The sequence below is a fragment of the Zootoca vivipara genome, chromosome Z2 (assembly GCF_965207765.1).
Source record: "Zootoca vivipara chromosome Z2, rZooViv2.hap1.1, whole genome shotgun sequence".
In the NCBI taxonomy this organism is placed as follows: domain Eukaryota; kingdom Metazoa; phylum Chordata; class Lepidosauria; order Squamata; family Lacertidae; genus Zootoca; species Zootoca vivipara.
The window spans coordinates 45,341,187-45,585,024 of record NC_142585.1 but is presented as its reverse complement, the minus strand read 5'-3'; the positions used below and the strand labels follow the sequence as shown (position 1 = coordinate 45,585,024).

Here is a 243,838-nt window from a genome sequence, read left to right as displayed (position 1 = left end):
GGGTGCCAAATTTTGGCATCACACGGTGCCATATTACAAAAGATTACCAAAGTGTGCCCCTGTCAGGTGGCAGATACTGAGGACTGGGGAGAAGTGTAGGTGCCACATGGACAGTCCCTCCTAAGGCAGCCTGTGCAGTTGAGGACAGAGTGCCTGAATCCACTTTAATTCCACAAATCCAAATTTCCCAGCAGGCACTTCAAGCCTTCCTGCAAAACAGTAAAAATATTGAGGCGGCCATTGACAGAATGTGCATCCTTGCTTCCTGGGAGTGGGGTGGGTGGGTGCATGGCTGAATCAGCCCTCAAAAGAACAAGTGTGGGAGTTTACAGGAGAGAACACTATGTATTTAAGTGTTCCACTGGGGAAAAAAAAACTGTGTCAATTTTTATCACCTTCTCTACTTGAAACCAACTGTCGGGAGAATGTTATCTCTCAAATGTTCCACCCTATATCAACCTTCCATATTTGTTTTGTTTTTAAAGCTGCCTTTCCTTTCCTTGATGGCTTTGCGAAGTCTTATCTGCTCCTTTCAACCCTTCCCAGTCTCCCAGAGCTAGTATGGCTCCCAACAAGGAACTCACCATATTGTAAGTGTAAATGGGTTTAGCTGTCCTGGTTTCACTGCAAAGGATTCTGGAGGGAAAATAACAAGGTACCACCCTTCCAATTTACACTCGTGGCACTCTTACATTAAATAGTGTAATAATTTTTTCCCCCTGCATATGTCTGTGGGAAACTTCACTTCATATGCACTGCAAATTCTCATTAGCCTCCCCCACCCTGCTGCTTCCAGGTGTTTCGTAGTACAACTCCTATTAGTCCCAGCCAGTGTGGCCAATGCTCACAGACAGTGGGACCTGGAGTCCAAAGACATCTAGAGGGCACTAGGTTGAGGAAAGCAGACCTGCATCATAAGGGGGGGGGTGTTCTTGTTTCTTAGCTAGTCCTAACAAGGGTATGGTGCAAGGGCGTACCCACCATGCGGCAAGTTAGGGCAGCTGCCCTACTCTAGAAGCAGGGCTGGTGGGCAGAGGCGGAGCACAGCCCGGCGGAGCGCGAGTTCGCCATTCCCGCCGCACCGCGCCGCACCCTCCCTCCAGCTCCCCGGCGCGCCCTCAGGCAAGGCCAAGCGCGGCGGGGAACCAGAGAGCGCGGCGCGGCGGGCAGGAACGCTGAACTCGCGCTCCGCTGGGCTGGGCTCCGCCTCCGCCCACCAGCCCTGCTTCTAGGGAGGGGCACAGCCCGGCGGAGCGCGAGTTCGCTGTTCCCGCCCACTTTGTGGCCCCTCCCCTTCCGTGCCTTGGCCCCTCCCCTTGCCCCCCCCTAGTTTTGATCCTGGGTACGCCCATGGTATGGTGCTTCTATGGATTCTTTCCTCTTTAGGCAGGGATGTCTAACTTGTGGCACTCCATGTGCTCCTGAATTACAATTCATGATTGATAGCTCAGTCAGTAGAGCGTGAGACTCATAATCTCAGGGTCATGGGTTTGAGCCCCATGTTGGGCAAAAGATTCCTGCACTGCAGGGGGCTGGACTAGATGACCCTTGTGGTCCCTTCCCTGCTCTACAATTTTATGAACTTGCATCAGTCCTAACTTTGGTCATACTGGCTGGGGCAGGTGGGAGAATCTCAGGCTCCCCATTTCTTGCGTAGAGGAAAGTCAAGAAGGTCAAATATCTTCTACAACAGCCTACATGTAAGTAGACCCTCAACTTCTAGCATGCAAAAGGTCCCAGATTCAATCTTTGGCATCACTGGGTAGGGCTGGGAAGGACTTCGGCCCAAGAATCTGAACTAGGGACATGGAACCTGGTGCCCTCCAGCTATTGTTGGGCTACATCTCCCATCATACCTGTCCATTGGTGATGCTGGCTAGGGCTGGTGGGAGTTGGAGTCCAACCACATCCAGAGGGCCACAGGTATCCACATCCCTGCCCTAATGGACCAGCATTGGGGGAGGAATCTTCCCATCAAAGAACCCCTGCCTCAGCTCTTAAAGCATATGGCAGATGAGTGCATATTTTGAGCATTTAGACATATTTCATGGATGTGAAACCCAGCTCATCTTAGGTGAGTTCCACACACAAATGTCTACCATGGAGAGAATATGCTGACCTGTCAAACCTGTGACGTGTAATAACAGAACCACTGAACAGTGGGTGGTGTTTCAGTATTAAGATTTTAGAAGCAACATTTTGAGAGTATATATCGGGGATGGGGAACCTGTGGCCCTCCAGATGCAGTTGGGTTACAACTCCCATCATCCTTCACTATTAGCCCTGTTGGCTGGGGCTCATGGGTACTGGAGTAAACTACTTCTGGGGAACCAAAGGTTTCCCATCCATAAAAGGCCTATTGCTGTACTCTGGATACATTTTGGCATTTCTAAAGGAGAATTCAGTGCACCCTCCCCAGGCTGCCAGAGTTCCTTAAGGGAATCCATTAGAAATTAAACCATTTTTTTTGTGGCGGTATTGTAGGATAGTATGTATGTACCCCTATGCGATGCTATTCAAATTCAAGGAAGTGATACTGTTGCCTGGTGTGAATGGAGAAGACTGACGGAACTTTAAGTTACTCATGGTGGCCAAAGGCTTACAGTCCTTTCATCTTGTTCTGGCTATAATCTTAAAGTAATGACTTTGAGCCATGTCAATCTATGCCATGGCTGGTTTGGATGAAAGCAAATGTAATCTCAATGACCCAAGTTTTGCCTCCTCTCCATATGCTGTTCCATAGCCACACTTGTGGCTGCACTTGTGTCAAAACAGAAACAGCAGGCCAGTGTTTGTTCATTTTTAAAAAATAGAATCTAATGAACTACCATAGCTAGAAATAACTGCATGAAATTTATCTGTAGAGAAGCAGCATGAATTGTGTAGTGAAATAGGCACTGCATTAGATCAGGCCAAAAAATATGCTAAATTTATGAAGCAGGTATGATGATCTCAGAAGCATGGTTGGCCAAGCCCTTTTATGCCCTGAAATTTTATTCCAACTCATTGGTCACATCCATACCATACATTTAAAGTGCATTCAGAGCACATGGCTTTCCCCCAAAGAATCCTGGGAACTGTAGTTTGTTGAGGGTGCTCGGAATTGTGGCTTTGTGAGGTTCTTGGTTCCCAGGATTCTTTTTGGGAAGCCATATGCTTTGAATGTATGCCAAACAAAACAGATATAATAAGCCACAGCAATAATTTAACACAGAGAACCTACCGGTAATAAAAAAATAATCCTGAAATAAAATATCTGTACTACAGCAACCTAAACTTTAAAAGCAGTCAAAACGTCTGAAAACTCAACTGCTTATATCTCCAAATCATATAACATGGTTTGGGCTACTGAATTGAATATAACTTGAACTCACTGTCCCCAGGGACAATCCACCAGCCATAATTTATGCCCCTGATTTCTGAGCATATGTTGAGCTTTTCTTGACAAATGGTTGGGGGGGAGTGCGCGATGGGAGGGATCAAATGTGTGATCAGAATATATGTTGGAATTTATACTGAAAAGTGTTATTTAAAATGGATTAAAATAAAATGTATATAATTTGTATCTATTCCAGTTTGGCTTTTGCCTTTGTTTTTTAAATAAAACCTGTGAATGGGTCATATACAGCTTCTACAGACATTTTAAATCAGGGGTGGTGAATCTCAGACTCAGAGGGCTAATGTATCTCTCCAGACCTCTAGCTGACCATTGAGGCTCTCTGATACAACAATTCCTCCTTGGCCACACCTTTCATCAGCCTGCTTCAGACCCTCTTTGAGTATTTTTGCCTGGTTGGATTGTATCCTTAATCTCTGATGATGCCTCTTGCTTGCCTTGTTGGAGGGAGAAGGGTGTGTGAGTGTGTAGAAACTGGCCAGGTAAAACTTAAATTCATTGCTCTGTCCACTTTTGCCTCTGGCCATGTGTGGCGAGTTACACCGGTAAAGGGTCCCCGGACGTTTGACGGTCTATTGACCCAATACCTCCCTTGCCTATTTCTTCCCTTTTGCTGCCACCAACCAGTATATCTGTGTACTGGTACACAATTGATTAGAACTCAGTCAATTGAACAGTGAACAAAACAATTAAGTTTATTTATTGTGCAGATCTTACAAGCATATCAATTCTTATTGGTTTCTCAGTTATGTTTACTTTAAGCTTAACCGTTAGTCTTAGTTCTCCCCCTGTTCTCCATGACTGAAATTCTCTTCTTAACTCTTATAGATTCTCACCACAGCTCACCTCACAGCTTCTCTAACCCTCTATTTCAAAATCCTCTCCACCTCAACTCCTTTATCTCCCTCAGTTATCTCCCCCTCCTGTCTGCCTGCTTCTCCTTATATACACCCCTGCTTCTGCCTGGAGAGCTCCCATTGGCTGTTTACCTCCCTGCCATGGGCGTACCCAGGATGAAAACTAGGGGGGGGGCACACCAGCCACGCCCCCAGCCGTGGCCAGGATCCCTCCAGGAGGCATGGTCAACATCCACGCCCCCCCCCCAAGAGGAAAGGGAGCATTTCCAAGGCAGCACACGGAGCCACCAGGGTTTGCACTCCTGCCTCGCCCGCTCCTTTAATGGCAGCGGTGACTAAAACAAGGCAAGAGCAGCAAAGCTGCCGCTATTGAAGGAAACCTGCACCTGGCCCTGGACCTGGGCTAACTTCAGCCCACACTCTTTCAAGTCACAGCCAGCACAGCACAGAAAGTGCTGCCCCACAGTGCTCCACGGCACTTCATTTGCATGCATGCGTGCAAATGAGGTGCCGCAGAGCATTGTGGGGCAGCACTTTCTGTGCTGTGCTCGCTGTGACTTGAAAGAGTGTGGGCTGAAAACCCAGGTCCAGGTTTCCCTTGACAAAGGCAGCTTTGCTGCCACTCAGGCTGAGGCGGAGCACAGCAGGCAGCTGCCTGCCCTCTCCAGCTGCCCTGCTTCTAGGGGGGGCAGCTGCACCCCATGCTGGGTATGCCCATGTCCTAAAGATGCTGGGACTTTCTCTGGGAGTCGAACTTAACTTCCCGGTTAAAATCCTCAAGAAAGGCTGTGTCTACCTTCTCCTCCGCTTGCACTCCTGCTTCGCCCGCTCCTTTAATGGCAGCGGTGACTAAAACGAGGCAAAACCTGATCCATGGCTTCCTGGAGATACTAACGTGGTCCCCTAACTCACCGTCAACTCACATATTATGCCCAGGGGCACAGCCTGCACCACAAAAAAACACGGATCCACTGCTTCCTGGTGATACCAGGGCACAAGAGCTTGAACGGCAGAAGATGACATTATTGACAGATCAAGTATACAGCAATGTCAAGTCACATAAGATCTTTGGTTGCATCCTTCTACCGGTAGTTACCTTTTTTTAGTGGAAAATATACATAAAGGAGAGATACATTCAAAGAGGGATACATTCAAATACATTTGATACAAATCATTGGTTACACTATAGTGCTAAAGGGTAAAGATTTACCAATATAAAGATACATTTCCTTGAAAGTGCACGTAAAAGGATACATTCTTGAATTCATAAACACATTCTTTTACATTCTGGTAGCATGTTGTTGTTTAGTCGTTTAGTCGTGTCCGACTCTTCGTGACCCCATGGACCAGAGCACGCCAGGCACTCCTGTCTTCCACTCTGGTAGCATATAAATGCAGAATACGACACAACATAGATATAGGCAGGCTTATTCCCCAACACCCCTCTCTGCAGGGGTGTAACAGAGGGGGTGTGAAGGGAGCGCTCCGCCCAGGGTGCCAGCCTGGAGGGGGTGACACTAGGCACCCCCCTGCAACTCCCTAGCCCAGCCCCGCCTGGAGCGCTCCTGGAGGACAGGGAGGGGACCACGCATTGCTGGCGCTGCCTCATGGGTTGGGGGCCAGTGAGTGACAGGCGGCTGGTCGCCTCACAGGCGCTCCGGGGAGAGCAAGCCCGGGAATGTGTTCTCTTCTCTCTCCCACTCTCTCTATCCATGCATGTATTGGAGGTGGCTCGTGGTAGGTATAAGAGTATGTTTTCTCACATGAGAGAGAATTTTCAAGAGGTAACTTGCCTCCGCTGTTAGAAAGTGCTGCCCCACAATGCTCCGCGGCACTTCATTTGCATGCATGTACCTGCCTGTCCTCTCCAGCTGCCCTGCTTCTACCGGTAGGGGGGGCAGCTGCCCCCCATGCTGGGTACACCCATGGGCGCAGCAGCAACGCCAGCCGCAGGAGGAGGAAAAAAATAAGACACCCCCTGAAAATAAGCCATTTGTAAGTAGAGGTACCACTGTAGTTGCTGGAGGTGTAGAAAAGAGACTGCTTAATGACCCAGGTGGTGCTGTGGTTAAACCACTGAGCCTAGGGCTTGCTGATCAGAAGGTCAGCGGTTCGAATCCCTGTGACGGGGTGAGCTCCCGTTGCTTGGTCCCAGCTCCTGCCAACCTAGCAGTTCGAAAGCACGTCAAAATGCAAGTAGATAAATAGGAACCGCTACAGCGGGAAGGTAAACGGTGTTTCCATGTGCTGCTCTGGTTTGCCAGAAGCGGCTTTGTCATGCTGGCCACATGACCTGGAAGCTATACGCCGGCTCCCTCGGCCAATAATGCGAGATGAGCGCGCAACCCCAGAGTCGGTCACGACTGGACCTAATGGTCAGGGGTCCCTTTACCTTTTTAATGCTAAACAAAACTAGAGATAAGTGTTTTGAAGAAACTAATGAAATTGTTTGTCAGTACATGTACATATATGTAGAACACTGCTGCTTTGCATGAAATGTTGGAAATCATTACGTAGTGAAACAAGACCTGTCAGGACTGAAAACGGACCACTGGTACCAAATCGTATGTGAAACAACCTTACTAGAAAAGCTATCCAACAGACTGAAACCGACATGGGGACAAAAAGACAAGGACACCATCACCCTGGTATGGCTCCCCTTTATTACATGCACAGCCCAACAAGATAACAAGAACCCATCAACAGCATACAAATCAAGATGGATAACTTGACCCAACAATCCACCCCACCCCCCACGCAAACAAATCTCACTGCAGCCAACCAACCAACCATGCCCTGCCCCCCCTCTCACTGCCAAGAGGAAATAAAAATGAATAGAAAGGGAACCTATCCAAGTGATGCTTGGATTAAGTAAAAGAGTGTACCGTAAATTTACCACCCTCCCCCCCTTCTCCCCCAACCTTATACTGTATAATGTCTCATGTAACTTATTTGTAGAAAAGACTCTATGACCTGAAAATAGACAATGCATGTACTTTTGTAACCCAAAAATTTAATAATAACAATACAGTAATTACAACACATTTGCAAGTTAGGAAATATCACTTCTGCCTTTGCATAGTGAAAGAGAACTACATAACTGAGTTAATGATTTGTATGGTGGCATCTTGTTTTAAGATTGGTGGGGGTATAAATAATAAAATTATTATTATGATTGTTGTTGTTACTATTGAGGAAGGTTACTTGGGGACTTGAGCGTTGTGAGCAGTATTTTTAATTATTAAGGAACATAGAACTGGTAGTATTGTGTAGTGCTGGACATCAGGAAGAACTTTATGAGGTTAAGAGCTGTTGGAAAGTGGAACAGACTCCCACAAGAGGTGGTGGGCTCCTTGAAGGCCAACTGTCATGGATACTTTAGTTAAGATTCCTGCATTGCAGGGGGTTGGTTGGACTAGATGACCATCAGAAACCCCCAACTCTACAATTCTAATTAAATGTATTTTGAATGTATTGCTTTGGCAGGAGAGAAAATAATCTTTCCCGGTTTTATTTCCTCTCCTCCTTCTTCACAGGACCAGATTGCCGCAACCAACCCTCCCCGCGCTTCTTCCTGGAGAAAAAAAATGCCCGTATCCAGTCGTTCCTTCTTGTTGGCATGCGCGCCGTACCCGGAACAAATATGACGGCTCAGCTTCCGCCCCGCCAGAATAAAAACCCCAAAAACCCGCTTTTGCATTCACCCGCCTACCGACTGCGACGTGCCACATATTTCCCTTAACAAAGATGGCGCTCAAAACGCCCTCTCTCAATGGAGGGGAGGCAGGAAAGATGGCGGCTGGCGATAGGATTAACTAAGCAGCTTTTGCCAGGGAGTCTCTGGCGGCTTCATCAAGATGGCGGGGGGGGGCCGCAGAGGCCGTTTGAATTCCGAGCCAGCCGCCAAACTCGGACAATAACAGCTCGGGTCGCCGCCGGGGAAGTCGCAGCAGCTGCTCGCCTGCTCGCCCCTCCTTCCCTCTCTCCCGTGTTTCCAGCTATGGACTCGCTGCCGGGGGAAGACCCCACTTTGCCGTTGGAGTTCAGCTGCAGGTGAGGCGGAGACCGTTAGAACCGTTAGATGGAGGGAGGGAGGGGGGTGGAGGAGGACGAGGGCGAGTTGGAGTTTAATTCTAACTCTTTACTACCCGTGGCGTGTTTGCGCGGGCGTGCAAAGAGGTTGTGTGTGTGTGTGTGTGTGAGAGAGAGAGAGAGAGATTTAATACCCCCCCCCCACGGTGTGGGAGGAAAAAATATTCCTAGAGGTGGGGGCTTGACCGACAGAAGGCATTTAAGGCCAGTACCACTCCCTTCCCCTCTCTGTCCCTTCCTCTCCCCACACCGTTGTTCCCTGTTACAGTACAGTGGAGCCTCCAGCCTCAGAGGCAGTGTATCTGCGCATCTCCTGGGGGGGGGCATTTGAAAGGGCATCAAATGGTCGGCTATTGTACTGTTGCTGCCAGGGAAGGCAGTGGGAGAGGTGTGTGTTGGCAAGGAATGTTTGTGTGTTTTAATCAGGGTGGATAAAAATGATACTTAAAAAAAATCAAAATCGGATTTTTTCAAATAAAATGCTTTTGGAGGAAAAATCTTTATAAAGATAATTTTCTATTTAAGTTACAGTATAGTCTACTAATCAGGAAATAAGGATTTGTTTTAAGTTTTTCATGTGTGCTAAAACTCAGTCTAAGGTTTTTGTTTTTGTTTTAAATGTTTAACCACACCAGTTAACAAACATGGATACATATGCTATAATGTTATTGTTTAAGTTAAATAAATTGTTTAAATTGTTATTAAGGAAATGATTATTTTTCTCCTTCCAATAAAGTGCAGCAGAAAAGTTGTCTAAACAGTTAACTTATTAAAACTCACAATAATTTCGTAATTATCTGTCTATGTATTTCTAATAGTATAACCAAATCAGTAATTTCTCTTTGATATAACTGTAAAAACTACCCTGAAAATTTATTATTTCAAAAATGAAACCTTCATCTGGTTGTAAATATTAAGATTATACCAGCAAGAATGAATCTCCTGGCGACCCTTAATGCCTTTTGTTAAGACCCCTCTTAGAAAACCATCTTTTTCTCCCACTGGTTTTTTTTTTTAAATCACACACCCACACATGACTGGTTAGTTGTATCTATTATCATCACTCCTTGGAAAAGACCCTGATGTTGGGAAAGATGGAGGGCACTAGGAGAAGGGGATGACAGAGGACGAGATGGTTGGACAGTGTTCTCGAAGCTACGAACATGAGTTTGACCAAACTGCGGGAGGCAGTGCAAGACAGGAGTGCCTGGCGTGCTCTGGTCCATGGGGTCACGAAGAGTCGGACACGACTAAACGACTAAACAACAACAATTGTATTTTTGTTGCTGGAGAAGCGGGTGTCTGAGGTGCTACCAAAGATGGTTTGGTGGGTGGAGGGGGATGTAACCTTATTTTCCACTAGTGGGAGCAGGTGTGGGGTGTGTGTGACTCTTTGTATGGCTTTTGAAGGAGACTAGACAAATTTTTGCACCCACAATGTTGGTATTGTCCAGAAGAGTTCAGTGGAGCCTCCAGCCTCAGAGGCTGTCTCTTGCAAATTGCCATTAAGGCTGTCAGCCACCTCAGGCAGCAACTTTGTGTGTTGAGATATATATAACGTTGACTTTTTACAGTCAAGTACAGTAGTGTACCAATGTGCTGAATTTATATTTTCCACAAAGGAGCTGTAAAGGTGCCTTTTGGTTTTTCTGACTCAGGTGTAGAAATAGCTTGCTAACAAACAAGCATGATGAGCATTGCAGCCTTGGTCCAGCATACAACTATGGTCAAATTACTAATTCTTTCACCTCTTTCCACCTACTCCAAGGCTTTGTCCTAAACAGCTTTTTAAAGCAAGTAAAAGGTGTGTATGTGTGTGTGTGTGTGTGTGTGTGTGTGTGTGTGTGTGTGTGTGTTAAGGTTACCTCTTTTCTCTGCTGTTGATGCCAGACTGCAGGAAGGGGGAACTGAGTCTGAAGTGAACTTGATTTTGAAACATTTAATAAGTGAACTAATGCTTCTCTCCAGGCTTGAAAAAGCTTAAGATCCAAAAATTTATTTGTTTTTATTGAGAGAGAGCGATGACAACTCTAGCTATACAGTGTATTGGGTTTAATCTTACAAATGCAAAGATTGTTGTTGTTTAGTCGTTTAGTCGTGTCCGACTCTTCGTGACCCCATAGCACTATTCAATTGGACCAAAGGCCTACCCAGCATCAAGTTTCCAACCTTGTTACAGGTAGGTAGCCGTATTGGTCTGACATAGTCAAAACAAAATTTTAAAAAATCCTTCCAGTATCACCTTAGAGACCAACTAAGTTTGCCATAGGTATGAGCTTTTGTGTGCATGCACACTTCTTCAGATACACTGAAACAGAAGTCACCAGACCCTTATGTATAGTCAGAGGGTGAGGGTATTACTCAGAAGGGTGGTGGGAATGGGTGATTGGCTGATAGGAGTGGGAAACCTGTTGAGGAAAAAGCAAGGGGTGAGGTACTAAAGAAAGCTTTATCATGTATAAGGGTCTGGTGACTTCTGTTTCAGTCTATCTGAAGAAGTGTGCATGCACACGAAAGCTCATGCCTATGACAAACTTAGTTGGTCTCTAAGGTGCTACTGGAAGGATTTTTTATTTTTTCCCCCAACCTTGGTTATACCTTGGTAGATGCCTCCAGAAAGGCCAGAGGCTAGGCAGTCCTTGTCCGTTGTTTCTCAAGCAATTACAGTGGTACCTCGAGTTACAAACGCCTCAGGTTACAAATGCTTCAGGTTACAAACTCTGCTAACCTGGAAGAGTTATCTCGAGTTGAGAACTTTGCCCCAGGATGAGAACGGAAATTGTGTGCCAGCAGCACAGCAGCAGCAAGAGGCCCATTAGCCTCTAGTTAAGAACAGTTTCAGGTTAAGAACGGTCCAGGTACTTTACATTGGAAACATATCTAGACAAAAGGAACTGACTAGGCATGTTGGACCTCTCCAACTCACATGCTTCTTGAAGCACCTTGCACTCTGTGATGTGCCATGACTGTTGCTTCCTTTTGGTGCACAGTATTCTTAAGCAGGTTGCCAATAATATCACTTGGAACTGGAAAGGCACTCTCACAAAAACTTGATGCTGTACTCCAAAATAAGTTGTGAACAGTGTTCAAACTAACTGGGTACCAGCTGCTTTTTTTGTGACTCAAGAGCACCTTCTTCCAATCAAGTGGAGATTTCCTGTCACAAGTCTTGCTTTGCAGAAGCAGTGGTGTGAGTTTTCTGAATTTTTCCCCTATGCACATTAGACTTCATATTTGCACTGGGGAAATTTCTGGTGCCCTAGAGAGTGTTATAATTTAGCATGCTTATTTTGCTTTTATTTAAATAAAGAAAGATGAAAATTTTCAAACTGTCAAGCTCTCCAAATATTATATTTGCAGTTGGTATGTTCCACTATTACAAGTGATATTTGGGAACAAAATTTTCTGTGAAAAAATAAAACACTGGGGAAATATTCTGCCCCACATTTCTAGCTACAAGGCAGCTTCTTGTGTTCCTGTTTTATATATGATTTTGAGTGATCCCAACTAAATTTGGGAAATGTACATGTGAGAGATATTGCATTGATGAATCTGACTTCTAAAAGCTTTCCACGAGTGAATTCTCCTGCTTCTTCCTAGTGTGAATATGGCCAACCTTCTTGATGCATCGGGAGATGAAGTCCGAATTCGTCTGGGAGGTGATGGAGGTAAAGCTATAGGAATGACACTTCTCTTCTCTCTCTTTTTAAAATCCATTAATTAGGTCTGTGTGTATAGAAAACAAAACCTGCGATGGGAAAGAAGTTTCAAAGACGTTTCAAATGTAGACTTTGGTGCATTTCAGTTCCTTCTTCTATGCAATTGCTATGTCCAGGGATGGTAGTCTAGTACAGAGGTTCCCAGACATATTTGGCCTACTGCCCCCTTTTCAGGAAAAAAAATTCAGAAAAAAATTAGTCAGGGACACCCCCCCCCAAAATCTACCTTCTTTAGCTGAACAAACAGGAAGATGCAGGCAAATAGCTATGCCAGCTGTGATCCACTTCTCAGGCTTGGGTGAAGCCGAAAAGGGTTCACCCAAGCCTGGGAAACCTCTTGCCTCCAGCATGACCGCCAGGGGAGGTGTTGTCACCATCTCACAACGGCGCCCGACCTGGCGCTAAGCACTATTATAAAACAGATGAAACATGTACAAACAGTTTTTCAAAATTTTATCCCCTCTTTATGTTTCCACCCCCCTTTATTCAGTGCCCCCCAATTGTACACAAGACTACTACTGTCCCCTGGATTGTTCCAGCACCCCTCAGGGGAAGGTATTGCCCACTTTGGGAAACACTGGTCTAGTACTTCATTCCATGCCAAATATAGCCCTCCAGGCCTCCCTGTCTGACTTTTGTGACCCTCAGCAGCCCTGTTCTGAACTCTTTCAGTGTTTTTGCTCTAGGATGGAACATGTTTTTCAGTGGTGGTAATGCTTCTTGCTTTACTGGATAGAGAGGGATATGTGGGGTGTGGGGTAGCGGTGTGTGCTATAGGAACTTCTGGTTTTTGTGTTGCTGGAATGTGACTTTTTAAAGAAAAGTTAGAGTCACACTTATTGTTTTGTCCACTTTTGCTTCTGGTTGTGCCCACCACAGACACATGACACCCACACCCTTGGTAATGCTGTCCATGAGAGAATATGGCTATAATACACTCCCAACCCCTGTTCTGTGTAATATCTTGTTAACGCTAATCTCAGGTAACCATGTAGGAGCTGTTGAGAGATGGGTGCACCTTCTGTATTACTGTTGTGCAGCTGCAGGATTTGATAGTTTATTCACTTTGTAGCTTGCCGCGTAACCCAGGTGAATAATTCTGGCAAGGAAATTGAGAAATCACACAGGTATTTCTGTCAGCATAAGGGAAATTTGTGTTTTGTTTCTCAAATATCACCCTGTCTCCATCCTGCATAGCATACTGCCTTTTCTATTTGGGCAATGAAGGTATTTCAGAAACAGTTTTGTGATGTGACAAAGTAAAGAAAATTAGTCACTAAAGCTTTCTGAGTATGCATAAGCACCTGAAGTAGCTTTTCAGATCCTGGCTAGCTTGTTAAAAGAATAAAGCCTTTACAAATACTGGAATTAGATGTTGCTGCCATTCTCTCTCTGACTACCTACTTCTTTTTTAGTTTCTCTTCTTTCTTAACTGAAGGTGATGTATGCACAGTGCTAAAAAGTTAAATTTTACTGGAATCTAAATCAACTTTCTCTTTTGAAACTTGTAGCATTACCAGATGTGGCGGAAGACACAGTGTCACCAACTAGAGCACGGACAATGAAGGACTTTGAAAATGTGAGTGAATGACTTTTGGCCACCCAGTGAAGTGTGTAGTTGAAGCAGACCGTTTCTTGTTCAGAATATACTGAGGAAAAGGTGATTTACAAATGTGCTGTTAAGGGACTAAGCAATAACCTATCGTCCCCCATTCTTCCCCTATATTGCACATGCAGCTTCTGCTGTGCTCTTGCATACATTAAGTTAATCTACAAAAGAAGTTTCAGTACTGGGAAAATACAGCTTGTATTTGTAGATAATTTCACAAATAAGTATGGAAAGTTTTAGATGCCTATTTCTGTGGGCAGAAATGTTTCTGGGTAATTAAGAGTATCTACTGGTTTTGAAAATTTTCAACTGAGTTTACTTCAGGCTTGCATTGAATTCAGTGTATAAGCAAGGTCTTGCAAGGATTACTATCACTTTCCCATCAATCTTATACAGAAGTTACCCCTTGCTGGGCTGGGTGGTGGTGGTTGGATTTGTCTAAGCCCAGACCTGCTTGCTCTCCACTGAGGAAGTGCAACCAGAGGCATATGTACCCACCAGTGGAGAGCCCCAATATGGGCCCTCCTGGGGAGGGGCTGACCCAGCCCAGGATCCTTTGGATCCTAAGCCAACCCTGTTGCTGTGGCAGTATTCAGGTTTGTGTGGTGATTTGTTTGCCCTTCTGCCCTGTGCAGGAGGCCTGCAAATGTGGCGGCGGCTCTTTTACTTTGTTAAACTGCACTGAGCAGCTCCTGGGGTTTGGTTTGCACCCTAAGCCCCATTTGAATTTGGTGTGTGTGTGTGTCTGTCTTAAGCAAGATTGCTTGTAACTTCTATACCTACTCTAAGCCTTTCATACTACAGTGGCATGGGCATAAATATTTTATTAGTAACATATTAGATTTCTCCATTTGGAAAGCATCTGGCAGACAGCAGGGATATGGGGCAATTGCTTTATTTGGATGAATGTTTGAAACTCGTTCTTTTGAAAAAATTAAAGTTTTTTCTTTTCCCTCTAATGCAGTTTTCTGACATTTTACCCTCCTTCGTTGGGGGTTAAGGTTAAGTCTCAAGCCATGTAGGCTGTCCTCAGGGTACTGTGTTTGCCTTTTTTCTGCAAGCATTTGATGTTTAAAATCTTCAGAGGAAGATATATTTACCTGTCCCCTGTCTCTCCCGTCCCATTGAGAATTGTCTGTTGTGGGCTAAAATGGTTCTGTCAGTTTCCTACCACAAACACTGTTCTGTGTGCCATTTTCCAAGTATGGATCCATTACGCAGTCAAAGCAGTGTCATCCATGCACATAAGTAGGCTTTTGGGAACACTGAAATTAGAAAAAGAAAACTCTAGGAATCCTGCAAGCATGCTTAGTGGTTGCCACAGAATGATGATTACCTCTTGGGGAGAGCAGGCAGTAAACCAGAAGGGGAGGGGAAATGGAATGGTGCATGCTGTAAGAAGGCATGGCTGGCTGGAATCCGGAATAGGAGCAGTCCACACTGCAGTGTTTAGTCACAAGTCCAATTTGTTCTTTCTCAACAACATTTTTAAGGAATATAAAATCTGTTGACTTAGTAGCTAACCATGATTTATGACTATCACCAATCCCCTCTCCCACATCCCATTGGCATGAACAGGGGACTTTGAGGAGAAGAAGCAGAGTGCTCTCCCATTTGTGCAGGGTGAAAGGTAAGAAACAGCAGGAGTTTCTCTTGTTGTTTGGATGGGACTCTTGCTGTTGGTTTAAACAAAGCATTGAAAATGAGACATGCAGCGACAGCGTGGGAAATCTGTTTGATGCCAGATGTTCAGAAGCTTGGGGGCATTCTGCTGAAATGGGAACCCTTGAAAAACACCCACACACAAGAAGCAGTATCAGCTTCTCTTTCATATGTGAGACTGCTTGCGCAATGTGTCCAAAAATTCTCAACTTTTTAGTTCTCTCACACATATTTGTGTAAGTGTTTGCATTGTAGGCAGGGCTTCTTTCAGGGGGAACTCACAGGAACTCAGTTCCAGCACGTCAGATGGGCACCATTACCATTATAAGAGAATGAGGGAGGTGTTTATGGTGAGTTCCAGCACCTCTTTTTCTAGAAAAATAGCACTAATTGTAGGTGTTTCTGTTTGGGGCAAATAAGTGTCTGTAGGAGCACAGTGTTGGTTGCAGGAAGTTGCTTGTTTGAGAGGCCCATGTTACAATGAGTTGTGTGTGCATGAGCTAATGATGAATTAAGTTTTTGTGTGCTCATAATGACACAGAATTCATTGATTAGTTTAATCGCCAAAGAAACCTCTCAAAGTTATTTTTGTGTAGTAGCTGAATTGGTGAGATCCCCAAAGCTTTTCAGTTACTGTTTTTAATATGGTTGTGTGACATTGTTTCTGGTCCACCCTCTTTAGCAGGGGTGGGGACCTCAAGCTCAGGGGCCAAATGAGGCCCTCCAGGCCTCTCTCTCTGAGGCCCTTGGACTCTTCCCAGGCCATGCCCCCATCTCAGCATGCTCCCTCTCCCCAGGCAACACTCATCAGCGGCGCTGCCTGTTACTTGCCTGAATGCAAGACACAGAAGTGTATGAGTGTCTATAGAAATTTGCCTGCTGAACAAAGGTAAAATATTAATATTTGTTGCTCTGTCCACCACTAGCATGTTTCCCTCAGGAGGCTGCCTAGGTTGACTGTGTTGTTCACTTCTGCTCTACAGGTAGTCTTGGAAAACACAGAACTTTCTCAACATTTTTTTAGTTTTTCCCTAGCACTGTTATATATTCCAGGATAAACTTGTGAGAGCATTTGTTTCCATCCTGTTCACGTGATATTGCTGGATTGGTACAGTATGCATGTCACATGGTATTTTTCTTTTGTTATAGCAAATAATTGAGCTCCGAAAAGAGAATTTCAACCTGAAACTTCGCATATATTACCTGGAAGAGCGCATGCAGCAGAAATTTGATGGTACCAATGAAGACATCTACCGAATTGTAGGTATTTTTAAATCTCTTATAACTTGCTTCTGCAAATGAGACATAATTTATATATTCATTCATTAAAGCATTTGTAGGCTTTCTAGTTGAAGATGGTGATGAGTAAGTCTGTCCTTGAACCCTGCAGTCTATTTTAATTTGTTTTTATTTTGAATAGTTTTAAAGTCAGTTGGCTTAGCTGTTTAAAAAAATCTGCAAAAAGAAATCAGGAAAAAGGAGTGGTAAAGTAACTGCAAAGAGTTGTGGTGATTCAGAGGTTTAATTTGAAATCAAGTTGGGTTTGCTTTATTGGTGTGTCTGGTGGACTCTCTTTTATTTATATGCCACTAATCTGACCGGGTTACCCCAGCACTCTGGGTGGCTGGGTGATTCTGACCATCTGGAAGGGAAGGAAACCTTACTGTAATTGCCAGTCTTTATCTCCAGTGGGAAGAGCTGGCTCTTTTTTTCTGCTCACGAGAGCAAAGGAATTTTTTCTTCTATTTTTTGTTTTCCTATCTTCATCACAACTCTCATTGAGTGTATTTGGACAGAAGAAGTGGGGTGGGGCGAAGATTGCCATGGAACAGCGCTCAGGGGAAGGTAACCTGGAATTGCCCCAGGCCACTCCCACCTGGCTTAACCAGCAGTGGCCTGCACTTCCAGGCTTCACAGGTTGGTGGGAACGTCCCCCACTCTGTGGAGCTGTTCAGAAGAGAGGTGAGGCACAGTGATGTAACTCTGCTCGAGCTGCAGTCACATTGACCTCATGAGGTAGCTCCACTTGTCCCTGGGACAAGCAGAAGGTTGGGCAGGATCCTATTGCCTCCTGTAGACTCTCCTTAGCAGACAAAGCAGTGTGCCTTTTGGCTTTCTCAGCCAATGGGGGCAGAGGGCATGCAACGTGGTGCAGTTGAAAGCCTAGGAAACCAGGGAAAGGGGAACTGATCACCAGTGAGACTTAGCAACCCTCTCTCCAAACAGTGCCAGTGCATTCCCAATTCATAGCACCCCCCTTGAGTAGGAGGGGTGCTCCGAGGCCTCCTTCAGCCATTTCCTAGATGTAGCAGCACTTCCGGTTTCCCCGCTATTTCAGCCAGGCTTCCTCCGAGACCTAGGCCAGCCGCCCAACGGCAGTGAGAGGATGGGATGAGATGCTGCCACAGCATGGCCTTGGGCCCCTTTTCAATGGTGTCTCTTTATTTAAATCTCCTCCAGTGGGATCACACACCCGATTTTGTAAGGGTGTGTGTGTTAAGGCTGTTCACTACCCTCCAGTGGTGAAATAGGTCCTTTGCAATTTTCTTTCTTTAGTTTTTCTCCAGTATGGCCCACCCCACTGATCAGGGCCTATCTTCCTTTGAGGAAGAAGAAGCTTGAATGTTCATGTGAGGGGAGGAGAATACTGTTAACCCCCTGTCCACCCTGGCTTCAGAGGCAGAAGCTCTGAGGTCTTCCATTGTAAATGTCTTCTCCACTCAGTAGAGTTGGGTGATATCTGGTTTTCAACATTGTGATATATTACTAGCTAACCATCGTAATATAGTGATATATCATGATGTCTGAAATAAGGAGGGGTGGCTGGGCTGTGCAGGGAGGGAGGGAGTGCGCAGGAGGAGTGACCAGGATGAAGGAGGCAGCCCACTTGCTCAAGTTAACAAGATGAATTTCATTAGGGACAAATGTCAGGTTCTGCACTTAGGTGGGAAGAACCAGACACACAAATATAGGATGCTGGACATCTGGCTTACTAGCAGTACAGTAGTACCTTGGTTCTCAAACTTAATCCATTCCGGAAGTCCGTTCCAAAACCAAAGCATTTCAAAACCAAAGCACGCTTTCCATAGAAAGTAATGAAAAATTGATTAATCCCTTCTAGACTTTTAAAAACAGCCCCTAAAACAGCAATTTAAAATGAATTTTACTATCTAACGCAGGGGTCAGCAACCCACAGGATTCGGCCCACAAAGACTGCTTTACCGACCCCTGAGCCGCCCCTGAACCGAGCCGCCCACTTGGCGAGTCCTCCGTGCACTGTGCTAAACCGGTGCGGCGTGGGGACTCGCCGAGTGGGTCCCGAAATCGCTTCTGTGCATGCTCAGACGCCAAAAATCGTTTCTGCACAGGCGTGATTTTTGGCATCTGGGCATGCGCAGAATTGATTTCCAGTGCTGCGGACAAGCACAACCATGATTTCTGGCATTGCACTGCGCCCAGCCCATGGATGATCTCCATGGGAGTGATCTGGCTCATGGCCGGTAAGCCTTGCCGACCCCTGATCTAACGAGACCATTGATCCATAAAATGAAAGTAATCAATGTACTGTACTATAAAATAAAACAGTACCATAGATTATAAAAATAAAAAAATGATTTTTTTCTTACCTGCACTGATGATAGTCATTGTTTGGATGGGGGCTTTTATCCCTTTCCACAGTCACACAACCAGTCAGTAGCTGAACTGGGTTCCACACAGTCACAAAAACAAATTAACCGAAAAAGCCTCAAAAACAAACACACAAAATAAATAGCAAAAACAAAAGCACCAAATATAAGCTCCAAATATCACCTCAGAACACTGCAGTCAGAAACGGAAAACTTGAATTGCAATGGGGGGGACACAAATTAGCAACGCAACAGTAAAAACAGAAACAGAAGATTTCAATGACAATGGGTGGATGCAAATTAGCCGTGCAAGAGTAAAAACGGAAGCTCAGGACTCAAAACAGAGCACATTCAGCTTTCGAAGCAAAGTTCGCAAACCGGAACACTGACTTCCGGGTTTGCAGCATTCGAGTTCCAAGTTGTTCGGGAACTAAGCTGTTTGAAAACTGAGGTACTACTGTACATGTGGAAAGGATCTAGGGGTCTTGGTGGAACACAGTCCCACTTCTCTTTGATGGCCTGATTCAATAAAGCCATTCCATGGCCACTCATGTTGTGGCTGGGTTAATTCAGCCCCTGTACAGTGTGGCTGCAATCCTTGATACATTTACTTGGGGATAAGTCCCCATTGGATACAGGGGGACTTCTGAGTAAAGATGTACAGGACTGCACTCTGTGTGTGTTCTCTCTCTCTCTCTCTCTCTTTTGCAAGCCAGTTATTCTCATTCTAGTTCTGGATTTGCTTAAACATAAATTCCCAGGTGTTAGAATGCCTTTGTTATATTTCAACTATGAGATGTACAGTAATAAGGGGTTTTGAATGACCTTTGTATGATGTGTAGGATTACTTCTTAAACGATGCTGTTTCAGTACTAAAATAAAACAATTTCATTACTAGGAGTTTTAATCAAAGAGCTTCCTTCCTACTTAATTTAAATTGCTTGTTCGGTCTGACACTTTTATCAGTAAAACAAAGGCTTTCAGAAATTACATTATAATCCTTGCACATCAAACTGCAGCAGAAAGATGATCCATGTTAATATAAGCTGTCTACTTCTCTTGCTTGCATTTTCTTTTGCTTCTTTGTTCTGTAAGGCCATACAGAGAAATGATCAAATGAATGCTAGAGATAATAACCTATTTAACAAAAAATCCAGCTGCTGATTCCCTGTAGTGAGTGCCATTTTTGCAGCTGCTAATGCCTCGTTTAAAGCAACTGTTCATTTTGTAGATGTTTTGCCTGGCATAATTCAGATGTCACATCAAACCTTGGTTTGTGCTAACCATAGATCAGAACCCAAATCATGGTTTGAGCTTCCAGACATGGAATGGCCAATACATAATTTTGAGCTGCTCATCTGCCTTTATATTCCATCCTCTCAGCCCCACCATCCTAAACTAAATGTCCTGATGCAGCATATGTAGGTGGATCATTACTGGTAACCATGGAGTACAAGTCATATTTTTCAGAATGCATCTCAAACCATGGTTCTGATTCTGGTTTGCTGGTGAATTGTAAACATTTATTTGTCACTATGGGCAGGCAGCATCCATGAAGAAGCTGCAGTTTTAAAATTTATTTGTTTGTGGCCTTTGCATGCCATCTCATAACATAGTTGTCTTGGCGGCTTACAACAAATAAGTAATAAATAGTGCTTTGTAACAAACTAAGCATATTAATGTTGAAATCTGTATCTACATAGCTCAGTGATCAAGGAACTCACTTTGCATGCAGAAGGTCCCAGGTCCCATCACCAACATTCCTCAGCTGGGAATGTCTCCTGCCTAAAACCCTGGAGAGCTGCTGCCAGTCAGTGTGGACCACTGGTCTGACTTGGTATAAGGCAGCTTCCCGTGTTTCTAACTCTTTATTAAAATGAGAACAGAGAACATGTGAGAAGCAAGGCATATTCTCCAACTAGGTTCCTAAGCATATTCACTGCAGAATACATGAGTTCATCAGTTCTATGTTTAAAACACTGGTAAAGCATACTCTACATCAGGGGTCAGCAAACTTTTTCAGCAGGAAGCTGGTCCACTGTCCTTCAGACCTTGTGGGGGGCCGGACTATATTTTGGAAAAAAATTATGAACGAATTCCTATGCACACCAGGCAGGCCCCACAAATAACCCACAGATGCATTTTAAAAGGACACATTCCATGTAAGAGCACCAGGCAGGCCAGACAGTATTGTAGATGATAAAATTTAAAATATTTTTTTTTCTTACCTGCACTGATGATAGTAATTGTTTGGATGGGAGGGGGGTCCTCTCCTGGGTTTGGTGTTGCGTTGTGGCCTGCTGGGCCTCCTGCTGCCGGCACCTCTTCCGCGCTTTCGGGGGTGGGATGGGGGCCCTCCCATCGGCAGTGGAGGCCAAATCACCACTGTGCCAGTGGCGGGGCAAGCTCCAGACTGCAGGAAGGTCTCCATAGAATCATAGAGTTGGAAGAGACCACAAGGGCCATCCAGTCCAGAGGCCTTCCCGCAGTCCAGTGCCTTCCTGCTGGCAGCAGAGGCCAGATCGCTGCCATGCAGCCAGCGGGGAGAGCTCCTGCCTGTTCTCTCAACCCCTCTCTATTTTCCCACCCCCACATAAATCTCTCGCCCCTTCCCCCACCCTGGATGGTGCCTCTTTTGCTGCCAGCGGTAACTCTGCCTCTTCCTTCTCCTTCTCCTGCACCTCCTGAAGGAGGACTTCACGCAAGAATGCATGACAACTTCCCTCTTTTTTGTCTTCTTTTCCAAGGAGCTCAGACAGTGGCTGGGCCGGGTTAAGGACCCTTGCGGGCCTGATCCGGTCCACGGACCGTAGTTTGCCAACCCTGCTCTACACGCTAGGCTTCACTTCTGCTTAGGTTTTGCATTTTTAACTGTTCTTAGCTACGATTTCTGTGTTAGTCCCATGATTTTGTGTCCCTATGATGATGTGTCCCTGTGATTTTCCCCTATTTCTACCTGTGATTAATCAGAATATAATTTATCAGATACACACACACATTTTTTAGTCCTACACAGCTTCCACCATCTTCTGAGTGGCAGGTACCATTTTTCAATTCCTTTGGGGGTGGCCTCTTCTGCTGTCAGGCATCTTGGCAGAGCTTTTTCTTCCTCTAGCCTCTGCTTGTTTCCTTCTGGAGCAGGGAGCCCTTTAGCTACAAGTGCTGTGGGTGCGGATGCTGGGCCAGATGGCGAGTGGGGAAGGCTCAGACTGTAGGTATATGCACTCTAGGGCAAGGGTAGGACCAGATCCGCCTCCCGCCCGCCGGCCTCTCTGTCCATGGGTATGTCGCAGGGCTTCAGCCAGCTTCAGCCAGAGCTTGGTTTGTTTGCTGTACCCGCACCCGGCTTGGTGCTGCTCCTGGTGGCGCACTCGGCGGCTGCGCTGGAGCAGCTGGAGGGTGAGCTGCGTGCTGCGTGCTGCCTGCCGACCTAGCATTGGACTAAGGGCCGCAGTGATGCATGCCACCTGGGAACTCCGCAGGGATGGGCCGATGGAGCTGCTGCTGCTTGTCAACAACGCTGGTGAGTGGGTGGCGCCGAGACGCGCTCCTGAGCATGTGCAGAGTGCGTTCCTCCTCCAGGTCCAGAGGCAGCTGCAGGACCTGCTTGCAGGGTACGGTATTTATATTTTTCAAAATATAGTCTGGCCCCCCACAATGTCTGAGCGACAGTGGACCGGCCCCCTGAGGAAAAAGTTTGCTGACCCGTGCTTTAAATGTATCTTATGCCTGGGAAATACGAGGGGCACTCATTAAAGATTTCCCCTGACGTACTTCCTGTGGACTGAGACAATTAAAACTGGGCACAGTTATTAGTCCTTCTCTACATAGCTACCAGCAAGAGTCACACACTTCTCCCATCGCTTTATGCAGCTGTGAAGACCTCATCTGTAGAAGTTGGCAGGTTGCGTCAGAAGCCACGACTTGACCTCAGAAATCAGCATTTCATCGTCTGGAAAAAGCTTGCCATTCAAAAATAACTTCATGGTTGGAAAGAGGTGGAAGTCAGATAGTGCACGGTCAGGAGAATAACGGGGGGTGAGGAAGGATTTCATAGCCACAGGACTGTGCTTCTGTCTGAGCAACATGTGAGTTATGAATCAGGGTGTTCATCCTGCAGGAGCCTTTGGTCAGTATACCACACCTCGATTTTGATGGCCTTCAGCAATTTCTGCAGCAAGTAGTATGTCCCGGTAATGGTACCCTTTGTCAGGAAATCCATCATCTCTACTCCACGCTGGTCCCAAAACACCGTGAGCATGAACTTGCCGGCTGACGGTTGGATACATGCCTTCTTTGGAGGTGGTGAGGCAGAGTGCTTCCATTGTTTGGATTGGGATTTAGTCTCTGGGTCATAATGATGGACTCATGTTTCGTCCTGAATAATTAGTTTGGCGAAGAAGTCATCATGGGTTTTGTGACACATGGCCAAAAGATCCCGTGAGCATGTGACTCGTTCCTGCTTCTGGAAAGGCATCAGCAGCCGGTGAATCCACTGTGCAGACACCTTTCCCATGCACAAATGGTCATGGATGATTTTTTTCTACAGAACCCACACTGATTTTGACATCTGTAGCTAGTTGGCGAACGGTTATGCGGCAATCCTCCAAAATGGCGGCCTCTGCTTGCCGAATGGTGTCTTCATCAATGCCAGACTGTGGTTGCCCAGGAATGGGAGCCGTTTCCCCCAAAGTCCGACCACACTTGAACTGATGATGCCAGTGCTTGACTACGTCATACGATGGGGCATCCTCCCCATAAGTCCCCTTTCATCTCATTGAATGTCTCCTGTGGTGTGTGCCCTTTCAAGTACATGAACCTGATGACCACTCTGCATTCAACTAGTTGCATTTTCAGACATTACTCCATGTTAGTACCTGTAGCAGAAAAAAATGTCAGGAGAAACTGTTACCTATGGAAAGATGTATCATTATACATGTGCAATTTCATCCTCCTACGATAACCGGAAATAGGTCAGGGGAAATCTTTAATGAGTGACCTTCATATTAGAAAATAAGGTTCAAGGGGATAGATATATTCTGGAGATGTACCATAATAGTAGTAATGTTGAAGACCTGCAGATAAGGCAGCAATCTGTGAATAAATGGATGAATGCTTGTAAGGTAACAACCGTTGATATTGGCTGCCTCTGAACCTAATTTACTTAGTGGGATTCTTAAGCAACCAGAGGTGATAGTTTACCTAAATACTGAAGATTGGTTTGAATGGATTTGGATTGCTCTCACTGTGGCTAAGCTCTTGCAACTGCTGAGGCTCAGGGGAGCAAGATGGTTTTAAATTACAATCCTTTGCAATGTTGGAACACATTTGAACAGTGTTTGAATGTAAAGTATAATTAAATGAACTGTATCAATTCAAATCTTCAGTCTGAGTCTTCTCTGTATGTATACAAGGGAAGCGCTGTTGCTTTTGTGTGTTTCATATGGGCTCCCCACGTCATCCCCACAATGACTAGGATGCTGGACCAGATGGGCCTTTGGTCTGATCCAGCAGGGCTCTTCTTACATTTGTATATGTCCTTGGCTCTCCCCCCACTTTTCTTTATGGGAGTATTTTAGCATCGCCTTGGAATTTATGAATTGCATTATTATATGACTCTTGATGTATACAGATCTATGAGAACCTTAATCTGTGTAATTTATTGTTGAAATTGCCATCTTAAGAGCACTCCTGGACCAGGCCAAAGGTCTTTCCAGTCCTGGATCCTGTTTCCCACAGTGGCCAACTGGACTCTACCAGGAAGCCTGCAAGAAGGCATGAACACAAGAGTTATTCCCCACAGTTGATATTCAGAAGTATACTGCATTTGTATATCTGTTGCCTAGTTTGAGACCACTGATGCTGGACTGTGCACTCAGAACAAGCCCAGTGCCATTAAAGATTGTTATTGCCAAGACAAAGTCCTAGCCTGAACAGCAAGTCATTATTACTATTACTATTACTACTCTGCCTGCTAAAGACAGCCTGCAAAGAGTCCCTCTAGTACATGAGAACTTTTTTCTGCCTACCAGGATGATCAAATCTGGGACATCTCTATGGGTTGCTGCTTTGTGTCATTGTAGCTCTTCACAGGTTATAGCCAAATTTCCAGTATCAGAGTACATTTACAGTAACTCTAGAAGAATTAGATGTAATTGTGTGAAATATACATTTAGTCATCTCTCCTAAACCAGGGATGGGGAATCTCAGACCCGGAGACTGAATGTGGCCCTCCAGACCTCTTTATCTGGCCCTTGAAACACTCCAGACTATCTATTCTCCCCAGGCCATGCCACTCACCAACTCTGTTCCATGCTCCCCATGAGCGTTTTTGCCTGGTAAAAATGTATAAAAACTAGTTTACTGTATAAAGGTTAAATATGCATTCTTTGCTCTACCTGATTTTGTCTCTGGCTCCACGAAATCCTGGCATCTGCCCCCTGGAACATTGTCTAGAAGGGAATGTGGCCCTTGGGCTGAGAAAGGTTTCCATGCCCTTGTTTTAAACAGATGAGTACAGTGGACCCTCAGGTTACGTTACCTTCAGGTAATGTAACTTTTGGGTTGCGAACGTGGCAAATCCGGAAGTGTATACTTCGGGATTTTGCTGTGTGCGCATGCGCAGAAGTGGCGCCTCTTCTTATGAAATTTTTGGGGTGCACATGGACCTCTGGAACGAATTAAATTTGTATCCGCAGGGTCCACTGTATTTGTTTTTGTTTGACTGTTATGAGGTATAAAGTCATGTAAATGTTTCATTCCCCAGTTGCTTAATGTAAATTGGATATTGTGGTGGGTGAGATGCTGGGAAGGTGGGACTCTCAGTTTTCCTGAGCTGAGGTGGCTACTATTTTTCTTCCCTTGTTCTACTAGAACATTGAACTCAAAGTTGAATTGGAAAGCTTGAAACGAGAACTGCAGGAGCGAGAACGATTGCTCATCAAGGCTTCGTAAGTGTCATCTTCATTTTTCATCCTTTGCTAATAGCCCTCCTTTGAAGGTGTCATGCTCTTTTAGCAGTTGTTGCTTTCTCCCAGGTTTCTATTCAGAGATTAGCCTTTGCAGTCTGCATTCCAGATGGAGTCTTTGATTAGCCTGCAGGGTTGCCATATGCCCTTTTTTCCAAGACACACAATCTTTTTCAGGTCTGGTTGTTATATGTTCTCTTTTTCTCGGACATGTTCTCTTTTTCAGGATTAAAATTTCTATCTGGGCAGCTTTTTAAAATTTGGCAAAATGTCCATTTTTTTGTTTACAGTAACCTAAGAAAACTTTCCTAGTGCATTAGATTGAAATCTAAGACACCTGGCTAAGCTGGTCTGCAGCACAGAATCACAACAGAACAGCGTCTTAAACCAGCTACATATTGTATAAATCCCTTCTCTTGTGGCTGAACTAAAAGGTCAGCTATAAGATCATGGAGGAGGAGGAGGAGGAGGAGGAGGAGGAGGAGGAGAAGAAGAAGAAGAAGAAGAAGAAGAAGAAGAAGAAGAAGAAGAAGAAGAAGAGGAGTTTGGATTTGATATCCCGCTTTATCACTACCCGAAGGAGTCTCAAAGCGGCTTACATTCTCCTTTCCCTTCCTCTCCCACAACAAACACTCTGTGCGGTTAGTGGGGCTGAGAACCCGGTTCCCCAGATTACGAGTCTTCCGCTCTTAACCACTACACCACACTGGCTCTCTCAGAAGGAGTCTGGGAGTGCAAGAGTTAACATCTGCCTGCCCTTAAGAAGAGTCCATATGTACATGTTAAACCATTTAATATATTGTTCTGTGCACGCTTATGGATGTGAACATGAGTTCATGTGGCAAGTGAGGGAGCAATATGTATTGTTGTTGTTGTCGTTGTTATTTTGTTGAAAGTTAATAACATTGCTGCCAGCAATATATCACAGCTTCTATAGCCTACATATAGTAGGGGTATTTAAAATGAGAGTCATCAAAGCGATCTGTAGTTAAAAGTCTGCAAATGCATCCTCTTTTTTGCTCTTTAAAATATGGCAACACTAGATTAGGGCTAGTATTTTTGGTTTTTGTACTGGGAAAGTCACTCTTATTAAAGAGGTACACTTTTTCTCTTCATGCAGTGTCAGTTCAAACAGTTGATCCAAGTTTCTTGAAATGAGATTGATATGCTGGCATATCCCTTTGCACGTAAGCAACTTGTGTGCCACATTCAAAAAATCTTCCTCTCCCGCCAATATGATCTTGTCATCTCTGTCCTTGAGTCAGCCTTTTCCTGAACAAATCACCATTGGTGACCAGGAATCCAGACAGACAAATAAGAAAGAAGCCATCTGTTGGAGGGACAGATCTTTATTTCAACTTTTGAATCCCCTGAATAATACCTGCTTTGCTTGTTTTTATATTGCTATTTTATCAGTTTTATGTTTTGTTTTAAATATATTGTTTGGTTTTTATATTTTACACCACTTAGAGATTAAAAATAAATAAGCTGTTTATAAATGCTTTAAAATAACCAAGTAAACTTCCTCCAAGAAGCCCAGGATTGTGTACATACTGTAATTCCCTTCTTATTTCATCCTCACTAAAATGTTGCAATGTAGGTTAGGCTGAGATATTGGTAATAACATTATAGTACAGTGGTACCTCGGGTTACGAACGGGATCCGTTCCGGGTCGCAGTTCGTAACCCGAAAAGTTTGTAACCCGAAAAGGGCCCAAACCGCCATTTTGCGCATGCGCAAAGCGCTATTTTTGCGCTTTGCGCATGCGCAAAGCCGCGCGGTGCTTCTGCGCGCGCGCGACGAAAATACTTCCGGGTTTGTGAAGTTCATAACCCGGGTTGTTCGTAACCCGAGGTGTTCGCAACCCGAGGTACGACTGTAATGCTGATTCTGATTTATTAAGGAGTGAGTGAAGTCTGGTGACAATCTCCTAAATTTCTAAAAGGATCTGTGCTTTGTCTTTGCAGTAAAGCAGTGGAAAGCTTGGCTCAAGGTGGTGATGCTGAAATCAAGCGTCTGAAGGAAGAGGCTCATAAGGAAGTCCAGCAAGTGGAAGAAAGCTTGAAGTGCAAGATAAGCCACTTAGAGGAGGCAAGGCAATATGTTTTCATAGTGCTTGTGCAGGTGGTTTTATGGTTTCTGCTATTATACTTTGCTGGATCTTGTAGGAGAGCACTTGTTGTTTTTCAGTAATAATCTGAGAATAAGCCCTCACTTTCCTACGTAAGAAAAAACTCAGATATTTCAGTCTCTCTCTGAGGTAGGATGAACAATGGACATGAACTGTCCCTTCACTCCCTTGGGATGGGTTTGGGGTTGGGTTCCTGCTCTTGACTGTCATTCGCTGAAGCAGGGATGAAGTCTAAAGAGGCTGGGCCAGCCATTGTAACAATCTTAGGTGCCAGAGGCAGGTCAGGGGTACAGGTCTGTGTTTCAAAGAAGGCAAGTGGAGCAAGGCACTAAGACTGCTGCTGCTACTTGGGGTGACAGGTTGCTCAGACTGACTTATGGTCCAACCCTGAGGCCAGGGCTTCATGGGCCAAGGTGAACTGGGATATGCATATAGGGTCAGCTGGCAATTACTGCAGCTGAGGTGACACCCTTGTTTACTGCAATGATTAGTCAGCCAGGTATACAGGGGAAGCAGAGCACCAGTGGTGGCAAGGCTACTGAATGCCTGATTTGAGTCACACACATCCTTGCACTTTAATGTTGAAAAGGTTGGAGGGGAGGGACTGTGTTTTTTGGACACTATGAGGACGAGATGGTTGGACAGTGTTCTCGAATCTACGAACATGAGTTTGACCAAACTGTGGGAGGCAGTGGAAGACAGGAATGCCTGGCGTGCTCTGGTCCATGGGGTCACGAAGAGTCGGACACGACTAAACGACTAAACAACTACAACAACAACAATGAATCTTGCAGGGCCGGGAAATCGGCTTTGTGGGGTGGTGAATGCTTCCCTCTGTGAGGGAGTCTTCCCGGACCCCATTAAGGAAGTGGTTTTAAGCCGCTTCTTAAAAAAACATCTTTGGACCTGGCTATTATGGCCAATTATTGCCCAGTCTCAACTCTTCCATTCTTGGGAAAGATAATGGAGTGGGTGGTCACTGAGCAACTCCAGTCACATGTAGAAGATGCAGACCATTTGGATCCCTTCCAGTCGGGTTTCAGCCCCCATCATGGGACTGAAAATGCCTTGGTCGTGCTTGTTGATGATTTCGGATGGGCTAGGACAGAGGTGAAAGCTGTTTCCTGGTTCTGCTGGATCTCTCAGCAGCTTTTGATACCATCAACCATGGTGTCCTTTAGGGCAAAACTAGTTTGCATTTCACATCGTGATAACTGTTTCCTAATATTTGACCTGGCAATATATTGCAAATTGCAATATGTGTTAGGGCTAGGCCTCACACATATTGAGGTGATTGATAATATCATTCAACAGTTTTAGACCCTTAAGTAGTAGCAGTTGGCAAGACATTGTCCTGTTTGCCACTGTGTAGTTCCTGCCTTATTTCAGATATTGAGATATCTCAATATATCATGATGTTTAGCTGCTCATATATCACACTATTGAAAGCCAGATATTGCCCAGACCTAGTGTCCTTCTGGACCATCTAGGGGGGTTAGGAGCTGAGGGTTACTGTTATGTAGTGGTTCCCCTCCTTCCTCCACGTTTGAGTCCAGAAAGTGGTGTTGGGAGGTGAGTGTTCAGACCCCATGGCACTCACTTGTGGGGTATCTCAGGTCTCCATCCTCTCCCCCTTGTTTTTTAGCATCTATATGAAGCTGCAGGGAGAGATCACCAGGGGGTTTGGGCTGGGTGTTCACCAGAATGTGAATGATACCTAGCACTTCTTCCTTTAAATCAGAACTAGTGAATGTGTTGAATGTGAGTATCTGGAGTTTGGATGACAGCTAATGGATTGAGATTGAATCCCAAGATAAGACAGAAGTACTGTGTGGGGGAGAAGGGGTGATCAGGTGTCAGGGATTCCCTGGTCCTGAATGGAGTAACTGTGCCCCTGAAGGTATGCAGCCTGGGAGTCAATTTTGGACTCATAGCTGTCCATGGAGGTGCAGGCCAATTCTGTGTCCAGGGCAGCTGTCTACCAGCTCTATCTGGTATGCTGGCTGAGACCCTACTTGCCCGCAGATTGGTAATATAGAAAAGCTGGTGGAGGAATATTTTAGCCTCTCAAGACTGTCAGTAACTGTCTTTATGTTGGCCATCCTTGAACAAAAGAACATCAAAGGTGGATTGCAATGTTAAGCAGTTGAATTGGAATACATCAAGAGAATTTTCTCACACTAAACGTCTTAATTGGCTGACCTGTACCAGGATGTCTATGTTATCTAATATTGTTTTTGGTGAATGGACACAAAGTAATTATCACCCTCTGTACTCTCCTGCATTTCATTTTCTTCTGAGCTCCTATGAATAGTTCTCCTTTTTCCCATGCAAGTATGTAGCTGTAACTTAATCAGAGCATTACTTCTTGTATGTGATCAAGTCTATTGTGGTCCAGAAAAGTACATGTCATATTAAATTCCACCACAAGTGGTGATCCTTGCTGGGCAAATGAGCCCCGGAGGGTCAATAGTGCTTGAGAAAGAATTGCAAAAGTTCACTGGCCATGAACGGTTGGTTCATCATGCATCTCTTATTTTCTGAGTACAGGATCTTAAGGTAGCGAAGGAAGAAGCAGAGAAGGCCTTTGCAATGACGGAGCAGGAGAGAGTACTAAGACTTGCAGCCGAACAACAACTTTGTTTGATTACAAATAGCCAGTCAAAGGCTCTGGATGTGATGACAGCACTTGAAGAAAAGGACAGGTTAGGCTGTTATTATGGATAAGTACTCATTTTGTCAAATTGGTCCGATCTCCCTTGACTACACCCCTTACTGGCCTTCCTTCACATTCCAAGTGATTCTGCCTGGCTGGAATGTCCTTGAACTCTGATAATGCCTCTTGCTTTTGTTTAATTTTCATTGGGCTTGTTGTGGGGACAAGTTGTGATAAGTCCATTCAATGACTAGATGTATCAGTCAGATCTTATGTCTTTCCCTTCTGCTCTGCCTATGTAATCATCATCATGGTTCAGTTTCTGTAATTTTAGATGTATTGAGCAACTGAGTCTGTCTCTGAAAAATAAAGAAGCTTTAATCCAGTGCTTGGAAGCAGCAGAGTCCCGAAATAGATCTTCGGAGGAGAGTTTGTCAGAAGAAACAATCCAAGATCATCCTGGTGCTTTAGTGCTTGAGAAAGAGAAGGAGTTGGAGGTGAGGACTATCAATAGGGTAGAAAGGTGGAATCCCTTGAGAAGATCCTGTTTGTCACCCTTGTTGTTTTCCCACAGTTATCTAAGGCATGTCTTTTTCACTGAGCACAGGAACAGTCTGTAAGCTGAGTTGATACAGAGCTGTTCTTTTGCAATTTTTTCTGCAGATGCTCTTTGCTTCCCCCCCTTATTTTGTTTTTATCTTTACCTTTCTGTTCCACCTTCTTTCCAAGGCCTCAAGGTGTTATACATGCATCTCCCCCTCCCCATTTTGTTCTCACAACAACCATATGAGTCAGGGCTGAAGGCAGTTGGCCCAAGATAACCCTGTGAGCTTCATGGCTGAGTGGGTATTTGAACTCCGAGCTCCAAGGACCTAGTCAAATGCTTTAACAGGACACCATACAGGGGATAGCCACCAGGCTATGAGCCACTTGGCTCACTTTCTCAACTGCTTCTCATTTGGTTCCTATTGCTCCAGGCTTCTAGCAATGTAAAACAATTAATGAATTATTTCTCGAAGGCATGGGTCACACTGTCATCAAGTTTCAGAAATGTAGATAATTTATTATTATTGCATTTATATCCCACCTTTCCTCCAAGGTGCTCAATATTGTGTAATATTCTTCTCCCTCCACATTTTATCCCCACAACAAAGCTGTGAGGTGGGTTACATTGCGAGAAAGTGACTAGTCCAAGGTCACTTAAGTGAGCTTAATGACCAGGTATGGATTTGAGCCCTGGTCTTCCAGGTCCTAGTCAAATGCTCTAAATACTATACCACACTGGTGTACCTGTTGCTTCTACGATCATTTCTATTGCAATGCTAGTAGTTTTTGAAAGTCATATGTTGCTGAAAAGCTGGTTAATTTAGAGGGTCAGATTGGGTCCAAAAGGAGTCATATTTGAACCAACCCATAGACCCTTCTGATGCAAATGAGGATCTCAGTTTTCTTTTGCCTTTAAACTCAATGTGGGTGGCAGGAGAGCGGATTGGGCAGAGCAAAGTGGCACTTTGTATTGGCTGAGCAAGTGGCAAAGTTGTTGCTGACACAAATCCACCGCTCCAAGGCCCACAGACATTCTGCAGTCAAATGCTCTACCACTGAGCTATACCCCCTGCCCACAGACATTCTGATTCCTTATATCTTTGAGTGCCAAGTTCGGTGACACTCCCTCCCAGCTGAAAACAGACAGGCCTCCTGACTGTTGAACTTCAGGTGTTTGACAATGGCTTTCCTATTTCAGCAGGTGTCTTAAGTAAGCTGTATTTAATATGCCTGTTTATGGAACTAACATTTTCACCTGCCCTTTTTATTTTAAGTACCATATTGTTTTGGTTGATCTATAAACTGCTTTTTAGCTTCTATGGTGAAAAGAGGTTTATAAATATTGATTATAGTTTTTATTTTATTGAAAAGGGCTGTTTTGTGCATAATTCATTCTGCTGCCACAGAACCAGGTGGTATATTGGTTTGAATATTAGAACAGGACCTGGGAGCATTGGATTCAAATCCCCACTCAGCCCTGAAATTCACCAAGTGACCCTGGGTTAGTCACTATCCTATCAGTCTAACTTACTTTCATGAGTTGTGAGGAAAAAATAGGGTGTGTGTGTCATCTCTAATGACATAAGGTCATTAGAGGAATAGTTGTGTAAATATGTCATATTAATTACCTAGTTGCATGAGGAAAGTGTGCATACTCAGTCCTTGTTTGGGTTTATTGACACATAGGGGCACTTCTGACTTGATTTTATTACTCTTACCCTGCTTTTCTGTCCGTATCTTACAGCATCTTACATGATTAAAACAGTAAGATGATTAAAACACTCTCATCTTAAAAAGTATGATTTCCAACCTCCCTTGATTTTTCTGCAAAGGTGGGGTGTATATTGTAGCTATAGTACCTGCTCAGCTTACCCTCCTCTCCTTCTCACACTTGGGTGTCTGCATGTGGACATCCTGCCTAACACATATAGGGAGTTAAAAGGGGAAGCATAGCTATGCTTGTGCACAAAAGCCAGAGTTTTCAAATATTAATCCTTGTGGTCTCCCGGGATGTATATTTTAATTACGTATATTTCACACATATAATGCTTTTTCTTATTGGAAATAAAAGAACCTGATAGCTGTCTACCTAACTAATAATTGACACTGGAGTGTAAACAGGATTATTTTATTCCTTTAGGCGCTTAGAACAGAATTCTACAATGCAAAAGATGACTTGGAAAAAAAGATCGCGGTACGTCTTGAATTTTCCTTTTCCTTTCTAGTTGTTGTGTATTGGCAGGTACAACCTTTGCAAGTGTCCTTTTATTCTGCCATGAGTAGGAGCTGAAGCTCATGTTGTTTCCAAACAGTTTTTAGCCGAGGAGAGAGCTTCCAATATTAAAAGGTTTTGTAAGGAGTTCAGTGTGTGTTGTTAAGCTTTGTCAGGCATTGGTCAGGATGGAGAACCTGCAGTCCTCCAGATGTTTATTGGACTCCCAACTCCCAATAACCCCACCCAGCATGGCCTATAGTCAGGAATGGTGGGAGTTGCATCCCAGAAATACTTGGAGAGCATACATTTTCTGTCAGTGTCCCCTGTCCTGTCCTGTCACACTGTCTCCCTGCTGCCTGCAGAGGCTTCATCAATCTTCTGCTTCCATCACCTGGAAGAGCCAGGAAGAATAAATAGTCCAGATGAGGAGACATACCACCCTCTAGGACAGTGTTTCTCAATCAGTGTGCCTCCAGATGTTTTGGGACTACAACTCCCATCATCCCTAGCTAGCAAGATCAGTGGTCAGGAATGATGGGAGTTGTAGTCCCAAAACATCTGGAGGCACACTGGTTGAGAAACACTGCTCTAGGAGATGAAAACATGCCTCAGGACCCTAGATGCTAGGTAGCACACATCTGCAGAGCACCATTTGGAATAACCTCTGTTGGACCCGTGGCATCGAAGGCCTAAGGAGTGGATATTTTCCATCAATGTCCTTTCCACATGCCTTCTGCCTTTTAATCTTACGTCTGTTACACACTGGTTTTCACCCTAACCACCAGCCACCTTGGAGGCTTGCAGAACGACATAACATAAATAGTAGAAATAAGTATTGTTTTATTTATTTTAATTTTTATATCAGGATTTATTATATAGCACAATCATCAAAACCTATTAAGCTGTTTAATATAAATTAAAAGCTACCAGTTATCTTGTTTTAACACCTGCTTTCAATGTGATAGTCTTCAAAATAAAATAATAAGTTTTAACAGCATACATTGTAAAATCAAGTTACATACATGTTAGACATGCATGTCTGAGTAGGCTTTCTTAAAGAAGCAAGTTTTTAGGAGGTGCCAAAACTCTATAGTGAAGGTGCCTGCTTAATATTCATCATAAACACTGTTGGGAAAGTCCTTTTCTGCACAGTAGGCAACCAGATACCTTTGGGGACACCCTGCCCCCCCCCCCCACTGTGGTTCTCCAGCAGCTGGTATACAGAGGCACATTGCTTCTGATCCTGGAACTAGCATGCAACCACCATGACTAGTAGCCCAATAGCTTTATCGTTCCTCCATCAGTTTCTTATTCTCTTTTCAATACATCTGAATTGTTGGCCATTGCTACATCCTGTGGCAGCATATTTCACACTTAATGGGCTGTGTGAAAAGAGCTTGGATGAAGAGTCTGTTTAGTTCAGCATCCTGTCTCCCACAGTGGCTGGGAAGCCCACAAGCAGGGTGGTTGCCTGGTGTACTGCCTTTGAAAACAGAGCTTCTGTTTAGCTTTTCTGGCTAGTAGACATTGATAGACCTCTCACTCACCTTTCTAAAGCCACTTAAGCCATCTCCACAACCCTGGGGTCTTTCCATGTGGAGAAGCACATGGAAAAAGCCTCCACCTTATCTCTCCCTTGCACCACTATCCATCTGCTCAGTTCTCACAGCTAATCTGTCCTCTCATCACTCCATCAGTGAGATGCTTATCTTCCATCCAGCAAACATGCCACAACATTGTGGAATGGAGTGGAGCCTTCTGGAGGTGTTGTGGGACTGAGCCGATTCAGAATCTGTTGGATCCCAAGCCAGTCTCACTGCTGTCATGCAGTGGCATTGGGCCCAGTTGCAATGTCAGCTCCAGGATGGCACAGCAATCCCACTGCCCCACAATCACCTTCTGCCCTGGACAGCTCTGTGAAATGCCACTTTGGCTGTGTTGTAGTTCAGCCTTAAAAGGTAGGAGAATAGGCAAGAGTTGCTTTAACCACATTATAAATGTTAAGGATTGCTCCTTTTGTGCTTGACAAAATATTGGGTAAGCAGCATATATGCAGGATAGGGCACTTTTGCCAGGAAAGCTTCAGGCCTAGCTCTTATGGTGGCCAACCTGCATCTACATTGTGCCACTTCAGGCAAGAGGTGGGAACTCACATGAGAGAATGCTGTGTATCCAAAATTTTATGCACTTAGAAAACAAGCTCCTCAGGGAGGGTTCTAACCTTGCCATCTCCCTTACACATCAGCTTTCTGTATACAGAAATTTCTGAGTGGAGGAACATTCAGCTGCAGAACCCCCCTACCCCACCCACCATAGCATGAAGTGGCACAGCCCAGGTAGAGATTTCCCATCTCAACAGTGAAAGGCTTGTGGCAAAGCTTATGTGGTCCAGATTGCAGTTGCCCTGAGTGAGGAGCTGTGCTCTTCCTTGATGTATGTGAAAATAATTTTAATATAGAAAATGTGTGTGATGAAAAAGGATAGCTGTATGCATTTACTTTTAATCTTCAGTCACTCCAGAAGGAACTTCAGGAACGAGAGATGGAGCTTTCTGTCGAAAAGATAAATGCTTTGAAACGAGACAAAACTATCCAGGGATTAGTCCTTGCTGTAAAAGTGAAAGAAAAGGAGGTACTGTACATGGATTACGTTATTCTGATAAAAATGTATTCAAGCCATGCTTGATAGTAGCAGATTGAAGGAAGGGCAAGGTGGACATTCTAGGAAGTCTTGAGGGTTAAGAATACCTATCTAGAGCAAGAGAGGGGAACATTTTTCAGCCTGGGAGCCACATTACCTTCTGGGCAACCTTCTGAGAGTAACATGCCACTGCTGAACAGGCCAGGGGCAAAAGTGGATGAAACAATGGGTGTATATTTTCCCTTTAACAAGTAGGCTATTTTCCACCCCACCCCCCTCTATCCCCCATCCAGGAAAACAAGTGCCAATATCAATGTATCGATACATCGCCCAGGGCCGGTTTCAGGGCCAGAGTGTGATGTTGCCTTCACCCAGCGGTGTGTCATGGGTGAAACTGTGGCTGCTTCTGATTCAGGAGCAGTGGTGCCTTCACCTGCGATATAATGCCAGGTGAAGGCTTCATCACGCTCGGGCCCTCAAACTGAGGAAGGAACAAGCTGCGAGGTGCCAGAGCTGATGCAGCTCTTTCTCCCCCTCGGTGCACCAGGTGCCTAGGAGCACAGAGGAACGAGCTGCACTGGTCCCAGCCTCGCAAGACACTGATGTGAAACTCGCTGCTCCTGCCAAGGCCCGGGCCTGATGCAACTTGTTTCTCCCTCCGCTTTTCAACATCGCGATGTATCACTATATCACATTGTTTGGCTGGTGCTACAGTATGATGTTGAAAAGCTGATATCAGCCAGCCCTAATTAGAGGTCAAAAACACATTTAATGCAGGTCAAAATACTTTGTGTGCAAAGCAGGGTCTGTGAAGTGTGACCCAATGAGATTTGAGGGCCAGATAAAGAGGTCTGGAGCCCATGGTTGGCCCACACTCATGATCTAGAGATAGAAAAACCTTGCTGGATCAGCTTTTCTAGTGTAGTATCTCACAGATGCCTCCAAGAAGTCCAAAAGTAAGATGCAAAAGGAATAGCCAATTACCATGGTTGTATTCTAGCTGCTGGTATTTGGTTGTTTGCTGCTTCTGAAGATGGAGGTTCTACTAAGCCATCATTGCTGAGTAATTTCGTTGTTCCCGCAAGGGGACAATGACAATAAAGATATCTTATCTTATCTTATCTTATCTTATCTTATCTTATCTTATCTTATCTTATCTTATCTTATCTTATCTATCTTAAATAAAATAAATGCTTGGGTTTAAGGTGGAAGCTAATACAGTGGTACCTCGACTTCCAAACGACTCTACATACAAATTTTTCTACTTACGAAGGGGGCCAATGACTGCGTGCTTACGAATTTCTTCGACTTACGATGCCCCGCGCTCGCCACCGCAGCTGCTCTGCTATGCACTGATCATGCCTTTTGCTTGCATGGATGGATAACAGAGAGGGGTGTGCGAGTGTGTATGGGGAGGGCAGGGCAAAGATTGGTACCAGCCCAACCTCTGGAAGTGGGTGGGAGAGACTCCTCATTGCCCAGTCCTCTCTCTCTGCAGAAAAAAGAACATTCCTGGGAAATGCTGGCATTCTTTTTTCATATGGTTGTGGTGGTGTTTTTGTTCTTGCCCTCTCTTGGCTCTTGTGTGTCTTTCACATCCATGAGATTTATCCCCTTTCTGTGTTCTTTTGTTCAGAATGAAAAACTTTGCTCTGAAATAGAAGATTTAAACACATCATTGGCTGAGGCCACCCATAAAATTCAGATGCGGACATTCAAGGTGAGACAATAAGGATTACCAGTATTATGGTTGCTTCTGTTCCTCCACCCTGTATTTCCAGGCAGAATCATAGAATAGAATCAGAGAAGGGACCCAAGAGTCGTCTTATCCAACCCCCTGCAATGGTGGAATATCAGCTATAGCATCCATGACAGATGGCTATTGAACCTCTGTTAAAAAACTTCCAAGGAAGGATAGTCCACCACCTCTCGTGGGAGTCTGTTCCACTGCCAAACAGCTCTTACTGTCAGAAAGTTTTTTTTTGAATGTTTAGTCAGAATCTCCTTTCTTGAAGCCATTGCCTTGAGTCCTACACTGCAGAGCAGGAAAAAACAAGCTTGCTCCCTCTTCCATGTGATAGCCCTTAAGATATTTGAAGATGGCTATCATAACCCTGGTCTATGGGGTCACAAAGAGTCAGACATGACTAAATGACTAAACAACTAAACAACAACAACCAAAATCACCTTTCAGTCTTCTCTTTTCCATGCTAAACCCAGCTCCTTCAAGCACTCCTTATAAGACTTAGTTTCCATATCTTTTATCATCTTGGTTGCCCTCCTCTGCACAAGTTCCAGCTTGTCAACATTCTTCTTAAATTGTGGTGCCTAGAATTGGACGCAGTATTCGAGGTGTGGTCTGACCAAGGCAGAATAGAGTGGTACTATAACTTCCCTTGATCTGGACACTATGCTTCTGTTGATGCAGCCTAGAATAGCATCAACTTTCTCCGCTGCTGCATCACACTGTTGACTCATGTTAAGCTTGTGGTCCACCAAGACTCCTAGATCCTTTTTCACATGTACTGCTAGTAAGCCAGGTGTCTCACATCCTATATTGGTGCATCTGGTTTTTCCTCCCTAAGTGCGGAACCTTACATTTGTCCTTATTGGGATTCATTTTTCCAGCTTGCACCCAGTTCTCCAATCTGTTACAGTCATTTTGAATTCTGATTCTGTCTTCTGCGACATTAGCTACCCATCCCAGTTTGGTGTCATCTGCAAATTTGATGAGCATCCCCTCAATTCTTTCATCTAAGTCATTTATAAAAACGTTGAACAACAACAGGCCCAGGATAGAACCCTGCTGTACCTCTTCTGTCACTCTTTTCCAGGATGATGTTGGGTTCAGTCAACCAACTACAAATGCACCTAACAGTTACCTTGTCCAACCCACATTTTACCAGCTCCCTCGTGAGAATATCATGGGGAACTTTGTCAAAAGCCTTACTGAAATCAAGATACACTGTGTCCACAGCATTTCCCTGATCCACCAAGTTTGTAATTCCATCAAAATAATAAGTCACATTGGTCTGACATGACATTTCTGAGAAACCCATGCATGGGTCTTTGTAATCACATCATCCTTTCTAAATGCTCACAGATTTAAACAGACTGTTGAATTATCTGTTCTAGGACTTTCCCTAGTATCTATGTCAAGCTCACTGGTCAGCCATTATCTGGGTTTCCTCCCCCCCCCTTTTAAAGATGGGGACAATATTTGCCCACATCCAGTCTGTAGGGATCTGACCCTATTCTGCAAGAATCCTCAAAAGATAATAGGCAAAGGATCTGAAATTACACCTGCAAGCTCCTTTAGTTCCCTTGGATGCAGCTCATCAGGCCTTGGAGATTTGAATTCATTTACAGTAGCTAGGTGTTCTCTTACTACCTCTTTTCCTATCTTGCGCACCCTCCTTTCATCATCTGTTCTTTTATCACCAGGTTGGGCATCACTTTCCTTTTGGGTGAAGACAGAGGCAAAGTAGGTATTGAATATTTTGCCTTCTCTCTGTCACTCAATAGCATTTCTCCATCTTCCCTATTCAGAGGACCTACCACTTGCTTGTTCTTCCTCTTACTTCAGACATAGCTGAAGAAACCTCCCCCCCCAACCTCTCTTGCAACCCTGAGCTCATTCTGAGCTTTTGCCAGCCTGATGTTCCCCCTGCAACTCTTGGCTACTCCTCCTTTGTGATTTCCCCTTTCCTCCATTCCTTCTACATGCCCTTGTTAACTCTCAGCTCATCTGTAAGCCCCTTATGCAGCCAAACTGGTTTCCTTAGATGTCTCCCACTTTTCTTTCTTGTTGGTGGTGTCTGAATTTGGGCCTTCAATATTTCTCCTTTTAGAAACTCCCATCCTTCTTGGACTCCCTTCTCTTTGAGTATTTCTAACCATGGGGTCACATCCAGTAGCTCCTTCAGCTTTTTGAAACTGGCCTTCTTAAAGTCCAGAGTGTATGGAGGTATTTGTCAGACCTTACAGACTTGGCAGAATTTGAGTCCCAACAAATATCGGAGAGGTTGAAGTCCCCCATGAAATCTATGTATTGCTGATGGGCTTTTATTTTTTGCCAATGGGCTATTTATTGCTGATGGATCTTTGGAAATGGTAATATTAGTTAACAGATCTCTTAAATCACTGTTGCTAGAAGCTCTGATTGGTTTTTTGCCTATCCCTCACTGCTGGCTAATGTGCTTTCTTTTGACAGACCAGGGCAGAATCATTTCCTGGATTACCCCAGCAGGGACCCAGTAGGGTACCTCGGCAGTGGGTCTTGGTAACCTCCCTAGGTAGACGTCTAACTGTGCTTTTGTGGATTGTAGAAATGATGTTTTTAGGAAGAATCCATGGCTTGCATATTACTCTGTGGTAGCCAATCTCTGTGTGAGTTGTACTACTTCAGAATGCAGATGATGAGTCATTGGCTTGTATGATAGAATACCTCCCCATAACAAATATTCCCGGCATGCAGAAAGCTAGCACATTTGAGGAAAGGCAGCCCTGGAATTATTCCCCCTTGACTATTATATAGGGCTGTATTTAACTCGGTTATACTCAAAGTATGTCCATTTAAATTAGTGAACCTATTGTTAGTGATGTCGTTCAGTTGGTCTACTCTGAGTACAAGTAGCATTGAATACCACTCAGTTTTCTATGTGCAGCATTTTTTTCTTTATGGAGCAGTGTCCAGCTATGTGAACCCTGTCTGAAGTAGCACAGCCTCAACACGTCAAGGCTGTGACAGAGGCCTGTGTTGAGTGGCTTAAGAGTGCCACCCACAATTTCCTCCATAGAACTAAAGAAGCTGGAAGAGTAGGTTTTGTTTATTCTAAATAGACCATCTTCTCCTTTTCCTTAGCTTAATAGCTCACAGTTGTGAGGCTATACATAAACAGAAAGCCCAACTGCAAGTTTTTGTTGTATAGTAGAAACTTGTCTGATGCTAAAATTACTTGCCCTAGGCAAGCAGCTAATAATAAGCCTGCCTCTAGAAGTCTTAATATGTTCCAGAATGTCTGTTCTACAAGCTTCATTTGGAGAATATTTGTGGCTAGGCTCTTTCGCAAAACAGTTTGGGCAACTGGACTTGTCTTGCATTTGTGATATGAAAACTATGTTGATGTAGAGCTGTGAAAAGTATGAAAATAAAAGAGAAAGTTGTATTCTATGTTGCATGACTTGTGCTAACTGAGGTCACTGCTTTTTTTCCTAGGGTGTTGAAGATCCTCAGACTCTCTTGATGGAAAAAGAAAGTCTCCTGTCGGATTTGCGTTCTGAAAACCTGACCAAAGATGTAGAGAACCATAATCTTCAAAGGAAAGTTAAGAAGACCGAACAAGAGTTGCATGATTTGAATCTTGAGAAAGAGACATTAGTAAAGGAACTAGAAGAGGCTCAGCTACAGAAAAGTAGAAGTGACAAAGCCATTAATGTTAGTATTCAATTTTCCCTGTGTTTAAGAAGCAGTTAAAAATAGTGGGCATAATTTGTAACTTCCTGAGTTGAGAGCAGGGAGAACTCATAGGAACACAGTTCTGGCATCTCAGGTGGTGCCATTGTCATTCTAAGAGAACGAGGGAGGTGTTCATGGTGAGTTCCGGCACCTCTTTTTCTCAAAAAATAGCACTGTGTGTGTATGAAATAAAAATCAAATTAAAAGGCTACTGCCACCTCTACTTTGGAGATAAAAGGTAGTCCTCTTGCAATCCCTCCCAGACTATATGGCTTGCATGACTCCTGCTTACTCATTGTACCCACACAAATAGAACCTGTAACAAAATGTTGTGGTTTGTAGTGCTTCTGTTCTGGCTGCTTCAATCCATTCCACTCCCTGCCCCCTAAACATGGGTCTAACAATTACTCTAATGTGAGTGGAAGTGAAGTGAACTTTCATTACCTCTTCAGTTACTTTTCATCCAGCCCTGTTTCCTTCCTGTATCAGAGTTGGACTAGAGGAGAAAAGTTTGAGTATTGAGCCTTGAGAGGTGATGTGGGAGGGGATTCAAGTACTCTCACTTGTTTTCTTGTTAAAAGGAACACACCATATATGTGACCTGGTCCAAAAGTGGCTAATGTATGTGGTGTCAGATCTGGTTTAAGCCCCTTATTCCCTTCAAGGCCACTTGTAATATTACTTAAAGCCAGCAGAGGGGACTCTCTGTCCACAGATCCAAGGCATCTCCCTCCCTCTGCCATAATCCACTTACTGTATATCTGATAACTGAATTACAGATGCAGTCTCTTGTATGCTGGTTCTCTGATTCTCCACCCCACTGCGGGGTGAACCTCTGGGACACCATCGAAACAGCCTCTACCATTAAGACAGGAGTTGGCAATGATGGAAAGTTTATCATAGTCTGAAGATAATTTTCAGTGTCTGTAATTACCATAGTCTGCATATCTGTTTTGCCATCATAGCAGGCACCAAACTATAGTAGTTTGAATGTGTTATTCTTTATTCAAAAATGGTTCTTTTAAATGTGAAAATATTTTGAGCTACCCTTTGAAAATCATTATGGTTTTTGTGTGTGAAAAAATATAGTAAGAATATGAACAAAGGGCTTCCACCTTTGCCCCCCTCTTTTTTTGAGGAATAGACTATTGCTGCTGGTATTGGCCTATGTACTGACATGACATCTAGTTAGTGTGCTGTTTTTTGCTTCAGTTCCCCACCAGTGCAGGCATGTTCACTGCTGCCTTAGGAGCATAGCTAGTTGCCTTGCACTGAGTCATACCACTGGCCCATCTAACTGTATGCACTGACTGGCAGCTGCTCTCCCTCCAGGATTTTAGGCTGGATTTGTTATTGTGTGTAAAGACTGGGTGCAGATTTGCCCAGCAGAATTATTTGTACCTATCTTGGCTTGAGCTAGAGTTCATAGGATTTTTCAAAACATGTATTCAACTGATGTACATTTGTAGTGTGGACATGCTTGCTCCATTTGCATGTCACAGTAGTAGACCATGGTTTAGTACAGAGGTGGATGACCTTCAGCTCGAGGGCCACATTCTCTCACAGGCATCCTTTGGCGGGGTGCATTCCGGTGCTAGGCATGGCTAGATGCAAAAGTAGGCAGAACATAGATGTGACTCTTTACCTTTGTACAGGAGGTTACATTCCAGGCATGCACAAGCCAGAGATTTTTACACACCTCCATCCATCCAAGTAAGCAAGGTGCGTTGTCACATTTCAAGGACCTATTTTGGCCAGGCAAAAGCACTTGAGGAGGGCTTCCACCTGAGATCTTATAGAACTGCTGCCTGTCAAGAGTAGACTATACAGGACTAGATGGAGCAATGGTCTGATCCAGGGGTCAGCAAGCCTTTTCAGCAGGGGGCTGGTCCACTGTCCCTCAGACCTTGTGGGGGGACCGGACTATATTTTGGGGGGAAAAATGAATGAATTACTGTGCCCCACAAATAACCCAGAGATGCATTTTAAATAAAAGGGCACATTCTACTCATGTAAAAACACGCTGATTCTCGGGCTGTCTGTGGGCCGGATTTAGAAGGCGATTGGGTCGGATCCGGCCCCTGGGCCTTAGTTTTCCTACCCATGGTCTGATCTATATAAAGCAATTTCATGTGACTGGAATGAGAGGATTAAGGAGTTATCTCTCTGGATTTCCACAAGGCTGAATTCATCATTGTCCCACTTTATGACCTCTTAGCTCTTCCCACAGATGTTTGCTCAGAGGACCAAAGTCCTTGCTAAATGATCTGCAGCATCCTCAAAAATTGAAGCCTGATCATCTTTTAATGCGGCCTGCTGTATCAAACACCAGAGCCACTGCTGTGAGTTGAATGCATTTCACCGGAAGCCTGAATGTGAAAATGTTTGCCCATTGAACAGGCAGGCAGGAGTAAAGAGCACACGGCAATATTTTCCTTATTTGACAATTTGGAACCCATTTGAGGGCTGTGATGCAAAATCTCTGTGAACTAGCTTAGCCGCCCCTGTTCTATTAACATTAGGCAAAATGGTTGCTGTGCTGTGTTGCCAGCCCGTAAAACTAACAAAATGAACCGTGCCGGGTGGTTGTTTTTTTCCTCTCTCCTCCTTTACATCAAATTCTGAATATAGAAGGGAAATCTGAGCTGCTGGCTGGAAAATTAAATGATCTCTAAAATAGAATCATTGTAGAATCAGTGGTCCTTATACATAGTTGGGTAAAAAAGAAGCCACACTGTTGCATATCCATAGGGAATCAGTGGGGAGCTGGCTGTGCAAATGCCTGCTCCCACCCTTCTTACAGGCCCAAGCCAGCTGCTTCTCCTCCTCCTTGTGCCACACTTACTTCAAGGGGGCAGGTGAGCAAGGAGTGATAGTGAGGGGGAGGGGGGAGGGCTCCAGGGCAGAGGCAGTTTTAGGGTAGTGCAACTGGTGTGGTTGCACTGGGTGCCACGCTGTAGGAGGTGCCAAAACAATACTATAGAGCAGAGCATGAGAGGTGGGGACTGCACCACATTTTAGCTTGCATAGGGTACCACTGAAATTTGAAAGCCCAAAGCCTGTCACTGTCCAGGGGTTGACAGTGGGCGCTCTGTTGAGGCATGGACCTTGGCAGGTGGTGACTCCTGAAGCTTTGATATAAGGCAGGAGTGAGGAACCTCAGGAACCAGGGTCAAATATGGCCCACCAGGCCCTTGAAACTGATAGTGCCTTTTGCTTGTCTAGATTGGGGATAAACGGGTGTATGGGTTGAAAATGGTGTATAAAAGAACAAAATGTGCATTTTTTTGTTCTACCCACATTTGCCTCTGACCCTACCTACCTCTGCCATGTGATCCCTGGAAGGTTGCCCGAAAAAAAACTGGCCCTTGAGCTAAAATATGCTTATCAGCCCATGGTATAAGTAAGGGAAGCAAAGCAGGAACTAAAAATGGAGGCTGCAGCAGTCCATGAAAGACCACAGGCCAAAGAAGCAAAGGATAAAGCCAAGGGGAATGAAGTTGAAATGTGTTACTAGCCTAATCTGTTACAATTTTAAAGCTTTTAAATTTATGCTCTGTGTGTGTGTGTGTGTGTGTGTGTGTGTATTCTTTGGGGGAAGTCTTGTGCTTGACCGATTCAGAGTCTTGACTGGTTGGATTTTGTAGTCATGACACTAATAGGCTACACAGTGAGCTTCATGGTGAGTTTTAACCTGATTTTTTCCTTTACATTTTTTAAATTAAATTTTTTATTCAATTTTCTTTTTCTATCATTACATACATCTCATATCCATAACATTCATATTACATTCCCTCTTCCCTCCCCTCCTGGGCTTCCTCCAACTTCCACTTCTGATTTTCCCCTTATTACACACTGCTGTTTCTTAAAAAATACACTATATTATTTCTTTCTCTTCTACATATTTTTGTTAGTAAAGGTGTGAGTGTTTATTTAAATCCTGCCATCCAGTCAATAGTCTTGTTTCTGTAAATATGCTATAAATTGTTCCCATTCTCTTTCAAAGTCACTGTTGTCTTTTCCCCAAAGTCTGTCCGTCAATTTTGCCATTCCTGCCTAGTTCATCAGTTTTTCTTGCCATTGTTCTTTAGTTGGTACTTCTCCAGTCTTACAACTTTGTGCTATCAAGATTCTCGCTGCTGTAGTAGCATATATAAATAGCATCCTCTTCTCTTTCAGTAAATCTTGGCCTAAAATGCCTAACAAGAAAGCTTCTGGTTGTTAAACAAATGTTATTTTCAACATTTTCTTCAATTCATTGTATATCATTTCCCAGTACAATTTTACCTTTTTTGCAATCCCACCACATATGGTAGAACGTACCTTCTGCCTCACATCTCCAACATTCTTTCTTTTCATTTTTATACATTTTTGCCAATTTAACTGGTGTTATATACCATCTATACATCATCTTCATATGGTTCTCTCTCAACAATATACAATCCGTAAATTTCAAATTTACTTTCCACAGTTTTATCCAATCCTCAAATTGTATGTTAAATTGTATGCCCATTTAATCATTACCAGTTTTACTTCTTCATCTTTGATTTCCCACTCCAAAAGGATATTATATGCCTTTTTCAGTAGTTTCAAATTTTCTTCTATCACTTCCTTTTGGAATTTAGAAACTGAATATGAAAACCCTTTCTTATTATCTTCTTTGAATATGTCCTTTAACTGTCTACGGTGCAACCAACTTTGGAGATGTTTTTTATTTCTTCATATTCTTTCAGTTTTAGTTTCCCCTTTTGTTCAACCAGTAATTCTCTGTATGTTGACCATTCTCCCTTTTTCTCTAATGTTTTAAGTGACAATGCTTTAATGGGTGATAGCCACCAAGGTGTCATAGGTTCTAATAATTCTTTGTATTTTTCCCACACTTTAAACAATGATTTCCTTATTATGTGGTTATGAAACCCTTTATGTATTTTTGCTTTTCCATACCATAGGTAAGCATGCCATCCAAACCTGTTATCATGTCCTTCCAATTCTGTTATTTCCTCCCTTTCTAACTTGATCCAATCACGGATCCATATTGGAGATGCTGCTTCATAGTACAGTTTTAAGTCTGGGAGTAAGATACTGCCTCTTTCTTTCACATCTGTTAATACAGTATCTTATTTTTTTATCATTGGCTTTTTCCCACCCCAGACAAATTTTGAAATTTCTGTCATTCTTTGAAGCATGCATTCCCCGTTATTACTGGGATAGTTTGGAAAAGAAATAACATTATTGGAAGTACATTCATTTTTATATAGTGGAACCTCGGTTTACGAATGTGATCCGTTCCACAGATGCGTTCGTAAACGGAGGCATTCGCTCCCTGAAGGCACGCTTCTGTGCGAAGTGCCGATTGAGTGCTTCTGCACACGCACGCGCTGTGCAGATTGCTTCTGTGCATCCGACGCCGCAGAACCCGGATGTAAACACTTCCGGGTCCGTGCCGTTCGTAAATGGAGGCGTTCGTAAACGGGACTGTTTGTAAACTGAGGTACCACTGTAGTTGCATTTCTCCCCATTAGGGAAAGGATTTTTTCCTTTCCAAACCAACAATATATAATTGTTGTGTCACAGTAATTTCCATAGTAGTAATTTCTCTCCTTGGGCCAGGTTTGAATATCTGTAGGAGATTGAACTAGAATGATCCTGAGCATATGGCTACTTGTGCACCTAAAAACTTGTTTCTGGCATCCAGTAAAGTACAAAAATATTTTCAATATTAAGGCCAGTTAATTAGTATTAAGGCCAGTTAATTAGCTCTACCTAGATGTATTCTGTGTACTTGACTCAGTGCTGAGACTCCACTGTGTTGAGACTCCACTGTGCAGATTTTAGTGCAGGCATCCCCAAACTTCGGCCCTCCAGATGTTTTGGCCTACAACTCCCATGATCCCTAGCTAACAGGACCAGTGGTCAGGGATGATGGGAATTGTAGTCCAAAACATCTGGAGGGCCGAAGTTTGGGGGTTCCTGTTTTAGTGTGTTCTTTGCTTTTTGTTTTACTCTGAAGCAGTTAACATTTTTGGGCTTTGGGTGGATTTAACAGATGTTAGGAAATCGCCAGAGATGATGAAAGAAAATGGAGCCTTGCAGATGACACAAAGCTCCGCTGACAAAGTGTTAAAAGAATTTAGCAAGAAACACAAGTGGACCTTCGGGGTACACGCAGCAGAGCTTTAGTCTTTCCTTAAGCAAATCCCCAAATCCAGGAATTCTTCCAAGCCACTGAGTCTGCAACCCATTCACCAACAACTGATTAATAATGTGTATCTACCAAATAACAGCTGATTTAATAAGGTGCATCTACCAGTAGCTGTCCATCATCTTTGATCAAATGGTTGGGAATAGACAATAAGTCATTGTCTTGGATCTATTATGTGGTGGTTGTCCCACCACCCCTGTCCTCAATCTTAAACTGAAAGGGTTGGGAGCTTAATATTTTAATTATTCATTATTTTCCACCTTTTTCTGTTTGACCAAGGGGGAGGACACCTGCTCTGACCTTCAGTCTGAATTCTTTTAAGAATCCCATTCATTTTCTAAATTCAGTCATTATTCATCACAGAGCACTCCCTGGAAAAATGAGTTGTGGTGGTCAGGAGGTATTTTGCGGAAAGCATCTCTGATGGAGAATTGGCTCATTCTCTTTGATGAGACATAGAGACCATTGACTTTCTTTGTAAGTTTGGGTCATTCCGGTGGAACCTGGTCCCTGAAAAGAAAATACATTTCATTTAAGATAACAGTGTTTCATTAGTAGAAGGGACTGCAAAATCACTCAACTTGTTCAACCAAAAAACCCAGGCTGTATAATTGGGATCAGTTAATTTTCTTTATTTAGGAAGCTGTATTATGCCAAGTCAGATTGTTGGTCCATCTAGTTCAGTTTTCTCTATACTCATTGGCATTGAACCTGGTGCGTTCTGCTTGCAAAGCAGATTGTCTGTCACTGAACTACCAGCACTTTCCCTTTGTTCCATGTATATCCCACTTTTTCTTCTATGAAGGATCTTGAGGCATATTGGTGTTCCCGTGTGGTCTTGTGTTTGGATAAAACTATAACACCAGAATTCATTCAAAATGCCTGTCCTGGTGAATGCCTCCAATGGCATGAAGCCGAGCGCCTGGGCGATCTTGATAGATAAGGGTTGTCCGTGAGCAGTGTAATGGCTACTAATTGTCATGGCTAAATATAATCTCCTGTCAGTTGCTGTGGATCACAAGCAGTAGAGTGATGGTCATTGAAGGTTTGTCAGTTACGACTGAATGGTGCACTGCCCAACCAATCACCCTCTGCCTTCAGGAATTCCTCCTCCTTACATCTGGTCCAGGAATGGCAGTGACTCTCAGCCTCCTGCTTTTCAGTGCTGCCCTTTGTAAATCTCAGTTGGGGGTGGGAACAAACCTAGAATTAATTAACTGTATTTATTATTAGCTTTAACTTCACAAGTCAGTTGATCCATCTCCATCTACTGTTGACCTCCCTGCCTTTTGCCCTATTAGTCCCAATGAACATCAGTCTCCATTTGTGCTGCTCTTGCATTCATGTCCTGCTTCTGTACATTTGGTATTTGGTTGGTTACTGAGAACAATTCTGGAGCATACAGATGTTTGGTTCTGATTCTTATGTTTTTCTGCAGTGGAAAAAAATAGGTGTGAATTCAGATTGGGGAAATAAAGAGTTTATTTTTAAAAATTATAAATTATGTTTAATGTTTCTTGTTTTGATGTCTTCTAAAATACAAGGGGCTGCTGCATCAAACTAATTTCTACTCAGAGTAGACCCAATAAAATTAATGGACCTAGGCTAGTAACGAGCATTAATATCAATGGGTCTACTATGAGTAGAACTAACATTGTTTAAAAGCTTGAGAGTAAGTGTGGTGTATTGGTTACAATATCAGACTAGGACCTGGAAGACCAGGGTTCAAATCTCCACTCATTCATGAAGCTCACTGGGTGACCCTGGGCCAGTCAGTCTCTGTAAGCCAAGTGTACTTTACAGCATTGTTCTGAAGATAATATGCGAGGGGGAGAACCATTCACACCACCTTGAGCTTGGAGCAAAAGAATGTCTAGGAATGTAAAACAGTAAAAAGTTAACCCTAACTTGAGCTGTTACTTGAAAGGATTTATTTCATCTTTGTTTCAGCTCACAGTTTTGTTTTTGTTTTTTTACTTTATTCACTTATGTCTTCTCTTCCCCATGTTCTCTTTCTTGGTTAGGACCTTAGAAACCAGCTAGAAAAATTTCACGATGAAATGGCTGACAAAGAAAAGGCCCTTGAGCTTCATTACAGTGTTCTCTTGAGTGAAGGCAATCAGAAATTGCAGAGCCAGGAATTAGTTATCACACACCTCACAGCCAGCGTTGCTCAGAAGGATGAGTTACTCCAGGTAGGAATATTGGAGCAAAACTGAAGTGCACGATTTTGTACAAGGGGTGTTTAAAATGTTTACATTTGCTCCCTGTTCTTTTTGCCATATGTTCTGTTTTAGTTCAATACTATTGATGAGAGTTGTGGCACGTTTCACAAAGTCTCCTGTTGAAGTAGTGGGGAATGGGTTGCTCTCTAGATGCTGTTAGACCCCAGCTCCTATCAGCCCCAGCCAGTATGGCCAGTTGTCAGAGGTGATGGGAGTTGTAGTCAAGCAGCATCTGGAGAGACACAATGGGTTTCTTTTGGATGGGGACAAAATACAGGAGAGATGCTGGTGCTCACATTAACATTTTCATGTGCTCTGAGGTGGTTTAAGAAAATTCCCATAAATCTGTTATCTTCTCTGCTAAGCTTCTGTACTTCTATTTTCACAGTTGGATGGAGAACTGAAATTGTCTGGTCCTTCCAACCACTATGCAAACTATATCTGTGTAATTGCATTAAAGGTGCTTAAAATGTGTTGGACAGGAAGGGTCATAGTCAGTACTTTTCCCAAGAAAAATAGGTGCATGAGCTCACTATGAAGTTGTTATAGTAAGTTGCCAGGCGACTCTGGGCAGCTTTGAAAGATGCCGGTTTTACAGTAGCCGCATTCATCATCTGCAGAGGTGACAAGCTGTTTGCCAGGCTCAGGGGGTTTCAACCTTTTTGAGTCCATGGCTCCCTTGACCAACTACATTCTTTCTGCAGCACCCTTGTGGGGCTCAGGAGCCCAGTTATGTCATCCCTTGCCTGCAGAGTTGGCAGCCCCCGAACCCTTTTTGAACACCCTCCCTTGTGGAGTGTTCCCTCAGCCTCCTCTCCTCTCCCCTCTTCTTGAGAGTTCTCTGGGACGCCATTGCAGACAACCCTGGTCTCTGAGCTACTCCGCACCCCAAAGAGAGGCACCTCCCCACACTGCTCCACATGGATCTGGAAACATGATGTTCCCAACCTTAACAGCCCGATGGAGACTGGCCGAAGGTTAATGTGAGACCACCATCTTACTCACCTTGGAAACAGCAGTGGCAGCAGCAGATGCTGCTGGGCTCACGTGGAAAGGCTCCCCTTTGGTGCCAGCCACTCAGCTGCCAGGCGGGGAGAAAGGCCAGCACAGCACCTGCCTGCCTGCCTGGCCTCCCACTTGTCTGTCCATTCCTAACAGAAAGGGCTGGTGGACTGGCAGGCTGGCCTCCCTCACCCGCTTGCTTACTCTAAGGCCACCTCAGCTCCTGGCAACCAGCACATCCTGGCCAGCCCCAGAGGCACCATTCTGCTGGGGAGCTTGTAGCCAGGGCTGCTACAACAAACAGGAGGAGGGAGGGAAGGAAGGAAGGAAGGAAGGAAGGAAGGAAGGAAGGAAGGAAGGAAGGAAGGAAGGAAGGAAAGAGGCCAGAGGCCAGTGTTGTCCACGGCACCCCTGACAATCATTCAAGGCACGGGTGTCAAACACAAGGCCCGGGGGCCAAATCCGGCCCGCCAGACCTCGTCATGTGGCCCGCCGAGCGCCCCAGCCAGCGGGACCCAGCAGCGGGACCTTGCTGCTGAAGCGCCGTGCCGACAAAGCGCCGACAAACAGCTGGGGCCGAGGGGGTAGAAAGGCGGCCGGAGCAGCGCTGCGTGGAGCGCCCCGAGCCACAGCAGGAGAAGGAGGAGGCAGCTTGCTGGGTCAGCACCCAGCAGCGCCGCACGGAGAGTCCCGAGCCTCTGTGACGCAGCAGTGCTCTATAGCACTTTGAATCCTCCTCCTCCTGCCACGGCTCGGCGCTTGGAAACGGCTGCTGCTGCTGCTGCTGCTGAAGCACAGACAAAGCACCCAGCAGCGCCGTGTGGAGGAGGAGGAGGATTCAAAGTGCTACAGAGCACTGCTGCGTCCCAGAGGCTCGGGACTGTCCGCACGGCGCTGCCGGGCACCGACCCAGCAAGCCGCCGCCTCTGCCTCCTCTTGCCTCACCTCCTCCTCCTCCTGCCGCGGCTCAGCCTCATGAACGTGAGCTCAGCAGCGGCTCAGCCTCACGAATGTGCAACTCTGAGGCTTTACGCACTTCTCCTAAAACGGACACCCGCTGCCTCACGCTGCACAGGAAATGCTTTTTGCCCCTGGGTCCCTTCGTGCTCTTTTCTGGCGCTGAATCAAGGCAGCAACCCCCCCTTCCCTTTCTTTCTTCCTCTCTCTCGTTCTTATTCTTTCTTTCCCTCTCTTTCCTTCCTTCTTTATCTCTGTCTTCTCTCCCTCTTTCTTTTTATTTCCTTCTTTATTCCTTCTTTCCTACTCTTCTTTCTCTCACCTCTTTCCTTCCTCTCTCCCTCCTGCTCCCTCTTTTCTTTCTTTCTTTCTTTCTTTCTTCCTTCCTTCCTTCCTTCCTTCCTTCCTTCCTTCCTTCCTTCCTTCCTTCCTTCCTTCCATCCTTCCCATCTATCTTCCTCTCCCTCATTCTTATTCTTTCTTTCCCTCTACTTCCTTCCTTCTTTCTCCCTTTCCGTCTTCTCTCCCTCTTTCTTTCTTTTTCTTTCCTTCTTTATTCCCTTCCTTATTTCCTACTCTTCTTTCTCTCCCCTCTTTCCTTCCTTCCTCTCTCCCTCCTACTCCCTCTTTTCTTCCTTCCTTCCTTCCTTCCTTCCTCCCTCCCTCCCTCCCCTCCCTCTCCCTCTCCCTCTCCTCAGAAACATAGGATGCTGCTTTATACTTCTGGCCCTTAAACCCTGGAACCAGGAGAGCAGCTCCAGTGAGTCAACCTCAGCCAGTCCCTTTGGTGAAGGGTGGTGGCTCACTGGCAGAACATCTGTCCTGCATGCAGAAGGACCCCAGCATCTCCAGGTACTAGTAGCTCTGCAAAGGTCCTGCATGAAACCCTAGCGAGCCTCCACCACCCAGTGCAGTTACCAAAAATCATTTTTCAATAAATTGTACAATAATTGTACATTTGAATATCTACTTGCCATTATTCTGACTATGTTTCTGCTTTCAGAGCTAGTTATTACTTACATTATTACAAAAAACAGTAATAATTGAATGCAGTGACAATAATTTATGATAATAAAGAGTGGACACATAGTCCTACAGATACAACCGGCCCTTTCAGGGTGACCAAACTGCTGATGCGGCCCCCGATGAATTTGAGTTTGACACCCCTGATTCAAGGCATCTCAGGGTGCCATGGCTCATTGGTTGAAAACCACTGGCCTAGCTAGTAGGGGTGTTGCCCCTGGTTCTGTTGCAGGTCAGATAAACGTACCACCACCTTCTTCATTCTCTTTGATTCAGGAGGATGGCTAGGGCTGCTCGGAAGAGCCCTTACGCAAACGTGTGCATATGCGCAGTGTTAGAGGCCTGGCTGGAAAGCTGCTGCTAGATGGGAGACAGATTGAAGAAAAGGAAATAAAAATTGACACCGCTCTATAGCTAGGAATGGCTAGGAACTAGGTGGAGTCATAGATCTAAAAAAAATCGTGCATGCTGGCCAGTTTCTGATTTGACATGAAATGTTTGTTTTGGGCTTCTTAGAAGTATGTAAAGGCAAGAAGTGGGCGAGGAGAGTGCGGCCCGCGATGGCGCCCACCTGAGAGGTGGCAAAATTGCTCCGGTCTGCTTTGGCCAAAAACCCACCGGTCTTAGTTTAGTGGGTAAAGCATAGACATTGCAAGCAGGAGGCCCTAAGTTCCAGCTCCAAAATCTCTAGATAGAGTTGAGAGTCTCCTGTCTGAAACCCTGGAGAGATGCTGCCAGTCATTGTAGAAATTTGTAGGCTGGAGCTAGTGAGAGTGTCAGATAGAATTTGGTGGGCACTGGTTTGGGAAAGCCCTGGTTTGGGGACTCCCACCATCTGAAGTGTGGCAGGTGGCTTCTGAAAAAGGACTTTCAAAGTGGTGGTGCCCCAGATTTGGAATGTTACCATCTCCCAAGGATGCCTACCTGGTACCTACTTTGATGGCCATTTTGGCATCAGACAAATTTTGTTTTGTTTTGTTTTCCAGCCTTTAGAAATGTTTAATCCATTTTATCTATGCTGATAGTTTTCGCTGTTTTGGATTTGCTGCTTTTAGCATGTTGTTCTTACGTTGTATTTGATTCTTTGTAAGCCACCCTGACACCTTGCTTGAGGGGCTGGATGGAATTCATAATCATAATCATCATCATCGTGACATGTATCTATTTTGCTTTTCTTAGAAACTTGATGGAGTGATTAAAGAAAAGGCCATGGAGTTTCAGACTCTTTTAAAAGATAAAGAGGATCTTCAGAAGCAGAATGAAGATTTAGAAAAGGAGAAGTGTGCTCTCCAGTCACAGCAGCCAGTGATCCAGATGATCCCAGATTTAGAGGTAGGTTCGACACTTAAATTTTTTTAAAAGAAGAAAAGGCTATTGGAGATTACTGGTTGGGGTTGTAAATGGTTTTAACTGATTTTAATCTTGTATTTTTCTATTGTTGTGAAGTCAAACTGTTGGAAGGTTACAGCACCTGCTGTGCCTGCAAAGACTGATATGGGAGAGACTTGTTTTGTTGCAGCTGGGACAGATGAAGGAGTAGTGTTGTGCTACTGCAGTTGCACCATGGCATTTTTTTCTCTTTGTGATCCTCCCAATGATCATTCTTCCTCTGGTCACTGCTATGGATGCATGACCTGACTTCTGTCTAGTCACTGCAGTTGTCTGTAAGGGATTCCCACATGGCAGGGCTGATGTTGCCAATTTTCATGTCTCATTTGCAGACATTTTTGTAACGGGGCTGGTGCCTGAAACCAGCTCCTTACAGAACACATCCTTTGGGATCCTGCCATCTTCCATTCTATGGACATATCTAAGCTGCTGAGACAGGAGTGTAAACATGCTGCAAACGTGGGCTTGGGAGAGCACATCTTTGTTTGAGACTCTGTCATGTCTTCATCAAGGGAGGGAGGGAGGGACATCCTGCTCTTCCAAGACAGGCAGAGTCTGGATATTGTTGATGGGACCATATTGTCAGAGACCATGTTTTCCTGCAAGTACAGTTCTTAATAGCACTCTGTCCAATGCTTCACCTGCTTGCTGCAGTCTGTGCTGATCTTCCCAACAAGGTTTTCAGTGATGCAATTTTCCAGACTATTTGTCTAAAGGCTTTATTCATGCCTTCGTACATTTTGTGAGTGTTGCCAATGTCAGCAGCAAGTTGAATGCTCTGATGCAGGTTTAGCCATTAGTCACTGGCACATTGTCTGGGAATCTGCTGGATATCACCCCATGTGTGATGATCGTCCCCAACTCTGGCATTGAAATCTCCTAGCAGGAATAGGTCTTCGCAGCCTGGGACCCTTCTGATAGGCTAGTCTAGTTCCTAGGTCCTTGGTCTGTATGTCAGAGCATGTAATGGGAGAGTAGACACTCAAGATGTTAACTTGACCAGAGGTAGTTAAGAGGTGGAGGGAAAGCAAGTGTTCTGAGTCCTTGGTTGGCGGTTCTATTGCAGACAGATGGAGTTCCTCACTGTGAAGCCTACACTGCGAGTATGTGGCTCTTCTCCTTGCTCCCAAAAGGTGTACAGTAGTTCTTTTCTTGGAGACAGCCATTTGAAATGAGTCTGGTCTCCCATAAAGCAGAAACATCAATGTTGAGCTCATTTTCAGCTCAATTATGGCCATCTTCCATTGACCAACAACAGGTTGGTGGACAAGCCAGGACACATGTTCCTGATGTTCCAGCTTGATAGGTACAAGAGGGTTTGTTTCTTTTCTTTGTGCAAGGTGCAGAAGCTCAGTCCCCTTGTTGAGTGACGCTCTGAGCACGGAGCACCCACTGAAGCAGGTGGACAGTGGTGGGTCAACATTTTATTCACCGGGGGTTTCCCAGCTTAAGGCAGGCAGTGACTGACCAGTGAAACATGATTATATGTTCCATTGGCCAAAGCAACATCTAGCTCTTGTACCATATGCCAATCAAGTTGAGCTTACAGCTCATAACCGCTGCCTCCTGCATTGTTTTTACTGCACACTTTTTTTTTTGCTTCTCCCGAAGATATCCCACAAGGCAGTGGGTACTGATTTTTTTCTTGGGGTTTATTCCCAAAGCCTTTCTCACAAATGAGTACTGTATAGCCACAAGGCAGGGGAAGTTTAGGACCAATCCTTTAGCCCATCATTCTCCTAGATGGGCTATCTTCCCAGGTTGATGAGCCCCATCTTCCCCTCCGGTGTGGGGAGTGGAGTATACATGTCCTTAAGGCATGTGCTGATTCCTTGGGAATAGCTAATAAATAATAATAATCTCCCTAGGCCCTAAGTACAGTGTGGATGTACCTTTATGTTGGTTTGTGCAGCTGTCTACATAATTGATTCAGATGAATATGAGACCTGTAGTGGGACCATGCAGCTGGCTTTACACTGTGGAAGTGGCATTGCCTCTTCCAGGCCCACTTCCTGCAATTTCTGTCTAGTGGTATAAAGCACTGCAGAAGACATCTATTTGGTTTTCTGATGGTTCAGATTACATTTGAATACCTTGCTACAACACCAAGGGCAATAAATTTGCTTGTACTTGGAGAATGCTGTCAAAGGTCTGGTGGCTGATTCTTCATAGAAGATTGTGCAAGAGATGGGTGGAATTACAGAAAACATGTCTAGTTGTGTAACTAGTGGAAATGGCAAAGAAAAAAAGATCAGCGGTATGTTGCAGAGGAGGCATTAGGATCAATGGGATGTATTGAAACTGAGACTAGAGTGTCAAACTTAAATGGGCTACTAAGGAGGAGGTGCAGCAGGAGTGATTCTGCAGAAGGGATTAATTAATTAATTAGCTAAAGCTAATGGAAGACACTTGGCACTGCTGAGGCCACCAGAGCCTCAAGCAACACTAAAGGATCTAGATGTAACCCCAAGCCAAGTACCTGCTCCTTCAGAGGGTGTGTAACTCCATCAAGAGCAGGCAACCACCCTTCTATCTTGTATCGGGAACCACCCACTAAGTGCCTCGGTCTTATCTGGATTGAGCTTCAGTAGTTCATACAGTTCATTTCTGAGACAAGACACAGGTCCAGCAAATCCACTGCCATGCTTGCAGATGTACCCCGCACCACATGTATGTGTGGTAGCACACAAATAGAATTTGCATAAATAGGGCGTTGCCTGTACTTGCAACACAAGGACACAGGCCGTGCAAACAAGCTGTTCAGCACAAATACAAGCCACATGGTAGATTCTATGACACATAACAAGCACAAAAATATTTTGCTGCTCCATTATCATTTGCACTGTACTTGTGACTTAGAGACATTACTGTATTAGAGACATTATGTCGAAATCGGGGCAGGGATAAGTCCCATGCAAAGAGCTAGGCTACTTAAATTGCTGTAGCTCTAGAGTTATAGGCAATGCACCAAAGTTTATTCATGTGGCCAGAGCTTTGCACCTGAAGTTTTCCTAGGTTGGAAGTTGATGTTCTTTGTTGTCATTGCAGTGATGCAGATGTGCTGGAGTGATTGAAATTGATGCAGCCTGCCAGTTGTTGCTGAGTCATCTCAACTGTTCAAACTTATGTGTGTGATTTTTTCTCCCCTTCTGAGCACACCCTCTCTTTCAAAATTGCCATGAACACATTGCACTCAGCCTCTCAGAAGTGATTGATGTTGGGAAAGTTCTTGTCAGGGTTGACTTCCTTAGGCAAGGCAGGTCTGTTTCTGTAAATGAGATTGGTCCCCTTCCCCTTTCCACACATTTGAAACACTCCCAAATTCTCCTTTGTGTACACTGGCTAAGAATATATCTTATTGATAGTTTATAGAACACCACCTATATCAGGGGTGGGGAACTTTCGCCCTCCAAGTACTCAGCTCCAACTCCCATCTGTCTTCACCATTCATCATGCTGGCTTGGGCTGATGGGAGTTGTAGTTCAGCAACACCTAGACTGCGAAAAGTTCCCCACTCCTGATTTATGAGCACAGTGCTTCATGAAGTAGTAGCATGCAGGCCTCTGCCCTGAGGGACTTACAATCTGTCACTCATCACAGGGGAGGGAAATGGAGGCAGGGGTGAAATGGGAAGGATTCCACTGTCCAATTCTTCATACCATAGCTTAAATAGGAAGTGGAGATTTCCCAGTGGAATTGGGGGGTGCATGGTGACCTGCTCCTGTGAACACATATAATGATGTGCACCTTTCATCAACATGCTGCTATTTTTATGGGAGATCCTTCCTCTCCCATCTGAGGTTAAAGCCCTCCCTGTGCTAAACAGTGTGGGGCATAGCCTTTCAAATGGTTGGAAGGGCACGTTGCAGCTCCTTGTGATGTAGTTCCTTCTCCCACTTCAGATTATTTTGAATTGTGAAATAACACCAACAAGATCAAATGTTAAAAACCAATTAAACATTTAAAATGCATATGTGTTTCTGTGTTGTATTTGTACTATCACTACAGCAGCTGCTTCTCAGCATTCCACCTGTCACTTAGGAGCAAGGCCACCTGCAACCAATCCCCCAGATACGTAGAGTGTCCTGATCTTACTACAAAGGAATGACCCAGTGGGGTGATCCTCGTTTAGTGTCACATATTTCAGGATGACTCCACCAGGGCAGAAATTCACTGTTGATGGCAACCTCTAGATAAGTAGGTTTCTCTTCTGGAAACCAGGTGCAACTAAGGCAAAGTTGGACCTAGCTATCCAAAGCTATCCAGAGTTGGGTGGACCTAGCTATCCAACCTTCTTGCTCCTCCATATGACTGCTCTTCTCCAGGTGCAGCAGAAAAAGGCTGGGGATGCTAACATTCCCAGCCAACAATGTTAAAAAGCTAAAGTACATGCTCAGGGTCTCTTAAGATATAAGGCATAACCCAACTGTATTCATGATTTGAAATCTGCACTTTTGCTTAAGAATACGTTCCGGGCCGGGCCGGGGGGCACAGAGGATGGTTTGATACTAACAAGAATTTCAAATTATGAAAATTCCACACAACACTATTTTATCTCCTTTCTGAAAGGCTGAATGTTAAATGGGATCTCAGGAGACTATGTAAAATTATTGGTGCTACATCTCTCCCCAGAATGGCATGTAAACATCAGAGGGTTTCTTAAATGAAACCTGCTTTTTGACATACTGGTAGACATATTCCTTCGTTTCCTTCCCATACACCTCCTAATCTAGAAGAAATTGGTCACTGTGACAGTATGTGTTTGTCAGAAGTTGGGGAAACACAAGTAGTTGTGAATAAACATGGTATGTTTATCGTTTTAGTATACTAGATAAAGTCATGAAGCCAACTCAACTTGGCTAGGGGTTCAAAACCTCATCCTATTGGCCCACGATGGCCAATAGGCAGCCCTCAGGGGCTGGATGTCATGTGATATCAATCAAACTCTAAGGGACCAATCAAACCATGAGGTGGGCTTAAGCATTTGACAGGAGATAGTACTCTTGCACTACTCATGTTTACTCAGAAGAAAGTTATAGTGAGCTCAATGGGGCTTATCCTCTATCAGGTTTGTTTTGGATCAACCAAGGGGATATACCCTGTGAGACTTAAAAGTGTAGTTAGCAGTGAAATCCCAAAAGTAAGATCCATTGAGTTCAATGGAATTGACTCCCAGAGACATGTATTTAGAATTGCAGCCTCAGCCTTTTTAAACAGTTAGCAGGATTAATAGCCATTTTTGAGCAGTGCTCTACATTTACCACAGGCCTCTTAAACTGATCCAGCTCCCATCTTTGGTGACCATTTGTAGCGAGTAAGATTATCTTCCATGAATATGGTCTTAAAAGTGTGTCCATGGTGCCTGTGAAGGCCAATTCTGGATCTGCACATCCTTCCATAGATTTCCAGGTGGGATTTGATGACGGTGAGGATTTGCCAAACGTGCCTTCCTCTTAGCTCCTTTCTCCGTTTCGTCCTGAGTTCGTGCTTCTTCAAAGTCCATGACACTTTGGGTAGAGGCTATTCTTTGCTTGGAGTTCTCACAGGCCAGTTGTTGGTGTTTATACTACATTTTTTTAGATTTGCCTTGAGAGCGTCTTTAAACCTCTTTTGTTGTCCACTAGCGTTGTGCTTTCCATTCTTAAGTTGGGAATAGAATAGTTGCTTTGGAAGACAGGAATCAGGCATCCAAACAACGTGACTAGTCCAATGAAGTTGATTCTGAAGAATCATTGCTTTGACACATACCAGGCTGACCATTACTCAGAGATGATGAGACTTGGAGTTCAGCAGCATCTGGAAGGCACCTCTGTTCTAGGCAACAATTTACATTGTTGAACTGCTCTGATAACCAAGGATACCTGGTGGTCGAACAGAAACTGGCAAGCAGTCAACCCATGGACCATGATTTTCTCCTGTCTAGATTGCTTTCAGGTCTGAGCTGCTGTTACTATTAGTAGTCTTGTAAGGAATCTCCAGATAGCAAGTCTTTACTGCTCTACTTGTTCTGTATGTTAGGGTGTTGAATGCTTCATTAATTGTTTCTGTATTATAACCTGTGTTGGCTATGTATCTGCCTTATTCTTTGTAATTCATTGGGGAACTCATCGGAATAACTCACGCCTTCCATAAAAGAGATTGTAATCATATGCAGAGAAGAATACAATATTGCTCCTAATGGCCTCATTGCTGTTGATTTGTCAGAAGCTTTTCAAATATAAAAATGTGGTTGTGTAAATGCAGTGATGAATAAGAAAGGAGCCAGAAGTCACCTGTTTAATGCTTTCTGTATGTAATCAGTGGATTCAGACTAATGGCTGAAATGTAAGTGCTGACAGTGAAACAGCAAAGCCACCACGGGGTGAACATGTCTGTCTGTTGTGATTTGGTCACTGGTGATTGGCGATAGTGCTCGTTTTCTGTGATGTGTCTTAAGCATTCAAACAGTTATGTCAGAATATTCATCTTCTTCACCTCCTCCACTACCATATTCTTAGCTAAACAAAGCTACTGCACCATTGATCCATCTGATCCATCTAGCTACCATTCAATTTCCCTTCTACCCTTTACTTTCCGGACTCTTAGAACAGGATGAAGAACTTGTGGTGTTGTTGGACTCCAACTCCCATTAGTCACAGACAGCATGATAAATGGTCAGATATGATGGGAGTTGTGGTCCAGGAACATCTAAGGAAACCACAGGTTCCCCATCCCTGTCATAGAACTACCGTAGGAGTGCCACCACTGTGAAGGTCCACTTCTGAGAAGAACCATCTGTTGCACCTGGTATGACAGATGTGCAGGGAGGAATGTGTCTGATAAAAATCTTAACGTATGGGCAGACATATTTGGAGGCAGGTGGTCCTTCATGTGACCACATGTCACAGAGAAGCAGTACTTTGAACCAAGCATGGAAATGATGCAGGAGCCTAGGTAGTTGATGAGACAATGAGATCTAGCAAGAAGAGGTTCTGAGAAGCTTTCTGGATAACACAGTAGAAAGGAAGGCAAGCAAGCAGAGTCAATGTTAATTATCGTCTAGATGAGAGAAGGTCACAGCATGAAACCCCTGCAAAGGTGTGCACAACCTGAAGCTTTGGAAACTTAAGTAGATGGGGAATTAAGCAGGCCACCTGCTATGAGGACGTGGCACACAAGATGATAACATATCCAGTTTCCTGTTCAGTGCCCTTTGGCAAATGGAACACTTTGCATGTAGGGCAGCTGAAATAATTCCCACTCTGGAGTTTGTTTTAACATAACTGGGATATGCTCTTTAATAATTCCAAACATGCATCGTACAAACCTTGTGATTATTCTCCCTCATCTGGGCTGCGGGTGGGGGAACAATGTTATTTCAGATGTAGAAGGCGGTGGTAGCCTCTGGCGCTTGCTAACTTAATGAAGACATCGGACACATGCTTTGCCACCGGTGTCAGCTGAGTGACATTGGGGGGGGGGGAGAGAAGGTAATGCGTCTTCTAGTGTCTTAGTAGCAGGATGGATTCTTTAAACACTCAGGTGGATGCATTTATTTTACTTATTTACTTATTTAAATTATTGAAAACCTACCCATCCCGTTCCTATCCTTTAGGATTTCCAACAACAGAAAACAACAACATAAAATCTAGTAGATAGCAGTGCCCTAGAAACGGCAGTTATTCAGGAAATTCAACAAAGCTAAAGTAGGGCATCGGGTGGGTTTTGGGGGCAGCTAATGGTCATTTATCCCAAAAGCCCTCTGAAAGAGCAAGATCTTAACCTGCTGCCTGAACCCTATTAAGGAAGGAGTCAGGTAAGTCTCCCTGATAAGAAAGTTCCACAAGATAAGCACCACAACCAAGGAAGTCTTGTCTCATTTCACCACTCACTACATGTCAGATGTCTGACTCATCAGACATTGGGAACATTAGCCACTTTCAGCTGCAGAAACTGTTCTTGGGTCCTACTTGTTTTGAAAAAAATGTTTCTGCCTCTGCTATGCATTCTATGACTGGTTCTTAATTTGCAGACAAGCACTCTCCCAAGGTATTTTTTCTTAAGAGTTATTGGTATGTATTTCTGTTTTTTTTAATTTAGAAAACAAAGGAATCTGAATTTGCAGGAATAATGGAAGGTCTACAGAAAGAGCGTGACATTTTTTCAGCTCTAATAAAGTCCCTGCAAGATACTGATAGGTGAGTGCCAGATTTTGCCTTTGAATACAAACAATGATGTCTGGTCACTCATCAGATCAGTGGGATGTCATCCATTTGCAACAGCCCAGAGTTCTGATTATAAGGAGGAATCTTACACCCTTAAATTAAAGTACTTTGACACCAAGTAGCTCCAGTGGTATTCTGTACCCACTGAAACTTAAGATGGGCTGCACTAGTGGCTCTTCCTCTTGGATGCCAGAAGCCAGGCAGTGATTGCCTCTAAACAGCAAAAGAGCTGAGCCTCTTTCCAATGCTGAAATGGAGAAATTGCAGCCTTGCAGAAATTGCTGGACTCCCAGCTGTCATCAGCCGCAACCAGAATGGCCAGTGGTCAAGAGTGATGGGAGGTGTAAGCCAGCAGCATCCAGAGAACCATAGGTTCTTGTGGTATAGACAACGCTGAGCAGGCCTGGACAAGGGTGGTGAACCAGTAGCGCTGAACAAGTTGTTGTTCACAAGCTCCCATCAGCCCCAGCCAGCATAGTCAATGACTGGGGATGATGGGAGTTGTAAGACTAATAACTTCTGGAGGGTAATTAGTTTTCCACCCCTGTCCTATTAAAAGTATTCTGTATGAAGTAGGGCAGGTGTGGCTGGAGTTTTAAGGAGCACCTATTGTGGTTTACATAGTTTTTTTTAAAATGTATTTTTATTATCTTCTTTATTTTGTTAGTTGAGGGAGTGGAGCATTTATTAGTGTTAAATGAATCCATTCTCCTTTGAAGATTTCTCTTTCTCTTTCCCTATTTCTTAGACTGACTTAAAAAGCAACCTTAGCATTGGAATTCACAGATGCTTACTTTTTGCTCTACCTAAAGAAGGCAGGGAAAAGTTTTATTTGCTCGGGTCTTTTAACATCCTGCATCCTGCCTCTGGCCAGCATCATCCTCCCCTTCTTATTTTAACCATGCAAATGTGATCCAACTTGCTTGCCATGTCATCATCCCCAACAACCTTTACTTTTGAAAACCAGCTCCACCCTTGGATACTTTGCATGTGTCACAATTGATATTAAAATAAGCTCCATTTATGTTAAAATGTGGAGATTTTCCACATATACACACACCCTTGAGTGTGGAAGTCATGAGTTCAGTGGAAGATGTGTGAGATAAAATAAATCTAATAAATGTGACAGAGGAGTTGTTCATAGACTCAGAACAACAGGATGTGTTGTGCCAAATGTACTTCAGTCTGATGTTTTCTGAGGGAGAAATGAGCTTGATTTTGGCCCACTAAGTGTGCCTTGAAGGTTCTGAAAGATGCCAGAATGGAGATGTGCAAGGGTTTTTATCCCTTTCGTCTTATGTAAAGATTTTTTTTTTTAATGCTGTGCGTCGAGATGAGAGGCTTGCATGCTTTCAAGAGTGTTTAGTTCTTTCTGCTTTGGAGTGAATTCTTTTATCGAAACCTTGATGTATAAAAGATGCCAGAGGTTCACAAGAAAATGACCCCAACTGTTTGATGAACCTTGAGTGATGCCTCCTTACAACTTCAGCATACTGATTTTTTTACTTTTGAATTTTATTTTAGCATAAATAACCTTCAAGAAGAGTTGCACAACATTTCTGTATTGCGTAAGCAACTAGAAGATGACATCTTAGCGAACTGGAATTTGCGAATACGGCTGGAAAGTCAAATCAAAGCTAACAGAAGAGAAGGTAAGGAAGAATATGTGGCAAAGCATCTTTCATAGCATCATAGAATCTTAGAGTTGGAAGGGACCCCAGGTGTCATCTAGTTCAACCCCCTGCAATGCAGGAATCTCAGCTACAGCATCCATGACAGATGGTCATCCAACCTGTCATTCGAAGCAGCTTATTATGAACTACAGCAGGGATGGGGAACATTTTTCAGCCCAAGGGCCACATTCTGAGCAACCTTCCTGACTCCATATGTCAGTGGTGGGTGGGTCCAGATGCAAACGTGGACAGAGCAATGAATATAAATTGTACGTTTTGCATGGTAGGCTAGTTTCTACGTACACACACCCTTTTCTATACTCCACCAAACAAGCAAGGGACACTATAAGAGTTCACAGACACATTCCAACCACCCAAAAACATTCAGGTGTGAAGTAGGGCCAGTGAGAGGTATGGCAGATGAGGAAAGTTTTGAGGGCCAGATAGACACGGGGGGCCACATTTTGCCCTGGACTAGGTTTATCTATCCCTGATATAAAATGCGGGAGATCTGCTAAGTCACTATACCTCCATCCCAGCTGATTTGGATTTGAAATAAGTTGATTGCAACAGGTCTCTTTCTACAAATTGTTCAGTTAAACAGCACAAACCATTCTTTTCTATACAGTTCCCGCAGTCTGTTACACCAAAATCAAACCCCCCGGCGTTTCCCCCCTGAGACCTCAGGTTTATTTTCACAAAATTCCAACTATAGCCTACGACACCTGGTATTCCCAGGCGGTCTCCCATCCAAGTACTAACCAGGCCTGACCCTATTTAGCTTCCAAGAACAGATGAGATTGGGCGTGTTCAGGGTAGTATGGCTGTAGAATAATTTATGCCCTCCCCTCCCTCCTTCCTATCCTACCTTTACTTTGCACCTGCTCCAAATTATTTCAATATGCAATGCTAAATAAGCAAATTATCATTCTGCATTAGATTCACAATGCAAACTGATCACTAGTAAAAAATCCAATACGTCAAAAAGGTAGAAAAGAATGTGAGGGTAAAAATTATTTCAATTAAAGGGAATGCTTTAGGACAGAAGAAAGTAGCAACAATTTCCTCCCGTTTTAGCAGTCTGTTACACTGCCATTTTTAATTACTCTTGTTATGTATCACCTAAACATGTACTAAGCACTTTGTTTTTAATCATTTGCAAACACCTTTGCCTAGTAGGGTTTAGAATCTAAAATTTAAGAAGTGTAAGGTATATAATACAGTGTTGCCACCTTATCAGACAGTGTAAAGTAATGGATTCAGACCTGATCTTTGCATGATGCAGAGCAAGATGGTAGAGTCCTGGCTGAATATAAATGCTTCCTTGCATTTAAAAACACATACACCAACCAGTTCGCTTCAAGTGAAAAGCTAGCTCGGGTTCTAGCCTAGTCTGTTCCTTGTTATGCTTCTTTCCTACCTACAAGGATCTTGTTCTGCATGGCAACCACTCAATATTGGGATTTCCACAGTTGAGCACTTCAGCCCATTCTTCCATTTCGAGGTAGCCAGTTCATTCTGCTACATGCATAAATCCAGTTATTCTTATGTAGGGACATAGGAAGTTGTCTTACACTGAGCCAGATCATTGGTCTAGTTTGGTATAGTTTACACTGACCCTGATGTTGGGAAAGATTGAGGGCACTAGGAGAAGGGGACGACAGAGGACGAGATGGTTGGACAGTGTTCTCGAAGCTACGAACATGAGTTTGACCAAACTGCGGGAGGCAGTGCAAGACAGGAGTGCCTGGCGTGCTATGGTCCATGGGGTCACGAAGAGTCGGACACGACTAAACGACTCAACAACAACAACAACACTGACTGGCAGTGGTTCTACAAGGCTTCAAGAAGGGGTCTCTTCCCAGCCCTACCAAGAGATGCCAGGGATTGAAATTGGGATCTTCAGCATACAAAGTGTGTGTGCTGCCATTGAGCTACAGTCTACCTAATATTCTAGGCTAGGACACCACAGGGCTACAAGTAAGACTTTGCAAGAGAGCAAACTAGTTTCAGGACCCTGGCCAGCTCCTTGTGGAATAAGGATTAGACTCATTAGAGGCTGGATACAATAAACCTGCTTCATCTAAAACTGGGTGTGGGACACAGCTGTGGGCAGTTGGGCTGAGAAATTTATTGATTTATCATCTAAAACTGTTTTGAAATCCACATCATGATAACTGTTTCAAAATATTTGACCTGGCAATATATCACATATTATGATGTTAGAAAAACCACGAAGCCAGTGCTTTCTCCCATGATTCCTGCAGTCTTCCTGAGCTCTCTGCTTCCTGCAGTGGGCAACAATCCTCAGAACAGGTTCAGACAAAAGCAGCCCACCGGGGAATTTCCTTAGTAATATAGACGGTGACGCCATGAGCTTCTTGCTTTAAGATGTCAGGCTAGTAAATGGTTGAGAGAGATGCAGGTCTGAGCCTGCCCTGTTGTTTAAGCCTCTTCTCTCCCTTCTCTCCGCCCCCCCCCGGTTTTTCTCTGTCAATGCTCTTTGTTTCTCCTCTTCTGCATGTGTGTGTGTGTGTGTGTGTTTGCCCGTGTCCCCCCTTATTATGTTCCCCATTTTCTCCCTACCTTTGAATTCTCCCTAATAATCACCACTTTCTCACACATTTGTTTCCCCAACCCTATACTTCCTTATGTGCTCTTCTTTCTTTTTCTTCTCCGCTGTCCACCAAGTCCCACTGGCAGAAAAATGGGGGGAAGTGTTTTTATTTTCATTTTCTGGTGTTTACATTGTTGTTTCCCCCTAAATTAGCTTCCCTCCATATTACAAAGGAAGGGTTTTTCTTTTTTAAAGAACTTATCTCTTTGCTTGCTTGCCCTCGCTGCCTCCCTTTGATAAAAAGCGAGAGATTGGTGAGCTGAGGGCTTGGGGGTGAGGCTTCTGCGTCACAATAGGGGGAAATGGAGGGGGGAGATTTAACTGGCCCCCTTATGCTGAAATAGGAGGTTGGATAGTTGTGAGGTGAGAATGATGGGGTGTTTGTTAGTAAGCAGTGCACCCTACTGAATTCAATGGGGTTACGCCCAGGAAGGAAGAAGTACATTTAGTTGAACTCATAGGGGCTTACTCATGCACTTGGCCCTCTGAGTGGAGAAGCAGATGCAACTTGACACTTGTAAATTACTTAAATTATTATTCGATTAGTTGAAAATAGATTAAGTTGTTTAATAAATTTTTGTTCTGTAAAATTTTATCTATCTAGTTTGGCCTGGTTTATAAAAGAAATGCAATTTTTCCTGGCAAATTTTTTAAAATAATTTTTTGTACTGTAAAACTTTATCCATTCTTTTAGACCCCTAAGTAGTATCAGTTGCCAGGATATTACCTCGTTCACCTATACATAGTTCCATCCTTATTTCAAACATTGTGATATATTGGTATTATCTGGTTGCTTAGCTGGTGATATATCATGTTGTTGAAAACCAGATATTGCCCAGCTCTAGTAGGGAGCCTGAGGATGTAACATCCACATTGGACCTGCCCATAAAAAGCAAGTCTAGAGTGAGAGACTAGGGTGATGTCCTCTGTTTCCAGGACATCACCCTAGGACCCTGCATAAGAACCTGGAGGGTGAGGAGGAGAGTTTGTCAGCAGGAAAATGAATTCATACTGATTTTGGTATTGGTATTGATGTTGGTATTGGACCTTTCTGACCACATCAAAGTCTGTCAAGTCAGTTGACTGCTTTGCTGCATCATGGTAGACAAAAACAGTCATATATATTATGTACTTCAGAAAATATCTACCCACTAAGGCAGCAAGCATGGCTGAGTTCTGAGCCCTGCAGAAAATAGGTTTGCATTGTTTCCCCATAATTCTGTCCCTTTGAACTGTTCAAAGAATCATAGAATGTAGAGTTGGAAAGGATCCTGAAGATCATCTAGTCCAAGCCCCTGCAATAGCAGGAATATGCAGCTGTCCCATACGGGGATTGAACCTGCAACTTCAGCATTATCAGCACCAGTCTAACCAACTGAGCTATCCTCAGGATATCACAAATCCCTGTAGAACACTCATTCCCACTGCTGATTTCTGAGATTTCCTGCAGTACTCCCCATACAGCATTCAGCCTTCTGTTTTATTCATAAGGACTAACAACTTGATTTTGAAAGAAACAGCTGAATCCCACACCTGGTTTCATATTATATGCACTTTTAGCACATGCACAAAATCACAGAGTATGTAGATGTGGCAGCAGTAAGAAGGAAGTAGAGATCTGCAAATAATGGTACACATGTTCAATTGAATGGGGACTTCAGTTACAAAATATATTGGTGGTTTTTCGAGGCCAGAACAGGAAATTCCAATGCAATTACATAGATTAAGCTATCTTCTTTTCTTTTTTTTAAATAGAGGAAACCATATCTTCTTTGGGAGAACAGACGTCTTACATGAGCATTTGTTTAAGAGACCAGGGTGGTTTGGAGTTGCAGTTGGACCAGCTGTCTCATGAGGAGCTTAAGAGAAAGGTATTGTTTTCATGTTCCTTTACAGTTGTCCAGTATTTCTTTGGCATGCCAGCCTGCTTCTTCGTTTGGAACTCTGGTGTGGGTGATTTCTGGAGGATTGGGTCCAGGGAGAACTTGCATGATCTATAAATGTACAAGAGGCAGTTGCAGATTCCAGGCATCAGGATAGACTACTCTGTCCATAATTCCTGACCATTGTTCATGTTGACTGGAGCTGATGGGAGTTGTAGTCCAAAACATCTGGGGAACACCAGGGTGGGAAAGGCTAATGTAAGTAATATGCACTCTGCCCTGCCAAGCCACAAATATGCTGTGCCATTCTCCACTAAATGTAGTTTCCGAATACTTTTCAATAGTATCCCAATGCAGAGCACATTCCAATAATCCACATGAGAGCTTACAGTGCACAATACGTCTGTTTTTCTTTAGAGTGCTGCAAGATTCATGGGCATTTTTAAAATAAGAATTGTTCTTTCTCTGCATAACAAGGACCATTGCTCACATCCTGTGGTTGCTATGATTACAGATCAGAACCACATTGTGTACCTATTAAGAACTGTAATGAGTTTACCTATTACAACTGTAATGTATTTTTTGCATTGCCCTCAGGTCCTTATTGAAAGCTTGCCTTGGGCATCTTCTGTAGTTATTACTGTCATTAGCTTCATGGCTATTTTGGAATATTTATTGGCTTGGTGGTGTGTCTTATGCTTGTTAAACAATTCATTTTAAATGCATCCAAAATTACTGATTTAAAATAATTATTATGTAATTGTTAATTTAATGTTGGATATTGTATTTTAATTATGTTTTATGGTTATTGTATATTTGTCTTTGGACTATTCAGTTGTTAACTGCTTTAAGTAGAATTTTGTAGAAAATGTGGCAACAACCATCAGCCACCACCCCCATCATCATCATCTGTTTGGCTTATGTGAAAATGAGATGTTTGACTAGATGGGCCAGTGGCCCGATCCAATAGGCTCTTCTCATGTATTCAGATTCTTAACTCCCTGCCATGGGTTTCTTGGGGTATACACTCAGTTGGGGGAGGGGGGAAGGATGCATATACACTTCAAACATGAACAATTTCAACAGGCAGGCAATGCAGACCTACAGTGTATATTTTAATAAATTGGTTGTTGAAATCATGATGTATGAAGCAGGCTGAAAAATGTTAAGAGCTTTCAGTCTAAAAGCTTCCTCTTGCTTTTTCAGGTTGCTGAACTCCTCTCAGTCATGAAGGAGCTGCATTTGGCAAATCAAAACCTTAAAAAAAATCAACTTGAAATCTCCACATTGGATATTGTGGCAAAGGAAAGCCAGGATACTCTACAGAGTGAGGTGAGACTTAGTTTCCTGGTGCTGCTAAAGCTGGTGGAAGTGCAGCTTTATTTTTAAACATGATTTCTAGATACAGTGCTGCTTTTTCTGTTTCACACACACAGTAGGAAGTGATCGTGAACTTATGGTTGCCCTGTGGGTTGACATTTGCCAGGAGGGAGATGTGAAGTGCATCTCTGTTGATTTTTCTGGATCTGTTGGCTCCTTTTGATACCATCAACCATGGTGTCCTTCTTGGGAGTTAGTGGTGGGTGGCCATGCTTTTTTATGGGTCTGCTCATACTGCTTCCAAAAGGTGGTACTAGGGCAGAGATAGGGAACCTGGTTCCCTCCACATGTCATTGTACTACAGCTCCCATCAATGCCAGTTATCCTGGCAAGTGATCAGGGTTGATTGGAGTTGTAGTCCAAAAATAACTGGAGGGCACCAGATTCCCACCCCAATGTTAGATCTCTGCTTGACCATGTGTCATTAACACTTTTAGATTTCACAGAGTTTGGTTCCCACCCCATCCCTTGCTGTTCAGCATCCACCCGAAATCATTAAATGAGGTCAACTTGGGATTTAGAGTGTGATGTTATCACTAATTTAATGACCCAAAATTCTGGTTCATCTAATGTGAGACAGTTGAGATGATACATTAGAGGCTCAAATGGCTTGGTGGAGTGGAAGGTATTTGGGCACTGAGGAGACCAATTGCTTGATAGAGCTGAGGTTGGAGGCTGCAGTCTTGGGTTCTCAGTTCTTAAGCTTGAGAGCCCTTTGTTACTGGGTTCAGATTGAGTGCCTCCATTGTCGACTCATTCTCAGTGTTTGTATCCAGGGTCCAGCTGGAAGGTGAGGCTGCAACATTATTAATGCATTATTGGTGTGACACTGGACCCCACATAGCCTGATACTATGTGCAGAAGCTCATGTGTGTGTGTGTGTGTGTTTAAAAGGGACTATGTTAACTTCTGGTTGTAAGCATATTGGAGGCTTCTGAGTGTCTCCCTGCATTTCTGTCTTGATCTGAGGCCCCAATACTAGATCTGGGTTTTTACAAGGTAGCTGTTTCTTAAAGCAGAAGTGCTGCTTTGAGGGAGATGTTTGCTGCAATTTGCGCTGCTCTCCTCAAGAGGCTACTGTTCCCCTGCAACTGTCAACAGAAAACAACAACAGTGGCATTTATATAACACTTTTGAGTTTTTTCAGAGTGGTTCACATATAGTGTCTAATTCTACTCCTTTAAAAAAATCCTGTAAGTTTGGCCAAGATTGTGTGTGTGTTGTTTTTTACACATTTTTTTATCCAGTTTTTCTCAAAAACAATGCAGTTCGCAGCCAAGAAAAACCAATTAATAAGAACACAAAGTGATTAAGTAATGCCCCATGTTATTACCATAATTAATAATGAAGATAAAGACTATACAAATTTCAGCAACCACAGTCAAAAATCCAAGCAGATGGAGCAGGAGGAACAAAAACCAGCTTTCATGAAAATGAAAGACCCCAAAGCCTTCTTGAAGAGCCAGGTCTTAACCTTATGTCTCAAAGGACCAGAGTGCTTGGACTTGATGGGCCTCCCTGAGGAGGTCATTCTGTGGACCTGGCATTGCAAATGAAAAAGCTCCAATACTACTGGATACCTAGCAAATTTAACTGAGAAAAGTATTTTTGTTTAGTTTTATTTCTAAGCTTTCTACTCCATCCCTCATCATAAATCATAAATAATCTCAGGGCGAGACATATATTTTACATATATTTTAATCTCAGTTTAAAATATAATAGAATTGGGGCAGGGAACCTTTTTGGAGATGCTGGGGGTTGAATCTGAGGCCTTCTGCATGCAATGCAGATGCTTTTACCTCTGAGTTGTGGCCCTTTCCCTGAATACACAAGTACTTCTGCTACACCAGGGATGGTAAACTCTCAGGACCGGGGACCCAATGTGACCCTTCAGGCTTCACACTCCTCCAGGCACAGCTTTGAACCTGTGTGTGTTTTGCCTGGTTGGAATATGTCCTTGAACTCAGAGAATACCAGTGGCTTGCAGGCAAGGTAGAGGCATTCTCAGAGCAAATGGCCACATTCGAGCCAGAAACAAATATTCAAGGAGGGTGCAAGGAAGGGTCAGTAGGTTGTGTGGCCTGGGGAGAGTCCTAAAGACCAGATAGAGAGTCCTGGTAGGCTGCATTTGGTCCCTGGGCCTTAGGTTCCCATTAGGCTAAACTATGCAAAGGTAAGAGCATGATGTAGTGGTTAGAGTGTTTGACTAGGACCTGAGAGACCAGGGTTTAAAACACTGCCCAGCCATGAAACTCACTAGGTAATTTTGGGTCAATCACAATCCCTCAGGGTTGTAACAAATATAAAATGAGGAAGAAGAGAAACATCTATACCACCTTGAGGTCATTGGAGGAAAGGTAGGATATATATACACACTGTACAATAGTGCCTATAGCACCTTTCTCGGGAGATTGTGGACTCTCCTTTGCCATCTAGCCTCTCCTTAAATGCCTTCAGGGATGCTGTAGTTGCAATGCAGATCCGGCATTGTTGGTGCAGATGGTCACCAAGATCGCTTCCAGGTCTGTGAGTCTACAATTCAGTAGGGGACCATGGAACAAGGTCTCAGAAGTTGCATGGAGCTTGCAAAAAGTAGAGATGGGGGAAAGACAGATCTTAAGGTTGACAGAATAAATGGTTTTCAAATGGGGTTAGACAGATTCTTGGATAGATTTATCAACAGCTATTAGTTCCTGGTAGCTAAATGCAACCTTCAAATTCAGAAGCAGTTTGTCTGATTGTCAGAAGCAGTTTGTCTGATTATGGGCTGGGGGGAGGCAGCAGTGGATGACAGTAGCCTTCATGCCCTGGTGGAGGACTGCAGAAGCACCTGACTGGTTGCTCTTGGAAAAATGATGTTGGCCAAGTGTTCTCCACCACTCATTTCAGTCTGTTCTAATCTGATATCTAATATGGCCTTAATCCCAGAATCTGCATGTTAAATTGTTTTTTTTTTTGGGGGGGGAATATTGCCTGGAAACTTGCTTTCCTCTCCCCCTCCAGCTCCCCCCCCCCCAAATGTTTCACAGTGCTTCTGGCACCAGTGTGCAAAACAATCCTATTTCTTCTTGAAGAGTAGCACACATACACAGATATATGTACTGTATGTATTTTTATATTTAATGTCTGTCTTGGGCATTTCATAGCCCTATATTTTTTAGCAAAATAAGAGAAACTGGAAAAAGTTGTCTTTCAGATAATTGCATATGCTCTTAAAAGAGTTATGCTGTCAAAGAGTGTGATATGCTCAGAACAGATAAGTACTATTCTGTTTTGTTGTATTTATTATGTGTCTTTTTTGGGCCTTATCCGTTATTCCATCCCCCCTACAATATGCCTGTGAGGTAGGTTAAGCTGAGACAGTGGCTGTCAGGGATATTGTGATTGGAGATTGTTGAACTACTCTTACCATCAATGTTTGACCAAAATCTCCTCCTGTAACTTCATTGTCATCTGGGGCAAAATTTTGCCCTCTTCTATCTAACGGCCCTTCAGGTGCTTACACGGCTTTCTCCAAGATAAGCACCCCAGTTCCATCAACATTTCCCTACAGGACTGCACTCCTGACCCTCTTCATTGACTTTTTCCGAAGTCATTTGTCCAAATCCTTGAAATGCAGTACCCAGAACTGAAACATACATTCCTGGGTTATACCAACATATCTTGTAGGCAGTTTTTTGTAGGTAGTTTTTTTTTTGTATTTTCATAGGGAAGGGAGGCTTAATGCCCTTGCCCTGTTCTGCAGCACAACAGTGCTGATCCAGATCTCTTCCCTAATTTGGCCCTCAGCTCTGTACAGCATTGAGTGTGCCACCCGCATTGAATAAATATTAGAATACTGAATTGGTAAAATTCTGGGTAAAAAGGTAAAGAGACCCCTGACTCTTAGGTCCAGTTGTGACCGACTCTGGGGTTGCGGTGCTCATCTCACATTGTTGGCCGAGGGAGCTGGTGTACAGCTTCCAGGTCATGTGGCCAGCATGACAAAGCCGCTTCTGGCGAACCAGAGCAGCGCACGGAAACGCCGTTTACCTTCCCGCTGTAGTGGTGCCTTTTTATCTACTTGCACTTTGACATGCTTTCGAACTGCTAGGTTGGCAAGAGCAGGGGCCGAGCAACGGGAGCTCACCCCGTGGCGGGGATTTGAACCGCCAACCTTCTGATTGGCAAGCCCTAGGCTCTGTGGTTTAACCCACAGCACCACCCGCGTCCCATAAATTCTGGGTAGTGGGGCTTATTTTAACATATTGGAATCCGCTTCATTTGATGCTGCTATGGGATTTGTTCATTCCTCTCAACCAGCACATGATGCCCATCAAGATATAACTCTCTGAGTCCAGGACTTTCTCTTGGCTGTTTTAAAAAATGTACCATTTTTTCTTTCTGTGAAGACAGCAGAAACACAATCCTGCTAAGCCCCCACCATAGAGTCTTCCTAAGTCATGTCTCCCTTGGGTTGCCACAGCTCTGAGCAGTATGGGGTGCCTTCGGGCTCCAAAAGAGAGATAAAAAAGGTTGTTTTTCTGCTGTCCTCTGAACATCTGCTTTCAGATGTGCTGAGTCCTGCCTCTGGGACTCATGGGATCTTTGCAAACCAAGCATATCAACTATTCATTTAGGAAAAAACACATTCTCAAGGTTTTTCATTGCCATGGGATGATTTGAAAGAGGAAGCTTTTTCCTTCTCCTGGCCTTGAGCCACATATTTTACATATTTTTAAAAAATTGGTCAAGCATTAAAAGTCTCTTCCTTGGGGTGCAGCAATTTCTCCATCACTCAGAAGCTAACACCTGAAGTCTTGCTTGCTTCTTTGGTGGCCTTTTAAAGTAGATCAACACAATTTTAGTAACTTGGTGCTAGTCAGGAAGGAGCTCTTGGTGACTGTATGCTTTCTCGTATCAAGTTTCAGAGGCAGTATGCTTCTGAAGACCATTTGCTGGGGAACAATGGGGGGGGGAAGTATCTTGCCTTCATGTCCTTCTTAGGTGCATAAGAGCCCTGCTGGATAAAGCCAACTGTCAGGCCTCTGTTTATACACTTGGAGTTCTATCCAGTGTTAGTTCTACTCCGGGAAGATCCATTGGAATCAATGGACATGACTTACATGTCCACTAATTCCAGAAGGTCTACTCTGAATAAAACTTAGTTGGATATAATCCTTGATGCTTTTTTACTCTCTTAGGTAATGTATGAAGCTAGCCTTAAGGAAGAGCAATCTGAGGTCTTAATAAAATAAAATATTTTTCTTTTCAGTAAACTTTTTCTCACATGACCCAAATCTCCCATTGGCTCTTAATAGTGGGGCACCAAGGGCCTGGCATCAAGAATCCACCACTTAGTTCAGGCATCCCCAAACTGCGGCCCTCCAGATGTTTTGGCCTACAACTCCCATGATCCCTAGCTAAGAGGACCAGTGGTCAGGGATGATGGGGATTTTAGTCCAAAACATCTGGAGGGCTGAAGTTTGGGGATGCCTGACTTAGTTCATAGATAGGGTTCAAACAATGACTTTGACCACTCAGACTGGCCATTGGCTTTCCTGGATCCTGGCTTGTTTTCTGATTTCTAATTTCCAGCTATGCCTTAGCTTGATCTCTCTGCAAGGGTGAAGAAGCTCTGACCCACAAGCCTAATGAGGCACACCAGGCCTTCTCATTTGTCTTTTCAGGTTGTTTTGGTGCAACCATGCCTATATATCAGGCATCCCCAGACTTTGGCCCTCCAAATGTTTTGGACTACAATTCCCATCATCCCTGACCACTGGTCCTGTTAGCTAGGGATCATGGGAGTTGTAGGCCAAAACATCTGGAGGGCCACAGTTTGGGGATGCCTGCTATATATGATTTTACATGTGAGGCAGGTAAAAACATGGCTGTTGCTTGCAAGCATTGCTAATCAGCTGCTTGTCCATGTGGGCAAAAGCAGTTCACGTGCCACCATTATTTTATCAGGTGATTGACAAGTGACTGCTCCCCACTGCCACTTGAAATGTGAAGTCCTGAGGGGAAAGATGGGAAAATGGAAGAAAACTAATCCCTCATTTCCCTCCAACCCCTTTTTGCCCCCTACAATTGAAAAATGCTGGACTATGAAATATTTTCTTTTGGAATGAATGATGAATAAAATGTTTAAGTCAATACATTCATATTTTTACACCTCCAAAGTGATGTCTAAAAACTCTGTAATAGGAAGACTTTTAAGTAAGACTGTGTACAAAATTGGATTATTACAGTTTCTGTACCCAGAGGACAAAAGCAAGTCCTGAGTTGTACACTGAGATTACAATTGCCAAATGCAAGATAGGGGACATGGCCTTTGTTGCAAGAGAAGGAAGGAGGATTCAGTACCTTCTTTGCTTGTGGGCTTCCTCTTGTTGACATGTTTGGTGGATCTGCTTCAATCCTCTTGACTGGGCCTCCAAAGACCAGGAGGTGGGTGAAAGTACAGAGCAACACAAAAGAACAGAAAGTGTTTGCAATACTTTCAAAACACAACTAAACATCAAACATTAAAAGCTGCCATCAGATGTCTTCTGATTCATATAGTTGTTTATTTCCTTGACATCTGACAGGAGGGCATTCCACAGGGTGGGTGCAACTACTGAGAAGGCCCTCTGCCTGGTTCTCTGAAACCTCACTTGTTGCAGTGGGGGAACTGCCAGAAGGCCCTCGGAGCTGGACCTCAGTGTCCTAGCTGGACAATGAGGGCAGAGACGCACCTTCAGGTATACAAGGCCAAGACCATTTAGGGCTTTAAAGGTCAGCACCAACACTTTGAATTGCACTTGGAAATGTACTGGGACCGAATGTAGATCCTTGTTATCCGTGTTATATGGTCCTGGCGGCCACTCCCAGTCACCAGTCTAGCTGCCTCATTCTGGATTAATTATAGTTTCTGAGTCACCTTCAAAGGTAGCCCCATGTAGAGCGCATGGCAGTAGTCCAAGCAAGAGATAACCAGAGCATGTACCACTCCAGCAAGACAGTGCACAGGCGGGTAGGGTATCAGCCGTCACTGCTAGACAGCCATCCTGGACACAGAATTAATCTGCGCCTCCATGGACTGCTGTGGATCCAAAATGACCCCCATGCTTTGCATCTCCAGTCACGCCATTAGTTTTTAGAAATTCTTGAAAAATGTGCTGGCAAATAAAAATAATAAAAAGAAGCAGAAACTGGTAATGATAACTCAGAAAATGACACTGATTAAATTTTATGTAGTATACATTGAGTCTTCTCCCCCCCCCAAAAAACCCCCTGCTTTTTCTCAGCTCTTTTTATGGAAATGAGTGCTTTATGTCTGCTTCACACTGTGAAGGCCTAGAGATGTAATGATTTTCAGAATGCACAATAGCTTTCTTTGTTTTTCCTATAATGTTGATGGTTTCTTCTGTTTTTTACTTTTTTTACTTTTTGCTAGCTCTTCATAAATTGACAAAACCAAAGAGATACTTAGGTTTCTTACAGTTTGGCAGCTTATAGGCTCCCTTTGTAATTATTGTATGATTAAACTGTACTTTGAATATTCAAAACATGGTAATTTTATAACAGACCCAAGTTATGCACAATACATTTTATGTTTCTAAAATAACAAAGTGATATTTGACCTGTAGATTTTAGAACAGGGATGGAGAAACAGTGCTTCCTTTAGAACAGGGATGGAGAAACCTTTTCAGCCCAAGGGCTACATTCTCGTGTTGGGAACCTTCTGGGGAATGCATGTCAGAGACAAAGTGGGTGGAGCAATGGATATGGCTCTTACTTTGAATAGTCAGCTGTATTTAAGCCACACAGAAGTCAGAGGTTTATATTTGCATACTAGGGGTGCCATACGTCTGTTCCCCCCCCCAATGTCCTCTTTTTCAGGTTTAAAATGTCTGTCTGGATGGATTTTTAAAATGTGGCAGAATGTCCAGGTTTTTTTTGTTTGGTACCATTACGGGTCTCGTGTAGTTGTCTTGATTATTTATTTATTTTGCTTTTCTGCCTGTGGGATCTCCCTCCAAGCCCCTGGATCACCTTACCCAACCTCTCTTCCCTCTTCTGCTGCAGGGATAAACAGGGACAAGCTCACTTTCCCCTCTTCCTTATCAACATTCCACTCCATACTTCCAGGAATCTCCCAAGGGAAAGAAAAGGTGAGGGAGGGAGGCTGCTGGGGTTTACACAGCCACTTCCTGCCAATCAAGAGCCTGCCAGCTACCCCTGCCAGCCAATGAAAGTTCTGACCATTCATAAAAATAAATACTCTTGCCACACTCCACCCCAGCCACACACAGGCACCAGAAATCCAAACCTCTTTCTTTCTCTTTCCCCCAGCATTTCAGTTTCCCTATGAAATATACAAGCTTCTCTTGGAACCGGAGCAGCTCAAATATTCTTGTGGCCCTTGCTCTCTATCCTGCCTTCTCCATCCCTCCAGCTCCCAGCACAATGCAGCCAGCAGCAGCCACATGCTGACATGACATGCAAGTTCATTGGCCCTAGCTCTCTTCCCCTCCACCACCAACCAGCCCCACTTTACTCCGCTAATCTGGAAGGTATCAGGTGTGTGTGGAGGAGAGGATGTGGCAGGGAGAGAGAGATGAATTGGCCCAACTTGGAAAGAAGCTTTCCATCTGGTGTGGAAATTTGCAGACTCTGCTCCTTTCACCACTTCCCCCTCCCAACCTCAACCCGCCCCTCTTGCCGGCATTGCAAGTACAGTATGGCAAAGGCACGCTAACTGACTGAACTCTGTTTCGGCTGCACAAAAAGGATGTTTAAATTTTGATCCCCCACCTCACCCGTTCCTCTCCCTTCTTCCACTCTTTGAAAGAAACACACAGGCAGCTCACTGCTTTCACGCCTCCAAAGGTAAGTGAGTTCAACAACAACAACAACAACAACAACAACAACAACAACAACAACAACAACGAAAGCAATAATAACCCCCAACCCCTGTTTTATATTGTTGATGCCAGAAGTGGGGAGCAGGGGTGAGATTGCAAAGGTGGGAAGAATACAACAGGACCAGCCCACCCAGAGCTGAAAGCGAGGGACAGTCAGTGCCTGGGTAACTTTGGCTCCTGTCTCTGTCTAACCAGAACTACTGTGGTGGTTTTCTTGTCAGGTGCTAGTCAGTCTAGGAGGAATAACTTTCTCCAAGTTTTAATTTTGTATCCTCGTCATTAAGTATTCATTATTATGATGGCTGTTTATTTATTTAGGGAAAGAATGGGAATCCAAATTATAGGCAAGCAGCATGGTGGCTTTGGTTGCTTTGGAGGGGTGGGGGTAAACAAGGACCAGAATCTGCAAAAATTGGAAATCTGACCAAGAAAATAATCAAAGAAAATGTGAACTTCCAAAACATTTAACATTTAACTTTTGAGAGCTGGCTTCTGGAAGATATTAATGTCCTATCTATGTGGCTGTTGTAATTAAAACAGAAAAATATAAACAGCCAACTTGCCACATTTGGGACTTTTCCATTTCCATTACACATGCCTTATGGCACCACATGCCTTAAAACCCAGTGGGATTTCACAACTGGGAGTCTTGGGAAGGAAGTGGTAAATCAGCAGGATTTTTAAATTCAACTAACACAATAGAAAATTTCTTTGGGAGCTGTAGCAAAACCTTGCTTGGTAGCCCTGGTTTATTTCTGCATATGAAAGTTAAGAACATTGCCACTCACAATATATCACAACTTCTATAGCCTACATATAGTAGGAGTACCAGTATTTAAAATGAGAGACATCAGTATTTAAAATGAGAGACATCATCCATAGTTAAAAGTAGAGGTTGGCAAATGTTTCCTCTTTTTTCCTCTTCAAAATATGATAACCCTACCATACACACACCCCTTCATTCACACAAGCACACAACATGCTCATAGTTTAGTGAAACATTCCAGCAGGACAATTGCACTGAAGTTGGGTTGGTAAAGAGATGTGGCCTAAGGAGAGTCCTGAGTGCTGGGTGCAGAGCTTTGAGGGTTGCTCCTGGGCCTGAAGTTCCTAACCCCCCTTCTTTGGAACATGTAAACTTGAATGCTTGAGGGTGTTCTGAAAAGCTGACATGTAGTAGGGCCATGATCTACTGAGAACCTTTCCCCAGCCAAATTCCTTGCACTCTGCTCAGGTGGTGTTTTGGTAGATTTGGTCCCATGCTGCAAAGGAGCATGGGGTGGTGGGAACCCCCTTTTTAAACAGATGAAAACCAGCTTATTGGCCATTGGACAGGGAAGGGGCAGTTTTCTTTCCCTTGTGCAGATGATCATAGCATTAGCATATATGAAATGACTCTTTGTGCAACCCAAACTATTGGGTCCAGAGAGAGGAATATGCATGTCAGCTCAGTTTGCTGATGTGGTGCCCCATGAAACTCCCACACATTTGGGAGTTCCTTCCTGTGCATGTGGTGCTGGATCAGAGCATGGGAACATGTTCTGATACTTGTGTGCTCCCCATCCATCCTACCTATACCATAGAAGGCTGAAGCATCAATAATCCCATAAATATTTGAACCCAATATCTCTTTTGGCTACATAAATTTGGTCTAGCTTTAAAAGTTACAGTGGAACACGTCTTTTTTTATTTATAACTGCAGCAGAAATTTTAAAAATGAATTTTCAACCTCATTAAGAAAATGAGTAGACAACCTCAGTTAGGTTTAAGCAGTGCTATTGCCTTAATTCATAAACTAAAACACAGAAGGGCAGCCAAGCTAGTTTGTTGGAGCAAGCACAAAAAAAGAGTCAACAGGCACCTTAAAGACCAACTGATTTATTGTAGCCATCAGATGCATTAGACAAAATGGGCCCTAGTCCTTGAAAGCTTGTGCCATAATAAATCCAGTCTTTGTGGTTCTGAGATATTGGTGGAGAATAGATTCATAGCCTTGTTAGACAAGTACTGAAACTGCTCCCCCATTGCCTGCCATAAAACTAGGAGGAAACACTAGGCAGCCCACAGACCTGGCATGTGCCCAAGCTTGGCACTTGAATGTCATGCATGCTGACTAACAACCCAATCTAACACATGCTTGCTTGGAAGTTAGTGCCCAAATTGAAGCTTTAGCTGTTGTGTGGTGTACATTCGGTCTTAGCCTCATGTCCAGCCTTGTATTTTTGGGTGAGGATTATATTGCTTGAATTATTCAACAGTTTACATGCCACTCATCCCATCCGCCCATGATTTTTCAGTTCCTCTCCTCCCCTACCACAGCTTGGCTTGTTCTTCTCTGAACAGGGGTGGCAAGTGAAATGAAGGCCTCCTTCCTCCTTCCAGGGTCTGACGTGCTGCTATGCAGCATTTCAGATGCAAGTAGACATGGGAAATCAATTTCCCCTAGGGCTACGGCCACCACCTTTGGAGAAAACTCAATTTCCGAGATTTATTTGCATCTGACACACTTTGCAGCAGCATACTAGATGCTGGAGCAGGGAGAGATGCCCCTCTCACTTTCTGCCAGTGAAACAGCAACTGCTTCATAAGTGAATAAGAGGGAAAGAAATTGGGGAAGGGATGAACTGGGATCTGACTGTGTTACATCATTGACTAGGATCAGAACAGGGTTTGAATTGATTTTTGAATTGACTCAGATCATGCCGAACAATTTACTGTCTCCTTTTGAATGGTGCAGGAGTAGTTCAGCTTAGTCTTGATCTTATCCAATTCAAATTTGGGAGAATTCATCCCTTGCTTGAAGTATCCAAGTCCTGCATTGCTGACAGCCATGGTCAATATTCATGAATTTTAATTGATTGCTTTTTAAAATTGGTATCTTTTTGGATCCTTTTGATGCCCTCTAATCTAATGTTTGTTACTCTGTTCCAGGCATATATTTTTTTCAATTTCATTTTTTAAAAAAAGACATGACTTATTTGTACATGTTTCATATCACCAGATTTTGTTTTGCGAGCGCTACATTTTTCATATCATTCCATTCATTTGTGTAGTTCCTTGAAAGAACAGAAGAAAGTCAGACTCTGACAGAAGCTTTCAATGACCAGACAAACAGCCAGAGCGGCCAATCTACTGAGACGCCCAATGAGGTGGGATTTTTGTCTAGTGTGTTTAAATAGTTTTAATAGCCCTTTCCTTTTGGAATTTGTATACAGGTCTGAGCTTCAAGTGACTCAGTATGTTTACTCTTGTAGAAATTTGGTTTACTTAGTTTGTGCTTTGGCTCACTTCAAATCAGAACACTGGCATATCTGGCCGACTGACAGCAGCTCAGCTGTCCACGGACACGAGTCGTTTCTAGCCCTACTTGGAGATGCTGAGGGTTGAACCTTAGATCTTCTGCTGCAGCCTTTCTTATTAAATGGAAGAGGTGTCAGAGTTATGAGCAGCACAGCCTCCAACAATCATATCAACAAGTGTGGTAAAGCAGGCACTGTGCCAGGTTACCTGAAGGAACAAATACTTATTGTGTTGCATATTTAATTGGACCCTCTGGGAGCCCCTGCCAAGTGAGGTATGACTGGTGGCTCACCACCTTTGGGTGGTAGCAGCCCAGCTGTGGAATGCAGAAAAGTGACGTTGTAGTGGTGAAGATATTTTGGACGTTGGTGGTTTTTTTTTTAAATAACCCTTTAAAATTGGGCTAAAATATTGTTGATGTTACTCAAGAGTCTGGAATTGTTCTTCTCAGCTCTTGGAATTTTTTTAACAGGGCACTATATGTTCTTGTTTTTATGGTTTCATAATATAGGTTTTATAATATAGGGACCCAGGTGGCGCTGTGGGCTAAACCACTGAGCCTAGGGCTTGCTGATCAGAAGGTTGGCGGTTCGAATCCCTGTGACGGGGTGAGCTCCTGTTGCTTGGTCCCAGCTCCTGCCAACCTATTTCAATTACAGTCACATATAAAATTAAATGAAGCATTCCATCCTATGTGGGAAAATTGGGAGATGCCTCTTCTAAGATGTGACCTGCATATTATATAGGAAAACAAAGTATTTTTTAAAATGCTAGATCGATTATTGTTTTGTCATTTTCAAATTTATGCAGAATTAGTTGATTCATTGACTAAAACATGGAGGATTAATCAACCTAAGATTACTTTAATTGAGGGATAGCTTTTCTAAAAAGTATTGGAGCCTTCACTTTCTCATGAGAGATACTTCCAAGGAAACCTTGTTAGTTCCCCTATGACAGCTCTTTATTTCTTTTTCTTCCACCCTGAAGAAACCAGTATCAAATTGGTGTTCATTAGTGTTGATACTAATGAGTGGTATGTGGAATAATTTTACTGAGACTGTCTTTTCTAATGTAGATTAATCCCTTCTAAGAAGATAAAGTCTTATTATGTAAAGATCACAGCCCCCAAAGTAATAGAACATTGGCATACCTGTCTCTAGTTATTATTTTAAAGAAAAGAAGTAAGTGTATTTTTTTTCCTAGCAGGCAACACCTTCAGATTATTCGGATATACAGTGTGTGAATCTAAATAAGCCTGGGTTTGAACATGAGCTGGCTGATGGCAAATGCTTTGGCAGAAGCACAACAGGGGAAAAAGGCGAAGCTCAAGAGAGTGGTTTGCTCATGTCTCTTTTAAATGAAAATGGAGTGGCACTTCTTGGATCTAGGTAAGCGGGTGGCTTAGACACAGCACTTTTAACAGTTGTTATATTGCAAAAGAGAGGAAAGCAATTGTGTTAAAAGTGAATTTAGATAACGGAGCTCTCTAATTTACCTGGGAGATTGGCAAGCCTCCTTCAGAGTCGTTTTAGTCCATCATGCAATTAAGTAATTAGGAGATGTAAAGCGCAGTCAGAGACATCAGTTACAAGATGCATTTTCCTTCACGGCAAGATGGCAACATATAGGGAATCAGCCTCCTTAGGGGGGCAAAAGGGTGAAGATAAACCATACAAAATAACAGAGCAAAGACCTCACAGTTCCTTCCAGGCAAATAGAAGAAGATTGTCCAAATGGTTGGGAGTTGCAAAGCTCTGAAAATTGTGAGCTGGGAGTAGTTAAATCAAGCTCCTGCCCCAAAGTTACAAAACGCCCACTTCCATTCTTGCTGCCTGCAAATAATAGGAATGATTCCAGGAAAAAGGGGTATAGGCAAAGAAGACCTCAAAACTTGCTTCCCATGACCATCTGTCTGGTGGGAACAATCTTTATGATTTATATTTGAATATTGCTGAATGTGATTTCATTATTGTATTTTGATTTATAAGCTGCCTTGAAAATTTTATATTCTGAAAGGCAGAGTACAAATAGTTACAACAAATAAATGGTACTGGTTTAGCCCTATATAGGACCCTCATTGATCCACACTGCATTTATGGCAGTGATTGCTGCATTATATGAATGTGATTAGGGACATTCAGAGAGAGCTGCTACTTTGTTTGAAGTCAGGGGTCACTAATGCTCAGCAGCCAGATTCCTTCTGAAATGAATGATACTAATTGCTGTTCATCCTTCATCAGCTGAAAAGGATAAGTTAATATTACGGTAGTCACTAAAGCAATGTGGAATGGCAGATGAGAGATCTTCAGATACAAATCTAGAACATTGCCACCTTTCTCAACCTTACATCAAAGTTTGCTATGAAGCATTTCCCTTCCAGAATTTTTAGGACTCTGATACACCATTCATCCTAATGTTTTCATGTAAATTCTCTCAGCCTGATTGGTGCCAAGGCAATAGTGTTGGGTAACTTCTCACGAATGGCATTAAAAACACACTCAGCATTCTTTCTTTCAACTGCCAGCCTTCTAAATGCCTCTGTTTTCAGTCCAGGCCTTTATTTCAAATGGCACAAAACATCTCTTTATTGACATAATTGAAATTAATGACAGGATTTGTTTTGGAGTGTAATGTCCTTCTATTTAGTTTCCATTGGATTGTAAAATTGCTTTCCAAGCTGACGTCCATAAGCCTTTAGTAGTATATAGAGCTATGCCAACTGCGGGAGGCAGTGCAAGACAGGAGTGCCTGGCATGCTCTGGTCCATGGGGTCACGAAGAGTCGGACACGACTAAACAACTAAACAACAACAACAGAGCTATGCCTATTGCTTCTGATGGAGTATGCTTCCAACATGTTTTCAGACTGATTTGTGGTATTAAAATAGAAGGCAGCTTGACTATGTGGGGATCCCAGAGGTTGCAAATTTCTTCCCTGGTGCTTGCAGGGTCCCCTCCCTGATCCTACCCCATAATTTACACTAGTCTTTAAAGAAGCATTCTACTGTAGCCTATGGTAATGTTACCAGATTTTTTTCAATTAATCCGGGGACACTTTTCAACTTCAGTAGGGAATGATAGGATTTTGTCACGGGACTGATTTGTAAATCCGGGGACTGTCCCGGGAAACAGGGACGTCTGGTAACCTTAGCCTATGGAATAGGTTGTGGCGTGTACTTGGTGTAGTTTATTCCTCTGGTTTACAGTGAATACGGCTATGGGCCCCAAAGGTTTGGCAGTCCCTGGCTTAAACTTTCAGACTCTACAGTCTTGGGACTGGGGGGAGGAAGCAGGGAGTTCCACCCTTTCTCCCCCTTCATGGTCATGGAAATAAATAAATAAAATATTAAAAGCAGCTGAGTGCATTATAAGGGAACCCTCCTTTGGTGCGATTGGGCACTTTCCTTGAAACTGAAATAGTACCTTCTGAGAAGCTGAAACCGTGGCAGAGTCAGAGAGAGTTAAATTCCACCTCTCCACCATCCATGATCTCAAGGGAGGTTGTATAGGCTTTCCTATGATTAATTACGTAACCAAAAGTGGTCATTAATCACAATGCAATTAATACTGTGTCTGATTTGGCCACTAGAACTGTAACTTTAGGATTATTTTATACCTGACAATTCTACTGCCAAACCCTCTTTCTCAGTCCTGCTCAACTTCTGAGTAGCAGTAGTGTTTTGAGAAGATATTTCTTTGTAGCTCATCCTGGATTTCTCCAAGTCACATATCCAAGATTTATTTCTTTCAACAATTTATTTTACTTATTTCATCAATTTATATACCACTTAATTACAATAGTCTGCAAGTGGTATATATCTGACACAATGTGAGATTATGAAATAAGTGTGAATTATTTTTAACGATTTAATAATGTAAATCATAGAAGATAATATTGTTTTCTTATCTTTACTATCTCTCCCTCCCCCCCCGCCCTCTGGGTAAAACTAGAGAAGAACAAATACAAATTGCAAATAACCTGTTAGATCATCTGAACACAAACGAGCGAGACAGTTCAAGTGGCCATCTAGAGAATAAAGATGAGAAAGATCTTAAGCAACTGATTATTCAGCTAAGAACTGAACTTGAGCAGCAAAGGCAAGCAAATAAATTCCTGAAGCTGCAAGTCGAATCCAAATCTCCTTTGACTGAGGAAGAAGGGCTTGATCCCAAAACAATGCTACAGATTAATGCGGATATTGGATCATCAAAAGTTGAAGTGAAAGCTGTAGCTACTCAAACAGGGACTGTTGAAGGTAACATCGTGGGACTGAAACATGAAGGCCAAATAGCAACCTCTGAATACAAAGCAGCATCTTCAAGATTAAATAAAGAACCTTGGCGTGAGAGAGCTTCTGCAAAGAGTGAACAGGAAGAGATCCTTCGGCGTACAAGGAAAATGAACAAAGTGAGTTTGTATTAAGGTGCTAAAACTGCATTTTAGAGTATGAAAGAGTTCTCTCCACAACCAATAGGGTTGTGTTGTTTTGGGGGGTGGACTTACCTAAAGACTAGGGCAGGAGTTGGCAAGGTTTACCTTGCTTGGGCAGGTTCACTCCCGCAGAGATCGCTCCGTGGGCCAGATCGTGCATGCGCAGATGTAATTTCCGGCATCTGCACAGACACGATTTCCGGCGTCTGCGCAGACACGATTTCCGATGCTGCAGAAGTGAGTCCCTGCTCCGCACTGTGCCAGTTTAGCGCAGTGCGTGGGGTCTTGCCAAGCGGGTGGCTCAGTTCAGGGGCGGCTTGTGGGCCATTTAAACAACCCCCATGGGCTGCTTGTGGCCCATGGGCCGCAGGTTGCCGACCCCTGGACTAGGGTGTCAAAATATACTTAAGATACTTATGCATATTGTATACATCAGCCAGTTTTTAAAAGCAGAGTTATATCTGGCACCCAAACTCAGGATTTGCATGTTTGCTGCTGAGCTCCTTTTTCTCAAGCTGCAGCATCTGCATTGGAGTTCTCTTAAAAATCTTTTGCATTAAACGCCTTGTGGTGCACCTTAGTTACTTTTTAAAATTATTAAAATATTTATAAAATTCTGCCATCTCAAAAATGGTGTGGTGTATGAAATATGTATGAAAGAAGACATAAAACAAAGAGTACAAAATCATTGTTAAAAAGACTGACTACTCAAGAAAGTTTTAAACTGTTACGTAGATGTGATGGCACAGAAAGGTCTTTAAGAGCTGTCTTAAATGTGTACAGGAGGGGGAGGGGGGCTAGGCATTACTAGGTAACAGGTTGACATTTCTAGATTTGGGCTTGCTCTTGCATATCACTGAAATGTTGGTCACAGTCAGTCACAGCAAGCACAAACCTAGTAGAGCTGAGGTGAGGCCTTTTGGCAGGATTTAGGCTTAATAGAACCAGGTGGCAAAGCTGTGATGTTGCTTCAGAAGTAGTAGCAGCACCCTAATTGTTAGCTCTGCCCGCACTGGGAGGTGCCTATTCAGTTAAAAGGGGACAGCCTGCTCTGGTAGTATTCTGCTCCAGTGGAGCAGAAGAGACTCTGCTCTCCTTGGGGCTACCACAATGGAACCCAACATTGTACGAATAACATTGTCAAATGGCAGCATCAGTGAAGCTGGTGAGGTGTTCTGTGAGGAACTGTTGAAAGAGCTGGGTAGGTTTAGTATGGAAGATAAATTGTTATGTTATCAGTGTCTTCAAATATCTGAACGTCACTCAAAGGTTGGAGCAGACTCCAAAAGGCAGGACTTGAACCATTGGGTGGACATAGTAGGGCAGTGGGTTTTGCTAAACATTTGGAGAAACTTCTACATGGTAAGAGCTGTTTGGCAGAGGAAGTCTTAGGAGGTGATGGACTCTCCTTTGCCAAATGTATTTAAACAGAGGCTGGCCAATCTTTGTCAGACATATGGTACTTCATTTGCATCCTGCACTGCAGATCCTGCTTTGAGCAGTGTGTTTGACTAGAAAATAACATTGACTAGAAAATAACCTTGCAGGTCACTTTCAGCTCAATGATTCCATGAGGGTGTTCTAGGTAGCTCCCAAGAGAGCAGATAGAGCCTCTGTATATGGCTTTCCCACATGCATATGACATTTCTCTGGCCGCTGGTGGGAACAGAATGTTATACTGGATGAATCTTAGTTTGACCCAGTCTTGGAATTCTTGTTGCAGCCTCCATTATTTTACCTTGGAATACAGAACATCTGTTATTTACCAGTATGGTTATTAAGTTGTTGATAGACTATATTCCATGAATATATTTAATTAAAAAATAATATTGAAACATAATGTTTGGTGACAATGAATTTCATAAGCTAATGATGTGTTGTGTGAAGGGGTACTCCCTTTTCTTTCTTTTTTAAATGTAAACTCATAAGGTTCCTGGAAGGATAAAATGAGTTTCAATTACTCCTTTATAGAAATCTAATTTGTCAAACCTTTCTATTCAAACCTTGATACAACAATGAAATGGTCTTGTTTGTTTGCTTGTTTGCTTGCTTGCTTGCTTGTTTACGTACCACTCTTCGTCAGAAGATCTCAGGATGGTTCACAAGATAAAAATACAAGATAAAAACACAAACAAGTACTGTAATTAAAACAAAACAACAAAACAATAGTACTGAAAAACAAAACAATATAACAACCAGAGAACCTCTTTGCTTCCTCAAGTGTGCTTTGAGTTTTCTCATCCACCCTTACATGTTATTACTAATCTCATTGACTCTTTGTCACAAAGCTGAACTGAATTTCATGTCACTTTTCACATGAAGGGGGGGGGCAGCATGCTCCTCTCCAAAAGAAGCACTTTTAACTTTTTTTCTGAGATGTTTCCTTGCGTGATATTCCTGATGTCCCGCTCAGCAGGGTTGTTCTTGCTAGCTACATAATCTAGCCATGTGGACTGTGTGGAACATCATGGCACCATGTAGCCAATCCAATATGACTACATAATAGTATCATCAGACTGAGTCAGAGGGAAGGCAGTGCTTCTTATCTTTATGATTAATGATTATTATTTATTAAACAATAATATCTAATATTATTTAATATCTGTAATCTTAGGGTGGTTCACAACATAAATCTGAATTGTCTGTCTGTCTGTCCTGGTTCACAGGTCACCTACTCTTGAATTGTACTTTGCAACTAGGAGTAGGGTGTTTTTAGGAGTGTGTGTGTTGTATCCCCCTCCCCCGTAAAACACTACCCCCTTTCAGTTAAGGTTTGTTTGCAAAATATTCAAGGTTGGATTTTAGTGCATTGTTTTCTTATACTGATCTTCCCTTCTCAACTTACTCACATTTTTCTATTTGTCATTTAGAGTGATCCTTGCCAGCCATTCAAGAAATCCTGTTTGCCTGTTTTACTGAAATTATCCAAGTCATTAGAAAGCATCTCCTTAAAGGACCCCATCAGGAAGCCAGACATGCAACTTCAACATCGCATCTTTACCTTGGATGAAGATCTGAAGGAAAGAATTATGCAGCCACTTCATGATGAATTGCAGACAAGTGAAGTTGTGAGTGAGAGATCTGCTCAGGAAGGGATATTACTAGGAGGTAAGCAAGCAAGTACAGTTGAGAATAATGCAGAAAGCATGCAGTGGCATTTCGTTCCTCTTGTGGTTGTGTCCAATTTGAATTCCACAGCAATATCCAGGGTTAGCATTGCTTCAGGAATCAATAAGCTACAAGTTTAAATGCTGTGTGCACCAGTTTTACCCACCTTCCTCAACTCAACAAAATGTATATTTTACATGTTACAAGTTGGCACCCCTGGGACTGGTCAGCTCGGCTTTCTTTTACAGTATTTTGTCGGGAAGAAACTGTTGGAGGGTGAGAGGGTGGTTGTCCCTAGCCTGTGTGGTGCAGGACAGATTTTGTAGCACTAGCTATGGAGAATATGACTATCAAGGGCCACTAGTCACAATGGATATGTTCTCCCTCCACTGTTGGAGGTAGCATGCATCTGAATATCAGTTGCTGGGTATTATAGGCCCACCATAAGTAAAAATCAATCCAAATTGATAGAAATCTGAGGTTCTGACTCTCCTATCAAAAGCCTGCCCCCCCCCTCAAAAAAAATCCTGGCTTAATAGAATATGTTTTATTTATAATTGTTATAATTTATGCAAAATACAATTGCATAAAATGATAGCAAGATAATGAAATATCGTTGAAGTAGAAAAACATAGAATCATGGAGCTGGAACAGACTCCAAGGGTCATCTTTCTAGTGCAACCCCCTGCAATGTAGGAAATTCAGCTAAAGCATCCATTACAGATGACCATCCAACCTCTGCTTAGAAACCTCCAAGGAAGGAGAGTCCAGAACCTCCCAAGGAAGATCCATCTTTCATGTATTATAAAAAGTAAACACTTATTTGACCCGTTATTTGATACTACAGATACAGTCCAAAAGACGCACAAGGAGTTCTGTATATGTGGGATAATTTTAAAAAGCAAGTGGTCCTCACTGATATAGTGCAAAAAGCTTGTCATTCAGAGGAGCCCTGGCTGCCTAGATAAAACATTATAGCCCCACACACCCTTACCTGGGAGTAATATGCGACGACACCACGACCCTCTCTCTCCCTGGCACTGCTGTGCCAGCCCTCAGTTTCCCTTTCCCTCAATGGAGAATGAATCACGAGTGACAGTGGGCTTTTCTTTTGGGAAAACAGGTTGCAAACAAACTTTATTATAACGGATGTAAACAAGGAGTTTGTTACAAAAATGCCAGGGGTCGGCAAGGTTTCTTTGCCTGGGCCGGTTCACTCCAGTGGAGGTCCCTCCGTGGGCTGGATTGCCGGTGATTTCTGGCATCTGTTCAGACACGATTTCTGGCGCCGCAGAAGTGAGTCCCCCGTGCCACACCGTGCCAGTTTAGCGCAGCGCGCGGGGACTCACTGAACGGGCGGCTTGTTTCGGGGGCGGCTTGTGGACTGGTTAAACGAACCCCATCCCCATGAGCCGCTTGTGGCCCATGGTCCTTAGGTTGCCTACCGCTGCTGTATGCTGTTCAGGCTTACTTTCTTTTACACATCTTCCATAGATCAAACTTCTCCACACACACTTCAGGAACTTAGGATTTTAACTGGTCTGTTTCCCTTTCAGAACCTGAGAGCATCTCCTGAGAGTTCTCAGCTCTGCCCCATCAGAACGAGCCTCCTGACAGAAGGCCAATCAGGCACTGTCGTTAGTTAATTTTTTGCTGGCAAGGGGGGGGGCACTTGATGACTCAACCTGCTCAGAAAACAAACTTCTCTGTCACAATAAGGCCCACTGAACTCAGTGTGGCTTTCTTCTGAGTAGTACCAGACGACCCGCTCAGCTAGTCACTGGGGTGGATTTCACCCTGTGCCTTGCAGAGCTGGGCCGATGATGCTGACAGGCCCTGCGCCCCTCAGCAACATCCGAAGGCCCTGATCCACTAGGCGCTGGGGTGGATTGCACCCTGCACCTTGCAGAGTCAGGCCCAGGCTGCCACCAGGCCCAGCACTGGCAGCAGCAACAAGCAGCACCGGCTTGCCCAGCCCTACCCATTGCCACCCTACCCCAGTACTTACCTGACCTGGGGGTTCTAGATTGCAGGAAATTTTTATTACAAAATTTGACCCCCCTTCACTTCTTACTTCCCTCTGTGCCCCCTAGCCTCATGCTGTGGCCTCCCATTTTCACATTTTGTAACCTGGGCCCTCCTTGGAATTACCTGGTGGGGCTCCAGGGGCCCATTTGGCCCCTGCTTTAGAAACACTGGTCTACTCTGCCTTTCCAGGCCCTTGGGCATAGAAGGATATTTTCCATCAGCTGCTACTGGTTATGCCTGGGATTGAACATGAATACACTGTAATAATAATAATAATAATAATAATAATAATAATAATAATAATAAATTTTTATTTATACCCCGCCCTCCCCAGTCAAAACCGGGCTCAGGGTGGCTAACACCAATAAAATTACAATAAAACATTAAAAGCAATTAATTAAAATACAGAGTAAAATACAATATTAAAATTTAAAATGCAGTCTCATTTTAAGTAGTCCATAGATCCAAGCCATGAGGGAGGAAAACACAGGGGTCAGACTAAGTCCAGTCCAAAGGCCAGGCGGAACAGCTCTGTCTTGCAGGCCCTGCGGAAAGATGACAAATCCCGAAGGGCCCTGGTCTCCTGTGAAATAGCGTTCCACCAAGTTGGGGCCAATACTGAAAAGGCCCTGGCCCTAGTAGAGGCCAATCTACCTTATGGCTCGGGATCTCCAGAGTATTGTTGTTAGTGGACCTTAAGGTCCTCCGCGAGGCATACCAGGAGAGGCGGTCCCGTAGGTACGAGGGTCTCAAGCCGCATAGGGCTTTAAAGGTCAAAACCAGCACCTTAAACTTGTACCATGAGGCTTCGGACCCTTTCCATGGGTGTCCGTGCTTCCCTGTCTGTTTTCCTGAGGGCCAGGTAGAAGGTTTGGGAGCATTTAGATTGGGGAGAATGACATAGGGGTAAAAATGAAACACCCACCCTCCATTCTCTCTTACTTCCCTTACTATTTCATGAATGTGTGGTATGTGTGTGTCTGTTTCATTGAAGAGAAAATGTTAATGCCCACATCTTATTTATTATGCACATTACCCTAGGTTCCCGAATGTGCTTTCCTTGTGGATCAAGTGGTACATAAGAGAATAAGTATAATAAATAAGATGGTTGCAGAACAGTATTTTTTTTTTTTGAAGACACTTGTTCGCTTGGAGACAGATAAAGTAGATCATTTTAACATTGTGGATGAGGAATAGAATTTAATGTCTCACTCGGCTAGAAGAAATGGAGCCGTTCCTTGCAAAGATGTACTCTGGATTACATTGGAAGGCAGCTGTGTTGCTGTCCCCTCTCCCTTCACCCAGTGGTTTACTGCAGGGATTCCTCATGCCACTGAAGGGTTGGCATCATTTCCCCTCCCTCCCATCTTCTACTACCACCACCACTTTGCTGTGCCTTTAATTCCATTTATAGTTCAATTCCAATAAGGATTACTTGGATTTTTGCTACCAGGCCAACAATAGACAGTAGTTTACATGCCCCCAAACCCATTTCTGTCTTGCACCTACCATCTCCTTGTGACCCCTGACCATTAGATCCAGTCGTGACCGACTCTGGGGTTGCAGCGCTCATCTTGCGTTGTTGGCCGAGGGAGCCAGCGTACAGCTTCCAGGTCATGTGGCCAGCATGACAAAGCTGCTTCTGGTGAAACCAGAGCAGCACACGGAAATGCCGTTTACCTTCCCGCTTGGAGCAGTACCTATTTATCTACTTGCACTTTAAAACAAAATAAAAAAATCCTTCCAATAGCACCTTAGAGACCAATTAAGTTTGTCATAGGTATGAGCTTTCGTGTGCATGCACACTTCTTCAGATACCACTCACACGAAAGCTCATACCTATGACAAACTTAGTTGGTCTCTAAGGTGCTACTGGAAGGATTTTTTTATTTTGTTTTGACTGCATCAGACCAACACGGCTACCTACCTGTAACTAGTACCTCCACTTTGACATGCTTTCGAACTGCTAGGTTGGTAGGAGCTGGGATCGAGCAACGGGAGCTCACCCCGTTGCAGGGATTCGAACCGCCAACCTTCTGATCAGCAAGCCCTAGCCTAGGCTCTGTGGTTTAACCCACAGCGCCGCCTGCGTCCCTTCTCCTTGTGATACTGGAGGTTAAGTTGCACAGATGGATCTTAGAACTTCAATCAGTGAGCAGTTCAACATGCAGCTAAAGGGTTAAAACAGGTATAATGCTGCCAAATTTGATTAGAATGCCCTCTCCTTAACTTTGAAGCAAGGAGTGGTAGTAGGAGCTGAGGGTTAAAAGTGGTAGAGGAGAGCCAGGAGGATTCTGCAGAAATACTTGGATTGTTGTAGTTACTTACATTTCACCCTGGGGTAGCCAACATTGCACACTCCAGATAATGTTTGATTCCAGCTCCCTTCATCAGCTGGAGTCCAACAACGGGTGAAGGGCCACAGGTTCCTCAACTCTACTGGGACCTAGCCACTTATGTTTGACATTCTCTTCTGCAATAATGAATCTGCAGCTTGCTGAGCTCACCAGCAGCCAGTTACAGATTGGTTTTGGTTCATCTGGCACTTGCCTATTGTCATCATCATCAGGCTGTGAATTGCCTCACCTCTTCCTTTGGACTACTTATCCCAACTTGGTTACTCCTGATCTTGCCTTTCTTCCATGAAACATAATGGTGGCATATAGGAGGGGAGTTGAGGATTGACCAGACCTGCAAGGCCATTCCATCATGTCAATTTAGATCACATAGAAGCATGATGGGGGAAACTAGGCCCCACAGCCAAGTTAATTTGGCTGATGAGAATGCTTGTGAGAATAATTTCTCACCTTTTCTTCTCGGTGCTTTTTAGGCACTAGATGCTTGATAATATATTGATTGGGCATCTACTGATAGGGCATGCCAACACTCATCAGAAAATGTGAGGAGATGATGATGAAGAAAAATAAGATGAAGAACATGGGGCAACTGTCTGCTCTCAGACTGTTTTTCCTCTCTTCCTGCATCTGTAGTACCCATAGGGTAGAACAGTGGTTCCCAACAGGTGGTCCGGGGACCCCCAGGGGTCCGCGAGCTATGCCAGAGGGGTCCGCAAGATGCTATTAGAATAAAAAATATATTAAATATATTTCGTATGATATCAGATTTTTTGTTTTGGCCGCTTCCTGCATGAGCAGAGTCTAGCGCAAAACTAGAATTAGATAGAGGCAGTAGTTCTGCTGTATGCTGTTAGATGGCGCTTTACAAACACTACTGTTTTGCAAAGAGGCAGCACGTGCATTCTACTAACGCTCACCTCCCCAAGATGCTTTGCGCGTGTCGGCTTCATTTGTGCGCTACTGCGCAGGTACCCTGTCTTCTCCATTCCCCTCCCTCCTCCCTGGCGCGCGCTGCCTCTTTGCAAAACAGTAGTGTTTGTAAACAAAGCGTTGTTTTTCGCGGAAGCTACAGTTTGCGTAGTTAAAAATGGACCGTTGGTTAAAAAGTGGTTTGTTAAAATGACAAAGGCCTACAGATGAAGAGGAAGAGAATGCATTTGATGTTCAAGCAAGTAAATCAGTGACTCTCGAACCGATCTTGTCAGTGTCCATTGAACCTAAATCGTAACTGTAAAAAACGTATAAATATAAAATATAAAAAGACTCTTAATTTGGCTCTCACTTTTTAATTTTAGGATTAGGAATTAATGGGGGTCCTTGTCACAATAGCGGCTCGATGAGGGGTCCTCGAGAAAATTTTGTTGGGAACCCCTGGGGTAGAAGATCAGCAAATGCTAGGAACCAACACCATGTGGCTTTATTTACTTACTCAAAAGGCTTACAGTGCATTCCTTTCAGCTTCCAAGCCTGCAAGGTGGCTTACAGACAATGAAAATGATTGGTAATAACTTCCAAAAGAACTCTTGAACCATCAAACATGCAAAAAGAGATCTGGACAATAAGATAACAGCTGCTACAAAAAACAATAACTCATTAAATCCTTGGGAACATAAAACTCTTTTAAATTTGGTGTCCATAAAAATAAGAATCCTTACCAAAGAAGTATTTTCAGAGACACTGTTTTATAGGTGAAATGCCAGCATAAAAAAAAATCATGTTCATCACCCACCTAACCTAGGAGCACCCCCAGCATCTGATCTTAAGGAATGGGAAAGTGACATGCAGGAGGTATGGCTTCAGATAGGATGAAACACTGCAAATGTGTACTTTAGATCAGAGGTAGGGATTCTTTTTCATCCCAAGGGCTGCATTCCCTTGCTTGCTCTGAATGACTGTGACCAATGTTTCCATAGTCTGTAAGAACCACCCTTCCAGTGGTGGGCACAGCAGGGGGCACAAGTGGTAGGAGAAATAAATGCAAGTTTTACCTTTGTACAGTTGGCTAGTTTAACACACATACACACACCCCTCTCCATACTCCTATCCCTGCAAGCAAGAGGTATTCTCACAGTCCAAGGACATCCAGGAAAAAACAGTCATGATGCAAAGCTGGACCGGTGAGGTTTCTGTGTGGGGAGATTTCTGAGAGCCAGGCAGAGAGGCTTTGGAAGGTCCTGCACCTGTGAAGATCACTTTGAACTTCTAAATTGCTGAGATGTTTCATTCTTTAAATGTGTCCCTTTTCTCTTACCACTTTTATCTTCATTTCCATGTTTTCTCTAGCTGAGTCATTGATCAGAGTAAATGGCTCTGAAGTGGATGTCACCTTGGTCAGTGGTGAAAGCAAAGGTGAAACAGCCAAGGATTCAAGCAGCAGCCAAGGTATGATATGGATACACAAGTGATTTTGTCGGGATTGGGAGAACAAACCTTTCTTGCAAAACAAGCTGGTCATTTTTGTTAATTGTCCAAATAAATTCCAGCTAACAGCTTGTTTGCTAAAGTTAATTGCTCCTTTTTACCACAGTCTGTAACTTTAAAATATTGTTTGCTTAATTATCCCACAATAGCAGCCCCTGGGAATAGCAGCCACAGTCTTTTAAGTGTGGAAGAGTCCCTGGGATTTATGAGTATGGTTTTTAATAAAATGAATGAAATGTGTGCACAACTCTCTGTGTACTCAGTGCTACAGAATTGTTCTGATCTTGGCTTGTGATTAAAAAAATATTAATGGATTCTGATTTTTTATTTTTATTTTTGCATTCCTGAGGTTTCTAAACACCAGCTTACCCTCTCTCTTTGATTCTCTCAAAATATAAAGGAATTAGTGCAGATTATAAATAGTTTATCAGTCATGTGACTGCTGTGGAAGTACCAATACTGTATACCCTTTTGTCAACACCAGAAAGTCCCCCAAAGTGCATGTTAATTTTTCCCATTGTTAAATGATAATGAATGGAAACTGGAAGAACAGTTATGGGACATGAAGAATGTTGCTTGGTTACTAGCAAACCCCAACAGAATTGGTCTGGGGTTGTTTGCTTAAGGAGTAGGATTCAGGTAGCTTGGGCATTTTAACCTAACTGAATTTTCCAGTGTCACTTAGATTAGAGAAATGATTGATGGTTAGGTCTAATCTGGTATTCATTGGGCTATTTAAATGGAACCCCTATAACCAAAGGAAAAAATATTTCCGAGTACTTTGTGCTGGGGCCACACAAATGGAGTTGACTATCACATTCCTGCCATAGCTACTCTTGGAAACACTGTTGGACTGTATTACTTCAAAGGGATGACTTAGAGCAGGTTTTTGGACTGTCAGAGCAATTAGGTTGTTCATAATAGATTGTGCACTCAGACCTTTTCAGTCAAATTGTTTATAGTTGACATAGAGGAGAAAGTTTATGAGTTGAGTTTTGGAATAGTAAAATGACTGGTCAAAGCAGAGGCCACTTGTGTAAATGGAGCTGTCAGTATTAGAGTATTAGATGCAGATGGCTATGAGAGTTGGACTCCAACAACAGCTGAAGGACCGCCAGTTGTCCACCCCTCCTATAATAGCAGGAATGGGGAACCTGTGGCCTGGACTGCAATTCCTATGATCCCTAACAAATGGCCATGCAGGGCCATAAATTTCCCAGTCATGCAGATAATGCTGAGCAGTGGGAGACCCAGAAGCCTCATTGGTTGCAGAAATAAAGGAATGTTTTAGACTGAATAATAACCTTTAACCTTTAAGTAAAACACATTATTTTATTTCCAGAAACAGAAATTACCACACCTGAGTCAAAGCTTGCTATGAAAGAGCTAAATCAAGAGTTTGCTTTCTCAGAGAAGGAAGATGTTGATGCAACTACCACATACTCAGATTCTAGGAGCCTGCTTTCACTCAGCTTCAGAATTAAAAGCCTAGATGCATTTGACTATGAAGCTACTGATGACGTTGAAGAATTGAGACAAAGAATTAAGATTCTGAAGGCTGAACTGGCAAAGTACAGGATGCTGATGATCTCCTTTGAGCCTGCCAAGCAACTCCCTGCTGGTGATATTTTAAGTACAACTCAGAATGATGGAGAGCTGCCCACAGACCACCCTTTTCTTCCCATAATAGATGCCAGTAGACCAGAATTGCAGACATTCTTTGATGAGCATCTGCAAGATGAGCCTCAAATCCGCATCAAGGATCTCACATCTCATGACTTGGAGCAACAAAATGAAAAAAAACTTCAAAAGCTGAAGGAGCTGCTGTCAGAGAATGAGATGGAGTTGGAAAAAGAGCAGATTGCAAACATACATCTTCTGGATGAGGTGTGCCGTCTGCAAAATAAACTTAAAGGAGTTTCACTGGCCAGGTGAGCTTATGATAAAGCAGCTTTGGGGAAGAGTTTGGAGTGGGCAGGATGGTTAAGTAAATACGTGAATGGTTCTTGAATGTAATACTCCATAGGACTCTGAGCAGCCTTGGAGGCCGTACAGTACTGATGTCATCTCCACATGTGTGTCATCATGAGACAGATTATGCTAGGACAGGGATGGGGAAGCTCAGGCTTGGAGGCCAGATATGTAGCCCTCCAAGCCTCTCTATCTGGCCCTCATAACTCACCCAAGAACACATTCCTCACTGCCTTGCTAAGTACCCAAAGTGTTTTGCAGGGCTTAGGGAAACATCAGAAGGCAACTTAGAGCAAGGATGGGGAATCTCGGGCCAAATGTGACCCTCCAGATCTCTCTATCTGGCCCTCGGAACGATCTCATGGCCACATCTCTCTTCTCAGACCACACACTACTCACCAGCCCTGCTTCATAACTCCCTTGTGTGATTTTGCCTGGCTTGAAGTGTCTCATGCTTGTTTGGATGGAGAACAGAGAAATTAGCCTGCTGTATAAAGGTGGTCTCCCCCCCCCCAATAGTGCATCATTATTTTATGGAGCTTGCTGTTACTAGATGTGGTGATGGCCACTAGCTTGGGTGGGTTTAATAGATGATTAAAGCAATCTCTATTTTGAGGAACAATTTCTGGGATCAACAATGGGACAGGGCTCTTTTCTTCATGTCCTGCCCGTAGGCTTTCTGTTGCAGCATCTGGTTGGCTCACTGGGGAAGCAGAATGCAGGACTAGATGGGTCTTTGTTGTGATCCAGCAAGGCTGCTCTTACGTTGAGGTAAATTATTAAAGGACTGGGTACTACCTCCAGTATCGGAGGCAGTATGATGAGGACTTATGAAATGGAGGCCAGAAATCGGATAACTTTAAAAGAGGATTAGACAGTTTTCATGGAGAATAAGGCTATTGGTGGTAACCTGCCATGATGTCTATATTATGCCCCCATAGCTGGAGACAGCATGCCTCTGAATACTAGTTGCTGGGGTCTGCAGGTGGGGAGAGTGCTGCTGCATTTAGGTACTGCTTAAGGGCTTCTCAGAGGTACCTGTTTGGCCACTGTGAGACTAGGATGCTTCACTGGATGGGCCTTCAGACTTTTCTTGTGTGTCAACAGGAAAACTCAGCTAGAGGTTCTAGGATGATTGCGGTGGGGGGTTTCATTTTGTTTATCTTTATCTACCAAACAGCTACTTCTCTGTGTATTCATTTTGTTCTTCAGTAGTGTTTTATATGTCACATCTGCTTTTGGGGAAATTAGATTTTTATTAGTACATGCCAGGTTCACAGTACACAAGATGAGGGGAAAACAACAACTGCAGCCACCTTTCCCACAAATGACAAAAGAAATGTACAAAAAGGTAAAGCAGTGAAAATTTATTTCACAAAACACAATGCAAAACCTTGTGCTATTTATTTCTCTGTTAAAACAAGAAAGAAGAGTACAAACAGACTTGATTGGGTTCACTTCAGGGTATTTGCTCTGGAGAATTAAATTGTTTCTAAATCCCACTATATCATTTCAATAACAGTTGCCTTGCTCCTGAATTTCTGCATTTCTGAATTATCAAGGTAGTAAGAAAAATGTTTCAAATGGTCACTATCATTATCAGTTGTTGATTGTACCCTGTTTAAAAGAAATTGGTAATGCTGGATGATATCCACTAAGTCCTATCCAGTGTAGACACATTGAAAACCATGAACTTGCATTTTTTCATTGATTTCTGTGGATCTACTTGTGAGTATGACATAGTTGAATAGCACCCTCTGTGTCCACCATGAACTGCAAATATCTCACTGCTCATATAATATTTTGTTGATTTAAACTGCTTATTTAAAAATTACAAATATTTTGGTAAGTTTTATAGTTAGAGGAAAGCTTTACGCTTTGATCAATTTCACTTTCTGAAATGTGGGTCCAGAGGGCACCAGGTGATTCTGCAGAGGAGCTTTCTTCAAGGGGGGACTGCAGAAGGGAGGTGAAATAGGTACCCTCACATGTGGTCCTTCACAAATATAAGGCCTTGTGAAAAATTCTAGTCTAGAAATTGTGTTTTGAGTCAACTTTGAAAAGCTAGATGCATCTTCTTTCTAAAGTCAGCTTCTGGTTCCCCCCTACCTTTTTTTTTTAAAGGCATGATTCCCCAGTCCACTCTCCAGTACATGAGCAGTCTTACCAGCGTCAGAAAATTCAAGAGATCCACAGCATCTGTGCAACTTACCGCCAGCACCTGTCCAATTTGATCAGAGCTTTTGAGGAGCTCTTGCAGGCCAGCGAAGTGGATTATTGTGTTGCAGAGGGCTTTCGCGAACAGCTGAATCAAAGCGCCCAGCTGTTTGAGAGGCTGGAACAGCAGTGTCTGTATGGTGTGTGGCTGTGTTTGTTGCTTATCTTTAGTTATATATCTCAGACACACATTCCTATCTGTTTTCTGAGCTCCTATCTGTGTGCCAATGTTTTCTCTTTCCCCATCTTCTCCTTATCGCATGGTGATTGTCGAAGACTGGGCCCCTCATTTATCATTTAAGATAGGAATATAGATATACTACGGGATCTTCAACAAATGTTGCAGAGTTGAGTGCTTCTGTTCAGTTTTAAAAAGGTATATTTTAAACTCTGGACAGAAATTCCAGGCAATCCCATTGGGTAGCAGTACCAACCAAGTGTGCTACCAAGTGCATGCCCCATTAGGTGTGCAGAAGTGTAACTTTATGGGCACAGCATGGGGTTGCAAATATTTATGGGTTTGATGTTACTTTGTTTTCCGATACCAAGAGACTTTAATTTGAGAAACAGTATTGTAGTTTACATGTCCTAGCTGTATTCTCAAAAGACTTGAGTGTATTCAATTATCATATATCAAATTCTTCACATTGGAAATAAGTTTCTCCAGCGAATAAACATTAAAATGCCTTTCTGTTCAAATCAGCAGATGGTATCATATATACTAATGAAATTGCTGACAACTGAGACAATTCAATAGATCTTTGCACAATAGGGTTGCACTGAATCACAAGTAAAGACGAGGGCTGGAGCAGAATATTCAAGCAGGCTGAAAGTTAGAGTAGCAGTCACATACTGTTTTGTGGAAGGGCTGTGGTTTGGGGGTGCAAATTTGATTTTTTAAAAATTCTTTTTAGTTAAGGCAGTTATACGTTGCCCTGTAGCCAAAAAGGCTCCCAGAGAGACTTTAAAATCAGCAATAAGAAGGTCCCTGCCTTCAAACTCAGAATATAAAAAGACATGGCTCTCCATATGATGTCTATGCATCAGCCTGTCATAATAAAGCCGCTTCCGCGCCTGCGACGGAAGCGGCGTTGTGGGCCGACCGACTGCACCACCGCGTAGGGGCTGCGAGTTCAGCCCCTACGCGATGGTGGCTTCCCGCCTGCGTCATCCCCGACCAGCCAATGAGAATGGTCGGGGCGGAGCCGGCAGTTTTAAAGCTCCCCGCAGGCGGGAAGCCGACCTCTTTTCTCCCTTGTTCGCCGGAGCGAACAGTTCACCCGCCCACCCACCCCTTAAAAAGAGGTAAGGGGACGCTGCTATGGACGGGAGTCGGTTGCCTGGTTAGTCAGCGGGCCAGGTAGGACTTTTCCCATACTGGGCTAGCCATGATGGGTTTTTCGCCTACCCCGTAGCATGTCGTCACAACTTAGGTTAGGCGGTTAGGCGTTGGAAATTTGCATAACAATAGAAGGAGGAGGGGCAGATTACGTCAACGGCTGCCCAAATTGGGAGAAGTAATTCCGTTAAAGGATTCCGGGGGCGTCGCTTGGTCCTGAGCCTGGAGTTGCCTGGGCCGTAGGGCACGCCCCTTCGGTGGCCACAGGAGGAGCTCTAGTAGATCTACATCGCGGGGCTCCTTTCTGGTGGTTAACTTCTCAAGGACTCCAACACACGGGTTGGAGTCGGATATAGTCTGTTAGGTTCCAACGCCTAAGCCAATTCCGCTCAACATGCTTATCAATAAAGTTGTGGCCTTAACCACCCAATTAAATCTTAATCTCTGTGTCATGAGTCTTGATTATGTGGGAAGGAGGGACATAGCCACACAATAAACTTTAAACAAAATTCGCCTTCCTAAACAAGGGGTGGATAGGTTCCCCCAGCCCAGTGTATCTATATGTTTTGGTGTCATCATTCCCTCACTGCCTCATCGGTCCTTTGGCATGTGTAGAGAGCACTTGGGGGAAGGAAGGGTTATTTCTTTCCTCTGGGCTTTTGCAGACGCAAGACCATGGGAGAAACTTGTGCTGCTTCTTGGGGTGTTTAGCACAATATGAGAGCAGGCTTCTCCCCACCCCATTTCCTCCCAAGTCTTCTGGCATATGGAGGGGACTCAGGAATTGAGTTGAGAGGTCCCTGTCTTTCTGGAGACCCTGTTTAAAAAACTGGCCAGATTGGGTTTAGCTGTGGTGCTGCCTGGTGGTCAATAGGCAACATTGCAAGCTTGAAAAATTAATTAATTAATTAATTTAAAAAAGGAAGCTGCCATCTTGGCTCCTCCCCACTCCTCCTCCCTCAGTTTTTAATTGTGCCTTGTGGGAAGTGGTCATTTCTTCCTTAGACTTCTGGTGCACACCTTTTTTCAGGCTGGTTAACTCCTTGTTTATTCTACCTCTTGTTGAATTTCTCTGTGGCTCTAGTTCCTTTACCTTCTGCTTATTTTCACTACTTATAAGTATCAGTAGCTTATGTATTTTCCGCTCTCCAGCCCTAATGCTCAGTGCAGCTAAGGCTTTAGAAACAGAAACTGTTAGTTCTCAGTGGGGGGTTAGCCAGTTTTCTGCCACTTTGCTAACAATCTGCAAACAACTGGCTATTGTTCATTTCTGCTTCTTTGCCTACATTTAAATGGTAAAGGCACAGATGAAATCCACTCAGTCTTTAGCTGCAGCCCTCCTCCCATGTAAGCAGCAGCTTCTCCTACTTTAAACAGTTATGACAGATCTTCCCAGTTTACCAGCCTCTCCTTCCCCCTCTCTAGGGGATTTCTATACAGAACATCTCAGAGCCAGATCAGGTGTGCCCATAAATTCCCCTTTATATGACATTGTTCTAACTGGAGGAGAGGTGTGCAATATAAAGCTCAGCAGGAGGCTCTGTCCCTGCTTTGTCTGAAGAATGCTCACTGCACAGAGAGAGGATGGCAACAGAATATTCCTGTGGAGGACGAGCAAGCAGTTCAATCACAGGGAAGCTCTCCCTCAGCTGAACTTAGAAGAATTCCTCATCCTATGGAAACTCCTATCAGAACCAAGGTATTTATGCAACTCACCCCAACATGAACCAGCCTCAATATTCAATACTTAATACACAAATGTCCAGAATCGGTCTCAACTGATGCAGTTTTCTGAACTATTTATTTCTTAATTTCCAATTTATTTCACTGCCCCAAAGAGACTTAGCTAAGTAAGTACTTTTAGCTTCAGCCCCATATCAGTCTCCAAATGTTCTACATCAACAATCCATATCTACTACTCCTCCCTCCAACTCCAGGAGGCAGTCTAAAGTGTGACCTTCATGCAGAAGTTCTCAGTCCCCCCCCCCCCCCGAAGGCCTTACTCCGACCATCAGCCACAGGATGATGATGTTGAATGGAGTGGTGAATCAGAAGTCTGATTCTTGCAGTGTTATGGCACTCTGATTTCTTTACTCCCTGGTACAAATCTATTCTGCGTTTATTCTGTGATTCCTTTACTCTTATATGCTTTGTCTGATACTTCCTCCATCATACTTTTCTACCTATCTTACTGGGAAGTCTTTTAGTGAATCTTTTAGTCAACTCTTTCCTGTTGAAAGCTGCCTCCCACGCTATACTAATACCAAATCTCCCCACTTTTTGGCTTGTTATCTAAAAACTGAGGAAGTGAGGAGCTAAGATGGCAGCTTCCTGCTTGAATTGTTTATTTATTATTTCAAGCTTGCAGTGTTGCCTATTGACCAGCAGGCAGCACCAGACCTAACTCAATCTGGCGGCAGCTTTTACAGGAGCTAGAAATACCTTTCATGGTAAGTATAAGTCATTTCTGTAGCAAGCTTGGGGAACAGATCACAATGACTTGAGTTTCTTGCAGGGAAAAACTGTTAAGGGACTTGCACAATTTTTTTGCTTCTCCAGCACCCTACCCTTTTCTCCAAGGCCTTTGTATTTGACGTGGGGGAGGGGTGGTGGTGGGACTAAGCATGCCAGGGTTCTGCAAGATGCAGAACCAGGAAAAATCTGGTTTGTTTCAGTGGCAATATACCTCTGAATACCAGTAGCTGGGGAGGTGGAGAGAGCACTTTTATCATTTCAGCTTAATTTTGAAAGGCTTATTTTCCCCTATTGCAGGAGAGTCAATAGATGATGAAATGACTCAACTGTGTGGCCTTGCACGAAGGTAAGTGCATCATTTCCTTTTGCTAACCTTTCTTTAGTTCAGTACACTTAGCAGTCAAATGGGGCACAATGTTTTTAAGCATTACATTAGGCTGAAGGTTGTGAGTCTGGTGTCCTCCTGCTCCCCTGTATCTTTTGTGAGGTTCAGGTGAGACAATGAACATATCCCTTGATATGAACATATCCCAATGAACTCCAGGGCAAATAAGGGAAATTCCACATCAAGGAACCCATTAAAACATCAATTGACCATTGTTATATTAGCATTTTTTTGAAAAACAAAACAAAACCTTATTTGTTTTGCTATTCCATATGAAAAGGATTACCAGGATTGCCACTCTTTCCAGGCTGCTTAGGAAGCTCTCCCATTAAACAGTTCATTCAGTGGCTTGCAAATCATATTTTAAAAATACAGTGGTACCTCTACCTATGAATTTAATGCGTTCCGAACGCACATTCGTAAGTCGAAAAAAATTGTAAATCGAATCCCATAGGAATGCATTGGGAGAAATAATTCGTAAGTCGAAGCAACCCTATCTAAAAATTCATAAGTAGAAAAAATCCTATCTAAACCGCGTCCAAGATGGCGGATGGAGTTCCGTTCGTAAGTAGAAACATTCGTAAGTAGAGTTATTCGTAAGTAGAGGTACCACTGTAGCAGTCCCTGTCATCAGACTCATACCCTTTTAAAAGACAGGGAAAAAAGAATGGGGAGGAAAGAGGAAAAGAAGCAAATTCTGACACCAAATTCTTAACATTACAAGTTTTTTGTAATGATTGGCTTGGATGGAAACAAGCTGCTCACGTTTCAAAATATAAGTCTTGACACCCAGCCTGGAAGTGACTGTAATGCACTTCCTCCCAGCGTGGAGCATGGCAGGAATCTATGGCTAGTCATATTCTGAGTATACCCTTTTAAATTAATGAACATGACTAGCCTAGATCTATTCAATGGGTCTACTCTGAGTAGAATGTAGTTGGAAATAATCCTCAGCATGTCACTCCCAGATTGGCTCATAGGGGCCCTGTTGATGCCATCACTCCAGAGCAGCCAATCCTGTTCATCTTCCTCACAGGGCAGGTGCAACTGATGGCCTTGGGAAGTGTGGGAAGGGGCCCAATCCATCTGGTGAGAGCAGCAGCAAGTGGAAGTGGTAGTTCCTTGCTGTCTACTTCTTCTGTGATTCATAGTGGCCATGAACTTGACTATGTAACTTAACATAAATAAGCTCTCCAGACATTAGGTAGAATTCATGTTGAGACATCCCCTCTTCTTTTTCTTCTATAGTTTATCTGACTTTGAGATGCAACAAAAGCCATCCTCTTTGGAATCCCCCAGGCCTGAAAAAGAAGAAACAGAGGGCGAGAGGGAAAACCTGGCAATCATGCCAGCCAAATTCCCCCCAGGTAAACTAGTTTACTCCAGAAGAGGGAATCTTTAGCAGCCTTGAGGCATTAGAAAAGGAAGTTTCTGGTTTGAATGCCATAATTGGTACACTGGTCGGGTTAGTGGAGATAGTGGGTGTTCTGAAGCCATAAGGCCTTTGCTACTTTTACTAATAATATCCAGATAGGCTCCAATAGTCAAGAAGGGAAGATTCATTATATTGGCCCAAATGCAGGTATTGGAAGAAATATACCCAGTGAGGCTCAAGCTAGCAATTTATTTTTTCAGAAATCAAAAGAGTTATACATTAACAAATGTTCAAGATAAGATCAGGCCTAGGGGTAATTATAGAAAATCAAATTATGATACCTTCAGCTCTCCTTTAAGATACCATAACTGACTAGAAAACATCCAAAAAGGTAATAATAGTTTTTCCTGGAACCTGGCAGGTTGGGATAATAAGGTGGATAAGGATTTTATTTGTATGCTGTAGCAATTTGATATAATATGTTTGCAAGAGACTTGGTCTTATGAACCTAACCTGCTCCTGCCCTCAACTTACAGGATTGTAACTCTTCTAGCCAGTCAGCTGTTAATAAATTTAAAAGGGGCTGAGGAGCTTCTTTCTGTTACTCATGGTGTCTGATGTCTTCAAATCCCTTTTTACCACTCCTCTGCTGCCGGCACGAAGCTTCGCTGTGTGAGGGTAGCGGTATACTTGAAAATGGCGCCCGCGACACTCACTCCGCTCGCTCCGGAGCTCTTAAAGTTCTCATGCCCCCAGAAAGCTCAATCTGGGGTTCTTCTGGGGGGCCGTGTTGCTGTCGCTGCTCCCCCCCTTCCTCACAGCGCCAGGAACCTCGGAGCTTGAGGATTCCTCGCCAGTCAGCGCTGGTGGTAGACCGGAAGTCCATTATTTATTATCTGTTAGCCTGGCCTCTTATATATAGACCTAAAAGATCATTTTTGAAATCTTCGTTCACATAAATAAACAAGCAGGTGCAGCCTGGCAGAAATGGCCCAGTTTCATTTGAGTGACAACAATAGCTTCATAACTCAGAGAGTGGCCCTCTGCATTGGCTTCCAAAAAAGAGACGGAAAAGGAGTTTGATAAAATCACTATTAGTTGTTGTGGTGATTCAGAGGTATAATCTGAAATCAAGCTACATTTAAGCTTACTGGTGTCTCTGGTATCTTCTGCATCGAGGATGATGGCTAATATTATGGATGTTTGTTCTGTATTATAAACTTACAAAGCACAACTAGTTTACCCACTACATTTACTATGCATAGAAGGACATCATCTAGATTTTCTGGCCAGGATTCCATCCTCCACCATTGTTATTTTAAATTGAGGCACACAGACCTTTTGGCTCACAGAATCTACTTCATTGTTTTATGAGTACCCCAAGATCAGCTTGGAGCAAAAGATGTAAACATAATTAATTCTAAAGGAATAAGTTTTGAATTTCAGAACTGAATGGTGTTCACGGTCCTTTCTCTTGAAAATCTATTTCTAGATACCCTAGGATTTCTTTATTTCAGTAATATAATTTAAGGTGTGAGCGCACTCATTTTGTTGCCAATATTGTAGGTAGTAGGTAGATCCATTTCACCACAAATCACTCAGAGATCTACCAGTGGATTCAATCTGTCTATCCTTGTTTTAGACTTTTAGTGTTTGTATTTTAAAAATAGATGGACTTTTCTCTAAAATTCAAATTAGGAGCTAGAATACAGACAATTGAAAGGTGATGTTTAAATTACATGGTTTCTACTGCTATAAAGGCGCAGGTACTGTTTCATTGGGATTGAAGTGTGCTGCATAATTAATAGGAAGAGTGAGACTTGACCTGGAACAAGACACCCAGTGCAGGCTGTTCTGCTAGAGACTCAATTGAAAGCAGGTGGTGTTTGCAAAATGCTCTGTTTAAAATAAAACTGAGTTTATTGGAACGGCTGAACTAACAAATAAAATGGAATAGGTGAATTCCTGACTAATGTGGAAGTGTACTGCAGGTGGTGGGAACCTGCAGTCAACCAGCAAAGGTACTTTTTAATTGAAACAGAATACTGTGTAATATGCTTCCTTATTTCCCCCCCCCCTGTCCTATGTGAATCAAACTCATTTACTAAATAGTTTCATATAGTGTTGTCTGAGTGCATGATGCTCTACATAGTATCATTAGTGAAACTAAGGGGTTCCTGCCCCAGTGAATTTACAAACCACATGTCAACAGTAGATTGAGATCAAAAGTAAAGAAAGAAAGAAGTGAGTGTAGGACAGGGTCACAGAAAGAAGGGGAGGGGAAAGGGGGAAAAGGAAGAGTTTCAGAAGGATGACCAAATGCATTGACATGTAAAGTCAGACTTATTTTCAGGGCTGAAGATGGGGAGTTGAAAAAACGTTTTTCTTAGATTAGTTTGCCTTGTCACCTGAGATTGTCACCTGAGATTCTTCTTACGGTAACCCTGAATTCGAAAGGTAGGCTGGTTGCACAGGAAAGAGAGGGCCGTCCCTATGGTGGCACCCCAACTATTGCACTTTTTCCCTAGCAGAACTCAAATTACAAGAAGGGAAAGGAGGTCTTACCCCTATACTTTTCGTGAAGATCCCCTTAGCTACTGACTGTGTTGAGAAGGTAGTGGGGGACATAATTTGACATAACATGAAATGGGAGTTATAGATTTCATTAAGAGTCCTCCATACCTCCTCCCTAATTATTGAAGTGAGGTGAAGTCTTTCTTGTCTTTCTGAGCTTTCAACAGCAGTCTACTGCTTCTTTCTTATTCTTTCTTCTGTTGTCTTTTAATTCATTTTAGTTGGCATTTTGTATTGCATTTAATTGGTCTGTCAGCTGCCTTGAAAGCTATTCTGATGGGAAAGATGGGAATATAAACGTGCGTACATACACATATACACAAAAGTCTAGGGAGCTGAGGATGGGAAGGCTGATGTTCATGGGCAAGGCTGGAGAAAAAGGGGGAAATAAGAACAGAAAGTTGGGGCACATATATGTGGCAATGGGCAAGTCTGCAAAGTCTGTTGAAAGTCAAAGGTGAGGGTTGATGGAAAGCTGGTGTAAAGATATATGGAGGGTGTCATGTGGTCTCAGTGACGAAAGGGAAAGAGGGGGATGGTTTTGGCAGCAGACCGGTGGGTACAGCTGAGAGGATTCTGTGAGGCAAGAGACTGCCAGAGAGAAGGTGCTTGTGGTTATTGAGGCAGGAGATTACCAGATTTTGTGGGGTGGGTGTTGTGGATGGAGGAAGAGATGTTTGTAATGATATTTAAGGGAGAACTGACAACTTGGCAGTGGACTTCCATTGCCCTCTGTGGGTTGAAGGAAGATAGGAAATCTGGGAGGAGTTGGTGACATTTCTTCAATAGTATTGATATAAATCAGGTCAGGGGAACCTCTGGCCCTCTGGTTGTTGCTGGACTCCAGCTCCTTTCAGCCCTAGCCAGTATAGCCGATGGTCAGAGATGGAAAGCATGGACTCCAATGACATCAGGTGGAGTGGGGGACGCACAGTGATTGTAGCCGGCTTTGCTTTGAGAGTTACTGACTTGTGTATGCCCCACACAGATTATTACTACTACTATTACTATTAAATTTTCTGTACCACCCTTCATCCGATTTGTGTTAGACCTAAATCTGAAAGCCCTCCAGTAACTAGTAAAGAGCCATAATATTTTCAGTCCCCTCCCTGCTCCAGACTTTGATATGGCTACTCTCTTGCCATTTATTTAGAGTTGTTGATGGAGCATCTCCAAGAAATACGAATGTTGAGGCACCAGCTTGAGGAATCCATCAGAACCAACGACCGACTAAGGAAGCAACTTGAGCAACAAGTGTCAGACTCTGCTCAGGAGCAAGGTAGAATATTTGGAGTCAATTTCTGCTTAGGAAGGTTGGAAGGAAGGAGAGCTGTGTAGACCTCCAAAAAAGAAAATAGCCCTTCTTTATATGCAAACAGTGATATCAAAATATGTGTTTCATGAGTACCTGCCCCATATCAGAAGACACAGGAAAGGCACTGAACTTCCTCCTCAGGCTCTGCTTTGAACCCTACTCTTATTAAATCTTGCATTTTTTAAGCATCCTATGGTTGTGTTTTTGTGTTGTTTTTAAATGGTGCTATCTGGAAATGGTGGTTCCTCTCGGGAGTAATTTACACTGATGGAAAAGTATATATATAAATGCCTCTGAGTTTGTTCATGAAGTATTTACAAGCAGCTGGAAAGCCATGCTGTTCTCTTGTGAAATGACCACACCTGAAACTATTCCAGCTCTTGTTTTTATGGCTTCATAAAGATTTGAGGAAAAGACATCTGGTTAATGCAGCAGGCATACAATCTCTTACACCTTTTCATCCATCTTTCTGTTACTTTGGTTAATCAAATTTATCACTGTGTGATGGATTCCTTACCACTGCAGAAAAAGGAGCGTGGCTGTTTTGTATTTGTAAGTGAGAGAATCCTCCCAGCTCCTTCGTATTTTGATGGCAAATCAAGACAAGGCAGCAGGAGAGCTATGTTTAAGCTGAAAAGTAGTGTGGGGAGGGGAATCGAGTTGGAAAACCAATGCTGAGGGAATGGAGCGTGTCTCTCCCCTGGTTTGGTTTATGTATCTTTTCTTCTGTTGGGTCAGCAGCTTTGAGGGAGAGTGGATTTGGATCAGAAAACATGAAGGAAAGGGGCTAACCCTCTGCATTGCAGCCTGGTCCTGATCATTGTTTTTTAGGCAAGGAGATAGGATCGCTGCAGTTTCTGTTCAACCTCTTAAGAAATGGGGGATATCTGATGATTGATCTTCAGCCATCTTGTCAATTTGACCTTGAGGCTGTGGGCTCAGACTATATAGCACATGAAATGTATTATTGTGTTCAATGTGGGCTTGCTTATTGAATTGCTTATGGCTATTCCAGTACACAAGAAGGGAAGGGGGGAGTGCTACTGATCCAATGAAAAGTTGCCCTGTGCTGCCTATTTACTGGATCCAGACAGAGGACATACTTCTGCCAGAGGTAAAACCTCTCTCTGGTGGTGACAGCCAGGGAGACAGGCCATCCTGCTCTTAAGACTGACAGTGTCCAGGGTTGGCGTAAGTTAGGCTAATCAACGATCTGGAGAGACTTCTCTTCCTTGGGCTTTTTCTTGGCAATTTCTTCTTTTCTGTGTCCCTTGCACAGAACTGGTGATCAGTGGCAAAGCTTTGGTGTGGTTGTTGACTGTGGTGGGGCTTCATGGAGTTATCCCATCATAGATTAAATCATTGTAATCCTAACAACCCTGTAAAGTGGGTGAATGTTTTTCCCCATTATGCAGTTGGCTCAGAGAGACTGGCTTTGCTGCAACCACTCAGTTTATGGTGCAGGGGAGATTTGGGCCACGGAAGTTTCTTGATTCATAGCTCAACCCTTTTACCACTAAAGCTACAAATCACACATCTCTTTCTTACAATATAATTTTATACACAACACTGGCTTGTGGGAGAGCTTCCATAGCTGTGACAAATGAATTAACCTTTGAAACAGCAATATTTGAAGGGGTGGGGGGAAGAAAGCAATGAATGTGGGCTTCTTTACCTTGGCTCCTTGTCTGATCCATTATTGCTTTTATCCATCATATCTTCAAACACCTCTGCAACCTTGACAGCTAGAAACTTGCTTGCTTGTTATAAATGAACTCAGCATTTTGGTGCTGCAAGCAGCTACCCATCACTGATGAAAGCTCAGGCCAGATGTGCCTGTGTTTATGCTCACTGTAGCCATCTCAGCTTCATAAACTGCTTGCGTTTCTAGCTTCAGTTTCATATCTGATCCTGGGGACTGGTGATTGTTATAGAGCACTGGCAGCATACAGATTACAAGAGGGAAGGCTGCTGCCCCAAGGAGCTTTCCATCTCGGATTCAGTGCATGAAAATAAAGTGGGGAGAGGGAAGAGGAGGAGGAAGAGGGATGTGGAGGCAGGAATGAACAAGGAAAGAGTCACTGTACTTAGGCTTGGTTTCAGAGTTAGTTGCAATAGGATATGGGAACTAGGAGGCTGAGGCAAAAGATTTCATGGAAAAGGCTTAGGTACCATGGTTTCCTGCTTAAAACCCATGGCTTATTAAAACACAATACAAGGACATTCTCAGTTTAATAAACCATGGTTTTTTAAAGCAAGTTTATTGTGTCTGAACTGGACCACACTCAGCTGAAGAATCATGTCAAGTGTCAGGTAAAGAGGTTTAATTATGGCTTGAGGTGATAGCTAAACTGAGGAGTGTTTTGTTATCAACCAGCTAAACAAAGTAAGAAGCCATTGTTTGCACATACCATGGTGTGATATCCCACTTGACAAGCCATAGCTACAGTCAGTGCTCCACCATCAGAATCTAGTGTTTCATAGAAATGAGAGAATTCATGAAGTTGAGTGGGCAGAAATTGGAAGTGGGCAGGTGATTCTAACCATGGCTTCCAGTTATATATTTGGGATCTAAAGCCATGGTCTGGTTTCTAAGCTATGGCTAGCACAAACCCTGGTTTGACCTGTTGTCTGTATGGAGCAAATGAATTTCTAAAACTGAGAAGAAGAAAAGTTCAAAATTATTTAAAGGTAATTAATATACTTCTTGATTTCAGTGGAGTATACCTTCAGGTGTCTAGGATTCATTTTGTGGGGTGGGGATAGGGGAGAACTCTGTGGCTCTGCTTCCAAGCCCTGGAATAACTAAAATAAAGGTGAAGTAATGGAGACTTATATTACTGCCACATAGTCTTTGTTTCACAAGTGGCTCCAAGCATGTTGAGGTCAGCCTTCTTAATGGGGGGGGGGGAAGTTCTCTTAACCTCTAGCAGAAGGGCCCCTCCTCTTGTAAAGTCTACCTGCACAGCTGCTCTTTCAGCAGATGAAATTGCAGTTCAACCAATAGATCAACTGGAACTTGTCAGACGCAAAACTAGCATCCTCCTTTTATTCTTCTTACTTTCCTTTCTTTCCTTTTTGTAAATGCAGTAATTTACCAGAGTGTTGAAAATGACTGCAAATTCGTCTTCTTGCAATCTCTAGCTGGAGGCCCAAGATAAGTGTGGCAATGTCTGCACCCAACATCATTATCTGCCAGGGATAATTTGCAATTTTACTGATATTAGCCCAGCATCGGTAGTGGTGTTGGAATGGCTTGATCAGAGTCCACCTGAATTACCTTTTACTCTGATGATAACCTTCAGAATATACAGGGGATAAATAGCTTTCATAGTGTGTGTATTGCCCCCTCCCTGCATTGTTTAAATTGTTCTTGTCTGGAAAAGTTTAATCTTTACTGACCTAGAGATGACTCATAAATCGTTTTTATGTATATATTTATAGGTTCTGCAAACATTTGTATTCGTGGCTCGGAGCAACATAATTCCCTGACTTCTGAAATTCATTTCCTGAGGAAGCAAAATCAGGCTTTGAATATGATGCTGGCAAAAGGATCTCGAGGTATGATAAGAAACTCGATGTTAAAGAGAGAGCACAACAATTTGGAGTTATTTGTTTGAAAATGGTAGGACAATATTGTTGTGCCTTTTCAACATCACACTCGAGAAGAGAATGTTTGTAGGTGCCAGTTTGCCTGTTACAATATCTGCTGTACTCAACAGATTTCTGAAAATGTTGCTTTGAAAAGAAGATCGCTAGTCCTCATTGTCTTATTTATTCATTGCAACATTTATATCTACAATAGAACTCCTCTACCCCACAAAAGTGTTTCACAATCTGAATGAAATCATAATCAATAAAATGGCAAATGAAACCTTTTGTAGAGAGACAAAATGGTAGCAGCTTGTAAGTGGAGCATTGTGGAGGATGCTTAGCAACTGCAAGGAGATCTCTTTCCAGCAGCTGATGGATATCACCTTTCCTCTTATCATAAAATACCTCTTATAGAACTCAGGTATTGTAAGGGTTAATTTTTTATTTCTTTGAAATGCATTTTCTATTCCAGAGCCGCAGGAGAGAAAACTGGGATGCTAGAATTGTAAATGTCACATGAGTATCTCATTTCACTTATTGCTTCTCTAAGCTGTGGGTGTCTTTAATGTTGAAATAAATATATAAATCATTAATTTTCCCTAGCAGTTTTGCTCAGATTATGCTTAAATTGCCAACAAACTGAGCTTTGTTTCCTCCCAGAGAAACAAAAGGAAAATGAAAAGTTGAGAGAATCCCTGTCGAAGAAGCTCCTTGCTGCCGAGCGCCTTCACAAGGACTACGAGCACCTCAAGAAGGAGAAGGAGAAACTGCAGAAGCAGCTTGGGAAGCAAGAGGAAGAAAATGGGCATCTGACTCATGATATTTACAGTGTTAGAAACGAACTAAACAGGTAGTAATCCTGTCATTTCTCTCCCAAAACATATTTCCTAATGATGTAGTCATGCTGCAGTTTGCATAGCAGGCAGTAGGTGAAGCTATGAATTTCATGGTGGTGACAAACTGGGCTCTTGGAGCTGCTGGTCATCACAGTTGGGTTAGGAGGAAGGGCTAGGAGGAAGAAATCAGAGTTGGGAGTGAGCAAGTGACCCAGACCTGTGAGCAAAGGTTTGGCGAGGTTTGAGGGGAGGAGTGGTTTGGACAAGGCTTAGAGGGTAGGTAAGGGGAAGGGCTTGCCAGGTAGGTGAGGCTGGTGAGCAAAACAAGCAGAGTCAAACCCCTAGTAAGGCTGTATGAAGGTAAAGCAGAGTTCTATGCCCCAGGATTGAGGAGGTAGATATTGAGGAGGAGATATTAGAACTCTGGGCAAGATGTGGCTGGGTGGCATGTACTTCAGTACCAAGATTACAAGTATCTTTGGGTGGCTTTGCCTTTGCAGGCAAGGAACCACAGAATTGTAGTGTTGGAAGGGACTCAAAGGCTCATCCAGCCTAACCTCCTAAAGTGTAGGAATTTCCTTAGCCTCAACCCCTGTCCTGCCTTCTAGCTTTTGCTTTCCCCTCCCACAAACATCATCCTCCATGACCACCCATTTCCCCCTCCCTAAATTCATCATGAATCTAAGACAACTGTTCTCCCCTGAAACCAGCCTTGACCAGTTTGGAGACTGAAAATCCCACTCAAGAGAGGGGGCAGGTAGAGAAGGGCTGGGCCACTCCAACCATCCTCCTCCTTCTCAGGCAGGACTAACTCCTCTACCAATCAATCTCAGGCAAGACCACAGAGGGAGCAAAACATCTCTCTCCATGACACACCCCTCCTAGCCAGCCAACCCAGTAGAGAATCCCTGTGTATTAATATTACCATTTTAATAGCACTGGAAGTGGCTAGTAGGGTCATTGGGGGGGAGGGGGTGCTTCTGTTCCTTTCCTCCGCTGATGGAGCGGAAACATCACCTATCCCCCCTCTGAGTGGGCTAGACACTTTCCCCCATTGACTGGCAACTGCCCCAAGCATCCCCACCTCTGCCAGAAGTGACCATCCTGCCCCCAGCCGCTCCACCCCCCCCCCAAGAATCTGGAGCCCCTCACCCAGCAGCGGGTGTGTGTGTGTGTGTGTGTCTTCTCACCTGAAGACCAGACACCACAGATGGCAAAGAGGTGCTTCCTGAGCATCATGGCCCCGTGTGGGTGGATGCCCAACACCCTCATGCCCAGGAAGGGTTTCACATCATCCGAGCTGCTGACTGAGTAGAGCCGAGAAGGATTCACTGTGGAGTTGTTCTGTATAGTATACTACGGGTAGCCAACATGATTCCCCACCCCCAGACATGTGACCGCAGCTCTTGCTGATAGGAGTGTAATCCAACAACATCTGGAGGGCACCATATTGGCTACCCCATGATATGCAAAGGTCATGTATTTGCTTTGTTTATGTAAAATCAGCTTCAGGAGCAGATGATGGGAGAAGAGAGAATGTATTTAAAACCTTCTCACTACCTCCTGGGAAGGGCCATGGCTCAATTGCAGAACATCCGCTTTTCATAGAAAAGGTCCCAGGTTCATTCCCCAGTGTCTCCAGATTGAGTTTAGAGAGAACCACCTTTGAAACCCTGGAGAGCCACTGTCATTCAGCATAGCCAAACCTGAGCTAGATGGGCCACTAGTGTGAATAGAAAGCAGCTTCCTATGTTTTTCTGTACTGCTTTGTGCTTCAAAATGCCTCCCCCCAGCCACTTTTCCAGATGTATGTTTACCCTTGCAAGTGCATCTGGAAGCCTGCAAGAGAGGGAGGGTTAGCATCTTTGAGGGGGATTTTGAGCAGGTGGGAAAGACTTTAATTCCTCCCCCAGTGCTCCATTCTAAATTGCTGCCTGTCTGAAACTGCTTTCCCATACACAGTGAGCATTGGATTTTAAAAACAAAACACTTGCAGGTAGCCTCTAGTGTGGCCATCAGGATGTGCAGGCTGTCAATGACCTGGTCTGTTCTAGTCCTATGATTCTAAATTTTCTTTCCTGGGGCATCATTGGTTTTTCATGATAACAAAAATTGTGTTAGCACAGCCTGGCCACAATTTATAGTGCCAATGTTTAAACTCATACTGACCAGTTCAATTGGAATGTCACAGGCTGCAAATTGAGCTGAACGCCAAACAGCATCAGCTGTCAGAGAATGACAAATTACTACACTCACTACAACTGGAGCTGAAGGTATATGAAAAGTTAGATGAAGCAATCAGAAGTCAAAAAGGTATGAAACAATATGATCTTGGTGGTAGGTCCCACTATATGCTCCCTCAGAAATTCACACAAGGCTTTTGCTTTTCCTGCTCAGTTCCTACATTTCAATTGCTGCCAAGATTGCACACCTATCATCCTCTGCATTCTGAACAGAGGAGAGATGCTAGGTACTTCTCTCTTTGAGCAAGTGCTTTGGTGGCTGATGTTGGTGCTTTATTCCTCTTTGATAGAGCTGCTGATGAGGCAGGAGAGGCATGCCCACACGTTTTGTGGTCATGTCTCTTTTATGTGCATTTTGTGTTATACTGTGCCTATGCAACAGCTATTTTGTGGCTTGGTGATCCCTGGGATGCAGGATGCAAACTTTTACTAAATGCTCGCAGAGAAACGTGTAAGCACTAATTGATCCAGATGTACCCACCTGGATATCACTCATCACTAAGATTAACTAGAAAATGGCTTCTCCCAAGGAAACCAGTCGTGCCATTTTGCTCATCCTTATGTTTGCTGCATCCTCTTCCTCTGTTCCTACAGCATTCTCTGTTAATATTCAAGTTTGGGAATTCCTGTACACAGGGAAACCAATGGTTCCAGCTACCTGTCACCCATAGTTTCATTAGAAAGCAAGGTTATTTTTACATATGGACCACTTGCTACTCCCTGGTACTTCCCATCATGCACCCGTAATGGGGAAATAAAGGTACCATGTATGGGGACTGTATGTGAAACCTCATGCCAGTGCACCGCAGATCCAGGGGTGCAGCAAATGCAGATTTAACCTCTCTGAAGGGCGTGTGTTTCTGATCTGCGCCAGAGAAGCCATTTTCAAGAAAATTCATTTTCTTGGAGAAGCTTTTAAATCACCTTTTGTCTGGGCCAAATGCATGCTGGATCCTCTTTCTTTTAGGCTGCAGAAGACCTAACATCTGTCAGTAAAATGTGTGGACTAGTTACATTAGTGAACTTATTTACATGGCTGTGATCCCAATGCTTGTAAATAATCATTTAGCAATTGCATGGCATGCCACTGGAAGAAAGAGAGAAGGAAAAGAGAGAGAGTGATAATTTGGGAGGATAACATAAATTCTAGAATTTCTCATCCTAGAGTTGATCCTTCAAGTTTACTATCAGAAAACAGCTAATTGGGTTCAAGTAGCCCCAATTATTAGCAACAAACAGGAAAGGCAATGAGCTTTTAATTGTCTCTGCGTAGGTGATTTTAAAATACTGCCATTTGGCCTGTGTTATGCCCCTAGCGTATTTCACAAAAATGCCCAGATGATTAAGAGAAACTTGGCCTCTTCATTTTTACAGTAGTGTGACTCTATTAGAAGACAAGATTGGACACAGTTGAGCAGGGAACAGAGCCTGCATTTCCCACATCTAAGCCCAAGGCTGCTTTCATACCTCCACTGATGAACTTAGAGCTGAGGCAGAGGGCTAAACAGGGAGCTGTTATTATTTTAGCTGCAAGGGAGAAAGGTGTTCCTGGAAAATAATGCTTAGCATTCCAACCACAGAAATGGCCCATCTTTTTATGAAACCATAAACCTTTGCCTTTTTGGCAGATTAAGAATACCTGGGATTCTCAGTTTCCATGATTAAATGTTGTCCAGGCTTTTGATGAAACTGCCTTCATTTTCAGTATCTACTCTTCCTTCTTTCCGTTTTTTTCTTTTTCATGCCATGCTTCCAAATGGCCTTCAGGATATATATCCCCCCAGTCTGTTAATATACATAATTTTACCTTGGGTATGCAACATTAGCTTTTACGGACAAAGTTATTTATTTGGCTCTTATTAAATCTTTGGAGGATAGAAGTAATTAAGGTTGGAGAGGGGTGTGTATGTGTGTGTGCAACCCTCTTCCCTTTTAAATTATTATCATCTACTGTTTGTAGTAGTTAGTTCTTAATATCTGGCTCAAATGCACTCATCCAGCATGTTAATAATGACTCTTTTAATTGTTTGCAATGGTAATTAAAAACAAACCCCAACTCCTAAGATCTCGCCCGTGACGGATCGGATGAATGCTGGAAAGATCAAATCAATCCACTTGACTTGCATGAACTATTGACTGAAATACAGAACTTCAGAATGCAGCTTGAAAGGAGCATCAAGGCAAACAAGATGTTGCATGAAAAATTGGAAGAGCAGCTTTCCAGAGGAAAGAGAGAGGGAGATAGCTTGGGGTCAACTGTAAATATCGGCTGCCTTTTAAAGCAAGAATTGCAGCATTTCACTGGGATAAATGGTATGGTATATGGTGCACAATCAGGTTTTGTGTGTTGGTTTGATGGGGTTTTCCTCCAATCCATTTTGTTGGAAATATATGCTGAACTGAGCGCATTTGTGTGCTGTGTTGTTTGCTTCTATCCCCTCTTCCCAACAAATCTAACCTAGAGGCAGCTTGAGATTTCAAATGGAGGGAGGTCAAAATACAAGCTCCCCTAATTCAAAAGAGTGTCCCCATTGAGTCTGATACAGCTGCCCCTTTTAAACCTATTCAAAATGGAGATGGTACCCTGCTGCTACCTAATCTTTGCCAACACTTACCCCATCCAGAGAATGTTTCCTGGTGCTAGTTCCAGCTAAAGAGAGGCTTTTCAGGGCAGTGTGTGTGTGTGTGTGTGTGTGTGTGTGTGTGAGAGAGAGAGAGAGAGAGAGAGAGAGAGAGAGAGAGAGAGAGAGAGAGAGAGAGAGAAGAAGAAGAGTTTGGATTTGATATCCCGCTTTATCACTACCCGAAGGAGTCTCAAAGCGGCTAACATTCTCCTTTCCCTTCCTCTCCCACAACAAACACTCTGTGAGGTGAGTGGGGCTGAGAGACTTCAAAGAAGTGTGACTAGCCCAAGGTCACCCAGCAGCTGCATGTGGAGGAGCAGAGACGCGAACCACCTCTCCTCTGCCTCCCCCCCCCCCCATTTTTGTGCATTATCAAAAGTGTGATTGAAAAGGTCAGGATTCTGGGGGTGCTTGCCAAGAATGCCGCTAGAGCCCAAATGGTTTTGTGGGGTGCAGGAATTTTGCAAGGCCTCACCAATCTTTGCAGGGGTGAGGGCAGACATCACTAGTCTAAACCTGGCAATTCAGCATTTTGTGAACTCTTTACCTCAGGAACTTCCAGCTGTTGGAAGCGGCATGCTTCTGAATGACAGTTGCTGTGAATACCAGTGCTGGGGAGAGGGCCTTTTCGGTAGTGGCTCCCGCCCTGTGGAACGCCCTCCCATCGGAGGTCAAGGAGATAAACAACTACCTGACATTTAGAAAACACCTAAAGGCAGCCCTGTTTAGGGAAGTTTTTAATCTGTGATATTTTAATGTATTTTGGTATTTGCTGGAAGCCGCCCAGAGTGGTGGGGGAAACCCAGCCAGATGGGCGGGGTATAAATAAATAGATAATAATGCCTGTGGGCTTCCGATGGGCATCAGGTTGACCACTGTGAGAGCAGGATGCTGGACTCAATTGGTCTTTGGCCTGATCCAGGAATGCTCTACATATACCCTGTTTCTCATATTTTAAGACATACCCATAAAATAAGCCATAGCAGGATTTTTAAGCATTCAAGGAACATAAGCCATACCCCGAAAATAAGACATAGTGATAGGCGCAGCAGCAATGCCGGCCGCGGCAGGAGGAGGAAGAAAAAAAATAAGACACCCCCTGAAAATAAGCCATAGTGTGTTTTTTTGAGGAAAAAATAAATATAAGACATGTCTTATAATATGAGAAACACGGTATTCTTACATAACCATTCATATGTTTTGCTTTGGAGGTGGGGGACCAGTTTGCCAACAATAACTGTTACCGCAGAACTGTTGAATTCAGTTTTCAAACAGTTTTGCTTACCTGAATGGCTTGTTACTTGCACAAGCATTTGCTTCAGGGGGCCATGCATTACTCAGGAACAATCAATATGTGCTTTGGATGGTCTGTGAACAAATCAGCAGAATAAATTTTATGCCCTAGAGGAATATTTTCCCACTATTTGCATTGAGATTCAGTGAAGGACTCTAGCAGTTTGAAACTTAAGGGGAGACAGAAGTACCCACCATGGAAATCTGCATATTAAAAGGAACATCCAGAGCATTGCAATGCCATAGAACATAATGAATGCCCCATAGCTCAGAACACTACAGAACAAATATTGCAGCTCCATTGACTGGCTTAGTCTTGTACTTTTGACCTTGCTGAGTAGAGCTCAGACAAATGTAGACAAATCACACTGTGCTGACATATGCAGAAGTGGGCTTGTGTGTTTCAGAGGCGTGAAGTTACAAGTTTACAGCAAATTTAAATTTTATGGTGCAAATTGGGTTACCTTTGTAGGAAATAAATTTGAGATGCCCAGCTTTGACTTTTAGTGTGTCTGTGTGAATCTTAGGGGTTGCACCCAGTGTTAGCGCTACTCAGAATCAGGGTGGATTTGATTTAAATCATAATTTAAATCACTAGTCAGTACGACTTGATTTAAATCTCTTTTTTTTATTTTACAGAAAGACATTCTTGGTGGTATAATCTTAATATTTACAACCAGGTGAAGGTTTTTATTTTGGAATAATATTTACAACCAGGTGAAGGTTTTTATTTTGGAATAATAAATTTTCAGAGTAGTTTTTACAGTTATATCAAAAATTACTGATTTAGTTATACTATTAGAATACATAGACAGATAATTATGAAATTATTTTGAGGTTTAATGAGTTAACTGTTTATATTTGGACAACTTTTCTGCTGTACTTTATTGGAAGGAGAAAAATAATAATTTCCTTGATAACAATTGAAACAATTTATTTAACTAAAACAATAACATTATAGCATACAGGTGAAACTCGGAAAATTAGAATATCATCGAAAAGTGCATTTATTTCAGTAATGCAAACTAATATACAGTGGTGCCACGACTTACAAATTTAATCCATTCCAAAGACACCTTCATAAGTTGAAAAATTCGTGAGTCGAAAAACGCCATTGGAAACGCGATTTCCCATAGGAATGCATTGGAAACGGAAAAATTCGCAAGTCGAAGCAACCCCATCTAAAAATCCGTAAGTCGAAAATTCCCTATCTAAAACCGCCACAGTTGGGTTTTTTTTTGGGATGTTGAGACATTCGTAAGCGCGCGGCCATTACCCCCATTTGTAAGTCGAAAATTCAGTTGTTGAGTCGTAAGTCAAGGTACCACTGTATGAGATAGATGCATGACATGCAAAGCAAGATATATCAAGCCTTTATTGGTGTAATTTGTATTATTTGTCATTAGGTGGGTCAGTTATAAATTGAATGTAATTAATGAAATGTAATAGCAATGTTTATTTTTGTATTATTGCAACTATTTGTTTTATTACTGTGGAATTTCCAAAAGAAAGCATTTGTAAAAATTAAAAGAAAAATAAAAAATAATAAGTTGCATTACTGAAATAAATGCACTTTTCATTGATATTCTAATTTTCCAAGTTTCACCTGTATGTATCCATGTTGCACACTGTTCTGGCTAACCTCTTAATGACCCTCTGCTCCTCTTGATTCCCAGATCTTAAATTTTCTGCTGTGGACAGCAATGTCATTGAATTGCAACGGATGTATGGAACCTGCATAGCGCCACGGAATGCAGGTATTGTAAGACTCTGAAAGTATCTTTAATATACCTTCCAGAGTGAAGATTGTGTCTTTCTGGGATTTCATGATAATGCAAACAGAATTTAATAAGAGCCCTGTGGGGTCAGAGTTCAGCATTATGTTTCCCACAGCAGCCAACCATTTGTCTCCAAGAAGCCCATAATTAGGGCATAAAGGAAATCATTCTTTCCCAATGTTGCTCTCTGCTAAATCTGAAAGCTCCATGTTGGTCATCATAACTAGGAGCTATCAACAGTCTTAACCAGGGATCCCCAAACTACGGCCCACGAGGCTCTTTTATGCGGCCCCTGGCGAGCCCCACCGCCCGCTCTTGCCGGCGCGGCTTCCCACTTCCGACCTGGAAAAGCGACGAAAATAGCTTGTGTGCACGCGCAAGCATCATTTCCGGTGTACTTCCGGGTCAGAGGAGGCTTCTGCACATGCGCACAAGCTATTTCTGGTGCCTTCCAAGTTGGGAGTGTGCCAGAAATAGTGTTTGCGCATGTGTACGGGTGCGCGTTCCACCGCCCTCCAGCCCGCCATGCGATTGGCGCGGCAGGCATCCAGCCCGAAGCCAGGTAAGTTTGGGGACCCCTGGTCTTAACCTCCATTAACATGTCTAGTTGTGTTTTTATAGCTTCTCCCCACTCAAATAGAATTTGGAGTGTTTTGGTGTAAAATAATATTAAACAATATGGCATTCAGTGCATTGTTACTGTATTATTTCTATGCCCAGGGACTGAATTCTCTTCTGGGTAACATTCCAGGTTGGGTGTGTGTGTGCACATGCCAGTGAGGGGCAGGGCCAGAGGCAAACGTTGATGGAGCAATTAATGTAAATTTTACCGTAGTACAATACACTGGTTTCTACACACACTCAAACTACCCCTCCCTGCCCTCCACTCAAGCAAGCAGGAGTCATTATCAGAGTTCAACAACATACTCCAGCCAGTTAAAAAGGATGCAAAGCAGGGCTGGTGAGGGGTGTGGTGTGGAGAGTGTTTTGAGAGCCAGATGGAGAGGCCTGGAGGGTGCTTTTGGCCCCTGGGCCTGAGATTCCCCACTTCTGAATTAAAGTGATTTGTAGAAAGAGGGAAAGCAAAGGCAATAAAGAGTGCAAGAAGGGGCTGAGTTCCATATGCAGATGTTGCTTAGATATGCTGAGTGTGATCTGGTTGCTCTGCTTCTGTGCTCCTCAGATACAGAGCTGGCTGTGGATAATTCAGACAGTTCCTCCCGATACAACTCACCAGCAAACCATTCCAGTGACTCTTGCCTCATTCCCAGCCATTGTGTGTGGGCAGACAAAAATGGCCGGCACATCCTTGGCTTGATCGAAGATTATAACTCTTTACGGAAGCAAATCTTGGAAGGGCGGAAAAGGTTGTCTGAGCTGGAACTTCTTCTGAAAGAAGCAGGACTGCAGGAACTGGGAGTGACGGTAAACACCATGACTGAGAGCATGATTGTCAGAACTGGGTGCATGATCATTAAGGACACATCTACAGCATACATTTAAAGAGCATTGCTTCCTTCACTTAATCTGGGAACTGCAGTTTATTAAGGGTGTTAGGAGTTGTAGCTCTGCAGGGGAGGGTAAGAAGAAGAGTTTGGATTTGATATTCCGTTTTATCACTACCCTAAGGAGTCTCAAAGTGGCTAACAATCTCCTTTCTCTTCCTCTCCCACAACAAACACTCTGTGAGGTGAGTGGGGCTGAGAGACTTCAAAGAAGTGTGACTAGCCCAAGGTCACCCAGCAGCTGCATGTGGAGGAGCGGAGACGCAAACCCGGTTCCCCAGATTACGAGTCTACCGCTCTTAACCACTACACCACACTGGCTCCCATTCCCAGACTCCCATTAACAGGCGCCCATCCGCCATCTCCCATTAAAAGACTCCCATCCCCCGGCTCCTATTCCCAGAGTCTCCCATTCCTGTCTCCCGATAAGAAAAAGGAAGAGTTTGGATTTGATATCCCGCTTTATCACTACCCGAAGGAGTCTCAAAGCGGCTAACATTCTCCTTTCCCTTCCTCCCCCACAACAAACACTCTGTGAGGTGAGTGGGGCTGAGAGACTTCAAAGAAGTGTGACTAGCCCAAGTTCACCCAGCAGCTGCATGTGGAGGAGCGGAGATGCGAACCCGGTTCCCCAGATTATGAGTCTACCGCTCTTAACCACCACACCACACTGGCTTACAGTTACAGTTCCCAGGATTCTTTTGGGGTGTGTGTGCCATGTGCTTTTAATGTATGGTGTAGATGTGCTGTATGTTTGCAGTTTCACAATATATGGGTCTTGCAAGGAACCGGAGGCTTCTGGTTACTCTTAAGAGCAAGTTCCCTGCCCCTTCAACTGGTCCCACTCAGTGTTTTCTCCCTTTGCTTCCTTTTCAATTCTTCATTTTGGCAGCTCCTTCATTTTGTTCTCTCATCAGTCTTGCAAAAGAAAAACATTTCTGCATTGGCCCCTGATAGTTAGCTTACCATTAAGTAGAACAGTTTAAAGGGTCTGCTAACGGAGAAACATCTATATTGCCTAAATTAATGTCAGGAGTCATTTGACTTTCAAATAGCTTGCCATGAAATGCAAATAGGGAAAGGAAAAAGTATTTTCCAAGTGGCACAGCAAACGTAGTAAATGTAGCCTGTTATTAATGACTGTTATTGATTATGCTAAGTCCTCGTTCCCTCCATCCCCACCTTCTTTTTTTGAAGAATACATAATTCAGCTGCCTTTTTCACCTAATAAATTAGTTTGCCTGGCACACAATATACTTGTTCATCAGCCTGAATCTAGAATTCATAGTAAATTGGATTTATTCCATTAATTAAAGCTTACGTTTTCATAATCTTTTAAGGCTAAAATGTAACGCTCTTTCTTTTTCTAATTCTGCAATGTAGGCTCCACAGCTGGCATCCCTGAGCAGGCTTTCTGCAACCATTTGTGCGATCCAGCATAACCTAGAAGAAGCTGCCCGTTTGTTGAAGCTCCTTTGGAGAGTCTCCCTCCCAATGAAAGTTGTCCACAATGTTGGTTACGCGTTTCAGGTGTGTGTGCTGGTGTTTCGATCTTAAAGTTGGGAGTGCACCAAATGGGAGTGCTTTCTCTTGGCCACTGTCAGGAAGGGAGTTTCCCAAATAACCTTTAGTCTCAAGAAGGTTCTTTGGGTGGGAGGGGATAAAAATTGGCTCAGCCTCTTGCCAACTGGCTAGAAAAATTCTGTTCTGTTGCTTTTAGCAGGGTAAAAATAGGAACCTGCTTGCAACACCCATGTCAACCTTTGATGGTTTACCCTTGGAGATCCTCCCCTCATAGGCAGTGTTCGAAACGCCCATTGTTTTAGGTGCAGTTCATTAGCAGAAGCAGTTTCTGAGCTCGGCACAGTAGTGCGCCTAAGATTTCAAATTAAAACTGCAGAGTGGAAGGAAAGGAGGACCTTTTTTCTGCCTCCCCACTTCCAGCTGCTCTCTGAAGACTGAAGAAGAGACCCTCTTAAGAATATTAGGGGGGTGGGATGGGGACGATCATGTGAAAAATGAACCTAATATTTTAGCTACAGTTCATTCATTTTCAGCTTTGTATTCTTGTTATAAAAAACCACACACCTAGACATTTCATTGTTGCATTCATAACCTAAGTTTAAGGTGACCCTTAGCTCTTAGCTTTCATATCTCAGTTTCTGACACTGCTCATAGTTTGGGCTCAAGCAATAGATATCCTGTGGTTCTTCAGAGGTTGCTGGACTCCAACCTCTGTCTGTCCCAGACAGCATGGTCAGTAGTGAGGGATGCTGCAGTTGGAGTCTAGCAATGCCTGGAGTGTCACTGATTCCTCATCATAAGTGTGAAGAATTTGGATAAAATAATGTTTGTGCCCTCTCTCAGTACACTAGAACTTGGGGGCAGGGTCACAGAATAAGTTTTTTCCTAAGAAATTTGTGAGTGTTTCAACTGCTGAAGGAGTAGTTTTTAACTCTGAAATGTGTAGAGTAACAGCAATGAACATCATTTCCCAATAAGCCCCAGAGCTTTCTGCCCAACTCCTTCACACAGCAGAGGATTAAGTTCATACAGCAGAGGATTAAGCAATGACCACTTGCTTACATGACTTTAAATGGGATTGGCTCAATTAATGGAGGAGGCAAATTCTCTCAAAGGTTGTTGGACATGATAACTAAATGGCACCTCCAAGTTTCACTGCAGCAGTTCTGGAAGAGGGCTGTTCATGCTCTGTTTTCAGCTGCCAGAAGCATCTGGCTGACCACAATTGCAAATGAGATGCTGGTCTAGACAGATCATTGGTTTGATCCAGCAGACCTCTTCTTACATAGAGAGCAGAATGTTCAGTAGAGTGAAGAATAGAGAAGAGAAGGGCTTTTCAGATTATTATTATTTTGTAAGGATGACCATTCTGTAACAGCAGGCACCTTCTTGTCCTGTGAGCTAAAGGCAGGAGAAGGTCAGATCAGGGATTGAAAACCTTTGGCTCTGCAGATATTGACTGGCCATATTGACAAGGAATTGTAGCTCAGCCACATGATGGTCATGGGTTAGCCTCCCCTTCTCTAAGCACTGGAGACCAGTTCCCCTATGCTTGAGTTCCCTCTAAAGAACACCTAATGATGTTGGAAAGTGTCTTAACATCTCTGCCTTGCCAGCGCATTATTGCATTTGTCTGGGCTGCAAAAGAGTTTGGCTAGATTTGTTTTGCTGACCCAAACCTTTCTCGATGGCAGGATCTATTACACTATCCAGAGCTCTGTAGGGCTGCCACATGCATGTATCATTGTTGCAGGTAACCATTTTTCACTCAGTACTACAGCGGAACCTTGGTTGTCGGACGTAATCCATTCTGGAAGACTGTTTGACTTCTGAAATGTTTGACAACTGAGGCACAATTCCCCTTTGGCAAAATCCAGTAAAAAAATAAAGGAGAAATGGGCCTTGGAAGCCGTTTGACTTCCGAGGCACGTTCTAAAACAGAAGCATTCACTTCTGGGTTGTTGGCATTTGAAAGCTGAAACGTTCGACTTCCGAAGTGTTTGACAACCAAGGTTCCACTGTAAAGAGAAATGGGGCACCCCCAGAGCGTATAGTGCTCTGGGTACGTACACATAAGTGCATTATGCATGTACCCACATGTGGTGAGTCGGAAAGCTTATTCACTTCAGTGTTTTCTTTTTCTCACATTGCAGGATGAACACATGAAAGCAGAAATAAACAAGCTCCGTCGGAAACTGGCCGAGCAGGAAAAGAGGCTGCACTGCACAGTCAAATGCTTACATGCTACCAACCAGCTGAAAGAAAACATGGAGAGAGTCATCATTGATCAGTGTGAGTGAGCTTCCTCTCTTTGTTCCCTTCTCTACTTCGGAGTCATTGTTAGGCCATTGAAGTAAACATAGGAAGAAATCTGGTGCCTGTGGAAACAGGCTGGAGGAGTCCTTGCTTAATCCTCTCCCTGTGACCCAACAGGTGGGCAGGGCTGCCTATCTGTCAATCTCCTGACATTATGACATCAGGGGACTACGTACTTCAAAAGGGCCTGCTCAGAGTGACACACATTGGCTACACTAGGAAGTTCCAGATGGGGTTAATGTTTCACTTAGCATCATTGTCAAGGAACAGTATCTTCGATCCAAGTGAGATTGTAGACCCAGACATGATCATTAATAGATGGTCTGGATCCACCCTTTGTCAGTTAGCTACCAACCTCAAAGTTATTGATTCACTTGGTAGTGTAGGGCTGAATACATGTCTATAAAACCCGTAGAAATTGATGGTTTTGTGGGTGTGTTCAGGAAGACTATGTATTGTGCACGAGTAGAGAATATTTCCACATCCTTTTTTAAAAAAATAAATGCATATTTTCGTGCTTTATTAGGAAGATGCATTCACCTTCTTCTGCAGCATATCGATGAAGGAACAAACCGGCTCAGTGAACTGGTCCAGCTAGCAATTACCTGCTAAGGAGTAATTAATTTAGCACTGAAAATGCCATATTAGCTCCCCCCCCCAAAAGGTGCATGAAATGGACCTGTATAAATGTCAAAACTTATCCATGCCACTGAAATGAAACATGCCTCCGCTTTTGATTTCAATTATTAGCTTTGAAACCATCACAAATATACATTTTTTAAAGGTTAACACACATCCTTTCCAACAGATACAGGATTTATAGCTTATTTTTAAAAAGAGCTTCTCTTTTAGGAAATCTAACCCCCCCCCCAATGTTGCTTGTTAGCTCTGTTTCCACCTCTATGTTGGGTGGTGGATATAGTAAAATATTTCTCTTTGTGCAGATACAATGCTTACATTTTATAAAAGTACCAAATAATTGTATCCTGCATTAACATATCTAAGAGTATATGCTGGCACCCAGATCCCAGTAGTTAGTGTTAATTACCATAGCTTTAATTGTAAGCCCCCTTGTGCAGGGGCTTATTCTCTTAGTTGTTAAATCAGTAGAACAGATGGCCCCATACAAAAAACAAATGTATAATCCTTTATGCAGAACTTATCGAGATATGAGGTTCTTTAAAAGCTGTCTTCCCAACTGACTGAGTACAAGGTTCCAACTTCCCAAGGAAAGGCCCCTGGAGACAGAAAAGCCTTGGTTCACATTGAAAGGAGCCAGGATGGGATTTCCACATGAGGTCCCTGAACAACCCACCCTTCGCTTCCTTGATTCATTTACCAAAATGTGGGGTGTGGAATGAGAGGCAAAAAGGGGGGCACAAACTGGTCCTTCTCAGCCGAGGTCATCATGTCTAAGCTCCATGTTCCAATGATGGATCAACCCGTGACAACTTTTCCTTCATACTAGGTTCTCTCTTTGGAGAGGGAGAGAGGACATAAGAGAGGGAGGGTAAAGGAGCACAAGTCTTGCATTTGGGGCCTTCAGTTTAGGCCAGTTTGTACCATGACAGACAAATGGGTGCTGGACATGGTCACACAGGCTGTTTCATGGGATGAGCAATGCTTCCAAGGGAGAAATTGATTCCCACTCCCTGATGATCATCAACAGCCAATAAACACCTGGTCTATGGGAAAGCAATTCACAATTTATTTGACATCAGAGAAAAAGAGTAAGTCCCAGTCTTCCAGAGGTGCTCAGGATTCTGTTCCAATTGTCCAATCTCTGGACAAGAGAAATTGTATGGCATCAATCAATCTTGCAGAGACTTACCTCCATATTCTTTATTTATTTATTAATTATTATTATTATTATTTACCACTGTATAGTTGCAGGTCTCAGGGCAGTTCACGACATAAAATCACAAAATACATAATAAAAATGAAAACAAGAACATTCCAGGGCCATTGAAATTATTTGTGTTTCTGCTGTCTAGGCCACCATTATGAATATAGGGGTCTCCCTTTTGGGCCAGAAGCCATTCCCAGGGTCTTCCCATGCTTAGACAACCTCCTAGTCCTGTCCCCAAGCAGAGAACATCACTCTGGACCTCCATCAGCAACACAGGCTTGTAAATTGGGAGAAATGTACACTGGAGCCTATCCAGCATCTCAGAATGTGAATGGATACCCAGGCATGTAGGATGTGCCTTTCCAAAGAACGCAGAGGGAAGCTCACACTGCTAAGAGACTAAATCCTGGGACAGAAGGAGATGGACCTGATGGAGTTGGCAAAGCTCCAAGGCATGATAGCGCCATGTCATGATCTGGTTTACTGGCCTTGACTCCACATATGACCCCTTCAGGGAATGCTTCATTCATTTCAGGATCAGATTGATTCCAAGCATTTACTTGTTCCCACAACTGTGCAGGGCTTTCCAATGGTTGAAAATACAGACTCTTGGACAGGATGAGCATCAAGGATCACTCCAGGATAGTCATCACAATGGATGAGAGCCTCTATGGCTAGGGAGATCACCTGGGATTCTTGATGACTCAGGGTGTGTGGATCCCACAGGAGAATTGGTGGAACATCGGACTCCTTACTCCTGGCACACAGGGAAAGAGCACCTGCTGAGACAGCCAGCTATCCTAGCATTATTATTGCATCTTTCTTTCTTGGGGGTGTCTTTCTCAGATAGTTCAAAGTGGATGATCTCCTTCTCCACTTTGTGTGATCCCTTCCATTCATTTCAAATGTGCAGAACAATCCTATGTGCTGATAGGATTGTCTCCACAAGACTTGTTTTCTTACTTAGGCCCCTGCAGAGCTCTTTCCTGAGGGCTCAGGGTGGGTGCATCAAACTGGAATGAATTAGTAACTTGGGGAATGTGGATCCTGATCTCAACAAATCCTGGAAGCAATTTGATTTATAGTGTGCCTATAAATCACCAGTAGCTTCTTGTCCAGAGTGGAGAAATCCCCAAATGGTAAGAACTTGCTTCTTTTTGATTCACTGGGGCTCTTCTTGGGTTCAAAGGCTGATCCAGTCCAGCATCCTGTCTCTCACAGGGACCAAATTTTTGGTTTGTTATATTTATTGCTGGCTCATCACCAGATTGTCCTAGGGAAAGTTGCAACATATAAAAAAACAATTAAAATTTAAACAGTAAAAACAATCCCACTCATAACCCCACAACACATCACAAAATGGAGACTGGAAGAGGATACAAATCATACAAAGGTGCAAGATATCACACAAAGTGATATCTACACCATTTTTCTTCTTGCATACCTCCCCACTCAACATTTATCTATCTCCTGGTTCTCATCCAGGACTCCCATCTACCCATCCTGACTCACACAAGTTGTTGTTGTTGTTGTTGTTGTTGTTGTTGTTGTTGTTGTTGTTGTTGTTTATACCTTGCCCATCTGGCTGGGCTTCCCCAGCCACTCTGGGCAGTTTCCAACAAAATACTAAAATACACTAATCCATCAAACATTAAAAGCTTCCCTAAACAGTTCCCCCCCCCATCCCATCTCTCATAAAGAGCATTAATTAAGCCTGCTGACCTCACCCTATCTCTCACTCTAGAGTTCAAACCTCACTACCTCGAGAAATTTTGTTGTTCCCGCAAGGGGACAATGACAATAAAGATCTACCGTACTTTTTGCTCCATAAGAGACACTTTTTTCCTCCTAAAAAGTAAGAGGAAATGTCTGTGTGTCTTATGGAGCAAATGTGCCCAGGGGCTAAAGGCAGATTATGCTTTTTTATTTTTTAGAAAGAGCTAAAGGCTAACAAGAGGGAAAGAGAGTGTTGAAAGGAACCTGGTCAGCAGCTGATTGCAAGAGATAGGGGAGGGAGATAAGGGAGCTACCTCCCGCCTGGCCCCTTGCCTAGGCCTCAATTGTCTGCAGAGGGAGACATGTGGCTGGCTGATTAGATTATCTGTCTAGAAACTGTAGAAATGGGTCCCTTTCCTTTCCTAGAGAAGCTGCAGAACAGTGAGTTGAACCCCATAAAAACAGGATTTTTCCTCTTTGCAAGAAAACTCAACAACTTTGAGCTGCTCCTAAAAAACGGAGCTTTCCCCCTTTGCAAAAAAGATGCACAACTGTGAGCTGACCCCCCCCCCCAAAAACGGGGCTTTTCCCATTTGCAAAAAAAGTTGCACAACTTTGAGCTGATCCAAAGAAATAATAATGGAGCTTTCCCCCTTTGCAAAAGAAGCTTCCTCAAATATTTAATTGGGGGGGGGGCAAAGGTACCTAGGCCTCTAGGAGTTGGCTGCTATGCCTAGGACAATTCAAGAAAGGAAAATATTTTTTTTCTTGTTTTCCTCTAAGGTGCGTCCTATGGAGCAAAAAATATGGGTATTCTATTCTATGGCAGTAGGGGGAATCAAAGGGATGATACTGCCTTCCCCTGTGACTCCTTGCAAAGTGAGGAATCACTTTGATGGAAATACTACTGGTGACATCCTACTGCCCACGGCAGGGCTTGCTTTTATTAACAGGCATCAAGGTCTTAGTTTTTTCATAGTTGCGTCCCAATATGTTCATGAGGAATGCTCTCCCACTGTTGTTCCCAGTTGGCTGCTATTCAGATCTGGGACCTTATGGGACTATTGAGCTACCGGTACACCTCTCCCCTTTGGGGCAAGGCATTAATGAAGTGAAAGCTGCAGCAGACTATGCATACTTCAATGCCAGAATTTAATTTTGGAAATTCTATGATTTAAACTGGAATTCTGGTGGTGTGCAGTGTAGTGCAGAACAAATCCAACGAATGATAAAGGAACTGAATGAGGGGAAACTCATCCCTCAAGAAGGCAGTCTTGGAGTCTTATACACACTTCATAGGAGCAAGTCCTGTTGAACTCAGTGGACTTAATTTCCAAGCAGCATATGCAGGATGGACATCATATGAGAAGAACATGATCATCTCTGTTGGTTAAAATCGTCATGCTTAGTCTGTGGCTCTTTCTTAAAAAGAGCTTTCATATACCCCTCTTTGAAAAACAAAACCAGCATTCACACTCTCACAGTTGTACTTCTTTTACAGTGGCTTTAACTCATGATGTCTTAAGGAAGGCGCGAGGAAACCTTGAAGTAAGTAAAAAAACAACAACCCTCTACCGTCATTAATTAGCTCTTGCTGTTACATTCTCCATTTCTCCCTCCCACTGCCTGTTCATCTTCTGAGCAGCAGAAATTGCCTTGTTGTTAACCTGCTTTGCAAAACTGCTGTTGTTTGTTCAGAGTGTGTGTGCAGAGAGTATCATAGTCCATATGTTTGGAGGAGATAGCTCAGTTTCTACCTGTTTAATGCAATAAACATTCCTTAATAGTTAATAAAATAAAAAAATTCCTTCCAGTAGCACCTTAGAGACCAACTAAGTTTGTCATTGGTATGAGCTTTCCTGTCCATGCACACGAAAGCACATACCAATTACAAACTTGGGTAAAGAAAGGGACCCCTGACCATTAGATCCAGTCGTGGACGACTCGGGTTGCGGCGCTCATCTCTCTTTATTAGCTGAGGGAGCCGGCATACAGCTTCAAGGTCATGTGGCAGCATGACTAAGCCACTTCTGGCAAACCAGAGCAGCACACGGAAATGCCGTTTACCTTCCCGCTGGAGCGGTACCTATTTATCTACTTGCACTTTGACGTGCTTTTGAACTGCTAGGTTGGCAGGAGCAGGGACTGAGCAACGGGAGCTCACCCCGTCGTGGTGATTCGAACCGCCGGCCTTCTGATTGGCAAGCCCTAGGCCCTGTGGTTTAACTCACAGCGCCACCCGCATCCCCTTAGTTGGTCTCTAAGGTGCTTACTGGAAGGAATTTTTTTATTTTGTTTTGACTACGTCAGACCAACACAGCTACCTACCTTTTAATAGTTAATGTTCATGTTGCACATTCTGATTCAATCTTTACAGCAATGGCCAGATAAACTAGCTCTGCCTCTATAATTTTGTATGCCTCCATGGTTCATACTGACTCCTTTTGATTTTCCTTTGGCCACCCACTCAGTAGAGATGTAGACAGTGGATTTGAGGTGGTAAACCAGCCATTGTCTTGGCAAAAACAGAAAAGAGGAAGAGGGCATTGTGACATCAGTTATTGTGTTGTCTCAACACCTACCCCCAATTTGTCAGGAGGCTTACCCCTTCTCCAAATCATTAACATATGAAAGTGACTTATGTGAAGGCTAGAAATACCCTGCTCTAGTGCAAGTTTGGTAGAGGAGCTCACTAGTAACAGGTATGCATTTTACATCTTCCTCTTCTTGCCATCACATGCTCATTTGTCACCCAAAGCCAGGGTGCAGGATTCTCACTGTCTTACAGTGGCCTTCTTGAAAGTAGGGAGACTGCCAGGCAAATTCCAAGTCTCCTGCATGGCAGCTTCAGCCTCACCACCCCTCCTGATCTGTCCGGCACTTTAAACCAGTAGAGCAGCTCAAATGCAATGTTGTGAGGGACAACCAGCACTTGAATGTGTACAGAAATCAGTACAGCCCAGAAATCCAATGAAACAGATTATTTAAGTGGAGTATAGAAAGAGAGGGAAGAAAGAGCAGGTTGCATTCAGTGTTAGTCCTACACAGAGTAGACCAGTGGAAATTTATGGATATGCTAACATAAGTAACTTCATTTCAACGAATCTACTCTGAGTAGCATGGTACAATACTTTTTATTAATTTTAATACAAATCAAATAAAAGCCGCATTATCACAATACCAAATTACAATCCAATTAAAAACAGAGGCAATTATTCAAAAACTGAATTAAACAATTTGAGGTGACTTCCCGTGCACAGGGTTTCAGGATGTGATGTTCTTATTCCTTCCTGCTTTCATAATCTTGATGGATCCATTTACAGCAATTCCGATCTTCATCCTTTATTTAACAGCCACTGAGTTCTTGAGTTTCATTCGTAGTTGCAAATTTATGAACTCTTGTTTCTGCAAAAGGAGTTTATATCCAGTACGTTTCCTGTGTGAGATAATACTTTGAGTAGCATGTACCTAGCAAGTACACACACAATCAAGAGAAAAACCAAGCACTACACAAGAACATTGGCCAATTTAATCCTATACTTGGCCAAACATACTCTTTTGGTAAACTCTGGAGTTTGTTCCACTTTTAAGAGCTCTAGACCCATGTGGCCTCTGATTGGCAGGGGTTTCTGAGCAGTCAATTGGAGTGATCAGACAGTAGCTGGGAGGGTGCTGTTAATGCTGTCTTGGAGGTTGGGAGATGGGGCTGCCACACGGTTAATCGCTGCTTAAAATGGTTCAGCTTCCCTGCTAGACTGTAAGGGGTCCCCCCCAACATGCACATTGGAAGGGAGACATGATCTCTCCACTTGGACACACTGGAGGACTAGAGAGCTTAGGTACCTTAAAGGAACAGGTTAGGGCAGGGCAATTAAGACATTTCATCAGTCTCCTTTGATGAGCAGAGGCTCTGCAGGGTCTTGGGCAGCAGTCTTTTCCATCACTTACTGATCTTCCATTCATAGAGATACTAGGGATTGAACCTGTGGGGCCTCTCCCCTCAGTAACTACTTCTTTCAATTAACTGAGCCATGCTAGCTCCTTTGCCATTGCCTTCCCTTCAGCCAGTACACACTTCTCTGTCCCACGTCAGTGATAACATAAATTGTATTTTTTGGTATGTTTAACATCTGGCTTGTAAACATTTGGGAAGGTGTTTTTGTTTTGTTTTTTAATGGTGCACAAATTGCATAAATAAGTAAACCAGGCCTATATGTTTACAATAAGGTGCAGCTTTCTTTTCTTTGGCATGCCAATTTTCTATATGCCAGAAAAAGTGGCCAAGCAGTGATGGAATGTGGGAATGTTCATTATGCTCAGTGTTGTGGGTTCATAGCTGAATAAAGACATCTATCTATCTGTGCTCAGTATTACCTACATTGTCTTGCAGCAGTTCTCAAGTCTCATGCAGGGGACATTGCCAGCCCTACCTAGAGATGCCAGGGCTTGAACCTGGGACCTTCTGCATGCCAACAGATGCTCTACCACCAAACCTGGCTCTTCCCCAACGCAGGTTTCCCATCTCACTGAGAAGTTGGCCATTGTGTTTCCCAAAGCCATTTACTGCCGATTGCTACTTTCACTTACATTCCATTAACTCGAAATGTTTCATTCTTCCCTAGGTTCAGCCAGCTGAAAACAAGACATCAGCCTCCAGCCTCAGCAGGAAAAGGGTTTTGTGAAGGTTCTGCTTCCCCTAATAAAGACCATTTCCCCCCTACTGAGCCTATTCTTTTGACCTTTTCTTTGCTCTCAAGGCCTTAATGCTTAGTTTACTTCAAGCAGGTTGTCCTAGCAAGGCTGCCAGGCACCCTTGCTAGAAAAACAAGCCTCAGAAAAACCACTTGCTTTAACATATATAACAAAATAAAATAAAAAATCCTTCCAGTAGCACCTTAGAGACCAACTAAGTTTGTAATTGATATGAGCTTTCGGGTGCATATATCACAAAGTTGGGATTCAAATGTTGATGGTGATGACAGCAAGATGATTAAGGACATGATGGTCAAGGACTTCTCTTTTCTTCCTTTCTGGGTCCCTAGCCCCCTTCCAAGCTATGGTTTTCCCAGTAGTGATGTTTGGAAGTGAGAGCTGGACCATAAAGAAGGCTGATCGTCGAAGAATTGGTGCTTTTGAATTATGGTGCTGGAGAATACTCTTGAGAGTCCCATGGACTGCAAGAAGATCAAACCTATCCATTCTGAAGGAAATCAGCCCTGGGTGCTCACTGGAAGGACAGATCTTGAAGCTGAGGCTCCAATACTTTGGCCACCTCATGAGAAGAGAAGACTCCCTGGAAAAGACCCTGATGTTGGGAAAGATTGAGGGCACTAGGAGAAGGGGGCGACAGAGGACAAGATGGTTGGACAGTGTTCTCAAAGCTACCAACATGAGTTTGACCAAACTGCGGGAGGCAGTGGAAGACAGGAGTGCCTGGCATGCTCTGGTCGATGGGGTCACAAAGAGTCACACACGACTAAACAACAACAACTGCTGGAAATCTTCCAACTGCTGGAAATCTTCTCTTCTGTATGCTTTTTGAATCATGGTACGAAATGACAGGGCAAAAGGTAAACTCATTGCCACAGCTTCAAGGCATTGGGAGCAAAAGACTGGGTGGCAGAAATTTAATTGTGCCTTGGTGGTTTGCTTGATGTTTTTGTTTGTTTGTTTGTTTGTTTGGGTTTTTGTTGTTTGTTTGGGTTGGTTGTTTTTTGGGAATGTGAGATGCCATGAATAATAATTATATTTTTAAATGCATTGTGATTATTTGTTTGGAGGATTTAACTAAAAACAACCTGGTGCACAGCACTAAGCTTCTAATCTAGATCATCACTTCAATCTGATAAAAGGTTGGAATCAAATGTTCTGTTTTGCAAGACTAACTCCTAGCTGTTCTTTCCCCCCTTTTTGTCACAGAATGTTACATCTTTGAAGCAAAGATCACATTTTAGCCTATGGGAATTGGCCAGCTAAAAGTACCCTTGACCAAACACATCTAGCACGAAACAAAAAAATGTGTGTGCTTCCTCTTTGTTTTTGTGCATCCATTTTTAAGGTCCTGTTTATTCACATGTGGAATAAGTCCCTCCCCCCTTTTGCTTCACACAATGTGTGAAAAGCACAAAAGCTACCTCTCCACTTAAGTGAATGGGGCAATCTCCCCACTCCCTTTGTGGATGGCATAGGTTTGCATCAGAGCTGCTACTGCTGGAAGATCAAGGTGAAAATTGGGTTGCATACCCTTGCAGTTTGCAGGTGTTGCTTTGCTTAGCTTACCCTTGACTGGAAAAAGTATATGCAGCTGTGAGGACTAGGAGGATCTTCATATCAGTATCTCCTCTGCCCTAAGGACATTTCCCCCGGGGAACCTATTCCTGTGGGCTTTAGATATCAGCAGGGATGGCTAACTTGTTGCCCTGCAGGTGTGGTTTGACTCCAGCTCCCATCAGCCCCAGCCCTCAAGGTACACAGTGATGGATGTTGCTCGCAATCCGACAATGGAGTGTGCCTCCATGGTTGAAGTAAAACGGCTGCATCAGCAGCACTAAGCTATCCTCCCCAGGGTGCAAGCCTGGACAGTGTGTATGGAGGTCCTGGGCTGATCAAATGAGAAGACCCCCCCCCCTGGCCTCACTGATGTCCAAAGGAAAGCAGAGCAATACGTTTAGCACCAGCTTAGCTGTAGGAGTTGCCAGAAGGAAGCGTACAAAGCACCATCCAATCACCTTAGGGACTCCACTCTGGATTTGTGTAGGGTTTATTCCTTAGCCTTTTCTTCTCACCTAGGGTTGGAGACCCATAGGCTACCCTCAGCTGGTTTAGCCGGGCAGTCAAAGCTGTTTCCCAGGGTGTGGCTACTGCTGCATGCTGACAGCTTCTAGGAGCCACAGGTGACTGCAGGGCAGGGACCAAAGCATCTTGGAAAGAGCATGACTGTCCCCCACCAGAGGTACTACCACTCCCCTAACACTGCATAAAGGGATGATGGGAATTGAACTCCAGTGAGTATCTGAAGGTCCTCAATTTAGCTACTGCTGCTCTAAAACATTCCTTTCTAGGTGTTCCTTTTAGATATATTTTATAAAAATATATGGAATGTGGGTTTTTTGTGTGTATAGAGAGAGTATTAACTGTATCTCTGAAATATTTGTTGTTTACTGTAGTGTAACGCTGTCTTTGTTACTTGATTTGCTGTTTTGTAAACTGCCCTGTACTACATTTTGGGGGGCGGGGGCGGGGGGAGAAACACAGGGTATGAATCTGATATGTTCCATGTAGAAAGCAACAGAATGCTAGACTAGATGGACTTGTTGGTCAGATCCAGCAGGGCTGTCCTTAATGTTAAAAAATGGACTTTCCAATACACTTTGCACTATTTATCTCTTCTCCCCAAACTGATTTTTCAAACAGTGTTCTTCGGAGGGTGGGGAATAGCAACATCTAGAATAAATCTTAGTAATTTGGCTATATTAAATTGCCATATGGCAATTGAACATCCCCATTGCTTGGTACACCTGGAGAGGCTCTGGCAGGGGTCAGCAACATTTTCCAGCTATGGGCCAGTCCACCGTCCCTCAGACCATGTGGTGGGCCGGCTATATTTTTTTTGGGGGGGGGGGAGAAATGAATGAATTCCTGTGCCCCACAAATAACCCAGAGATGCACTTTAAATAAAAGCACACAATCTACTCATGTAAAAACACCAGGCAGGCCCCACAAATAACCCAGCGATGCATTTTAAATAAAAGGACACATTCTACTCATGTAAAAACATGCTGATTCCCGGACCCTCCACGGGCAGGATTGAGAAGGCGATTGGGCCGCATCCGGCCCCTGGGCCTTAGGTTGCCTACCCCTGCTCTATGGAATAGTGAAGTTTAACACACACAAAATGCCAGTGAAGCAAAATGGATGGGACCTAAGCGTTTAACTGAAGTTATTTTTCTTTTCATTACAGTTATAGAAACTAGTTTAGTTAATGTTCCAGGTAGGTAGATAAATGTCATAGGGCCTATCAGCAAGTAAGGAGACCAGAAGGTATAGAGAAGATGTGTATAGATTGCCTACAAGGAAAGGCCTTTATGGCTTTTCCATGTTTCTGAATCTTGATGGCAGACTTGATCCATTTTTTAAAGCAAACCTTCAGTTTGCGCCACAGAAACCAGATATGCAAGAGACAGCTTCCAGTCATCCAGAAGCCGTTTTCCTTCTCCTGGCAAAACCAGCTCACCACCTGGGTTAGATTGCTGCTGCCCCTCTGTCTCCCACTATTCTTCATCGCTTGGGGGAGGAACCAGTGGCCCTCCAGACATTATTAGATTCCAACACTCTCTAGCCAATAAGGTGAAGGATGATGGGTGTTGTAGTAACATCTGAAGGACCAGAGCTTCCTTACCCCTTCCTTCATCAGGCTGTTATATATAGTATAGCACACAAAACCATCTTTGTTTTTCAATAAAATGATGTTGAGGATTTATGTTCAGGCTGAGTTTTGTGATATTAGGTACAGGAAACAAAACATGATGAAGTTGAAAAAATGTTTCTGATCTAAGTTTATTAATTCAATAAATTGATTTCTTATTTTAAAAACCCATGTCTATGTGGTTTCCCCCTGAATCTCCCTCTTCTGACTACAAATCCCTCCCTCAAGCTTCCATTTCCCATCTTGCCTTCGCCTCATTGTAGCACCTCCTTTCATTTGATCTGTGACCCCAAAAAATAAATAAATAGAAATCAGTCCTCAGTATCCCTAAATTTTAAGTTTCACAACTGTAGTAGTCTGACACAATTGGCAGTTGTATGTTATTCTCTCTTTGGGTTTTTTAAATTTCGCCATCTGGAATGAACAGACATTGGGGTTATGTCATCTCTTTGGGATTGAGGGTGCAAGAGCTAATTGCTAAAAGCTCCTTTGTGTCCAAGGGAAAGTTGGACAAGGAATTAGGTTCTCCAGGCCTTCTGAGAGTTCTTCAAAGATAGTCCCACACATTGCAGTAGCCAAGACTAGATGTTACTAGGGCAGGGGTAGGGAACATTTTTCAGCCGAAAGCCTGCATTCCTTCAGGGGCAACCTTTTGGAGGCAACCAGTTTTAAGGGAATGACCTTTGTCCACTTTGGAACTAAGTATAGGGAACCAGCCCTTTGCTGGTGTAGTGATAGAAACAAAGGGTCCTTTAAGGCCATGTAATCTGACCCCGCTTTTTTCAAGAAATCCAGAGTTACATTCAAGCTTCTTTCAGTTATTTCAATGCAGAGGAGACATCACAAAATCTTCATGCTTTGGGTGAAAGCAAACGTGTGTGTTTTAATTTTTAAAAGGCAAAAATGAGGTTTAATTTTAGACATAAGCTAATCAAAGGGAAAAGGTAATCCACAGTACATTCCACATTCCTCACAATTGTCTTCCCATTACACAAGCAACATTGAGTTAATTTTACTAAGTAGCTAAATTATAGACACTCAGAGATAATCAAAAATGATGTAAATTCCAACTTTCAGAAGTAATCATACTGTGTGTTTTTTTTTGAAAGGGGGAGTTCACAACACCTGAAAGAAACAGCTGCATAACTATATATAGCATGCCTATCTCAGGCAGTTGCTTCTGCATCCTTTATTCACACCATCTGCACATCACTCACTATGACTTTTTTTCTTTAAGACCCAGCGCTCATTTCTGTTAAGACCGAAACTCTTGCAATGCCCTGGGCTTCTTGCCCCCCAGCAAAAAGATGCATCATCTCCATATCCCTCACAGCCTAACCTGGATGAAGTTGAGAGGGCCAGAAATGGTCCAGTACTGCAATTGGGTCAGCTGGAGACAGTGAGGGTGTGAGAGAGTAGCTGGGCTCGAGGTTTTTCATTTTCAAAGGGAACAAAGTAAATCCTTTAATTAACCAAACCTTTTTAGAAATGCACACAACGTATCAGGAAAAGCACCTTGCAGATTGAAAAGCTGGTATGAAAAGCCCTCCCTGCAAAACTTTGATCTAATTAGTTCAGAGTTCTTTAAAAAGAGAAAGAGAGCACTAGGCAAATATGTGTGCTTTGAGAAGAGCAACATATGTTTAACGAGCAGTAACCTAGAAATATTTGATGTCTAGAGAACACCTTGAGCTGTATCCAGTGCTGCTACTTCCTGCTCGGAATACATGCTCTGAAATTAACAGACACGGCTAACTCGCATTCATTTATTTCAATGGGTCTACTCCAAGTAGGACCAACACTGGATACGATCCAGTAATAGAACTATATGGAGTGGGTCTACGGAACCTGCAGCTCTACAGAGATTGTTGAACTGCAAATCCCATCATCCCTGACCATGGGGCTATGCTGGCTTGGCTGGATGAGGGCTGAAGGCCCAATACCATCTAGAGGGCCACCAATTCCCTATTCCCAATTATTGGTTCAAGCCTGGAACTGGAAACTAATCCACACTTGAAGGTCTCGCTGGGGAGCCTGAAACCACAAATTGTTCTCAGAACTGGCACTGTGCCCCCTTTTAACATGCCATCAATATGCAGCAGTTTTGCTCACAGGGAAATTTCCTTCTAAGCCAACTTAAAAGGATGGTTTCAAAACCCTTCAAACAAGCCTTCCCCAACCTTCCCTCCAGCTGAATTCTGGAGACTTGAAGGGCCAGTGGTGGTAATGGTAGAACAGACTTTCCTGAAGGTCAAGAGTGGGAGAGGTAAGCCTTCAAGTCAGGAAAGGGAATTAGTTTCCTTAGCATTAGGAGGTGGCCCAGAGGCCTTTTTTTGTCTTCTGTCATTGTTGTGCCAAGTGACATTTAAATGCAGATTCTGTCATGTGCCTTAAAAGCACGTTAGGAAATGTTCCTGGGAATGGTGCTTTATCAGTCTTCCCCAACCTGGGGCCTTCTGGATATTGTTGGACTACAACCCCCATCATCCATAACCATTTGCCACTCTAGGTATGGGAGTATGCAAACACCTGGAGGGTGGCAGGTTGCCCTAAACCTAGGATGGGGATATGGATCTGGCCAGAGAGCTGCATCCTTACCTCCCCCACCTGTCATGGGCCAGGTTTGACAGGTGGGCAGAGCCACCAACATCTCAGTCACCCAACATCACAATGTCAGGTGACCTTTTTTGCCCACAGGGGTCTACAGTAGCCCCTTTCAAAGCACTGTATTGAGAAATGGTTTGAAAGGGGCTCTTTGAGATCTAGCGATCAGTCTGCAAAGCCAACTTTCAGCCTGCAGAGCTTTTTCACCTGCCCCAGACCTGATGCCACACTTGGCATTTGCTAGGTGGGCATGGCATGGCTGAAATGATACTGCAGAACAAATAGGAAGCCTGAGGGTCAGAGGCTCCCTGCTGTGAGCAGTCTTATTCCTAGGGACCTCCAGGATTGTCTGTTGCCATATGTACCTACCTGGGCTTTTAAGACCTGCTTCAAAGGCCTCTGCTCCCTGGCATTGTCACCTTCAGCAATCAATCAGATGAGACGGAGGACCTTCTTGATAGTGGCACCAAGGTTCTGAGATGCTCTGTCTGTAGAAGTTCCCCAGACTGTGTTCCCATAAATTCCTCCACTTTTCTTATGACCACCAGCCCCACCCTGTTTAATCTCAACATAAATAATGCAGTTCAGGAACTTCCGTCTCTCTCCCAGCCCCCCAGGACCTAGCCCTCAACTGCCAATCAATAAATTCTAGTAGTGCTTTATCTTCTTCTTTGGCGATCACTCGTAACTGAGTAAGATTTGTCTTCCATAAACACGGTTTTAACAATGAGTCCATAACTTACTGTGGAGGCCAATTCTGGATCCACATGTCCTTCCACAGTGGGGACATTGGTTTCCAGGCAGGAGTAGATCACGGTGTGGATTTGCCAAGTGTGCCTTCCTCTTAGCACATTTCTCCCTTGCGTCCTGAGTTCGAGTGTCTTCAAAGCTCATGGCACTTTTGGTAAAAGCTGTTCTCCAATTGGAGCGCTCGCAGGCAAGTGTTTCCCAATTCTTAGTGTTTATACTTCATTTTTTAAGATTTGCCTTGAGACAGTCTTTAAACCTCTTTTGTTGACCACCAGCATTATGCTTTCCATTTTTAAGTTTGGAAGTTTTGCTTTGGAAGACGATAACCAGGCATCCGCACAACATGACCAGTCTAACAAAGTTGATGTTGAAGAATCATTGCTTCAACACTGGTGAACTTTGCTTCTTCCAGTACACTGGTATTAGTTCACCAGTCTTCCCAAGTGATGTTATATGATGCAGGAACTTGGGGTAGATCTAGTAGAAACAGATTTTATATAATCCAAAATATGTTCCAGTGCATATTATTTGCAGCTCCACTGAGAACACCTAATGCAATACTTTAGAACTGGTATAGGCATCCCTTCTTTAAATGCACACATTCATAAATCCACAGTTCTATATGGGGACCGGGGGATCTTAGCCTAATGTCAGGCCACCATTTAGCAAAACTGGTGGGAGGTTTCTTTTTTTTTAAGAAGTGAAGAACTGAGGCAGCTGACCACAACTAGGGCCCAGCGGGATATGTCATCTTTTCGTAGGGCCTGCAAGACGGAGCTGTTCCGCTTGGCCTTTGGACTGACTCAGTCTGACCCTGGTGTTACCCTCCCCTAAGGCTTTATCGTACAGATATTTAAATGAGGTTGCACTTGTAGATTCCTAATTTTAAAATTGAATTTTAACATTGTATTTAATCTGCATTTTAATTGAATTGTTTCTTTTATGCTTGCTTTGATATTCTTGTTGTTAGCTGCCCTGAGCCCGGTCTTGATTGGGAAGGGCGGAGTATTAATAATAATAATAATAATAATAATAATAACACTGTAACTTGTTTGAGGTTGTGTTGTTCAATTCCCCCTGTAATTTCATTTCAGGGTGTTTCTGACTATAGGATTCATGGTGTCATTTTTCCTGAATATGCCAGAATGGACTTTGAATATATGAAGAAATCCAAGTCCTCAGCTGGGCATGTTAACATTATTTTTTAAAAATATTTTATTTATACTTTTCCATTGCACTTTTTCACATTTCAGTATTTCATCTGCTTCCCTCCCCTCCTTTCCATGGTTCCATTTATTCATTACAACTGCACATTCAATTTACCCCATATGTTTTATTTTTCTCCTTACTCCCTATATCCTCAAGGGCATGTTAAAATTAAACCTGACCCTTGAATGGTTTGTTGGCAGCAGCAATTAACTCCCGCCCCCTGCTCCAGTTAAACTAGTGTTTGCTCAGTTTAGATGTCAGATTATACCCACAGAATATCTGACCTGCAAATTATTTGATAAACCAATGAATTACCTTCTTGGCATATGTGGATCAGGTCAGATCAAAGACATAATGCACTTAATCCTGAATTGCTCACCTAGGGATAGATTCCTCTATTAATTTCTGAATTATCTTCAAGGTCAATCAGATGCTCTCAAAATTAGATGGCTGGTGGCTGATGCAGACACATTAGTTAGCTAAATGGTAGTTTTACTTGGCAGTGAGAAAGTGACAAGCTACTTCTTTGAGTTAAAATGACGTCAACTGCCAAGAGGATTTTTAATTTTTTAATGATTTGGGGAAATTAACATTTTGATGTTTTGTCAGCTCACATTTCTACACACTTGCATTTTTAACTTACTCTTAGTCTTGTTTGTTTTTGAGGGTTACATTGAAATTGTCATTGACTAAAGACAACCTGAGGTTAGCTGACTAGGACCACAGCATCTTTTCACCACTCCCAGTCATAGAATCATAGAATCCTAGAGTTGGAAGAGACCACAAGGGCCATCCAGTCCAACCCCCTGCCAAGCAGGAAATACCATCAAAGCATTCCTGACAGATGAGTGTCAAGCCTCTGCTTAAAGACCTCCAAAGAAGGAGATTCCACCACACTCCTTGGCAGCAAATTCCACTGCCGAACAGCTCTTACTGTCAGGAAGTTCTTCCTAATGTTTAGGTGGAATCTTCTTTCTTGTAGTTTGAATCCATTGTTCCATGTCCACTTCTCTGGAGCAGCAGAAAACAACCTTTCACCCTCCTCTATATGACATCCTTTTATATATCTGAACATGGCTATCATATCACCCCTTAACCTTCTCTTCTCCAGGCTAAACACACCCAGCTCCCTAAGCCGTTCCTCATAGGGCATTGTTTCCAGGACTTTGACCATTTTGGTTGCCCTCCTCTGGACACGTTCCAGCTTGTCAGTATCCTTCTTGAACTGTGGTGCCCAGAACTGGACACAGTACTCCAGGTGAGGTCTGACCAGAGCAGAATACAGTGGTACTATTACTTCCCTGGATCTAGATGCTATACTCCTATTGATGCAGCCCAGAATTGCATTGGGTTTTTGAGCTGCTGCATCACACTGTTGACTCATGTCAAGTTTGTGGTCTACCAAGACTCCTAGATCCTTTTCACATGTACTGCTCTCAAGCCAGGTGTCCCCCATCCTGTATTTGTACCTTTCATTATTATTTTTGCCCAAGTGTAGTACTTTACATTTCTCTTTGTTAAAATTCATCTTGTTTGCTTTGGCCCAGTTGTCTAAACTGTTAAGGTCATTTGGAAGTGTGATCCTGTCCTCTGGGGCACCCCTCCCATTTTGGTGTCTTCTGCAAACTTGCTCAGGATGCCCTCAAGCCCATCATCCAAGTCATTGATAAAGATGTTGAATAAGACTGGGTCCAAGGCAGAACCCTGTGGCACCCCACTAGTCACTACTCTCCAGGATGAAGAGGAGCCATTGATGAGCACCCTTTGGGTTCGGTCAGTCAGCCAGTAACCATATCCACTGAATGGTAGCATTGTCTAGCCCACATTTTACCAGCTTCTTTACAAGAATAGCATGGGGCACCTTGTCAAAGGCCTTGCTGAAATAAACATAGGCTACATCCACAGCGTTCCCTTCATCTACCAGGCTTGTCATTCTGTCAAAAAATGAGATCAGATTAGTCTGACATGACTTATTTTTCAGAAACCCATGCTGACTTTTTGTGATCACAGTGTTTCTTTCTAGGTGCTCACAGACCATTTGCTTAATGATCTTCTCTAGAATCTTTCCTGGTATTGCTGTCAGCTGACTAGGCGGCAATTGTTTGGGTCCTCCCTTCCCCCCCTTTTAAAAATAGGGACAACATTTGCTCTCCTCCAGTCTGCTGGGACTTCGCCTGTTCTCCAGGAATTTTCAAAGATTGTTGCCAGTGGTTCTGAAATCAGATATTGGGGGGGGGGCATGGCTTAGAATTGTAGAGTTGGAAGGGTCCCAAGGGTCATCTAGTTCAAACCCTTGTAAGGAATCTCCCCCAAGGAAGGAGAGTTCACCACCTCTTGTGGGAGTGTACAGCTTTACTGCCAGAAAATTACTCCTGGTGTTTAATCAGAGTCCTATCTCCTCTCAGTCTGCTTCCCCCCCCCCCCCTGATGTCACGGGACAAAGGTTCTTAAGAGCAGAAGCAGAAGAAGCAGTAAGGCCAACACAATCATTCAAGCCTAGGCCTGCTAACTGCTAACTGTTAACAGCAAACTGCTAAGTCACTGTGACTCATGACTCATCTTGGGTGATGACTCATTCTCCCTATAAAAGTAGCCAGCCTCTCTATGGGCCTCGGTCCTTCAGTCCAGAGTGTCAGTGTGTGCCTGTGTATAATTGCAGGCAGAGTGACTCCAGGACTCCAAAATAAAAAAATTCCTTCAGTAGCACCCTAAAGACCAACTAAGTTTTTATTTTAGTATGAGCTTTCGTGTGCATGCACACTTCATCAGATCTCTGACGAAGTGTGCATGCACACGAAAGCTCATACCAAAATAAAAACTTAGTTGGTCTTTAAGGTGCTACTGAAGGAATTTTTTAATTTTGCTTCGACTCAGATCAACACGGCTACCCACCCGTATCCAGGACTCCAGTTAATCACTAACTAAGACTATGCCTCTGTGAAGAGTCAGATAGCTGCTATGAGCACTCTGTGTATGCTCTTCAACTATGCTGTTTCTGAACAACTTTATTTTCTTCAGTAAAGTTTCATTCTGTTTATAAAGAAGACTCTGTGTTGATTAGTTTACCGCTGCACGACAGAACGTACCCAAGTCCCTTAACTGTTCCTCATAAGGCTTGGTTTCCAGACTTTTGATCATCCATGGTCACCCACCTCTGCACAGGTTTCAACCTGTCAATATCCTTCTTAAATTGTGTTGCCCAGAACAGGACACAGGATTCCAGGTGTGGTCTGACCTCACACTTCAAGTTAGGACTGTGGACATTTCTGTGGCTGTGGAGAAGGAGCACCTAGCATCTGAGAAGAAGATCTGAAGTTTCCTGTGCCACTGCTGCACTAGAAACTGGAATTCATTTGCAGTCTTCCAAGGCAGCTTAGTCTACAATACTGTGCAATCATCTAAGGTGTGATGGGGAGATGCACAACCTTGGCTTTTTTTTCTGTTCCCCTACCACTGCCAATTGGCAGCAAATAAAAAAATAAGGTGTGTGTGTGTGGAAGATGACACACCAGTTCAAGATGAGGAACCAAAAGAAGCATCTGCTTAGAAGCCTTGCCTCTCACTTCCTCTATGGGCTGAGATATCATCTCTACCTCTGAAGCAAAATCAATCAAACAAACAAACAAAGCTTGTTTTTAGACACAAGCTATAGGCAAGCAAAAGACTAGCGGAGGGCTGTGTATTGAGGATGCCTGCTCCCGCAGGCCATGTTTTTGCATGGGATAGTAAACGGGTGCAAACGCACTGGGGCGTGTGTGTGTGTGATCGAGCCTCTTTGCAGAAGGTTGCATGACTCCCCCTGGTCCGACACCCAGTGTTTCCTCCACTCTGCCACTAGGTGGAGCCAGCATGCTGTGCTGGGTTTGCTAGACAGAGGCCTCTGCATCACTGGGATTTTTGCATTTCCGCTCGTCCGTTTGCGGCTATGGCTCTTGAAAACAAGCTTATTCTTTATGCCGGCTGTGCTAGACGCCATGGAACCAGACTGCACTGAGTTTATACAATCAAGCCATGTTAACGGCGGGGAGCAATGAGCCAGAGAAAAGCAACCATGTGCTCGGACTAAGTCATATGGGTAGTGCATTAGTGAGAAAAGCATACTCCTTCATGCACACATCTCACCTCTTCGCCATCTCTGCTTGCAACGCAGAGCATAATTCCCAGAAAAACATGCTCAGGTCTATTAGGGAAACCACTTCCTGAACCATTGGGCAAAACAGCCCGCCCACTTGGTCTTGACCAGAAATGCCTACTCTGGCGGGCGAAGGGCTCTCCACATAGGGCTGGGAGAGATCCGTGCCTGAAACCCTGAAGAGCTGCTGCCAGTGAGTGTAGACAATACTGAACTTGATGGACCAATGACCTGACTTTGTATAAGGCAGCTATCTGTTTTCCTAATTAAAATCAATGCTTTATTCAGAACCATGATGAGGACTGGAATCTTAGCCTATCTTTAGGGAAAGGATTGTAGCTTACTGGAAGAGCCTCTGCTTTGCAAGCAGAAGGTCCCAGGTTCAACCCCCGATATCTCCAGGAAGGGCTGAGAGAGAACTGGCTGAAATCCTAAAGAGCTGCTGCCAATCAGGGTAGGCGGTACTAGATGGATAGGCTTATGTTCCCATCTGAATCACAGAATCATGGAAGGGACCACGAGGGTCATCTAGTCCAACCCCCTGCAAGGCAGGAATCTTTTGCCCAACATGGGACTTGAACCTACAATCCTGAGATTAAGAGCCTCTTGCTCTACCAGCTGAGTTTCATAGACAACTGATGAGGTTCATGTTGAGCTGTATTCAGATCAGACCAAGGCTGTGCCTCTTTCCTTGATTGCATAAAACACAAGGGACGGGGAAGGAATTCAGCTTGGTTTGAATTTTATTGCCTGACTACCTAATTTGCACCTGCCGAAACAACACAGAGACTAAGATTCAGTCTAGGCCTCAAAATGTACATTTCTCCAAATTATGTGGTGCAGGGCTCTGGCCAAAAGTATGTGTACAAAATGTACCTGTTATGGGAAAGCATAAATAAAAATGAATGTATTAGTGAAGATGACAGGAAAAATTCATTAAATTACAGAAAATTGCTTGCAATTTTGCCGTTTTGCCTATTAAAGAAAATTGCATATAAAAATATGTGCTGAACTGCTGTGAATTTTTTCGCAGGATTTTATTTTTTATAACCAAACTGATGTGGAAATGTGAGAGACTAAACTTGAGAATGAAAAAAATGAGAACCCAAAGGAAATCAGAATTGATGGATTCATCTCACCATGATAGACGCAAAATACCAATGACTCACTTACTTTCCACATTCAACATGGTAATAACTTATAAAGGCAGCAAGTGCTGCTGAATGCTTTTGGAGATGAGCCAGTCCCCTAAAGCAGGCAAAACCCCAGCTGGAGGGTATGAGATACCCTGGCGGGATTGCAGGGGAGCTCTGTCCCTGACTGTGGCGTTCAAGAAGGTGCTCTGGATCCTTGAGAAAAGGGAGAACCAACCTGCAAAAAAGACACACCCTCTCAATCAGGAGCGAGGGTTGGGATGGGAAAGGAGACACAACATTTCCTTCTCTCTCCTGGAAATATACTTAATTAGACAGTTAATAAAAAAAAGCCCAGCAGCGTAGCAAACCGTTAGGGTGCCTGGGGAGGGTGTGCATGCCCTGAACACACGCCACCCATGGAGGTGGGGTGAGTCAGGGCAGGATGCCGGAACTGTGTCCCACTCAGAGCTGGGGTCCATGCTGCTGTGTTCCTGCAGGGCAGCTGAGGGGGGAGGCAGCAGGCGGACGCTGATTTTTCTGGCAACGCGGAGCAGATGCAGTGGCTCGGGCGTGCTGCAAGCCCCATGCAGCTTGAGGGCCAGCGAGTGCCAGTTGTGTCCTTCTCGGCGGCCCTGTGGTGGCTGGGGGCAGATCAGTGGCTCAGTGCGCTGCGAGCCCAACCCCAGGCTACACTGCTTTGGGGAGCCATGCCGCCCCCCCCCAAGGTAAGTGCCGCTTGGGGCACCCCCTGCCCTGCCCCCCTAGCACATTAGCACCAGCTCCTGAGTTAGTATGGGCTCAGATCCAGGATGGGGCTGGCAGGCCCTGTGTTGGCTGACCTGATTGGAAGCCCCTGGATCAGGACCATCGTGTGGATGGCGGTGTGCTTTGCACAGCCCTACTAAATACCTAGTTCCTGGTTGAGGCCTCAGGCATGGGGGATAATGAGCAGTGCTCCTCCAGATGACCTCCGTGATCAAGCTGGGATCGAGCTCCATAATCAACTTCAGGTGGTCCTTAAAGGATCCTGGACCAAAATTGTTCAGGGAAATTATACAATTATGGGTCTCTCTTGTATGAATTTGAGGGTCTGAAAAAGCGTTCCTCTAGGAATACAACCCTGCTTAAACATTCAAAATTGCTACCTGAAGAGATTAAGCATAAAATACCCAGCAATTTTATGCAACTGGTTAAATTAAATCTTGATCCATATTATTAATCAAATAATGGCAGACTTAGAGTGCTGGAAAGATCTGAGAGAGAGAGAGTTGTTTTTTTTGGGGGGGGGTGGGTTGTCAGAGGAAAAGGGGGAGAGATGAGAAGCCATCTTGTTTGGTGGCACTTGTGGTTAGCCCATGGGGGAAATTAATACCATAAAAATGACCCATATTCTTGAAGGACACATTACAGCAATTCTCCAAACGTACTTTGTGTAAAATAAAAGGTTTTCTCCCTTTCTCATAACACTGGAACTGGTGGACCTCCAAAGAAGCTGAATTTTGGAAGATTCAGGACAGATACGAGAAAAGACTTCTTCACACAGTGCAAACTATGGAACTCGCTCCCCTGGGAGGCAGGGATGTGCCACAAAATTGGATGGCTTTAAATGAGGGTTAGGTACAGTGGCATAGCTGGGGTTTGCTCATAACCCCCATTCAAGTGGGGTTCACTAAACCGAAGACAGAGGCTGTTTTTATACAAAAAGGCCTGGATACAAAAGGGTTGATTTTTCCTTCTGCCAATAAGGCCTAGGGAACAATTTCCCCAGTACTAGAGGGGCTGCATGCTGGTTGACCTTGTATTCACTCATTTAATAATCTTCACAGTCCTAGTGACCTTGATGTCATCTTGCATCAGACACCCACAGGTGGTAGCAAGAGAAAGAGAAAACTAACCTAGGGAACCTTCCCCCCCCCCAGTGAAGACTGTGCCCAAAACTCGTGTGTGTGTGTGTGTGTGTGTAGCCACACAGTCATATGTGTGAATCTGATAGGACTTATGGAACTTAGCAGGGACCCAGGTGGCGCTGTGGGTTAAACCACAGAGCCTAGGGCTTGCCGATCAGAAGGTCAGCGGTTCGAATCCCTGCGACAGGGTGAGCTGCTGTTGCTTGGTCCCAGCTCCTGCCAACCTAGCAGTTTGAAAGCACATCAAAGTGCAAGTAGATCAATAGGTACCGCTACAGCGGGAAGGTAAACGGTGTTTCCGTGCGCTGCTCTGGTTTGCCAGAAGCGGTATTGTCATGCTGGCCACATGACCTGGAAGTTGTGTGCCGGCTCCATCGGCCAATAACGTGAGATGAGCACCACAGCCCCAGAGTCGGTCACGACTGGACCTAATGGTCAGGGGTCCCCTTTACCGCCTTTTATGGAACTCAGCAGCAGTTCTATATATGGTCACGGGAACTAAGTTTCAGGAGGGCAGCCAAGAGCCTCTCTAATTTGGTGTGTTTGTGGCTCAGATTCCATCTGGAGGCATTCTAAATGCAAACACAACAATGCCAGATTCATAGAACAGCAATCTTTAAATTATATTCCGAGAGAGAGAGAGAGAGAGAGGGAGAGAGAGAGAGAGAAGGGAGGAAAGAAAGAAAGATGTTTAGAGCATATATCATTGAATTATAAAGAGATTTGGCAGCTTTATTGATGATGTTGAATCTGGCTGACAGATGCATTTACACCAGATAAGCATTTGAGATGTTGGCGTAATTGCTTATTAGTCTAGTTGTGAGGCAAAACAGCAGATTGGAATGAATAGGGGCGCTTGTGAACACAGGGATTTTTTTTATATTCTGCTGCCTTTTGTCCCCCCTCCCCCCTCCCAAGCTAGCCATCTGCTAAGCATCTGGGATTTCCAAAAAATCAAAATCCACATCATGCACAGGTGGGAATTAGGGATGACAGGGAGACCAAAAATAAAAAGAGGCTTCAGCCAGTATTCAACACAGGCTTCAGAGTGATTAGCTCTGTATTGAATGGAGGTTGATAATGCAATCATGTTTTCAATAAGCCAATCAGACAGTGAAAAGCTTCATCCTTTGGGCAAATGGGGCGCTGCCCCATCACTATCCATCTGCCCTCGGCCAGACCCCACTTGACTGCCTTAAAGGGTGTGGTCTGGTTTTTCATACTGAAAAACTTTGCAAAGGGTTTTCCATACCAGGCTTTCAGCTACTGATCGGGTTGCCAGACTCAGTAGAGTAGAGTCTGGGCTAGTTCTGTAGCTTGGGCTAGTTCTGTAGCTAGGGCTGCCAGACTCAATAGAGGACAGGACTTCTGTGCCTTTAATTGCCCTGCTCTCTTTTGAGTCTGGAAACCTTAAAGAGAAACCAGCAGACCCTTTGTTTGATTTCCAAGCAAAGGGTCTGCTGGTTTCTCTTTAAGGTTTCCAGACTCAAAAGAGAGCAGGACAATTAAAGGCACAGAAGTCCTGTCCTCTATTGAGTCTGGCAGCCCTAGCTACAGAACTAGCCCAATATATTTCTGCTACTTGAGGTGAAGGATGAGGTGCTGCCCCAAGTGGCCAGCTGAATCTTACAGCCTCTGCTCCATCACCACCACCACACGCGAGGGCGGTAGGCTAGCTCAGTGGAAATGCGTCAAGCTCTGCCTTCCAAACCACTGTGTTTCCTTCCAAGCTGCCTAATATTAGGGCTGGCCCTGGTCAAACGTTCTCATGGCGTATCCACAGGCAACTACTTTCCGATGTTTAATGTGGAGGGTGTGCAAATGGAGAAATAATTATGGTCTTTTCCAGGAGGACCCTCTTCAGAAATACATGTTAAATAAAATCTCAGTGAGCGATAGTGGCAATTAGTCTTTCATTTATGGAAGGTGTCACATTTATTACCATAAGCTTCTGGTTATTTATTATATTAAAAGATCAAGAATAGGCTCATGGATGATGGATGAAACTAGTTAATAAAAATATTAATGATACTAATTTTAAGCTGTTTGGCCTTGTAGATACACAAAAGGAGTTCGAAAAGCTACCCCACTCCCCAGGACAGATTGCATTGAATTCACAATTAGAGTATCAGATGCCTACTTATGCAATTTAGGTAGTTTTGGTTTAGTTTAACTTACAGTATGCATTGCTTTTCCATGGTGTATCATGGCCAGTGTGGTTCATGCTATAACAGGGCCAGCCCAAGACATTTTGCAGGTTGAGGAACAAAAGTCCCAAAGGCCCACCTAGTCTACCATCCTGTTCTTGCGGTGGCCAACTAGTCTCTCTCAGTCCTACCTGGAGAAGCTGCAGATTAAACCTGACTGAGACCTTCTGCATGCAAAGTAGGTGCTCTACACTGAGCTACAGTCTTCACCCCTGTGCAAGCTAGAAAGCTGTATTATTCCAAGTCGGACCATTTGTCCATTTTTGACACCCATTCCATGTCTGCACTAACTGGCAGTTGCTCTCCGGGAGTCTTTCCCAACGCTACTTGTGGAGACACCAGGGATTGAACCTGGGACCTTTTGGATGTAAAGCATGTGCCCTGCTGCTGAGCTATGGCCTCTCCCCAGAGTCAATGGAGGCTACTCCTCTGTGGACTAGTACTGGTAGTGTACACGATAGAATTGTACCTAAGCTTTTACAAAGTCTCTGACCAATGACCATTTCTGCTGGGACTGAGAACACCTAGAGGGCTACATGTTCCTTCACCCACGGCTTCATGTAAAGTCGGTATTGCAGGGGCTGGACTAGATGACCGCCGTGCTCCCTGCCATAATAATAATTATTATTATTACACACACACCCCCCAAAAACCCCCACATATGTTTTTTCAATTGACTTGCCTGAGATCCAGGATTCTGACTGTGGTGACCTTGTTGCATGTTCTCAAGAGTGCTTCTGAGGCTTGGGCATCCTTTAGCAGTAGCCCAAAGCAGGATCTGCTTTCAACACAGAAGCTCTCAGGTTCAAAATGTGGAAATCACACATTAGGTCTGGATACGACTCCCTGCCTGAAACCACAGACTGCTGAGAACTGCTGCCAGACAGTGGAGACAATGCAGATATAGATGGATCAATATTCGGTATAGGGCAGCTTCCTGTGCTCTTAAATCATCATTGTACACACTCCTCCAGAATTTAAAATGGTGGGTCTTTCAGCTAATATCCGAATCTGAAGATATCTTAGCAACAGGAAACACAATGTGTTCTGCACATTTCAGTGACAAGGGTCCCCGCTCTTTTTGAATTGGCATGTCCCTATCAGTTGTGGGTTTTTGTCTCCAGCGACTGCCATCAACAGGGATCTCTCAAAAGAGGGCAGGGTAATTGCTACTAGAAAAGTTCAGTGTTTGAAGATGGTTTGATTAGGGAACTGTACAAATTCAATTTCTCCCAACCAGATTCAATTCTAATCTAATCTAAGGAGAGAAAACTCCAGTGTAATAATGACAAAAGCAAAAAAGGACGTCGGAGCGGACTGTTTTAAATGCCTTTTCACTTTCCTTTTATTGTCCATGAAGTGGGGGGTGGGCGGTGGGCAGAAAATGTTGGGTTTGGATATGGAGACAACAATTGTGGCTTCACAGAACTTGTGTTTAGTAGCTGGGGAGGGGGGTTATGGCCTGGTTGAAGAACCTCACATCTCACTTAGCAGCTGATTTACTGACTATAGGGTGTCCCTGGCTGCATTCACATCTTGCAATTGAATATGGTGCCACTTTGAACTGTCTTGGGTTCCCCCTAAGAATTCTGGGAGTTGTAGTTAAGGGTGCTGAGAGTTGTTAGGAGACAACTCCTGTTCCCTCCCAGAGCTGCAATTTCTGGAGTGGTTTAACAACCCATCCCTCTTCCCAGAAAGCTCTGTGAGGAGGTTGGAGGAGGGTGTCTCCTGATCACCCTCAGCACCCTTATTGAGCTATAACCCCCAGAATTACATGAGGGAAGCCATGGCTGTTTAAAGTGGTATCATAGTGCTTGAAATGCTTGGTGGGAACATGGCCCCCGTGTCCTATTTTACTGAGACATTTCCTCACAGCTCTGCTGATTATACAGCAATGACAGAGAACATATTTCAACGCAAGGGGCCACACATCCTTTGAGGGCCAGTGGTGGCAGACAAAACTAGGCAGAGCAACTAATGTCCATTTCACCTTAGCTACTTTCCACATGCACACCATCTCCATGTGGGCAAGCAAGGGGCATGATCAGAGTTCAAGGATACCTTCCAGCCAGGCAAAGACACTCAAAGAGGGTATTGAGCAAGGCCATTGATGCTGGTGGCTGGGGAGAGGGTGTGGCTTGGGAGGAATATGGTTTGAGGAGAGCCCCAAGGACCAAACAGAAATGCCCCAAGGACCTAAGGGACATAGCCTAGAGAGAAACTCCCAGAGTGATTTACACTGGCATAGCCTACTTCTCGAAGCTACGAACATGAGTTTGACCAAACTGCGGGAGGCAGTGGAAGACAGGAGTGCCTGGCGTGCTATGGTCCTTGGGGTCACGAAGAGTCGGACACGACTAAATGACTAAACAACAACAACAGCCTACTTCAGGTGTGCTTTGCAGCTGATTCCCATCCAGTGCAAACCTCTACCGTAGTCCCTGTGGCAAACTGCCTAGCTCTGCAAATCAGTTCCATAAGAGAAAGAGAGTAAGGAAGAGCATTTGACTCCTATCCATGGGTATGTGCAGAAAACTTCTCCACCACAGGGCAATTTAAAATGAATACATTTTAACATGGCCTCATGGCAGCAGAGAAGTCATTTAAAGAGGAGCATGTAAACCAACAGCAGCTTAAAATAATAACAATCTTAAAATATGTTGTTGTTTAGTCATTTAGTCGTGTCCGACTCTTTGTAACCCCATGGACCAGAGCACGCCAGGCACTCCTGTCTTCCACTGCCTCCTGCAGTTTGGTCAGACTCATGTTGGTAGCTTCGAGAACACTGTCCAACCATCTCGTCCTCTGTCGTCCCCTTCTCCTAGTGCCCTCAATCTTTCCCAACATCAGGGGCTTTTCCAGGGAGTCTTCTCTTCTCATGAGGTGGCCAAAGTATTGGAGCCTCAGCTTCACAATCTGTCCTTCCAGGGAGCACTCAGGGCTGATTTCCTTCAGAATGGATAGGTTTGATCTTCTTGCAGTCCATGGGACTCTCAAGAGTCTCCTCCAGCACCATAATTCAAAAGCATCAATTCTTCGGTGATCAGCCTTCTTTATGGTCCAGCTCTCACTTCCATACATCACTACTGGGAAAACCATAGCTTGAACTAGACGGACCTTTGTCGGCAAGGTGATGTCTTTGCTTTTTAAGATGCTGTCTAGGTTTGTCATTGCTTTTAATAACAATCTTAAATAATAACAATCTTAAAATATAATGGCCAGCAAATGAAGCAAGATAATTTATAACATCTGAAATGATGGGCATGATTTTCTGTGCCCTGGGTGTATTCATGCAAGGCCAAGCAAGGGGTGTGTGTCTCTTTTTATTAATTAAATGTACACCCTTCTTCCTAAAGGAGCCTCAGTAGGGTGGTTAAACATTGGCCTGATCTATTCAAGTTACAGCTGCTGAATAAGATATGTGGCCAGGAGAAGGAGGAGAAGAAAGGAAGGCTGTAGCTCAGTGGCTGAGTATCTGCTTTGCATGCAGAAGGTCCCAGGTTCAAACCCCAGCATCTCTAGGTAGGGCTTGGAATGTCCCCTGCCTGAACCCCTGGAAAGCTGCCCGACAGTCGGTGTAGACAAGACTGAGCTGGATGGACCAGCTTCCTATATTCTTGAGGAGGAGCATGGTAATTGACCCAGAGCTGCTCCTCTGGCCCATCTTATATGCAATACAAATTCTCCGTGTGAAGGGGAATTGTTTGCTGTAGCAACATCTAGGAGAAATCCATCCTTTGCCCAACACTGCTGTCCTCAATAGCAGCTGGTAGCTAATAAAGGTTCTTGACATGTTATCTGGCATAGACTCTGTATACAGGAATCCTGTTTGTAAGAAATGGGTTAATGCCATCCCCATTTGCATATTGATTTCTCCTTTAGTAATTATCTGTGAAAAGTCAAATATTTGCTTTATCTTATAATTCAATTTTAGAAATGCCTTTGGGATTCAAATTAACTCTCTTGTAATATCTTCATTGAAAAAGAAGATTAATTATGCTTACAAGGAACCTAATTTAACTTATCGGACCTTTAATGTTTCAGGGATCAGCAAAGCATTTAAATTTAGGATTAGAAGGGCAATCTGCTTCCATTAGCTTGGCTACTTTCAAATCTGCCATTATTTTTATGCATATAGGGATTCCCCCTCCCTCCATATCCTTCTAACCAAAATTAAAATATCAATTATGAAGGAAATAAACATTATATATTGACATTAGTAATTATGCTTCTGGCGTTTAGGAGTGTATAAAAATGGTATTTGTGAATGGTGTAAACATTCAGAATTATTGTGATGGGAAGTGCTTAAAACTAGATTCTACCACTTCCAGGTCAGCTGTGAACAAGTGAAGCAGCTTTTCCAGGAATGTCCCAGGGGGAGATCTGGGGGTTGCACAGGCAAACACACACCCCATTAACACCCTGATAGTATGGGGGTTGGCTGGAGATTATCCAAGCACCTGGATCGCTGCTCCTTGCCTCAGATAGAGTCGGAGGTCCCCATTTCAGGCAGGTTGAATGGCATACAGGCAGACTCCATTGCTGACTCCCTGCTGGAAAACCTCGAAATGCAGCCCCATAAGCAGCTGACTTTCCATCAACTTGATTAAGCTACAATTAAATGAGTACACCCTCACAGAAGCAGTGGGCTATATACTGCAGGAGAAAATTCCGGCTACTTTGCTCAAATATTGGGAAAGATGAGAGCATTGTAACTGCAGAGATGTATAAAAGTGTGTCAAGTAAATGCTGGAAATGTAAGCAGATTGATGGGTCATTCTCCCATATGTGGTGGGCATGTAAAGAAGCTGTAGGCTTTGGGAAATGATATATAATGAAATGAAGGAAGTGTTTAAATGGGCAATTCCCCAAAGACCAGAAGCTTTCCTTACAGGCATAATAGGGACAGAGGTTCCAAAGATGATGGCTCCATTATTTATGTGTGAGACAACAGCAGCTAGACTATCCCAACGAAGGAGGAGTGGCTTTTGAAAGTACTGTAATGGATTATGCAGAAATGGCAAAGCTGACAGTGAAATTCAGAGATCAGAATGATGAACTTTTTAATAGAAGAACGGAAGCCTTTCATGGACTATTTTTTTTAAAAAAATATTACCGTCAAATGAAATCGTGAGCAAGATTCTAGATAAAAGCAGAAGAAGAAAAATGACAAAATAATTGTAATAACGATATAATTCAGTAGAAAATGTTTGAGTTAAAACACTGTGGAGGTGAAGGTGGGAACTTATGAAATAATGTAATTATTTGATTTGAAGGTTATTGTGAAAAAAATGGAAATCTCTCTCTCTCTCTCTCTCTCTCTCTCTCTCTCTCTCTCTCTCTCTCTCTCTCTCACACACACACACACACACACACCCTCTCTACCAGAAGCTATGGTTTGCCAAAGCATTTCTCTTTCTCTCCCTCCCTCCCTCCCTCTGTCTTATTAGAGGTAGGGTAACCATGTGTCCTATTTTACAGTGCTTTATTCAAATAACAGAAGGAGAGCCCGGCTAGATCAGGCCAAAGACCCATCGAGTCCAATGTCCTGCCTTCACAGTGGCCAACCAGATGCCCATTATGGGAAGCCTGAAAGCAGGACCCGCGGAGGGAGGCTGATGGCACCCTTCTCACATTTGACTCCCAGCAAGTAGCGTTCAGAGACATATTGCCTCTGGAGGTAGAACATAGCCACTGATAAGGGCTCTCTGGTCCAAGTCCAGTTTTGTCAAAAGAATGAAAAGAAGAGAGAAGAGGGAGGGCTATCATATTGCCTATCCATTTCCAGTAGCATGTGTGTGTGTGGGGGGGTATTTTTTCCAGGCATTGAATGGAACTGGGCACCCGAGATTGCAACCTTTGCATTTGGGATGCAACCACAAGAGTCGTTAATAAGCAATTAATCTTTCAAGATGTTACATCTGTGACCACAGTATTGCACTTTTAACACGTTCCATAGATAGACCACACAGTCATTTATTTGTTTGTTTGTTGGCTGTGAGTGTTTGCTGACTCAGCAGCAAACCAGATGACTTGCCATCTGCATTTGATTCATGAGCTGCTTTTCTTCCCCCTCCGCTCTGCCTCTGAAAAAAACTGTCCTAGTCGAAGCCAGAGAGGCCCTGAGGTAGCTTTGGCATGTGGGAGTTTCGGAAGCTTGTTGGAATTGATGAATCAAGGAAATAGCAGATTGGAAACTGAGGAGACTTCAGAACTTGCTTCGTTTTTCAAAATGCTCATTCGTAAGGCACACGTCGTGCCGTGAAAGCTGAGACCTGAGAAATTACAGAAGTGGCAGAATATTTTATTTTAGGGACAGAGGAAGCTGCCAAGCCTTGTGAGGAAAACTTGAGGGAACTGGGTTTGTGTAGCCTGGAACAGTGGAGAACGAGAGGAGATATGGTAGCCGTCTTCAAGGGGCTGTCAAACTGAGGATGAAGCAAGCTCTGCAAGGTAGGACTCAAGGCAATGGCTTCAAGTTACAAGAAGGGAGGTTCCGACTAAACATCAGAAAAAACTTACTGACAGTAAGAGCTGTTCAGCAGTGGAACAGACTCCCACAAGAGGTGGTGAGCTCTCCTTCCTTGGAGGTTTTTAAGCAGAGGCTGGATGGCCGTCTGTCTTAGTTGAGATATCTGCACTGCATCTGAATCAGGCCATTGGTCCATCTAGCTCTGTAGCAGCCCTCAGAAGTTTCACGGGGTCTTCTCAGCTCTCCTTGGAGACGCTGGCACTTGAACCTGGGGCCTTTTGCATACGAATCATGTACTCTACTGCTGAGTTATCTAAAACTAAACAATTACTTAATATTAACAAAAGCAAGTTATCTAAACCTAAATTAAGATTCCACTCTGCATGGTTCTGAATAAAGTAAGATTCCAGTCCTTATGGTCTGAACCTGAATTAGAATTCAGACTAGAAGAAGAAACTCCAACCCTCCCTGATATTTGGCGGTGCTGACTGGGCCAATGGGAACTAAACATTTGGATAGTACCTGTGGTGTGGGATATGTCATACTCCTTCTGGGGCAGTTTGTCCACCTTTGGTCCTTAATCTGCACTCAGCTCTCACCTGGGGCTCCTAGAAGCTATCAGCATGTGTCAGCAGCCACACCCCAGGAAATGGCTTTGTCTGGCTGGCTAAACAAGATAAAAAAATTCCTTCCTGTAGCACCTTAGAGACCAACTAAGTTTGTCATAGGTATGAGCTTTCGTGTGCATGCACACTTCTTCAGATACACTGAAACAGAAGTCACCAGACCCTTATATATAGTGGGAGGGTGGGGAGGGGTATTACTCAGAAGGCTGGTGGGAATGGGTGATTGATTGGCTGATAGGTGTGGTGAACCTGTTGATGACTGTTAACTACTGCAGTTGGTCTTACAGGAAAAAGCAAGGGGTGAGATGGCTAAATCCAATGTCTCTATTCAGACCAGGTCTCTCCATCGTTTTAAGTTTGGTAATAAGTTGCAATTCAGCAACTTCTCTTTCCAGTCTATTCTGAAATTCTTTTGTAATATGAGATCAACTACTTTGAGATCTTGGCTAAACAAGGTGAGGCTAAACAAGATGGCTCTCAAACCCTTGGGGAGTTTGGGGCTTCCCCTGTCATATCCTGTCTTTCAAAAATAGAAAAGAAAGTAGTACAGGGCAGTTAAAAAAGGTAAAGGTACCCCTGACCATTAGGTCTAGTTGCGGACAGCTCTGTGGTTGCGGCGCTCATCTCACTCTATAGGTCGAGGGAGCCAGCGTTTGTCTGCAGACAGCTTCCGGGTCATGTGGCCAGCATGACAAAGCTGCTTCTGATGAACCAGAGCAGCGCACGGAAACGCCATTTACCTTCCTGCCTATTTGTCTACTTGCACTTTGATGTGCTTTCGAACTGCTACCAGTAGGTGGGCAGGAGCTGGGACAGAACTACAGGAGCTCTATATATACACACACAAAACCCACATTCCATATATTTTTCCCCCTAAAATATCTCTAAAAGGAACACCTAGAAAGGAACTACGCAGAATAAACCCAACTGTAAACAACAGACAGGGCTAATTTAAGCTAATGGATTTCAAAGGGCCTACTCTGAGTAGGACTAATATTGGATACAATAGGGGGAGGTGGGGCAGATTGATGCAGAAAAAAAAATCAATCTCATATTTTATGTAACAAAAATGAGTCAAATTATATATATATATTGCTTTATGCATGGTATAACTAATCAATACCAATCAAAAGAACCACTGAAGTTAGAAGATAATGAGAATACTGTATAATGACTTGAGTAAAAAGTAGATTTTGTGTCATTCTGCCCCACCTATGGGGCATTTAGATACATTGGATGAGACACTTTGATACAAAGCGTAAATTGTATGAGAATGGTAATTATTATTATTATTATTTATAAAAAATTAATGAAAAAAAACAATTTTTATTGTGAGAGATCATAATCAGCCTTACAATTTGTTACTTTAGATCTAAATTACTTATCAAAACTAGCAGTGTTTCAAACATATCATAGACTTTATGGCAAGTTTTCTTAATAAAACATCAAAACTTATATTAATCTTTCCTGAAACACTTATCCATTAAAAAAAATACTTTGGAAAAACTTTTAAAAGTATAAGAACTCACATTAGGTAGTTAAAATAGTAATTTAAACAAAATGCTTATAAAAAATAAGATAATCATTTAACATTTAGCTTCTATTGCACATTATAACCACTTAAGTCAATAGAAAAGGTATAAAGAAAAGGTATAAAGCCCTAAATGGCCTCGGTCCAGTATATCTGAAGGAGCGTCTCCACCCCCATCGTTCTGCCCGGACACTGAGATCCAGCGCTGAGGGCCTTCTGGCAGTTCCCTCGCTGCGAGAAGCAAAGCTACAGGGAACCAGGCAGAGGGCCTTCTCGGTAGTGGCACCCACCCTGTGGAACGCCCTCCCACCAGAGGTCAAAGAGAACAACAATTACCAGACCTTTAGAAGGCATTTCAATTAAAACCGCATGTAATACTGATTACTGAGTGGAATAACTTACCTTTGGTATTTTAAAATCTTAACTAAATGACATAAAACAGCGTTGGAACACTTTTACATTTCACGTAATTTTTTAGTTGGCCGCGCTAAAAACACACCTACTCTCATCAAACACCAATGGCGAACTGGCGGGTGGCGCGGTCGCAACTGTTGTTTTAGTGATGTCACGCCACGAATAACATTTCTCAATATTGAAATATTGTTGGTGTATCAATGTGCCCCTATGCCTTCCCCCTATGCAGTACAGCTTAACCATTGCTGCTGGTGGTGGTTGGGGTTGACCCCAGGCCTGCTATTGGGGATTTTAAATTAAACCTCTGCAATAGCTCCATATTTAAAAAATAGTTAGGTGTTAATAAATGGAAAGCAATAACAGTGCTGAAAACTGTACGATTTCCCTCTCATACTCATTTATTGCTGGGATACCTCTTTCCAGTTTCTTGCTTCTCTGGGTTTTATTAGCACATTTTAAAGGAGTAGATTTGTTCTGAAGTGATAAAAAGCTGACTATAATCAGAAAGCTTTTGTTACCCGGCTACAACTAGTGGTAAATGCCACCTCAGAAGGGGCTCTGTTCAATGCCTTTATTGCAGTGATTAGTCTAAGATGCTGTTAAGATAGCAACAAACCTCAAGCTTAACTGATAAGACATGGTTAAAGTAAAGCTCTCTCCCTCTCCCTCCCCTCCTTCATGTCTCTCCCTGTGTGTATGTATGTATGTATGTATGTATGTATGTATGTATGTATGTGTACACACACATCCTGCCCCCATTTTATCATAATGTCTTTGACTTCTTCATCCTTTAATTCCCACTCCAATAGTAAATTATACGTTCTGGATGAGTTCTTCTTGGAATTTTTTAGCAATACTCTTTGTAATTTTGACTCCTGTTCTCCAAATCCATTTTTAAAATCTTGATTAAATAAATGAGCAATTTGATGATACTATATCCAACTAGTACAGTATTGTTTGATTTCCTCATAAGGTTTTAATTTTGGTTGTCCCTGTTCCTCTTTTAATAATTGTTGATAAATTGCCCAATTTCTTTCCGTATTTTTCTTTTTCACTGATATTACTTCCCCTGTGCGATGTCCACCATGGCGTTTTGGGTTCCAAGAGCCATCAATATTTTATCCAGACTTTATACAATGGGTTCCTAATTAAATGGTTTAAGAATCCTTTATGTACTGCCACTTTATTGTACATTAAGTACATGTGCCAGCGAAATCTTAACATTTCAGCCCTCAAGGTCTAAGATGTCTGTGTTGTCCAACGTAATCCAGTCTTTAAGCCAGCAAAGACATGCTGCCTCATAATAAATTCTTAAGTCAGGGAGGCCAAAGCCTCCCCTTTCCTTACTATCCATTAATAATTTATATTTAATACGTGGTGTTTTACCTTGCCATAGAAATTTTGTCAGGTCTTTTCCCCATTGATTAAAACACTCCATTTTGCCAATTATGGGGATCATTTGAAAAAGAAACAATAATTTTGGTAATATATTCATTTTTATTGTAGATATTATTCCCCAGAATGTTAATTTTAATTTGATCCATATTGCCATAACTTACTTTCTTTCTTTCTTTCTTTCTTTCTTTCTTTCTTTCTTTCTTTCTTTCTTTCTTTCTTTCCAGATTTTGTTATAATTATCTTCAAATAAATTTATATTTTCCATTGTCAATTGTATACCCAAATATTTTACTTTTTTCGCTATTTGTAATCCTGTTTTTTCCTTCTAATTCCTTTTCTCCCTGATCCCCCATGTTTTTTTTACCATTAATTTCATTTTTTCTTTGTTTAGTGTAAACCCCGTGACTTTACCAAATTCTCCCAGTTTTTCAAGAACCTTTTAAATACTTTCCTCTGGGTTTTCTGCCATCAATACTAGATCATCTGCAAATGCCTTTAATTTATATGACTTATTACCTAGTGGGACTTATTTCTTGTGGGACATCTTTGGGAGAAGCAACGGCTAAGGTGTAAGCCCCACACAAATTTGCAGTGGATTCTCTAAGATGGCACATTGTACATCTTTCAGCAACTCCTGCAGCCCAGCTGGTGCCTATCTATTGCTCTGTTCTCATTTGGACCACATCAGCGAGGTCAAGAGGGGGTCTTGTCATCTGGGCAGCCCAGGACCTCCAGACATGCTACCCAGGCTTGTGTCCCAGGAAGGTCACTTTGGTGGTGCTAATTCAATTGATTGACTTCACCCCCTGGAGGCACACTTCACTGTCGCTCCAAACAGATGAAACAGAAGGAGGTTACTGAGCATGTTGTGCAGATGCCTGATGATCGTCTTCCAAAGCAACTACTCTATTCTGAATTTAAATAATGGAAGGCCTAATGTCAACAAAAGAGGTTTAAAGACTGTCTCAAGGCAAATCTTAAAAAATGTAGTATAAACACTAACAACTGGGAAACCCTGGCCTGCGAGTGCTCCAGTTGGAGAACAGCCTTTACCAAAGGTGCCATGGGCTTTGAAGAAACTCGATCTCAGGACGCAAGGGAGAAACGTGCTAAGAGGAAGGCACACTCGGCTAATCCACACAGTGATCAACTCCTGCCCAGAAACCAATGTCCCCACTGTGGAAGGACGTTTGGGTCCAGAATTGGCCTCCACAGTCACTTACGGACCCATTGTTAAAACCGTGTTTATGGAAGACAGTCTTACTCAGCTACGAGTGATAGAAGAAGAAGAAGAAGAAGAAGAAGAAGAAGAAGAAGAAGAAGAAGAAGAAGAAGAAAGGGAGCTTAAAGGTAAAGGACCATTAGGTCCAGTTACGGACGACTCTGGGGTTGTGGTGCTCACCTCACATTATTGGCCGAGGGAGCTGGCGTCCAGCTTCCAGGTCATGTGGCCAGCAAACCAGAGCAGTGCACGGAAACGCCGTTTACCTTCCTGCTGTAGCGGTACCTATTTATCTACTTGTACATTGACATGCTTTTGAACTGCTAGGTTGGCAGGAGCTGGGACCGAGCAACGGGAGCTCACCCCATTGTGGGGATTTGAACCGCTGACCTTCTGATTGGCAAGCCCTAGGCTCAGCGGTTTAACCCACAGCGCCACCCACATCCCATCCCTAATGCATAGATGAGGCCAAAATAACCAATTCTATTGCTGATGGGACCTTTTCCTCCTTTCTCTTACCTAAGTCAGTTTTCCCAACTCCCTCTTGGTACTGAAAAATAAACAAAAAGAACATAAGAACAACCGGCTAGATTAGGCCAAAGATCTGTCTATTTCAGCAACCTCACAGTGGCCAACCACATTCCTTTGCAAAGCTGCAAGCAGAATCTGAATGCAACAGCGACATCCCAACTTCTGATTCCCAGCAACTGATATTCAGAGGCAAACCAAAAGCCAGTGGAGCAACAGGACTTCCAGAGTTCCCAACTATGTTGCCTGACTTGTGCAAGAGATCAAACCATCTCTATCCTTGAAATGACATTGAAGGATGCAGAACTGTGTGTTTAAGTGTTGGTGGGCTTGGGGGGGGGGAGGCATTTAAAAGAAGTCCCTTTCTCTTTCCCTCTTTTCTCCTGAGCTTGTGTGGGCAGTGTCACCCAAAGACTGACAAATGTACCAGACATTTTATCCTCCCTTGCTGAGCCTGATTGAGCTACAAGGTTCTTGGTGCTTCTTCTCGTTCTCCTTCTCCTCCAGCTGACCTTGCAAGATCAGCCACCTGCAGCATGGAGGCGATTTGTAAGCAAGGTCTTTTCTGCTGTGATCTTTCTGATACACAAGGAAGATTGGAGCGAGCTTACGAAATAATAAAACAATGCAGAGTTGCGGGGGCGGGCAGGAAGGACTTACAACAGTGTGCTAGAGAAATCCTGCCTTACAGATTTATTTCTCTCATTTCCACTGGAGGTCAGTGCAACATTACAGGACATTACAGGATCGTGGGGTGGTTTCCCCCCCCCAATCCCTGAAATGATGCTCTCTCCTTCATTCTAAACTAGTACTCCAGCTAAATACACCCCCCTACCAAGTTGTTGTTTAAAAACTAGATTTTGATGGTAATAAATATGGGCTTTGGAACAGTTCTCTGTGGTTATATTTGTAACTGCTCAAATAGGGCTGTGAAAAGCTAGAAATACTCAGGTGTTACTCAGCTGAAGCCTGCTCTGCTCTGCTTGGGAATGAAAATGGCATTTAGTCTTTTCTACCCTCCCCTGCGCTCCCCGCCATGAGACAAATGCTCCATCTGTCTAATAAATGGGTGAGGATTGGATGACTCAGCTATGTGGGATTGATGGGTGGGAGGATACAGTGAGTAATACCAGCCTTGATCCAGCACTTTTCATAAAAGCAGAGAAGTATTCTAGACAGGGTTGTGCTGGGTAGGGACATAGGAAGCTGCCTTCTACTCAGTATTGTCCAGACTGAGTAGCAGTGACTCTCCAGAATTTCAGGCAGGGAGTCTCTCCCAGTCTGGAGATGTTGGGGATTAAACCTCGGGCCTTCAGTATGCAATATGTGCTCCACCACTGAGCTACATTCTTCTCCTGGGTGCTTTTTTCCCAGGTGAAAATAAATGTGAACCTCACTGAAATGTTCCCTGAACATTCTCCCCCCCCCCTGTCATGTTTGTCACTGGCTAGGGTTAGTTTCCCTGTTTGCAGCTCTATAACACAATTATCCCCATTAAACCAGTCTTCCTCTTCTAGGGTACATCATGTAGCCATAGTTTGAGTTATGAGAAAATGTCACTGTGGGCAAACAAAGTGTTATGTGAAGCCAATTTAGAGGGAGGGCAACACCCCCTGAACCCTGTTTCCCCAGTGTTGAGCCAATCAGGGATCACAAAACAGGCACCACAATTTTGCAAATCCCAACATAATGGACTATTCGGAGAAAGGGCAGTGTTTCATTCATTACCTTGGCCTTTGTGCAAGCATTTCTGCATCCTTTAAATGCAGTAATTGAAAGGGGGTGGGTCCCTCTTTTGGCTCAGAAGTAATATTTTCTCTTCCATGGTCTCCTCTGTTGTACGGCCTTCCTCTGGGTCCCGGCCTGCTCTCTTGGAGCGCTAGCTGCCGTGGAGTAGGCTCGGGTTGGGCCTGGGCTCAGCCATATGCCCTTGCCCTCCCAGCTATCTCCTACCTATCCCCTCTTTTTTCTCCTTCCTCTTTCTCTCTCTCCCTTCTCCTTCTCCTCACCTCGTTCTCCCTGCGTTGACTGGGGTTTTCCTGGCCCTGGAGCGCCGCTGGGCAGTTGGCCTGGTGCCCGGGCTCTCTCGCTCCCAGCTTGATTTGGGTAATTGGGGGGGGGGTCAGGGGTTCCCCCAGTTGACGTGCCAGGCGTCCCCGGTTCCTCCTCAGCAGTGGCAGTGGCAGCAGCAGCCTCAGCAGCCCGGAGCCAGCCTGGTAGCGCAGTTGGCTCTGGCTAGCTTCAGGAGTTGCTCACTGGCATGGCGCCCACCATTTTGCCACGCTGGAAGTCCCCATATGATATGTCTTGTGCCGTTGAACCAATCGTGCAACATTCATTCACTACTAATAAATCTACAATACTTAAGATATAAATCTGGGGACATTAAATGAAATCCGGGGACATTCTGGGGACAGATTTTGTCCGGGGACAGATTTGTAAATCCAGGGACTGTCCTTGGGAAACGGGGACGTCTGGTAACCATACTCAAAAAGAAGTATAAACACCTAAAAAGAGACTACTCTAAAAAGGTGCGAGTTCCCAAATGAATTGAGAAATGGGCAAATATTCTCTTTAGGGGGAGATACTGTCAAAAGCCAGAGAATCACTTAGAGTTTTGCAATGTGATTAGTTGAGATTGGTTGAGTCAATGTTCCATTTTGGGCTCCTTCCTTCCTTGTAAGGCAGCAGCGGGTTAAATTTCAGAGCAAGGACTGCATTCTGTTCTGGGCGCTGCATGCCCATGATAGTGTAGTTAGGCCAGAGGCAGAAGAGGGTGGAACAATTAACATATTTTTTGTCTTTATACACTAGGCTGGTTTCTACACACATATCTTCTGACTAGAATCCTTATCAAAGTCCAAGGACACATTTGAGCCAGGTGAACATATAAGGCAGATGTGGTGAATAAAGGCTGTTGATGGGTGTGGCCTGGGGAGAGAGGGTGTAACTATAAAGGTTGTTTGGTCTGGGGAGATTCCTAAGGGCCAAAAGAATGGCCCTTGTATGGCCCCCAGGTCTGAGATTCCCCATCACTGTTCCAGGTTCTCTCTAGGACTTTCTGGTCCTGAGAGTAACAACATGACTGGAATGTTTGTTATTTATAGTGGCAGTCTCTTCTCTACCTGTATCTTCAGAAATTTGTGGGCTACTCTTCTCAAGCTGCCGGGCCAACAGATTTTATGGTGGTGGTGATGGTAAGCTGATTCAGGTTAAAGGACAATGTTAAAGGTAAAGGAACTCCTCACCAGTTGCAGACAACTCTGGGGTTGTGGCGCTCATCTCGCTTTACTGGCCGAGGGAGCCGGCGTACACCTTCCGGGTCATGTGGCCAGCATGACTAAGCCACTTCTGGCAAACCAGAGCAGCACACAGAAACGCCATTTACCTTCCCGCCAGGGAAGTACTTGCACTTTGACGTGCTTTCGAACTGCTAGGTTGGCAGGAGCTGGGACCGAGCAACGGGAGCTCACCCCGTCACGGGGATTCGAACCTCTGACCTTCTGATCGGCAGGCCCTAGGCTCTGTGGTTTAACCCACAGTGCCACCCAACAATGTTATGGGGAAACAATTCAGAGTGTGGGCAACATGTCTCACATCACACAATGCTGAGGTTGAGAGAAATTCATCAGGCCTGGCTTGTTGGCAGTATCAGGTCATCTTCATTCTCTAAGGTGGCACTGGCGGCGGCGGCGGGGGGGACAGGACACAATGAGCTTCATGTTTAAGTGGGGAGTAAAATGCTGGTTTGCCAGGTCTGAGTCTGACACTCTAACCACTGCACTACACCGGCTCCTCCCCAATTTGAAATTCAGTTCTGAAGGGGGAAAAGCACTACTGTATTTAATTGAACCCAATAAGTTGACAAATGGTTAAGCTCAGAAATCCTGCTTCCTGGAGACCTGTTACTTTTGACAGTGTTTCCTGTAAAGAAAGACCTGACCTCGTCCATCTTTTTGTCCTTTTTAAAAGCTGGCCTTCAATAAAGAGCAGAATCTTTCTATACAATGATAAGCTCTTGTATATGTTTATGTTTTCCTGCATATTTGTCTCGCCTTCCTTTGAATTTTTTTTTTTAATGCTAATGGTCTCTCAAAATATTTTAATTGGATTTTTTAAAAAATGAAGTTCTTGAAAGTTAATTAAAAGTTATCCTCCTTTAGTTGTACAAAAGCAGACTTTCTGCTCTGAAAATTAACTCCCATAATTAAAATCCTATATCTGTTTCCTGATATAAATGGGGTGTGTATTACCCATTTATTATTATTGGCTACGCAGGGCAATTTACATGAGCACAGAGAGAAAATGTGTGTGTGTGTGTGTGTCAGAGGGAGAGGGAGAGAGAGAATGAACCATATTCAGCAAAGGGCTTATCACTTTTTTAAAAAAATTCCATCTCTGCTGGGATTTTGCTATCATCCAAATTTCCTGACATTTGGAGCAATAATAGCAGAGAGGACAGTCCTTCCCCCCATAACAACATGTCACTTAATTTCTGCAAGATGTAAAATAAAATGGTACACACACACACACACACACACACACACACACACACACACACACACAGACCTGCATTGACTCCCAGTACATTTCCAAGCACAATTCAAAGTGTTGGTGCTGACCTTTAAAGGCCTGAATGGCCCTGGCCCTGTATACCTGAAGGAGCGTCTCCACCCCATCATTTTGCCCGAACACTGGGGTCCAGCACGGAGGGCCTTCTGGTGGTTCCCTTGCTGTGAGAAGTGAGGTTACAGGGAACCAGGCAGAGGGCCTTCTCGGTAGTGGCGCCTGCCCTGTGGAACCCCCTCCCCTCAGATGTCAAGGAAATAAACAACTACCTGACCACCTGAAGGCAGCCCTGTTTAGGGAAGTTTTTAATGTTTGATGTTTTATCCTGTTTTTAATTCTATTAAATATTCTATTGGGAGCTGCCCAGAGTAGCTGGGGAACCCAGCCAGATGGGCGGGATATAAATAATATATGATGATGATGATGATGAATTTGTCTAATCCTCTTTAAAAGGCTTTCAAGTCAGTGGCCATCACTACATATTGTGTGAGCAATTTCCATAGTTTAACTATGCAAATTCAGTTGCTGCAATTGATGTGGATTTGGACTCTTGCATAATAAATCCACTTCCCTTGCCTTCCCCCACACCCTAAAATTGGACTCAAAAGTTATGTGAATATGCACTGGAAAGTCTGGACTAGCAATTGTTTCATATGATATTGCATAACCGCTTGCCCAGCTTTGGGAAGGATGTCGGAAGGCTCTCCCCAAAGCCGGGAGCCCCCCTTACCCAGCTTTGGGAAGGTGGCTTTGGGCTGGGGGTGGGGGGTGGAGAGGTATCAAATTTTGGACATGCACAGGGTACCTACAATATTACCAAGGTCCACCTCTACGTAGCTTCTGGCTGCTGCTTCCTCCAAGTCTCATCGATGGCAAGGCTAGGGAACCCTTTTCAGTCCAAAAAGTGAGTGTGACAATGAATGCCATTTTTTCCTTTGGAGAATAGGCTGCTTTCTATGTACACTCACGTAATCCTCTCCAGTTTCCATTCAATCAGTCATGAGACAATAAACAGTTTTCAAAGACACACTACAGCCAGGCAAAATAATTTGAGGGCCAGTGAGGAATGTGGTCTGGGGAAAGTCACAAAGTCCAGTTAGACAGGCACTGAAATATACTTGGAGTCGAGAGTGAATTTCATGCTCTTTATTCAGCTCGTAGTCATCAAGGAGAAGAAGAGAAGAATAATGCCCTTTTCCCCAAACCATCTGCTTATATACATTATTTACACAATGGGCTTTGCGTGATTGGCTACTTTAGGGCTACACCTGTGGGCCAATCAGTTTGTGGATTGACTTCTGCCAGCAGCCTGATTGGCTGCTCCTGCAGGCCAATCAGGTTGCGGATTCACTTCTGCCAGCCGCCTGATTGGCTGCTCCTGCAGGCCAATCAGGTTGCGGATTCACTTCCACCTGGAGTTGGATTGGGTGGCTCCTGCGGACCAATCAGACTGCTGATTCTGGATCCTATTGTTCTATGATTCAGCTCAGTACATAACAGGCACAAAGGAATCTACTTGGTTCTGCACCCCAGATCGAAGTTGTCTGGAGTCCCTCTTCTAGGTAACATCACTCACTCCCTGACTGCTAGCTCCATCATATTAACTTAGCCATTCATCGAGGACAAGCTTTGGATTTCCAGGGTGTATGTATCAGCCCTTTTTCTGCTGGCAAGACTCCACGAAGCTATCACTGCTCATATTTATTCAAAGCCCTGATAATTGGGAGAGAGGCAGCATTAGAAGCAAGTGTGTCCCATGGGGGTGGGGGGAAGCAGAACATGTCCCACTTTATGCCATGATGCGATTGGGCAACTTCAGAGCGTATGCGCTCCAGGGATGCCTCCAGAGCACTGCATCTCCAGCAACTAGAGAACACACATGCTATTGGTTCTCCTGAGCATCCAGAAAATAAATACACAAGAAGGTTTTGTTAAAAAAACAACACCAACAAGAGACGTAGCGAGGACACAGATATAAGTAGAAAGTGCTTGCTGACTTACAGGCTCTCTTCAGTTTGGAGTTGTTGTTTAAAGTTCACCAGCATTTTAGTCCGCATTTCTCCTAATGCAAACTCTTTTTTTATGCAACATTGCCTAATATATGCATTTTCCACAAATACCCCCCCCCTAATATAATGCATTTCTACTTTATTGGGGTTGTTTTTGTTTGGCACTATGTTATGTATTTTTGTGTTTTCATTTTGTAAATCACCATGTGACCCTCAGATGAAGGGCAGTGTAGGAATTTAATAACTAACTAAATGTTATTTTCACTAATACATATATGTATTTTTCAAATGCTCATTTTCACTAACATATTCATTGTTGTACATTCTTTTTGGTTGGAGTACATTACAAAATTCAGAAAAGTTTCTAAGAATAGCTATTTCTAAGAACAGCTGAGATGTGGTTTGGGAAGTGCAAATGAGGCAGGTCTACATTAAACTGTGAATTGAGCTTCGTTTTACAGCTTGCCTGTACTGCAATCTAATATAAGAGACTGGTAAAAAATAAAAATGCTGCAATAGACCAATAAACACTAAGTTCAATACCGAATGAACCGAATGCACCATTTCAGAGAATAAAGAAAACCAAATCCATATATTAGTCTTCACTAGCCTAATGCCCACAGCCAGTGCATTTTGACTAGGGGAAGTTGGTGAAGGTTGCTATAAACAGTAGTATCTCATTAAAACTACAAGGGAATAATAACAAGCAACTCATATTTTGTCAAAATGCATACACTCAAACAATCTCTCCAGAAACCTATACACATGACCAAAGGGGGGGGGCTCCATCAGTCCTCATAATCATGGCCAATGGTCAGAGAGGATGAGAACTGGAGTCCAGTAACATCTGGTCATAGTTCCCCCATACCTGAATGAAGAAGTAACATTCCCTTCTACCGGTATATGTGAGACGTGGCTCTCTTTCAAAAGATGTATGGGGAAAGTTTGGATAAAAGACTTGGAGTCCTCCAGACATTGCTGGATTCTAACCCCCTCAGCCCCAGTAGTCAGCACAGGCTACGGTTAGGGATGATGGTAGAATCATAGAATCCCAGAGTTGGAAGAGACCACTAGGGCCATCCAGTCCAACCCCCTGCTGAGCAGGAAACACCATCAAAGCATTCTTGACATATGCCTGTCAAACCTCTGCTTAAAGACCTCAAAAGAAGGAGACTCCACCACACTCCTTGGTAGCAAATTCCACCGCTGAACAGCTCTTACTGTCAGGAAGTTCTTCCTAATGTTGAGGTGGAATCTTCTTTCTTGTAGTTTGAATCCATTGCTCCGTGTCCGCTTCGCAGGAGCAGCAGAAAACAACCTTTCACCCTCCTCTATATGACATCCTTTTATATATTTGAACATGGCTATCATATCACCCCTTAACCTTCTCTTCTCCAGGCTAAACATGCCCAGCTCCCTAAGCCGTTCCTCATAAGGCATTGTTTTCAGGCCTTTGACCATTTTGGTTGCCCTCCTCTGGACACTTTCCAGCTTATCAGTATCCTTCTTGAACTGTGGTGCCCAGAACTGGACGCAGTACTCCAGGTGAGGTCTGACCAGAGCAGAATACAGTGGTACTATTACTTCCCTTGATCTAGATACTATACTCCTATTGATGCAGCCCAGAATTGCATTGGCTTTTTTAGCTGCTGCATCACACTGTTGACTCATGTCAAATTTGTGGTCTACCAAGACTCCTACGGTAGATCCTTTTCACATGTACTGCTCTCAAGCCAGGTGTCACCCATCCTGTATTTGTGCCTTTCATTTTTTTTTGCCCAAGTGTAGTACTGTACTTTACATTTTTCCCTGTTAAAATTCATCTTGTTTGCTTTGGCCCAGTTGTTTAATCTGTTAAGGTCATTTGGAAGTGTGATCCTGTCCTCTGGGGTATTAGCCACCCCTCCCAATTTGGTGTCATCTGCAAACTTGCTCAGGATGCCCTCAAGCCCATAATCCAAGTCATTGATAAAGATGTTGAATAAGACTGGGCCCAAGACAGAACCCTGTGGCACCCCACTAGTCACTACTCTCCAGGATGAGGAGGAGCCATTGATGAGCACCCTTTGGGTTCGGTCAGTCAGCCAGTTACAAATCCACTGAATGGTAGCATTGTCTAGCCCGCATTTTACCAGCTTCTTTACAAGAATATCATGGGGCACCTTGTCAAAGGCCTTGCTGAAATCAAGAATATCATAGTCACTTCTCTCCAGGATGAGGAGGAGCCATTGATGAGCACCCTTTGGGTTCGGTCAGTCAGCCAGTTACAAATCCACACAATGGTAGTTGAGGTCTAGCAGCACCCGGGCGGGGGGCAGTTCCCCATCCCTTTACTAGACTATGTGGACATACCATTCAAGGATACAAAGCCACTGGCTAGTAAAAGCAAAGAGAACTAGACACAACTGATCACTGCAGCAATAGCACAGGATACAAAGCTGTCATACCCTTTCATCCCTCATGTCAAACATGCTCTCTTGTCATAGGCCAACACCCCAGAGAGACTGCCAGGCAGTGTTGAAAATACTGAGCTGGATGGGTTTGACTCAGGGTTTGACTTAGGAAGGCAGCTTCCTAAGTTGGCATTCAGTAGCACACCATCGTAAGGCCCCTCTGAAAGGGCTTGCTTTAGACATCGTTAGACCACCTCATGGGCTGTGTGAGAGAACAAACTCTGAGCAAGAGGTGGGAAAGTGGGGGACCCCAGATGGCATGGGTCTCCCCAATCTTCACTGGTCAGGGATGGTGGAAGCTGGGGTGCAGGAACAACTGGAGGGCCGCAGGCTCCCCATACTTGTCAACAATGGCAATATAGTCTTTGCTTTGTATCTGAAGCAGATGTCAGAAGTGTGAGAATAATTACACTTCTGATTTTATTCAGGTAAATAAAAGTGGCTTTTAAAAAAATAAACCAAAAACCAGCAACACCACTTGGGAAGGAAGATCCGCTTCTTAGTCAAACATTTACTGAATAAACAGATTGCACATTTCCTCTCTCGCTGAGTCTTTATCCTTCAAGACTGCAATAAGTGACCTTTTAATCCCAGACAGCACACTGCGTGAGCAGTTGAAATGGAAAAAAACAGAAAAGCATGATTTCCCCCACCACTTCACTAGCCCCTGATATCCACTCAGTTTGAATCAGAAAAAAACCCTGTGTCTTTTTTAAAACCAAAAATCCCATCACCGTAAAACGGCAAGGTGTGTTCGATTATCTCTCCATCAGTACCACCACTGTTTAGGTGGTTGGAACTTGATTGGTAGACAGGAAGTGAAGGTGGCAGAGAGTAGAGGGCAGTTAGCTGGGTGGGAATTTATAGGAGTGCCCTACGCCCAGCCTTTTTGTAAGAAAAAAGCTCAACAACTTTGGGGATTGTCTAAAAAGAAAACACTCAAGAATTCCAGTGTTTTCCTTTTAAAAAGCTCAACAACTTTTGGGGGCCCTGGTTTTGAAATGTAAGAGTGGTGGTTCCCAGGGGTCCATTGGGTAGGCAGGCAGAGCCAACAAATTTGTTTTGCCCCCATCCTTCTCCCCCCTGCTGAGTTCCACAAGGGCAACACTGAGAATAAGGAGGAGGAAGAGGAAGCTGACAGACAGGGTCATTCCCTGAGCTGGTTGCATCAGGGGCATAGCAAGGGGGGTGTAGTGGGTGCTTCACCCCGGGTTCCACTCTGGGGGGGTGACACTTGGCACCCCCCGCGAGTGAGCGAGCGCAGGGATCCTCTGCTTGTGGCTCCACGAGCAGAAGATCCCGGCACCATCCCCGTATGGCGCTGGGGCGGTTTGCCGGCGGCTCCGTTGCGTAGCACGCATGTGTGGAGCCACTGTGTATGGTGCATGCATTGTGTGCATACAGTGCATGCGTTGTGTGCAAAGACGCCATGCATGTGTGCTGCATGGCAACGCCCCGCCCCCAGGTGCACGCCCACGGTGTCGCCCCAGGTGCCGGAACGCCTTCGTCTGTCCCTGGGTTGCATGTAAGAAGGCAGACAGGCTGGTGCAGGGGCCAGCCTGAGGGCAGGCTGACCTTGGTGGAGCAGTGCCTTACTCATCCTCGTGGACCAGCCTCCACTGTTTAGGAGATTACGCATTCTAACAATCCTCACCATCCCATTCAGCTTACTGTGAATTTGTTTCCATTGTTCCTTAAATATAGGGCAGATCCATACCACGTTTCAAGTACATCCTCGACTCCAAGAATCCTGGAAACTGTAGTTTACCCTCACATACCGGTAGATACAGCACCTTCCAACTATCCTTCCAATTATGCTTTTGTGGGGTGTGTGTGTGCTTTAAATATGCTTTAAATTAGTCACCCTACAATTAGTCACCCTTCTTCCGCTGCTTCCAGAAGACCCAGCACCCCAAAAAACCTTCTCAGGAGGGCAGGGGAACTCTCGCAAGTAAAGTGGGATGGGGTGTGAGGAATTGCTGTTGGAAAGGGGGAGATGACCCAAAATCAAGCTTTGACCTTCCTCTAGCAACTCTCCATCCCTCATTCCACATTTTTCGGAAGAGCTTCCCTTACTCTCCAGAGACGCTTTCTGGGCACGGTTGACGGTGAGTGCAGTGGAGAGAGGGACCTTTGGCAGGTGTTGCCTATTGGGAGTGGTAGGATAGAAGGCAGAGAGATCAACGTTAGGTGGACCCAGAGACAATGACAGATGGAGACAAGGAGCACTCTCCCCCCCCCTTACAAAAATGTTTAGAGGTACTCTCCTTTTCCTACTCCTATTGAAATACTGCCCCTCAATGAGGCCAAACTTAGATTTGCAAAATGTTTAGGGGTGTGCGTACCCCTGCGTACCCACAGAAAAAAAAGCACTGGAGACAAGTAATTCTAGTTTTGTTCTCATCCTACCCCCTGAGGCTAAGGGGGAGGATGATGGCAGCAGCCACCTGCCATGGACTGTTTGTAAGTAAGAAGGCAGAAAGGCAGGGGCTGGCTGGGAGCAAGCTAAGGTTGAGCAAGCTGGGAGCAAGCTAAGGGGAAAAGCCCATCTGTAAACTTGCTGACTGATTGATTGTATTCCTACCCCACCTTTTCCTCCAAGCAGCTCATGGTGGCCTGCATAGTTATCCTCCTCCCCATTCTGTCCTCACAGCAACCCTGCGAGGTAGGTTAAGGTGAGAAGCTGTAACTAGTCTAAGGTCACACCCAGTGAATTCCATGGCCAAGTGGGGGATTTGAACCCTGGTCTCTCCCAGGTCTTAGTCCAGCTCTCTAACCTCTACACCACAGCAGCTCAGCTTATGTACCTGAGAATCCAAGGCTCTCTCTCTCTGCATGCAAGGAAGTTGTGTTTGTTTGTTTTTTAATGCAGGATAGTATTTTGAAGCTGTAATAATGGCAGCACATCGAACAACAGCTTTACCTTGACCAGTGTGCAGAATGTACACAAACATGCACACAATGTACTGTTTTCCTGTTTTACGTTCCCCCTTTGCTCAGAAAAATCAGAAAGGATGACCTTACTGAAGGGAAGCGACGGTATGGCTAGGTTCCCCCCTGCCTCCCCCACCTCCTGCTCTTAAAGTACTTATCCCAATAATTTCTTATGCCTGATGGACAGACTCAGCAATAACCTGATCCTGCAATACACTGAATAAACACTTTAGCATTTAGTGCATGGACACTAATGTGCTTCGAAGTAATTGCTTAGAGAGAGTCCCAGCTCCAGAAGAATAATGCAGAGGTTGCACTAATATGCCACATGAGTGGGAAAAATGCTGCTGGACAAAATTTCAGGGCTCTTTCTCTCTCTCTCCTCCTCCCACCTTATGCACAATTTTTATTTATTTATTTTTTATTTGCAGTGCAGGGAGTTGGGCACTTGGAAAGCAACCCTAACAGCCCAATATCATTAGGATATGTGAAGGAGTGAGGATTGCCCCCTTGTAAACTACTCAGCAGTTGCTCCTAATCAGCACTTTGCTGACTGTCAGGGACAACATGGTTCTTTCAAGGTGCGCCTGGACATGAACTCCTGTGACTTTCCAGTGGATGGCGCACTCTGCATCAACATCGCGTCTTCTTCTTCCTTCTCCCTCCCACTTCTGCACTCCACCTCTGTGTGCCTGGGTCCTGTTTGTCACGGGCAAGTTGCGTGGCTTCAGCGGTGTCAGTGTGTGAGGTGCTGTGTCTTCATGCAAGTGTTACCACGAAAGGAGGCATGTTGCTGCATGCAAGAGGTACTCAGCCTAACACAGAATCGCCTAAACATAATGGACAGAGGTGGTCTTTGGTCATCCTTCACAGCAATGGAAGCGGATATATAAAAAAGCTTGTTTCTGGTCATCAAGCACGTTGATCGAGAAAGGGTCACGTTGATCGAGAAAGACTTAAAGTATACATTTTTTATGCAATTGTATTTTGTATAAATTATAAAAATTATAAATAAAGCACATTCTGTTGACAAACAAAACATTTAAACAGCTACCTTTCTACTGGTAGGACAGGGGGACCACAGGAAATAAACCAGGTCAGAAGGGGGGCATGGTCGGGAAAAGGTTGAGAAACACTGAAATAGAGGACTGTCCTCTTGGCAGCCTTTTAAATAAAGGAGTACATGTTGACACCCTTCAAGCCCCCCTTTGCATTCAGTTACAAAGACGGAACAAGCTGTGATAGTGCACCTGGAGTTGGGCAGATCAACCACCCATCCATAGGAACCACCATATTCTCTGGACTGGGTTTCAGTTTACTGGTTCTCATCTCGTTAGTGGCATCCCTCATCCCAGGGGCCTAGGATGTTTTGAACCTCTTTCTCTGAGGGCAGAGAAAGATCTGACCTCATAATTCATGTAGGACAGGGCTATCAATGGCTACTGGCCATTGTGGCCATGCTCTGTTCCAAAATTGGAGGCAGATTGCTTCTGAATATCAGTTGTTGGAAACAGCAGGAGGGAAGAGTGCTTATGCACTAAAATCCTCCTTGCTGGTTTCCCACAAGACGCATCTGGTTGGCCACTGTGAGAACGAGATGCTAGACCAGATGGACCTGATCCAAAAGGCTCTTCTGATGTACTTAACACCCCTCCCAGTTGCCAGGTAATTATTTTAGGACAGGGGTGCCGAAACCTTTTTCAAAGAGGGACAGATTTGATGAAGTGAACATGCTTGAGGGTCGACCAAAGTTTTTTTTAGGATTTTACCCCAGGACATATACTGCCACGGGGGATTAAATCGACTGGCAGTCAGGATTAGGCCCCCGAAATGGACTTTGGACATGCCTGTTTTAGGAGGAAGAAGTGCATTTGATTAGCTGTGATTCCTGTATTGCAGCAAGTTGGACTAGATGACCCTCCAACTCCAGGATTCAAGGAGCCAGGGAGAAGATGAAGGAAACGGGAAGTTTGTCCGGGGTGGGTGGGATAGGGGTGTTAGGTAGAAGTTGAATGAGAGTGGAAGAAGAAGTCATAGGAGATGGGCGAACAGACTTTGAGAGGCATGTGGGGGTGGGAAGGGAGACCTATAGAAAGAAAAATCCTTCTCTATTTAGAACCTGTGGAGCAGCAAATTCTGCCTAAAATGGGGGGAGACTGAGTCACAATACCTTCAGGACAAATGTCTATACTTAGTTTAAGTAAAGCTGGGCTATGGAACTCCTCACCAGATGGGGAACACTATGGAGTAAAGAATTTAGCTGTTTTCAAATACAGATTCTCAAGAGACCATCAGTTGATGCCTGATGAGGCCAAACTCTGTGTCCATCTCCCTCTGTTCTGAGGCTGACTGTGACCCTGCAGCACCATTTTGTGGTGGGACACAGTGTTTTCGGTGTTGTCTCAAGAGGCCCTGGGGGTAGAAAATTTGAGAGCTCTTGGCTTATGACATTCAAAATGTAATAAAAGCAAGGTTTGTTTTTTTAAAAACAAATAGATTTGGAAAACATTCAAAAAAAGACACTAAAAATTACATGCAATTAGTTAGACTTAAATATTCAGCAGTAAGAAATGACTGTATTTTCACTTATGCAAATAATTTGCTTTAGTCTTCATTCAGAGTGCTCATCTTTTAATGCCATTTATTAATTACAGATGGCAATACATTTTAATGGAAAACTAATTTGGGCATTTTGCTCATTAGATAAATCTATAGCTTTCCCCCAGATATTTTTTAGCTTGTATGCAATTCAGAAGCTTTTGTTGATTCTCCACCCCCTCCTCATATAACAAACGAAGCTTGCAAGCAATTAGAGACATATTAGTCTTTACATAAGACTAATGTTGACATTTGCATCAAGAAAACAAGATGCAATCCCCCCCGCTCTCCTCCCACTTCAGAGGACAAAAATAAAGACAAAAAGACCGCTGTAGCCAATGTATTATTAATATCCAATAAATGTGAACTGGTGAATTTAAAAGCCAGGACGTAATGCTTTTTCCCAGAGCAGAGAGCCTTTAAACAAGTTCCAGTTATTGAAATTGTGCAGTAAAAATGGGTAAAATGAAAGAACATTTTTTTTAGGTGGGATAATAAAATCCAGTATATTAACATAGCTGGCCCAGAAAGCACACCTGCGGAATGGCAGAGCTGTTGTCCTTTATGGACTCATCTAAGGCCAGGGGCTTTGAGAAAGTATATGTGCAAACAGGACTTGCTGTAAGATGTCAGTGGGGAATGGAAGCATCTGTCATAGAATCATAGAATTGTAGAGTTGGAAGGGACTCCCAGTCCAACCCCTGTAATATCAGGAATCACAGCTAAATAATGTTGGTTCTCTCAGTTTCTATTTTTTTCTTCAGTCTTAGAATCATAGAATTGTAGAGCTGGAAGGGACCCTGAGGATCATCTAGTCCAACCCCCCTGATAAAAATTCTGTTCTCTCACAGAGGTAAGAATAACAGTTTCCTGGTTGTTAAACTGATCTGAGAATTCGGGATTTGGTGAGAGGCATGACTTTTCAAAGTGGTTTGATACTGCTTTAAATGTATAGTGCAGATGGAGTCTAACTTCTGCTCAAAGTAGATCAATTGAAATTGAGAGGTTATATCTAAATAAGGCATGCCAATCTGTTACTGTGGAGTGGGACTAACACTGAATACAACAACCCAGAGTGTTGACAGCTACCCTAGATGTCATCTAATCAATCCCTAGCGCTCAATGTAGGATACAGTGGCAGCGTATGTGGCAGATATATTTGTACCCTCTCCTTCTATACCTGCAGTGAAGGAGAACTTTTTCCATTAAAACATTTCTCCAAATTTGCTTTCCTGCCATTTCCATTTGCAGCCACTGGTTGCAGTCCAGCCCTCTTGAGCAAAAGTGAACAAGCCTGTTCTTAAGTTAGCTTGCAGTAATGACAAGCTGTCAATTGGACACTTCCTTCCTTCCTTCCTTCCTTCCTTCCTTCCTTCCTTCCTTCCTTCCTTCCTTCCTTCCTTCCTTCCTTCCTTCCTTCCTCTCTTTCTAGATAGTGTAATCAGCATATAAACAGTCATGTGAAAAAAATGTACAAGGAAGTTTGCCAGAGATTGCTAAAGAAAATAACTTGATATATTTTATATCATTATCTATAGCCTTGTTTAAGCAAACACCCCTAAGGACACTTGAAGCATTTTAGACATTTGGGCTACAAAATCCTATGCACACTTCTTAGGGATTGTGCTTTCCTGGAATCTCTGGGGTTTACTCTGGAGTAAAAATACAGAGGGGTTGTGCTGGTAGACCCACTGGCCTAGGGGTTGGGAACTAGATTTGGCCCAACCTGCTCCACCAGCCATTTTTTGAGAGTTTGGCGGAATTCATTGCTGAAGGCAAGTCCTGCTTGCAGCAGGGATTGGCTGCATTTAGGAGATCCCAATCAGAACTAAAACCAAAAGCAAGTCATGCTTGAGCCAGTTTGCAGCAGGGATCAGTGAACTCTATTTCTCTTTTTTATTATTACTAAAGGTTTTCTTGGATTCTGGTTGACAGGAGCTGGAGTTCAAAATATCTTCAGGGCACCATGCTTAGGAAGGCTGCCCTAGATAATACACCTAGTTAATTAGAAGAGGCCTCTGATTACATGCCAGGATATTTAATTTTAATTAATTAATTAATTAATTAAATGCCTTTCATGGAAAGGGTTCAAGGAGGCTAACAGAACCACATTAAAAACTGATTTCAAAAATCATTACAATGCTTATGGAACATAAAAGGTAAAGGTAAAGGACCCCTGACAGTTAAGTCTAGTCATGAACGACTCTGGGGTTGTGGCGCTCATCTCGCTTTACTGGCTGAGGGAGCCAGCGTTTGTCTGCAGTTTTTCCGGGTCATGTGGCCAGCATGAGAAAGCCGCTTCTAGTGAAACCAGAGCAGCGCACGGAAACACCGTTTACCTTCCCACTGGAGAGGTGCCTATTTATTTACTTGCACTTTTTGGCATGCTTTCAAACTGCTAGGTGGGCAGGAGCTGGGACCAAGCAACGGGAGCTCACCTTGTCATGGGGATTTGAACCGCCGACCTTCTGATCGGCAAGCCCTATGCTCAGTGGTTTAGACCACAGCGCCACCCGCATCCCTCCCCTTATGGAACATAGGAAGCTGCATTATACTGAGTCAGGCCATTGGTCCACACAGCTCAGTATTGTCCATACACTGAAAGTGACTCTCTAGGGCATGGGTGTCAAACACAAGGCCCGGGGGCCAAATCCGGCCCGCCAGACCTCGTCATGTGGCCCGCCGAGCGCCCCAGCCAGCGGGACCCAGCAGTGGGACTTTGCTGCTGAAGCGCCGCGCCAACAAAGCGCCGACAAACAGCTGGGGCCGGGGAAATGCTTTTTGCCCCTGGGTCCCTTTGCGCTCTTTTCTGGCGCTGAATCAAGGCGGCGACCCCCCCTTCCCTTTCTTTCTTCCTCTCTCTCGTTCTTATTCTTTCTTTCCCTCTCCTCTCCTTCCTTCCTTCCTTATCTCTGTCTTCTCTCCCTCTTTCTTTTTCTTTCCTTCTTTATTCCTTCTTTCCTACTCTTCTTTCTCTCACCTCTTTCCTTCCTCTCTCCCTCCTGCTCCCTCTTTTCTTTCTTTCTTCCTTCCTTCCTTCCTTCCTTCCTTCCTTCCTTCCTTCCTTCCTTCCTTCCTTCCTTCCTTCCTTCCCAACTTTCTTCCTCTCCCTCATTCTTATTCTTTCTTTCCCTCTACTTCCTTCCTTCTTTCTCCCTTTCTGTCTTCTCTCCCTCTTTCTTTCCTTCTTTATTCTCTTCCTTATTTCCTACTCTTCTTTCTCTCCCCTCTTTCCTTCCTTCCTTCCTCTCTCCCTCCCACTCCCTCTTTCCTTCCTTCCTTCCTTCCTTCCTTCCTTCCTTCCTTCCTTCCTTCCTTCCTTCCTTCCTTCCTTTCTTCCTTCCTCCCCTCCCCTCCCCTCCCCTCCCCTCCCCTCCCTCTCCCTCTCCTCAGAAACATAGGATGCTGCTTTATACTTCTAGCCCTTAAACCCTGGAACCAGGAGAGCAGCTCCAGTGAGTCAACCTCAGCCAGTCCCTTTGGTGAAGGGTGGTGGCTCACTGGCAGAACATCTGTCCTGCATGCAGAAGGACCCCAGCACCTCCAGGTACTAGTAGCTCTGCAAAGGTCCTGCATGAAACCCTAGCGAGCCTCCACCACCCAGTGCAGTTACCAAAAATCATTTTTCAATAAATTGTACAATAATTGTACATTTGAATATCTACTTGCCATTATTCTGACTATGTTTCTGCTTTCAGAGCTAGTTATTACTTACATTATTACAAAAAACAGTAATAATTGAATGCAGTGACAATAATTTATGAGAATAAAGAGTGGACACATAGTCCTACAGATACAACCGGCCCTTGGAGGGTGACCAAACTGCTGATGCGGCCCCCGATGAATTTGAGTTTGACACCCCTGCTCTAGGGTTTCAGATGGGAGCCTTTTCAGATGGTGACAGCAGTCATGAAATTAAAAGACGCCTGCTTCTTGGGAGAAAAGCAATGACAAACCTAGACAGCATCTTAAAAAGCAGAGACATCACCTTGACAACAAAGGTCCGTATAGTTAAAGCTATGGTTTTCCCAGTAGTGATGTATGGAAGTGAGAGCTGGACCATAAAGAAGGCTGATCGCCGAAGAATGGATGCTTTTGAGTTATGGTGCTGGAGGAGACTCTTGAGAGTCCCATGGACTGCAAGAAGATCAAACCTATCCATTCTGAAGGAAATCAGCCTTGAATGCTCACTGGAAGGACAGATCCTGAAGCTGAGGCTCCAATACTTTGGCCACCTCATGAGAGGAGAAGACTCCCTGGAAAAGACCCTGATGTTGGGAAAGATTGAGGGCACAAGGAGAAGGGGACGACAGAGGATGAGATGGTGGGACAGTGTTCTCAAAGCTACCAACGTGAGTTTGACCAAACTGTGGGAGGCAGTGGAAGACAGGAGTGCCTGGCGTGCTCTGGTCCATGGGGTCACGAAGAGTCGGACACAACTAAATGACTAAACAACAACAACCTAGAGGCACTGCAGATCAAACCTGTGACCTTCTGCATGCAAAGCTGCTGCCCCACCACTGAGCCCTCCTGTGAGTTGCTGCTGCTGCTGTTCCCTGTTGCCTGACAGGGACTCAAGGCGGCTTACAGATAAAAACAAGAATAGCTAAAAATAAGGCCAAAGACGTCCTATCTCTCGTGCTCACCTGCTGCAGTTTCGGATGGTTGTGGGTGCATTGCAGGTAAAACCAAGCCTGAAGGGAGTTACATATGGATTCCACTGGTCCCTAGGCTGTCGGTCAGGCTCAATTCCTGCATGTTTGGATAGCAATTAAAGAGGTGAAGGTTTTCGAAAGGCAACATATTCCTGCTTGGTGGAAAAGATCAAAATATTATTACTGACAGCCAAGCAAATAATTCATAACAAATCACATATTCCAATCAATCCTCTCACACTTTTGGTTCGGAAACTGCCCACATGCAGATGGCAAACTTTTTCTTCTTTTTGGTGCAGATACGATGCTGCATTCATCATTAAAATTATGTGTTTTAACAAATATTACGCGAATCATTTTGATGACTTGTTGTTGTTGTTTTTTTGGCATTGTGTCGATTAGTGATGAATGGATCAATCACTCAGAGCACCTCAGTAAGCTTTGATGGGATACTTCACTTGAACATAGAATCATAGAATCATAGAATCCTAGAGTTGGAAGAGACCACAAGGGCCATCCAGTCCAACCCCCTGCCAAGCAGGAAACACCATCAAAGCATTCCTGACATATGGCTGTCAAGCCTCCACTTAAAGACCTCCAAAGAAGGAGACTCCACCACACTCCTTGGCACTAAATTCCACTGCCGAACAACATGGTGCTCAATAATTCAGTATCTCTTTCTCACAATTCCCCATAGCACAGGTTTCTTGATGTCATGGTGACAATGCCTGTGCTTGTCTGGATGGAGGACAGAGAGGTTGTGTGTGTGTGTGTGTATGTGTGTGTGTGTGTAGAAACTACCCTATGTGTCAAAGGGCTCCCAGTTTTTGCCTCTGGCCCTTTCCGCCACTTGCATGTGGCCCTTGGAAGGTCACCCAGATGGCTGAAAAACATTTTCTCACCTTTGTTATGGAAGCTTACTCCTTCCTGCTTTGCCAATGTACTCAGTGTCTGAAATTAGCTGAACTATTCTATATAGTATCTTTTTTAACACATTCAAAGCCTGGAATGGATCTTAAGGCTGATAGGCAGAAGTCTCTCCTTAAAATACCACATTTTGCAAGCACAATAACCTTGTTGATTCCTGCCAGTGCTGTTGACATTAATATACCCTGCACTTGAATTTTTCATGACAAAATGTTCCACTGCAAGCCCTCAGTTTCACCATGGCATAAATCTGTGCTACTTCCATCTGGCTATAAAGATCACAATCTTAAGGATCATTGTTCTCTGTGGTGATGTGAGATGACATCCTACAATTCAAAGGCATGCCCTCCAACATTTCTCCAATGAAAATAGGGACGTCCTATTAAATAATAATAATAATTTTATTATTTATACCCTGCTCATCTGGCTGGGTTTCCTTAGCCACTCTGGGCAGCTTCCAACATATATAAAAACATAATAAAACATTAAAATTACAAAACCTCCCTATACAGGGCTACTCTCAGATGTCTTCTAAAGGTTGTATAGTTACTTACCTCCTTGGCTTGGGGGTCACATGACTCAGCATCAAAAAGCAGGTCAGTGTTTGTAAATCTGGGACTGGCCCTGGAAAACAGGGATACTTGGAGGGTCTGCAAACAAAATGTTTTTTTTGGTCATTTTTGTTCTGATGCTTTTATGGAGTTGAAGGAGGCCTTTGTAGGGCATTTACTTCACCTCAGTGGAGAATCCACTGGCTGAACATCTGTAGCAGATGACTATCTAATACCTGCTGGGGTACCTCCAGCAAGAAACAGCTCACTTACACTGCTGGATTAAACCCTGTGGAGAAATATCGCCCCCCCCCAATAATCTCGTAATATTTTATTTTATTTTACCACCCGACAATTTTAATAAACCAAGGGGCAGGGCCCGTAAAAGGCATGGGGCCCATAGGCCAGTGCCTACTCTGCCTATTTGGTAATCTGGCAATGCCCACTTACCCTTTTTAGGTTTAATAGCATGAGAAGCCTGCAACATAACAGCATTTAATGTGCGCCCATCCAACTTTACACGCTTGGCCATTTAAAAATAAATAAAATAAAAAGGGGATAGGGTCCAGGGGAAAGTGGTGCCATGCTCACCACTGCATCCAATGTGTTTTGACTATACATTCATACCTCAGTTTAAGTACTGTCAGAGGTTCTTGCGACTACTCTAGAGTAACAACGCTCCTCATGCTTGTCTTTCAGCAGTTTTTATTAGTGCAGGCTATTTACAGTGAGCTGGGTATGTACAACATGTCTGCTCAGTCCGATGCAGAATCCGGCACTGAACCGCCCCTTGACTTCCTCCAACATAAGAGTCTTGGGACAGCAAACCTCCTTCCCCTCCTTCTCCTGCGTAATTCCGGAACCGGAGGAAAGGGTCTACGCTCCATGTTTTCCTTCTCCCCCCTTTCCCCCCCTCTTCCTCCCTCTTGTGTAGCAGGGGCTCTCCCGTGCTGAGAGAGCCCTGGCCCTCTCTCTCCACTTCCTGACTGCTCTCAGCGTCCTCGCTGCCATTGCTACTTGGGGAGGAGCTGCTTCTGATGAGAGGGGGAGGTTCTCTATACTCTCTTCCCCTTACAAGTACGCTTTGGTTTGAGTACTTTCAGTTTAAGTACTCCGCGGACCCGTCTGGAACGGATTAATCCACTTTCCATTACTTTCAATGGGAAAGTTCGCTTCAGGTTAAGTACACTTCAAGTTAAGTACAGTGGTACCTCTACTTATGAATTTAATGCGTTCTGAACGCACATTTGTAAGTCGGAAAAATTGGTAAGTCAGGTTAAGTACACTTCAGGTTAAGTGCAGACTCCTGGAACCAATTGTGTACTCAAACCAAGGTACCACTGTATGTACCTTTGGTTTTAGGCTCCATCCCTGCAATTTAACTCTACGTAAATTACTGTATTTTACTATTTATTACATTTATTAGTCACTTTACTCCAAAAATATATATCAAAGTGACTTGCTATTGGACAGCATACACATAGATGAGTTTAAAACAAACACCAAATGAAGTAGAACAGTATTATTTGCTAAATGTACACATCCTGTCTAGAGAGGAACACAAAGTTCACATCTGCTCCATACATTTCAGTCACTATTATACCACTGTAACAGCCATGGCTTCTCAGAGTTGTTTAACTATCAATCCTTCTTCCCAGAGAATTGTGGAGATTGTGAAGGGAACAAGAGTCTCCAAACAACTCTCAATACCCTTCCTGAGCTGCAGTTCTCAGGAGTCTTTGGGGGAGGCCTTGATTGTTTAACATGGCATGATACTGCTTGAAATGTATGATGGGGATGTGGCCCAAAACATCTAATTCCACTTAAGAACCATATCTGAGTAAAGTGGTTCATAGTTGCCTAGTTGATGATACAGTGGTACCTTGGTTTAAGCACACAATTGGTTCCGGAAGTCTGTACTTAACCTGAAGCATACTTTACCTGAAGCGAACTTTTCCACTGAAAGTAATGAAAAGTGGATTAATCTGTTCCAGATGGTCTGCGGAGTACTCAATCTGAAGCGTACTTAACCTGAAGCGAACTTTCCCATTGAAAGTAATGAAAAGTGGATTAATCCGTTCCAGACGGGTCCGCGGAGTACTTAAACTGAAAGTACTCAAACCAAAGTGTACCTAAACCGAAGTATGACTGTAATGATGGTGCCAGACATACCTGCCTGGAGAGAGCATTCCAAACCTTATTTCCCCACATCTCCCACTGGCCCTGCTTTGCACCCTCCTTGAGTGTCCCCTCCGTCCCTCCCCCGTCTCGAATGGGTGCTTGAATCTAACAATGTGTCTGCTCATCTGGATGGAGAATAGAGAGAGGTGTGCGAGGGTGTGTAGAAACCAGCCTACGGTACCACACTAAGGCAGCCTCTGTACTCATTTTTCCACCCACTTTTCCACAGACCAAATGCCTACTATGGAGAGGAAGCCCTGTACATCTGTATTTGTTGTATACAGTGGTACCTTGGGTTACAAACGCTTCAGGTTACAGACGCTTCAGGTTACAGACTCCGCTAACCCAGAAATAGTACCTCAGGTTAAGAACTTTGCTTCAGGATGAGAACAGAAATCAGGTGGTGGCGGCAGCAGTGGGAGGCCCCAATAGCTAAAGTGGTACCTCAGGTTAAGAACAGTTTCAGCTTAAGAACGGACCTCCGGAACAAATTAAGTTCTTAACCTGAGGTACCACTGCATATGATAGAATGCTATACAACAGTGTAAAATTTTTCAGGATCCTCTGACAACACGTGATTTGTGGGTTATTTTTTTTTTCAGTTTGTGTTAATCTCCGCATATTCTTACACCAAAGTGAAAGTTGCAAGTCCTGTGAGGTTTTCTATTTTGGTGGTGGTGGTGGGGCAACTGGAGTTCTGGCAGCCACCAGCATCCATATCAATTTTTCCTGGGAGCTGAACCCTTTCAGTTCATTGTCCTATAGATTTAATAAACAAATCTGCAGTGAATTGGAATGGAATATTTGAGTAGCATGGTAATTTACTGACAAAACATTCCCCAGAATTTAAATACCTTTGGGCAGTCCCACCAGAGGTCAGTTCTAATACTGTATTTGCCAGAATAGCAACAGCTTCATGTATTCAACATAGAACGAAGTGTCCTGAGCAACCACTTCTTCTCTTGGATGTTTTTAAACAGAGGTTGGATGGCCATCTGCCATGGATGATCTAGTTGAGATTTCTGCATTACAGGGGGTTGGACTAAATGACCCTCGGGGCCCCTTCCATCTCTAAAATTTTAGTCTTCTTCCACTCTTCCCTGCACTCCTCCACTTTTTTTCTCTTTAGTCCTGTCTTGAAAGTGCTTCTCAGAGCAACCTCTTAAAAATGTATCAGCTTGGAGAAGGAAATTGTCCAGGGCTGACAACAATGCTCTAACACATATTTGGATATTTATTCACGAGATCAAATTGATAAAACAGGCTCCTTCATGCCTCCTGATTTATCTGCGGCACAGTTATCGGTGGCGTATGCACTGCCTGGCTATAACTGTCATGGATGATACAGGGATAAGACGAATAACCTCTACAGATTTCAGGTAGAAGTAGGAAAATGTAATCATAACTCACTTTAGAAGCAAGTGATACATATTTATACTTTGCCTATCAGAGCCTCACAAGCCTTTTGCCTCTTTATTTTTGCATTCAGGGACCCCGGGTGCCCATCAATCATGTTTCCTGTTGGTTAATACTGTTGTCAGTCAAGCAAAATTTATTGTTGTATGACTTATGACCAACAAGCTGTTTCTTAGGCCAAAACGTTCTCTTAATTTAGTGGATTCAAATCTTCATTATTTCAAAAGTTAAAAAAGAAAAGAAAAGAAAAAGTCATCATTATCCATGCCATCAGCCCTGGGTGGGAAGAAGCTGGTTGCAGTGGTGGTGGAGGAGACATTTCCTTGTAGGAATGCTTTTAGATAGGATGGCCTCCTACAGATTGCCCCCCCCCCCCCGAGGGAATGCATTACTAAAAAGGAGGACACCTTTGTGTATATTATATATATACTGTATATAGATCAGTGACTAACAAAACGAAAATTTTTAATTCTTCTTCTAGCAAAATGTTCCGGCTTACAGCTTCATCCGTTGCTCTGATAAAAATGATGCTGACTTCAAGGCGGGGGTTATAGAGCTTCGAGGATGGGGTGTTCAGATGGGCTTCATTCACTGAAGCTAAGCAAAATTGGTACTATCCTTTAGGTTGAGGGTGTGTGGTGTTACTAGAACTAGTACTTCTTCATGCAGTGAATGGTTAAACTATGGAACTCTCTCCTACAGAAGGCAGTGATGGCCAAAAACATGGATGGCTTTAAAAGAGAATTAGTCAAATTTATGGATGAGTAAGCTACCAGTCTCCTTCATGGATCACTGCCTTGTTGTGGCGAAGGGGCTTGAATAACTCAGGGAAGCTATGAGCTATGCTGTGCAGGGCCACCTAAGATGGACAGGTCATAGTGGAGAGTTTTGACTAAATGTGATCCACTTGGAGCAGGAACTGGCAAGCCACTCCAGTATCCCTGCCAAGAAAACTCCATGGACAAAGACATCAGGCATATAAAAGTTATGACGCTGGAGGATGAGCCCCTCAGGTCGGAGTCCAATGCTCAGGAAAGTCCAATGCTGCAAAGAAAAATATTGCATAGGAACCTGGAATGTAAGAACCATGAATCTTGGTAAGCTGGAGGTGGTCAAAAAGGAGATGGCAAGAATAAATATTGACATCCTGGGCATCAGTGAACTAAAATGGATGGGAATGGGCGAATTCAGTTCGGATGACCATCATATCTACTACTGTGGGCAAGAATCCCATAAAAGAAATGGAGTGGCCCTCGTAGTCAACAAAAGAGTGGTGAAAGCTGTACTGGGATGTAATCTCATAAATGATAGAATGATCTTGATACGAATCCAAGGCAGACCTTTTAACATCACAGCAATCCAAACATCACCAGATGGGCAGCAACGAAATCAGATTGATTATATTATCTGCAGCCAAAGATGGAGAAGCTCTATACAGTCAGAAAAAACAAGACCTGGAGCTGACTGTGGCTCAGATCATCAGCTTCTTATAGCAAAATTCCAGCTTAAACTGAAGAAAGTAGGAAAAAACCACTGGGCCAGTAAGACACAATCTAAATCAAATCCCTTATGAATACACAGTGGAAGTGAGGAACAGGTTTAAGGATTTAGATTTGGTGGACAGGGTGCCAGAAGAACTATGGATGGAGGCTCATAACATTATACAGGAGACAGCAACGAAAACCATCCCAATGAAAAGGAAATGCAAGAAAGCAAAGTGGCTGTCCAATGAGGCCTTACAAATAGCGGGGGAGAGAAGGCAGGCAACATGCGAGGGAGATAGTGAAAGATACAGGAAATTGAATGCAGATTTCCAAAAAATAGCAAGGGGCCTTCTTATAGAAATAGAGGAATGACCGTTCCCCACATAAAAGGGGAGGCGCATTTTGCGCGGTCGCACGCAGCCCCCTGGGATCCCTGAGGCAACCCTGGAAGTTCGGAGGCCGGTGCTGCCTTCCAGGGCTGGATACTGGTGGTCTCCACCCACGCAGTTACCTGTCCAATCCAGCTTGGGGAGGTGTTGCCGGGGGGATTGGCCAGGTAGGATGAGGTAACCTTACCTTGCACACGGCTGAAGCAAAGTCATTCCTGGGAAGCAGTCGACGGCTCCAGAGCTTTCCCACCCTCCACTCCCAAAAAATTAATGATTGCATTACAGGTTATTTTCTTCCACAGAAGTACACGCACGCAGGCGCTGCTACAACAAGGTTGCTGTTGAAGGGCTGGAAAGGAATTTCCCTGCATTGGCAGGTTTTGCCTTTCCTGTAGCAATTTGTCACAACTTTGGTGAATGCAGGCCTTTGGCGGAATCCTTTAGTCATCTACATAAATGGGGGGGGGCGAGGGATGGTGACCCCCTGCCCCCATTGCGGTGGCGATAACAGGGTTCCTGTAAATGGGTCTAAGGAGGAGGCACTGGTCATATGCAATAGGCTGTCATTGCCCTCCCCCTCCAGTGGCTGCGATCGAGGGGGGGGCGGGCTATCTGCTTGAACATATGTTCTCCAGAGCTAGCCCAACCCCCACACATGCTGGATAACCCTGAAACTACCCAGATCCCCAGCTGGGGGCTGGGAAGGATATACGCCCAATGCCTGAGCCAAGGTCTCCCTACATCTGAATTCTTAATAAAGTTGTGGCCAATTTTAATCCCATAGAACGTGGTCTTGTGTCATTATTCTGCTCGGGGGCTACCTAATGTTGGATGGAATCTAGACACATATAAAAACGTTGTGAAAATGCTTGTTAAAAAACATTTTGAAAAACATATTGATTTGCCATAGCTCACCATCGCCATCTAGTGCCACATTTGTATAATGCGCTTTACAACACACCTTTTCTTTTCTTTTTGGCAGCTGTATAGCTGAGTCCTTGGTCTCCTTGGCTTCTCTGCCCTACCATTTGCAACAAGGACCAGCTCCCGCTCCTATTAGACCTAGTCCTGCTTTAGGGACAGAAGCACAAAACAAGCATATGTTCTCTTTCATATAACAGCCCTTCAGGTATTAGACAGGTGCTTTCATGCTTCTGCCTCCCCAGTGGTTCCTTTTGAAAGTACCCAGTTCATTCAACACATAGGATTTGTTTTCCAGTCTATTGTGGTGGCTCCTGACATGCTCCTCCTCCTCCTCCTCCTCCTCCTCCTCCTCCTCCTCCTCCTCCTCCTCCTCCTCCTCCTCCTCCTCCTCTTCTTCTTCTTCTTCTTCTTCTTCTTCTTCTTCTTCTTCTTCTTCTTCTTCTTCTTCTTCTTCTTCTTCTTCTTCTTCTTCTTCTTCTTCATGGGTTGTGTATGTGTGTCATTTGTCATTCAAGGTTCTTTCCTGCAGTACTCATTTATATTTGCATTTCATCCATGGGGGGCGGGAAGGAAAAGGTCAGGAGTGCTAGGAGTTATGGGGATCCCATTTGGCTTATACGCAAAGTCTATTTGCAGAAAACAGCAGCTGCATTAATTAAACAAGGGGTGGCCAGCAGGAGCATGGAAGTAACGAGTCTGAGGCCCGTAAATCTCACCGGACGCCTCTTAGGGGAAGTATCAATTCGCTTTATCAAACTTTACCTATAGATTTATAGAGCTCTCAGACCTCCAGTTCCTCTGTGTAATCACTTTGGCATTTTCGGTCTCCGTGACCACGTTCCATGCGAAATAATGGAATTTATTGACAGAGAAGCAGGCACAGCAATTTTACTCTTGTTTAGAAAAATTGCCCATCAATGAAATGTCACTTGGAGAAAAAGGGTGGAGGGGGGAGAGGGAGAGAGATTATAGCATACAGACTATCGCCCTACTTCTCTGGAACTAGAGGGAGGAAAACATTAGTGAATTAAACACAGGGAGAAAATCACCAGGAAAACATGACATCAGCAACTAATCCCATCAGTTCTAAGCTCTGCAACCAGGTCCTTGTTTGTTTCTCTGGTTGGTTAATATATTTATTTCATTGTACTAATATCTCCCTGCCTTCCTTGTCATGGAAGCACAGAGAAGTTAACAATACTAAGCAGTGCATACCCAGCAGTGCATAGTACTAAAAACCATTAGAACCTCACAACACTGGAATTGGGAACCATTTTCAGTTTGAGGGACACATTCCTTTCTGAGAAATTTTTGGTCTATGAACGGAAGCCGAACAGTGGAAGGGCACCGGCGGCGGGAGGCCTCATTTTAAGAATGGCTTTGGTTTAAGAATGGACTTCTGGAACGCATTAAGTTCGTAAACCAAGGTACCACTGTAACTGCCACGAAGGACAGCATTTCATACATGCCTATTTGACTGTATTCCAAGAGAGTCTTAACAACTGCCGTATTTCCATGAATGTTCGACTGCCTCCCCAAATGAATATGGGATATCACTATTTTTGCTTCATGGGTATCAGCTAGGAGCCATCACTGATATATATTCAAACCACATGGACTTTAAAACCAGTTTGCATACTTCCAGAGAGATAAACACATGACATTGTCGAATTCCAAAGATATGGAAGCACAACTTACTTACGTGTGTGGGTGTTTTCCCTTAACAATTTCCTTTCCTCCTTCCAGTTCTTTGCTGAAAGAGGTTAGTGCATATTCCCTACCTGGGCTAGCTGAGGTGATGGACAAGATGCCACCCACCCACCCACCCACAATTCCCTGTACAGTCTAGCAGCTGAATCTTCCTTCAGCACTGATAATAGGACAGCACCTCACATCCTGCCTGCCTGAGGCCAGCAGACTGGACTATTTGACTGAGGTTGCAAAGCAGACCAAATGGCACACAGACAGCGGAGGCTGGTCCATTAGAGTTAACAGAGCCCTAGTTGAACCACCTCAGCCTGCCCTCACCTACTGCAGGGGCATGGCAGAACACAAACTGGTGGCTGAACACAAACAAATGCCTACCATGACTAATAGGGCAGGAAAAGGAAACAGAGCCACATATTTAAAAAACAAACAAACCGTAACCCACTCCCTCGTGTTGTGTGTGTTTGGGGGGTGATTAACGAAATCAATCCTCCTGGCAAACTGGGAATATCCCCTCACTCACCCAGTTTAAGACATTCCACACCTTTCCGCATCAGAGTGTCTTTTTCTTTGAAAAAAAAATAGGTGGCTCACGTAAATATAAACTAAGCTTTAATAATAAAGAAAACTGTAATAACAGAATAACATAATGAGAGAAACTAAATACATGAGGCAAGTCTGAGGCTAGAGACAAGAAGAGGCCGTTTGGTCCCTCTTAACTGACACTCTTAACTGAATAGACACTGAAGGGAGGGGCTGATTCTGGAACAGAACACACAAGCCCCGCCCACCAGACACCAAACACTCTACTATTCAAATTAGACCCCAGTGTTTTTCTTACAGTCCACACCTTCTGTCCTGGCAACAGTAATCCGGCAGAGATTCAGATGTAGTGGCAGCATGCCTATCCATCCTTTTGCTTCCTCACCCTAGTTTTTACGACTCTGTAATATGCTTAAAAGTTATCAGATTTTGTTATTACTGCTTGTACAGCGATTGGGTAGAACAAGGACCATAGGTTAGTGGCAGACTACAACCTTTGCAAGCAGAAGGTCCTGGGCTCAATTCTCAGCATCTCTAGGTAGCTCTGGAAAAGACTTCTGGTCTGAAATCCTGGAGAGCTGCTTGCTGGTCAGTGTAGACATTATTGAATCGGATGGACCAGTTGAATTGTCTGAATTGGTACAAGGCTGCTTCTTGTGTTGCTGACTGGGACTCGCAGCACAATGCATTCCCTCCCCTAAGAGGAATGCTGTTGTTCACAACTCCTAGTTTGGAACAGGAGTGTTGTAGCCATTGCAAGGTTCAGGTAACAGGTGTTGGGAAAGACTTTCTCTCCCAAGACTCTGAGGAGCTGCTGTTAGTCAGAATAGAGCTTTTTTTTGCATGTCCCCCATTTTTTATGTGTGTTTTGATTTAGTACATATTATTTGTAGTTTGATTAGTTTGCTGTATTCTCTTCTGATTTTCTATGTTAAATTGGCTTAACACCAATTCAGTTATTGCATATGTAACTATTATAGAAATTCCAATTTCGGTTGGAATTTTGAATTTCTATAATAGTTTCTATAAGAGAAAATTATATGAAAATGATATATCGTTGGTATCTAACACCAAGTAAACTGGAAAAAGTGTATACATCTAAATCAAATAAATGTTGGAAATGTAAAGAGAAAGAAGGTTCTTTTTAGCATATGTGGTGGTCTTGTAGTAAGGTTAAAGCTTACTGGGAAATGATCTATAATGAATTGAAAAGGATGTTCAAAATAACCTTTGTAAAAAAACAAGAAGCTTTTCCTTGGGGAATTATAGGGACAGAACTACCTAAACTATATAGAAATTAATTTATGTATGCTACTGCAGCAGCAAGAACGCTACTTGCCCCAAAATGGAAAGAAGCAGAAGTCTCAGTAAAGGAAGAATGGATACAAAAACTTATGGAATACGCAGAAATGGCAAAACTTACCAGAAGAATAAGAAATCAAGATAACAAACTTTTTATAAAAGAATGGAAATAGTTTATTGAAAATTTGCAGATAAATTACATACAGATAAAAACATTGGCAGGATTCTTGTAATAACCTGCAGTTTCATAAGAATTTATATTTAAAGTAGATAATTAAATGAGCCAATTAAATGAATTTGGATATGCAGAATATATTAAAAAAATGAATTTAAGGAACTGCAGAAAGAGGGGAAAGCAATCCACTCTGTTCTCCATCCAAAGAGGCATTAGCAGTCTTAAGGACACATTCCAGCCACTCAATGAGGGCCTGAAGTGGCCTGGATGAACAAATAGCCTTAGGATCCAATGATCCAAAGAAGAGCTACAGGTCTTGTTGGCTTCCCATTCAGACATCCAGGATGCCGGACTAGATGGGCTTTTGGCCTAATCCAGCTGGGCTCTTCCTATGTCATCTATGGTGAAATTTCCCTGGAAAAATATAAGCTCCATTTGAGTTCCATTGAATTCCTTTCGATGCTGCAAAGGTTGTGTTAAAATTTACGCCACCTGTGGTAAAAAAAGAAGAATTTAAAACAACAACAACACCCCAATAATTCTCCCTGACCTACATCTGCACTCATGTTGATCTATATTATATATATATGCACACATCATATCATTTTCTCTGGTGTCAACAATAGTCTGTATTTATTTATTTTATCAACTATCTGTCCAGCTTGTCTCATTTTTTTGGATCTAGTCAGGCACTTAAAAGGATTTATACCTCTCCTAATGTGGCTTAGTTGCCGGTTTGTTTTTAATCCATTCTGCCCTCTGTCTGCAATTACCGCCCAGGTCTGTCCATCACGGAGGTTGGAGAGCCGTAAACATCGAAGGACGTTCAACGCCAGCTCTCTGTTCCCTGCAAATTGGGGTCGGGGCGTGCTCTGAAGGGAGAAACAAGCCATTTGACGGTGGCTGCTTATGATAGAGATCCTCTCAATCTGCTTCTAGCCAGGAATAATATTCACAGAAGTGTAAAGTTCTCTTTTTCCTTAATTTGTAGCTTGGAAGGCAACGGAGAAAAGCACAGTTTTGATGGCTTTACCCTGCAATCAGTGGATTGGCCTTGGTAATGAAAGGACATGGCTTGGATATCACTCTTGTCTATATTTAAGAGTTTGGATAAAAAAGACATCAGGCTTTTTTAGTGACCAGCAATACAGACACAAGGTCCATGTACAATTGCATAGGCTAAAAATGCCCTGATCTGTCTCCATTGCAGTCTTCCATCTCTTGCACGCAGGCGTAGGTAACACTATGGGCTTGTCCACACTTTGCCTGTCTCGGGCTTAGAAAGCACAGGTCTGTGGTCTTCTGCTTGCCCGACTTGACACCTGCTCTGATCAGATGCAAAGAGTGGGCTTTCCCAGGGAGAAAGTGAAGGGACAAGTGGAAGGGTGTACAAGCCCTATGTCTTAGATCAGGGATGGGAAACCTGAGTCCAGGCTTACCGGGGCTGATATGTCTGTAGCACCAGATTCCCCATCCCCATTCTAAGCCTTGAGACTCTGGTTCTGAAATGGGGACCAGACTGGCCTTTATTCAAGTTACAAGCAGTGCTATTTTTTTCTAGAAAAAGAGGTGACAGAACTCACCACGAACACCTCCCTCGTTCTCTTGGTATGGCAATGGCACGCACCTGAGAGGAACTGGAACTGAGTTTCAGTGAGTTCTAGCTGAAAAAAGCCCTGTGTATAAGTGAGAAAGATGGGCAGGGGCTGCACACAGAAGATCTATTAAGAGCCCAATTTAGCAGCCCCTGATACCCAACTTCTCATCTTATCTTCTTTTCCACAGGAGGATTTAAAAATTAAAAAAACAACCCCACCTGCCATCACCATCTCGAACCAGCAGTTCATAATTAAAACATCTGAATCTGGAGAGTAGGAACTGAGCAAACTTCATCAAGTCTTTCTGATCTGCGTTCAGCCCCTGCTTTCTGCCTTCCACACTTCCAGCTTGCTTAAATTAAAAGAAGGGATATGTGCTAATGCACCTCCTTTGAGGAAATCAGCATTTTGCCACCTGCAAAATGGTGGCGTAGAGGGGACAGGGGTGCAGCTTTCCCTTACAGAAGGTGTCGGAAGAGCTGCGGTGCTGAAACTGAAAATATGATACAGTACTGTATACTCTCAAGGCAGATCAGCAGGCTCCTTTCCAGTGCAGATCAGATGCTTTCTCAAGGCACGGGCAGGGCTGCAGGGGTCAGCGTGGGGGTGTGTGTGAACAAATTCCTGTGCCCCACAAATAACCCAGAGATGCATTTTAAATAAAAGGACACCTTCTACTCATGTAAAAACATGCTGATTCCTGGACCGTCTGCAGGCCAGATTTAGAATTTAGAAGGGGGATAGAATTCACCCCTTGCACTGTCCACCACTCCCCCTAGAGGTGGTTTGGAGCCACTATGACCACAACCATTTGGTTGTTTCCCCCCAAGCACCATGTGCAACACACACACACACACACACACACACACACACACACACACACACACACACACACCTGTAGTCACATTTGAAGAGTGTTTGGAGAACAGGCAACATGGCACAGGGGTACTTGTGAGCACCTTCTCTCTCCTTTAATCCTCTTGGTTGAAAGGAAAAGAAGCAAATCAGTGTTACGCTACAACATGGGATTAGCACTTCCTTGAAAGCAAGAACCAGTGAAGTACATGCAGAAGGTTTTCTACGTCATTTATAAAATTCAGGGCCATCCAGTAAAGCTGAATGTTGGAAGATTTAGGACAGACAAAAGAAAGTACTTCTTCCCACATTGCATCATTAGGTTGTGGAATTTGCTTCTGTAAAGCAGAGCTGTAGCTACTGAGGGGAAGGGCTAGCTGGGTTTTTGGCCCCGAGGAGCGCCATTGAGGCACCCAGCCTTCGTGTGAGTATGTATGCAAATGTGTGTGGGTGTGGGTGTGGGTGTGCCAAACTGGGTCTTGACCCGAGTAAAATAAAGCCTAGTTTCATCCCTGCGTAAAGTGTAGCGATGGACACCAACTTGGATGGCTTTGTAAGATGATTAGGCTGACTTATTGACTGATGGATGATTGCATATCATACTTTTGCCCTGCCCCTTATCCTACAACCCTCCCCTGGGTAGTCCAGTTCCAAATCTCCTCCCACTCCTCCTTAGGATCTGGCCACCCTCTCCATGACATCCCCATGGGGTTCGTGACACTAACCATGGCATGGAAGTACCAGGACATCATTGCTTCCCCCACAACCCCCAACTCCACAGGGGAAAGCAAATGGCACTACTATTAAGTATCCCTGTGTGTTGTGTATTCAAGGCTTTGCAACTGAGTCCCAAAGTCAAAGCCATGAAAAACTTCAGCAATACTCTTGCACATTGTACTGTAGTCAGACAATGACAATAACATGCACTTTATCTCCTGATCAATAGATGGACATGGATTAAAGTACAGCTCTTCCATTAAGGTATCGTTTTTTCTTTCTTTTTTTTTTAAAGGTTAGTTTTTAGAAATGCATTTTGTAGGAAGAAGGAAAATCCAGTTACTGGGATACAAGGGCATGGAATCAGGTCACGTGTCTAATTACAGATGATGTTTAAAACGATTGAAAATCCATGCCACTTAAAGCTTGCGCATCAATATATGAGAGAGTTTTTGTGTCGAATATACAGGACCACCACTAATATGCAGAGCAAGGGGAGGGAACATCACTCAGTGGCAAAGCCTTTGCTGGGCACCCATATCTACAGCAGCCAGATTTGCTTGAGTGAATGATGATTGCAGGAGGCATTCTGATGCATTCACTTGATTGCGAGTACAACACGCCACATGATCAAGGAACCCACTTTATCACACTTGTAGAGAATGTGAGCAGACGTTCCCTTGCACACCTTCTACACTCAACGTAGGACCTGAGTGCATGAGGGAATGCAGGAGGAGTGTTGGTTTGGGGGCTTGCATGAACACCACTGTCCTCTATCCACAGATACAGAATTCACGTGTTCACACAAATTCATGGTTCAGCTTATGGTACAATAATAGTAAAACAGAATCAAGAGCTGACTAATGTGAAAAGGATCTAGGGGTCTTAACATGAGTCAACAGTGTGATACAGCAGCATAATAAAAGCTGATGTCATTCTAGGCTGCGGCAACAGAAGTGGAGTGTCCAGATCAAGGGAAGTACCACTCCATTCTGCCTTGGTCAGACCACACCTGGAGTCCTTTCTCCTGTTCTGGACACCACACTTTAAGAAGGATATTGAGGGAGTTGGGGATGTTTAGCCTGGAGAAGAGGAAACTGAGAAGGGATATGATCACCATCTTCAAATATGTAAAGGGCTCTCCCATGGAAGATTCAGCAAGTTTGTTTTATGCAGCTCCAGAGGGTGGGCCCTGAATCAATAGATTCCAAATTAAATGAAGGAGATTCTGACTAAACATTAAGAATAACTCTCTGACGGTAATAGTGTGTAATGGACTCCCTCAGGAGGTTGTGGGCTCTCCTTCACTGGAGGTTTTTAGGCAGATGGCCACCTTCTAGTGATTCTTTAGCTGTGATTCCTTCATTGCAGGGGGTTGGACTAGATGACACTTGGGGTCCCTTTCCAACTCTACAATGCTATGATCCCCTGAGCAGATTGACTGTGTGGTGAGAGGGGTGGAATCTTTACGTATGACAGCAGTTCCCCTGCCCCACTGACCTGCTCTACTGCTTCTCTGAATACCTTGGAGGACAAAGCTGGATGAGTATTGAGAATGCATGTCCCCATCCAGTGTGGTGTAGTGGTTAAGAGCGGTAGACTCGTAATCTAGGGAACCAGGTTCGCGTCTCCGCTCTTCCACATGCAGCTGCTGGGTGACCTTGGGCTAGTCACACTTCTCTGAAGTCTCTCAGCCTCCTCACAGAGTGTTTGTTGTGGGGGAGGAAGGGAAAGGAGAATGTTAGCCGCTTTGAGTCTCCTTAGGGTAGTGATAAAGCAGGATATCAAATCCAAACTCTTCTTCTTCTCTTCTTCATCCGCCCAGGTTATTCTCTCTCATCCATAATCAAAACATTGAGGGGGCCCATTGTGCCTTGGCCCCCTGGAGCCAGCGCCTGTGGCTGGAAGGCAGACCAGGAGGGGTGATAGGCAGCAATGCTTCTGAATACCAGTTGCTGAAAACCACAGGTATCTGGTTGGCCATGGTGAGGATGCTGGACAAGATGCACAATGGGCTTGATCCTGCACGGCTCATCTTATGTATGCTCTTATAGATCTGCTGTATCTAACACTCTTTCTCTGAACCGCCCTCCTCTGCTCTCCGTCGCCATACCTCCCCCTGCCCCCTTGAAAGGCTTGCTTGAAAGGCTTCTAGTTGTGTGCTATACAAGATTTGACAGCTACATACTATTGCTAAAGTAAATCTTTAGGCAGGAATCAGGGGTCATTAAGTCCAAACAAGACTAGTGGTGCAGCTAGAAATTGTGCAGCGGATGCCTTTTTGAAAGGACATTATAGTCATGGGAACCACACTATGGATTGGGAAGCTGGTGTGGAGATAGGGGAATGTAACCATTTGTCCCATTCCCACATCAGGACCAATGTGAACAGGAAATTTGTGTCGTCATCCAGATTGGAACTAAAACGGGCAGCAAAGGGTTAAAGTACCTTGCTCTCACCATGATCCAGATTCCCTGCCCTGGCTTCAATGTACTTTAACAAAAAAAGCCTTTTGCACAAATGGCAATATACCAAGTAGCATATACCATGCCAATGTGCTAAGAAAAAGCATATACCTGTGGACCAATTTCATGGGAAAGAGCCCTGTGAGTGAAATATGTCTGCATGCCTGGTTCTAGCTCCAGCATGACTTGGCTTACATAGGAAGCACTGGTGGATAACCTATTTTCTTCAGTCAGTCAATACAGCACAAGGTTTGAGAGTAGGGTTGCCAGACTCAGTAGAGGACAGGACTTCTGTGCCTTTAATTGCCCTGCTCTCTTTTGAGTCTGGAAACCTTAAAGAGGAACCAGCAGACCCTTTGTTTAATTTCCAAGCAAAGGGTCTGCTGGCTTCTCTTTAAGGTTTCCAGACTCAAAAGAGAGCAGGGCAATTAAAGGCACAGAAGTCCTGTCCTCTATTGAGCCTGGCAACCCAATTTGAGGGTCATGAGTTTGAGCCCCACATTGGACAAAAAGATTCCTGCATTGCAGGGGATTGGACTAGATGACCCTCATGATCCCTTTCAACTCTACAATTCAATGATTCCACCAGGGGAAGTATGTGGGGTGCTACATACTGATAGTAGGCAGGGTCAGAACCCCAAAGTGGGTGAGTCCATTCCCTTTCTCTCTTTCTGCCATCCAGTTTCTTTATAGCACCCATTTCCCCTGTCCCCCTCCTCTTGCAACCCACAAGAAATTAGGTCATGGGCTGCATTGAGCCCTCAGGCTACAGGTTGCTGTGTGATATAAAGGGTCCTAAAGAAAGTTAGGAAAACAAGGTTTTGGACAGAAGTTATGAGGGAGAAATATAAGGTACATTTCCTTTTCTCTTCTGCAGAAAGCAGCTGCTAGTCTGCATTATGCCAATGTTTCAAATGAGAGCTTTTAACAGAGTTGTATTAGAACACCGGGAGCCAAGGCAAAGATCAAGGAGGTTAGCAGTGAATTAGGAAAAGAGATTCTGATGGAACTCTCTGCTCAGCTCATTAAGAGGGGAAGAAGTTTGTCTCTTAGGGGACTAAATGAGAGTCGTGCGCAAGATCTAATGGGACCGCTGCCATCATTTCTGCCACTCACGTCTGGTCCTGTTAATCTCAACAGTAGCGGCTGCCCTTTACTAAGCAAAGAGAGAGATCTATTAAGGTGAATTTTAATAAAGGGCTGATTTGTAAACATGAAAAGAGACAGACCTCATTCATTACAAGGGAAAGAGCAAGTGCTCTGTGCTGGCTAAACTTTCTAAAAAGGCCATTTGCAGCACCACAAGACTCTCACACAGACTCTGTGTCTCATCTGGAACGTTGGCTGCTGCAGCTCCTCCTGTTAGATTTGCTTGGGAGTAATAAGTTTGGGGAAGTTCACATCTGTTTAGAAGCCTAGGTTAAATCCAGGGGTAGCAGATCTACGGTAATGCTTTCCAGCTGTTGGGAATGTAGGAAGCTGCTTTATACCATGTCAGACCATTGGTCCGGCTGCCTCAGTATTATCTGTGTTTACTGTCAGTTGGTGGGGACTGAAACTGTTTTGCCACTGAGCTGCAGTCCTTCCTATGGTTGGACTCCAAGTTCCAGCAGTCCCAGCCAGCAATGCCAATGGACAGGGATTATGGGGTTTGCAATCCTGCAAAATCTGGAGGGCCACAGTTCCCTGTCCTTGGGTTAATAGTTTTCATAGAATCATAGAGTTGGAAGGGACCCCGAGGCAGGGGCATAGCAAGGGGGGAGTGGAGGGGGCGGCCCGCTCCTAGCTCTGTCTTTTGGGGGGCAGCGCAAGCAGCAGCGCCGGCACCCCACTATGTAGCGTGCATGTGCAGCATCACGACGTAGTGATGCACGCATCATATGTAGCGACGCATGCGTCATACGTAGTGCAGATGCGCATGCGCGCTATGTAGCGATGCCCCACCTCCGGGTGTGCATCATGTTTGCCGCTCCGGGTGCCCAAGCGGCTTCCTACGCCACTGCCCCAAGGTTCATCTAGTTCAGCTACCTGCAATGCAGAAATTCTGCCCACAACCATCATTGGGTACGCTTGAACCTTCTGGTTAAAGCCAGGCACTCTAACTCATTATGCCACTCTACGGAAAATGCTACATATTCAACCTGGGACCTTCTGCATACAAAGCATGTGCTCTGTCTCTGAGCTACAAGTTGTATCTTTCTCTCTTTTAATATACTCTTGTTATGCATAAAAACTAAGTGTGTGATAGCTTGGTTTGTAACAGGATGCTTCTCAATAAGGCTGCTTTCCTAATTTAGTTATCTCAGTGAGGCTGTTCCTTGAACTCCAGCTGTGTTCTCCAACATTGTCTCTTTGGCTTTTTATGTTTGGTATCATTTCAATATTATTTTAACCTCATTACTTTCATTAGGCTCACTGTGACAGTGTGGTGCACCCCATAAACCTTTGTGGGTCACTAATGCACCTCTAATGTAGCAGTTGATCAATTAAAGAGCAGCCATAACCTTCTTTTGAGAGTCAAGTTGTTTTCACACAGTGCCTGGATCCTGTCCAAGACAAACTAATGGCCAACTGAAGAGAGGTCCTTCGCACTTCACCTACATTGCATTATTTGACAGATTTTAAACCAAGTTGGGAATGGTCAGTGCTATTTTTCTAGTAAAAGAGGTGGTAGAACTCACCATGAATACCCCCCTCGTTCTCTTAGAATGGCGCCCAACTGACAGGTGATGGAACTGAGTTCTGACAATTTCTGGCTGAAAAAAAGCCATGGGAAAAACAGATAGAGCAAGTTGCCCAGGAGCAAACTCTCAGGATTCCTCCAGATTGGTGCTTGTTGCAGTCATTTTCTGCAACATGTAGAGCATTAGAGATGGATTTATACTGGGCTGTCCACACATCGCTCCACTTTAGTAGTTGTTCTGTGATGCCTCCCCTGTCACCACATTGTTGCCATCTGGAGGTGCACACTTGTGCTATACCACCATGAAAGCAGGAGAAAATCCAGGACTGGCCCTTGAAAATAGGGACACTTGGAGGGTCTGCTGCTGTGCTCAGTTTCTACTTGTGGGCTTTCTCTTGAGGCATCTATTGAACATGTGAGAGCAGAATGAAGCTTTGGCCTGATCCTGCAAGGCATTTATTATATTCTTAAGACTTTTATCTGCAGTCCAGTAAGAATACTGTTCATACCTTGCATGTATTGATTGAACAACATCATGTTTGAATTTTCTCCCACCTCCTTTTGCGCACAGCTAACACTCACACAACAACTTGTGTTGCATGTAATCTCCTCGTACATTTTGTTTGGTGTCTGTTTCACAGCAGTACATGTGAAAAGGATCTAGGAGTCTTGGTAGACCACAAACTTGACATGAGTCAACAGTGTGATGCAGCAGCTCAAAAAGCCAATGCAATTCTGGGCTGCATCAATAGGAGTATAGCATCTAGATCTAGGGAAGTAATAGTACCACTGTATTCCGCTCTGGTCAAACCTCACCTGGAGTACTGTGTCCAGTTCTGGGCACCACAATTCAAGAAGGATACTGACAAGCGAACGTGGCCAGAAGAGGGCAACCAAAATGGTCAAAGGCTTGGAAACGATGCCTTATGAGGAACGGCTTAGGGAGCTGGGTATGTTTAGCCTGGAGAAGAGAAGGTTAAGGGGTGATATGATAGCCATGTTCAAATATATCAAAGGATGTCATATAGAGGAGGGAGAAAGGTTGTTTCCTGCTGCTCCAGAGAAGCGGACACAGAGCAATGGATTCAAACTAAAAGAAAGAAGATTCCACCTCAACATTAGGAAGAACTTCCCGACAGTAAGAGCTGTTTGGCAGTGGAATTTGCTGCCAAGGAGTGTGGTGGAGTCTCCTTCTTTGGAGGTCTTTAAGCAGAGGCTTGACAGGCATATGTCAAGTATGCTTTGATGGTGTTTCCTGCTTGGCAGGGGGTTGGACTGGATGGCCCTTGTGGTCTCTTCCAACTCTATGATTCTATGATTCTTTCCCAGATGAAATTAGCAGCTCACATATTAATATATTCAGGGGGAAATATACAAAGAGAAAATAAAACATAATGGTGCTTGAGGAGGGGCTATAAACATACAAAGCACCAAGCTTTTCCCAGACAAGCCTGCTCTCCCATTATCCCCAGTGAGGATGAAATTGGCCAGTGGTTATTTACTTAGCTACTGACCACATGGAAGTTTCTAGAGCTCCTCTCCTGCTTTGTCTGCATCCAACCTGGCAAAGGGTCACAGAAGACTTTTCTGAGCAGCTCTGTCGATGGTGAGCCCAAGGGCCAGGGAGCCAGGGGGGAACACAAGAGCAAAGCAGTTGGTTTAAGTGATTTTTGATCAATAGTCATTGCTGCAATTGCTGGGATTTGTTTATCCTTAATTCCAGGAGGTGTTTTACCACTTCACTTGCTTTCAAATGTAAGTGTGGGCAGGAAAACCCAATAATCCATTGAGAGCAGCAAAGATAGGAGCCACCAAAGTCAGGGAGAGCTTTTTGGCTTTGACCTAGAAACCCAATGGAGTCAAATCTCATCACAGTGACGCATATGCTGGGCAGGTCACTATGGATCTATTCAAGGACACAGAGGAGAGGAGGGGAGAGGAGATGGAAGCTTTTAGAGCCTGGGGGCCACGTGCCCTTCAGGGCAACTGTGATGGAGACCAACAAGAGTCTGGTGATGCAGTGCCTCAGAATTTCACCAAGGTGCTGGAGCCTCTCTCTGACTGGCTACAAACTCAGCTAGACAGAGGGGGAAGAGCAGCACTTTTGGAGGGAGAATAAAAGGAGCAGTTTCTGAGAGAGTGTTTGGACAGATCGAGATAGAGATAGGGAGATGGTTTAAGTCGAGAAAGCTGGAGGGAGAGTTAGTTCTGAACCGTGTGCGTTAACATCTGCTCTGAGGAAAATATCTGCAGCTAGAGAAAGGAGTCTCTTAGCTTAGACTGGAAGACAGTGTTTAGAGCCTCAGGAGAGTATTCAGATCAGAGTTACGGTAACTGGAGGGCTGAGTCTGAGCCAGGAGAGGTAGAAGCTGTGAGGATACCATCTCCTTGGGTCTCATTCCAGTCAGGAGAGGAGGAATCTTCTAGAAAGAGAAGACTCCTGAACCAATTAAGAGGGGTGCATGCAGTGATCCCCTGAGTCTGTTGTACTATTTGGAGTACCTCAGCAGTGTGATTGTTAAAATATTGGGTAACTGACAGAAAGTACCACCAAAGTATTAACCCTGTAACACCTATGCAACAACAGAGTTACAGAAGTGAAGTGAAATAACTGGAAATAAGTTAAGCATTTACCATCTAGTCTAGAAACCTGTAACATCTAACTCAGGGGTCAGCAAACTTTTTCAGCAGGGGGCCGGTCCACCGTCCCTCAGACCATGTGGTGGGCCGGCTATATATATTTTTTTTTGGGGGGGGGGAAAGAAATGAATGAATTCCTGTGCCCCACAAATAAACCCAGAGAGGCATTTTAAATAAAAGCACACATTCTACTCATGTAAGAACACCAGGCAGCCCCCACAAATAACCCAGAGATGCATTTTAAATAAAAGGGCACATTCTACTCATGTAAAACATGCTGATTCCTGGACCGTCCGCAGGCCAGATTTAGAAGGCGATTGGGCTGGATCTGGCCCCTGGGCCTTAATTTGCCTACCCATGATCTAACTGAAACATATTAACTGAGCATAAGCAGCTAATTTAAAAGAAGCTGTGCTTGATTATAAGCCTATAACATCCATTAGATTTAGTATAATTATTAATAGTTAACAGTTTCCTGAAATTACATGATCTCCTGATACATCCTTTGTTTTATCCACTTTGTTCTGTTAAATAAATCTTTCTTATTGGTTCAACTTCTGCCCAAGTTTCCAAGTACCAAAGTTTCCCCTCAGACAAAATCCAAGAAGATAACCTGTGGTGGTTGAAAACATATGTTATAGAGTCTGCACATGGTTTGGATCTGCTGCAATTGGTATGCAGTGGAGGGATCCGCTACCGCAACCTCTCAACAGCCAGATACCGGAGACAAAAGTGGGTAGAGCAACAACAACAAAATTTCTGGTTTCGCTCACATCCCTCTCTGCCCTCCATCCAGGCAAGCTAGAGTCTACTACTGTACTCTATTGTCAGGTTCAAGGATGCATTCCAGCCTAGAAAGAGCATTCAGGGTGTGAAGCAAGGACCAATGAGGGGTGTGGCCTGGAAAGAGTTCTGAGGGCCAGGTAGAGAGCTGTTTGGTGCCCAGGCCTGAGGTTCTCCACACTTGATGCAGAAAGACGGCACAGTTCTCCCAAAACTGTGCCATCAGATCATAGAATTTTCATGTTTGACGGGATCTTGAGGACCATTGACCCCAGCCTTCAGCAACCTGTGTTTCAAAGGGCCAATGACAGGCAAAGCCAACTGATCCTAGATTTGTCCTTCTCCTCCCTGCTGAGTTCTACAAGGGCTTCTGGTGCCCTAGGTCCCTGCTTATTGCCCAGAGACACTGTACATTTGCACCAGCTTCTCTGGCTCCCTATAAACCACACACAGTGTGAGATATAAACCAAAGCTTTCTTGTAATTCTATCTCCTAGTTAAAGACTGTCTCAGTGTCTCAAGGCAAATCTTAAAAAATGTAGTATAAACACTGACAACTGGGAAACACTGGCCTGCAAGTGCTCCAGTTGGAGAACAGCCTTTACCAAAGGTGTCATGGGCTTTGAAGAAACTTGATCTCAGGATGCAAGGGAGAAACGTGCTAAGAGGAAGGCACGCTTGGCAAATCCACACTGTGATCAACTCCCGCCTGGAAACCGATGTCCCGACTGTGGAAGGACATGTGGATCCAGAATTGGCCTCCACAGTCACTTACGGACGCATTGTTAAAATCGTTTTTATGGAATACAATCTTACTCGGCTACGAGTGATTGCCAAAGAAGAAAAGAAGAAAGATGATCACTCTGCTGAAGGACATTTTATTGTGTGATGGTTTTCTGCTTTAGATAGAAGTCACATGGTTCGGTCTCAGTTCCTCATGATTTTGATCCATCTATAATTAGTGTGGTTCTGCTGGTGGTGAACAATAGCTGTTAAATTTCCCCAGCACACACACAGAGAGAGAGCCTTTCTTGTACACAGCATCAAGTGTTTAATTGAAGTCCTGAACCACAGTAGTGTTGGGAAGTTTTATTTATCAGACCTTAAGTCACACCATGTGTGTGTTAACAGAGAGGTTTAAAAATAGGGTTCCATGACTATCAACAGAAATATAAATATCCCAGGTAGAAACTGTCTGTCAGTTAACTAGCAGGAGGCAGAAATGCAATCTACAGCTAAGTCTAATCCCCCCACTTTTAATTTTTTTACCCAGTGTAAAGGGTGTAGCAGTGAGGAAGCAGGGGAGGGGGGCCTGCAAAGCTCACACTAAGCCACAATCTTAAAGAAAGCCCCCTCAGTGTTAGTACAGTCATACCTTAGATCTTGAAAGCCTTGCAAGTTGAACGTTTTGGCTCCCGAAGGCAACAAACTCGGAATTGAGTGTTCTGGTTTGCAAACGTTCTTTGGAACCCAAACGTCCAACGTGGCTTCCGATTGGCTGCAGGAGCTTCCTGCAGCCAATTGGAAACCGTGCCTTGGTTTCCGAATGTTCCATACCTCGACTTTCGAGGTACAACTGTATAACATTCACTATAGTGGGAAATCTGAAAGCAACTGTGAGTTTCCCCCTTTGGTCCAAAGTGGATAGAGTTTGCAAGTACAGACACTCCTCTAGCGTGGTTGAAGTGCGCTAAACTGCAAACAAATAGGTCTAGGGATTTGTGTGTGTGTGTGTGTGTGTGTGTGTGTGTAAAAGAGATTCACTTTCTTGCCTCATGAGGATGGCGAGCAAGGGTTTGCCTCTTGCTCTTCCATACTTTGAAATGATTTAGAGTAGGATGTTAAGGGAGATAACTTTCCACTGCTGGATGAGGCCAGAAGAGGACATGGGCAGAGCAAAGGATGCAAATACTGCCTTTGTACAGTAGGCCAGTTTCTACACACCCCTTTCTGCCTTCCATCTAGACCAGGCATCCCCAAACTTTGGCCCTCCAGATGTTTTGGCCTACAACTCCCATGATCCCTAGCTAACAGGACCAGTGGTCAGGGATGATGGGAATTGTAGTCCAAAACATCTGGGGGGGGCCAAAGTTTGGGGATGCCTGATCTAGACAAGCAGGAGGCATTGCAAGAGTTCAAGGGCACATTCCAGCCACAGGAAAACAGCCAGAGAAGGTGTGAAGCAGGGCTGGTGAGGGCCAGAGAGATCCCTAGGCTGCATGAAGAGATATCCTGGACCAGTGAGGTATGTGGGTAGAGCGGGGAGTGGCCTGGAGAGAAAAGTCTTGAGGGCCAGATAGAGAGATCTGAAGGACAGTATTAATCCCAGCCTCATGTAGTGCTCTTTTTAAATTAAAGCAATTGTTTATCACGTTTGCATCTACATGTGTATTTGTATATACAGTGGCTGCCTAAAACTCCTTTTCTGTCTCCAGGCCTCTGAGCTTTGATTTGCCTGGCTCTTGGCCTGCATCTAGTTTGCCTGGCTCTGTGAAAGCTGCCCTTGGCTGAAGAGCCTTTTGTGACCTCAGCTGACAAAACAGAGTTTGGCCTGTGAGCGCTTTCATCTTGACACATGCCCGATGTCCAGAGACGTAACTGCCCTGTGAAATAAACAGGCAGCTGCATCATTTTGAACAAACGGTCCTCCCGTGAATGATGGGTTTGCCGTTGCACAAATCAGTGCACAAATCTCATGGGGAGTGGAATAAAGCCTGAGGGCCTTCAGGCCTTTGCTGGTGACACACTGTGGAAGAACTATTCACATAATTTTGCAATTCCTTATCTGTCTGGCGCAGACAGGTGACCCAGAATTATTAGCCCTTTCTACATCATTAAGCGCAAGGTAAAAATTATAGTCTGTATAAGCACACCGCCACATGTGGCTTTCAGATCTCTTGGCTTAAAAACCTGCCTTGTTAATCAAGTCCTTCTGGGTTGATGTTCTGATCTCTTACTCTGGCTAATCTAGTAGGATTTGTTAAAGAGTGCAAGTAGCTGCTTCTTCGCCGCTCCATATTTTAATCCATGGGGAAAGTGGGGAGGAAAAGGGAGGAAGCAATTTTGTTTTTTAAAGGTTCCATACTGGGAAGGAAATAGCATCCAACAGCTGAAGGCAGAATCATGGGACTATGAGGAACATCATGAGAATGTGGGGATATAGTGCACCTTAAGGACAGGGGTAATATTATTTATTCTTGTTACTGTGTGTGTGTGTGTGTGTGTGTGCGCGCGTGTGTAAAAATCAAATCTGAAGGCCAACATGGTATAATGTTCTTTGGCTCCAGCTTCCATCAACCCCAACTGGGGTTGGGCAAACATGGGGATGGGCAAACATGCCAATTTTTGGCATGTTTTTCCCATTCTTCAGTTCACTTCTCCACATCAGTTTGCAATTTCAACAAAAAATGAATTTTTTCCTCCATTAAAATTCATCAGTGTTTTACATATTTTGAAGTACACTACATTGCCTCGTTATTTAATGCAACCTATTGTCTAATATACAAGGTTTTCCTTAAGATAATGCACTTTGTATGTTATTTTCACTAATATATGCATTTTTGTATGCACATGATTTGGCTGGAGAAATGCACTGCAAAATTTGGAGAAGTGTGCAGTTTTAAGGGTGGCTTCATTCCACTACGACAGTGTTTAATAGTGCCACATACTCATCAGTAACCTAAAAAAGAGAGAAGATCCAGGGCCCCTGCCGATGACCATTTGAGCATCTGTTCTCATTTGTTCGCAGGCAGGTTATATGACCATGAGGGTTCATTCTGCATTTATCCTGATTCACTTGAGTGGTATTTATATGTCTTCCCATCAATTTTCCTATTAGTTCATCCATTCCACACTTTTTAGTGCATTTTCCCACCACTTTATTAATGGCAAAAGTCTTGCTGTTATTTCGAAGAAGAGGTGGGTTTATTTCACCAGAGTGACAGAATGCTTTGATTTGCTTCAATTGCACAAAACTTTGTTTTTGGGGGTGTGCCTGAGTCCCTTCTGTGAAATGCTGAATGGGGAGGTGATCACAGAGGAACAGTAGGAGCTGACATCAGTAGTCAGTTGTGTTTGCAATGTGCACCATTGAGCATTTGGAGTGCCAAGATCTAGGTAGAAATTGGGAGGAGGAAAAACCCTAGTCCCCTCTTGAAACTTCTTTTGTAGCTGGTTTGATGGGAAAACTAATCCAACCAAGAAGGCTGGTCAACAAGGCCACTTGGTTCTTGGAAGCTCTGACCAAAGCTGGGATAACAATGGTGGAAGAAGCCATCAAAGGAGGCATTAAGGGCCATAGCTCTGCGGTAGGGCATTTACTCTGCATGCAGAAGGCCCCTAGTTCTAATCCTAGGTATCTCCAAGAAGGTGTGGAAAAGATGCAGCTGGCAGACAGTGTAAACAATACTGAACTAGATGGACCAATGGTTTGACCTGGTAGTTTTCTATGTTTTTGTGATCACTTTCTGTATCTGAAGAGCAGGGATGCAGAAGATGGAACAGGCCAGTTCTCTTCTGTGCCACAGGGCAGGATTAGGCTCAACATACAGAAATTGCCAGGAAGCAAATGCCAGCTAAATAGAAAGGAAACTTCCAAACAGTGTGAGTTATTCAGTAGTGGAACAGCCTGCCTTGGGGAAGGGGGAGCTTCTTCAGTGGAGGTATGCAAGCAGAGAGACATGTTGGGGCTTCTGTAATTCACCGTAGGTGTGGGAAACCTCAGGTCTAGGAGGTGAATGCAGCTCTTGAGACCTTTATCTGGCCCTCAGCAATTTGTCCAGGCCGCACCCCTCACGGGGCCAGCTCTGCGCACTCCCCTAGTTATATCACTTGACTAGAAAGTGTCTTTCAACTGTGATAATACTTCCTGCTTGCCTTGACAGAGGATGGGCCACACCTATTTTTGCCTCACCCATTGCTGACATGTGGTCACCTAAAAGATGACCATGAGGGTGTGACCCTCAGCTGTAAAAGGTTCCCCACCTGGCTGTAGTTGTCATATTCCTGCACTGAGAAAGAGGGTTGCCCTAAACCAGGGGGCAGCAACCTATTTCAGCCATGGGCCGGTCCACTGTCCCTCAGACCTTGTGGGGGGCCGGGCTATATTTTGGCAATGCAGAACCCCTTTGCAGTTGTGGAGAAGTCAACTTCTCCCTAAAACACAGAAAGTTTGTGGCATTCATAGGCAGACACTCACTAGAGAGGGAAAGATAACTTTCCTCCCTCTCTTCCCCCCCTCCCCCAATTTTAAATAAATAAAAATGTGCTTTTGCCTTAGGCAAGTTTCTGCTGGATGTTTGACAGTCTTGCTCACGGTGATTCACTGAGCTGTTTTGGGTATATTTAACAAAGGAAGGGTGGTGATGGAATTCCAACAACTCAAAAGAAAGCTGCATAGTGTTTTGGGGGGAACTTTGCAGTAAAGCTAAAGTAAATCTTGGAGGAAAACCATCAAGCACAGTTTTAAAGTTCTCTCTTAAATAAGCTTGCTTTTCCTTACAACAGTCGCAACAGTAATTGCATCAAACCAACAGGTGTAATTCTACTGAATTGAGCAAGTCAACATTTTTGCTCCAAAGAGTTGATATGATTCATAGGAAGGTCCTCCAAAGGTCATCTGGCCCAACCCATTGCTGATGGCAGGAAATTAATCTGCTGCTACAACATCCAGCTTCTGCTTACAAACCTCTAAAGAGAGGGAGTTACCAGCTTTCAAATCAATCTGCCTCACTGCCAGCCAGCTCTTGCCATTGTGAAGTTTCCCCCCAGGTGTGGTCAAGATCCCTTTAAATACCCTTAAAAGAAAATTGGGAATTGAAGTTTCTTCAGTTTCTGATTTTGTTTTGTTTCCCATGTAGCCAAGTTTAGAAATCTATGTGCTCATGTTTCTACTTCTATCTACACCCTTGTTGATTAGGAATAGAAGAAAAAACTAGCACCAGCAGAAAATAAAGAGTATATTCAGGGCTGTCTGCATAAGGAACCTTTTTCAGCTCGAAGGTCACTTTACCTTCTGGGCAACCACAATGTACCAGTGGTGGGCAGGGCCAGAGGCAAAAATGGGTGAAGCAACATATATTTTTACAATAGCCTAGATCAGGGGCTGGCAAACTAAGGCCCGCAGGCTGGATCAGGCCCAATTGCCTTCAGGATCTGGCTCGCGGACTGTCCGTGGATCGGCATGGGGGTTCTGTTCGTTCGGACTGCGTCATCCCCCCCCCGCCATTCCACTCCCCCCCTCTCCCTCATTCACACTGCGGCAGCGTCTGCTCCCTCCCTCCCTCCTCCTGGCTTCTCCCTGCCCTGTCTAGAGGAGGAAGGAGGCTGGGCTGAGCTGAGCTGGCTGAGCGCCATTTTAAGCAGCTCTTCTCCGGAGCCCTTTCACACCGCTTATCTTCCCGCCGCTGCCGCCGCCTCCCTGGTGCTCCTGTGGGCCAGAGAGCGGAGCAGACGAGTTCCTTCTGCCTACCTACAAGAAGCAAGAAGCAGCAGCGGCGGCAGCGGCAGCCCCATGGAAGGTTAGGGCAGCAGCTGGGGGGGGGTGAGGTGCCACTTCTCCAGCCCGCCACAAGGTCTGAGGGATAGTGGACTGGCTGGCGGCTAATTTTTTTTGGCCAACCCCTGGCCTAATTCTGCAGGTACTCATTCTATCCTCACCCAAGTTAAGCAAGATGCATTGTTGGAGTTCAAGGATACATCACAGCCAACTCAAAAGACATTTGAGGATGGCGCCCCCCCTGGAAGTTGATGGGCATTGCCATTCAAATGGTGTGTGTTTGCTTACCTCCCCCCCCAATGTTTTTATTCAAGTTGGCACCCCTGATCGCAGCCATGCAAAAACACTCCAAGGGTGTTGGTAAGAAGGGCTGTCTGTTGAGGGTTGTGGTTGCCAAGAAGTTGTTGTCTGGGGGAAATCCTGAGAGTCAGACAGAGATGCCTGTCTGTTTGGCCTGTCCCCCAGAGGTTCCCTGTCCATGTTGTAGGGATCAATGAATTAAAGATAGGCCTGTGTCATTATCTCCATATTGCAGACAGAACCAGTGACGCCAAGAAAAGCGGCTTGCCTGTAAGGCCACCTAACAAACACAGCAGAGATTAGATCTGAGTTGGCAATTTCCTAATTTATATGTCAGTCTCTCAACCACTGTTCTATGCCAGCCACTGCCAACAGTGAGTTACTTCCCAAAATGCACAATCCCCTTTGAAGCTCTTTTGCACATGTTCTTCTTCTTCTTCTTTTTACAAAGACTGATTCTGCGCAATAAACTAAACCAAGAAGATCTGAGATGCACTATTTTATGGCGTTCTATGCTGTTGTAATATTATCTGCTCCGGAGACAGTTATTTGGCCTGTGCTCAGATCTGCCTTGTTATTTTTCAAACCAGGTTGCATGAGAGCTCTATCTCACGCCCCAATTCAAGTGGGTTGTGTGTTTTGTCTGCTTGAATGTGTGTTCTGAGCTACTTACAGTGGCCAACAACCTCTGTCATGCTACAAGAGCTCAGATCAGAGTACACTTCATCCTTTGTCGTGCTGAGGTACTTCTGACACCTTTCCTGTTTTGATCTTAGAGTGAGGCTGAATGAATCTTGGAACAGACACCCCAACATTTGCACACTCTCTTCTCTCTCTCATTTCTCTCTGTGTCATCTTGTTCTGATGAACATTTTGAGACTGCCAGTTTAAAGATCTTTACCCTGAAGGCTGGGATGGACAAATCTTTCCATTTCCATTTCACTCAATTTCTCATTTTTCCAATATTTGTCTGATAAAGGGGTTCCCAGCTGCGGTCTGTGGACCACACATGACCTGCAAGCATCATTCAAGTGGTCCACAGAGGTTTTGTGGATTTAATGTACAGTCGTACCTCGGTTTACGAACCGCTCGGGTTGCGAACAGTTCGAGTTACGAACTCCGCAAACACGGAAGTGTTTTTGGCGTGCGCGCGTCCCGCGCATGCGCAGAAGCGGCGCGCACTCGGTTTGCGACCTTTTCGGGTTATGAACTGCGACCCGGAACGGATCACGTTCGTAACCCGAGGTACTACTGTACAGTGGTACCTCTGGTTAAGAACTTAATTTCTTCCGGAGGTCCATTCTTAACCTGAAGCTGTTCTTAACCTGAGGTACCACTTTAGCTAATGGGGCCTCCCGCCGCCACACAATTTCCGTTCTCATCCTGGGGCAAAGTTCTTAACCCGATGTACTACTTCCGGGTTTGCAGAGTCTGTAACCCAAAGTGTTTGTAACCCCGAGGTGTTTGTAACCCGAGGTACCACTGTACATCTATTGCATTAGGTATTCCAATTGATTTTAATGGTGTTTTATTGCTTCTTTTATTTCTTATATTGTACCTTATTACATTACAGTTTGAATTACTGTATATGGAATTACAATTGATAAAACAATTTCCAGCAATTTCCAAGTGGTCAGCGGGCATCTATCTATCAACCTATCTATCTATACACCCTTTTTCTGGGGGGGGGGACACACAGGGGTACGCATACCCCTAAACATTTTGTGAATCTTTGGTTTGGAGAAGCGTATGAACAGATTTGGATACGTGTGGATAGCTGTGCTTAATTCAGAAAGTGTGAATTAGATAGTTGTTACACTGAGCCCCCCCCCAATCCCTTCCTACAGGTGCTCATAGAAAAAAAATTATTTTGGAAGTGGCATTTTGTGGTGGGGTACAGCTGGTCATGATAGGTGAAGAATCAGCTGGAGTTTTCAAAACTGTAGGGAGGAGAAGGTATTTGCCCAATCTTAAAATCATGGTCAAAAAGTACCTCGAGGGTCGCCTAGCCTAACCGACACACCAAATCTGCTGCAACTGCACCCCTGATAGGTGGCCATCTAACCTCTGCTTAGAAACCTCTAGCATGAGGCTGGACCTGGTGGGGCTTGGGCCTGACATGAGTGCAATTTGTATCCTGCAGCTTGCAGAGGCCTAACAGCGTAGGAAGTGGTAATGTACTGGGTCAAACCTAGGGCTGCCACCTTTGGTTGGGCAAAATAAGGAACAGGTTACGGGGGAGAACTGGGAGGAGCTAAAAATTACTTTACCTGGTGCAGAAATGACTTCAAAGCAATCCATTACAATGATTAAATGGAAGCTATAGGTAAAGGGACCCCTGACCATTAGGTCCAGTCGTGACCGACTCTGGGGTTGCGCGCTCATCTCGCATTATTGGCCGAGGGCGCCGGCATATAGCTTCCAGGTCATGTGGCCAGCATGACAAAGCCACTTCTGGCAAACCAGAGCAGCACATGGAAACGCTGTTTACCTTCCCGCTATAGCGGTTCCTATTTATCTACTTGCATTTTGACGTGCTTTCGAACTGCTAGGTTGGCAGGAGCTGGGACCAAGCAACGGGAGCTCACCCCGTCACAGGGATTCGAACTGCCGACCTTCTGATCGGCAAGCCCTAGGCTCTGTGGTTTAACCCACAGCGCCACCCGTGTCCCCATAGGATCCCCACCCCTGTGATAAAAGTGCATTTGAGTGCATTTGTTCAGAGTTCAGAGTGCATTTGAGTGGATCTCCAAATGAAGCGTGGTCTGCTTGGATTTTCAGTGCCATCTCTCCCTGACACCTAAGGAGCAAATTATTTCTAAAAATGAATAGTCTTGCCAATGATAGTAGAAAGCCTCTGCTTCCCACACATACAGTCACAAACATGAACAGGAAATTCATATGGATATGGTGGGTATATGAAGAGATTTCACTGCGAACCACTTTGCAAGGCTAGTTTGTTGTTAAATTTAATAGCTTACTGCTGTTGATCGGTAGCATTATAAAATGAACTGCTAATTTGATTTCTAACAGCTCTGGTGCAAATTGCTTTTAATTTTCCATCTTTTTCTAAACGCCAAAAGCCAACATGGCCATCTTTTCCCATGCCATTTACCTTCTCAGTCCCTCTGTCTTTGGATGGCAGTTAAATTTCAAAATCATGAAATGTTAAGGCCATGTTAATTACATTCAAGACAGATCTTAATTCTCAGGCAGGAAGGTGAGACCAGATTATGAAATACCACAATTTAATTGGAAGAGGGGCAAGGATGTGTGAGCGGGGGGGGGGGGGTAGATGCCTATAGAATTGTCTTACACTATGTCCTGTATTGGGAAAAGGCTGTACTGTACCTCAGTGGTAGAATATTAGCTTTGCCTGAAGAAGATACCTGGCATCTATCAGCAGATAGGGCTGAGACACTGAGACAGTCCCTTACCTGAAACCCTGGAGAACCACTGTCAGTCTGTGTCTAGATAATACCTGAACTAGATGAACTAATCTTCTGGCAGAGGGCTTCTCCGTATTTAGTGTTTATCCCACTTTTTTTCCAGGTACAGATCCATACTTAAAAGCTCCATGTCCAAGTAGTTTGTTTTGTTCTTTGCCCTGGAGCTTTCCCTACAAAAACCCGCACTTTAACGCTCAATCAGAGCAAAAGTCAGTTCGGATTTTCTACGGATTGCCGTCTGCTCCAATTGAGTTTTAATGAGCGAGTTTTTCACAGAGAAAGCTCTGGAGCAAAAAATAAATAAAAATGTGCTCAGACATGGAGCTTTAAAGTATGGGCCATGATTGGAAAGACCAGATGAAAGTTAAGCGTGGATAAACCCTCCTTGTAAGGCAGCTTCCTATTAGAGCCAGTATGTGCACACAGTACTATGCTAGATATACAAGGGTCTGACTACGGTTGCCACCTGTCCTTTAAAATACGGATTTGTTCTGTTTTGGGGGCACAGAGTCTCCTGTTCCTTTTGGAATGCGCTTTGATACGTTTTTGAAGTCATAAAAAATTGTGCACTCACTTTAACCTGTTTGTCGGGCGCAGCTTAATGGCAAGGCACTTTAGAAGTTGAGCCCATCCTCCAAAGATGGCTGATTGACACTCCAGGCTAGCCAATAGAGCTTGCCAGCCAGCAGGCTATTCTGGGTTGGGTGGAGCTGTGTTGCCCAATGGCTCCAAGAGGAGAGTGAAGCGTGTTCTGAAGCTGCAGCGTCTGCAAGCCCCTTCTCAAATCTAAGCCTCTGACTGTGTGTTTAAGGGCAACCCCCCTCCCCATTCCCTTTACAGAGCTACAGTTCCCAGAGTTTTCTGGGAAGATGGACTGACTGTTAAACTGCCCTGAGAATTATAGCTCTACATGGGGAACAGAAATCTCTTAACAATCAGCAGTTTTGACAGACTATTTGCCAATGTTCTTTGGAGAAAGATAAAAAGGTAAAGGTAAAGGGACCCCTGACCATTAGGTCCAGTCGTGACCGACTCTGGGGTTGCGCGCTCATCTCGCATTATTGGCTCACTTCGTCGCAGGGATTCGAACCACCAACCTTATGATCGGCAAGCTCTAGGCTCTGTGGTTTAACCCACAGCACCACCTGCGTCCCATATTTTATAGTAAAGCATCTGAATCGTTCCCAAAGCAGTTTGACCCATATAATCATCCTTATAGAATGGTGCCCAAATTGGCAGGAGCAAAATCCCACAAAAAATTGGGAACCGTCCATTTAGGGGATGTTTGGTTTAGCCCTGATTTTCCGCCATAAGGACTAGTAACTTCAAAACAAAGCGAAACAGGGGTTCTTTTTGAGCCCGACACCACATCCTGTGCTTTTCTGGACATCTCAAAGCAAGCACCCCTGCTCTATTTTAAAGGAACAGGCAAGCATGGAGCAGAGAGTATCATAAAGCCTACCCCCACCTTCCCTGTGCAAAGGCTGTTTGGAGGGAATGATCAATATTTCATAGGCATGCTAAGGTGGTAATGAAAGATACATGAATTGTGAAGCAAGCAGGTAGGAAGTCATTCGGAGATGAGGGAAATGGAGAAATGATAGCGAGCAGATGTGCTCAAGCAATGATGTTTGACTCGCTGAGATGATCTGTCCCTTGCTGATTTCAAGCTGAGTCTTCTCAAAAGGTTTTGACACAGAGTGGTTTGACGGGGTGGGGGTGGGCAGAAGCTCAACTTACGGGTGGGGGAGGGGGACAAGATTTGGCTGCAGGCATGATGGCTATCTGGGAAATTTTACAGAAGATCTCTCTGCAGCATTTCAACCGCAAAGTGCAGAAGCTAGGCCACAGCAGACTTCTACGAGAGGGTGGGAGAGAGACTTCAGTTCACATTTCCTGCACTTCCTAGAGCTAGGTCACCAGATTTATTTCAATGAATCTGGCCTGGCCTTTCTTGGAGTGCTAGCCATGCTTTCCCCCTCCCTCTCTCCCTCCCTTTCCCTCCTTGCACTGCCATCCCCTATAGGCTTACTCGGGAGTAAGCGTTAGCAGAAACCCCCACCTCCCGCTGCTGCCCTGCCCGCCTGTCTGGCAGCCGCCCATACGCATTGTGGCACGCCCAGTCAGCAGGTCCGGGGCAGACCCGGCGGTGAGCGAGTGGGAGAGGGGGCGTTTGGGCCAGATCAGCTCGCCTCCTGCTCGCCTCTCATCCATGATGGCCAACGACGAGCTGGCCAACAAGCTGAGCCCCTGCTCGCAAGTCGATGAGCACAATGGCGAAGCCAAACAGCAGCCGCAGCCGCCCAAGCACCACCCGGAGGCCGAGCTGGAGCCGGAGCTGATGGCCTTGAGTTGACCGGCAAGTTGCAGCGGTGCACTGATCTCAACGACTCCGCTCAGCTCTCACCCAGCGGTGGCACCCAGCACCGCGTCTTCAGCGCCTACACTGAATCCCCATATGATGTGTCTTGTGCGCAACATATCATATGGGGACTTCTAGCCAGGCAAAATGGCAGGCGCCGCGGCAGCGGGCAGCTCTTGAAGCCAGCCAGAGCCAACTGCGCCACCAAGCTGGCTCCGGGCTGCTGAGACTGCCGCTGCCACGTTTCCCAGGGACATTAGATGAAATCCGGGGACATTCTGGGGATGGAATTTCTCCAGGGACAAATTTGCAAATTTGGGGACTGTCCCTGGGAAACGGGGACGTCTGATAACCCTATCCTAGAGCAACATGTAGGGTGAGACACAAGGCTCACCCACACTTGCCTTTAGTCCTGTGTTTTCTAGACACAGGTCCCTGCTTTAATCCTTCATGTTTGGTAGCTTCCCCTGCCCCCCCGTCCGCTGAATCAGGACAAATGTCAATCCGAGTTTTCTGCCCATTGTCGTTTGCTCTGATTCAGGGCTAAATAGTGGGTTTCTGTGGGGAAAGCTTCAAGAACAACAACAAAATGCTCAACACACAGTGCTTTAAAGTGTGGACCTGTGTCTAGAAATGCAGCACAAAAGGAAGTGTGGATGAACCTACAGCCACCCTTCTCTAAATTTCAGGGTGCAGTTCCCCAAGCAAAGCATGCATGCATGCACGCACACACACACACACACACACACACACACACGAGAAAGTGTTCATTAATGCATATATCAGAGGGGTAAAATGCAAAAATGCATTCTCTCTAGGGGAATTGCTTGTCAAAATAAACATGCATATAGGGCAAAAATGCATATAGAAATGTGAATATTAGGAGAGAAGCACATTAAAATGCTGGTTAATTTGCATGAAGCATTTTGAAATAGCTAAATGGAAGGACAGATATTGAAGCTGAGGCTCCAATACTTTGGCCACCTCATGAGAAGAGAAGACTCCCTGGAAAAAGACCCTGATGTTGGGAAAGATGGAGGACACTAGGAGAAGGCGATGACAGAGGGCGAGATGGTTGGACAGTGTTCTCGAAGCTACGAACATGAGTTTGACCAAACTGCGGGAGGCAGTGGAAGACAGGAGTGCCTGGCGTGCTCTGGTCCATGGGGTCATGAAGAGTCAGACACGACTGAACGACTAAACAACAACAGCAACAACAAATGGAAACAGACACAGAAATCTGTAGAATGGAAGCCTGGATGAACTAGAAACCAAAGCAGGTGATTTTTGTAATGGAGAAACTACAGAAACACTTTGCACCCAACCATCAGAAATAGCCCACCGGCACGCATTCTATAAGAGGGACCAAGCCCTGACCAAATCAGTGGCGGCTCTTGTGGCTTTGCAGCATGCTGCTCACCATTGCAATTTCATTGATCTGGAGACTATGCTCCATGACCAGTTTATGTGTGTGTGTGTGTGTGATGAGAAACTGCAAGAGCGTCTTTTCACAAAGAAGGACCTGACCTTCCAAGCCATGTCCGATGAAGCGTTGGCATATGACACAGCTGATACAAGCACTCGGGAAGTTCAACAATCCTGCAGCCCAGCACTAACCTGCAACATGGAGGCTGTTTACTCGGAGGAAGTCAAGGATGACAATGTAGTAGTGCAGTGAATGCACATTGGCTCTCAAGGAAGACCAGGGCAGCAAAAGAGCATGGGGGCTCCCTATGCCAGTTGTGGGGACCAGCATGATCAGAGGTCATGCTGTTTCCATGAGGCACAATGCCATGCATGCACATGCCTGCCAGGCTAAGAAGTGGCAGAACAATATTAGATGGCCAATGCCAGGGGGCCAGGAGAGCCACCACTTGCCTCCACAGGTAGCAGCAGAATGTCATTCAATCATGAGAACAACCAGCATGTCTCAGCGCTTCACCATTTGCGGTCATTCGAGGTGACCCTAAGCAATTTCCAGCAGCATCGAGTGGCTGTCTGAGGCAAGGGGGGCTTCACAGTCAAATACAAGCACTTTAGCAGTTCTCTGCAGCTGGTAATTATCAAAGGCCACCATACCAGTCTCCTTGGACTCAATTTGTTTGAGGCACTAGGTGTCGACATGACCAGAATCCAACACAGTAGTCGTTCCAGTTATGACTCCATGTGTGCAGAATTTGCAACTGTTATTTACTCTTCACTGGGTTATTACAAGGGTCCACTAGTGAAGGTGGACCTTGACCTGGCAGTCATCCTGATCCATGTGAAGCTGTGATGGGTGCCATTCTCACTGAAACCCAAGATTGGTGCAGAGATTGATTGCCTGCTAGAGCAAGGGATTCTCGAGCCAGTTCCCCATGCTCTCTAGGGGATACCAATCTTCACCCCCCTCAAAGCTAATGGAGATGGATGAATCTTCACAGGCTACAAGTGCACCCAAACAAGGTGCTGCAGCAACACACATACCAACACGCATGAGCCATATCCTCACATCTCTGGCCAGAGGAAGGGTCTTCACCAAATTCAACAACACAAGCATATCAGCAATTACCAGTAGAGAAGGCCAGAGCCGAGGCCCAGACTGGTCATACACCAGGGAGCTTTCTGAGTCAAGCATCTACAGTTCAGAATCGACATAGTCCTGGGGATCTCGATTGAAATCACTAGTCAGTAAGGCTTGATTTAAATAATAGTTTTCTACATAAAGACTAATTATTGCTGGCATAACTTTAATATGCTGGTAGATGAAGATTTTTAGAATAACAACTTTTCATATTAGTTTTTTTTATCCCCAGTTTAATAGGTTAATCATTCATACTGTATTTGGACAACTTTTCTGTTGTACTTAGGAAGGAGAAAAATAATCATTACCTTAACAATAACAATTTAAATAGATTTATTCAACTGAAACAATAACATTACAGCATATGTTATTTGCTTAAACAAACATCCATGTTTGTTAAGTAATTTGGCTAAACAAAAACAATATATATATCTTTTAAGAAACTTAGACTGTCAGCCCAGCCTACACATGAAAAACTTAAATACTGTCCACTCCAAACAATCAGAAAAATATTGTTTCTATTCTATTCACTGAACTTATTGAAACTTAGCACTGAAGGGGTTGATTCTGTATTCATAGGTTTGTAGAACAATAGGATTAAGGTCTTTTTCTCAACTCTGTTCATGTTATAACATTTTTGCTGTGAAGAAGAGGCATGTGATCTCTGTTGAGTCAAATTCAGTTTTGAGAACTGCAAAAGTAAACCAAGCACCTGTGATAATATCTTGCAGGCAGAGAAACTGCCCAATAATCTTACAAAAACCTCTGGAAGAGCATGACATTGTGGATTAATGGATTAATGGAATTTATTTACCCCAAAAAATTAAACATATACAACCTTATTCTACATAATTAAAAAACTAATCTTTATTTCATGATGGAATAACCTTTGGATGGTAATATATTTTCCTCAAAAAGCATTTTATTTTAAAAAATCCGATTTAAATAAAAAAATCCGATTTAAATTTAAAAAATCCAATTTTTTTATTTTTTTTATTTTAAAAATCATTGATTTTTATCCACCCTGATCATCAGGCATCCTGACTGTAGTACCGGGGTGTCAGTCTGCAGTTTCCAGCGACCCTGTAGAAAACCCCCCCACTGGCACAGAGGTAGCAACATCGGTGCCAAGGTCAGCGGAGCCTTTGGTGACTCAGGATGGGGAGCTGTGCTGCTCACAGCGAGTGCCCCCACTACCTTCAGAACTATGTTTGTGCTTAGGAGGGAGGAGTGTTATGTATGTAGTGGCCTGTGTTCACCTGAGTCTGGACTAGGATGCTGAACCCTGTGTTTTGATTGGGTACAAGATAGTCAATCACATAGTATTGTCAGGGTTTGGGCTACTGGCAATATTATTGTTATTGTTATTGGTTGTTTTTTTTTTATAAAAAAAACTTCACTCTTCCTCCAAGGAGCTCAAGGTGGTATTTATGGTTCTCACCAACCACCCATTTTATCCTCACAACAACCCTGTGAGGTAGTTTAGGCTGACAGAGGACGACCTGCTTCATGGCTGTGTGAGGATTTGAACCCTGGTCTCCCAAGTCTTCTTTTGACAGTCTAACCATGATACATGGCTGGTTCTCCAACTGCAGTTAGGTATTCCAGCTCAAACTTGCACAAAACAACTCAAAGTGGTCCTCATTCAGTCACCATCTTGAGAAAAAACTTTCCTCTCTGGTGTCTTACAAAAGCATACAAAACATACAAAAGCAACAAAAAGGAAGTATCAAGATGTTCATGGGGAAAACCATCTCAGCAGGGGCCTGAGGGTTTTCCACATATCTAAGGGTTTCAGATGCAGCCTCTCTGACAGGGCAGTCTCGAGCAGGTTGGGCGTCCTGGCGCTGAGGGGCGGAGATCGCTCTGGCGCCGCCACCCTCGCAGGGCGCAGCAAGCGCAGCGCCCGGCCTACCGGCCCAGCGCCCTGGCGCCCCGCTCCACCGGGACTCTACCTAGAGCCGGCCCTGCTCTCTGAAATATTGTTTCAGAGTTCTGGAGCTTCTTCCAGCAATACACCCCCTCTTCAAGCATTCTTAATTTCTCATGTATGTGTGGAAAGGAGCATACGCTGCAAAAGTAAAATATACATACTTTCCTCCCCCACGTTTGTCCTTGGCTTGCCCACCACTGGCATGTGGTCCTCGGAAGATTGACCAGAAGGAAATGTAGCCCTCATGACAAAAGGGATCCCCCACCCCTGATCTAAGTTCTGGAACAAATGCAAGCATGAGTGTGTAAATGTGCTCTGAAGATGCTGTTTCTATGTCTACACAGTATTTGAATATTTTCAAGGGCCAGGGTTATGTCATCTGGAATTGTTCAAGGCATTCTTAACAATATTATATGCCAGCACAACAGTTTCACAATCACATAGCTAAAGCCACCTGCTCCTGAGATAGGGATTTATTCAAAGCTTTCTCATTGCTCCAAAGTCCCTTGTGTTTGGGGATTGTTCCACAAGTCCAAATTCTACTGTAACTCATACATGTCAATTATTGCAAAAGGTGCCAGCAGTCCAGGTTTGGCTTTGATGGGCAGAATACCCCAAACTAAGCTTTTCACCATCTGTTCATCCGTGCATTTTTGTAAGCAAAAGAGAGCATATTTCACAACGACGTCAATGAAAAGTAAGATAAATGCTATTTTAATGCACCGATAGCATATGCCACATTTAGTGATGGTTTAATCTCCTCCTTCTTCCAAAAATGTTATTGAGTGGGACCCCTCCCAAGTATAACCCTTCCCCACCATCTAGTTGCCAAGGAAACAGATGAGGTTTTTTTTTAAGTGCAAGGAACACTCCACTTCTAAACATTTTTAAAAAATCTTACTCTGTGCGATATTTAGGGGTGGTGAAAGAAATTTGCTTTGGTTCACACTGAACTGCAAAACTACCTTATTTGCAAGTGTCAAATAATGCATCTTAAAGTGAAACACAAATATCTTTGGAGTTTTCTGAATTTTGTGATGCAGTCCTCTAACCAAGGGCTCATCCACACTTAACTTTGCTCCATGCTTTCTAGGCACCCCCCCCCCCGTCCTGGCACTTTCCCCAGGAAAACCCATGTTTTACTGCTGAATCGGAGCAAATGGCAAACTCAATCGTTTGGAAAACTCAATCGTTTGGAAATGGAAAACTCAATCGTTGTTTGCTTAGATTCAGCAGGAAAATGCAGGTTTTCCTGGGGAAAGTGCTACCGGTAGGACAAAGAAGGAGAAGAAATACCCAACTCCAACACAGACCTGTGCCTACAAATGCAGCACAAAAGAATGGATTTGGCTCAAGTCATTGGCTGGATCTACACTGACCTGATTAACATTATTAGAACGATATTAGATATATCATTCTAAAACGTCATAGGGCATACTTGTAAAATAAAGCCTTTCTTACCTTTTTTGTTGTTGTTGTTGAAATGTTGTCTCCCTGCTGCTAGTTGCTGGTTGCTCTGCAGCACACTCTGGTGTCACAGTTGAATAACACATTATGAACTTTAAAAGTAGGATGTAATGTGTCCATATACATTATCGAAACCATTCCGTAGCCCTTCCTCAATATTAAAAACCACGAGTGTAGGTCTGTCCATATTTATAGAAATGCATATGTTAGGGGAAAGTGAGCATAAAAATGGAGATATTCCTAAAAATTACATAAAACCTCAATTAGAGGAAATTGTTTGCAAGAAATGTTTACTTTAGGGGGAATGTATAGTAAAATGCTGACAAGATTTCACGAGGACTTCTTTTTAAAAATTAAAAGATGCATAAGAAAATAAGAGTAGCCTGCTGGATCAGACCAGTGGCCCATATTGTTCAGCATCCTGTTCTCACAATGGACAACCAGTGCCTGTGAAAAACCTTGCCAGCAGGACTCAAACACAATAGCATTCTCCCCTCCTGCAGTTTCCATCAACTGGGGTTCAGATAGATTACTGCTTTTATCAGTGGAGGCAGAACACAGCCAACATAGCTAGTAGCCTTTGATAGCCCTCTCCTCCATGGATTCCTCCAATTCTTTCATCTAGGTTGGTGGCCGTCATTGCCTCTTGTGTGAGAGAGTTCCATAGCTTAACTATATGCAGTATGAAGGAAGACTATTTCATCTTGTCCAGAATTTTCTGGAATTCATTGGAAGCACGCAAGTTCCAGTGTTTTGAATGAGGGAGAAAAACATTTCACTGTCCACTTCCCCCATGCCACACATAATTTTACAAATTTCTGTCATGTTATCTCTTACTCTCTTTTTATTTAAACTAAAAAAAGTACTAAGCACTGCAACCTTTCCTCATAGGGGAATCACTCCATCCCCTTGATTGTTTTGGCTGTCCTTTTCTGAACCTTTTCAAATTACAGTAGTACCTCGGGTTAAGAACTTAATTCGTTCTGGAGGTCCGTTCTTAACCTGAAACTGTTCTTAACCTGAGGTACCACTTGAGCTAATGGGGCCTCCTACGCCGCCACACAATTTCTGTTCTCATCCTGAGATTGGATGCCAAGCAAAAAAGTAGCTTTTATCTTTTTGGATGCCGAAAAAGCCTTCGATAACTTGACATGGGAATTCATGAAAAAATCGTTGAGGGAAATTGGAATAGGGGGTAAATTCTTAGAGGGGATAAACGCAATCTATAAAGAACAGAAGGCAAGATTGATATTAAATGGAGAAATAATGGAGGAATTTGAAATACAAAAGGGTACCCGTCAGGGATGCCCCTTATCTCCTTTATTGTTCATTTTGTCAATTGAATTTCTGTTAAAAGACATCCAAAGAGATAAAAGCATTAAGGGGATAACACTGGGGAAGAACATCTATAAAACCAAAGCCTTTGCCGATGATGTGATCTTAATGTTGGAAGAACCATTAGATTCGATAATTAATCTGAAGGAGAAATTGCAAAAATATGGGGAAGTGTCAGGCTTTAGAGTTAATACGAAAAAGACCAAAATGATAGTCAAAAATATAGGGAAGAAAGAAGCAATAGATTTGGAGAAGATTGCAAATTGGGAAATAGTTAATAAAATCAGATATTTAGGAATTGTTGTTACCCCCAATAATATAAACCTGTATGAGAACAATTATCTTAGAGTATGGAAGGAGATTAAAAAAGATTTGGATTGCTGGAAAGAGTTAAATTTGTCTTTATCAGGAAGGATAGCAGTGATTAAAATGTCAGTGTTACCGAAGATCCTGTTTTTATTTCAAATGTTACCTATCATAGGAAAGAAAGAAATTTTTGATTCATGGAGAAAAGATTTAAGCAAATTCATATGGCTAGGGAAAAAAGCAAGAATTCAATATAAACTATTGACGGACAGCAAGGAGAGAGGTGGCTGGGGGGTCCCTGATCTTAAATTATATTATGCTTCCGCATGTTTTTGCTGGATGAGGGAATGGATAGTATTAGAAAACAGTGAACTCTTGGAATTAGAAGGGTTTAGGAATAATAAAGGATGGCACGCGTACCTATTACAGGAAAGCAGAGGAAAGGATAAAAGCTTTACGGATCATATAATTAAAAAATCGGTATTTAAAATTTGGGAGGAATATAAAAACTTATTAGAAACAAAGACACCCTGGTGGGCGTCACCATTAGAAATGACAACGATGAGTGGCCGAGGTAAAGATGGAAAATGGCCAACTTATCAAGAACTAACAGTGAAAGAAGGGGATCAATTTATATTGAAGCCATTCGAAGAGATCAAACACCACTGTGCTAGCTGGCTACATTACCTACAAATACAAAGTTTATTTAAAAAACATAAAGAATTAGGATTTAATGAGGGGAAATCTAAATTACAAGAAATTTTGATTGATAATACGACTAAATCATTGTCCAAGATGTATAAATTTTTGTTGGAGTGGGAATTGAAAGATGAGGAGATAAAATCTGTGATGACAAAATGGGCTCAGGATATAGGAAGACCAATATATAAAGTACAGTGGGATAAATTGTGGAGATCGACAATGAGGTTTACAGCGTGTTCAGGAATCAAAGAGAATATGATGAAGCTTGTATATAGATGGCACCTGACGCCAGAAAAATTAGCTAAAATCTACAAAACAGAAACAAAAAAATGTTGGAAGTGCCAGGAAAAAACTGGTACGTATTTTCACTGTTGGTGGGAATGTAAAAAAGTATATAATTTTTGGAATGATATATATGAAAAAGTGAAGAAAATGATAAAAATTACGTTTGAAAAGAAACCTGAATATTTTTTATTAAGCCTAATCCCAGAAAATATACCTAGAGATAGAATTAATATTTTCTTATATGCGTGCGCCGCGGCGAGATTAGTATTAGCCCAGAAATGGAAAGGAACCGAAATACCAACAATCCAAGAGTGGCAAATTAAAGTAGTAGAGTTCATGAACCTAGCAAGAATGACGGCGGTAATTAGGAACATATCAAAACAGAGAATAAAATCAGAATGGAGATACGTGGAAGAGTATTTTAAAAAAGAAAACATCAAAACAGAGCTAGTGATTTGTCTGGAATAGAGAAAACATGCAGGAACAATACAATTCAATTGGATTTAATAAGAGGGAAAGCAAATTAAAGAGGAAATAATAATAAGGGAAGCGATATATTGGCGATTGGAAGCCAATTTTAAACTAAAATGAGTGGATTTTATGGAGATAGGCCCATGTGTTAAGATCTGACTTGGGGATTATATATATATATGTGTGTGTGTGTGTGGGTGGGTGGGTGGGTGTATACATATATATATTTTTTCTTTTGTTATGTTATATTACGTTATGTTATGTTATGTTGTTACGTTATGTTAAGTTATGTTACGTTATGTTATGTTTATCTAAGTTGATTTGTTTATGATTTGTAGTTTGATTGAGTTAACCTGCTTAGATTAATTTTGATTTGTTTATTTATGTTGATTGATTTATGCTGGGTGGTTTAAATATGCAGTTACGTTATCTATATTATCTTGTTATGCGATGCTATTTAAGTTGTTAAGTATGTGTATATTTTCTAGTATGTGTATTTTTTTTAAAAAAATTCTCTAATAAAGTCTATTTTTAAAACCAAAAAATTAAAAAAAAAAAATTCTGTTCTCATCCTGAAGCAAAGTTCTTAACCTGAGGTACTATTTCTGGGTTAGCGGAGTCTGTAACCTGAAGCATCTGTAACCCGAGGTACCCCTATACAATATCCTTTTTGAGGTGAGGTGACCAGAACTGTGCCCAGTGATGCAAAGTGATGCAGAAATGTGGAGGACAGAACTGAATACAGTGGTACCTCGGTTTGCAACCGCAATCCGTTCCGTGAAGGCGGTAGCTCGCCGAAGGCATGCTTCTGCGCGTGTGTGAAGCGCCAGTAGAGCGCTTCTGTGCATGAGCAGCGCAGATCGCGTCTGCGCATCCAACGCCACGGAACCCGGATGTAAACACTTCTAGGTCCGTGGCGGTTGCTCGCCAAAGCGGGCACTCGCCGAGGTAGTCGTAAACCGAGGTTTGACTGTATTGGAAAAAGAAGATGCTGAAATAGACAGATTCAGTCATACCCAGGAGCAACTTGGTGCTCCTGTCAGAGAACCTTCCCCCTGGTTAGAAGGAGAGCCTCGTGGAAGCTGGTGGGCCTCACATTCCTGTCTGTGGTTTCAGATACCCTGTCTTTCAGGGCGCAGTTTAGGACCAGCTAGCCTCTTGGATCCCTTGAAGGAAAGCAGGACAGAAGCCTTTGTCTTAAGAGTAGTAGGATGTAACAGTATATTTCCAGTTCTGCATCCTATCTGTTCACCTTGCAAAGTGACATTTAGAGGAGTTGAGCTCTTCTCCGCCAGAGGCAGCCTCGTCACTGGATTCAGTAGATCAAGTTCCAGACTGACACTCAAGCTACTGAAAGCTCCCCTCCAGCTCTTCTCTATCTTTATCTGTTTGCTTTGCTGCATCAGAGGTTCCCCAATCACAGACATGCCATTCAGCATCTGTCCCTTTCTTTGCTGGCAGTCTCCTTTCACCACTTTTGTCTCATCACCTTCCACTTTAGCTTGAGAAGCACAGATGCAAGTGCAAAGAAAGCTTGGTGCAAGGCTGCCTGTCCCTGGAACCCATTTTAAAATTGTCAGATGAAAAGCACAGGCGCAGGGAGTGGAATGGCCCCTGCTTGTACCTGCGAAACCACAACTAACAAACACATGATTTTTTGGGGGGTTGGTGGGGGATTAGGTGAGGAATTTAAGTTCAGTGGTAGTGAAGGTCCCAGGTTCAACCTCTGGGATCTCCAGATTGGGCTGAGAATGTCTTCTGCCTCAAACCCTAGAAAGCCTCTGTGTATAGCTTTGTAGGCACTACTGAACTAGGCGTACCAGGGAGCTGGCTTAATATAAGCCAGTTATGTTCTTTTGGGGGAAAGCTGCAACTCCGTGAAAGAGCATCTGCTTTGCATGCAGAAGGTTCCAGTCTTGATCTTGACATCTCCAGGTAGGGCTAGGAAAAATCCCTGCCTGAAATCCTGGAGAGATGCTGTCAGCCAGTATAGACCAACATCATTTCAAAGTGGATGGTCATCTGTCATGGATGCTTTAGTTGAGATTCCTGCATTGCAGGGAGTGGGACCAGATCAGGCATAGGCAAACTTGGCCCTCCAGATGTTTTGGGACTGCCACTCACATCAGCTCTGACCACTGGTCCTGTTAGCTAGGGATGATGGGAGTGGTAGTCCCAAAGCACCTGGAGGGCCGAGTTTGCCTATGCCTGGACTAGATGATCCTTGGGTGTCACTGCCAACTCTGTGATTCTCTGATTCCCTGACCCTGTGTAAGGCAACTTCCGATGTTCCTGTCTTCCTGCCGTGCCAAACAAACTTGTTTATGTGACTGTACAGATAAGACCAAGATTCATGATGGAGACACACAAGGTTTTATTTGTAGCTGGTCTGACGTGATATAAGGTGGCTTATTATATTCCTGTAGCTTCTCAATGACAGAGCACATGTGTTAGAATCATAGATTTCTCATGTTGGAAGGGATCCCCAAGGGTCATCTAGTCCAACCCTCTGCAATGCAAGAATCTCAACTAAAGCATCCATGACAGATGCCCCCCCCAACCTCTGCTTAAAAACCTTCAAGGAAGGAGAAGGGATGTTGCATGCAGAAGGTCCCAGGTTCAATCCCAGCTAGAAAGATCCCCAGTCAGTAGCCACGTGATGCTGCCCAAATGCTGCTAGACCATTGGCCATCCTTGACCACTGGCCATACAGACTGGGGCTGATGGGAGTTGGAGTCCAACAGCAAATTGGCAACGCTATGTTGCCCTTGATTACTTTGGCTGTCACTTTTGGTACCTTTTCCAGCTCAACAGCATTCTGCTGACCAGAACTGGACACAGTAATATTCTGTGGAATAAAGAGCCTCCCTCTGCCCACCAGCCACAGTCCAGGTACTAAATTCAAGAGGAAAGAAGAGATTCTGGCTTTCTAATAGCTATACACACCCTTTTTGCAGGGTGGTTTTTTGTGTGGGGTTTTTTTTTTGGAAATGTTCCCCTTAATCATATCTTGAATTAATGTGGGGCTTGTTCATTCCGAGCTCTCATTACCCTCTTAATTAACTGTGCACAGATGGAAAAAGTCGGAATTGCTTCACTCGAGTTGTTCTGCTAGTTTTAAAATGAGATGGCAGATGGAGGACAAGGCAAGATCGGGCTCAGCTCAGAGGCAGGATACAAGTTTTCAAGCTGTCACTGAAACGTCAACAAACGCTCCATCTGTTTAGGAGAAGCACCAGGCAGGGGTGGGTTTTAAACTCCATCTGATGAACGTGAGTTCAAAAGAATTCCAAACAATCGGGGTGGGGTGGGGGAGGCAAATTTCCCTTCCCCCTCTTCTTTAAATAAAACAAAAATACCCCCAGCAGGTATTGTAAGAATCAGGATCTCAGTAATGTCACTCAATCCCTGCTGGATCATGTCAAAGGCCATAGAAGAGGCCTGGTATGGGAATGTTAGGGATGTGGATTAGGATATATTATTAGATAGATCCTATCCAAGCTTGTGTTAGCAAGCTTCCAATATTAGCAGAGTGACATTCCCCTTTTGTGCGCAGCAAAGCATGTGCGTTAGATTCGCTAGAATCTCTATAACAATATTACACTTTATAGTTCAATATTACACTTCCTGGCAAAGGTCCCCTTTGTCCCTCTTAAAAGAAGTACACAACACAGTGTTTATAAAATAAGATAGAGTTTACTTACAGTTTCATCCTGAGTTACAGCATAATCTCAGAAAGGCAGGCTTGCTTAGAAAAGTTACAAGTACATATATATCTAGAGACTACTTAGTAAAGTAAGACTCCATTTGGTCTCACTCTTGGCTGCAGGCCTAGAGTGAGAACCATGCTAACTAGAGATTCTCTGGAGATGTGTCCTCATCGAGGGAGGAAGTAGCTAAGAGAGAGAGTGATTGCAGGCTAGGGCTTTTGTCTAATCCAACTCATTTGCATGTCTGAGGGAACAGGAACTGACCTGTAGTCAGGTGTCCCTCCAGGTGAGTTCCTGTTAGTGGACACTCTAGGAACTGTTGTGACTTGTCTGCCCCAGTGTTCCATCCCACAAACCCCTTCTCAGGCAATTCACAACATTCATTACATACAAAACAAAACATAAGCAACTTTATTCAACCACCCAAGAGTCCCAGCTTGACACGCAGGTTCTGGAAACTCTGTCTTGGCAGGGGTTTTGTTAGGATGTCTGCTGTCATCTCCGATGTACAGCAGTACGACAGTTCGACAAGTCCATATTGTATCATCTGGCGAACGTAGTGGTACCTGACCCCAATGTGTTTTGAGCGTGCTAGGAACTTCTCATTCTGCGCCAGCTTTAGACAGCTTTGGTTGTCCTCCAGCAGGCTTATAGGTTCCTTTCTCTCCACGCCAAAGTCTGTTAGGAGTTGGTCCAGCCAGGAAATCTCTCTGCACGCTTCTGTAGCCGCAACATATTCCGATTCTGTAGACGATAAAGCTATACATTTCTGTTTATAACTGCCCCATGTAATAGCTCCGCCCCCATACATAAAGACATGCCCGCTTGTGGATTTATAATCAGAATTATCACCCGCCCAGTCAGCATCAGTGTACCCAATGAGTTTAGGGTCACTGACAGCTGGTAACTTTAATTTACAATCCATTGTACCCTTAAGATATCGAACCACCCTCTTCACACCAACCCAATCATGCTCAGTGGGACTACTCACTTTCCTGCTGAGAATCCCTACTGCATTGGCTAAATCAGGTCTGCACGTGGTAACTAAATACAAAAGTTTACCAATCGCTGAACGATACTCTGTGTTGTTTGGCAGCAGCTTCGAATCCTCTTGGTTCTTTAAGAAGTCTGTAGCCATCGGGGTGTCGACGGGTTTTGCATCCTGCAATTGCATACTCTCCAACAGTTCAATTATCTTTTGCTTCTGATTAAGTAGAAATGAACCATCCTGTTCTCTTTCCACTTGAATCCCAAGGTAATACTCAACTGGTCCTAATTCCTTCACTTGCACTTCCTTGTTGAGGTGCTGGACTACATTTTTATAATCCCTGTCATTTGACGTTGCGATTAAAAGGTCGTCAACGAAGGCAAGAATATAAGAAAATTGTCCATTACTCTGCTTAGTGTACAAACACTTGTCAGCTTCACCTTGCTTGTACCCAAGTTTCACCAGCATTCCATGCAATTTCAAGTTCCAGGCTCTGGCTGCTTGTTTTAAACCATACAGTCCCTTTTGAAGCTTGCAAACCAAATGTGCCTCATTTGGCTTTATAAAACCTTTAGGCTGCTTCATGTAAATTTCTTCAGAAATTTCCCCATGCAAAAACGCAGTAGCTATATCGATGTGTTTCACCTCCATCCCTTTTGATGCTGCGATGCTTAAAAGTAATCTTACGCTACTGTATCTCACTGTCGGTGCAAAGACTTGGTCATAGTCGTGGCCATATTGCTGTGAAAAACCTTGTGCCACTAGTCTTGCTTTGTAACGTTGCACCTCCCCTTCTGAACCCCTTTTAACCTTGAACACCCATTTGCTCCCAATTGCTTTCTTACCAGCAGGTAATTTTGTGAGTGTCCAGGTCTTGTTCTTGTGCAGTGCGTCAATCTCCTCCTGCGCGGCTTTCCTCCAGAGACTGGCTTCGGTGGCTGGCATCTGCTCTACCTCTTCCCAAGTGGAAGGTTCTGGTGGAGACGCCGACCCTGCAAAGTAGGACAGTCGTAGTGGCGGAACGCCCTTGTTGGTTCTGGATGAGCATCTGACCTCTGGTTGTGCAACCGCATCAGCATCCTCCTCCTCCTCCAACGCTGGCATGTCCACGTACAGCTCCTCCTCTTCGTCTCTGGTGCCGCCAGGGGTCTGGACCTCTGCGTCTTCTGGGGTGTCGCCTGTAGGGGGTGTTGTGACACTAGAAGGTATATTAGTTCCTTGTGCTAAAGGAAAACTTATAAACTCTTCATCTGGTGACTCTCTAGAACAGTCAATAACAGTGTTCTTTGTATCAAACTTTCCTAGTTCATCAAAATGAACCACATGATATGGGTCTACTCTGCCACTCTTTGGATCTAGAACTCTATATCCCTTTCCTCCAGGAGCATATCCAACCAGGATACCTGCTTTTGCTCTGGAGTCAAGCTTGTGTCTGCGCTCTTTGGGCACGTGGTAATAACAGACACTTCCAAACACACGTATGTGCTGCAGACTTGGGACTCTCCCGTGCCAAAGTTCAAATGGTGTGCGTTCTGCACCCTTTGTAGGCAATCTGTTTTGCAAATAAATCGCCGTATTCGCCGCTTCACCCCATAGCTTCTGTGACAAGTTGGCCTCTTTTAACATGCACCTTGTCATCTCCATAATAGACCTAAACTTTCTCTCAGCAATGGAGTTCTGTTGAGGCGTGTAAGCAACTGTAGTTACATGTGCTATGCCTTCTTGTGCCATGATGGCCTTCATCTGCCGTGAGCAAAACTCTCCACCATTATCCGAAATTAAGGTGGAAGGAGCTCTCTGGAATTTGTTCTTCACCATGTTTAAGTACAGTTTGAACAATTCCGGTGTCTGACTCTTTTCTTCTAGAAAATATCCAACACAATATCTTGAGAAGTCATCTATAAATATCAGAATGTACTTATTGTTTCCTAGGGAAGGTACATTCAGCGGACCACATAGGTCAGTATGAACAGTGTCCATGACTTTTGTGCTTCTCTTCTCTGTACAACGTGGGAAGGAAGGCTTGACTGCCTTTTCAGTTATGCAAGTTGTACAGTTTGGCATTGGTGTACTGCAACTCTTTACCTGTAGACCTTTTACCAGATTTTCCTTCTGCATTTTCAGGATAAGGTTGGTATCCCTGTGTCCAAGCCTTTTGTGCCAGAGTTCCAGATCTGGTTGATCCTTTCTGCTGGGTTGTGCAACCCTTGCAGACTCATTCTCTGAAATATCAATCTCATACACATCATTGATTAGTTTGGCTTGAATAAACACTTCACCATCTTTTATCACATTGCATTGTCCATTTTTAAATATAATTTCAAAACCTTTCTTGTCCAAGCTAGACACACTTATTAGATTACAGTTCAGCTTTGGTGCATACTTAACATTACTCACTGTAGTATCAAAAGACTCGTTGTTCACTTTGAAATTCAAGTTCAAAGATCCTGCACCTATTGACTTTATAACATTTCCATCAGCAATTTCAATCTCAGACTGTTTATTATTGTCTATTTCATTGAAATATTCCCTTTTATAGCAGAAATGGCTGCTTGCTGCACTGTCCAGAAGCCACTTATTGCGCTTTCCTTCACAGCTCTGGAAAGCTACATTTCTTTCTTGCAATATCATTGCACGCCCACGACCCCCCTTCTTTTCGCCTTTTGGTGGAAAGGGGCGGGATTTATTCCTAGGTGCCCGGCATTCCTTCGCCATGTGCCCTTTTAAATTGCAGTTAAAGCAAATTATTTCCTTTGGCGTTTGTCTGGACCTTTGAAAATGCTTGGAAGCATAATTAGTGTCCTTTCTCCCTGTATTCCTTTCTGAAGAATCAAGGTAATCTCTGCATTCCTCTCTCAAATGATCAATCAGTTCTTCAAAAGTCAGGTCCTTTTTGTGATCCATGCAACTCTTGAATGAACTGAAGCTTGGTCCTAGAGATGCTATCAAAAATGAAACCTTTGTTTCTTCATCAAGGGCTTTAGGAGTAAGATCAATCCTCTGAACAATTTCACTAAATTTGCTGATATGGTCAGTGAATTCTTCTCTTGAATTCATCCTCAGCGCAGTTAATTTGCTCATCAAATTCCTGTAGGAGTTCTTAGTAGATGCTCCATACCTGCGCTCAATATCTTTTAAGATTTTAGCTGCATCATCTTTGCTATTAACTGATGTTAGATGCCTGTTGCGAAGTCCACTCAAAATTATGTATCTGGCCTCGCTGTTCATGCGTTTCCAACTTGCTATCTTAGCTAAATCCTCTGTTTCACCAGTAGGCATAGGATTTTCAATGGCATCCAAAACATTCCTTGCATCTAAAAATGCTATCAGGCGTTGTTTCCAAAATACATAATTGTCATCATCTAGAGCCATGAATCCTGGCTTAACTCCACTATCAAAATCTGCAAAAGCCATCTTGGAATCTCAAAATTCTAAAAATTTCTCAAAATTCAAAAATTTGCCAAAAATTCCAAAGTCAAAATCTCTAAAAATATCTCAAAATGCAAAATAATCTTCACTGCCTCTGAGTTCTCAGTGCTGTAAACTCTGAGGGAGGGGAGGGGTAGCTAATCCCCTAGGCACACTGGAGAACAATAGACCATGTGCTCACCAGGAAGTTCTAACTGAAAAAATCCTACTCAGTTCAAAATCACAATCCAAAGCAATCCTTCAAAAATACACAAAAATACGCAGTCCTGGGCCGTAATAACCCTTTATGGGAATGTTAGGGATGTGGATTAGGATATATTATTAGATAGATCCTATCCAAGCTTGTGTTAGCAAGCTTCCAATATTAGCAGAGTGACATTCCCCTTTTGTGCGCAGCAAAGCATGTGCGTTAGATTCGCTAGAATCTCTATAACAATATTACACTTTATAGTTCAATATTACACTTCCTGGCAAAGGTCCCCTTTGTCCCTCTTAAAAGAAGTACACAACACAGTGTTTATAAAATAAGATAGAGTTTACTTACAGTTTCATCCTGAGTTACAGCATAATCTCAGAAAGGCAGGCTTGCTTAGAAAAGTTACAAGTACATATATATCTAGAGACTACTTAGTAAAGTAAGACTCCATTTGGTCTCACTCTTGGCTGCAGGCCTAGAGTGAGAACCATGCTAACTAGAGATTCTCTGGAGATGTGTCCTCATCGAGGGAGGAAGTAGCTAAGAGAGAGAGTGATTGCAGGCTAGGGCTTTTGTCTAATCCAACTCATTTGCATGTCTGAGGGAACAGGAACTGACCTGTAGTCAGGTGTCCCTCCAGGTGAGTTCCTGTTAGTGGACACTCTAGGAACTGTTGTGACTTGTCTGCCCCAGTGTTCCATCCCACACCTGGTTCCCTCTCCATATGATTATAGAACTGTAGAGTTAGAAGGAACCCCAAGGGTCATCTAGGAATCCTTTACAGGTGGGCCACCCAAGCTCTGCTTAAAAACCTCCATTGGAAGGAGTCCACCACCTTTTGAGTTAGTCCATTCCACTCTTGTTATTCACGAGCTTCCAGAAAAAATGGCCAGTGAAGGAGGGAGTGACGATTGGCTAGCTTTCCTAGATCACCTTTGCGTTGAGTCTGCTCAGCACCCTTTGTTCCTCAAAACCCAATAGTTCGAAAAACTGAAAAAGCTTCATTTTGGGATAACACTGCTTTGTGCACCCCACAAAGCTCCTGACTGATCCTAAGCAGGGGAAAGACAGGCAGACAGAGAAAGGAAGCAAGGGTAAAGGTGGCCTAACTGGGCTGAAGAAGGAGTCCTGCTCCTCCAGGTATCCAGATAAGAACAGTGTTTTGTGCTTCAGTGAGTGCAATAACAAAAGAAGTGAACAGGAGAGAATGATGTCGCTTGAAAAAGCCTAGATGGAAAGGACTTAACAAAACAGGGACTGAGAGGAGCTCAATTATAGAAAAGAGACTTCCAGATGAAAAGAGCAAGCAGAAGGGATTATCTCATCAAGGGCAGGGTTGGGTGGAAGCAGGATCAAATGGCACAGGTAGTTAAGTGGTCAGCAGACAGCGCAATACACTTTACTGCACTGTAGAGTGGCAGAGAGTTTCTAAGGAACCTCTGGCCAATCAGAAGTAGAAACCAGGTTACTAAGGTGTCCTTCAGGGGGAAAGTATCCCAGGACATGTAAATTTCATCTTAGTCTACTCAGTAATTGTGGAAGATGTTTGCTGGTGGATGCATTTATTGCCCAAGGCAAGATCCAAATACTTGCATTAGATATGATGAGGGTAAAAAGGTAAAGGGACCCCTGACCATTAGGTCCAGTCGTGACCGACTCTGGGGTTGCGCGCTCATCTCGCATTATTGGCCGAGGGAGCCGGCGTATAGCTTCCAGGTCATGTGGCCAGCATGACAAAGCCGCTTCTGGCAAACCAGAGCAGCACATGGAAACGCCGTTTACCTTCCCGCTGTAGCGGTTCCTATTTATCTACTTGCATTTTGACGTGCTTTCGAACTGCTAGGTTGGCAGGAGCTGGGACCAAGCAACGGGAGCTCACCCCGTCACAGGGATTCGAACCGCCGACCTTCTGATCAGCAAGCCCTAGGCTCAGTGGTTTAACCACAGCGCCACCTGGGTACTGGGGCTTTAAGGAGACCTGTACTTAAAATTGTGCTCCATGAGAAGGTTCACTTCACTATGTGGCTGGTGCTACAGATGTTGCTGAACTACAATTCCCATCAGCCCCAGAAAGCATGGCCAATGACCAGAGGCATACCTAGGGGTTGACAAGGTTGGCCTCTCTCAGCATCTCAATGGAGGAATCCAGATGCTGACGTGAGTTATTTTGTGGAGTGAAGTTCCCCATGAAGATACTGACGCTTGGTCCTCCATCCTAGTCATCTGTGATGGCTGAATTGCATCATTTTGTTTCTGAAGATAGTGAGGGGCACAGATACATCTCCTTGTCAAGGGTGCAATGGACAGCAGGTGGGCGCCAATAAAATGTCTTGCCAAGGGTGCAAGGGAGCTGATGTATGCCTATGCCAATGGCTACAGATGACAGGAATTATGCTTCATCAGCATGCAGAGGGCCAAAAATTTCCCCACACTTGCACTAGAGCTTCCCCGATGAGAGGATATTTGGTATCTCAACCCTTTCTTTCTTTTCTTTGACACCTCACCCAATGCTCAAAGCAAAACCACAATGGCCATTTAGTTCTGGGGCACATCCAGTTGAACCAAGTTGCTGGATAATTGTCCCTTTTCTCAGTTTTTGTTTTGGTAAGCACGGAGGAGAGATTTTAAGAAACATACAGCAATCGCTATCTCCTCCTCCTCCTCCCTCCTCCAACCCCCAGTGTTTAAAATCATCTCTGTGAATAATAAGCATGTTTGCTGAGCCAATTTAAAGCCAATTCCATTTAAGCCCCCAATATCACATCAAACGTACTTTTCTTTCCCCTTTTATCTGTGGCCTGGCCTGGCTAGCAGAGCACCTTAAATAGAAACTGCTGCATTGGCTAAATATTGCCTTTTGACAATTATAATAAATATCTGACAGTGAAGAAAATAAGAAAAGAAAAGAGTCAGGCAGAGAATGATCTTCCTTGTCATATGTTAGACAAACTGGTGTGGAGGCTGGTACTCCCCCACCCGCACCTATATTCTTTCTTTTTCTGTTAGTCCATTAGCTGCTGTTAATTTCCTTGTTCTCCATGGCAAAAGGTGGCTGAATTGGAGAGGCTGCTGGAAATATCACATAAATGGAGTGTAATACAATCCCATCTAGGAAACAACCCTTGTGCTCGCAGAAAATACATCAGGACCTGCCCTCTCTGCTATTTTCTCCTGGGAAAAATGTGTGACCCATGGGTATTAAATGAAAATGCCGGGCTATCTATCTCTGGAATTGGAAGGGGCCTAATCGGTCAGATATAGAGCCTCTTCTTCTTCTTGTGGTTTTTCTTTTTTCCCTTGAAACTTCACAGACTCATCAGAAGAAAAGGCAAAAGTGAAACAGCCTGGAAACAAGACTCACATTACTGGCTTTGGTGTCCAGTAGCATGCTAGAAAAGATTACTGGGGATGTGGCAAATGTTAAGAAAGGAGGTCCGTTTCTTAACTAGAGACGTGCTTTCGCTAATGGGGCCTCTTGCTGCCGCTGCGTCGTTGGCACATGATTTCCGTTCTCATTCTGGGGCAAAGTTCTCAACTTGGGGTAACTCTTCCAGGTTAGCGGAGTTTGTAACCTGAAGCATTTGTAACTCAAGGCACCACTGTACATATAAATCGCTTTCTCTTTACCAATCTAGCTATGTCCCAAGTGTTCCTATTTTCCAAGAACAGTCCTGGATTTACAGAAGCTGTCCCAGTTTCTGATTTGATCCCAAAATGTCCTGCTTTCCTTAGAATGTCCCTATTTTCATCGGACAAATGTTGGAGGGAATGGAGTTATGCGATCCCTGAGTCAAGAAGATAAGTAACTACAGTACAACCTTTAGAAGAAATCTGAAGTAAGCCCTGCATAGGGAAGTTTTTTTAATGTTTAATGTTTTATTCTGTTTTTATTTGTGTTGGAAGCCTCCTAGAGTGACTGGGCAACCCAGTCAGATGGGCGGGGTAAATATTATTATTATTATCATTACCATTATTAAATAGGACATCCCTATTTTCGTCAGATAAATGTTGGAGGGTATGCAATTATAAAATACCAAAGCAACATTCACAGTATACAGTTAAAGTGCTGTGATACCACTTTAAACAGTCACAGCTATCCAAAAAATTCTGGAAGTTGTCGTTTGTTAAGGGTGCTGAAATTTGTTAGGAGACGCCCTATTCCAACCACAGGCCTACACTTCCCAAAGCTCCCTGGCAAGACAGATTGACTGTGAAACCACTCGTGACTTTTTCCAAGTGGTATGAAAAGGCTTCAAATGTATAGTGCAGATGCAGCTTCTATTTATGGAATCACAGAATTGCAGTGTTGGAAGGGATCCAAAGGGTCATTTTAGTCCAACTCCGTGACAGATGGCCATCCAACCGCTAAAAGCTTCCAATGAAGGAGAGTCTGCTACCTTCTAAGGTGGTCCCTTCCACTGTCAAACAGCTTGTACCATCAGAATGTTCTTTCTGATGCTTAGTTGGAATCTCCATTCTTGTAATTTGAACCTATTGGTTAAGGTCCTACTCTCTGCAGCAGCAGAAAACAAGTTTGCTCCAACTTTTATGGGACAGCCCTTCAGATATTTGAAGATGGCTATCATATTACTTCTAAGTCTTCTCTCCTCCAGGCTAAGCATACCCAACTCCCTCAACCATTCCTCATCAGGTTTTGTTTCTGTACCATCTTGTTCACCCTCCTCTGCACACATTTGAAACTTGTTCAGCTCTTTTCCCCAAACTATCCAATTTTCCTTTGGTTGTGAATCTTTTACAGTGGACATAGGTGGCTCTCTGTTATATGCCAGTCATTTGCTGTCTAAGGGGTTAGTCTAGATCAGGGATGGGGAAACCTTTGCCTCTCCAGATGTTCAATCCCCTGCATCTCCAGGTAGGGCTGGGAGGAACACCTGCCTATCAATGTAGTCTCTACTAAGCAGTTTCCTATGTTTCTATGTATTGCTGTCCTGTTTACACTGTTTTTGTTTTGCTACTTTAAGTGGCACATTCCCCCCCCCCAAAAAAATACTAGGAATTGTAGTTTCGTGAATACTAAGGGTTCTGCTGCAAGTCCTTTACTCTTTCTCCTCATCCCCTCAAAATTCCCAGGGTTCCTTATGGAGGAGGAATTAATATTAATCTGGTATGTC

At 43.9% G+C, this 243,838-nt stretch overlaps 1 protein-coding gene and 1 pseudogene across 10 annotated transcripts; one reads left to right on the top strand and one right to left on the bottom strand.

Annotated features, from left to right (window-relative positions):
- The first annotated feature begins 7,790 nt into the window (after positions 1-7,790).
- CDK5RAP2 (CDK5 regulatory subunit associated protein 2) lies at positions 7,791-136,316 on the top strand. 10 transcript variants are annotated; one of them, XM_060270291.2, is made up of 38 exons: positions 7,791-8,307; positions 11,947-12,014; positions 13,577-13,644; positions 16,486-16,596; positions 25,836-25,912; positions 27,898-28,021; positions 30,612-30,766; positions 31,052-31,214; positions 33,404-33,457; positions 35,990-36,109; positions 37,755-37,838; positions 41,337-41,555; positions 49,803-49,973; positions 54,165-54,317; positions 62,454-62,551; positions 64,103-64,230; positions 68,624-68,739; positions 69,958-70,083; positions 82,076-82,171; positions 83,529-83,710; positions 86,273-86,729; positions 89,624-89,861; positions 96,530-96,628; positions 98,010-98,598; positions 100,763-100,995; positions 104,967-105,015; positions 106,303-106,421; positions 110,157-110,282; positions 113,763-113,879; positions 114,573-114,762; positions 116,940-117,061; positions 119,056-119,304; positions 122,585-122,665; positions 123,870-124,111; positions 125,575-125,721; positions 127,869-128,007; positions 133,098-133,144; positions 136,219-136,316. In XM_060270291.2, the coding sequence occupies exons 1-38, from the start codon at positions 8,027-8,029 to the stop codon at positions 136,276-136,278; spliced, it is 5,898 nt and encodes a 1,965-aa protein (XP_060126274.2). In that variant the 5' UTR covers positions 7,791-8,026; the 3' UTR covers positions 136,279-136,316. The 10 variants fall into 10 exon arrangements, with proteins under 10 accessions (XP_060126274.2, XP_034969614.3, XP_088521154.1 ...); XM_035113723.3 differs by having other exon boundaries at positions 83,526-83,710; XM_088665021.1 differs by having other exon boundaries at positions 8,009-8,307; positions 31,037-31,214; positions 83,526-83,710.
- Positions 64,965-65,083, bottom strand: LOC118084578 (5S ribosomal RNA; annotated as a pseudogene).
- Positions 136,317-243,838: the final 107,522 nt, after the last annotated feature.

What these genes read in the sequence shown, in the direction of transcription:
- CDK5RAP2 (XM_088665021.1), top strand. Translation starts at nt 8,027, where the DNA reads ATGGAGGGGAGGCAGGAAAGATGGCGGCTGGCGATAGGATTAACTAAG. An exon ending in AGGATACTCTACAGAGTGAG is followed by an intron (nt 70,084 to 82,075) that starts GTGAGACTTAGT and finishes TCATTTGTGTAG; the next exon opens with TTCCTTGAAAGAACAGAAGA. An exon ending in TGCAGGAACTGGGAGTGACG is followed by an intron (nt 124,112 to 125,574) that starts GTAAACACCATG and finishes TCTGCAATGTAG; the next exon opens with GCTCCACAGCTGGCATCCCT.